This window comes from Poromitra crassiceps (assembly GCF_964638095.1).
Source record: "Poromitra crassiceps genome assembly, chromosome: 13".
Taxonomy (NCBI): domain Eukaryota; kingdom Metazoa; phylum Chordata; class Actinopteri; order Beryciformes; family Melamphaidae; genus Poromitra; species Poromitra crassiceps.
The window spans coordinates 20618512-20901279 of NC_139644.1; the positions used below are offsets into that span (position 1 = coordinate 20618512).

The following is a 282768-nucleotide window of genomic DNA, read 5'->3' on the forward strand; positions in this document are numbered from 1 at the left end:
AGGGAGGCAGGGGGATGGGGGATGGGGGGGGGAGTAAATCCAGGACTCCAGGATATTAGAAATGTGCTTCCTCCCCTGTTGAACACGATAAACATTCAAAACAGAAAGCACACAAGAGACCGCAATATCCAATCTATATAGGCTCAGAGCGTTATCTAGTATGAAACAAGAAAAACACGCTATTAAACAAAAATGGGACGGTGAGCTAGCTTGAATTGGAAATTAGTGTGGAGGTTTGGGAAAGTATTTCTTCAGAAACTCATAAAGTCACCAATGCAAACTTATGAGAGAGTTCCAGTGGGAAATAGTTTGTAGATTCTTTAGAAGGAACGCCTCACATCCTTTCCAGAACAGACCCCAGTCAAACAAGTGCATGTTGGAGGAAATGTGGAGAGGAGTCTGCTAACACCTATATTTTTGGAGAGGCCCACTTTTGGATAATTTTTGGAGGGCGATATTTGATTTACTTAAATATTTGGTTTTGAACTACCCAGGGAACCATTGCTGGTCATCCTTTGAGCCATCCCAGAAGTGATGATGAGCAGGGAAAAGATCAACCTACTGTAGATTATACTTCTTGCAGCAGCCAAGAAAGCAAGAACACTGAGCTGGCATACAAAAACCCTCCAACCTATGACACTATGGGAGTCAGTAGTTAAAGAATTTACACAATGGGAAAAAATAACTTTCAAAATGCACAATTCACAGCCTGATGGTCACCTTAGCTTGAAGTGGCTGGGGTGGCTGTAGCTCTGGAGGTAGAGCGGGTTGTCCACTAATCGCTTTCGATAAAAGAGGTCGGTGGTTTGATTCCCACCTCCTCCAGTCTGCATGTTGAAATGTCCTTTGGCAAGATAGTTTTTTGTTGTTGTGCCTGTTTGTTTTGTTTCTCTTTAAGAAGTTTGTCTGGAGAGGAACCAAAGATTCTGTACTTTATGTAATGATAACTGTTTGGGAGATGAGTTCCATGCCTTCTTTTTTGTAAATCGCCCATCTATGTTTAAACTAATTTTGTTACTGCAGTCAATGAAACCAGGGACTATACGTAATTGGGTGACTTTTTGAGCAATGTCCTACCTCTTTTTAAATTATATGTAAAACAAAGATATATGCTGGTTGTTCACCACTGTATGATGCTCTTTATGTTTTGTTTGTACTCCATACCACAAATGTGGTCTAGAGTCAATAAAAATCTAAAATCTGAAATCTGAAAATCGAATTTATTTATTTATTTATTGGGTAACTAATTATTTTATAAGTACTCTGTTTCTGAATGGTAGTGTCCCATAGATAGAAGTGATGAGTTGATGAGGGGGCCGAGGATAGTGGATGAGGGTAATCCAGATGTGCATGTGTAGTAGGGATGCACTATATTTATGTTTTTTGCTGATATCCGATATGCTGATATTTTATAACTCTTTTGGCCGATTGCCGATACCAATACTGATATATATGCATGGAATCCCCCCCATCATTGGGGTGGCTTTAGCTCAGGAGGTAGAGCGGGTCGGCCAATGACGCAAGGGTTGGTGGCTTGATCCCCACTCTCTCCCAGCCGCTGTCGTTGTGTCCTTGGGCAAGACACTTAACCCTCCTTGCTCCCGATTGTAGGCACCGATGGGTGAATGTAGACTATCTACTGATTGTAAAGCGCTTTTGCTATATAAATGCAGGCCATTTACCATTTACCATTTACCATCTAATTTCAGAGAACATCAAGTCTCTCCTGTAGTGGAATTAACACATCTTATCGTGATGGCCTACTGGTGGATATTGACATAAAATACAATGCTTTTCAAAATGGATGCATTCACCAGGGCGTCCTGGTGGCTCATGTTGTAGAGCCAGTAACACAAAGGCTTAGTCTTTCGCGCAGCCAACCTGGGTTCAAATCCAACCCGTGGTCCTTTGCCATATGTCATCCCCCCTCTCTCTCTCCCCACCTCTCCTGTGTGCCTACTGTCCTATCATATAAAGGCAAAATGCCGCCCCCAAATGTATATACATTTGTCTTTTTTGGATGCATTCACTGGGCAAAATAAGAAAACTGCTTCAACTTTGTTACGTAAAACATGCCATATTCTTTATCAGCTGCAGCCAGCATGGCCAGCAGCTCTATACATGTAAGTCCCTCAGTTGGTTGGTTGGTTGGTCCACAAAACCAATGTCAATGGAGTGGATGACATTACAATGGAGTGACATCACACATTGAGAGATGTAAACCGGAGTCAAATTCCTTGTATGTCTACATACAGACAGTACTTGGCCAATAAAGCGGATACTGATTCTGATTTTTTTTTTTACTTTGCCCAATAAAACATAAAGTTGAAAAAAATAAAGGCGGGTCCCTGGCTGCTTGTCTGCCCACAGCTGAGTTATAAATAAATACAGTATGTCAGCATGACCCACTGCCAGTGTACATGAACTTCATATCTAATTGATCGGAGGTGCCACACACAAACCCCATTCCCTGCTGCCTGGCAGAAGGAGGGGGTCCATCTGTTTCTCACCAGTGCCACGCAAGCGGATAGAGATGTGACTGCTAAAAACAGCCAGGAGGTGAGGTGAGATGGAGAGAGAAAAATAGACGATGAGACATTCAGAGCAAAGTGAATACAAAAGCAGGGGGGATATGGTGGAGTGAGGAGGGGAGGACATTGATGAGAGAGAGCGATGGAGGAGTAGGAGTGAAAAGGAGAGAGAGAGCAGGATGTAGCCTATACTTGGCATGCTTAGGTGTGGTGATTTTTCTCTCCTCTGGAAAAAGACAATGATGGAGCTCAGCGTAGGTGTGTTCGTTCTGGAGATTCTGATCATTTTGTATTCCTCCCATTTAAATTATTATGACTAATCTTGCCCACAAGTCCAGCCACATCATAGCACTTCTGAAAAGCTATTTGCATGTGGAAAAAGTTACACTGTCCAAAGTTTTGGGGTAACATTTTGTGTAGGAAAGGAATAACATAACTATTCAATAGGCTAGGCCCTATAGCCTATTGACTGATATCCCTGAACACACATTTCTATGCCACTTGGCGTATTGAATGAATACCCTATAGTAGCCATAGGCTATTCAATACACCAAGTGGCATAGAAATGTGCGTGGTTTTTGGAAATGTGTCAGTGAATGTTATCTCTGGCTATATTTAATGTTACTGTGACAAGTTTCATGACAATTTTGGTAGATGTAAGACTGGACATAGGCTATAGGCTGTATGGTAGGATATTACTTTACAATTTATGCTTTCAAGTATGACAACTTAGGATCCATCTATTAAGGTAGGACTATTTCACATTAGATTGGTTAGACTACCCTCCATAGCTGCTGGGCAGATCAAATTTTAAAAAGATTAATATTCATCCGATTTGGTAATTACATATTAGTTAATATGCTACACCAAGGCGTGGTTTTCTCCTCGTTAAGCACCAGACATATGCCTTACATCATCACATCTCCACATAATGTGGTTAGTACACGCCGGCGAATTATTAAAAGCAATCCAATTACGGGTTAGACGCAGGCCATGGATGAAATAACGCATCCCAAACCACAGGAGGCACAGACTACAACACTTAAAAAAACGCGCTCTGACGAAATGATTCAATCATTCCTGCTTCTTCCTCGCCGAATTCATTATTACCGTACATGGATGGGAATTCACGCTTAAATCAGTGCCGCGTACACTAAACAGCATTTTAGCCTCCGCACGGTAACGTTAAAACACTTTAATTGAGGAACAACCTGTTAAGCTTACGTCGAATACGAACTCAGACAAACATGCTCGGTTATTGTGAAAATAGCTCGTTCCAGCAATTAGCGTCGGTCTGTTACCGTCTAGCCTACAGAGTGTTTCCGTTCTTCTGTCGATATTGGATTTTAACCCCCCCTCCATCTATTCCACGCTGTCTTACCTGTGTGTGTGGATGATGGTCGAACATGTCCATTTGGATCTCCTGGGTTGAGGTGGAAGGCGTCCTGGACATACTACTTTTCTGTACCATTGATTTTACTTTGTTTTATTATTATTCTATGCTGTGTTTCGTGTGTTTAGGATGGTATCGACATAGTCAATTTCAGCGAGAGTAACGGAGCTGTTTTCCTCGGTTTATCTATCTAGGCTGGTCCTTAGTATAATAACAACAGCTGCCTCCCTCCAGCCTGGCGTTGCGCACTGGCGCACAAGGCATTTTACACTAGCGTCATGCGTACAGAATAACAGCATACTTCCTGTCAGTACCTTCAGAATAAAACATTTTTTTGTAGCCTGTAGCGACTACATTTTTCCTAAATGACATCATCGACTATAGTAGCCTAGTAGGCTACTACAAATATTGGCTGTATTGGATTAGGCTAATAAAAAGGACTGTAAAATGGATACTTCACAACTTCAGTAGGCTATTTTAAGCCTACAGAATAAGCCACCACCTAAATTCCTTGTAATTACAACAGGTGTAGGCTATGTGTTTTTAAAAGACTTTCACATAGCCTATATGTTCAGCATATATGTCCCCCCTGCACACCTCAGGCTCAGTAGGCTACTTTCATTCATTCATTGTCCAATACTAATACCTGCTTATTCAGGGTCAGGGCCCTGCCTATCCATTAGATGTAGCATTGTAGACAGGTAAACACCCAGGAGAGCCAGTGATTCACAGCGCCAACACACACACACACACACACACACACACACACACACACACACACACACACACACACACACACACACACACACACACACACACACACACACACACACACAGCTAAATAGGCCTACCTATAATTTATCAAAAAAGAGTCTCCACTTGACTGAAATGTATTTGGTAGAAAACCGGACCCACAGAAACTACACCCACAAAAGATGTTAGCAATGAGCTAGTCTACTGTTTAGAAGAGCATAGTGAGACACTATAGGCTACATGTGGTTATTAGCAATTGTTTAATTTTACAACTGCCGCTAGAAGGCTAGCTAGCCTACTAGCCTACTTCTACTACTAATACTTGTTTAATGTGACAAAATCATAGATGCTTTAATTTTGAAGGCCATCTTGCAACTACCGGTATCGCACTGTCTTCCCCTGTCTGTCTTGACGCGGTTTCTTCCTTCCTCGAACCATACGCGCTCGAAAGAGACTCTCCAGCTGGGCGCCGAGGTCCACGCCCCGCTCAACAGACCCCACCCTCACTTATCGATTGATGAGAGAGAGCAACAGGGCCGGTGGCTCTTTTTGGCACACAGATGGGCTTATGATGACGGACAGTTTAGGCTGAGCTAGGGGTTCCCAAACTGGGCTCCATGAACCTCCAGGGACCCTTGAGCTATGTTGAACTTGATGATGAGAAGACTTCTGGAGGTCCGCACTGGGAGGAAAATGGCGAGATGAAGAAATGATCAGAGGTTTCAGTCAGCGACAGGTGACAACAAACCATCTCAAAATGTGGGTGCCTCCCTGGGAAACCCATGAGAGCTCTATAATGTCACAGACATATCTCGGGATCATTTTAACACTCACATTATTGTCTATGACATACCTGGCCTTCAATAAAATAACTCTTATTCACAAGTAGAAGTAAGAGAATCAAGCCTATAATTCGTGTTATAATTGAGATATAGCCTAAGGCTACAATCTCAAAACATTCAAAAATTATTTTAATTGTATAGCCGTGACAACTGAGCTGAATCACATGAATCCTAAATTATATACAGTCTTAACCCTATAAATACCTCTACAACTCCAGGATCATGGACGATAGCTCCATCTCCCACCCCATCTCTTCCAAGCTGTGTTCTCCCAACAATCAGAACCAAAACCAGGCACAAAAACTAGCTCCCCCCGATGGTCCAACCTTCATGCAGCGGTGGTCCAAATTGTGTGCATCACATTAGACAACAGCAGCACTCTACTGCACTTACTATACAACCACTATATACTCAGCTGGCTGGATAGATATTGATAACTTACACCATTCCAACTCATGTGTAGCCAATAGTTTTATTATTACTTTTACATCCCTGCAGTGATCAAAACACCCAGCCCCAGTGCAATATTCCCCCAATCTATATTTCTGTTTCTTCTTTTTTATCTTACTTCCACAGCTGCCTATCAGTGCAATCAATAAAGTCCAACAGAGAAGCTATACTGTATAAAAAATAGATATTTATTTGTTTTTATAATAGATATTTACTATTTACTATACTGCTACATTTGACAAATCACTTAAACCTATACTTTTTTCTATACTTTGATTTCCAAAAGTTACATTTACAGTAATGTGACTCACCCAAGTCAAATTCCTTGTATTTGCAAATGTATTTGTCCAATAAAACTAATTCTGATTCTAACATTCAAACAATAAAATGTTTCTGCAATCAAGGTGGAAAATAGCAGAGAATATATCAGGGGTCAAAAAATTCAGGAGTTCTCTCTAGCTTTAAGAGGAGTGGTGCAGGTTTACAAATACTGAACTGTCCTGGGTAGGACATTCCCCTTTATGGCATAAACCCATAGGAGCTAAGAGTGGTTACTGAGGGATGGAAGAGCGTTACTCATTCACTTTCCCCTCCAAATTTTTCCCAGCCGAACTTGTCAGCTAGCCTACTCAGATGTTTGAAAAAAGCTTGGGGCCAAAATACAAGATGGTAGTATGAAAGCTGAATGTGAACATGATGTTGAATGATTGATTCTATTTTCATGGCCTTTATTATATTACAGTGTGGCATTATTGGAGTAAACACTCACCCTCTAAAAGTGTGTTTCTCTTCACTGTGTATCACTTCTGTATTCCTATATTATCCACTGCTTTAATTTCTGTTTATCATGAGGCGTTGTTTTTGGTGCATTCTAATTTAGAACCTGGTAGAAGTGCCTGAGGTTCATGATTTCACATTTAGGGACCATGTTGGAAATAAGTGTTCGCACTTTTACATGTTTATCCCTTGGATTTTGTATGCTATATCCATGAATAAAATCAATGAATCAATCAACACAACTGTTGAAACCTGTTTGGGAAAAAGAAAAACAATATCGTATTGATTGATTTAGCAAAAAAAAGAAAAAATAGGCATCTATGACTTCCAACTCACACATGGAGAGGAGCATGAGCACCACAACATTCAGTTATTAACAACCTCTGTCTGGAGGGAAAACTGTGTGATGTCATGATCAGAGTCGATGACGTTGGATTTAACACCCACAAGATGATCCTCTGTGGCTGCAGCTCATACTTCCGGTGAGTACGTTGGTTAGTAGGGGTCTTTAAAGTTATACTTGTGAGGGAGGGAGACAGGAAAACAGAGGCGTACTTCCAAAATGAGAACAGTGAATCAACTCAATCTGAAAAACAACACTAAATAACCCAAATCTTACCAGATCATTTCTCACTGCATTACTCGTGTCTATGTCTGTAGATGTGAGGGGGCATGTTTATGCGTGTCTGAGTATATGTGTGTGTGCGTACAATGCATACATTACTGTATATTTGTCCATCCAATCATGTATTGCAAGTCAGAATGATTAAACTCAAACTCAACTCAACTCAACATCCCCTGCCCTCATCTCCGTCCTGACCCCACAGAGTTATCTTCACCAATGGCTGGATGACCTCAGAGCAGCGGCTCTACAACATCCCTGGCCAGTCACCCAGTATGATGCAGAGTACGCCTACACCTGCTGATCAATATAAGCAGTTGATCATTTTAACCATGATCATCACTATAAGCGGACTCCACTGTACTAATAATAGAGACAACAGAGAAGCATAACGGACACTGGAACATTGCCAGATGATGACTCCCAAACTGCGAGTTGGGACAGTGACTATGAAACTCTCTCTTCTCCTTTAATAACGATTGCTGAGGTACACTTGAGCAAGGCACTGAGCTCAAATTGTTCCAGTTGAACTCTTCAGTGGTTGCACTGGACAGTTAGCAGGTGCTAAGTGTGAAGCAGGGTGTCACTGACAAAGAGCATGGTGCTCAGTCGACCTTTCCTGGATTAATGAAGGTACAAAAAACAACCTGCTGCCATCTTTTTCGCTGTATTGAAAGTTTACACGACAATTTACACTGTAAGTTAATTTCATGACCTGTGGACCAATGGACTTGGTTAGATTCCCTTTTCTATCATCTATTTTCTTTAATCCGTTTCAAAAACACAAAAAAGCTTCCTACCTAACCGTTTACTATTACAAGCCCACTTATTCATTGTCTTTATCTCGTGTAGCCTATTTTATATATATATATATATATATATATATATATATATATATATATATATATATATATATTTTATAGAACAATATAGAAGAATATATAGGACAGTCTCAGACACAGGAAATGAAACATACATGTGCTACCAGCTGCACAAAGTGTCCATGTGTTTATAAGAGACATGTATAGGATGGGATCCCACGTAAGGGGTCCATGATATACCAGCCGGGCGAGCCATCCGTCGCCCCTAGCCTCAGTCACTTGTCATTCTTGACCTCGTCAAAGTAGGCCAAAAACGGGTCCCAGATAGTACAGAACCTTTTAAGTGAGTTGGTTCATGTAGCCTATTTCTAACCCATGGCAGAGGAAGTTTTTAATTGTATGTATGTCTGTGAAGCCAAAAGTCTGACCCTAAAGACGAATTTCCACGTGGGTGGACAATAAAGATGTCTAATTAACAACATAACGGGCAGACATGGAATGACTCATTTGGAGAGCTTCAGCATGAATGTCACACTATTACAGTGAAGCCTTAATTAATGGACGTTGGTGAGATTCTTTTAATTAGCCTATTTCGCATCCCACCCAAATCAGCCATTGTGTGTCTAAAAGGCAGGAAGAAAAACAAAGAAGATCCAGTTGGCTGTTCCTCCACTGCAGGGAAACATACAATTTATATCAGCAGCAGGCTGTGTAATTTTTATATTGTGTTACTTCCTGCATTTTAGACACACAATGGCTGATTTGGGTGGGATGATCATGTGAAATAGGCGTATTGCAGATTTAAGGACACAGCTGTGGATTCAGCATTAAATAGAGAAGAAGGTAGGGTTGTAGCCAGAACTCTGGACCCCGTTCCACTTTCATCTCATCCCCCACTTTGATGATACTGCTAATTTGCTGCCATAACCATAATTTCACTAGTAGTCGCCCTGGTCAAAATCTGTCTAGACAGTAGAGCTAAACTATTCCAACTATTTTGATAATTACTTAATTTGTTTGAGTATTTTCTTAAAGAAAAAAAGTCAAAATTATCACACAATTATTACATCTTCATAAATGTGAATATGTTCTGGTTTATTTACTCCTCTATGATTATCTGTGGGTTGTGGACAAAACATTGTGGACAAGACATTTGAGGATGTCATCTTGGGCTTTGGGAAACAGTACTCAACATTTTTCACCATTTTCTGTCATAATTTTTATAGACAAAACAACTAATCCATTAATCAAGAACTAATCGACACAGATTAATTGACAATTAAAATAATCACAGCCCTACTGGACAGGACAGTTTGTTTCATCTGCACAGGAAAAACCTATAGGACCTAACTAGATTCTAGATTCCTGCTCGTTCTTGTTTGTCTCAGATATAGCCTAACGCAACACAGCAACTGTAGCATCTTGAGAAAGATTTAGTTTTGTAGATTTGAATCCTGTTATTGAACCAGAGCAGTGTGTAATAAAAGAGTGAAGTATGTTTAGAAATATGCTTGAGGACAACAAAAGGCATTTTAGTGCAGAAACGCGAACCCAAACTAACCTTTAAGTTACGTGGAGTTGAGATGGTGATTCCAGTCTGCATTGTAAGCTGGTATTTTGGGTTACTCGAGGTGAAGAAGTCAAGAGTTTGCCTGAAGATCTACCATCGTGAGCGTGGAACGTTGCCATGGTGACTGCTGCAGAGTCCAGAGACAGAGACAGACAGAGAGACAGAGACAAAGCGACAGAGACAGAGAGACACACACAGTATGAGAGGCTGTTCATAATTTATCCCTTTAAAAGCACTCGCCTGAAAATTTGCTCTGAGCAGGCTGTTTTTTTTTTAGTCACACGTCCGTTCTTAGTCGCTATTTTACTACTTGCCATAGTTCTGATTTAATGGGTAGCTACTGACAAATGTGTTTTTTCCTAGTTACACTAGCAGCAATTTAATAACCTGAATATGAGTATTTATTTTATAGTCACTAGTAACTAATTAAATTGTTTTTGTCACCTTTATTTTGCATGTTAGGAAACACATAATAGACACAACAGTCTCTCTCAAATCTCTGAGGTACAGAGCAGGTTTGTCTTGGAGCTGAATAGAGGACAGGCTTTGGAGGCTTTGGTTTGAAGAGCAGACAAACCAAAGCAGCGCTTGATGGCTTTGAAAAGTGCCTGAACAGAAACAGCAGTGACAGTCGCTCTGAACCATGGATCCTGTCCAACCAGAATTGCAGTTCTGAACAGAAATGTTGCTGACATGATTGGTTTTGTAACATGGATTTGGACCTAAGCTGGTCTCTCTTGCCTCTGGGCATCTGGGATAGCAGTGAATGTTTAATAATGGCAACCAGCAGGAGACTACTTTTTATGTGTTTTAAAGGTCAAAGGTCAGGTCTGTTAAATGATGTAGAGTCCATTTCTGTACCAGCAATACTTCTGGCATGACAGGAGACATTTCTCAGTCTACTCTTACTGCTCTTTGGTTATATAGGGCAGAATAGGTAGGTTATACAAACAATAATGTTGACGCTGGGAAAATAACACCCATATTTGGCCAGGCTGCTGAAACTGACAAATACGTTAAACCTGTTACACTCAAAGAAATATCCATGGCACCTTCCCTTCAAAGACTTCAGCCCAAAAGATGAGAGCTAGCTTACAGCCCTAAACAAAAACCCACTGTGTTCAAAAGTAAGTTTATAGTGAGCATTTTGTACTTTATGCTTCTTTTATTATTATTATTATTATTATTATTATTATTATTATTATTATTATTATTATTATTATTATTATTATTATTATTATTATTATTATTATTATTATTATTATTATTGTTATAATCATCATCATTATTATTATTATTATTTAAGGTATCCCTACAACATTCCTATAATGGGAAAAATTGTGTGAATGTGGTACTCAATGGTGAATTTATTGTACTTTGTGGTATTGTATTTTTAATTTGCTATAACAGTATTCCAATAGGGTATTAGACTTTTAAGAGGTCGAAGTTGGAGAAGCTAATTAAAATGGAAACATTTGTATGATGAGATGAAACTCCATATAATTATGTCCTTCAAAAAGTAATTGTGTTAATTATTATGCTGTGGATGGTTTTGCAGGTTGTGAACCCATACAGTCTGGGTCTGGAGCATCGACTTATAACTCAATGGTCTGGAGGGACTGGAGTAGTCTGGATCCAGTGGTGTTTCTGATCTCAACACTGCCTCCATGTGGCACAGCAGTAGACTGCAGTTATCTCCATTCCACCCATAATGCATTGCAAAACACTGGTCAGTACCATTATATCTTTCGATAGGGGGATTATGATTTAAGGCTTTAAAGTTAATTTCTTGTTAACTTTAATCATCACTTCTTGGCCACTCGTGTAATTAGTTCATCATAAATATTACAATATTAAATACTTCAGTCGCCCATTAAGTCTTTCGAAGTCGGAACTGATATCGCAGTGTTTCATGCTCGGTGATGGACTCTCCTCTATAATGGTAGCTCCCAGTCCGACTCTCAAGCCTTCCTTTTCCTATTGAAGTAGCAGCCATGAGGTAGGACCGCTGTCGACGGCACTTAAAAAGTTACAATTTAACAGATAAAATAAACATTCCCTCACCTCAAATTCCTCTTAATATGATCGTAAAGTCTCTACTATATAGATACACAGAGCCTGTACCTCCACTCAAAAGTAAAATCCCTTATTTTTACTGGGCACTGTGTAACACGATGTAGCAAAAGCAGAGGCCATGTTGTCAACCGGGATACTGTTAGCTAGCTGTGTGGCTAACTACATAGCGTAGCTACTGATACAACGTTAATCTGTGAAAATGGTGACTTGCAGTTAGATAGTGCCTTGGAAGTATTAAGTACTGCCAGACGGCAGGATGGTATGGACTGACATGGCTAACTGATCTGCTCTGTGTCGGCCAGCATGCTCAGGCTCCAGAAGAGGCTTGCCTCCAGCGTTCTGCGCTGTGGCAAGAAGAAGGTCTGGCTGGACCCGAACGAGACCAACGAGATCGCCAACGCAAACTCCCGTAAGTTGAGGAAGAGAGAGTGCCTTGTTTGTTCATTATGGGCACCGGAGTTAATCGTTTTTCCTGTGATGCGGTGAGGTTATTCTGGCTTTGGTACTTCTGCTTCAAACTCAGTACGGTCTCCTGGCGCTGTCAGATTCACAAACCAAAACGTGCACGCACTCATAGGGTAGGTTATGCACTTGCTCAGTTGTACAGTATAAGCTTTGTACCATCTATTAAGATCATGAAAGTGATGCTCATTGTTAGAAATCAGCATCAAACGTTTCCTGACTGAGTTGACATTACACATAATTTAGCAGACGCTTTTGTCCAAAGCAATTTACAATAGTAGATTTTGTCAGTTGAAATTTCACTGCATCTCTTAAAAATCCGTACTATTTATTTGTGTGTCTTATCCTCATTAAAGTTCATCATTAATGTTTCATCCAACTGTCTAATTAGTGTTGGGTGTATGTAGTGTAGTCTACACTTGAAAATGGCTGTTGCTGTGTCTTCATTGGGATGAACATATATTTGTGATTCTTTCAAATACATCATAAGTTAATGACAATACATTTTAATTCAACTTGTTATTAATGTCTTGTGTTGAGAAGTACACAAATGTATGTTCTTCCAAAGAAGACACGTGTTAAATGAAACATCCTTTCTAAGAGTGTACTATAGATCCATATTCCTGTTCTGTCCTAGCTAACAGTCGTCTTGTCTTCAGGCCAGCAGATCCGCAAGCTGGTGAAGGATGGTCTTATCATTCGCAAGCCCGTCACCGTGCACTCCCGCGCCCGCTGCCGCAAGAACACGCTGGCACGCCGCAAGGGAAGGCACATGGGAGTCGGTACGTTGGAGCTGTTCGTGTTTGTCTTCTACGTGGAATACAATTGACTATCAATTTGAGAGATGAAGAAAAACTTGACATGTCCACTCGCTCCCTAGGTAAGAGAAAGGGTACGGCCAACGCCCGTATGCCAGAGAAGTTGTCTTGGATGCGTCGCATGAGGATCCTGCGTCGTCTGCTGCGTCGCTACAGGGAGTCCAAGAAGATCGACAGGCACATGTAGGTGTTGAGCTCCCCACTCACTGTTACTCTTTTATTGTTGTTGTGATTCAGCCTCTTGGCGTACTTGGTTACACACACATACGCATATGAAATGAAACGGGGAAGGACAAACAGTCTTTATTTTTGTCACAAACAACCTAGTCTTGACTCACTGGAAGCAGGCTGCGGGGATAAGCTCTGCCATTGATGGTGTCGACCATTTCAGTCAGAGCGGAAGGGACTATAAACGACCACACCGCATGCACATGTGTTTAGCAGCGTCACATACACACGTGCTGAAGGGCGCTGCAAAATTCAATTTTGGCTTTTTATCCCATCCTGGCTGGTCTTGCTCGGGAAGGCCAGGAGTGGTGGGCTGCCTGCAGCATGGTGCCTGGGGACCAGCTTCTTTAGGCTGTCACTGGTCAGGCGATCTTCTTCTGTGTGTTTTTAGTGCGTGGTTCTCATGTTCTAGGGAGGGAACCCCAGGTGAGCACGGGGAGAACATGCAATATCTACACAGAAATGGCCCTTTTCACAAGATAACCCGCCAGACATACCCCTGTGCCACAGCGACCCAGGCGGGAATCGAACCCAGGACCTTCTTGCTGTGAGGCGACAGTGCCTTTTTGAATGTTTAGTTTTCTGGTGGTAATGAGCCCAGTCACACATTCTGATCGGCCCACAGATTTTCTTTTTGCACATTGATTTTCAAATATGGGACTAGTCTTATATTTTACTCATAACTGGAGTTAAAAAGGCATTTTAAAAAATCTTGAAATTTTGCCTGATGAAGCTTGCAGATCTGTTGATTTCATACATGTGCAGACTTGCATCTGGTGCCTTTGAGTCAGCGGTTTCGGTATTATTTTGGTCATTTCCTAATGCTTTGTTTCTCCCCTGTCGTCCCTTAGGTACCACAGCCTCTACCTGAGGGCCAAGGGTAACGTGTTCAAGAACAAGCGTATCCTCATGGAACACATTCACAAGCTGAAGGCAGACAAGGCTCGCAAGAAGCTCCTGTCGTAAGTCTCAACCTAAACCCCGCCTTTTTATTTCAGGGGTTTCTCAGGACTGTCTCCATGACGACCTCCAGATAAGCAGATGGAGCTGTTTTCACCCTGTCAACAAGTGTTGAAGGTGGACGCCCTCGTCTGGGGCAACAAAGCTTATTATGATGATGCACATTTTGGAGGACTAGGCCTATACAGTACATAAGATTAACAAATTAATTATTTTTGCTCTGCATTAAAGTGAGTAATAGTTTGATTCAAGCTTTAACTCATGTTAGAGCTGCAATGATTAAACGGTTAGTTGTGAGCTATTAAATTAATGGCCAAATATTTTGACAATCAATTTACTTTTTGAAGAAGAAAAAAAGTCAAAATTCTCTGATTCCACATTCTTAAATGTGAATATTTTCTGGTTTCTGTACTCCTTTGACAGTAAAATGAATAGCTTTGGGTTGTGGACAAAACAAGACATTTGAGGATGTTATCTTGGGCTTTGAGATTTTCTTTTACCATTTTCTGACATTTTATAGACCAAACTACTAAACAGAAAAAGTCAGATTAATCAACAATCACACTACTACGATAAGGCGAGGGGTTCCACTCATGGCGCACAATTGACAATTGGCAACAGGCGAGGACACGCACTCATTTCTAGCTAAAATGATCAGTAGTTGCAGCCCTAACTCAAGTCCAGGGTTTTGTACTCTTTGAGAACTAGTTTTAAATTGCTGTTAGTGTTGTGTGGTGCAGTTTTAAAAATGGCTCGCATGGAAAAGTTGCAGTGGCTGAAGTACCTCAGTGGTATGAACAGTGGATATGACTCTCCCTCTCCCCTACAGTGATCAAGCCGAGGCTCGTCGCTCCAAGACGAAGGAGGCCCGCAAGCGCAGAGAGGAGCGTCTCCAGGCCAAGAAGGAGGAGTTCATCAAGACCCTGGCCAAGGAGGAGGAGACCAAAAAGTAACGAGGCTCCACCTAAACTGACCTGTCTGAACCAACCACAAGAATAAAAGTGTACATAAAGACACACACTGGCCTCCCATGCGTCATCTTCCTGCATGATACTTTCAAGCACGGTTTTATGGGGGAAATCAGTAATGCAGTGTTGAATAAGACTGTTTATTAAACTAGTTAGTCATAAGGCAAACAACCACCAATTTGAACAAAAATATTAAAAAAAAAGCATGAACCCGAGCATACCTTTATATATCCTCATAAGTTCGTATACAGGGGGTACTTCAGAGAAGGGACAATTTTAAAATAAATCATTAAAATAAATGAAACGTTAAGATAAATCTGCCCATGAACTCTTTCACTCCATTTCTCATTTTGTAATGTTACAAAAGGTGGGTCATCATTCATTGCATCATATACTTTTCTCTTGCAGTCTTCAAAGCAAAATGTAGTTGGGCAAAGAGTGGGTACTTGCATTCAGAAATCCAATAGGGCAGGCAAGGCCATGTCATAAATCCCACTGATGACATCATCAGTGATGTCATAAATTAATTTGCACACAAAGTCACAGGAGAGGGGGGAGAGGCCGCGCAGTAGGCGAGCTGCAGGACAGGTGAGGCTGCAGGGGCTGAGCTAGCGAGCCCGCGCAGCGGCCGAGCCTAGGAATCGAGTGCGACTGAATGGTCTGAAGGTCTTCTGAGTACACCGGGCCCAAGTGCACCCAATCAGCCTAATGACCCCAACACCAGGCTCCTGCAAGACAGTGCCAGGAGAGTGGGAGGCTTGTCACAAAAGCTAGAATCTAATCCGATGGTGGGCCATGGAACAAAATCTTATCGAATGGGGGTCCTTGACGTGAAAAAGTTTGAGAACCACTGTTCTAAGGAATGATAATCCTATTTACTTTCTGTCTACCCACTTTTGTAACCTTAGTCAAAACCAGAGTCAAGATGTTGATGAAAGATTAACTTAGATCTAATGTTATTTTTCTTTCTTCACTAGTTGAAATGTCAACTATGTAAGCAATTTCACTTCACAAGGGATAATTAATTTTACAGGTTTGTTGCCACCTAGTGGTTTAAGGCAGTTACATCAATCCAAACATTTTATTTGGGTATCAACTTAACCAAAGGACATGTAGTAGTGTCTGTTCTGTGTCTTGAGGTTATTTCATACATTTCACAGCATTGGTGAAACATTGGTTTTATTCAGCTGTCAGTGGGAGCAAAGTTCTGCATGGTGATTGAACATATCAGTAATTATGCACGAGTTATTGATTGATTTCCAGACCACATAGTGGGTTGTCCAATGAAAAGTGTGTGTGGGGGGGGATGTCTTTGTGGGAAGAAAATGTGAGTCTCTTGTAATAATAACAATGAGTAATCTTTATTTGGATATGATGTTTCAAAACCAAGGCGCAGGGCATTTAGGGCCCTGCCTGAGGACCTCTGACGCCGAGGGGGATCAGAGGCTCGAGTTTCACTGTAAGGTCAGTGATATTTTTGCCGTAGATTTCGCCAAGTAATCTTCAACAAGCTTGATGGCCCTGTCTGCCGGAGTTAAGTTAATATGTTCTCTGTTCATCCGACTACTGACAGATCAGTCTGGCCTTCAGTCTCAACCATGCCACAGTTTTTCAGAGGAGAAATTTCATGAGATCAAAACAAGGAAATACATTTTGTCAAATCCTGAAATAATACTTTTGAATTACAAACATTCTGGCAAAATGCAAAGAATTTACAGTGCTGTGATGTACTGATTCACAGCCATAAAAGTAGAGGTATTTTCTGCTGTGCTTTCAGAAAAAATATATACACATGAAAAACTGATCTGTAGCATTCAGCTATTATGAACTGGGATGATTTGTTATCCTTTGGGATGGCGTCTCTTGTGTCCATAGTTGCTATGACAAGATGCCTAAATTAGTGTATGTACATGCCTGACTAAGTGTGTCTGCGGATGATTTTGATCTTGTTTATACAGTATATTCTCCAGTGTGTCTTATGCAACATTGCGAGGAATTTGGCTTATGATTGTTGTCTTTTAATTGGTTTAAGAGCAAAATGTCTTTTCTCAAAGTCTTTTTCCTAAGACAAATTTCCCCTCAGGGACAATAAAGTTGATCTTCCAACATAAAGTGAAGCGCGCTTCAGCCAAGTTTGGAATAAAAATATCCTGGTGCTCAACAGTGAGGTAGTAAAGACACTGAAGGAGCACTCTTTTCCGTCTGCACGTTTATTAGGGGCTGACAGGTATCGACAGGTATGTCTGTCTTCCTCAGAGTCAAACAGAACAATGAAAATGGGGAGGTCTATATACCCTGCTCCACAGTGATGTCATTGGCCATTTTGAATAATAACAAACTATATGCAGTATACATATGAGAAAAATCACGAGGTCCATCAAAGTGAATATACATATGAGGAAAAAAATATCCTCATATTAACTTTCGACATACCTGTCGAAACGTCAGTCAGCCCCTATTAAACGTGCAGACGGAAAAGGGGGCTCTGGTGTCTTTACTTCAGGTAGTCTATGTGAAGTGCCCAGTGTCTTTACTTCAGGTAGTCTATGTGAAGTGCCTAGTGTCTTTACTTCAGGTAGTCTATGTGAAGTGCCCAGTGTGTTTACTTCAGGTAGTCTATGTGAAGTGCCCAGTGTGTTTACTTCAGGTAGTCTATGTGAAGTGCCCAGTGTCTTTACTTCAGGTAGTCTATGTGAAGTGCCCAGTGTCTTTACTTCAGGTAGTCTATGTGAAGTGCCCAGTGTGTTTACTTCAGGTAGTCTATGTGAAGTGCCCAGTGTCTTTACTTCAGGTAGTCTATGTGAAGTGCCCAGTGTCTTTACTTCAGGTAGTCTATGTGAAGTGCCCAGTGTGTTTACTTCAGGTAGTCTATGTGAAGTGCCCAGTGTCTTTACTTCAGGTAGTCTATGTGAAGTGCCCAGTGTCTTTACTTCAGGTAGTCTATGTGAAGTGCCCAGTGTGTTTACTTCAGGTAGTCTATGTGAAGTGCCCAGTGTCTTTACTTCAGGTAGTCTATGTGAAGTGCCCAGTGTGTTTACTTCAGGTAGTCTATGTGAAGTGCCCAGGTCAAACATTTTTCTATAAAGCTGACCTTATCTTATAAGTGTGTTTGTGTGTTGGCCAGTGTGTGTGTGTGTGTGTGGAATGTGCGGCATTCATCGCCATACATGAATAAGATGTTTTGGTTGTGCTCATGTGCTCATGGGACAGACAGACGTTGCAGTAATAGTTCAGTCAGGAGGCACCAGGGCACCAGGCTCCATGCTAAGCGCCACTGGAATGCACCGGGGTCAGCTGCTCCAGAGCCACATGACCCCAGTGCTGCCCCCCTCGGGCCCAAATCTTTCACTACACCTCGCTGTGAAGGGCTGTATTGTCTGGCCCGCTCTCAGATCTGTGGACCACAGGCTTCACAGTCTAGCCAGAGGCTTCACTTCACACATTATCAGATGGGGAAATGCAGAAAAAAATGAACAAAAACACTCAATGGATCTGAATGCAAGCGGTCATCTTATGACCATCTACAGTACTTCCAGATCTTGAGTCGTATCTGTATGAACCTACTTGTTGAGCTCTTTCAGCCTGTGTTTTCACTACTCCTTTACTGACAGACAGGCAGCCACACACACGCTGAGAGAGTGCGGGAGAGCTGCGAGACGAAGCTCAAACAAGCCATGTTTCCTAAACAATGAGCTGCAGCGTGCTAACTTGGCTGTGATTCTTGGCATCTGACAGCGCGATGGGGAAAAGGTCTGTCTCACTTGAGTTCAGTGTGGTCCGCCGGTCAGGCTCGTTCAGCTCCACACTCTTGCCGGTGGGGTGGGTGTCAGGTCACACAACCTGCAGTACACTCTGCGATCCAGTGTTGAAGTCACTAGATCTCGGTCACATAGCATTTGGAAACAATTCTTGGTGTGTGTGTTTTAACCGGTAGTCGATTTGTACACACATTTCAAGGGGGATGGTGGGGTGTTAGAGACAATTAATTTGATAAGTGGCGAGGAGGTCAGGGTTAGGGTTAGGGTCCTCTAGGGCAGGGTTAGGGTTCTGGGGGACAGGGTTAGTGTTAGGGTCCTGGAGGACAGGGTTAGTGTTAGGATCCTGGAGGACAGGGTTAGGGCCCTGGAGGACAGGGTTAGTGTTAGGTGTCCTGGAGGACAGGGTTAGGGTCCTAGCGTGTGACCCCCCCATGTCTTCAGTGCCCACTGCCCAGGTGGGCTATCTCGTGAAAGGCCCCTTCTGTGTGGAGTTTGCATGTTCTCCCCGGGTTCCTCCATAACATCATCCCCCCCCATGGAAATACATGGCACTACAGCCAAATAACTTTTATGGAAAGAAATGGCAGCTCCATATTGCCCCATTGCAACATCAGCGCCCAGCAGCCTCCGCCATTTTTGATTTTTGGAAACGTGAGAGCGCCAAAAGAACCTCGCAGTGGTCAGCTGCGGTAGCGCTGGCCCCTATAATCAGCCTCTCTAAACAGTAACTCAACAGGAGTTGAACCTCGGGTCCTTTTCATTAGCTATTTAGCGCAGTGGTCAGCGCTACCGCAGCTGACCACTGCGAGGCGCATTCTGTTTCTAAAAATGGCCGGAGTGTCGTCTCTTTCCTTCCACGCTCTTTGCTACAGCCTTCTTCTTCTTCTTCTTCTTCTATGGAGTTTTATGGCAGTTGGCATCCTTAAATGGTACATTACCGCCACCTACTGTATTGCTAAAACTAGTGTACAATATCAATAAAAAGTGCCCACCCAAAACGCGCCCATTCACCCCAATAGATCCTTCTCACGGGGGCCATTTTGTGTCGAGAAGCCAGGGTAAACACAGGTGCAAGCAAAACACTAATGAGGGTTTCCAAATTCCAATCATGGAAGTTGGAAACCCTCATTAGTGTTTTGCTTGCACCTGTGTTTACCCTGGCTTCTCGACACAAAATGGCCCCCGTGAGAAGGGTCTATATCCATACTGTGGCCCAGACCAGTCGTCTAGGCCGAAGCGAACGCTTCATTCAGTGTTTTCGTCAAGTCATCTCCCGAAATGTCCTCAATGTCCAAACATTTTCTGGCAGCGTTCACCACCATCTTGATCCTCTCTGACTTGCTTTCTATCTCCAGAGCACAGTTGATCACCATCGCCACGAAAGCCAAAAAGGCTTTCTTGTCCACACAGAAATTGTTTCCAGATTCACCAGCACCACTCTTCTCCTGTTCCTTTCGTACTTCCACTATCTCATGTTTCCTTTCCATACTTTTAACTGCCTCAGCATACGATATTCCTTTCTCTTCTCTTACCTTGTTCACTTTCACCTCTCTAATCCTTTTTGGACACTGTTTTGACCCTGCATGATGCGACCCCCCACAATGCAGGCATTTAACCTGCCCTTTACACTCCTCAACTTCACATTCATCTTTCCCACATCTCCCACATATTTTATCTCTTCTGCACACTGCAGCTACATGACCATATCCTTGACAACAAAAGCCCCTAAGTGGCGCTCTCTCAAACGGCCTCACCCAATAGCTCACACAATCTACAAACACTCTTTCTGGAACTCCTGCTTTAAAAGTCAAACACACTGTTCTCCTTCTTACCTTCTACAAACCTTGTCAATCGTCTTGCCCCAAACACACCGTCTACATCCTCAAACGTGTCCCCGTCAACATCAAGTGGTACACCACTCATCACTCCCTTTTTCATGGGCTCTTTTCCAAGAGCAAAACACTCTAATGTAGCCTACAATATTCATAGTTTTTTATATCAATGACTCTCAAACCCTGAGCCTTCGACACACAATCTATGATTACCATCCCACTTCTAGTCACCCTGACAGATTTAACCATTCCCACTTTCTTTTTAATGAACTTTCCCACGTTGTGTGGATTACTGAAAATGCCGTCGTCCTTCGTTACTGCTTTCATACCAATGTAGCCCGTGGAATTGAGTACCACACAGGACACAATTACTTCTTTTGTGGTTACTTATCCCTTTTTTTATTTTATATTACTCTTGGTTGGTGAGTAACAGCTTTACAGTGAGCTGTGCAACTTGCTCAACAATTGGCTTCGAGTGCAAAATGGAAATTAAAGAAATAAACAAACATGTCTCAAAAACATACAAAAAAATACGGCAGTGAGTCTACAAGACAAAACAGAATGCACAAATGCATTACAATTAGTACATCTGTCTCAAACTCACTATACATACTTCACAATAAACATAAATACAGATGTAAACATGAACTCAAAAGAAAACCTGCCTAATAGGAACTAAATCAATTCTACCACCTGGCTACATTCTCCCCTGCATTAAGTCATCGTCCTCGATGACTCGCTCTCCCCCGTGAGTGGACCCAATTTCCCCTTGCAGCGCTTTTTCAAACAGCGCAGTACCCAAACTTGTCAGCACTTGTGCAACCATTTCTGTGCTCACACTAACTGCATTACATGCTGACCGGGGCAAGTGAAAAGGGTTAGTGTGGGCCCCAGCAGTAACACGCTTGCTTTTCCTCATGGCAGGGACAGGCACACTGCCTGCCTCTGATGTCTGAAAATCACTCACTGCAGCATGCTCATCCTCATCTTCTGACTCTGATTGAAAATCATGACTCTCTGCTGATTCTGAGGCATCAACACCCGCACTTTGACGCTCCAACTCTTGAGATTCATTGAAACCTCTCCCCATTATCACTGGTGCTCTCAACACATCTGTCCTGGCTGGTATGTGTGGTATCCGACTAGAGTGAGGAGACATGACTTCCTCAACCACCACAAAATCCGGCTCACCAGGCTCAGATATCTCATTAGCAGTAGGCTCAGACTGACTACCCGTGAGTAACCCTGCCTTTGTCCTGGGTTTGGGAACGGGGCGTGCACCAGGACGCAACTCTGACCTATGGACTCTTTTGCTGGGACCGCCTTCAAGAGGCTCAACAGTGTGTGTTGTACCCTGAATGTCAATTACCTTATAGACAGTAGGACTCCACGCATCCTGAATCTTATTTCTTCCTAGTGGTCTGTGACGCAAATAGACAAGTTGACCAATATCAACCGGAGGGCAATATACCTTCTCATTCTGCCTAAAGATCCGTTCAGCTGCCTTTTGTTCAGAGTACTCTCTGGCTCGCTCATGGGCTTGTTTGAGTCTCTCCTGGTGTACAGACAACCAGTCTTGTTTCCTGTCTGAAACGTTCTCCTGACCTAACAGTGCATCTACAGGCAAATGTGGCTGCACCCCGAAAAGCAAGTAATGGGGTGAGTATCCAGTGGTGGAATGTGGAGTTACATTATATGCATAAACCAATTCTGGTAGATGCTCTGGCCATCGTTTTTTTTCCTTCTGGGGGAGGCTGCGTAGCAAATCATGGAGTGTCCTGTTATACCTCTCACACTGTGCATTGCCTTGAGGCCGATAGGGAGTTGTACGGGTTTTCCTGACACCATATAACCTGCACAATTCTGCAATAACTTCACTTTCAAAGTTTCTACCTTGATCTGAGTGCAATCTTTCAGGGATCCCAAACTTCATAAACCATTCTTTGAGGAGAAGTTTTGCTACCGTGTCCGCTTTCTGGTCTTTGGTAGGGTAAGCTTGTGTGTATTTCGTGAACACATCCGTGACTACGAGGACATTTTCACGTCCATCGGAAGCTGGTTCCAGAAGAGTAAAATCTACTGCTACTACCTCAAGTGGTCTAGAGGCTAAAAATGCCTTGACCGGTGCATGGATCTTCGGTTGCGGCATTTTGGCGAGCATGCAGCGCTGGCAGTTACCTCTACATCCTCCCACATCCCTACCCAAAAACATTTCTCTCTGAGAAGGTTTACAGTACGCTCAATCCCTTGGTGTCCCATACCATCATGTACACTCCCTAAAACCTGCTCTCTCAAACACACAGGTAAGAGTAGCTGCCAACACTGACCATGATGCGGGTCATTTATGACACGATACAGCAACCTTTCCCTCTCATGTATGTAGCGCCACTGTTTCAGGAGGCGTGTGACAGACCTAGCCAAGGCTATTTTCTCCCTATGACTCGGCTTCTTCTCTCTGTCCCAAAATCTTCTGAACTCTTTCAGAGTTGGATCGTCTTTCTGGAACTCTACCAACTGTTCTTTCGTATATCCAGGAAGTGTGTGCGTGTTTCCTTGTGACCCATTAACTTCCGCAGAGCCTGACTCCAAAACACGTATGTGCCTAACTCTACAGCACTCAACACCAGCTGAGACAAGTTCAGGCTCCAAGTTTGTTCCACGTCTCATGAGGTTGCAAATTGCTATGCAGTCATCAAATTCTGAGTCTGTGTCTGGTCCAGGCTCCCCTGCAAACTCCTGCCTAGATAGGGCATCTGCAGCAGCATTGCTACGTCCAGGGCGGTACTTAACCTCAAAATCAAAAACAGACAACTGTGAAACCCACCGCTGCTCTATGGCGCCTAGCTTCGCTGTTTTCAAATGGCAGAGGGGATTATTGTCGGTTAAGACAACAAACTTCGAGCCAAGTAAGTATCCTCTAAACTTTTCCGCTACTGCCCACCTTAAAGCAAGCAGCTCCAGTTTCATGCTACTGTAGTTGCGGTCATTTTTCTCTGCCCCACGTAGTCTACGGCTGGCATAGGCTATGACTCTTCTGGTGTCACCTTGCTGTTGGTACAAAATAGCGCCTAACCCATTCTGGCTTGCATCGGTCTCAACTATAAATGGGCATGTGAAGTCTGCAAAACCCAATATAGGAGCAGAAGTGAGTTTTCCTCTCAGCCGATCAAAAGTGCTCTGGCACTCTGCAGTCCACAAAGAACTGAACATGCGACTCATCTTAGCAGGTTTCATCTGGTGCAGACACTGATGCTCCAAATCATGCAACGGCCCGGCTATCTGGGAGAAACCCTTAATAAACCGCCTGTAGTAGCTGCAGAACCCTAAAAATGATTTAAGCTCCTTTACACTGGCAGGAACCTTCCACTCACTGACAGCAGCCACTTTACTAGGGTCTGTCCCAACACCCTCTGCTGACACTTGATGACCCAGAAACCCAACTGTGTGCTGTAGAAAATCACACTTCTGTAGTTTGATTTTAAGCCCTGTCTCAGCCAGACGTTGCAAAACTGTCTCCAGCCTAAGTAGATGTTCCTCAAAAGTTGGAGAAAAGACCAAAATGTCATCCAGATAGACCAGCAAAACCTGGAAGACAAGATCATTCATTGAAGCCTGCATGAGTCTTTGGAACGTTGCAGGACCATTGCAAACCCCAAACGGCATCCGTGTGTACTCGTATAAGCCAAACGGTGTGGTAAAGGCTGTCTTTTGGATGTCTCTCTCATGCATAGCCACCTGATGATAACCGCTAGCCAGATCGATTTTTGAAAAGAACTTAGCCCCTCCCAACGCATCAAAGCTCTCATCAATTCTTGGTAAGGGAAACGCATCGCGATTGGTCTTAGCATTGAGTTTCCTGTAGTCAACGCATAATCTTAGACTACCATCACCCTTACGCACGAGCACCACCGGCGAGGCATAGGCACTTGTACTCTCTCGTATGACACCCTTTTTCAGCAGCTTGGCGATGTGCTCTTTCACTTCCCTATACTGAGTAGGTGGGATCCGTCTGTATGGTTGTGTCACAGGTATGTTGTCAGTTAGATGTATCTCATGCTGGACTTTGTTGGCGTAGCCCAAATCCTCATCTTCAGATGCAAACACATTTGAGTACTTCTCGAGCAACACTCTCAACTGGGCCTGCTGCTCCGGGGTGCCACCTACACTGATCTTGTCGAAGATGGACTGTGTATCTAACCGCTGGCCTGTATGGTTGTCAACAGTTATCTGCTCTGTGTCTGCTGATATCCTCTGAAACTTCACTTCACATAGCTCGTCTGTGTCTACACTCTGTATGTGAGACAGCATACCCAACCTTGTCCTAGGCTGTAACCAGACATCTTCTTGGGACAGGTTCATGACTTGGACCGGAAACACATGACTCTCGGAGGTCACTAAGGTAGGCACGACCACTAAACCACCTGGTAAAGGCGTACCCCCAGGCTCTAGCAGTAACAAGGGGCCATCAGCTTTCACAGTCTTAAGTCCTCTGGCCTTAATAGTGGTGACACATGAGGCCGGTATATGAACAACACCTTTCCCTGAGACTCGAGCAAAAGACACCTGCTCTGCAACAGTCACTGACTGCATTTGCTGGAATGCCTCTCTCCAGCCTGAATCGAGTTTTCCCCCCAACGTGGAGTCAAACTCTGCCTGCACTAACGGTCTGCATCTCTGGACAATGTTCATGCCTATAAGTCCAGGAACAGTAGATGAGTTCATGTTATCTCGGACTATCAGGAATCCACATTCAGGTACAGTTAAACCCATGGTCTCCACAGCTAACTCTACATAGCCTACGTAGGGTATGTTTAACCCATTGGCTGCAGTAATCTTCAACCACTCACACGTAGGATGAATGTCCTCATCTCTCCCTGACAAGTGCTCCCTGAAGAAACTCTCTGAAATTGTGCTGACTTGGCTACCGGTGTCTAGTAGGCAGGATGTGGTGACACCCTTGATTTTCACTTCTACGGTCTTACATTCCCCAACTGCATGTTCCAATATCCTGCTTCGGCTAAAGCTGTCTTGGGGTGAGCCAATAGCCTCCCCTCGTATTGCCTGGCTCATAGCAACCGAGGGAGTCAGTTTTCCTGAACACCATGGGACTGAGGTGTCTCCCTATACTGGCCTGAGTAGCCTCTGCGTACTTGGTTGCAGTTCTTGGCTACATGTCCTGCCTCATTACACTTGAAACATATAGGCTGTCCATCAGCTGTGTACCTTGGCTGTGTTCTAGGTCTGCGGTCTGGGTCTTGGATTGTCTGCTGTTTTTGCATGGTCAATTCTTTTACAGCTCTGGTGAGCTCAGAGATACTCTGCTCTTGTTCCGCTAGCCGTTTATTTTGTTGTGCTACTGCTCTTAGGACATCATCAAGAGCGGCGGGTTGGCTATTCTCTGCGGAAACAGATGAACACTGTGGCTCACTCGTCATCTCAGACTGTACTTGTCTGCTCCTTACAACTCTTGGACCATAGGACCGGTTGTCCTCCATTGTCCACAAGATGGCCTCATTACGGACATCAAGAATATTTGACTCGGGCTTGTCTCTGACATATTTGCGGAGTTCTCGCTTGAGGCCTGCATCCCTCAACCCTTCGATGAACTGGTCTCTAAGTATTACCCTCTCATTGGACAGAGTATCTCTAGATTGTTTTGCGACAGAACTCAGTATCTGGGACAATGAGTGGGAGTAATCACGGAGGGCTTCACCTTCTGCCTGCCTACGATTGTAAAAGGCCTGCAAAAGTTGAGTGGTACTGCGTTTTTCCCCAAAAGCATCTTGTAATGAATCAAAAATATCCCTGGGATGCCCTAACTGATCCCCCATACACAACCGTACCTCTTCAAAGGCCGCACCTTTTAAAAGTGAGAGTATGAAATCAACCTGTTCGGCTCGAGACTGTTCCCGAGCCCTGAGGACTCTTGTTACCTCTTCAATAAACTCCTCCACTGACCTGCCATCCTGACTGAACTCCCCAGTGAAAGGGTGAATCTGACGCTCTCTGGGTATGTAAACATAAGAACGTGTAGCTGGAGGGCCACTGCTACCGTTAGCCTTTGTTTCATCTCTCCACCTATTGAGGTCCTCAATCTGGCTCTGCAGTTCCCCCATAGTGTTGTTACTGGCAGCCCCTACTTCCCCCTCACCCTCACTCACTACTTCCCCTTCACCATCATTATTTTCAGGACCAGACATTATGACTTGTATCCTTTAACTCAGTCCAGCAGGGGTGTAAGTGTCCAGTCCAAATGTAGAAAATCAAGGATACTATGAAGGCAGTCTCTAATTTGGTGAAACGCTGAATCTTGCTTCCTGCGGCTGAAGTCGGCACTGGAAACTGCTGGGCTGATGAGTCCTCTCCACACAGAAGCACCGGGACCCTCCGGAACACCACCAGTCGTTTCTCGACGATCACCGCTCCCACACCAGGCTGGCCACTTGGACTCAAACACGACTGGAAGGCTGACACCTGCTGATCTCCACCACTGCCGTATTTTTATATTTAAATTTTGTATGTTTTGTGAAGCCACTCTGTTGCCAATTTTAAAGAAATTATTTATAAAGGGACCCCACTCCTGGTACCAAAATTGTAGCCCGTGGAATTGAGTACCACACAGGACACAATTACTTCTTTTGTGGTTACTTATCCCTTTTTTTATTTTATATTACTCTTGGTTGGTGAGTAACAGCTTTACAGTGAGCTGTGCAACTTGCTCAACAATTGGCTTCGAGTGCAAAATGGAAATTAAAGAAATAAACAAACATGTCTCAAAAACATACAAAAAAATACGGCAGTGAGTCTACAAGACAAAACAGAATGCACAAATGCATTACAATTAGTACATCTGTCTCAAACTCACTATACATACTTCACAATAAACATAAATACAGATGTAAACATGAACTCAAAAGAAAACCTGCCTAATAGGAACTAAATCAATTCTACCACCTGGCTACACCAACAAGAAACGGACCAGACTTCACTTTCTTCACTTGTTGACTATTGTCACTCGACACACTAGAGACACTTTTTCGTTTATTCTCCAGCCCTCTCGAATCTCCATCAATTTCAATTTCGCTCTCACTCTCTGTATCACGGTTCGACGCCTTTTCCTCCGCCAACCTCCCTCCTTCTTCTCTTCGGTGATAATTGATTCGCCGCCGGATGCGTCCTTACAGCGCATCTGGCACTACAGCCAGCAGAGCAGAGTCTTACAAATCCCCGGGGACCATCATCCAACAGTACCTCAAGTGGGATTAACCAAGGAGGCCCAACAGCGCATGTACTCAAGCAAAGCTGGTCCAGGCAAACACATCCCACTAGTCACTGTTCACATCCTCTATTTCTGTCTGCTTCAGCTCGGCATCATTGCACTCTTGGCTCGCAGGTTATAAAAGCCAAAACGTCAATAAAATATCTGGACTGCATATTAGATAGCAGTCTTGGAGGTGAAGAAATGGCTCTCCAGGTAGTGGGGAAAGTTAATGCAAGAACCACCAGATTGTTAGCAAGGAAGGCCAATCTCTGAATGGAAGTCCTCCTCTTCACCCTCTTTCCAATTGTGGTTGGCGGACATGACCTCTGTTATAAAGATGGAGAGACTTAGGTTCCTGAGGACCAATTTGCTTAAAAAGTTTTCCACCATTTGGGACCCGTTCCTAGCCTACCTTGATGAGGTTAGAGGTGACGGATGACTTGCCTGACTGGTCTCTCATGGACCCCTTGCATGGGATCTCAGGCACATTTCTCATGAGCACATTATGTGGCTGGTAGCTATGTACCTTATGTTTTTTGTTTTGTTGGTTTGTTTTTGTCTGTGTATATGTGTGTGTCTGAGCATGTTTCTTTGTCTTGTTATTGTTGTGAAAAATCTAAAATAAAATATGAAAAAAAAAAGAAAAAAAAAAGGAAGGCCAATCTCTTAGACAGAGACAGCATTGGGCTATTTAGCAAACAGACTTGTGCAGCCTCACCTTGATTATGGCTCTTTGGCATGGTACAACGGGCTGACAAAGGGTAGTAAACAAAAACTGCAGGTAACTCAAAACAAGCTGGTCAGGGTGGTTTTGGGTTTCGGTCCAAAGGGTAGTAAACAAAAACTGCAGGTAACTCAAAACAAGCTGGTCAGGGTGGTTTTGGGTTTCGGTCCACGTGACCACGTGTGCAGGAACCAACTACACGAAGTAAACTGGCTCCCTGTGGAGGCCAGGGTGGCACAGATTAGACTTACAATGGTCCATAAGATAGTCATGGATAGGGCCCCAGTATACCTCACAGACTACCTCACCAGAGTAGGAGAAGCACACAGCCACAGCACCAGAGCTAGCCGAGCCAACCTACAGTCAGTTAGGTGCAAACTGAAAATTGGCCAATGTTCCTTTGCTTTCCAGGGGCCCAGTGAATGGAATATGCTCCCACTGGATATTAAGGAGGCCTCAAGTCAAAGCACCTTTAAAGTTAAACTTAAGAGGTGGCTGCTAGATAGGGTTCCTGAGTAAGGGACTAGGCATAGATAGGGTGTTGTATTAATTAGTCTTCTTTTGTTATGCTGTAATAGAGTAATTTTAGTTTTAGTACTAGATAGCCAGATTGTATTATGAAACTACAGTAAGTGTGGTGCTATGTCTGTATTTTGAATGTACTGTATGTCTAAGAGCAAGGACCACAACGGAATTAAGTTTTTTATTTACTTTTTGTGTTATCCTTGATGCCTTTTTTTAGAATTGCATGTACTTATAATGTATGGCTTTTTTTTTAACGGATCATCAAATAAATCTATCTATCTATCTATCTAAGCAAAAACTACAGCACATTCTTTGTGTGTGCAGAGAAAATCACTGGCTACTGTACTCGTCCAGGATGAGGAAGGGGACGGGAGGAATCGTGGCACACGCCGGACACTCTCCCTTCCAGCGCTTCCCCTCTCAGCAGAGACTGAGAGCGAGTCTCACTCGGACTAAGCATCACCTGCACAGCTTCTTCCCCCAGGCCATCATCCTGACAGATGGACCCCTTCACCCCTCCCAACATTGCACATATCGGTACATAGCCCATGACCATTGCATACTGTATATATTTTTAACTTTAGTTCGCAACCCAATGCCCCCATTCAAGAAGAGGTCACGCAAGTTGATCAGGCTGAAGGAGGTGGAAAGGAGCCGAATAGATTTGTTGCAGCGTTTTTTGGGGGTGACAATGAGTCCTTTTGTTTCCATCTGTCTGTCCCCTCTGTGTCCAGAGGCTGCCCAGCTCTGCCTTGTGATGATGTCACATGGGCTCTTAGAGGAAGTGGCCCCCCACCCATCAACCCACATCCTCCTCCTCCTGCTTTACAGCCTCCCGCCCTGAGGCTAAGCTCCGTCGCATGCTGCGTTCAGGCTCCCTGTCACGAGCAGCTGGACTGGGACAGCCTGGAAACACACGCGCCAACACTCGGCAACACCTACGCAAACATGTTTAGCAGCCCTCAGTCACACCTATGTAAATACACCAACCAAAACACACACATCGCCCTGTGACCACTTATTGGGGGGACAAACAGGCCCCTTATTCACAGACTCTGGCGAAATAAACATGCGCATGCGACCACATGCGCGCGCACAAATGGTCAACTTTGCGCTGACTCTTCTTCTGCTACTGAATAATGGATTAATCACACAGAGTTAATTAGATCATCATCAATCATTTACATGACAATTCTGGCATGATCCAGTAAAACACACTAGCTAACGGTTTGCCACACAAGGCGTGCTGCTGCACACAATGCTGAGAAATCTCTCTGTGTAGCAAGATTATGAACGTGCACCACTTGTAAAATGATTTTTGGGGGTCTAATGTGGATACTAGGGCTGGGCTAAAAAAATCCATTCTCAGATTTTTAATCGATTTTTATTTTAATCCTTTGATATCGATTAATATGTCCAGAGATCGATTTTTTTTATTCCCCAAAAAAAATAAAAATAAACATAGGCTATAATATTATAGGCTCTGTGTGGTAGTTGAAACATACCGGTAGTTTCAAGTTGACGTTTATTTATGTTTGTAGTTGAAACAAAAACATAAATACTGTAGGCTACATAATATCTACTTTTAGAAATTATATAGGCTGAAATCAAATCACTGTGCATAATTGTGAAAGTGTCTTTATTGACAGATGAAAAGGCTGTTATTTACCCTTTGTCACCACCTGGTGAGTAAATATACGGTATGTGTAACTAAAACCATTAAAATTGACAACCGGTCCGCAACTTTTTTCCCCATGTATCTACCGTCCTTGGCCCAAAAAATGTTGGGAACCCATTTGTTACATAACTGGACAATCATGTAATTCAGGTTACAGCTCAAAAAACATGTTTTAGTATCACTAACCGAATCGATATTGAAATTAATCGAATCGGAATCGAATCGAATCGAATCTGGATTAATCGATTCGGAACCTTGTGAATCGGAATCGAATCGATTCTTGAAATTTGAACCAATACCCAGCCCTAGTGGATACTGTAAATTATGGCTGCAACTAACGATTATTTTCCCCAAACCCCAAGATGATGTCCTCAAATGTCTTCTTTTGTCCTGACCAACAGTCCACAACCCAAATATAATCAGTTTATGGTCATAGAAGACTAAAGAAACCAGAAAATATTCACATTTAATAAGCTTGAACAAGATAATTTTTGTTCCTCCCCCTTAAAAATTAGACTAAACGATTAATCGATTATAAAAAAAAGTTGGCGATTAATTTTCTGTCGAATGACGAATCATTGCAGCTCTACTGTAAATAGTTTGGGACATGCTATCTTTTGTCTGTAACAAACTAACAACATACTGTGTGTGTGTGTGTGTGTGTGTGTGTGTGTGTGTGTGTGTGTGTGTTTGGGGGGGGGGGGGGGGGGGGTTACAGGGCGGCAATGAGATGAGAGGACTCTGGCTATTTGATTTGGCAGACCATCCGAGAGGCAAGGTGTTTCTGCTCATATCTCTCTGCTGATACACTCCTAATGTTCTGGGTCACTGACGCCCACAGCCTCGCTGGTGTCATTGCTGTGAAGTTTCACTCCTGCATTTCTCTCCACATTCCTGCTCGTATCTCATGATGCGTGCAGGTCATGCCTGTCTCCATTTCCCCCCCGACAGGCCCAGCAGCGCTCAGGGGGATGAGCTCTTTATCTGTCTTGTCTTCTTACCAAGACTCACCCAGAAACGTTCTGCTCTTCTCTGCTCCCACTCCTCCAGCTAGTAAAGATCTTTTACCACATCTAGAGAGAACAGCATGTCCAAGTTTAGAGAGGGGGAAAATGTGAGCAACTCTGACACTGTGCATGGGGAAATGAGAGAGACAGGCAGGCAGGCAGGCAGGCAGGCAGACAGAGAGAAATAGAGACAGCACTTGACTACCCATACACATTCACCGATCACTGGATCAATCATCAGGTATCAGTTGTCAAAAAAGAGAACCAAAAAGCAGATGGTAGAGTCATTTAAAACAGCAGATCCCAAACACATAGCAGGCATTCCCCAGGAGAGGCCCAGCTGCTCACTGAGGTCATTGGATCCGTTGGGAAAGGGACACTGCTCATCAGTCAGAAAGCCATTACCTGACTGTGCAGGCTGCTAACGGGCGGGTTTGAGGTAAAACGCCGTGTCACTGTAGTTCTTCATTATCTTAACGAGCTCTGTCCCCAGCAGTGCTATTAGCCTGATGATATTAGTCGCATCGCCGTCATTATTGTTCATTACCGCCCTCTTTAGTCTGGTCACAGCTAAGCAGCCTCCTACAAACCAACAGGAAATTGCCAAAGTTCATCGCAAACCCTGGAATCTGCTGAAAGAAGAAGGAAAATAACGTTCCGAGGGGTCTATTATTTTGGGGTGGGGGACATCTGTGTGTGTGTGTGTGTGTGTGTGTGTGTGTGTGGGGGGGGGGGGGTTCTGTCAGAGCAACAATTCAGCTTACTCAGCATGCCTCAGACAAGAGTTACTTGATTGCTTTAGTACACAGAGCTGCATTCATGCCAATCTGGAGTTTTCCACTGAAAACTGGACACATCACAACATGGCTCAAGTCCACCGGGGAGACAGCTGGATCGGGTCGGGTGTGGCATTGAGAGAGTTCATTGTCAAAATGCGTGTCACGCCTTCAGCGGATTTCCCCAAGTTCCCCTTGGACTTCGCCATCCTGATGCTATCTGTGAGCTTCACCTGTCACCCCCAAGCCTTTCTTCTCCTTCCATTACACAGCCGGTACTGCAGAGCTACCAAACAAAAGCAGAATGACAGAAAGAGTGTCAACTCCTCTGGGCATCAACTCCTCACCTCTGTCTGCTCTCTCTCTGTCTCTTTGTCTGCCTCTCTCTCTCTCTCTCACTTTCTGTTTCTCTAATTTCTGCCAGCCTTCGGGTTCTGTTCGTTTCCCTGGTGATCGGGCCGGCGGCGCTACCATGTTATAAACAGGTTCCCATCTCAGCTGAGTGGAGACTTCCCCTGCTAAGGCCCAAACCCCCCTCCCCGCTGAGAGAAACCCGCTTTTAGGGTCAGTTGATACGAGCCAATACTGCTGGCAAAGTTTACCTCGAGAGCCTCACTCGAAGGAACCCTGTGAAGCTGTGTGTGTGTGCGTGTGTGTGTGTTAGTCTGTGTGTATGTGTGTGTGCGTGCGTGTATGTGCGAGTAGGCTAGAGGGTTGGGGAGGCATTAAGAGTCAGGGGAGATATCTGATTTGGTGGGTGGCCTCTCCCCCTCACCTACAGTACTCTCATACTCTCACACTCATTGGCTTTGAACAAGTTCCCTGACACATGCACGCGCGGACACACACACACACACACACACACACACACACACACACACACACACACACACACACACACACACACACACACACTAGTCAAGAGACAAACCATGGGCTAATTCAGTACTGGGCACTCATGTTACTACTGCCTCCTTTTTGTGCAGAGGGGAGAGGGGCTTATGGGGTGTGGGCGGAGGATGGCTGGGTGGCTGGGGGGGGGGGGGGGGGGGCGGCGGGCGGCGGAAGGAAGGCTGGGGCTCCCAGGGAAGGGGAGGAGAATAGAAGGAGCAACAGCCTTAGCTTTGGGACTACAGTGGAAAGTAGGACTGACTGTATGAACGAGAGAGAGCAGGGAAGATGGGTGGACTAGAGTCACAAGGATTAAAGAAAGATGTGAAGCTGTAAAAGACCGGGCTCGCACAGAGGACAGCCGGGGACTTGCTTGTGCAAGAGAAAGAAAGATAGGAGAGCCTGGTAACTGAGGAGGTGTGTTCCTGTTCCCTCAAGGGGGGGGGGGGGGGGGGGGGTACACAGATAGGCTACAGCTGGGGAGAAAGCTGAGGAGGAGGGGGGATCTGAAAACGGAGGTAAACGGGGAGAGGGAGAGGGAGGAGGGCAACGGCGAAGATAGCACATACCGGTAACTGCTCCACCTCGTGCGAGGTGTAGAGCCAACACCGGGCGAGGGGAGGTCCAGGCGGGCCGGCAGGCAGGCAGCAGAGGCACGGTGGACCGGGCAGGGCAGGCAGGCAACAGGGGGACGGTGGAGCGGGCAGAGGAGGTCCAGGCGGGCAGGCAGGCTGCAGCGGGACCGGTCGGGCAGGGGAGCATGAGGATCCTGAAGCTACTCTTCTCCCTGATGCTCAGCCTCGTCATCCTGGGCAGCGCGCTGACCGCTCTCTCCTGGTACGTCTTCAACGAAACAAGGTAACCGCTAAGTCAAACTAACTTGGTGACTTAATTGCTAGAGTTAAATGGGCATACAATGGTGCTGCTGACTGTACGGCTGTAGAAAGTACGAGTGTCGGAGTGTGGTACCTACCTGTGCGATAGGGAGCAGCTTGGAGCACACGTGTTTTGTCTGCTGAATGTTTGTAGGCTTTTAACTTTCAACCTCACCGCCTTGAGTTGACTTGGAGTTTATGTGGACGTTATTTATTTTTTACGTAGGCTTGGGGGGGTCTTTGTTGCACTTTAGACTCTTTTTAAGCCGTTTCGCCTGTGGCCTCGATGATGGCGGTGGCAAGACGGTTAACTTGGCGGCACCATAACCTGACATACAGACAGCCGAGAGTTACTGACCTTCGTCCACTGGCAACATTTGAAAGAGCCCGATGACGCGAGGTCAATCTTGCGCACATTCCCCGTTCGCTACAAAGTAACGAATGCTACAATAATGCGCAACATGATCCAAAACAAAACAATGGAGGGACTGGGAGGCTATCCATCTCACTTCGCCCCTTCTTCTACCTGCCGAGGGAGTTTCCCCAGCTTCTCTTAACACTAGTAGGGTGAAGTCAGGTAGGCTACGTTAGGCTCAAGTCAAGGGCCACTTCACACATTGTGAAAGAGAGAACAGGCTAGCACACTAATATTCTATCTATCATTCTATCTGGAAAATATATTACAACAATAAAGGCATAAGTGCTAGAGCTAAGTGTCAGATGTCTCCTTCCAAGACAGCTTTGATCAGGTCAAATGGGCTATTTGACTCACTTGAATCACTACTGTATGTCAAGTCCTGTTTTGGCAACAGTTTGAAATTATTTGCAGCGATTAGCTAAATCTTGGAAGTGCTATGAAGCGCCAAACTTTTCTTGCTTATTTTCCCTGGGCTAAGTGGGCTCTGTCTGTCTGTCCGAGTGGTGTGTGATGGAAGTGATGCCATTAGTGATGTCACTCGAGCAATTGTGATGTTATCAGTGATGTAATAAATCCTTCTTCTTCTGTGGTGTTTTATGGCACTTTGCATCCTTTATGTTGCATTACCGCCTCCTTCTGGATTTATCCATCCAATGTTTCCCTACATTTTTCCTTCTCTCTCACCACTTCCTCCTCTCCTCTTGTCTCAGATCTGTAATAAATCCTTCCTGGCTGAAGCTATATAAATGGTGGGAGTATAAGTAGGGAGAAGAGGACAAGAATGAGTTAAGGGGAAAAGGTACTTTCTCCAGAGTCTCCACCCTAGAAGCGTGCAAGATTTCTAGTAGGATAGAATTGCCCAATTTACCTGACCTCACCCTACATTTACCTGACCTCACCCTACATTTACCTGACCTCAACCTACATTTACCTGACCTCACCCTACATTAATGAATTACAGCAACGTCTCCTCAGGCAACCTGATCTCTCCCAACTGTGTGAATCCAAATACAAAGTAAAGTATACGTACTGCATGGGGATATGCCTTCGAGGGGGCGTGACAAAACGGCAGAATTCAACACTGTGGGAATCAGAATCTGTTGCTTCTGACAGTCAGCTGATCGCGGAGGTGGCCAACAGCCTGGACGCCCTTTCACCCGACTCTCCGAAATTCATTTTAGGATATTTGAATCATTGCCATGTACATAAGACATTGAACACTTATGAACAGTATGTCACCTGTGCAACTACTAAGAACCCCACTATTGACTTGTGCTATATATAACAGTGAAGTCCAGCGCACTTCAGCCAAGTTAGGATCGGAAATAAAAGGGTCCTGGTGCTCAACAGTAAAGGACAGTGTACATAGCAACACTTTTTACTTGGGCACTTCAAACAGACTCCCTGAATGAAGTAAGACACTGGAGCTCAGTGTCTTACTTCGGGTAGTCTGTTTGAAGTGCCCAGGTAAAAAGTTTTGCTATGAGCAGAGATGGGGACTTGAGTTTTGAGACTTGTGGTTGTGAACAATCTTTATTTTTGTGTGCATTAACATTAAAGTGATAATACGGAAGATTTTCATGTAAATAAATGTCTGTAAAGTCACTATATATCCTCAAGTGAGTTAACACAATGGTGATTGAGCCTATGCCCCATTGATGAAAGCCCTTGCATCTCTCTGTATTGCAACATTTATGAGCTTGTCTGTGGCGACACTTTCCCCGCCCCCCAAACAAAAAAACCCAAAGATATCACAAGCGGCGCACAGTTCTTGACGTGTTTCACCTCACCCAGCAGAATTGTCCGGCAGGGAGGGGGTAGGCAGAGTAGGAACAAGTTTGACTACCAGTGTTCCCAGATGCAGTTGATGGTTTCCCGTCCACAGACTGCCAGAACGCACACAAAACAGCGCAAGGGAAACGACCCAATCTGGCAACACTGGCAACGTCCTACCAGAGTAATATAGAAGAGAGAGTGGGCCAACGGGAGTCCAAAATGCGTGACTCACGTAGCCAGGAAGGGCTCTCATTCTACGTTATAATGGAACCAGACACAAGGTCCACAGGTACAAAGTCTCACCTTACAGTTTCACCTGAAAGTTTTTCTGTCCATTTGACCTGTAAACATGCCTCCTAAAAAGGCCCCTCAGGAGGATGATACTGTGTCACTGGCTGTGGTGCATGAATTGCTTGAGCAACAGAAACTTTTTTTCAAAGAGCTGATGGATCAACAGGAGAAAAACTTTAAATCATTTGTCCAGATGTTTGCTGATTCCACCAACAAAAGGGTTGACAACATTCTGAGAGACATCCAGGATATTAAAAATAGCCTTCAGTACTCTCAGAAGGACCTGGATGAGCTAAATAAAAAGCTCTCCGATTACTCTGCCAATCTTAAGACCATCTCTGACATGTCTCTGCCTGTGCAATCCTCTATTGACAAACTCACTGCTAAATCTGACTATTTGGAGGGTCAGTCCAGGAGGAACAACATTCTCATCGATGGAGTACCTGATGAGAGAAATGAAACATGGCAAGTCACAACATCCAAAGCTAAAGAACTGCTGGCTGATAAGCTGGAACTCGACCCAAAACTAATTGAGATTGAATGTGCACATCGCAATGGAAAATTTGACGAGCAATCCAACAGGCCAAGGACAATCGTCATGAAACTACTCAGATTCACAGACAAAGAGGAAATCCTCAAGAGAGGAAAAAAACTAAGGGCACCAAGATCTACGTCAATGAGGACTTCACAGAACGTGTGAGACAGAAACGCTCTGAATTATGGCCAAAGCTCAAAGAGGCGCGAGCAAAGGGAATGGTGGCATATTTACGATATGACCAGCTAGTTGTCCACCCACCTCGCGAATCCCAAGCTCGCCCTGTGTAAACGTATCCCCCTCTTCTTCCACTTGTGGCACCTATTTTGGCTTCTGATTCTATGGCCACTAGTAACCCTGTTTCGGACTTCCCCAGACCAGTGGGTGACTTTGCAGCATCTTCCAACTACTTACACATTTCACCTTTCTCTCATGTTGATCCCGATCATCACTTTAATATTTTCAATCAGAAGTTGGTAGGGGTGTCACGATACACTCAGTTCACGATACGATACGTATCACGATACTGGGTTCACGATAACGATACGATACGATACGATTTTAACAATATTTTTTTAAACTTGAATAATGACAATATATGACTGGAAAAGTAGTATTTTATTTGAAATGCACAAATACAAAACATGCTGTTGTGGGAAATTGTTATTACAATAACAACTAGAAAAAACATGAGATTGGAGATAAGGCTTATCTTGAAATAGAATGAGTTACACCGTCACTTAGATTTACTTTGAACTAAAAGGTTTCTCAGCAGTATAAATTCTCATTATGCATCTTCAGTTTTTCTTCAAACTCAAACAACAAGACTTTTCTTAGTCTATTTTTTATGCATCTTCAGTTTTTCCTGTCAAGTAAACAGTTTTGCCAGAAACTCAATTGAATGGTTTCTCTCCTGTATAACTTCTCATGTGTCTCTTCAGAGACTTGTTCAACTGAACTACTTTCCACACATTGAACTTCAACAAACAAAGACGTTTCTTTGTCTATTTAAAAAAAAAAAAAAAAAAAAAAAATTTTTTTTTTTTTTTTTTTTCACGATATGAGATTTCATCTCAACGATACATATCGTGACGTTTTACTATCGCGAAATTTCGTGGGACGATATATTGTGACACCCCTAGAAGTTGGACAATTGCAAATATTACACTGAAGACACTTTAAAATTAACGTGTCTAGAATCAAATATAAAAGACCTCAATTCCTTTACATTATTTCATCTGAACGTTAGGAGTTTACCAAAACACTTTGAGCTGTTAATTGACTATTTTGCCTCTCTACCCTTACATCTTTCTGTTGTGGGTCTTACTGAAACTTGGCTAAATTACTCTAATGTGTCTCTCTACTCCCTGAATGGCTACAATCATGTTTTTAGTCACAGAAAAGAAAGACCGGGTGGTGGTGTATCCCTCTTTGTCAAAGAGTCTATCAGGTACACTCTGCGAAAAGATTTAATCATTGGAAACCCAATACTGATAGTCATGTTGAATCAATTTTTATTGAGATATTGGGTGCAGCTTGTTTTCCAGGTCACGCTGTCATTGGTTGTGTATATAGACCTCCAAGCAATAATGCAAATTCTTTTGTTGACGATCTTGATAAAGTTATGAACATAATTGACAAGGAGAACAAACCCTGTTTTATTTTAGGTGATTTCAATATTAATTTACTGCATACCAATTCAGATACATTTGTGAATCGATTATTTGCAAATGCCTTCTACCCTCTTATATCACAAGCCACTAGAATCACTTTATCTAGCAAGTCATTGATAGACAACATTATTACCAACTGCACAAACAAACATGGTATATCAGGTATACTCTCTACTGATATATCAGACCACCTTCCCATTTTTGTTACTTATCATTCTAGTGAAACTAAGCATGTTGTTTCTAGTGGTCTCTTTAGAAATTTCAAGATGTCTAATGTGGAAAGCTTTGTCGACAAACTTGCTAGTATTGAATGGGACAGCATCATGATGGCTAGTGATGCATCCAAGGCATATGACCTTTTCAGTGACGAATTCTTTGGCACCTTCAATGAATCCTTTCCACATGAAAATCGAGCAATCAAACCTAAAGCTCGTAAATCATGGTTGACTAAAGAGTTAAAAAAAAGTATCTCCAAGAAACACAAACTATATAAAGATTATTTAACCAATCCCTCTCCATTAAATTACAATAATTATTCCAAATACAGAAATAAACTTAATCATTTGCTGAGAAAATAAAAAAAACAACATTATCAAGAGAAATTTAATTTGTTTAAAAATGACATGAAAAGTACATGGAATGTCATTAATGAAATTATAAATAAGCCCTCTTCTGTAAAATTGCCACAAAACAAGTTTACTATTAATAGTAAAATCATAGAGGACCCCATTGAGATTGCCAATGAATTCAACAACTATTTTGTTAGCATAGGTCCTGCTTTGGCTTCAAAAATTCCCACTATTCCCTTTAGTTGTTTGAAAGCAGAGTCAGTCTCTCCCTCATCATCATTTACTTTTTCTTCTGTTAGCAAACAAGAAATATGTAATGTTGTATCAACTATGAAGTTAACAGGCGCTGGTCATGACGAGCTTAAAATGAAGCTATTGAAACAGTGCCTCCCTACTATTGTACAACCACTGTGTCACATCTTCAATTGTTCTCTTCAATCAGGTGTTGTTCCAGATCAACTGAAATGGGCCAAGGTCATCCCTCTATTTAAAGCTGACGATCCATCATTATTTTCAAATTACAGACCAATTTCTTTATTACCATGTTTCTCGAAAATTCTTGAAAAAATTGTGTACAATAGACTAATCAAATACTTAAATGATAACAAGTTATTATATGACTATCAATTTGGATTTCGTGAAAAGCATTCCACCGCTATGGCTTTGGTTCAATTAGTTGACAGAATAGCTTCAGCTTTGGACAACAAAGAAACTACATTAGGAGTTTTTATTGATTTGTCCAAAGCCTTTGACACCGTGGACCACAACATATTATTAAACAAGTTACAAGTTCATGGTGTTACCGGAACTGAACTCAATTGGTTTAAAAACTACTTGCTTAACAGGAAACAATGTGTCATTTGGAATGGAGCGAATTCATCATACAGTCCCTTACAGTGTGGTTTTCCACAAGGATCAATTTTAGGTCCTCTTTTTTTTCTTTTATATGTTAATGATTTACATTTGATTTCTAAAGAAGCACTCTTTATTTTGTATGCCGATGATACAAACATCTTTCTCACAGACAAAAATGAGCATAGGTTGATTACGGTACTCGTATGAACACTATCTTAGAAAAAATGGATATCTGGTTCAAATGCAATAAGTTATCACTTAATGTTAAAAAGAGTGCTTATATGATCTTCAAACCTAAAAATAGAACTCTATCCAATCAACTTTCCCCCATTCTTATAGCCAACAATACACTTGAATATGTTTCTTCTGTTAAGTTTTTAGGTGTAAACATTGATGATCAACTCAATTGGAAAAAACACATCTCTTATGTGTCCAATAAAGTTGCAAAAAACTGTGGTATTTTACGGAGAGTAAAACATGTTTTGTCAAGAAAAAACTTCATGGACCTATACTATTCTATGATTTATCCCTTCATTTCTTATGGAAATAATATAGTCTGGGCAAGCACGTACAAAACCAGTCTTTCTCCCATTTTTCTATTACAAAAAAAAATTGTTAGATTGATCACAAACTCTCTCTGGAATGCTCACACTGTCCCATTATTTCAAACTCTGGAGCTGTTAAACATATTTGACATTAATATATTTCAGATGTGTCTTTTTGTGTTTCAATTTGTCAATAATTTATTTCCCATTTCTTTCGACAGATTCTTTATTAGTAGGTCTCTTATTCACTGTTATCACACCAGATCTGCTGATCTTCTACACAGTCAGTTTTTCAGAACTAACCTTGGCCAATTCTCAATCAAATACAGAGGTCCAATCATGTGGAACAGTCTTTCTGCTGCACTCCGTAGTCACTCCTCATTTCCACTTTTCAAAAAAAAACTTAAACAACTTCTCTTAAAAGAGCACAGTACCTGATTTCTTTACCCCTGTATATTATTGATTGATTTAATTTGTTTAGCCGCTGGTGCACCTGTTTGCTTTTTCTTTTCTTTTCCTTTTTTTTCTTCTTTTTTTGTATATATATATATTTTTTTTTAAACTTTTTATATTGTTTTAAATATATTGTCTTGATTGTGTTTTTTCTTTTTCTTTCATTATTAGTCTTTAATTTGTTTTTAAATAAGGTGAGACTCTATAAGCCCTTCCGGGTTTCTTTCCCTCACCTGCACAATTTCTTTGTATTAAGATACTTGTACTATGTTATTCTTTTTTTTCTCTCTGTGCAAATAAACAATCAATCAATCAATCAATGCATAAAATAAAGCTGATAATATACGTACAATTTGATTATTTAAACATCTTACCCTTTCAAAACCATTGGAGTGAATGAGATGTCGCAACTCTTCTATAGACCAAATCACCGTGACGTCACCATGTAAACAAATTTACTTCCGGGTACCACTTGGGGAAGGCGGCAGGTTTAAATGTGCGTGTTGTCAAATAAATGCTGTCAAACCCTCTCGTTGTTTTCGGCCGACTACTTTCAATTTAAATGGTTAAACGGTTGGTAAACATGCTTGTCCGACGTATCTAGCCTTTCTTCTGTGTTTGTTTTATGTAGTGTTAGCTAGCTAATAACGTTTGTTTGTCTGTCAAACTCGCTGTTTTTTTGCAGACTCGTTAACGTTACAGACAGAGCTACCGACGCCACGTTAATTTAATTTAGCGTCAAGTCTACTCTGGTCTGGTCCAACAGGTAAATAAGCTAGTCTGGTCTCCACTAACGTTAGTGAAAGTGTTGTTATGAATGATATTAAACAACAACACAACACGGACGAACCATTTTTGTCTTCTTTGTCTGTTTTTGTCTTCAACACGTCTGTTTGTGCCGTTCACCGCCATTATAATGTGTGGACCCAGGGGTACCCGGAAGTAAATGTAAACATCCCGCTGATTTGGTCTATAGCTCTGCTAACTACCGCAGACCAACTTCTTCTTCTTTTGAGATGTGTGCGCGGTTGGCGTCCAAGCGTTGCATTACCGCCCCCACTGGCCTACTTGAATGTATTAAGAAGAAGAAAAAACCCTTCACGTCACATATGCGCCACTGTGTGGATCTCATCTGCAATTGCTGCTCATGGCCATAGGTGTTGTCGGAGACAAGAAAACTGAAATCTTCCGTATTCTCACTTTAAGGACAGGTCTGGTCTACTAATAATAATGTTAACTAGTCAATGTTGATATTGTGTTGATACAGTAGTGAGGATAATACAGTACATGCTTTGAATTCCTTAGTTTTAGCTATGCAGTGTTCTGAGCAGACTGGATGACATCCAGCAGATGATAGAATGCTCATCCGTAAGAGACTTGACTTGACTTGGACTTGCAAAAAATGACGTGAGCATCTCTGGCTATGAGAACTGAAACTTAATGAGAAACCGAAACTTTATGAGAACTGAAACTGAACTTTCATTGCCAGCTTACAAGCTTGTATTGAGTGTACAAATTGGGATGTATGACCTCATGCTCAAACGGTTCTTCTTATATGCTTCAGGACACCAATATCCCCATGTTTGTTTTTTTATCTGACCCTTCATTGTTTATTTCTCAACATTATTATAGATTTTATTCCACATTCTAACTCCTTGGCTATTTGTATGTTGTTGGATGATACAGCTGTAACTGTAGCTCGTAACTAACTGCCCCCAGTGGGATTAATAAACACACACTCTCTCTGCAGTTCTCTTTCGGCACTCTCACTGTCATCGTCTATGCCAAACTGTGGCATTGCAAGGCACTTTGCTGTGGGTTTATATCTGTGAAACCACTGACAACTTTATGGTTCAGAAAGAGGATCTGGTTACGTTCTTTTTATTGGGGGGGGGGGGGGGGGTCAGGTAAATGAATTCATTTCACGCTGAACACTGATCTCTCTGTGCTTTGATATAATGATTCATTTCATGATTCACTCCACTCTTATTAGTGCTTAGTGATGCAAGCAGAGACGTGCGTTACGTCAGTGGAAAAAATACAAATTCAAACCACAAGGAGTTGGAAAATGACACTTCTCTGAGACTAAATAACTTGAATTTAGCATATTATTCTGCTCTTTAATCTGTGTGAAAGGCTCATGGTTTTAACATTGTATGGAATTGGCTTCAGATAGGACAGACAAATGACACCTTCAAAGCTCACCTGAAAGGACAGTTGCTAGCTAATCAATTCTGTTCCCACTTTCAGTAGGGTACCCCTAACATCCTTAATGTCCTTTTACTTGTAAAGTATGCTCGCATGCACGTCGCACCGTCTGTGAGACCTTTTTACCTGTAAAGTGAAAACGTATTAACATAGAGCCGAACTCTCTTGATACAAAGCGGAACTTCCTATTTTATTTTATTTATGTTTTATAGTGTTTAAAAGACATGCACCAAGTATTCGCTGCTGTATCTCATTGGACACTGGACGCTGCCCACTGCTCCCAATAAATGGATCAGTAAATCAGCACACAGTGACGTGACTCGCACACTCGCACGGAGAGAGGACGCTCGCATGCACGTCGCACCGTCTGTGAGACCTTTTTTTACTTGTAATGTGAAAACGTATCAACATAGAGCCGAACTCTCTTGATACAAAGCGGAACTCTCTATTTTATTTTTGTTTTATAGTGTTTAAACCATAGGTTTAAAGTTTAACTATATGTCTATATGTTTGTGTGAGTGTTTATACTATTGTTTTACATTGTTGATTATTATTGTATTGTTTTAAATTGTATGAACAAGGGACTGGAGATGTAAAATAGCAAAAGCTATAATCTAGTGCAATGCATCTTTTCTCTCCTGAGATTAATGTTTTTTGTGCGTTGTCCCTGAAATAAACTTCTAAAAAAAAAAGAAAAAAAAGACAGACGAACGTCACCAAAAACATAGTCTTTAGTGGAGGGAATGTTTGTTTTTGCATGCACAGTTCCTCATGCTGCATGGATGCAGCTTTGTATATTTTGGTATTTTTGTGTGTGTGTGTGTGTGTGTGTGTGTGTGTGTGTGTGTGTGTGTGTGTGTGTGTGTGTGTGTGTGTGTGTACGTGTACGATGAATCACGAGAGGCTGTTTCCAGTCATTGGAACAACCTGACTGAAAGGTCTCTGGTTGGGACTTTAGACTCTGGTTTTTCAATCAAACTGGCACATTTTCCACTATTCGGTCTTCTTCCCAGGAGAGATACCTCTATATATTATGCATGACTCTGTATGTAATCATTGCTCTCATCTATTTTGTGGTTCTCAACGTGGGGTCCACCAGGGCTCCTGTGGGGTGGGGTGTGTGGTCCAGGGGTCCCCACTGCAAATTGATGAATCTTTAAACTTCAACATTATTTTATTTACAAGAAGTTAACACAAGAATGTAGAAGAATCACTGTTCTGATTCTCTGGTATCGCTCTACCTACAGGCATGTCCAAAGTCTGCCCCACGGGCCAAATGCGGCCTGCAGGTCAATTTTAAGCAGCCGAACTTGACAACAATAACAAACGGTCACAACCCACCTGAATATCCGGTTTACTTCCTGTATACAGTACATAACTGAGCAGCTGATATTCAGCTGGCTCAGATATTTATCTCTGTCCGGGACAAAAACCAGAAAATGTGTTTTGTACCGTTTTTTAAGTGAATGGGATTTGTTTCCCCCCTTTAAAGATGTCCTCATGCATTTCTACCAGTTTAATCTTCACATTAAGATAAATCCTTTTTGTATTACACTTTCTCAAATGTTTTTTTAAATATGCAAATTTGGCAATATATCATTAAATATACATACATTCGCATATAAAATTTGGAGCTACAAATTGTTCAGAATGGCAACTTATTACCACACAACTAACTACATACAGAAATTGCTATATATTTATTAACTTAAACCTTCTGCACTTCAAGCAAAGTTAGAACATTTGTGTAATTTAGAGTTGAACTGACAATTCGGAATTTGAACAATACAAGGGATTTTTTGAATGAAAGCAAGCAAGCATTTGATTAATATAAAGATATTTTATTCTCAATCACTATCATAAATAGAATGTTAACTTGAAGTGTGGGGGGGGGGGACTTTCAGCAGGGAACTTGGCCAACAGTCAGTCTACAATACAACTTTTAACACCACATTAGTACTATTTATGTGTCACATACTGTAAGCGGGGTCAGAAACATTACTCCTAGTCTCCACACAACAGAGTCCAGGTATGAGATGGTGATGAGAGTTCATTCAGTGATAGGGTTTTTACAACAGTCCCCTCCCTTGCATTTGCAGTACCGGTACTTAAAACAATGGATCCCAGCTACCCGGCAGGGACACCCATTCTTGCGTGCACATTTGCCACACGAGCAGGGATCTGGCAAACCTTCAGGTTTTGAGATCACAATCTCAGGGACTAATAAATAATAATTAAAAAAACTCTCGTAGCGGAGACTCTCGTCTTCGGAGAAGCCCGTCTTTTATTGTCACACGAACACCACAATACATGCATGCGGCCACAACACACTCATGCTGACGGTGGCCGGTGAAAAGTGTCCTCTGCATTTAACCCATCCAGGCATGTCCTTTCCTCCGAGGGGCAGGCCAGGAGCAGTGGTCGCTTTCTCGTACAGCGCCCGGGGACCAACTTCGGATGTTGTCGTCACTGGTCGGATGACGATCTGATCTTCTGCATGTTTTTAGTGGGGGGGCTATATACGGAGGAACCCCCTGGGGGGTACGGGGAGAACATGCAAACTCCACAGTCCACACAGAGAGAAAGGCCCTTACGACAAGATAACCCACCTGGGGCCGGTTGCACCAACTGGTCTTACACTGGTCTTAAGCTAAGTTGGTCGTAACTTTACGACCTAACAGCTACGCCGGTTGCACCAAGACGACTTAAGCCTTATTTTCACTAAGACCAGGCGTAACTCCTACGCCTGGTCAGGAGGAGGCGTAGAGCCTGCCTGTAACAGAGATCTCCGCGGAGACCTTTTTGACCGTCATCGTCGTAACACCGCCAGTTCGCCGTCTTTGAAAGCACGACGTTAGATTATACCTAACTAGTTAACCTAACCCGCCTTCCAAAATGTTGCCGTTAGTTTTTTAGAAGTTAATACATAGAATTGGGAACGTTACATTCAATTTCATTCAGACTGTCTTTCTGGCTCAATCGCTGCCATTTTTCCCCCGGAGCGAGGGAGGGTGGGAGGAGGGAGGGTGTTTTACAGTAGTGGCTGAGAGAGCGTAGTGGCACAGTGCGCTCCAAGCAGGTCGCAAGGCACATTTTTTGCAACATCATCCAATCAGGGGGCATTCCCTGGCAATTCACATGGACGCGCATTGCTACGACCAGCATAGTTAAGACCAGACATAAGCCGTGTTGGTGCAACAGGCGTAAGTCCATGGTCTTAACTAAGACCGACGTAGGAGTTACGACCAGGCATAGTTAAGACCAGTTGGTGCAACCGGCCCCAGGCAGTAGGCACTGAAGATATGGGGGGGAACACAACCACAGCGCTCACAGTGTCCCAGGCGAGAATCGAACTCAGGACCTTCTAACTGTGAGGCGACAGCGCTACCGACTGCGCCACCGTACCCCTCGACTGCGCCACCGTACCCCTAATAATACACTGTCCCTTCTTACAAAACCATAAGACTGACTGCATTCATAATCAAGGTGGCATCTCTAAATGGGGCTTGGACCCACAGCTGTTGTTGGTAATAGCCTCGAAATATAGGTTTCCTTGCATTAGTTGAGGTGCAATGGTTCTCTCAAAGTCCATGTTAAGGTGCATTGCTATCAAATACAAGCGATACACAGGTCGTCAAATATCTCCAGGTCTGTTGATGGTTTGAGACATTTGACCAAGAATGTTTCCGCCATCTGTATTGCGCTTTCTGTTAGCTGTGGACAGTCGAAATTCAGAATCGGAGAGGAATTTCCTGTATTGCAGACAGCGTTCAGGGCTGCAAGTTTAGTTGATATCTTGCTGGTTGTATCACACCCAGTCAGTGCATGTAGTGATGGAGTGATGGGAGACACTTTGTAAGCTTGTCTCCCAGTGATGCAGATATCGTGGAGTGGTAATATTGATCGTTTCACTCCTGAGTTGCGGACGATCCAGAGCTCTTGGAGGCCAAGCTCTCTCCATTGACTGTGATGTGGTATAACACACAAAGACATAATGTGTCACTCGATGACAGCATCAGGGATGTAGATCCTGTCCGGTGACTTAGACGGTCTTGCACATTGAACATCATCCTGTCATCAGTTCCTCATGTGTGCAGTTGAGCTCAGGGAATGGAGAAGCATGCGCAGCTGACACAATCCATGCCTGTGGTGATATACCAAGCTATAGGGGTTTGTTGCCTTGTGAGCCACGGCTTTCTTCAGCGTGTTGAAGAAAGCCGTTAGGCTGAAACGTCCGTGTGCTGTACCTGGTGTTGCTGGAATAAACTCAACGAAAGGACATTTTTGTGTGCTGGCTCTCTTTCTCCTACTGTGTGGTAATAAGTTGCCATTCTGAACAATTTGTAGCTCCAACCAATATGCGAATGTATGCATATTTAATGATTATATTGCCAAATTTGAAGATTAAAAAAACATTTAAGTGTAATACAAAAAAGATGTATCTTAATGTGAAGATTAAACTGGTAGAAATTCATGAGGATGCCTTTAAGGAGGGGGGGCGGTACAAAACTGTAATTTTCTGGTTTTTCGTCCGGGATAGAGATTTTGGCACACATCCCACGTTGATCGCAGGGGTCATATTAGTCTATAACAGTTGAGATATTCTGTCCTAAATGAAGCACATACATATCCGAGCCAGGTCCTAGACTACAAGCACCAAGTAGGAATAACGCAGGCGGAAGTAATGTTTTCAGATGGTAAACAAAATCCTTGAGCACAATTATTGTTTTGTATGTTTTTGTTTGTTTGTTTTTCAATCACCCATATGATGCGAGAAGTATTTTCACATGATCTAATCTGGCGCCCCCAATTCAAAAAAGTTTGGACACCCCTGACTACAATATAGATGGTTATGGAATTTTGGCCAAAATAATTTCTAACAATACAAATATTCTGAGATTTGGGTCCGAGAGACAAAATTCGACAGACTAAATTAGGGCTCGTTGATATGGAAAAGGTTGAGAATCACTGATAAACGGTATAGTGATATAGTTGATTGTGTCATCATTGCTCAAATGAAAACATGGCCTGGCAGGAGTCATATCCTAACACCTCTGAGGCATCAGTGACCCTCTCTATGAGCTATTGGATTAATTTACAATTTTACACCCTTTTAAGTAATGCTGAGGATGAGCATAGGGTCAAACAATAGATGGACAGCAGGTTTTCTTCTTCTATCGATGTAAACAACAGATTCAGCCATGAAGCCATGACAAATGGGATCCTGGGCTCAGCAGCACATTAGATTAACTTGTTATCTTGCTCTTTGGCTTTTTGCATTTGACATTAATTTGATCAACTGTTTTCTCCCTATTCCTCTAATTTAGAAACGTGCAACCTCGAGCCGCTGTTCACCAAGCCAGAGAGAAGAAATCCGTTAAGCCCTCGGCTAAACCATGCAAAAGCTGCGGGTGAGAGCAAACAAGCATCACTGGTTCTCTGTTAAATTACCTCTTTTGTTGTCCCAGCAGTACATGTTATCAAGTGCTACAGGTTTTGTGCACCTGCTGATTGTGTGTGTGTGTGTGTGTGTGTGTGTGTGTGTGTGTGTGTGTGTGTGTGTGTGTGTGCGTGTGCCACAGGTTCAGCATCATTGATAAATTAGTGAAGCATTACTCTCGCACCTGGAAGAAGCAGGAGGACAATTCCAAAAAGTTCAGGTAAAAAATAAATCATGTGAAATGTTCCTCAAAGGTTTGCTGAAATTCAGTAAATAGAGAGCCAAAGTGAACGTCACTTCCTGCCTTCCTCTCTGTACCAGCATCTGAAAAAATATGAATGGTGGTGAATGGAGATAGACATTACTTTTTTATCCCATTTGAATTGTGCCATGGGGTACACATACCATGTTTATCAACGTAAAAGATAACTCTGCAAATCAACAAAGTCACAGTTTGTGGTAAAACTGTGGCACTATAAGTTATAAGTCAGAAAGACTACGCACAACCAGTCGTGTGAGTGACGTCTCTCCCGCCAGTCCATGTTGTTGATGGTGTGACGTATATTGTGCGACACGAGATGTGGTCGATTGACAAAACTAAACCGTATGTTTCAATTTCAGGACAAACTGCAGCTTTCTTGACATGCATAGTTATCTTTTAAATTGACAAAAATTACATGTGTAGTGTACCCCGTGGCACAATTCAAATGTAATAAAATAAATAACGTCCATCTCCGTTCACCACCATTTATATTTGTTCAGCCCCTGGTACAGAGAAAGGCAGGAAGTGACAACGGGGAAAAATTTGAACCCGCCCCAGAAGCTTCGTAATTTATAACTTGAGAGGAAAAACAGTCAATTCTGTTCATAACACTTGACTATAACCATAATCCATTGTCTTTACACACCTAAACTGACCAATCAGCCTACATCTCCTATCATCTCACACACTTAAACTGACCAATCAACATACAGTACATCTCCTATCATCTCTGGTCTTTCCTCTAAGTTTGTTCTTTAATCTTATGCAGAGATCTGCTGAGCAGCAATTGCCATGGCCTCACCAAGGCCATCGTCACACAGGCCAACACTCCGCTGGGATCCAACATCGTGTACGATGGTGAGGGCATGGGTAAGAGGAAGCCCCTCGAGGTGACGCCCGAGATCTTCAGCACCTTTATAAAGGCAAGTTGTTTTTTACTTGCCAGAAGTTTTTTACTTGCTGCTGTATAATTGCGGTGCTGATCCACTTATTATTCCTCGTGTGAAATTGTATATGATTTGTGATTCTTAACGTGTGCAGTGATGTTTTCCCCTGTGGGATTCTATTTTGTTCTCCATGGGTACTAAATATTGTGGTGTGGTGGTGGGGGGGCCAATGTACTCGCGGTTCTGTTTTGTCCTTCTTGTTCCTTGTTCCTTTGGCTGTCATGGAGCGTAAACACACTTCCCTCACCATGGCTCCTGGTCCATCATCACACACAGGGGTGTCAAACTCATTTTAGTCCACGGGCCACATGCGACCCAATTTGGTCTCAAGTGGGCCAGACACAGAAATTCTATGCATAATAACAATAAATAATAAATAGCAACACCTTAAACTTTTTATTTTTTTACTGTGAAGAATTACAGGTACATTTTAAGAACATGTTTTCATAGCTCTCAGCTACCATAGGCCTAACGGCCGGGACACACATCTTGCGTCTGCTGTGCGTCTGCGTGGCGTCTGCGTGGCGTTACCTTTTGATTTTCATTTCGGTGCCCATGTTAACAGGTTACAGCAGCCACACCACCGGCATCAGACGCGCATCTCAGGCGGCGTGTCTTGCGAGGCGTGAGACGCGCGTCATCTAGAGAATAGAAGCGACGCCTATTTTTTCCTTTTACCGCGCGCGTGTCTCTAGCGTGTCTCTACACAAATAGACACAAAAAGACATTAAAATGATATTTTACAGGGGCAGCCACAGCCAATCAAGGCTCGTTTTGATTTGAGACAGGAGGATGAGCTGAGCTCACAGCTGCAGTTCTCCTGCCCTCTGAAAACCACATGGGCTACAACTGGCTTCGTTCCTCCCCTCCCCACCACACACACACAGACACACACACACACACACACACACACAAATTATACTGCCTCGATTCTGAAGTAAGCCCAACAAGCGATCTTCAGTTAAAATCATCATTGTATTGTTTATAGCAAATTTAATAAAAGGTAAACTCTATAGGAAGGGGGGTTGGCAGACAGACAGACAGCAGCGCAGCAGCTGCACGCAGCAGCCACGCTGCCTGTGTGGATGCCGCGGGCGTGCCAGCCGCAGCCATCACGCCACGCACACGCACTAGGTAGGTACACGCAAGATGTGTGTCCCGGCCGTAACAAGCAAATTATCAAATCGACTGTCTGTAAGTTTGCATTGCAATTGACAGGCAACTGTGCAATTGTCTATATTCAAGGGTACTGAAAATAGTTTACCATTTAGTGATGAATACAGAAAACATGATTATGCTAATTACTCCTGAAGCCTTCACAAGTGCATCAAATTGGATTGAAGGACTTCTCAGTGCAATTTTCACATTTTGCAAAGTCGTCCTGTGAGCGGACTTGGACCCTTTGGCGTGCCGGTTCTGACCCCCTGCCCATATGTTTGACACCGTGTGTGTGTGGGGGCGTAGCCAGGGATTTCGGGCCCCATGAAAGGATATCACATCGGGCCCACGGATGGCGGCGGAAAATTTTGGCCATTTGAAGCCCAATTTAGAGGAATATCTAATTTTAAATTAATATTCAGCTCAGTTTAGAGACGATTGTAATGTAATTATTTGCCTTTTCTCAATCACCTCTATATCACCTATACCAGCTCTCCTTGCCCTGTTGAATCAGCATGCTCTTTCTGCCCTGAATACACCACAGTGAACAAAGAAATGCTATCACTAAACTAATGACTAGAAAGAATATTTGTCCTTATTAATAATATAAAAAAAAAAAATGTCCACAGACCCACTGCAATTATTCCAACTGCCATTTCATTCAACACAATGCTGCTCTCACCTTCATCAGTTAGGACTGGGAATACAGCTGGTTCATTGGAAGGGGCCAGGGGTGGAGGGGCTGCTGCATGATCTGATTCAGCATCTGTTGTTAGGCAAGGGCCAGCCAGGGACAACTGATTTAGTATCAATGGCTTGCAAAAAATGTCCTGCATTGATTAATATTGGCTAGACTAGTCTAGGCTTACTAAGTAAGCCTATTTCCACTAAGGACTAACAGGGTAATTTCCAGTAGTTAACAAAAGTTTAATAATATTCATCACTAAAGATGGCAGGGCAGACTGGACAGTTCTCTGGTTAACACATGGCAGAGCTGTGTGATTCAGTCACGTACAGTATGCCTCAGCCAGCCTGTCAATACCAGCTCGCCCAAATACAGATCCATTCACAGACAATGCTGCACAGCACAGCACACCCACCTTCCTTCTTGTTATAAAATTGAGTGAGGAACTGTTGCCCCATCTTTTCTCTCTACTCTCTTTCTCCTCTCGGTTTCTTTTTCTGCCAGCCTGACTTAGTTTGCTTTGACATTTTGGCAGTAAGGCAGCAGCTCCGACCTTCCCTCAGCTGACTGCAGGAATCTCAACTGATTATTAGCGCTGTTCCGTGGGCCCACTCTTTGCATGGCTTGGGGGCGTGGTAAGACAGCAAGCCAGGCAGGGAGAGACCATTTCTTGAAAATCGAATTGGGGGGGGGGGGGGGGGGTGTTGTGCAAGTTGGATGACTATTTTTTGCAAAAGAAAAACATGAAATTAAAAAGGAACACTCATTTTTATCAGAACATTGTGAATAAAATAAAATATTAATGATGATATAGTTTAATAATTTTGTACTGCAAAAATGTCCCTACTGTTCATTTTTTTAGGGCCCCTGTCAGTCAAAGGTCCTTGGACTCGTCCACACTTTCCTATACAATTTTGTGTGTGTGTGTCCGTGTGTGTCCGTGTTTGTCCGTGTTTATGAATTCGATAATAAAGTGTCTGTTGGTGTTGATTCCAGGATAATCCCTTTGGAAATAAATCATTGGACACGTGTGCTGTTGTGGGGAATGGAGGGATCCTGGTCAACAGCAGCTGTGGAGAGAAGATAGATTCTGCCCAGTTTGTTATCAGGTGGGTACTCGTCCACTACATGCAATCTCATAATGGAGTGTGAAATGCTGATAGGCCATCACCACCCCTGTTCAAACTCCATGTAGTGATTTTCCTTGGCCCCTGTCACCCCCGTTCAGGTGCAACCTACCTCCTTTGCAAGATGACTATAAGAAAGATCTGGGCAGCAAGACTGACCTTGTGACCGCAAACCCAAGCATCTTAAGAGACAAGTGAGTGTGGATGTGGAGACTGGATACATCACGTCGTCAACCTTAACATCAACAGTTAAGCTGCAATGTCTCTTGTGTCTCCCAGCGTCACATACTCTGTTTTCTTACAGGTTCAGGTCTCTGACGGAGCGCCGTCGCCCCTTTGTGGAGAGCCTGCGTCTCTACGGTGACTCGCTGCTGCTGCTGCCTGCCTTCTCCTACCTGCCCAACACGCCCCTTTCCATGCGGGCCCTGTACTCCATCCAGGACTTTGAAAGCCCCACCCGGCCCGTCTTCTTCAACCCAGACTATCTGCGGAGTCTGGCCCACTTCTGGCGCTCCCAGGGCCTCAAGTCAGTGCGGCTCAGCACCGGCTTCATGGTGGCTAGCCTGGCGCTGGAGCTCTGTGCCAACGTGCACGTGTATGGCTTCTGGCCGTTCAGCCAGCACCCGGTCAGAAACCAGTCCCTCACCAACCACTACTATGACGACACAAAGCCCAATAAGAGAGTCCACGCCATGCCTGTGGAGTTTGAGCACTTGTTGAAGCTGCACAGTCAGGGCGTGCTCAAGCTTCACCTGGGAGATTGTGCGCCAGCCAGCAGGTAGGCACTGCACCTAGACAGCACAGTGCCAGCAGGTAGTCTCTGCACTCAGACAGCACAGTGCCAGCAGGTAGGCTCTGCACTCAGACAGCACAGTGCCAGCAGGTAGGCTCTGCACCCAGACAGCACAGTGCCAGCAGGTAGGCACTGCACTCAGACAGCACAGTGCCAGCAGGTAGGCACTGCACCCAGACAGCACAGTGCCAGCAGGTAGGCACTGCACTCAGACAGCACAGTGCCAGCAGGTAGGCACTGCACCCAGACAGCACAGTGCCAGCAGGTAGGCTCTGCACTCAGACAGCACAGTGCCAGCAGGTAGGCGCTGCACCCAGACAGCACAGTGCCAGAAGGTAGGTGCTGCACTCAGACAGAACAGTGCCAGCAGGTAGGCTCTGCACTCAGACAGCACAGTGCCTTCTCCCTAGCCTTAGCCTCAGGGCTTACTCGGTTAGTTAATGCTGAGCAGGCCCATCAGCAGCCAAGACATTTGCACTGAAGTCAAAATGCAAAAATCACAAGAGTGTAAATATTATATTCAATAATCTTATTTTGTATTTACGGCTATTTATTATCAAGGCTTGTTCCAGCTGGATTCTGGTGGTAGTTATTTTGCTCAGACTGGAAAGCCATTCCTTAAGTAAAAGCAGTGAGGTTTTTTTTCTGAGGGTCTGCACTTAAGTGCCTTAATATGCCAATCACAGTGACCAGTGAAGCGAGCTGAAACAAAATGTCTTTTGAAGTGAATCAAATACCTCCTTGACTGAATGACACAAAGCATGGATGATACACATGAACATATTACACTAGAACCGGAATGTTGAATGTATTCCATCTTAACATTTTTTGGCACTATGAATGTATTGACCACAAATCACCACTTCCTCTTTGAAAAAATAGAGGAGGTAATTGTGCGTTTATAAGTCGCCTAAGGTATGTTTAAACACATGAATATTACATAAAACCCATTGCTGGTTGTGAGGGATCATTTCCGCTCTCTGTTTCTCACTCAGTGCTGGATGTAGCACAGAGATGAGCTGGGCCTCAGGTCTCAGTGCGCCTGCTCGGGCCGTGTCCTCCACTCTGCACAACACATCCTCCCAGGGGCCTCTGGCTGTGCCTGGGCTGTGGGCAGCACAGGACCCTGAGAAAGGCTCAGAGCCCAAGGCTAAACAGAGAAGCCACAGAAAGAAACAGAAGTAATGGCACTAGTAAATGGGTCCAGGCAGTCCCTCCTGACAAAGGTTGCCATGGTGAGCAGTTCACAGAGAGTCACAGCACCTGTGTGTAACAACATGGTAGCTCACCGTCTCCATGGTGACCAAGACCGGAGTTGGTGCTCTGACAGAGCTGGCAACATCACCGTGCCGGTAAAACTGGAAGAAGATGCGCTAAAACCAACACATAGGATAAAATGGCTCCATACTGGTGTAATCCATGTCTTCAAAAGCCCTGAGGTGCCAATCCATGTCTTCAAAAGCCCTGAGATACCAAGTTGACATGAAAAGTAGCCTGTAGCCTGCTACAGTGACGATTTCAGCTAACAAGGTGTAAATTATGTCCTCAAGTCAACTTTGCATCTCAGGGCTTGTTGAGACTTGGATTACGCCAGATGAGCAGTATGGACAACATTTTTTCCTCTGTTCTTTTTTTACCTTTGAAAGTTGGTCAGCATCACTTAATTTGTTTCTTAGAATGCTGTAATTCTGTTTCCCTGGAAAACTCCATAACTGTTTTGTGAACTAAACTACTTTTTTTTGGGTGAACTTGTCCTTTAAGTGGCTGTACATGCTAAACTAATGTAGATTTGACTGACTGTAAAGTCAAAGTGATATTGTGAATTGCGCGCTATGGGTGAAAACTTCCTGACAACATTGCTGTTTGGATGAGCTTAGTGTATGTATCATTTCCATGCATTTTCAGGAGGAAGGTGGACGTTGAGTGGCTCTCATGCAACTGGCATTATTTCCTTCACTGTCCTACTTTAATGTCTTACTGTGATTTTGTCATGCAGATAACAATGTAGGTGTAGATGACCAGCGTGAGAACTTTTGGTGAGCCAACTTAGAAATCAAATGTGAATGTTTGTTAATTTGATTTCTGTGAACAAGAAGTGGTGAGTAAGTGTAAGTGAATAAATAATTCACTCCGTGATTGACTGTCTGCATTTTGTTGCTCAACCAAAAGTGGGATTCAGTGTTAACTGGTTGATAGTAGGTGATGTTTTCTCAGCAATTTGCCCAATTTAGTGTCTCTTTGGGGTCAGTGCCCAACATCTGCCACTAGAATGCAGTGTTTCGACTTATAAACAGCTTAATATGGGACAAATTATTTACTGTTACTTTAATGGCTTTGTTTTACATTGGAAAAAGACAATTATGCGCACATCCAAAAAACGTACAGGTGCTGGACAAAAGGTAACTACAGTATAACAAAAAGATAAAGTCAGCACACTGAGGCTCCATCAATGGTTTTTTATTTGCAATGTTTCGAACTTCACAGGATCTTTGTCAAGCAAAGATTTTACATTGGAACACCATATGATCCATTGATTTATGATTTTACATATTGTTTTTACCCACCCCTTTTTATTGACCTTCCTCCACTTCTCTCATCTGTTTGCCACTGAGAAACCTTAGTGACATTTTCTGCTGATATAGGGTACAGTAGATGCCAGAATGCTTAATCTTATCACTTTTGTGAATGTATTCATCTGTTATAATATCCGCAGATGCCATATGGCTTGGTGTTTTTCCATATTCCATACAGCTGTGCTATCAGTGACCTATAGCCTACCTTACTGCTCCTTCCACTTCACTGACTTTCTCCTGCGTGTCCTGCTGCGGGGCGTCCCACAATTACCGGGTGGACCCGAGACAGAAACATCTGGATGCTGCTGTCACAGGATCAGGGCAGAACCTGACCAGGACAGTCTTGGAAAGCAAGTCATAATGGTAGCATGTAGACTCCATCTCTAAAATGACAGCTGTGCAGGGTCGGTGCAGCCAGCCACATAGGCCATTGATGGGATGAAATGTTTGTTTCCGTTTGGAGAAAATAGCCCGCTGCCACAAGTAGCTATCCCAGAGAGCGCTCCTGGGATTCCACTCATATCGGCAGTGACCTCTACATCCAGCTGCAGCACATATTCACTCCCACTGGCCATTCTCTCCAGGGAACTTTTTTATGCTTCCGCCGGCAATAGCCAGGCCGGATGCAGTATGGATTCGGGTTGTCCGTCCGCCCGATGTTCATTAACACGATATCTGAGGAACACCTTGACCGGATTTCATCAAATTTGCCTCAAACATCAACTTGGACTCAGGGATGAACTGTTTAGATTTTGGTGGTCAAAGTTCAAGGTCACTGTGACCTCACAAACCCCATTTCCAAGCTCTTTAATGTGATATCTCAGGAATGCCTTGATGGAATTTCTTCGGGTTTGCCTCAAATGTCCACTTGGACTCAAGGATGAACTGATTAGATTTTGACTCACAGACTCAAATGTTCTCTCATCACAGTCTGAAGTTCAGCTGTCACCAAATGAACTGCCAAAGTAACAAACAAAACAAGCAAAGTGACATGGTTGACGTGAGCCGGAGTGACACATCTCGCTAGTCTGCCGTGTTATTCCTGCTACTGACAAAACATCAGTTTGTGTGACTGTAATTCTCCTGATAGTACTGCAGAGCCCCCTGCTCTCCACCAAAATCAAACAAGTCCCATCACAAGACGAGTACATTAAGTTACCACAACATCTCAACAGAAGTCTAATTTCTCCACTCACTTTTCGTGACCTGGACCCTCACACAAAAAAGACACAAACATGAAGACTTTTTTTTTTTTTTTTTTTTTAGGAAAATAAGTCTTTTAATATGCAGCTCAAAAGTATTCATCAAGAAACTAGTTTCCAAAAATTGAATAAACAGTTGTACTTGGCTGGGGGATACCAGAATGCACTCGAAGAGACATAATATTACATACAAAAGGCATAGAAAAACACATACAGTACATGTATGAGTTTGAGTTGAGTATGAGTTTTGTACTGGTCATACTACTGGTTTTATCACATCCCATATAGGTGGCTGTGAGGAACGTGTAGGGCAAATGACAGAAGCCTCAACATTACCAGAGTCTCATACAGTTGACAGACAATATACATTTGTCCTAAGAAATGCAGGTAAAATCAATCTATTTCCATTAGGTTTCCTGCTGTAATGAAAGCTACCCGGGAAGCTTTATTTTGTATTAAATAACCTATAGGTCTATTGCCCAATCATCCCCTCAGCTGTCAACTCACTCTTTTAATCAAGTTAATTGATCCAATAAGTTACTACCGACCATTTCTGTCGAACAAGCCATGCTCTCTCTCTCTCTGAGAGGGGTGGGAGATAGACAAATATGTTGCTGTGCCATGGGACTATGTTGAAAGCAGTTGATGTAAAGTGCCGCAGTCCATACTGCCAGGCACTCAGATGTTTAACAGATGGGGTCCCCCTCCCCTGCACACCCCCCCACCCCCTCAAAAAGCCCATTCAACCCAGAGGTGACCTACTGCTCTGTAGAAACAGCTGCCCTCTAGTGGCTCTAGCTGGCTGTACCTGCAAGCCCCCATCAGCCATAACTACCTGCTATCTATTTATAGTGTAGTCCTTAGCAGATCTTAAAATGGCAACAGTAAAACACTCAAGATAAGAATGTATCATGGACGAATTGAACAGGGACTATTTGCCTTAGAGGGAACAAGACTGGCTTTAGGATGGTTTCAGTAAATCACCTGTGGCTTTTTGGGATCAGAGCAGCAACAGTGGAGCCAATATCAATCACTGCTTGGGGAGAGGCTGGCCGAGTGCTTTTGGTGATTTATGTCTGTCTGCTGTTGGCTTGGCCTTGTTGCTCTGACACGTGTTGCCGACTGGGTGGAAAAACCCAGAGAAAGAGTCTTTCTGAGCGAGCACAGTGCTGCACTGTACGTCATACATCTGAGGGAAACCACGCCACAATGTATAGCTTTATTACTTCACATGGGGTTTGCTCAATTAGATCAACTATTTGGTGGGATTGATGCTTAGACAGAGGCAGATCTTTCAAATGGGATTTACTGAATTGAGAACAGAATGTACAGGCTTTTCTGATCTGCCCTGATCTGAACCCCCCCCCCCTTCGTCTATCTTCATAAAGTGAGTAATCAATCAGATTTGTCGCTTGGTTGGAAAGCTACTGGGAAGGGGTTGAAGAATGTGGTACTTTTTTTTAATACTTTCTTTTCACTTTCTTTATAGAACAATATACGAAACAAGACAAACAGGCTCAGACACAGGAAAAGAAAGGAAAGAAAAAACATACATACATCATTAACATTCAATAATATGTGCTATCAGCCACATAAGGTGGGTGCTTATGTGTTTATAAAAGATATCGTGTACCTGGGATCCCGCCTAAGGGGTCCATGGGATACCAACCGGGCGAGCCATCCATCATCCCCAACCCCAGTCACTTATCATTCTTAACCTCGTCAAAGTAGGTCAAAAACGAGTCCCAGATATTTGAGAACCTTTCAAGCGCGTTGGTTCTCAGGGACCTGAGTCTCAAGAATGTGGTACTTAAGTCTCCTTTACCCAAGTTATTCCATAAGCCAGTTACTCTCCGCACACAGCTGTTCAGCAGGTCTCATCACAATGTTGAAAAAGGAATCACACTGTTTATTAAAACACAGCCCAGAGTGTCGCCACACACATTAAATACTGATACCGTAACATACAGGCAAAAGACTGGCTATTTATTTTCTTTGTCATTAATTCAATGTAGCCATGTAGCCAATGCATTATAAAAAATATACTAGGTCATATTTCACATATATACAATTAGAAGGCAATTAAAAACGAATGCACTTTTAAAACCATTTGTTTTCATTTTCCTTATTTTACAAGAATTTTCATATAAAACACTGGTTTGAATGTAAAAATGGACCCCATTTCTCAGTCTGCAATTTTAAATGCGATTCCAAAAAGCAAAAACACATACTGTATAATACAAAAAACAAGTGTTTTACAAAAAGGATTGGTCTCACATAGGCATTTCCCCCCCACCGTTAGAGTAGCATGCATGGCCACAGTATTCCAAAAGCTATAAACAACCAGGCTTCATAGTAACTTAGCATAAAGTCTTGGCACTGACACATATCACACAAACTGTTTGGTATACTATAGTAATGGCTTTAAATTAAGACTTTTCCATTACATTTGATATTGCAGCCTGCCTTCTGCAACTAACACTGAACTTATACCAATAGGAAGACTGTTAAAAACACAAGGCTTGTCAATAGAAAAAGAAGACTATAGCTGGTTTGGGTGTTGCTGGATGCAGGTCGCATTGGCAACTGGCAACTACTACCAATAGAGGACACCCCTTAAAGGTACCACTAGGGGGCAGTCAAATACAAGGCAGATGGAGGACCAGTTCAGCACTGGGATGTTTTTGTATAATGGCTATGAAGAGCAAGAAACAAACTAGAAGGACCGCACAGCGGATATATGCCTCCGCCGACGAGAAGTTGACATCCATGTCTGGCCAGACTTTGACGTTTGAGCCAAATGTGAAGAAATTCCGTGAAGGTGTTACTGAGATATGGCTTTATCGAGCTTGAAAATGGCGTTTGTGAGGTCACAGTGACCTTGACCTCTGACCTGTTATGAACCGGCCTAGGGGAACCGGACCGCAACACAAAAGTGCCCCCACTCTTCCCACTCCGAAGGATGATCAGCCAAACCACGATCAAAAGTTCACAAGTAGCAGGTTTACTGTATTTTCAGAGCAGAGCATGGCCTCAACACAACAAACTAATCCCCAACCTTAAACTTACCTAACAAAAGGAAAGAATGGACCATGAGAAAATATGTTACAAAAAACAAAAGGGCTTCTCCCTCCTACTTTCTGCTACTTGGGTAAATGTTATTTACAGTGTACAAAAGTGTAGATCTGGAAGGTAGCTATTTACAGTTTAGACTGTGCACAGGTTGACCAAGATAACTACACATCTTAGTAAAGTTCTCAAGAACTACTAAAGTAGGCCTACACACTGTTACTACCAGACAGACCACCACAAAGAGTCAGCAGAGCAGCCATCATCGTTGGGAATGAGGAGCGCAAGGGGCAGAAGGATGGCATCAGCTGTCTTAAAACATGTCCACCAGCCAATCAGGCAGCAGCAGCCCCATCACCTGACCAGGCCAATCAGGCTTAACACCACCTGCACCTCATCTCTCATTAACACACTGAAGCACACTGAACACACACACCCACACTGAGGAGGAAAGGATTGCTGTTAACACATGACAACAAACATATGACCCCGGGTCATAACAGACCACCAAATGTAATCAGTTCATCCTTGAGTCCAAGTGGACGTTTGAGCCAAATGCGAAGAAATTCCATCAAGGCGTTCCTGAGATATCGCATTAACCAGCTTGAAAATGGCATTCATTGTTATAGAATGGAATTTACCACTCCTCATCCGCTATATGATAATTATAATAGCTTATATAAACCAAAGGAATTGAAACCAAGAGCCAGAAAGTTGTCTTATAAAAGTATATTTAAAACCATAACGTTCTCCTATAACTGCATTATAGACCTTATTCGATTGACATCACTCACGTACGGGCACGCCCACTGCCGCCATGTTGTTGACATAGCGGAGCCGCTTTAAGTGACAGCCTATGTAAGAGCAGAGTTTATAGGAAGCTATCCGCCGTTAGCGTTACCTGTATCGTTCCAATTGTGTTCGGATGGTGACCTGCGTTACACACGGCTGTAGTAATGACAGCAATAAAGTCCCCGTGGTTTGTTTCTATCTCTACCATCCACAGACGTGAAGGGAGCGAGACGGAGGATACGTCAGCAGCACAGGAGATGTGTGGATAGTTAGGAGAGACAGCCAGGTGAAACTTTCTGACAGCTCCTCACAGCAAAGTCTGTTCACCTCGTTTTTTCTTTTGTTTATTTTTTATTTTCTTTATTTTTTTTAACCTTTATTTTGTAATGGAACAGAAACGACAATAAGGCCGTTACTATAGTTGTCAGCTGCAGGACGGTATGTCAATAATATGGCGCTGTCCGGGGTTAGTGAATAAGGTCTATAGGAGTGACTGAATCTCAATGTACCATCTGATCAATGTACAGAGTCCAAATATTCAGCCATGACTGACAGTTGACATGGATTACTTATACTCAGGGAGGCTGAGGAAAAGAGGGGGGAGAGGAATGGGATAAATGTGTGTGCGTCGTGCAGTCTGACCGAGAGACTGTTATCAATTGTTATGGGACACGATGCACTGCCCAAGGTCTCAGCAAAAGAGAGAAGTCCTCTGCCACGGAGAATCTATATGTGTGATATGTCATGTCATGGTAACTCATAGCATTAATTTATGCGTATGCAATTATTAGCTTATTGATTAGGAAATGCCAATGGAACTTATATTTTCTACAACAGTGAGGTCACAGTGACCTTGACCTTTGTCCACTAAAATCTAATGAGTTCATCCTTGAGTCCAAGTCGACGTTTGAGCCAAATTGGAAGGGATTCCGTCAAGGTGTTCCTGAGATATCACATTACAGAGCTTGAAAATGGCATTCATTGTTATAGAATGGAATTTGACCTTTGACCTTTAACCACCAAAATCTAAGCAGTTCATCCTTGAGTCAAAGTGAACGTTTGAGGCAAATTTGATGAAATTCCGTCAAGGCGTTCCTGAGATACCGTGTTAACAAGCAGGAAATGAGTGGTCGTGAGGTCACAGTGACCTTGAACTTTGACCGTTGACCACCAAAATCTAATCAGGCCATCCTTGAGTCCAAGTGGACGTTTGAGGCAAATTTGAAGATATTCCATCAAGGCATTCCTCAGATATCGCGTTAACGAGTTTGAAAATGGCGTTCGAGAGGTCACAGTGACCTTGACCTTTGAGCTTTGATCACCAAAATCTAATCACTTCATCCTTGAGTCCAAGTCGACGTTTCAGGCCAATTTGATGAAATTCTGTGAAGGCGTTCCTCAGATATCACGTTAACAAACATCATACGGACGGACGGACAACCCGAATCCATAATGCCTCTGGCGTGGCTATCGCCGGCAGAAGCATAAAAACTGAGAAGTGGTTCAGGTTTAAAAAGTTTGAAGGTATAAAGACTGGATTGCTTAATATGCATATTATTAATTCAAGGAGAGAATGAATGGTTCCTCCAGGAAATCTCAATAACTGAAAGATGTAGACTGGATAAGAAACTACCGGCTGTACTCACCAGTTACATTACATTACATTAGATTATGCCCTAGACAAAACAAATCGTCAGCTGCAACATCACAAATGTTCTTTACACGCCTTAGTACACAGACACACATCTTCTCCAGCTTGTAGGATTCTTTAAGGCACCATGGTGTTTAAATATCTAAGAGAGATTGCAGCAGCTCTAATATTGACATAATTTTAATATGCATCAGTTTGTAAAGGAGGGTTAAATCCATACAGAGGGCTTGGCCGCTCCTGATTTTCTGCTGTTGCTGTCTCCTCCACTGCTGCCTCCTTTGCCGTGCTTCAATTTCTGTTTGCATTCCTTTTGTGGCTGAGGCGGTGGCTGAGGATGGGTCTGGATGATGTTACTTTGGGGCTTGTCGTCCTGGTTGTCCCCGAGCTGCTCCTCTACCCGGTGCTGCTGACTGTAGGCCTGGATGGCCGCCTCCAGTTGCTCGTGAGCTTGTTGGATCATGTCTTTGTTCAGGGCCACACGGGCCTCCCCTCCAGTGGGGAAATTATCCTCAGTGTTACCAAACTGCTGCTGCTCCTCCTGGGCAATGTTTGCCCGGTTCTGCTTGCATGTCGTCTTGGCGTTGCTAAGGTGATCACAATTTATGACATCACTGATGACATCATCACTTGGACTTTGGGTGTGAGTGAATTTATGACATAATTGATGATGTCATCAGTGGGACAGCCAGACAGAGACACACAGAGCCCCAGCTCCCATTTATATACTGACTAGGAATCTTGCACGCTACGCGCACTCGATTCCTAGGCTCGGCCGCTTCCTGCAGCTCGCCAAGCTGGCCCTGCAGCTCGCATTCGCAGCTCAGCCACCGCGCTGCCTTGCCTGCAACTCAGCTGCTGTGTGGCCAATGAGATCACTGATGATGTCAGATTTATGACATCACTGATGATGTCATCAGTGGGATTTATGACATCACTGATGGTGTCACAGTGGGATTTATGACATCATGGATGATGTCACAGTGGGATTTATGACATCACTGATGGTGTCACAGTGGGATTTATGACATCATGGATGATGTCACAGTGGGATTTATGACATCACTGATGATGTCACAGTGGGACAATCACAGACAGAGCCCGAGCTAAATAATAATAACATGATATTAACTCAAAAAACCCAAGGTCGATTTACAGGAGAGGGGCAAGGGGGGGAGTCGTGGACCAAGGGAAACTGATTAAGAAGAGAGGGGCAAAAACAAACAAAACAAAACAAGGGATGGCTAAACTAACTAAACTAAAACTAACTAGGGAAAGGCCATGGTGAAGACTGAAGAGGTGGTCTCTTGAGGGTTGTTTTGAAAGTGTCCAGGGTCGGGGCATTACGGATTTCAGTAGGGGGAGAGTTCCAGAGAGGGTGGGGGCTGCCACGCCAAAGTTCTCTCTTTCCTCCACTTGCCCGGTGCTCAGAGGGCATACAGTTTGGTTTAAATAATAAATAATAGAATTCAGGCTTATCATAATTATCACGGAGGAGGGCTGGAGAGCGCGGCTTCTCTCGCCAGCTCAGAGAGCAGTCAACAGGTTACAGGTAGCCTCTGTGCCGGAGGCTGCTTCATACAGTGTTTGGAGAAAAGAGGCTGTCCTGATAAATCCTTATGTGCAGCAGCCATGGCCGTAACTAGCTATGAGGACGGGGAGGTCCGGACCTCCCCTAATATTTCAGAGAAAAAAAAAGAAGAAAAAAGAAGAAAAAAAATATATATATATATATATATATATATATATATATATAAAACAATCTGCATGGAAAAGCATGAAAAACACGGGATCGCTTTTATTTTTAAACGAAAGCTAGGTCAGGCAGGAAGTCATCTGACGCCGCGTCCGCGGTAACTTGATTCCGAGAGAGCAGCAGCATGGTGGTGAGTGATGACTGTCTGTCTGCCTGGCGAGATAATTGAAGGTGAGCGAGCTGCGAGACAGTGAGCGAGTGAACGACAGTGACACTGACAGATTTTTTAGCAACAACCAAGAAAGTAAGTGTCTAGTCTGTCTCTTAAGTAATGTTACCTGTGTGACACGTTGGGATGCTACTGGCTAATCATGCATGATGCCAATTGCCAAGCTCCCGAAGTCAGGTATGCAGGTGGCTATATGCATGGTTTCAGTTTCATGACCCAATAAATAACAAAAAGAGGTGGTGTAAAGTTAAAAACAACATAATATATTTTATTTTATTTTTCAATCGTTCCTATCAGGAATAAATAAATGTCCCTCTGTATGTTTTTTTTTATTATCGATGATGACTTTGTGTGTTGTGTACGGCTTGGGTTGTGTAGCTACCTGTGTTTGTAGGTGTCATTTTGATATGAATTTGGCTAAAACAGTTTGTGTTTGTTAGTTACAATTATGTTGACAGGAGAGCTGAGCAGGTGGTGACATGAAAGAGAATATACTGAATAATGACATCCCAACAGTATAATCCTAATGTTGATTTAAAATGATATATTACTCTAAATATGGCTAAAAAAGGGGGGAAAAAACCCTCAAATCTTTTTTGAATCCGCCTCCCCTTGCTGGACCTCCCCTATTTCGGAACCCTGGTTATGGCCCTGGCAGCAGCACAGCAAAACTAAATAGCCCACTGTAGTAGTTATAAACAGGACAGAGGAAATATTTTTTAGACAGATGGATCGATGCATGATTCAGGGAGCTGCAGTGCTACAGATGTCTGTGTCTCTGCCTCCTACCCCGTGTCTTGCGCTTCTCATTGGCTGCAGACAGTTCACACTTATAACAAGCGTGCGCCGATTTGCGAGCCAAGAGCCAACGTGATTTGCCTATCAGGGGGAGTTTGTCGCCGAGCTCCAAACACAGATCGCCAAGGGCTCGGAGCGCCTAGTGTGAACTCAACTCGCTTTAACTGTTCCACTTCGTGCGATGTGTAGAGCCAACACCAGGCGAGGGGAGGTCAAGGCAGGCAGGCAGGCTGCAGCGGGACCGGTCGGTCAGGGGAGCATGAGGAACCTGAAGCTGCTCTTCTCCCTGCTCAGACTTGTCATCCTGGGCAGCGCGCTGACCGCTCTCTCCTGGTACGTCTTCAACGAAACAAGGTAACCGCTAAGTCAAACTAACTTGGTGACTTCATTGAGTTAAATGGGGATATGATGGTGCTGTACGGGCCGGCTGTGTGGTACCTAGCCTACATGTAATAATAATAATAATAATAATAATAATAATAATAATAATAATAATAATAATAATAATAATACTTTTTTTTTTTGTGATCAATTTTTTATTGACATCAGTAGTTCAGCATAGTTACACGACATTATGACAGACATTAGTCAGGATGCATGAGCCCTCATCCCACCTGCTCACTCATATCACCCCCCCAATACCCATCAGAATATATGCAGAGTGACATCAATTTTGTATATATCACAAAACAAAAAGAAATACAAAATGAAATAAAATATAGGAGAGCACCCTCTCCACCCCAAACCCCGGTCTCTTGTTTAAATTAACTGTCTCACACTTTGCTATTGGAGCACTGGTTCCTGAGGCACTGAGGTCATTAAGTCAGAGATCTGAGATGCTACACCTCTCCAAAGTTCAAGAGTTGAGGACTTCGCTCTATTAACCCTCGCAGTGGAGAGTTCAAGCATTACTATATCACGAAAGCGCATTAAAAAGTTGAGGACCACTCACATGGAGTTGTGAGACACAATACAATTCAAAACAATAAAAGATAAAAACATACATGCAAGTACTATTACACAGAAAATACAGTTGGCAATACAATATGTAAAAGGAGGGGGCAGTTTATTGGGCGGTGCTCATGAAGGCTACTCTTCTTTTTAGGATGAGGTGGCAGGCCTTGGCACATTCATTTATACCGTGTTCACCAGCTAAAGTTTTACGCAATTTATTTATGTCATCAAGGTCATTAAAATTCTCATAGTGTTTCGATAGAAAAATAAAAAGATCAGCGTGAATGTCGTTGTACAGTTCACAGTGTAATAGAACGTGGGCTTCAGATTCAATAGAACCACTGTTGCACAGTGTGCAGAAACGACTCTCAACTGGGGTGTTGGTGTATCTGCCGGTTTCTGCTCTGAGACAAGCATGTCTCAGAGGGCTTCACAGAGAATATGTCTAGCTAATTCTAGCTGACACAACAGTAGCAAATTACAGAATAAAGATAACACTTTGAACAATTGATAGAGAAATATAGAAAATATAGAAATATAGGATAGAGCAGAGGAGATAGCAGGAGAAGGGAGGAGAGCAGGGGGAATGTGAGAGAGTGATGGGGTGGGGAGGGAATGGGAAATGTTGGAGAGTATAGGAGTTGGGGAGGGAGCAAGAGGAGATAGCAGGAGAGGGGAAGGGGGGGGGGGGGCGGGGGTGTGTGGGGGAGAAGAGAGCAGGGGGAGGGAGGAGGTGGGGAGAGAATGGGAAATGTGGGAGAGGAGAGAGCTTATGGAAGAGTATGGGAGTATAGATAGAGTATGAGAGACTATATGGAGAGAACAGGGAAAGGAGGGCTAGCTGACACAACAGTAACAAATTACAGTAGTAATAATAACACATCGAACAATTATATGATAGAGAAATATAGACACACATTTTGCAAACGGACATATGTCGATTTCTTAGCAACCAAACTATGCTTAATTTAATTGGCTGCAAGCCTTTAGTAGTGAGTCCCTTTGCCAAATAAACACATGTTCACATATAGAGCTTATGGGTGCCTCGCTTTAGGGTAGAATGGGGCCATGCTTTAAATAGTGGCGGAATAGTGGGAGGGGATAGAATGGGTGCCATGCTTTGGAGTAGAATGGGTACTATGCTTTAGAGTAGTGGGGGAAGGGGGGAAGAGGAGAGAGCAGGAGAGGGGAGGAGGGAGGGAGAGCGGGGGGATGTGGGGGAGGAGAGGGCAGGGAGAGGGAGGAGGTGGGGAGAAAATGGGAATGTGGGGGAGGAGAGAACGGAGAAGGAGAGGTGGGAGGGTGCAGGGGAGGGAGAGCAGGGGGAATGTGAGAGAGGACAGAGGAGGAAGTGGCAGGGAATGGGGAAAATTGGGGAGAAGAGGAGAAGGGGAAGGAGCAGAGGAGGGGAGAAAGAGGAGAGAGGGGAGAGCGGTGGGATGTGGGGGAGGGAATAGCATGGAAAAAGAGGAGGTGGGGGGGGGGGATGTGGGAGAGGAGAGAACAGGAAGGGGGAAGTGGGGAAGGAGCAGGGGAAGGGGGAAAGAGAAAGAGAGGGGGGGGAGAAGATCAGACAAACGGACTACTCTAGACATTAACCAGAGCTAACTGGGACATAGGGGATCTAGCTAATCTACAGCCTAGTCTGGCCTGTCCTATTCTGCTCTAGTCTGATTTTAGCCTGAACACTATAACAGGTAGCTAATCTATCGCCTACCTAAGCTATTCTAACCTAGGGATGTCACGATACCAAAATTATGAGTTCGATACCGATACCTGCCTAAGTATCTCGATACCGATACTGAAACAATACCACGGCAAAAACTTAAAACATCAGGAAAAATTGTGGAATGTAATAATAATCATAACATATTACATTTTTCAGTTTGATATCATTGTCATTTTTAAATCTAATTGACAGAGAGAAGCTGATGCACACCTTCAATCTCTTAAAGGCAGGTGCGTCGGAGATGCAGTACGTATGAGAGATAAAGAGGAGTCCCGCACACTGTCAATTACTTGCAAAAAAAACTTTTAATTAACACAACGTTTCGGTCTATCGACCTTCATCAGGTTCATCTTGATGAAGGTCGTTAGACCGAAACGTTGTGTTAATTAAAAGTTTTTTTTGCAAGTAATTGACAGTGTGCGGGACTCCTCTTTATCTCTCATAAATCTAATTGACTAAATTTTGAATTGGACTAAATAGAAAAGGAGAAATGTGCTCAGTAGAGTGCAGAACTCTGCCAAGGTGTATTGATTCATTTCATTTTGTGTTCGGTCTACTTTAGTGCACATCAACTGTAGTGTGCTCAGTGCTGTATGTGTATGTGTAGTATGTGGGCTAATAATCCTGGGATTGAGCTTCATCAACATTAAGTGCCAGATTTAGAGTTAATGTCATTGATGTTTATTATTTGCATGCACAATAAATAGCTATTGAAATAGCAGTGGTTTATTGTGTGGTGTAACACATGTAGGTGTGTTTTTGACAATGAATTACTGTAACATTAATGGTTGGATTATTGTAAATATTAGTATGGGGGACATCAGATTGCTGCATGCCATGTAAGGGCTTTAATGACACTCTATGGCCTTGATTTAATTATTTAGTACATACATTATTTGAGTCAGGTCCATGGTGGTATTGGGGCTTTTGCATTGAGTTATCTCTTACGTTACGTTATATCCACCGTCGTGACTGTTCATTCTGTCTGTGCTCGTAACCTACTAGGCAGCGCATACCCATTGCCTTAATTGCCTCGTCAAAACTCTGATGGTGAAACAAGTTCGCTTGTCACACAATAAATCACACTCGTTTGACTTAAGAGGGCATGTATGTATCCTTCACATTCGCTAACCAGTCTTTGAACTGAAACAATCAGGATGCCTGTTGGAGAGAAATAGCCTGTTCGATGTTGAATCCGTTCACCTGCGTCGCGTTGAAGCACTTTTTACAGACTGGCTTTGATGTGTGTGTCCACGGGCTTGCCTTCGCTGTGTGCAACGTAAGGAAAATACTTCCATATTTCGCTTCGTGCATCTGCTTTCTCTACAAGACGGCTTGCAAGACTGCTTGTGGATCAGGGCTGCTGAGAGGAGTGAAATTTGAGCTGTGCTGTGACCAGAGAGAGAGGGGAGGGGTGGGGAGGGGCGAACTCGGCAGGCTGAGAGGCTCAAACACAGACAGTCAGAGAGCAGCTGCGGGGCTGCGGTCTCCTCCACTACATACACCACGGTCGCACATTGACGCAACCATGACATTTCTTTAAGTATCGGTACTAAATTAACGTGGTATAGTACCGTTTTTAATAGAAGGGTATCGCGGTTCTCTTCTAGTACCGGTATACCGTGCAACCCTATTCTAACCTACCGGCAGCCCTCGACCAGTGATGGAGAGCACCGATGCCCCCCGCCCCGGCCCCCGCCCCCACACACATAAGGCGTGGGAGAGAAGGCCAGGCTGGGACACAGCGGTACCCCCTCACCCCCAGTGAACGCAAGAAAACCTTTCCACCATATGGTGGCAATCCACCACATGGATTGCCACATGGATTGCCTCAGTGACTTGGCTGAGGAGGAACCTTGTGAGGCCGATGTACTGTAGGGGTCCAGCTATGGACCCCATCCGGGGACCCCCCTCCGAGACAGGCGAGAGATGCCGGGCTAAACCATTTACAGAGTTTCAGATTATGGAAATAAAATTTACAAAAGAACAGACAATTGAAAATGTAAAAAGGAGTCCAACAAAAGGAATACGAAAATGTAGTTCTTAAATGATCCTAAGATCAGGGAAGAGAGTTGAAAATGTAAAAAGTAGAGTCCAAAAAGAAATAGAAAATATAGTCTTTAAGTGTTCATAGGTTCAGAGAATACTAGCTAATTAGCTAGGTGAAAAAAAGGGGTAAAAAGATTGGGAGTTCCACGAGGATGATCTGAGGAATCCATGAGTCCGCATTGGTGACATCGATTAAGAGGAGAGGAGGGGAGGATAGGGGTCGGAGGTGATGATGAGGCCAGGGGGGGAGGACGTCCCCCCCTTCCCCTGGGCAGGCAGGTGAAGGAGTAGTGGGTAGGTGGGCCGGAGTGACGACAGGTGACCAGGATGATGAGGATATGGGTTGATGGTGATGATGAGCCCGGGGTGTCAGGGTGTCAGACAGGCGAAGGAGTAGTGGGTAGATGGCCTAGGCCCTAGAGTGACGACAGGTGGCTGGGACGATGACGACCGGACCTAGGGCTGCAGCGGCGGGGGTGTACTTCAGGCCAATGAAGGACACCTGAGGGGGAGAGAGAGAAGAGGGCGGAGGAATCTGTGCAGAGGTGGAACTAAGTTTGGCAGCTAATAATTTAAGTCTAGGTCCTAGAATTAGCCTAGCCATCACAGGTCGGTTCCATATGACATTCTTAATAACTACACCACCAGTACCATACGGCCATACCCAATGACTAAGGCTGTGACTAGCCCCACTGGCACCGTTAATGTATGCTCAGTGCCATCGGTTCCGTATGGTATTCTTAAAAATACCACCAATACCATATGGACCCTCCTCGATGACTATAGACAACAATAAAATTAGGTCAAGTCTAAATTTATATTGATATAGCTGGCTTGAGGCAACCATCAAGCACAACCATATGATTGGGAAAATAAATGGGTTTTGAGTCTAGTTTTGAAAATTTCAATGGAGCCAGCTTCCCTAACTGACAGAGGAAGCTGGTTCCAGAGATGTGGAGCACGGTAAGCAAATGCTCTGCTACCTGCTGATTTTTTCTTAATTTTAGGGACGGTAAGATAATTACCGTCCTGTGAGTGGAGAGTACGCGTGGGAACATAAGGAATGATTAGCTCAGATAAGTACGGGGGTGCGAGCCCGTGCAAAGATGTATAGGTTAACAGAAGCACCGTAAAGTCTGATCTGGCCTGAATTGGGAGCCAATTGGGAGCCAATCTTTGAGATTAAGACCGGAGTTATATGATCAAACTTCTTAGTTCTAGTTAGAATTCTAGCAGCAGCGTTTTGCACGAGTTGTAATTTATTTGTGCTACAAAGTGGAAGGCCAGAGAATAAGATATTACAGTAGTCGAGTCTAGATGAAACAAAGGCGTGTATTAAGGTTTCGGCATCCGTTGCATTTAGCAAGGGACGGATCTTTGAAATATTGCGAAGATGAAAGAAAGCTATTTTAGTGATATCCTTAATGTGAGCATCGAATGAAAGAGTAGGATCAAAGGTAACACCTAGGTTTTTCACCTTTGAGTTTGGAGTAATTACGCAGTTCTCAATGTTCAGACTAAGATCGGGGTCACCCCTATGTTCCCACAGCCCTCAGTGAGAAATGGAAGTTGAGTTTTTGGGCCAACAACTAGTAATTCAGTTTTGTTGGCGTTTAGTCACAAGAAATTATTAGACATCCAATTTGTAACAGCGATTAAGCAGGATTCAAGATTAGCGAGTTTAGAGCGATTGTCTCTTTGAGCTTTGATTAGCCTTGATTATTAGTTGTGAGCTCTTTTCTTAGTGACCTGCCCACCTCTGCTATAGATGGCAGGTTAGAGGTATGCGGATATGCAGGAGGGAGCGGAAGCCACTCTGATTGACATGGTCGGAGCCAATGACGAGTTTGTAATAAGCCGGGAGCGGACATCCGGCTGCCACCGAAACAGTCGCTCCAATGGGAGAGCAGAGTAGAGCAGGGGAGGGTTTATCCCAGTTATGGAAACCTGCGGCGCCAGACTCCTCGGACGGACACCACTCACAACACCTTCGTCCTGTAGTCTGTATACTACAGACTTGAATAGGGCAGCATTTCGATGCTTTCTCCTATCTAAGCTGCCAAGCATTTAATTCTTTCATCACCAAAAGACAAAACTCGATTTCCTCATCGCTCCAGAAGTGAGACTTGGCTGAAGCCGCGCCTGCGCAGTCTGCTGCGGTCAGAAAGCAGGATAAGGTGTATACTGTACATGCAGCATATCCCGGGTTCTTTCGGAGTACTCCACCTAGCATAACCGGCTTTCTCAAAACCGGGATAAGGACTTATCCAGGTTTCTGAAACCGGGATATGATGTTTACATGCGCAAACACAAAAACGGGATACTCCAAAACCCCGACAGTAACCGGGATACTCAAGTCCATGTAAATGCGGTCACTGACACTTGCTCTGTCACATTCCAGAAGCAGTGCACCTTGTGGTGTAACATAGCTCAGTTCTTTCGTATGGCAGTGTAATCATTAAGCAATACATTTTCACTCACAGCAGTGGGAGTACCACCTGAAGATTGCTGCCAAGTTTCTGTGTTGTCTTTGTTTAATCTGCCAAGGACCTGCCATGGCCAAGGTGCCAACTAAAGATCGCTGCATCTTTGTCACTTTTTATTTGGGCTTCTGTAACAGGCCCCGTCCTTGCGGGGCCTGTATTCAGAAGATAGCCTGTAAGACAGGTTAAAATGTGTAGGAATGATGAGCAGAGGAGAATTGCTGCCATTCGTCTGGTCGGTCTTGCCCCAGAATTTATTCAATACATAGTCAATTGCATTGTTCTTTTTTCTCATTCACTTCTTTTCAAAATGATCTTTGGTTCACATCACCAGAATGAACAGAATCTATAAAGAATAATATATGACACATGTTACGACCCGGCCTAGCGGAACCGGATCACAACACAAAGGTGCCCCCACTCTTCCCACTCCCAAGGATGATCAGCCAAACCACGGTCAAAAGTTCACAAGTAGCAGGTTTATTTTCAGAGCAGATCATGGCCCCAATACAACAAACAAAACAAACTAATGCCCAACCTTAAACTTACCTAACAAAAGAAAAGGGTTGATTAAACAAAAGACACAGCTCTTACCTAAGCTCCTACCAAAGAAACATGAGAAAATATGTTACATTGATTGATTGATTGATTGATTGATTGATTTTTATTAAATGTGTCATGCACTTGACAGTGCCCAGCCCTCATGGGCTTACAAGACACACAAATTATACATTATACAGTACAACATACGCCAACGCCGCTGTTACAAATAAAACAAAGGGCTTCTCCCTCCTACTTTCTGCTACTTGGGTAAAAGTTATTTACACTGTACAAAAGTGTAGATCTGGAACATAGCTATTTACAGTTTAAACTGCACAAGTCTACCAAGATAACTACACATCTTAATAAAGTTCCACAGAACTACTAAAGTAGGCCTATACAGTTACTACCAGACACAACACAGCAAAGAGTCAGCAGAGCAGCTATCATCGTTGGGAATGAGGAGAGCAAGGGGCGGAAGGATGGCATCAGGTGGCTTAAATGATCTCCACCAGCTAATCAGCCATCAACAGCCCCATCACCTGACCAGGCCAATCAGGGTGAACACCCCCTGCACATCATTCCTCAATCACACTGCAACACACACACACACACACAGAGGAGGAAAGGATTGCTGTTAACAGATGACAAAACAATACAGTACATATGACCCAGGGTCATAACACACATTTGCCAATAAATGAAAATAAATCTACATCACTGCTATGATGACATATTAAGGAATATCAACCTTACATATATACATCCTGTTTTAACAGTTTCACTGTATTCACATTCAACACACTGTTGTGTACTGTAAGCAAGGTAACACTATAGCATCAGTGATCCTCACTATTTCTTCGATGAGAGCCACACTGGCAGGACAAAGTCAATAGGAGAGCCACTTTTACCGCAAAACACCAAAAGCCACCCCAACCAAGCACATCTGCCTACCATTTTTTGTGTTTTCCACACACACACACACACACACACACACACACACACACACACACACACACACACACACACATTCAGGGCAGGTAGTTTTATAACTTGTAGATGACCTGCTGCACAGGCTAAATGATGCACATAAATATAGCCTACATTATGTAAAGTCATTGCATGAATGTGTTTTATTGTAAAAGTACATTATGAAGTAAGCCAAGTCTTATTGGAGCGGACATCACAGTAGAACCATGTTACGGCTATCACTCATCTATATCACGTTAACTTTGCGAGGGATTACATATATGTTTCACATAGACACGCCACAGACAGTGGCGTATTCACTGCCCATAGTGCAAATGGCATGAACATACTTCAAACATAATTAAACATAATAACATTCTGTTAGGTGCAAATAGCGTATACCTAATTAAACATACTATTGAACATTAGTCATACATAATGGTAGCATCTACAGTGCGGTACAGTACGGCTACTCACTATTTGTATATGTTAAGGAGTCTCGTGGCCTGTGAGAAGAAACTGTCCCTCAAGCGATTTGTGCGTGCTCTTGGGACCCTGTATCTCCTCCCTGAGGGTAGCAGGGAGAACAGACATTCAACACACACACACACACACACACACACACACACACTAAAAAACACAAACTGCCCGAGTGACATCACTTCCAGGTGACGTCTTAGGACTTGCTAAAAAGTGTTTAAAAAAGTGTTAAAAAGTGCAGTCACCTATAGGTCAGCAGTTGACCTGGGTGAATCGATCTCGTGTAAAAAAGCGTGTGGTGTGAATTGATGTCACTCAACTGGAATTGATGTCAGGCAATTGCTCGACTGTGATGTCATCAGGTAGTTGTGCTGTAGTCACCTAATATGTAGTCACCTTAGGTGTTGTGCTGTAGTCACCTAAGATGTACTCACCTAAGTTGACTACGTCTTAGCTGACTACAGAACTACCTGATGACATTGTACCTGAAAGGTGTTGTGCTGTAGTCACCTAAGATGTACTAACCTTAGGTGATTACATCTTATGTGACTACAGAACTACCTGATGACATCACAGTCGGGTAATTGCATGACATCATTTCCAGTTGAGTGACATCACTTCATACACTTTTTACACAAGATAGATTTGCCTGCTGACCTATAGGTGACCACACTTTTTTAGCACCACATGGATTTGCCCAGGTCAACTACTGACCTCCAGGTGCATACGAGCAAAATCATGCATAGAAGGGGCTGACTGCTTAAAAAGTAAGAATGAAAAAAATATTTGCCACCGAAACAGTCGCTCCAATGGGAGAGCAGAGTAGAGCAGGGAAGGGTTTATCCCAGTTATGGAAACCTGCGGCGCCAGACTCCTTGGACGGAAGGGAGAGGAGGCTGGTCAGCGATATGCAGGTATGCCTACAGATCCTGACGTCATCAAGGTGTTATGTCTTACTTACTGGATTGTGAAGAATGACATTGCTGTCAAGCAGGGGATTTCCATGATGAGACAACCAGACAGGAGCCCTCCATCGCACGACACACCTTGCCATAACACCTTGATAATGCTGTGCAGTGCAATCATACATTCTGATCTAATAGATGCACCCGGCAAGGGGGAGGCCAGGCTTCACTGTGCAATATGCCTTAACCCCGACATATTTACACACTACATCTTCTAAATGCAACTGGGATACATCATCAGTGATGTAACCTGGGGTCGTTGGGTGTTTCAGGTCTCACAACATCATACACCCTCGCCCAGGTGACCCAGCCGAGGCTAATTACGCCTCGACTTGTATCCCAGCAGCAGCCACTCACGGATCTGTCCACTTAATTAATCTTCCTCTGCAATGTTGCTAGCGGACGGGTCCAAGAAACCCCAATCCGCTGCTGTGGAACTACTCCGCAGGGATCAGAACACCTGTGCATGGAGAGTCTAGGCACTGTGGTTCTCCCGGCCGGGCTTCTCCTTCGTCTCACCAGGTCTGCATCCTCCCGGCGGCAGGGGGGATGCCTATGAAAGACACAGGCCTGCGCGTTGCACGTCATAGTTCTGCGACGAGCAATTCACACTTCCGGGGGATGAATGGTTGAGAGGATTTCCCTGATCCACTAGAAAAAACATAACATAGATAACATCTTTTTGCAGACATAATTCTTGCATACCAACAGAGGATCCTCTGACCTGCCACCAGGGCAGAACTGGGCACAATTTATTGTTTGCTGTTTTCAATACTTTAAGACACATAATCAGTGAGTCAGTCAGATGGAGGATGATGGCAGACATGCTTCAGTCAGCTTTACAGAATTTGATTCACCCTCCTGTTGACTCTTTTAATGAATTAATCTCTTGAGATGAATGCAGGTAAAAGCCATTATCCCGTATTCATTTCCCTTATTAAATCTATCCACCGTTTTTTCACTTTGAATACTTTTGCCTTTTGAGCTGCTCTGGTCCACACTCTCTGTGATTTCCTTATTAAATCTATACCACTCATAATGGAGGAGATGTAGCCTAGATAAAGAGAAGCAGGTAAGATTTGAGATGTGTACTGTGTGAAAGGGACTGGAACTCAACATCACAGATGTCTCTTGCCACTGTGTCATTCCACTGAAAGGCACCACACTCTTGCTTGATGTGTGGGTGTTTGTGTGTGAACAAATTCAGCCTATTGACAGTTTTGACTCGACAACATAAACATTCTAAATTGGGTAGCGTACTTCCTGTTGCAGGGTTTGCCAAAACAATAGCTGCCAGGAAATAAACTACATTTCAAACTGTTCCCTGGCAACACAACCCCGTGAAAACCGTCTACAGTATATGCCTAACTAATACCAACCCAGTTGGAGGGCTTTATCAGCATGCACTTATGCTGCATTTATGTGCTCCTCAGATGGTCCGCTTTTCCGAGTTGGCAAGTCATTCTTCCGATGTCGATGTGTTCATGTGATTGTGGTGTCGGAATGGTCGGAATGTGGAAACCAAATCAGCGTTAATGCTACTGGATAACCTTTAAACTAAATGGCAAGTCATGTGCCAACATTTTCACAAAATTTCTGAGTCGCTGTTCCAACTTGAGCGTCCATTCATGTGAATGTTCTCAGTCGGGATCAAACTTTTCTGATTACTCCGACACCACATGAATGCAGCATAATGCCTCCCCAAACCATGTGGGTATTGGTGTGAGTGGGGAGTGGAGGAGGTGCTGTGATAGAAAAATTAATCAATTAATAAGCGATCGATCAATAATTTACTATCACAGTGCCCCTTTTTATTTTTTGCCCCTGCCTAGATAGTCTGTGCACACTACTGAGCACACTCACCCCTCTCTCTCTAACCAACACACACTGGTGTGTACACAAGCTTAGACTTTTGCCTCCGCAATAATCAAAGTACAACTCACAGGGGTGGAGCTACCCTATCAGCCCAGAGGGGGCGAAGCTTTCAGGGGGTCCCCCGCCTTTGGCAAAATTGGCCTTTTTTGCATTTTTGAATCAGTTTTAGCCATATTTAGTGGAATATCTCATTTTAACACGTTCACTGCCATTGACGAGATATCTCGGCTTACAGAATCCAACGGTTGACTGCCAAAGACGAGATATCTCGGCTTAAAAATTATTATTTTTTTGACGGTGGGACGTGGATCCAACCCTTTTACGTCTTTTATACAAATATTGGAGGTATTGAATGTGTATAATCTATTTTACTGACCCACTGAGTGGCGACATGTCTCTCCAGAGTAGGAAGAGGCGAGCCAAAACTGCAGGGAAAAGCGCGAGGAAGCCGTTCTCATACATGGATGGCGAAAACGCCTTCGCTTTCGCACTGACGCACAGCGGTGGCAACGGTGGGGGGTTCCAAGAATAGACTGGGTGCACACTTTGAAACACGCAGCATAAATAAGCGCAGAATCGCAAGAGCTTCATCAGAGCTCTCAACCGAAATGCCAAGAAACGAGCGAGCCCCATCCAGCGAGCCCCATCCAGACTGCCAGGCAGCAGCCAGGCAGCAGCAACTCGTTTGTGACAGACCCGCTGCAGAGCCAAGGAGGGCGGAGGAGAACGCCCACGGAGGGAGGAGTTTGAAGCAGAGAGGGGTTTCCTGCTGTTATGGAGGAAATTACTGTTCAAAACTATTGTTTAGATGTCTGACGTCTTACTGATGCCAAAAATGAATGGTTAAAGTGACTGTTCTATCGAATTTCACAAAAAGCCGTTTATCTCAGAATAAATTTTCTGACCCTGAAACTATGCTGTATTCAACTGCTAATGCTTACATAACTACTAACTCTACAAACTAACTCTTTTAGACAGAGAAAGCACACATTCTATTAGTTCTTTTGAGATATTGTGTGTTCACAAAATCCTAACAGAAACGAATCCTCGGCTCTTGAAAGATGAGCCAGAATCCTCAAAAAAAAACCTTGGCAGAAGCTAACTACAGTATTGAAAAATGGCTGGCAGTGAATGTGTTAAACACACCAATGTTATTGTCTATTGATTGAATTCCTCTCACACTCACACCACTGACTTTATTAAATAAAGTCATTTTAAGTCACAACTGTAAAATAGCTGATAGCCCCTATATCCGAAAACACAATTTGTCACTCATTCAGCCAAGTAATATTATGTACAAGAAAGCCTACAGTGAAGCCACTTTACAGACAAGCTTGTTCTGAAGAAGAAAAAGAAAAACACAGGTTGCCAGCCAGGCCTCTTCAGATGTTTCAACACCGAGGCACAGCCCTCAGTTCAGCACCACCGCAGATGGACAGCGACAGGCTGTCACAGCACCCTGTCTCCCTCTCTCTCTTACACACAGACACACACACACTAACCAACACAGCACCATGGACAGTGCCATGGATTTTCATTACAGTTAGTGACTGTTGTTTATGCCAGTGGTTCTCAAATGGGGGTCCGGGGACCCCCAGGGGTCCTTGAGGGGTTTCCAGGGGGTCCCTAGCCAAAAGGGGGGTATAACCATGCATAACCATGGTCGGCGCCATGGATTTTACCAATAATTTGCTCAAACAAATGAATACAGTTTGACATCCCCATACAGCAGCCATATAGTCAAGCAACACATACATAATAACCCACACAACAAACTGCAGGCTATTGCAAGCCTGCACAATTAACCAAGCACACACGGCGGTGTACAACACAATCAATAACAAACAACAAAAGCCCAGATAGCCAGCATGTATGACAACTTGACAGGATAAATGATTATTAAACAACACTTACCAATGATGTTTTCATCCAGCAGGCAGCAGCTGTTAGTTTAATCCAATCATCCAGGGAAATTGGAATCCATTGAACTGCCCAATGTCCAAAAAAGAAAAATCCAAAAAATCCAACAGTGAACTGAACACATTCGAACAGGCCAAACTGGAACTTGGCTGAACTAAGTATGTGGCCTGATCTTACAGCACCATCCTCCTCTCCTTCATCCTCGCAAACCTCTCAGCCACCTTGTCCTTATCAATGTCTATATCCTTCTCTATGGATAGTAAGGTGAGGTTTGAGAGTCTGCCCTCCTTCATGCATGCCCGGAGATAACTTTTAATTAACTTCAGGCGACTGAAACTGCGTTCCGCAGTTGCACTGGTTACTGGTAGTGTTTTGTAAATACGTTACAATATACTGATGTTTGGAAATGCCCTGTCCATATCGTTGTAGATCATGAATGGCAGAACAGATTCTGTGGTCTTGATTTCTATTTTCAATTCGCTACACATAGCACGGAAAGTAAGAAATTCATCCAACACTCGGTCAGCTGTCACATCTCCAGCATAGAAGTTGGCTAGCTCCTGGATTCTGTTGGTTGCATCATCGGTGGAGAAGCTTTTGGGGTTCAGGATGGAGAAAAGTTTTGCTATTTGGTGGAAATCTGTAAAGCGTGTCTCAAACTGTCGCACAAGGGTGTCCAGGATATGGAAATAAAATTCCACTTTGAAACATATTTTTGGATCCTGGATCAGTTCATCTTCTGCCATCTCATCATGGAAGTGTTTTCGTCTTTGGCCTCTTCCCCCTGTAAACTCAGTGGAAGAGTTGCACCGCCTAGCCATGTCTTGTGTGTTTCAATCATTTCTTCAAATGACAAATCTGTTTGCATTTCCTTGAGCTGTCTCATACAGGTGTCAATCATCTGGACAGCCGTGGTGATGTTTTTTGGAGGTCGTTTTTTGGAGGTAGTTTGATAATATGTATCTGCAGTATAGCATTCCAAAAACACAGCATGAATTTGAATTCAAATGTGCTTATCTTGTGAAGTAGACCGTCTGCTTCCGATGCTGTCTTCGGTGAAGTGAGGTTGTGTACTTTTATTCGCTCCAAGGCTGCAAGTATAGCAGGTAGACTTTGTATCACCGCTTCAGTAGCCTGCTTCCTGGATGCCCACCTGGTATCTGACAGAGCTTTTAATGTTAATATAATTCCCTCCAGCTGCATGTTGGCCTGTTCCTCCTCTAAGATCTTAAATCGTGGAAGGCTGGAAGTGAGGAAACAGTAGAGGGATTCCAGTCAGGGCCGGCCCGCCCTATATGCGAACTAATTTTTTTTTTTTTTTTTTTTTTTTAAATAAACATAGGCTATAATATTATAGGCTGTGTGTGGTAGTTAAAACATAGGTTGACGTTTATTTATGTTTGTAGTTTAAACAAAAACATAAGTACTGTAGGCTACATACAACACAAAAGGCTGTTATTTACCTTTTGTCGCCACCTGGTGAGTAAATATATATGTAACTAAAACCATTAAAATTGACAACCGGTCCTGCATGTATCTACCGGTCCTTGGCACAAAAAAGGTTGGGAACCCCTGGTTTAACTGACCTGGCAACCCCTATGGCTGCTGGGTTCTACACGCTTGCTTGACACTGATAGGGCTACAAACGAGCGTCATCGTCATGTTTGTTTGTTTTAAATATTCTTCTAAATATGGCTAAAAGTCCAAAAACGTCAAATTCTCCTTACAGCACCCCCTACTTAAAAGGACTTCCAGCGCGGATGCCCCCAAACCCCCGCCCCTGGGAGGGGGCCCCTGGTCTATATCCTGCTTAGGGCCCCCAGATGGCTAGGGCCGGCCCTGATTCCAGTGTACCAAAAAAGAGTTTTGTGCTACACAGTGAACATGCTGCATCCAGGAGGACGAGGTTTAGATTGCTCCCACAGCAGTGCACGTAAAATGCCTTCTGGGAGCACTGTTGTTTGACCCTTGCCTGCAGCCCTGATAAATGACCTGACATTGTTCTTGCCCCATCATATGCCTGGCCCTGGATAAGTTTAACATCCAGACCTAATGCATTGAGTGCATTTACAAGTACATTAAAAAATTTATCTGCGTTGCTGCATGGAAGCTCTTCAAACTGAATAAAGTGCTCCATACTCTGGCCCGTTTCAGTGACATACCTGAGGGACAGAGAGAACTGATCTATCTTGGTAATGTCAATGGTGGAGTCGACAATGACAGAGTACAACTTTGTTGCTTTAACTGTTATGATGTATATAATATATATATATATAAGCTAAAGCACTGCATTGATCATTGGTCAACTCATGGCTGGAAATGTTGATCACGTTGGTGTGGACTGGGGAATCCCTTGGGCGTGACCGCCTCTTCCCCCTCCTCATCCTACGCCGCCTCCTCCTCTTGGGGGCTTTCTTGGGGGTAAAAAACGCCGCTGAGTGGATGATTCCACGTCGGTGCTCTGTCCGTCTGATGACGCACTGGTGCTTGGGGTTTGAATCATGTAAACCCAGGTTTTTCCTATTGTCGGATTATTAAAGTGCATGTAAACGCAGAAATCAGATTATTGCCATAAACGGATTATTCTCAGTTATCTCTTTATTGTTAGCATGTAAATGCAATGATGTATTTACAGAAACAAAAGTTTAACCGGATCCGGGACATTCCAGCTTCGTACCCCTGCCTTCGTGAGCTAGCAATGACCCCCTTCTATGGGCGTTGATAGCTTTTATAACCTCTGAACAGAAGGTCATACCAAGACACTGCGCCTGCAGTGCCCCTAACCCCAGGAGGAGTAATAGCAGGCAATTATCTAATTATTCTACACTAGTAACCACCAATATCTGTCAATGGGTCAAAATTTCAGGTCTCTGCGATGTACCAACTCACAGAAATTTGCGTCGTGGCAGAAAAACAGTGAAGGGATGTGATGGTGTCACGATGCCATAAAATGGCCTGCGAAAGGCCTAAAAACGTTTCAATCAGAGAGACACATTTCTAGAATGACAATGATTTATTAAATGATTAGATACATGAGCCTGTAGGCACATTAGATATATATTTGGCAATTAGTCTCCATCATGACGTCAGCTTGATAATGACATCATGATCAGCAGGGGTAGTGCAGCCAGGAGTAGGATTGAATATCCCCCCTGCGGAGTCTAGCTTGAGAAGGCTTCTGAATCTGAAGACCTTGGAGAGGACTGGAGGAGAATGAGGTGGAGGAGGGTCACAGGAAGGCACTGAAAAAGCAGCAGACCAGAGAAAAGGTGGCTTTTAGTTTGACAGCTAGATGATGATGAGCTGAATGGGAAGATGTGTCTTACTCTGATTGGTTTAATCCAAGTCAGGGGTGGCCAACTGTGGCCCGCTGCCCATTTTTAAGTGGTTTTATTTTAAAGTTTGAAACGGAAGAACGGAGACGGAAAAACGGAAAAACTTTTTTCCCCCCATTTCGTTTGTTCCTTTTACATTTTTAATAGTGAATGTTGGTGAAATTATCTCTGTCTTAACCTGTTGGCACAGGAAAAGATTTGAAAACATACAGAAATACCCATTGTTATAGGTGAGGTCGATAAACTATGTCATATATTTATTTAGGGGGAAATTAATTAAAAAAGGGTTTTCTGGTCTATTATTTTTTTTGTCACGTGTGGTCCCGAATTATCATGGTTAGGTAAAATAAATCGGATATATTTAATGTGCTATTGATGCTGGATATGTAGCCTATAACCAGGTCTCCTTCTTGGGTGACTGCTGTCATAGAGAACTGGATGCTGTTGTACTAAGTGGATTAACTTTTCATTGTCCATCTTGATTCTTCGGTCGCTATTCTCTCTCCTGAAGATTTGTTTACCGACGGGGAGAAAGCCCCACGTGATAGCCACCCGTCAATCTCTCTCTCTCTCTGTCTCTCTGCTCAACACTGTTGTAGTAACTCGCCATTTCCCACGGATATTGTCGCATTTTTCCTTCATGGCTTGACAGAAGAAGTCTGCCTTCACGCGCCTAGTCGGCTTGAAAATAGAACTCACGCCTAAACGATAAAATCGGCGCAGGTCAGGCAAGGCGTGGGTACACGCTAGGTTCACGTTGAGGCGCCCTGTGTACCAACCCGTTCTCACTCTGAGCGCGTCGCATATTGACGCTTTGTCCTGTCCCTTGTGCGTCGCTTGTTACTAACATGGTACCCTTGAGCGACACATGAAACGACTTGGGCTTTCCGACTAAACTCAATGCAAACCCATGGAAGTCATCTTTGACGCTTATGGCAACTGCTCCCCTATTAGCCTAACTGCTCCACCATTAGTCAACTGCTCGCCCATTAGGGTCTGGAGGAGCTAACCTCTCCCAGACCCTAACCCTAAACCTAACCTCTCCCACCCCATGCCTAAACCTAACCTCTCCCAGACCCTAACCCTAACCCTAACCTCTCCCACCCCATGCCTAAACCTAACCTCCCCCAGACCCTAAACCTAACCTCTCCCACCTCCCACGCCTAAACCTAACCTCCCCCCAGACGCTAATGGTGAGCAGTTGACTAATGGGCGAGCAGTTAGGCTGATGGGGGAGCAGTTGCCATAAGCGTCAAAGTTGACTTCTATGGGTTTGCATTGAGTTTAGTCGGAAAGCCCAAGTCGTTTCATGGGTCGCTCAAGGGTACCATGTTAGTAACAAGTGGCGCATAAGGGACGGGACAAAGCGTCAATATGCTACGTGGTCAGAGTGAGAACGTGTTGTGTGTACACAGCCTCATTGACTAAAAAGGACGCCTATTTAAAAGCGTGGGTAAAGGCAAGGCGTAGGCAAGGCTTGGGTGCCCTGTGTGAACGTAGCCTTAGGTGTTCAATTTGCGCAAGGCTTGAACCCCTGCCATTGCCGCTTGTGGCTATATTTATTATTATTATTATTATTATATATTTTTGGGGCCGGTGTGCAGCATGCACAGCAGGGCCCCTTACATTCGACTCAGTCGCCGGACACATTATGCACGACTCCACACACGGTAATGCACCTCTAAACTGGTCTTTCCACTTTCCAGTCCGGTAGGTGGCGGTAATGCACCTCTAAACTGGTCTTTCCACACTCCAGTCCGGTAGGTGGCAGTAATGCACCTCTAAGCTGGTCTTTCCACACTCCAGTCCGGTAGGTGGCAGTAATGCACCTCTAAGCTGGTTGCCTGGAAACCATCAGCTGCATCTGGCAACACTAGCTCATTGCAAACTAATACTTTGGCTAGCTCGTTACAAGGAGGACGCTGCAGCTTATTTGTGCCGACGTCCACCACAACTTTTTTGCATGCCACAGTAAGGGTAAGTGCACTTTCATTTCCCCTGTTTGCTGCGTAGCAAGGCATTATCAAGCTACGTTCCTAACTCCACACTTCCCAAATCTATGCACTCGCGGAGTGGAGACATAGTTTGCTCATAATGATCTCTGGGCAAACTCTAAACTTTAGAACTGAGGTGGATTTGATCACGCACTTGGTGCTCTGCTATGTTGGACTGTTTGAGTGATGCTCATGTTTGTAAGCTAACGCTAGCTCGATTAGCATCGTGTGCTAACATGAACATGTGAGCAAGGTGGTGAGCGCCGTTGCTATACTTTAACAGAAATTTTGTGGCGTTAATGTTCTGATTAATATAACACGGTGTCGTTTGTTTCTTCAAGGGATGGCCGCCGGAGTAGCCTACCATGGTGGAGCAGGAACAGCAAAACAAAACAGAGGCACATTGTCCCCTGAGCCCTGTACCACAAAGCTCGATTAGTGGTTTAGCGAGGTAACTTCAGGTTTAACCCTGGTTTGGCCGTGCTACATAGCTACGGTAGTTAACTTCTTACCGACATATATTTCCATAGCAACTTATGCTTCACACTTAACCTGGTCCACAGCAGGTTAAGTTGCAAGGATACGATTAGACCTTAAATACACCGCCCACGAACCAATGGAATCAGCAGTTTGGAAAAATGGCCAACCCCTTTCTGGACGAGTTTCCCATCGAGGAAGGAGCACGAATTGTAAGGGGGGCTCTGAGGAGAGAAAGAGTGTTTCGCGACCGGCAGGATCCATTTGATCATTCAGAGGATTATCTGTACGAGAGATATCGCTTCTCCAGTGACGGATTAAGATATTTGTGTGATTTGTTGCAGCCCTATCTTGCTAACGTGACCCTCCGTAGGCATGCCCTGTCTGTGCCACAGATGATTTGCATCTCCCTACGCTTTTTCGCGTCGGGGGCTTTCATGTATAGTGTCGGGGATAAGATCAAAACCCATGAAAGACCCACCTGCTTACCAATCAGCTCTCTGGAAACAGCGAGTCACCATTCACATGGTCCCCATATGAAAAATACATTGCATTCAAATGAAAAAAAAAAAAAAAAAAGGCTCCTGTTGAATTAATCAAGGACTAAAGCCTTGCACTTGTTGCAGGCTACATTTTAATTAAGCCCTACTTACCACTTTGGAATATGTTTTTATATATTCATTTTGTGCTCTCAAGTAGGTCACTTTAGACAGTCGGGAACAGTAATAATATCCAACGCAGATTTTTATTTGCGGTTTCATTCAATGAGGAAATAGGCGTGTCTGGCGCTGTGTAGGAGTTGGAGCAGTCCATATTGCATTGGGATTGGCAGTTGTTAAAAACCACGCCTCTTTTGCGGGCACAAGCTCCAGTGCACGGGCATTTTCATGTGCACGAGCGCTCGGCTTGATTAGAAAAACCTGGTTCGAGTTAACGAGTGGCAATCGACGTTCGTAGTACAAGTTAACTACAATTGAGCTTATCTGGTTTAGACAAACCAGATCAAGGGACAGATCCTGGATCTTCTTATACAACATTCGTGGTATAGGGCCCTGGTCAAATGATTTGTGAAAATTTATGCTACGTTTTGATTCCCATTTGAGAATATTGCTGATCATCAGTTGTTCAACCTAAGATATTGCAATAACATAAGCCAAATGCTGACAATATAATGCTGACAGATTTGAGACTTTTGACAGATTTACTTTGAACCATTTGATATATGTATATCTGCCAGTGTGCTTTTGTCAATAAACATTGCCAACAAAGAACCGTTGTGTAGGCTATGTAGTAAGGTAAATCATGTACCCGAATGTACCGCAAATATCACAGAACGAGCCCATTATAGTTGTCTGGTCAGAGCAGGCAGGTTGTTAATAAGATGTGATATAAAGATATTTGATGTCGAGTGAACCAGCTTGGACCAAAATGACGAGGAAGAAGAATGTGAAGATGGAGAACCAACCGACTGCTTCAAATCAACGAATGATTCTTATTTATTGAAATATGGTTATCTGTAACAATTCGGCACACACCATGCAACATATATTTTGATATAATTCTAACTTAAAGAATGGTTCATTTTCCACCATGGTGGGCTGGACTGCTGTGAAATGGTTACCTATATTTGTGTCAAGTGTTGCTTGGTAGATTATCTACGGTATATATGCCTAATTTACCAGAAGACATATTCGTGCAAGACCTTAGGCTATGTTCAGTTCTATCGATCTGATAAAGTATGTTTTCAAATAAGGATGACATATTAAATTGCTGAGCTTGTCGGGTGCCTCAAGACAAGTGTGTATCATCTTTAAATGTCCAATACCATCCCGAAGAGCAAATTGAACAAACGACCAGATTCAAGTCTGCAAAAACTTGTGATGTTATGTCACGTTAACATAACCTTATGACGCTTACTGTATAACATGGGCAGACCATTTAACGTTACATGTAGGTCCTACATTAGATAGGCTAACGTTAAATGGTCCGCCATGTTATGAGCATCACTTTACATGTATGGTATCTATACAGTTACGTGTGTCTACTAACATTATTAAAATATCAAAGTCACGCTATTTTCTGATAATTTGCTAAAGTATGACTTGCTATCTGCTAGCATTGTTTGCACGAATTTCTTATTTGTGTACTTTCCGCAGACCACATATGCCTTGCGTCACATTGCTGCCTCTAACGGGCGGAAGTATTAATGTTCTCATTATCCGAAGTATCCGAATCGCCTATTTTCCTCGAAATGGGGCTATAATTAAAAAAACGGAGGACTTGAGAGCATGAAAAATACTTGAAATTGTTTTTTCAGACCATCAACTCATTTGGAAAGTGTTTATTTAAGACATAGACCGAGAGAGAAGTTGGCTCGTTTCCCATAGAGTTGAATGGATGTTCCCGGGGAGTGCTACACAAATGTCTTTTATTATTATATTCCAATAACATGATTGTCTTGATTAAAAAAATAAGATCTGCCCTTCAAAAAGGATTTTTCATTTTATCTTCCCAAAATGTGTCTTGGAAAAGGGGAGTCGTCTTATCATCGGACCACACACTATGTTGTATGTGTTGTGTTGATTGTTAAAATGTGTTTCTATTTTCTTCCCAAATCAAGACAACCATTACACAAATGTTAGTTATACACAAAAGTGGGATTACAAAATATGCCTGCCTGGGAAACAAATGTGTAGGCTGGTACAATTTCAAATCGGGAAAAGTTAATTTCCAACACGGACATACAGTACATGGGTGACGATACCATGCACCAGGCCTATGCCAGGTTTCGACCTGGCCTTGTTTATTATTACGGCAGGTAATAATAATACGGCATGTAGCGTGACAAGTTATACAATCAAAGCTCAATAAGCTCCTCATATCCCTGCCACACCTGCATAATGTTCTTACAGACATTCTGCATTCTCAGTCATTCCAGTGTATCTTTTGCCATGCACCTGAGACATTTTTGTTCCTTTGATTGTGCTCGTTATTGCTTCGGTGGGTTAGTTTTGACATTCTGCATTCCAACAGAGGCTCATCTGCCCAGGCTGGGCACAGTTTATTATTTGCTGGTTTTAATACCCTGGTAGTCACATAGTCAGTCAGTGAGTCAGCCAGATGAAGGATGATGAGATGTCATGGAGACATGCTTCAGTCAGGTTTACAGTATTTGATTCACACTGTTGACTTTTGAAACGTTTTCTTTTGAGGCTGTTTCCAGTCATTGGAACAACCTGACTGAAATGTCTCTGGTTGGGACTTTAGACTGGTTGTTCAATCAAACTGGCACATTTTCCACTATTCGGTCTTCTTCCCAGGAGAGATGCCTCTATATATGCATGACTCTGTATGTAATTATTGCTCTCATCTATTTTGTGGTTCTCAATGTGGGATCCACCAGGGCTCCTGGGGGGTGGGGTGGGGTGGGGTGTGTGGTCCAGGGGTCCACACTGCAAATTGATGAATCGTTAAACGTCAACATTATTTCGTTCACAAGAAGTTAACAGAAGAATGGAGAAGGATGACTGTTCTGACTCGTTATCTTGCTCTTTGGCTTTTTGCATTTGACTAATCTGACCAGCTGTTTTCTCCCTATTCCTCCCATTTAGAAACATGCAACCTCAAGCCTCTGTCCACCAAGCCTGGGAAGAAAAAGCCGTTGAGCCCTCGGCTAAACCATGCAAAAACTGCGGGTGAGAGCAAACAAGCATCACTGGTTCTCTGTTAAATTACCTCTTTTGTTGTCCCTGCAGTACATGTTATCAAGTGCTACAGGTTTTGTGCACCTGCTGATTGCATGTGTGTGTGTGTGTGTGTGTGTGTGTGTGTGTGTGTGTGTGTGTGTGTGTGTGTGTGTGTGTGTGTGTGTGTGTCACAGGTTCAGCATCATTGATAAATTAGTGGAGCATTACTCTCGCACCTGGAGGAAGCAGGAGGACAATTCCAAAAAGTTCAGGTAAAAAAGAAATCACTTGCCAGGAGACTTGTTTTATTTCACTGGAAATTTCACTGCCTCTCCCCCTACTCATACTAGTTGGTTAGCTGATGTCTTTACGTTTATGAAACTAGAGAAAATCAAACATACTTTATGCGGCTCTAGCTACAAATTTGATTGCGTCTGGCAGCCTTTCCTCAGATACATTGAATCCTTTGAGCTCCACCCCCCCCCCCTCCCTCCCGTCCTAACCTAGATCAAGCTGACCCGTCCATTTAATACTAGTACCTACAGAACCAACCACCCCTTTTGTCTTGTCTGTTTTGTCTTGTTTTTTGAGTTTAGTTTTAATCAATCTATTGTTTTACATGTGTTGTCATGGTTTTTATACTTAGTTTGAATCCTGTTTTTGTTTTTCTATGTGCTCTATGACTCTGCAGACTTGCTGTTTCCCGCTGGTCACGACATAATGGTTATGTGCTTGTTGAGCTGTCTCAATCTCAATTGTCTCAACATTATTGCTTATTGTCATGTCTTGTTTAAGAAAAATCTAATAAATCAATCATAAATCAATCAATCAATCAATCATGTGAAATGTTCCTCAAAGATTTGCTGAAATTCAGTAAATCAAGCATCCCTCTGCGACGCATTTCTGGGACTCATTTCCATTTCATTACACGGATCATTTACTTTTTATAAAATGACAGAATTATGTAGTGTTTATAATAAAGTCAAAGATTCTTCATTTCCGACTGTGTGTAACTCCGGGGACTTGACTCGGACTCTTCTTTGGTGACTCGGACTTGGATTCAAACATTGGGGACTTGAGACTCAAGATATAGTGATTTGACTACAACACTGCCAAACTGTATCAAGTATGTGCCCAGTGTTGGACTATGCTTCTGGGGTTTGGGGACATAATAATTATCCTAAATGTGAAGGGGTTGATAATGAGATACTTTTTTTTATTTTTATAATATTTATTTTTGAGCAAGGAGCATTGGCATTACAGTACAGTAACCAGTGTAATTTTCTTTCTTTTTTTCACATTGAAACATCGCAACCAACACATCTACCCTCCTTTGCCTCCCCACAACCCAATCCCATTCCAACAGAAAAAATAAATAAAATTAGATAATAAAATAAAATAAAATAAGAATAATAATATACATACATACACATATTCATATGTATACGCATATACACACGTACATACAGTAGGAGGTAGTATAACAGTGAAAACAGTAATAACTCAAGTTGTCAAAGTTTATACTTGCAAGCATCTGGGTCAAGTTGGCCTATTTCGGTCTCATGAGGCCAGAAGAACACTGCGCGGCTGTGAGTGTGGTGGGCAGGCAGCAAGGTATTCGTCCATCCCTGGGAGGGCCCAGGCCCTTGTTCTATGGAGCCACGTCGTCTGAGATACTTTCTTGAAGTACACAAATTTGCACCAACCCATGCCATTACTGGAGATAAGGATGGGAGACATTTATTACGTTGGAAGGCAGGTGTGATCCGGTAACGGTTATGGAACAGACTGTTAAATAAACATGGAGGAGAGCAGGTTAGCCAGGAGAATATTTGATTTGAGTGGGATTTAGGGACAATAGGCAAGAGGAATTAATAACTTATTCATGAATGTAGGAAGTAGAAGGAAGTGCACTTGTTCAGTAAAGCACATCTCTTCTTGTTAACGCTACGCTGCATCCTAGTTTCGTTCTTCCTCATACAACACAACAACACTGTCATGCAATCTCATGTGGGATGGGCCGTTAATTTAGCATGACACAAAAATAAAATGTCATTCATATTCACTCTGTTGCCTGCTACTTCTCTTTGTCTTTAATCAACTCTATGGAAGTAAATCCAGAAGCTTAATCATTTATTACATTACATTACATTACATTACGTCATTTGGCAGACGCTTTTATCCAAAGCGACTTACAATAACACATTTTTGTCAGCAATAGAGCAATCAACTATGCAGCACAGTCTATGACAACTACAACTTTCTGAAGGAACAGTGGTACAAGTTTAGTTTAGGTTATTTTTTTTTTTTAATAGAAAGAAGTTAGATCAAGAAGGGCCCAGATGGAGCCTGAAAAGGTGTGTCTTTAGTCTTTTCTGAAAGATCGGCAGTGATTCAGCTGTCCTGACCGAAGGTGGAAGCTCGTTCCACCATTGAGGTGCCAGGGACGAGAAGAGTCGAGATCGGGATGAGCGACTTTTGAGCCCCCGTAGCGAAGGAGGGGCGAGGCGTCCTGCACTGGTAGAGGAGCGAAGGGAAGCGAAGGAATCTGACCATAGATTGCAGGTACAGGGGAGCTGACTGGTGTATTGCCCTGTAGGCCAGGACCAGTGTCTTGAATTTGATGCGTGCCAAGATGGGAAGCCAGTGAAGGTCCTGGAAGAGGGGAGTGACATGAGAGAATTTGGGTTGGTTGAATACCAGATGGGCTGCAGCGTTCTGAATGAGCTGAAGAGGTCGGATGTCGGTGGCAGGTAGGCCGGCCAGGAGCACGTTGCATTTATAACTTGAGAGGAAAAACACTGTCAATTCTCATAGCATATCATAACACTGACATAACCCTAACCCATTGTTTTTACACACCTAAACTGACCAATCAACCTACATTTCCTTTCATCTAAACTAAAGTCTTTCCTCTAAGTTTATTCTTTAATCGAGAACTTGCTGTGTTCTACAGAGATCTGCTGAGCACCAATTGCAGTGGCCTCACCAAGGCCATCGTCACACAGGCCAACACTCCACTGGGATCCAACATTGTGTACAATGGTGAGGGTTTGGCTAAGAACCCCCTCCAAGTGACGCCCGAGATCTTCAGCACCTTTATAGAGGCAAGTTGTTTTGTACTTGCCAGAAGAGCTGCTGTATAATTGCAGTGATCCACTTATTAGTGTGGTACCTCATGTGTGAAGATTAACCTGCTGAACACAGGTTCGCGTTTGAATAAGCTTGCGTTCACCTCAGACCTTATTTTAAGCATTGCGCCAAAAATTCCATAGGCAGAAACAGTGAAGAACCCGGAAGTGTTAGCATCCATGTTTTCCGGACTCATTCCTACGCTACTCTATCGCACATACGCAGCACATAGTAAAACATGGACTCTGAAATACTGCGCCGGTTAGGTGATTGGCTCAGCAGGAAAGAAATAGCTTTGGCTGATTGGTTATTGCAACAGAGGGGAAGCATGGGAGACTGTGAATGGATGAGGAGACAGCATGAATGAAAGGGGCCGTGCCTAACAATGAATGGGTTATACAACCTCAAAGAAAGGGGGCGTGCACTGTGATATAACCTGAACTGGGCGATGGCTGCTACATGTAAGTAGTCTTCATTATTGATATTAGTCTAAACATCACGTTATCTCGGTTCGGTTTTGTCCTTCTTGTTCCTTGTTCCTTTGGCTGTCATGGAGCGTAAACTTTGAGTCAAATACACTTCCCTCACCATGGCTCCTGGTCCATCATCACACACAGGGGTGTCAAACTCATTTTAGTCCACGGGCCACATGCGACCCAATTTGGTCTCAAGTGAGCCAGACAAAGAAAATCAATGAATAATAACCTATAAATAACAACACCTGCAAAAGTTGTGTGTGCGCACGCGTGTGTGTGTGTGTGTGTGTGTTTATTGTTCTGTTCTCTCTTCACTCTCTCTGCTCTCCTCTCCCACTTCTCCCTCCCACCGCTCTCCGTGTGCATGGGAGACTGTGAATGGATTATTCACAGCGTGTGTGTGTGTGTGTGTGTGTGTGTGTGTGTGTGTGTGTGTGTGTGTGTGTGTGTGTGTGTGTGTGGAATTACAGGTACATTTTAAGAACATGTTTTCACAACTCTCTGCTACCATAGGCTGATCAAACAAATGATCAAATCGACTGTCTGTAAGTTTGCATTACAATTGACAAGCAACTGCAATTGTCTATATTCAAGGGTACTGAAAATAGTTGACCATTTAGTGATGAATACAGAAAACATGATTATGCTAATTACTCCTGAAGCCTTCACAAGTGCATCAAATTGGATTGAAGGACTTCTCAGTGCAATTTTTACACTTTGTAAAGTCGTCCTGTGGGCCGAATTGGACCCTTTGGCGTGCCGGTTCTCACCCCCTGGCCGTATGTTTGACACCCCTGGTCTATCATGAACAGGTGTGTGTGTGTGTGTGTGTGTGTGTGTGTGTGTGTGTGTGTGTGTGTGTGTGTGTGTGTGTGTGTTTATGAATACGATAATACATGTAAAGTGTTGGTGTTGATTCCAGGAGAATCCCTTTGGAAATAAATCATGGGACACATGTGCTGTTGTGGGGAATGGCGGGATCCTGGTCAACAGCAGCTGTGGAGAGAAGATAGATTCTGCCCAGTTTGTTATCAGGTGGGTACTCGTCCATTACATGCAATCTCATAATGGAGTGTGAAATGCTGATAGGCCATCACCACCCCTGTTCAAACAAATGTAGTGATTTTCCTTGGCCCCTTTCACCCTCGTTCAGGTGCAACCTAGCTCCTTTGCAAGATGACTATAAGAAAGATGTGGGCAGCAAGACTGACCTTGTGACAGCAAACCCGAGCATCTTAAGACAGAGGTGAGTGTGTGGATGTGGAGACTGGATACATCTTGTCGTCAACCTTAACATCAATAGTTAACCTGCAACATCTCTTGTTCCTTGATCCTCTATGTTTTCAGGTTCAGGTCTCTGATGGCGCGCCGCTCCCCCTTTGTGGAGAGCCTGCGTCTCTACGGCGACTCGCTGCTGCTGCTGCCTGCCTTCTCCTACCTGCGCAACACGGACCTGTCCATGCGGGCCCTGTACTCCATCCAGGAGTATAAAAGCCCCACCCGGCCCGTTTTCTTCAACCCGGACTATCTGCGGAGTCTGGACCACTTCTGGCGCTCCCAGGGCCTCACTAACCAAGTGCGGCTCAGCACCGGCTTCATGGTGGTAAGCCTGGCGCTGGAGCTCTGTGCCAACGTGCATGTGTACGGCTTCTGGCCGTTCAGCGAGCACCCGGTCAGAAACCAGTCCCTCACCAACCACTACTATGATGATTCAAAGCCCAACACAAACCTCCACACCATGCCTCTGGAGTTTGAGCACTTGTTGGAGCTGCACAGTCAGGGCGTGCTCAAGCTTCACCTGGGAGATTGTACGCCAGCCAGCAGGTAGCGTGAGCTCAGCTTCAGCTTCAGTTCTGCTTATGTTAAGCACCTGGTGTGAACACAGGCTTATGCCAATCACACTGACAGTTAAGCGAGCAAAATGTCTTGAAGTGAATCAAATACATCCTTGACTGGATGACACAAAGCATGGATGATACACATGAACATATTACACTAGAACCGGAATGTTGAATGTATTCCATCTTAACATTTTTTGGCACAATGAATGTATTCACCACAAATCACCACTTCCTCTTTGAAAAAATAGAGGAGGTAATTGTGCGTTTATAAGTCGCCTAAGGTATGTTTAAACACATGAATATTACATAAAACCCATTGCTGGTTGTGAGGGATCATTTCCGCTCTCTCTTTCTCACTCAGTGCTGGATGTAGCACAGAGATAAGCTGGGCCTCAGGTCTCAGTGCGCCTGCTCGGGCCGTGTCCTCCACTCTGCACAACACATCCTCCCAGGGGCCTCTGGCTGTGCCTGGGCTGTGGGCAGCACAGGACCCTGAGAAAGGCTCAGAGCCCAAGGCTAAACAGAGAACCCACAGAAAGAAACAGAAGTAATGGCACTAGAAAATGGGTCCAGGCAGTCCCTCCTCACAAAGGTTGCCATGGTGAGCAGTTCACAGAGAGTCACAGCCCCTGTGTGTAACAACATGCTACCTCGCCGTCTCCATGGTGACGGTGACCAAGACTGGAGTTGGTGCTCTGACAGAGCTGGCAACATCACCGTGCCGGTAAAACTGGAAGAAGTTGCGCTAAAACCAACACGTAGGATAAAATGGCTCCATACTGGTGTAATCCATGTCTTCAAAAGCCCTGAGGTGCCAATCCATGTCTTCAAAAGCCCTGAGATACCAAGTTGACGTGAAAAGTAGCCTGTAGCCTGCTACAGTGACGATTTCAGCTAACAAGGTGTAAATTATGTCCTCAACTTTGCATCTCAGGGCTTGTTGAGACTTGGATTACGCCAGATGAGCAGTATGGACAAGATTTTTTCCTCTGTTCTTTTTTTACCTTGGAAAGTTGGTCACCATCACTTTATTTGTTTCTTAGAATGCTGTAATTCTGTTTCCCTGGAAAACTCCATAACTGTTTTGTGAACTAAACAACTTTTTTTGGGTGAACTTGTCCTTTAAGTGGCTGTACATGCTAAACTAATGTAGATTTGACTGACTGTAAAGTCAAAGTGATATTGTGAATTGCGCGCTATGGGTGAAAACTTCCTGACAACATTGCTGTTTGGATGAGCTTAGTGTATGTATCATTTCCATGCATTTTCAGGAGGAAGGTGGACGTTGAGTGGATCTCATGCAACTGGCATTATTTCCTTCACTGTCCTACTTTAATGTCTTACTGTGATTTTGTCATGCAGATAACAATGTAGGTGTAGATGGGCAGGGTACGTTTTACCGGTTTGATTTTTTGTTTAAATTGACAAAGGGAAAAACCAGAAAACGGTCGTAGTTTCGTTTTTTCGTTTTTCCTATGAAACGGAAAAACAAAAACTCAGCTCGTTTTCTGGTTTTCTCGTTTTTTCGTTTTTTCGTTTTCAATAGTGGGTGGGTGGTTTTCATTGGACCAAGGTACGTTAATCCGTGTATGTTGTGTTCTTTCGTTTTTCCGTTTCAAAACCAAATCGGAAAAACCAAATAACGGTTTAGTTTTTTTCTTTTTCCGTTTTAAAACAAAAACGGAAAAACGGAAAATCAAAAAACGAAAAAACAGGAGGTTTTTCGTTTTAAAACTAAACGGGAAAAGGGGAAAATCAAGATTTGTTTTGTTGTTTTGTTTCTGTGATATTTGGATATTTTTGGAAACCCCCGTGAATGCTGGGAAAACGAGGAGAGGAGAGGAGGCGCATGCGCGACATTTCCGCGGAAGTTTCAGTCTCAGAAAACAGGAAGAGAGGAGTTGTATGGTCTGAAGTTTGCTTGTTACGTTTTGACAACTTATTGCAGTTATGGCCGCACTTGAACCTTATCATAACTTCATCCACAAACTGTTTGACAGTGGAGAAACATACTCCGAGATCAGTGCCGCTCTGCAGCGTTTTGGTGCTCCGCGCTGCTCAGGTTAGTAACGTTATTTCGTTATTTTTTATGTTGTTTGTCGTTTTTATGTTGTCCTCTCCATGTGGCCATGCTTTCAAACTTATATCAGCTAAAACAGATGTTTAGGTAACGTTACATTAACGTTAGCTTGCAAGCTAACGTTAGCTTTCAGCTGTTATATTTGAGGCAAACCTGCCGCTCATGTTGTGGTGTTGTACAGTATAACGTAGCGACTAGCTAGGTTGTCTGTCTGACCGTCTGCCTGTCTCTTTGTCTGTCAATCTGTCTCACTGTCTGTCTACCTGACTGTCAGTCAGCAGATAGACAGACAGTGAGACAGACAGTCAGTAGCATACATCAGTCAGTGACTAACTTACTTTCTGACCAAGCTATTAAGCAACTGCCCAATAATAAAGCTTGCGGCATGGATAGCATCACTGCTGAACATCTAAAACTGGCTAGCCCCAGGTTAGCAGTGCTGCTATCCATCTGCTTTTCAGGTCTTCTGTTGCATGGTATTCTGCCAGACTCTATGATTGCAGTTACCTTAGTCCCTGTCATTAAGGACAAAGCTGGAAAGGTTGGGAGCCTGGCCAACTACCGTCCCATCGCCTTAGCCAGTATTATATCGAAAGTTTTTGAAAAGATTTTACTCGATAGGATAAGTGTTTTTATCTCAACCACTGACAATCAATTTGGTTTTAAGGCCAAACACAGTACAGATCTTTGTATTTATGCGTTAAAAGAAGCGGTTGAGCTTTACAGACAACATGGCTCCACTATGTTTGTTGGCTTTATTGATGCCTCGTCAGCTTTTGACAAAATCAATCACCATAAGCTTTTTACCAAACTAATGCAGAGAGGTGTGCCAGGTTCTTTCATCCGCATCCTTGTATACTGGTATGCCAACCAGAGTATGCGGGTAAGTTGGGGGAACTCGGTGTCTGCCCCATTTAGTGTTGGCAATGGGGTCCGTCAGGGGGGGATTTTATCCCCAGCCCTTTTTAATCTTTATATGGATGCCTTATCCAAGCAGTTGACTACTTGTAGGACTGGCTGTGTGATAGGTAGCACATTGATTAATCATTTTATGTATGCTGATGATCTTGCCATTATCTCCCCCAGTAGTGCGGGGTTTCAACAGCTACTTAACATCTGTTCTGAATATGGTGTTATGTTTGATGTGAAATATAATGCCAAAAAGAGTGTGGTTCTGATCTGCCGGTCGAAAGGGGATCAGAAACTTAATTTCCCCGTATTTTATTTGTCAGGTCGGATAATCTCTGTGGCCAGCAACTGCAAATATCTGGGACACATCATTGATGACAAGATGCAGGATGACTCTGATATGCTTAGACAGCGTCGTATGCTATATGCGCAAGCTAACATGTTAGTCAGGAAATTTCATTTCTGTTCAATGGAGGTGAAGGTGAACCTGTTCAGAGCCTACTGCACCCCTCTCTACACTGCCCCCTTATGGGTGAACTACAAAAGTAAGAGTTTACGTAAACTTAAGGTAGCTTATAACGACGCCCTCAGGATTCTCCTGAAGGAGCCTAGGGGGGGTAGTGCAAGTCAGCTGTTCTGTACTAATGGCTTGACAACCTTCCAGGCTCTACTGAGAAACCTCATGCACAGTTTTAAATGTAGACTTGATGGGTCACTTAATGAGGTAATTATGGTGTTGGTTAATCCAAGCTACAGCTCTGTTCGTTACCACTCTCATATATGGTCACACTGGTACAAGTGCCTCTTATGACTCTTGGCTGTGTGGGGTTGTATGATGGACCTGTTTTTAGCTTTAAAATGTTGTTATTTATATACATGTCCTGTTTTGTACCTTTTGGCCTTTGGCTGCAATAAAGTTTGATTGATCTGACTGTCTGCACGACTGTCTGTCTCACTGTCTACCTGACTGTCTGTCTGTCTGTCTGCCTGTCTACCTGACTGACTGTCAGTCAGCGTCTCTCTGCTGACTGTGTGTTTCGCCTGTCTACCTCACTGACTGATGTCTGTCTGCCACTGACTGTCTGCTTGACTGTCACACTGGATGTTATGTAATTTAGTGTATAGCTTTCCATTGTTGCTTTGAATTTGACATTAGGCCAGCCATGACAATAGAGGCCTCTTTTAGGTCTGTGACCTCTGACCCCTTTTGTTTTTGCCCATAGTCTTCTGCACGGCCCAGCCACAGTCTTCATCACCAGTGTCAGGCCCAGTCTCCTGAAAGGTTCCACCTGTGTCATTGGTGTCCGGGCCATCGTCCAGGGTTGCTCCACCCTTCAGCCCAACCTCCTGGACACCCTCTACACCTGTTGTGCCTGTTCGTCGCTGCCCAGGCCACATCACCTGCTCACTTCCTGCATGGGGCGACTACTTAATTTGAACTATACCTCAACATCCTGGACTCAATCTCCCAGAATCTTTCACACCATCACCTCTCACTCACCTCATTAGTGCCCACGATCAGGATTTGATTACCCCACCTTTCAACTTATATTTGAGGCAAACCTGCCGCTCATGTTGTGGTGTTCTACAGTATAAAATGTAGCGACAAGCTAGCTTGTCTGTCTGACTGTCAATCTGTCTCACTGTCTGTCTACCTGACTGCAGTCAGCAGGTAGACAGACAGTCAATATCCTACTTTCCGACTTTCTGTCTGTCTGCTCGACTGTCTCACTGTCTGCCTGTCTACCTGACTGACTGTTGTCAGACTGACTGCCTGTCTACCTGTCTGTCTGCCTGACTGTCTCACTGTCTGCCTGTCTACCTGACTGTCAGTGTCTGAACTGACTGTGTGTTTCACTGTCTGTCTACCTGACTGACTGATGTCTGTCTGTCACTGACTGACTGACTCTCTGTCAGACTGACTGTCTACCTGACTGACTGACCGACCGACCGTCTGTCTGTCTGTCTCACTGTCTGCCTGACTGTCTCACTGTCTGTCTTTCAGACTGACTGCCTGTCTACCTGACTGTCTACCTGACCTACCGTCTGTCTGTCTGTCTGTCTCACTGTCTGCCTGACTCTCACTGTCTGCCTGTCTACCTGACTGACTGTCTCACTGTCTGCCTGACTGTCTGTCTGTCCCACTGTCTGTCAGTGTCTGAACTGACTGTGTGTTTCACTGTCTGCCTGTCTACCTGACTGACTGATGTCTGTCTGCCACTGACTGACTGACTGACTGACTGACTGTCACACTGGATGTTATGTAATTTAGTGTATAGCTTTGTTGCTTTGAATTTGACATTAGGCCAGGCATGACAATCAAGGCCTCTTTTAGGGTTGTGACGTCTGACCCCTTTTGTTTTTGCCCCTCCTTAGTCGCCAGCTTTCTGCACCGCCCAGCCACCGTCATGGTCTTCGTCACCAGTGTCCGGGCCGGCCTCCTGAAAGGTTCCGCCTGTGTCGTTGGTGTCCGGGCCATCGTCCAGGGTTGCTCCACCCTTCGGCCCTGCCTCCCGGACGCCCTCTACACCTGTTGTGCCTGTTCATCCCTGCCCAGGCCACATCACCTGCTCACTTCCTCTATGGACTACTTAATTTGAACTGTACATCAACATCCTGGACTCAATCTCCCAGAATCTTTCACAACATCACCTCTCACCTTTGCCAGTTACTCACCTCATTAGTGCCCACGATCAGGATTTGATTACCCCACCTCAATCTATGCCCCACCTTCATAGCCTGGGTAAACCCAGCCTCCACATGACCTCTATGTACTATCAGTCACCGAAGAAACTGACGCTACAGGCATAGCCTGTGACGTCACGTTGAAGGCTGGGTTTACCACTACCACCTTCATCCTGCCTTTTATAAATGGTTATACTTGCAACCAGGGTCTAAGCTGATATATTTCATACATCTTTGTACGAGCTAACATCCATGCCTCTCCATGCAATTGCATCTATTATTAGTCTAAAGTTTAGACTAGTACTACTGTACCAACCAGCAAATATCTAAAAATAAAAGCTGAGAGGACTATCAGCGTATCAACTTCTTGGTTTAATAGTCTACATATAAAATTGTAATTTTGCCTTTTTTTTTTTTTACCAAAAGGTCGTTCTACTCCTACAGGCAGGGCTATGCCGATCACGGACCATAGACAAGTGGTTACTTGTTTTGGTGATTATTAGCCATAATAATTGATGATTCATTGAATAATGATGTGTTATGTTCTTACTGAAAGGTTGCCATACATAATTTAGATTTATTTTCACCTACATTAACAATAAAATGTTTGTTTGTTGTTGTTTTGCTTTTGTGTTCAAATAAACACAGTCATTTACAAATGTTTTGTAGTATATCCTAAGTGTTTTATTGTAGCCTATTGTCTGTTCAGCAATTTTGTCACAACTCCACCTGTGACTCTGCCTATGACGCTACCAGTGGGAGGCTCCACAGGCTCCACACACCTGGCCAGCATCAGTGTGCAAGTACTGCCTCGGCCTGTCAGTCCATGCTGGAACATTGCCATTCACGGTTTGTACCCAGCCAGTGGAGCATGATCTAACCTTTTGCCCGCCTGATTGCCTATTTGCCTGATCCATCTCTCCTCTGTGTTCCAGGATCCTCAGCCTGCTTGCCTGTCTCTCCACCGAGCACACGGAGTGCCCCACCTTGATCTATCAATAAATACTCTGTTCACTTTTGACACGTAACTGGTTGTCTGTCTGCTTTTGGGTTTTTCCGGCGGCAAGCCTGACAGAATGTTCCAGCCAAAATGACAAACCCAGCAGACGTTTCCACCGCCGACCTGGCCTCCATCTGCCAGGCCGTTAACAACCAGGGAGCTGTCCTTGACCAACACAGCCAGGTACTGCAGGGAGTAACCGATGCCCTTCGGGATCTCACCACCAATGTGACCGGGATCCAGTCCCAGGTCGGAACCTCTGCAAGCCCAAATCCAGCCGCTCCAGCCCTGCAGCCATCCATGTCTCCTCCTCCTGCTAAGGAACCATGGGTTCCTTCCCCCGATAAGTATGGAGGGGATTTTGGACTTTGCCGTGCATTTATAATGCAGTGCGAAATTGTTTTTGACCAGCAGCCTCTGTCCTACTTCACAGACTGAGCCAAGATCGCCTACATAATGGCTCTTCTCCGGGGCAGTGCGCTGGCCTGGGCTGCAGCGGTGTGGGAAACACGGTCCGCCACTTCCTCATGCTACCGGGCGTTCATTGCGGCTTTCCGCGAAGTCTTCGACCACCCCGTGCAGCGGAAAGACGCCTCTCGGAGACTGCTGTCTCTCCGCCAAGGTTCCCACAGCGTGGCTGACTACTCTGTCGAGTTTCACACATTGGCAGCGGAGAGTGGATGGAACGGCGAGGCACTTCAGGCAGGATTTTTGAACAGGCTGTCTGAGCCCATAAAGGACGAGCTAATCGCTTATCCAGAGCCGGTCCATTTGGAGGCATTAATAACTTTATCCACCCGAATTGATCATCGTTTGCGGGAACGATGGAGGGAGAAAACACACCGCTTCCCAGGTAACAACACTCCCCGTGTAACCCGGTTGCCAAGCATGCCGAGCCGAGCCCGCCCGAGTGAAGCCGAAGCAGCTCGAGAGCTTCCGAGGCGTGACACCTCCCCTGCTTCGGAGCCGATGCAACTCGGCCGTTTCCGCCTCAACTCGGAGGAGCGCCAACGTCGCCTGTCCAGCAACAGCTGTCTGTATTGTGGCCAGCCCGGCCACTTCCTCGCCTCCTGCCCCCACCGTCCATCAAAACTAGCAGGCTCGTCAGATAAGGAGAGGATCCTGGCGAGTCCCACTGTCTGCCCTCTCACTCCTCGTCCACGCACGCAATTGCATGCCACCCTCACATTCAAAGGTCAGTCCACTGAATTCTTGGCCTTAATAGACTCTGGTGCGGACGAAAGCTTTTTGGATTCCCATGTTGTAAAACAGCTAGGTCTTGCTACGGAGACCCTGGATCAGCCCCTGGAGGCCAATGCCCTGGACGGACGCCTTCTAGCCCGGGTGACCTCCAAGACTGAGCCAGTACGCCTCCTGCTGTCAGGAAACCATCAAGAGGAGTTAAGTTTTTTTATTATGGACTCACCCTATGTTCCCATAATTCTTGGACACCCCTGGCTTGTCAAGCATGGCCCTCACATTGATTGGGCATCGGCCAAGATTTCAAGTTGGAGTGCCTTTTGTCATACTATGTGTCTCCAGTCTGCTCTGCCTCAGTCTGTCCCTTGTCAGGTGTCCCCTCCAGAGATGCTGGATCTGTCCCGGGTGCCACCTGAATACCATGATCTTCAAACAGCATTTAGCAAGGAGCAAGCTCTCTCTCTGCCTCCCCATCGGCCCTACGACTGCCCCATTGAGTTGTTACCTGGGGCACCTCTTCCCAGCAGCCGCCTCTATAACATCTCCCGGCCTGAGAGGGAATCCATGGAGACGTATATTAAACAGTCCCTGGCCGCAGGTCTCATCCGGCCATCGTCTTCGCCACTGGGGGCAGGGTTCTTCTTTGTAGAAAAGAAAGATAAATCTCTCCGGCCATGCATCGACTACAAGGGACTAAATAACATCACGGTAAAAAATAAATATGCTCTGCCACTCATGCACTCTGCTTTTGACTCTCTCCAGGGAACAAACATCTTCACCAAACTGGACCTCCGCAACGCTTACCACCTAGTCCGGATTCGAAAGGGAGATGAGTGGAAGACGGCCTTCAACACCCACCTGGGACATTTTGAATATTTGGTCATGCCGTTCGGCCTGACCAACGCCCCAGCCGTCTTCCAGACCCTGGTAAACGATGACTTACGGGACATGCTATATCGTTTTGTGTTTGTCTATTTGGATGACATCCTGATATTTTCCAGGAACCCCTCAGAGCATGTCCTGCACGTCCGCCAAGTCCTCCAATGCCTTCTGGAGAACCGCCTCTTTGTAAAAGCGGAGAAATGTGAGTTTCATGTCCCGTCTGTTACCTTTCTAGGCTACATTGTGGCCGGCGGTCAAATGGAGATGGACAACGCCAAGGTGAGCGCGGTCCTGGAGTGGCCCAACCCTACCGGCCTGAAGCAACTTCAGAGGTTCCTGGGATTCGCCAACTTCTACAGGAAGTTTATCCGTAATTACAGCCGTGTTGCCGCCCCACTAACTGCTTTAACTTCCACCTCTAGACGGTTCCAGTGGACGCCTGCAGCGGAGGCAGCCTTCAAGGACCTGAAGTTCCGCTTCACCACTGCGCCCATTCTTATTCAGCCGGACCCGACCAAGCAATTTGTGGTCGAAGTGGACGCCTCTGAGATTGGGGTGGGGTCGGTCCTCTCTCAGCGGTCCTCAAAAGATGATAAACTGCATCCATGTGCCTTTTTGTCTCTCCCCAGCCGAGAGGAATTACGATGTGGGAAACCGTGAGCTCTTGGCGGTGAAGTTGGCCCTGGAAGAATGGCGACACTGGCTGGAGGGGTCTGAACTTCCTTTTTTGGTGTGGACGGACCATAAGAACTTGGAGTACATCCAGTCGGCGAAGCGACTCAGCTCACGTCAAGCCAGGTGGGCACTCTTTCTGGGTCGATTCAACTTTACCTTGACCTACAGGCCCGGCTCCAAGAATGTCAAGGCTGACGCGCTGTCTCGTCTGCACACACCTGAGTCCGAGCCCAAGGCCCCGCCCGACACCATCATTCCTGCATCTTGTGTGGTTGCTGCTGCTGTCACCTGGACCATAGAAAGGGAGGTCAAGGACGCCCAACAGATACAACCTGACCCAGGTAATGGTCCAAATAAATGAAAAAGATGGGGACCGCACTCAAGGAATATCGTTTTTAATTTTCTTTTTCTTTAGCAACAAAACGTTTTCAGCCGTCCGGCCTTCATCAGTGTGCAGGTAATGGTCCCCCAGGTCGCCTGTTCGTACCAGACACCATGGTGTCCCGTGTGTTGGAGTGGGCTCACTCCTCACGCCTCACATGTCATCCAGGGGTAACCAGGACCCAAGCATTCCTCCAGAGATGGTTCTGGTGGCCGTCCTGGAAGGAAGATACCAAATCCTTTGTCTCGGCCTGTCCTGTGTGTGCCCAGAACAAATCCTCCACCCAGCCCAGTACCGGTCTGCTGCGTCCCCTGCCGGTTCCTCACCGTCCTTGGTCCCATCTGTCCTTGGACTTCGTCTCTGGCTTGCCTGTCTCTAACGGTAATACAGTAATACTCACTGTTGTTGACCGTTTTAGTAAATTTGTACATTTTATACCCCTGTCCAAGCTGCCCACCGCCCGGGAGACTGCGGATCTGCTGGTCAGGGAGGTCTTCCGGATCCACGGTCTGCCCCGTGATTTGGTGTCCGACCGGGGGCCACAGTTTACCTCGGCTGTCTGGAAAGCCTTCTGCTCCGCCATCGGTGCCACCGTCAGCTTGTCGTCAGGGTTCCATCCTCAATCCAACGGCCAGTCAGAAAGGGCAAACCAAGACTTGGAAACTGCCCTCCGTTGTCTGGTATCCACCAACCCCTCGTCGTGGTCCTCCCAACTTACTTGGGTTGAATATGCCCACAACACCTTACCATCATCGGCTATCGGTATGTCCCCTTTTCAATGTATTTATGGCTACCAGCCACCCCTTTTTCCCTCTCAGGAAGAGGAGATCCTGGTTCCATCTGTGCAGGCTCATATCCGTCGGTGCCGTAGGACCTGGCGCCAAGCGCGCGCGGCGCTGCTCCGGGCTTCGGGGCGTTACCAGCGATCGGCTGATCGCCACCGCACCCCTGCACCAAACTACACGGTGGGTGACAAGGTATGGCTGTCCACAAAGGACCTACCTTTGAAAACGGACTCAAGGAAACTATCACCCAGATTTATTGGCCCGTTTCCTATTATCAAAATCATTAACCCCTCAGTGATCCGTTTAAAGCTGCCCCGTACACTCCGGGTGCATCCTTCTCATGTGTCTCGTGTCAAACCTGTCTCTACCAGCCCCCTCGTTCCTCCAGCTCCCCCACCACCACCACCTCGGATGATTGATGACCATCCTGCCTACACGGTCAATCGTCTTATGGACTCTCGACGCCGTGGTCGGGGTATCCAATACCTCGTGGACTGGGAGGGTTATGGTCCCGAGGAGAGATGTTGGGTCCCTCGCCGCCACATCCTGGACCCGGAGGTTGTCCGGGATTTCCATAGGGCGCACCCTGATAAGCCTGGTGGGTCGCCCGGAGGCGACCCTCAGAGGGGGGGTACTGTCACAACTCCACCTGTGACTCTGCCTATGACGCTACCAGTGGGAGGCTCCACAGGCTCCACACACCTGGCCAGCATCAGTGTGCAATCAACACCAATCAGCACGGCCCTACAAGTACTGCCTCGGCCTGTCAGTCCATGCTGGAACATTGCCATTCACGGTTTGTACCCAGCCAGTGGAGCATGATCTAACCTTTTGCCCGCCTGATTGCCTATTTGCCTGATCCATCTCTCCTCTGTGTTCCAGGATCCTCAGCCTGCTTGCCTGTCTCTCCACCGAGCACACGGAGTGCACCTGATCTATCAATAAATACTCTGTTCACTTTTGACACGTAACTGGTTGTCTGTCTGCTTTTGGGTTTTTCCGGCGTCAAGCCTGACAAATTTAGTAAGAAGCTTACTGTGGACAGTAAAGTCTGTTCTCAATACCTGTACTGTGACTACTGTAGGCTACTGTACTGTACTGTAAATAGCCTACTCAACCAACAAGCACATATGCCAAGTACCGCAGCTTAAAAAAATGACCAGCAGGTCAATTCACACTCTTATATAAAGGTGGCTATGTGATAGACCAGTGGTTCTGACCCTTTTCATTTCAAGGACCCCTTAGGGGACCTTGGCATGAAAAAGTTTGAGAACAGTGTATAAAGGCAGAGACTTTGTTTATTGATTTTTTTTAGCTATGTATTTTTATTTTTTGTAGCCTATTATTTATTTTTAATTATTCATTTATTTTGTATTTATGTATGCATTTATTTATTTATTTTTATATTATTTATTTATCTATTTATTCATTTAGAGACTTTTAGTTTGAAAAGTACAGCTTAAACTGACAGAGCACACTATCCAATCAGAAGCAAGGGTCGCTGAAGGCCTACCCACTAATGAAAACCACCCACCCACTATTGAAAAGGAAAAAACATGAAAACGAGCTGAGTTTTTGTTTTTCCGTTTTATAGGAAAAACGAAAAAAACGAAACAATGACCGTTTTCTGGTTTTTCCCTTTGTCAATTTAAATGAAAAATCAAACCGGCAAAACATACCCTGCCCTTGACTGTCTACATTTTGTTGCTCAACCAAAAGTGGGATTCAGTGTTAACTGATTGATAGGTGATGTTTTCTCAGCAATTTGCCAAATTTAGTGTCTCTTTGGGGTCAGTGCCCAACATCTGCCACTAGAATGCAGTGTTTCGACTTATAAACAGCAGATACTGATAGTTAATATGGGACAAATTATTTACTGTTACTTTAATGGCTTTGTTTTACATTGGAAAAAGACAATTGTGCGCACATCCAAAAAACGTACAGGTGCTGGACAAAAGGTAACTATAACAAAAATATAAAGTCTGCACACTGAGGCTCCATCAATGGTTTTTTATTTGCAACGTTTCGATCTTCAGGATCTTTGTCAAGCAAAGATTTTACATTGGAACACCATATGATCCATTGATTTATGATTTTACATATTGTTTTTACCCACCCCTTTTTATTGACCTTCCTCCACTTCTCTCATTTGTTTGCCATTGAGAAACCTTAGTGACATTTTCTCCTGATATAGGGTACAGTACAGTAGATGCCAGAATGCTTAATCTTATCACTTTTGTAAATGTATTCATCTGTTATAATATCCGCAGATGCCATATGGCTTGGTGTTTTTCCATATTCCATACAGCTGTGCTATCAGTGACCTATAGCCTACCTTACTGCTCCTTCCACTTCACTGACTTTCTTCTGCGTGTCCTGCTGCAGGGCGTCCCAAATTACCGGGTGGACCCGACACAGGAACATCTGGATGATGCTGTCACAGGTTCTGACCAGATTGGCAGAACCTGACCAGGACAGTCGTGCAAAGCAAGTCATAATGAGATGATGAGATGAGATAAACTTTATTGTCCCAGGAGGGAAATTTGTCTTGGGCAAAAAGTGCTTGTACCAACATCGGTGTAACAGACACAGTAACACAAAACAGACATGGTCACAGACGGGGAACATAGGTACGCTCCCAAAAGAGGCTGTCCTGATAAATCCTTATGTCCAGCAGCACAGCAAAACTAAATAGCCCACTGTAGTAGTTATAAACAGGACAGAGGAAACTCCCGTGGAAATAGTTTTTAGACAGATGGATGCATGATTCAGGGAGCTGCTACAGATGTCTGTGTCTGCCTCCTCCTACCCCGTGTCTTGCGCTTCTTATTGGCTGCAGCTGGTTGAATGGCTCCTCCGTTGGAAGCTCCCCGCCCGGTCTGTCGACAGTTGCGAGCCAAGAGCCAACGTGATTTGCCTATCAGGGGGAGTTTGTCGCCGGCTCGGAGCGCCTAGTGTGAACTCGCTTTAACTGTTCCACTTCGTGCGATGTGTAGAGCCAACACCAGGCGAGGGGAGGTCAAGGCGGGCAGGCAGGCTGCAGCGGGACCGGTCGGGCAGGGGAGCATGAGGAACCTGATCCTGCTCTTCTCCCTGATGCTCAGCCTCGTCATCCTGGGCAGCGCGCTGACCGCTCTCTCCTGGTACACCTTCAACGAAACAAGGTAACCGCTAAGTCAAACTAACTTTGGTGACTTCATTGCTAGAGTTAAATGGGGATATGATGGTGCTGTGATGGTGCTGTGTAGTAGGCTACCTAGCCTACATGTAATAATCATAATCATAATCTAATAATAATAATAATAATAATAATAATAATAGCCTAATAATAATACATTTTCATGCACTTTTCATTTAAGATAAATCTCAAAGTAGGCTACAGAGTAAAAAAACAACCATATAAAATGCATCAAAGGCAGAGAACATTATAAAAAGTCACACAGGACGGTCTGGGTAGACAAAGGCCTGATTAAAGACAATGTCCTTTACTTTACTTTACTTTATTTTATTTTACTTTACTTTGTTTCATTTAGGAGACACTTTTATCCAAAGTGACGTATCTGAGTTAGCCTACAGTACAAACAATAAATTAATCAGAGGATAACATGAATAAGAGACAACATAATAAGATATATAAGACAATAATAATAATAAAAAAAAAAAGTTAAGAGAAGGCTCTGTTGAAGAGGAATGTTTTTAACCCCTTTTTAAATGTAACAGGTGGTCGGGATGGTATTCCAAAGTAGAGACCGACCGATAAGGATTTTTGTAACCGATAGTAATTACCGATTTTGGAGAGGGGGGAAATCACCGACACCGATAACCGATATAGGGGGTATAGGGGGATAGGGGGTACGGTGGCACAGTCGGTAGCACTGTCGCCTCACAGCTAGAAGGTCCTGAGTTCGATTCTCACCTGGGACGCTGTGGGCGCTGGGGTTGTGTTCCCTCCCATATCTTCAGTGCCTACTGCCCAGGTGGGTTATCTCGTCGAAAGGGCCTTTCTGTGTGGAGTTTGCATGTTCTCCCCGTGTTCCCCAGGGGGTTCCTCCGTACATAACCCCCCCCCCCCCCCCCCACTAAAAACATGCAGAAGATCGTCATCGTCATCCGACCAGTGACGACAACATCCGAAGTTGGTCCCTGGGCGCTGGAAAGAAAAAGTGACCACTGCTCCTGGCCTGCCCCTCGGAGGAAAGGACAAGCCTGGATGGGTTAAATGCAGAGGACAAACAAATTTCACCGGCCACCGTCAGCATGAGTGTGTGTTCGTGGCCGCATGCATGTGTTGGGTGTGTTCGTGTGACAATAAAAGACGGGCTTGTCCGTCTACTAACATATGGCAGCCGATATAGTGAATTTTTGAGCTGGAATGAAAATATACCTTTTATGTGGATTGTGCACAGATTTTGCACCGATATATGACTATGCAAAGGTACAGTAACAGTACAGAAGGCTGCTTTCTTAAACAAATGACTTTTTTAAAGAATATTTAACATTATTAAAAATTGTCAATGGATTAGGCTATACGAGGGATCAGCCGAGCAGCATTTTGGTAAACAAACCGCGTCACTGGGTGGCAACAGCAATGGAACCCATGGAGCCCAAGTGTCTGACTCTAGCCAGTTAACTCTGTTTACATTTTAAAAACTGCGACAGTTCACACAACTTTAACATGACATGCATGTATTATACATCAAACTCTTGAGCTACTTCTGCTCTCACTCAGAATGTCAAAATACAAGCGATGTCATGTATAGTTTTTTTTTGTTTTTGAGATATTAACGTTTGTTTGGCACAACTCATAGTATTAACTGCCGCGGGGTTCCGCATTTCTGGGTGTCAGGTGACGTCACGCTGATTCGTCCTATAGAAATGAACACTGAGAAAATAAACAAAAATAAAATAAAAATGCTAAATAAACATCAGCCAGACAGGCAGGCAGTCAGACAGACAGACAAGCAGACAGAATATAATATAATAATAATATACAGGGCCGATTTTAGCCTGCTACATTAGGATGGGCTGGTAGGGGGCAACTTTGGCGGTAGGTTGCCAGAGGTTGTCGGTTCGGGGATGGGGATTAATTTGCATTATATTCTAATTTATGAAGAACAATTTGAAGCAGGATGTAGAAGCCAAGTGTGATGGGTACACCAAATTGTTCCAGTAGGAGTCAACCACCTACTTGTGACAGGTTGACAGATATGGGAAGATGTTTATGTTCATTATGTTTATGTTTACTATGGGGGACCTACAACTAATTTGACATGTAATTTTACCTTATTGCACTGACAGATAATTTTATAATTTTTTTACTAGTTTCAACTATTTGGGTTTTCAGGATGATATAACTTTTCGCAGAACATCTATTTTGGACGAGGAACCCGGCCGGGTGGCAACCCACAGAGCCCGGTCCCTCTACATACCAGAGCCCTCCCCCTCCCCCGGTCCCAGCAGAGTAGTTCCTGGAGCAGCGGCTACCGTGGGTAGCTGGTGGGACGTAAGTTGGGGCTTGGCCAGCCCCGGCTGGGTCACCTGGGCGAGGGTGTATGATGTTGCGAGACCCAAAACATCCTATGACCCCAGGGTACATCACTGAGGATACGTCCCAGTTATGCATCCATGCGATGTTTTTTTTCTTTATTAGTTAGCCTGGCCTAGCCAGTGACTCATAGGAATAGAATGTGACAACCAGGAAAGACTAGTGAACAGGGACGGCACCCGGGTAGCAGTATGGGTTAGCTCCCCAGCCTGCGTCTTCCGTGAGGAAGAAGCCCAACAACCCACGAGAGGCCTTTTAGGAGGGCCATTCAAGCTGCAAGTGGAGACTGCAGTGCCACCAAGTACTGGTACTGCATGGTGTCCACTAAGATACCATCACCTCGGAATGAGATGTTTGGAGCGGGGGAGTCTGGTGCAGCGCACAGGTCGTAGACCTGGTGAGACGAGGGAGGAACCCGGCCGGGTGGCAACCCACAGAGCCCGGTCCCTCTATGTACCAGAGCCCTCCCCCTCCCCCGGTCCCAGCAGAGTAGTTCCGGAGCAGCGGATTGAGTGGCCCTGACCACGTGACCACCTTCGACCCTCCCTATAGGGCTGACCGTGGGTAGCTACTGGGACGTAAGTTGGGGCTTGGCCAGCCCCGGCTGGGTCACCTGGGCGAGGGTGTATGATGTTGCGAGACCCGAAACATCCTATGACCCCAGGGTACATCACTGAGGATACGTCCCAGTTATGCATCCATGCGATGTTTTTTTTTTCTTTATTGGTTTCTTTGGTAAAAGTGGAACTTTATTCCTTCTGGTTTTCCTCATTGTTCATGATTTTGTGGAAAGCATTCACTAGAAAGTCAGTTGGAACAGTTGACAGTTGACAGTTGAGAGAAGTATGCTTTGGTGTATAAGAATGCACTACACGATTCTCGCCAACAAGGCAGTACCTGTGAGCAAGTGGCGACTCAGTGACTGTTGTAAATGGGATAGAAGTCTTGTTTTCCTGTAGTAGAAGAAGAACGTAGCAGTCTGTAGCTAACGCAGCAGTTGTCAAGCAGCAGAAAACGTGCAGCCAGACAGAGAAGGGGAATTGATGCTGTTTGTTTTGTTTTAATGAAAGTGCTGCAGTAATAAAAAAAAAAAAAAATTTAACCAAAAGGCCAGGCGCAGCGCAGATTAGTGGGCGTGGACCGGCGCACTTGATATTTTGGTGTCGGCGCTACACACGGGTGACGCGGCCTTAAGCATTATAACCACGCCGAGCAGTGAATGCTGCTGGAGGAAGGAAAAAATGATTGAGGAAATAATGTTTCATTCATTCATTTCTTTTATGTTCTTAGCTCTTCTTATGTTCTTAATATTGTTTTTATACTGTTTTATCGGCCGTATCAGCCGCTGGCTCATCCCGATCTTAAGCATCATGGGTAATCGCCTACTGTGGCTAATATTAGCCGCTAGTTAGTTATGTTACATGGCAGTAAAACGCCACTGAATGACCAAATAACTTTTAACAATTTCGGGCAAAACCGTTGGTTAGTTGTTTATAACGTGGCTGGCTATATTTCGAACGTTCTCTATCCATCTCTGATATACTGAAAATACTCGGAGGCGGGCCATAGCGTCTCTGTCGATGATTTGATTCAACAGTTCTGTGCAATGGCGTTGGCGTTGGCCAATCCTGGCGTGTTCCACCCCCAAATCGATTGTGTTCTGACACAAAGCGAGTGGGTTCCAGGACAAAACAGTCTCGAGCCAACTACGTTATCTGGAGCAGCGCAGTAAATACAATATTCCTGGAATGCAAGTTTAACTTAACAGTTAATGTACATGTCCTCTGCATTCTACATCAAATGAAGACATTCCCGTTTGTTTTATTTTGTATGTTACATACTTATTGGCCAAGTTATGTTAGTTTATGGGAGAGGAATTCTGCCAGCTAAAGAAGGGAGTATAGGCGGCCATCTTGCCTGCAGAGTTTTCAAATCAACCGTTTTAGGAAATGGCAAGCTGCAACAATCAGGTCACTTAAACCGGACCTTGTACCCATAATTATTTTTACAGCGCATTCAAAAATAAGGTGGATAGCCTGTGTTTGGGTTAGGGTTATTTTACAGTATACACATATTGAAACCTGACTTTAGGGGGTCTTTAACAAATAACTGACAGTTTGTATTCTACTATTCTGTATTTAATGTGTCTGTAGCCTATGAACAGTCTATGAACATGTATGAACTGTGAGGCTCTGTGTACCTCCATATGTTAGGATGTTTGGGAATACTTCTTCCACTCTTTATGTTGTGTTGTGCTGAGAATATTGCAGGAGCAATTCCTAGGCTATGGGCTGTATAATGTGATTCTCATGTCTTTTGTTTTATTATCAAGTTACAAGTTAATAGGCGGACCCAAAGACGCTTGGTTATGGTGCACTATGGCTGCCTGTAAATAGTTTCCCAAACCTATATGTGAAGAGCTGCAATTAGTGTCTGCTTCTCTGTCTGTCCCACTGATGACATCATCAGGGATGTCATAAATCCCACTGTGACATCATCAGTGATTTCATAAACCACTGTGACATCAGTGATGTCATAAACCACTGATGACATTGTCAGTGATGTCATAAGTCATGATGTCATCAGTGATGTCATCAGTGATGATGTCATCAGTCTGAGGATCACGGGAGAGACTGATTGATTGATTGATTGAATACTTTATTGAAACAATGGCACGAGAAATACAGCGTAAGACCAGATTCATTGAAACAAAAGGAATAAAACACAACAAAGCCCGAGGGCTTATTTCCATTGTGGTCCTAGACGTGAAGCAAATGGAGTGAGTGTATGTGTGCATGTATGAGCGCGTGTGTGCGCGAGGGACATTTAACAAACTAAACATTACATGCGTTACACATATAAATAAATACAGGAAAAACCATCTATATGTATATAAATACATATAAATACATAATATACAAAAACACGCGTACACACTTCCACCCCTGTACACATACCTAAATACACACATAAATATACATGTAAAAAACAATACAACCTTTACACTTCTGCAATAATCATTTCGAATCAATTCTTGCAGAAAGGGCCAACCTTAGGGGCCGCTCTGTAGCCACTGTTTTAAGGTGGACTTATACGTGAGTTTGGACCCTAGATCTTTTATATTTTCGGGGAGACTGTTCCACAGAATCGCTGCTGAGTATAAAAAAGTAAATTTACCTATTAAGGTTTTAAATTTAAAAGGAACAACGTTGTTTGAGCTTCCCCTGGTGGAGTGACTGTGCACCTCGCTAACCCTCAGGAAATAGCCAGAGAGGTACACAGGGGCTTTCAGGTTAATGATCCTGTGGACCACCATACACAGCTTGACAGGAGGCTCACGAGAGAGACTGAGGGAGAGGGAGATCTGTTTGTTTCTCTGTTTCTCTGTCCCACTGTGATTGTCCCACTGTGATGTCATAAATCCCACTGTCATCAGTGATGTCATGAATCTAGTGCTGTCATAAATCCCACTGTGACATCAATAGTGATGTCATAAATCTGACATCAGTGATGCTGGTCTCATTGGCCACACAGCAGCCGAGCTGCGGGCAAGGCTGCGCAGCTCGGCATTACCACATTATTATGTGGCAGTGATTAAAATATGTCACATGTGCAACTACTAGAAGAAGAAGAAGAAGAACTGGATGGACAAATCTGTCTATTTGTCACACGAACACACGCATGCGGCCACACACACACACACACACACACACACACACACACACACACACACACACACACACACACACACACACACACACACACACACACACAGTGACTTGAGACTTGACTTGACCAGGGACACTACACTGGGGGTGCTCAGATAGTCTATATAATGACATTAATAAATTCTGGAGTTGATACCATTTGTCATAGATTTCGGGAATTGATTATATACTGTATATATATTAAAAAAAAGTAAAAATTCCACCAAAACACCACCTGAAGACCTCATGAGTTTGAAAAACACTTTAGAAAACTTAACCTAACATACAGGTTAGGTTAAGTAGGATAGGAAGAGATTAGCATTCTTCTTTATGCTGATGACATCATTATGATGGCAGAAACAGAAGTCGATCTACAAAAGATGTTGATATGTGCAGATAAATGGTGTAGGAAATGGAGAATGTCCATAAATGAAAATAAAACTGAAATTATGCATTTTAAAAACCCAACCAAGCGTACAAGTGTTTTTCCATTTCAATTTGGGGATAAGGTGTTGAATTATACAAAGAATTATAAATATCTTGGACTTATCCTTGACGAACACATGAATTTCCTAAAAGGCACTACCTTGTTGGCGGAATCAGCAAACTGAGCGCTTGGGGGTGTTATAGGGAAAACAAAAGCTCTGAAGGATATTGGTTTCTCTACCTACTCCAAACTATATCAAGCCTGTGTTTGCCCAGTGTTGGACTATGTAGCAGGGGTGTGGGGATTTAAACAGTACCCCAAAAGTGAGGCTGTTCACAACAGAGCCATACGATACTTTTTGGGCGTACATAAGTTTGTACCAATCCTGGCTGTTGTTACGGCCTCCACAATACATACATCAAACAAGGCTCAAGTGGAGAACATAACATAAAACGACGCCAACACAATGATCAAAAAGGATAGGGTTTTTATTTATTTTCCCAATTCCTGAAAGAAAAAGAAAAGCCCAAAACCATAAAACAAGAAAACCTGGCAGTTCGGCCAAAACAAGCAAAAGGGAGAGGGGTCTGGGCTGGCCCATATAGGGCCGTCGAAGCCAGCCCCTCTCCTTAAGCTAACAATTCAAAAAGTTAAAGAATAATTTAGGAAGACTAAACTAAAACTAAGAACGAAAATATAACTACCGAACTTACCAGGTTTAAACTAAAACAATAAAGCCTGGCACCTATTGTGCCAGGACCTAAGAAAGTAAAGGAATGGGCATGGGGATCGGACAAACTGCAGGTGCTGCTGGGCTGGATTCAGAGGTAGAACTGCCAGCAAGCCAGCTTAAATACCTGCAGGCAGAGCTGCATCAGCAATCAGCCGATTGTCTGCAGGTGTTCAGCCTGAGGTATGGGGAGCAGAGGAGATCAATTAAGCAGCTTTACACACAGTATGTAAACACATGAATGTATAGCATGATACATACCGTGTGTGAAGTTGATCATGCACCGTCCATGGCCACACGCAACAGCTGTCACGGGTGATATGGGGTGGGAGCCTAATGAGGTACGTTGGAGTATGTGTATGATGCGACTTTGGAATAGGATACTGGGTCTGAATACCAACAGAATCTCTAGAAAGGTCTTTGAGTGGGATATGATGGTAAACGGAGCATGGGCTAGGGACATGCATGATGTCCTTCTAAGAGCTGGGTTGGAAGATGTTTTTCACAGAAAGCAACTCATAGTTATTATTAGTGTAGTGAAATACATTATTTTTCAGAAAGTAAAGGATAAATGGGCATCAGATATATGTTACAAACCAAAACTTCGCACCTTCTGTGAAATAAAGCATGTGTACGGCACAGAGAATTATGTTTTGTATAATCTGTCTAAGAAAAAGCGCTCTCTATGTGCTCAACTCAGAGCTGGCATACTTGGCCTTCATATTGAGACAGGCCGATTTGTGGGCACTGCTGAGCAGGATAGACTGTGCAGTCTGTGTGAACTTAAGGAAGTTGAAAACGAAACACACTTTGTATTCTATTGTCCCTTCTATAATACTATCAGGCAGAGTTTTTTTTAATAAGGTAGACAAAGAAAATGAATTTGTGTGGTTGGAAGACTCTGAAAAATTCATACGGCTCTTCCAATATGAAACTTTTGCATTTGCCACTTTCTTAGAAAAGGCTTGGTTGATGAGGAGGAATGAAATGTATAGATAAAATAAGAAAAAGAAAATGTATATATTTTGTGTAACTGTGTCATATAATCCCATGTGGGATGGGCCACAATGTGGCATGACACGCAAATAAAATAATTCATTCATTCATTCATTCATTCATTCATTCATTCATTCATTCATTATTCATACAGGTTAGAGGTATGCAGATTTACCTGTAGTGCCGGAGTACTTGAGACTAGCCGCAATCAACTTTTGGTCTCAACCACATTTTGGCCTGCCCAAGAAAAGCAGCATGAAGTTACAGATGCTACAGGCAAACATCAATCACAAACTGTTTTTTGCTGAATTCCTGTCTCAGCATGTCATCCTCTTGTCACTTCTCCTCATACCGCCGCCTACTTCTTCAGATCTTTTTCCTGAAACTCAGATTGCACAAATGAAGATAATGATTAAACAATTTACTGTAAACCCATTATAGGCCCATGTGGTTTTTTTCTATATCTAATTTCCAAGTTTCACTCCAGTCAGGTGGTTCGTCCTCACACACTGTAAAAAGAAGAAAAATAATCAGCTTAGTTGCTGACAGGACCAAAAGACAGGGGGCCCTATCGTCACAAAAGCGCTAATTTTGCGTTTGCGATTGTTTTGTGCTCGTTTAACAGGCAGTGTGCGAAATACCCGCTGGCAATCGGGGGGTCCCCCCTACCTAGTGCTCCAGTGTTATGCTGAAGTCTTGCACAGACGCAATCTATAGCTACAAGTTTTCATGGATGCAAGCCAAGGCAATCAACTAATACAGATTTGTGTGCGTCCTGGTGGCTCACATGGTAACACGCGTACAACGTTGGCTGGGTCCTTCGTGCGGCCGGCGCGGGTTCAAATCAGACCTGAGGTCCTTTGCCACATGTCATCTCTCTCTCCTCACCTTTCCTGTCTGCACTGTCCTATCTAAATGAAGGCAACCCCCCCCACAAAGATAAATAAATTCAGATTTGCATACACATCAGCAAGGCTAATGTTAACAATAAGGCCACTCACACTCAGCTACACAACAAATACAGTATGCTCTGCAACAACCCCATGCACGTGCACAGATAGACCCCAGGAGGTGCTCAAGCACCTGCCCATTTGGCATCGCCCATCACAAGATGTCTAATACTTCCTTGGCATGGTAGAGCTTCTCTTTACTATTGAGCTTTGAATAGCCTTGATTATTACTTGTGAGCTCTTTTCTTAGTGACCTGCCCACCTCTGCTATAGATGGCAGGTTACAGTTATGCGGATATGCAGGAGGGAGCGGAAGCCGCTTTGATTGACATGGTCGGAGCCAATGACGAGTTTGTAATAAGCCGGGAGCGGACATCCGGCTGCCACCGAAAAACAATCGCTCCAATGGGAGAGCAGAGTAGAGCAGGGGAGGGTTTATCCCAGTTATGGAAACCTGCGGCGCCAGACTCCTCGGATGGAAGGGAGAGGAGGCTGGTCAGCGATATGGTATGCCTACAGATCCTGACGTCATCAAGGTGTTATGTCTTACTTACTGGATTGTGAAGAATGACATTGCTGTCAAGCAGGGGATTTCCATGATGAGACAACCATCATTTCTGCATAGCTCTCAAGATGCCAAGTTAGATGTGCCATTGTTGGTAGCTGCAGAAATTGGCTGTAGATGTACAGTAGAGACAGGTTTTCATGACTACTTCCTCCTCCCTGCACTCATTAATCAATCAATCTTATCTGCTGCAGTGTTGAAAGGAAAGACTGCAGACTCACGGCCCTCCATGGCACGACACACCTTGCCATAACACCTTGATAATGCTGCGCAGTGCCATCATACATTCTGATCTAATAGATGCACCTGGCAAGGGGGAGGCCAGGCTTCACTGTGCAATATGCCTTAACCCCGACATATTTACACACTACGGCCCCTATCGTTGCATCGGCGCAGTTTCTAGGCCGAGCGGCAGGCGCAGATCAAAGCAGTGGGCGTGGAAAGGCGCACTTGATATCGTCGTGCTGGCGCTAGATGCAGCCCAAAGCATTACAACCACGCCTTTTAGGCGTAAAATTATGCACCGTCATGCTCATTGGATAAGTGCAATAAACGAATCGCACGCTTGCCTTTTTAGCTCCAATTCCAGTGATCCCGCAAAACCAGACGAAAGCCAAACGCTCTGCCCCCCCCCCCCCCCTCCCTTCATCCAGCCTGTCTGTCTGCATTATAGGCTATTATTCCATATTATTATGCTTCTCAAACCAATCTAACTGCAGTTTCAATACTGCAAGCATGTAAATATGCTACACTATAGCAAGATCAAAGTGAAAATAATGTACTAAACGCATCAGCTAGAAAAATATAGCCTATTAGATTGGTGAAAGTTTGTCCAGAAAGATATCGTTTTCTCTCCCCTGCTGCAGGTAGAATGATGCACATAAATATACCCTACATTATGTAAAGTCATTGCATAAATGTGTTTTTATTGTAAAACTAAATGTGGAGTAGGGCGAAGTTATTGGAGCGCACATCACAGTATAGCAGATGACAGTAGAAGCTTCCGAAGCGCGTTCCGCTGTCACTTACCTAAATCACGTTAAATCCACACAGGGTATATATAGGCTCAAGAGGACATATATGTTTCACATAGGGTGGTGTTTCATTTCATGTTTTATTTGGTCCAATATTGAAATGTTCGACAATTGCAGGTTGTCTTACCATTACACATTATTTTAGATCTACCTTTTATATCTATTTCGGCTCTATTTAGTAGCGAAATGGAGGACCCAATTGCATGCTGGGAGTGGACATTCACAGGCAGTAAACTTACAACTGCTATTTCCTATGGGAAGCTGGGTGCTGCTATGTGTTGTGTCTGTTTGAGCGAGGGAGTCAGAGAGAGAGAGAGAAGGGTGACTCAGAGGCAGAAGAGCACTGGCGCACTGAATAGGCCTGGTTTCAGAGAGAGACAGAGAAGGGTGACAGGGGAGAGGCACAAGTGCACTGGCGCAGTGAATAGGCCTGGTTTTCAAAGGCGCAAAGCGCTAAATTTAAGGCAGGTGCCAAGATATCAGTACGCCGAGATTTAAGGCCGACACGCCCACTTTGGCCCATTCTGGGACTGCGCCACGCCCATTCGGCCTAAAGCGCATTTGGCAGCGTAAAGCCATATTGATATCGTCCCAAAACAGGCGCAAGGCACGTTTTTTTGCGGTTAAGGCCCGTTTTAGTGCCGAAGGCCTGTGGGAGAATAGGGCCCTACATCTTCTAAATGCAACTGGGATACATCATCAGTGATGTAACCTGGGGTCGTTGGGTGTTTCGGGTCTCACAACATCATACACCCTCGGCAAGGCGACCCAGCCGAGGCTAATTATGCCTCGACTTGTATCCCAGCAGCAGCCACTCACGGATCTGTCCACTTAATCTTTCTCTGCAATGTTGCTAGCGGACGGGTCCAAGAAACCCCAATCCGCTGCTGTGGAACCAGGGGCGGACTGGGATTCTAATTCAGGCCGGGCATTGGATACCAAGCAGGCCAGGCCGATACGGGCCGACACGCGTGCCGGCGTCCGAAGGGCGGCGGCGAAAAATTTGCGCCGTTTGAAGTCCAATTTGGACCGCTTGAAGCCCAATTTGGGCCGTTTGAAGCCAGATTTGGGCCGTTTGAAGCCCAATTTGGGCCGAGTCCAATTTTACAATGAGATGCACCCACTTTAACCCTGAATAAAGTAATAAAACCACTAGTAAACCAGTAGGCGGCGCCTGGCCTGCTGTTCAGTGAGGGGCCTGACTGGGGGCACCAAAAAAAAAAAAAATTTTTTTTTTTTTTTTGCAGGCCAGGCCAGGCCAGGCCACCAGGCATTTGCCCGACGTGCCCGATTATGCAGTCCGCGCCTGTGTGGAACTACTCCACAGGGATAGGAACATCAGTGCATGGAGAGTCTAGGCACTGTGGTTCTCCCAGCCGGGCTTCTCCTTCGTCTCACCAGGTCTGCATCCTCTCGGCGGCAGGGGGGATGCCTATGAAAGACACAGGCCTGCGCGCTGCACGTCATAGTTCTGCGACGAGCAATTCACACTTCTGGGGGATGAATGGTTGAGAGGATTTCCCTGATCCACTAGAAAAAACATAACATAGATAACATCTTTTTGCAGACATAATTCTTGCATACCAACAGAGGATCCTCTGACCTGCCACCAGGGCAGAACTGGGCACAATTTATTGTTTGCTGTTTTCAATACTTTAAGACACATAATCAGTGAGTCAGTCAGATGGAGGATGATGGCAGACATGCTTCAGTCAGCTTTACAGAATTTGATTCACCCTCCTGTTGACTCTTTTAATTAATTAATCTATTGAGATGAATGCAGGTAAAAGCCATTATCCCGTATTCATTTCCCTTATTATTCCCCGACCTGCTGCCTCCCCGTTGCTGCACTGCCATGTTGTAATGTGGATACAGGAGATGACGAATATTTGTCTCGAACTGCGAATAGAACAACGCTTCAATAAAACGCATTGGACTCAGTGTGCAAGCCGTGATCTGTGTGTGATGATTTTTTCAGATGACGGATTAAAAAGATTTATACAAACAAAACGTAGCCTACTCATCTGTTCAAAACACAAGTTATCCGCCACTAAAGACCTTAATTCTCTCCGTTTTCTGACAGCTATTTAAATTCAGTTGGGTCAAGATCTGTATCGTTCATGTTATTTGACGTGCTTCAGTCGCCTGCCTGTCTGTGCTCTATGCTTGGTAAAGTTGGAAATATATGACAGATTCACACTTCCAAAGCGACGCCTCCCGACAACGAGATACAAACTAATTTTCACCTAAACCATCCTCCGAGCCGGACAAAGAAGTAATGAAAATGTGATTTTTGTTGTTTTATTGCCTTCTGGAGAGAAATCCGACTAATTGACTGAATCATGTAAACCCGGGTTTTTCCTATTGTCGGATTATTAAAGTGCACGTAAACGCAGAAATCAGATTATTGCCATAAACTGATTATTCTCAGTTATCCGTTTATTGTTTGCATGTAAACGCACATGATGTATTTACAGAAACAAAAGTTTAACCGGATCCGGGACATTCCAGCTTCGTACCCCTGCCTTCGTGAGCTAGCAATGACCCCCTTCTATGGGCGTTGATAGCTTTTATAACCTCTGAACAGAAGGTCATACCAAGACACTGCGCCTGCAGTGCCCCTAACCCCAGGAGGAGTAATTGCAGGCTATTATCTAATTATTCTACACTAGTAACCACCAATATCTGTCAATGGGTCAAAATTTCAGGTCTCTGCGATGTACCAACTCACAGAAATTTGCGTTGTGGCAGAAAAACAGGGAAGGGATGTGATGGTGTCACGATGCCATAAAATGGCCTGCGAAAGGCCTAAAAACGTTTCAATCAGAGAGACACCTTTCTAGAATGACAATGATTTATTAAATGATTAGATACATGAGCCTGTAGGCACATTAGATATATATTAGGCAATTAGTCTCCATCATGACGTCAGCTTGATAATGACATCATGATCAGCAGGGGTAGTGCAGCCAGGAGTAGGATTGAATATCCCCCCCATGGAGTCTAGCTGGAGAAGGCTTCTGAATCTGAAGACCTTGGAGAGGACTGGAGGAGAATGGGGTGGAGGAGGGTCACAGGAACGCACTGAAAAAGCAGCAGAACAGACAGAGAGAAAAGGTGGCTTTTAGTTTGACAGCTAGATGATGATGAGCTGAATGGGAAGATGTGTCTTACTCTGATTGGTTTAATCCAAGTCAGGGGTGGCCAACTGTGGCCCGCTGCCCATTTTTAAGTGTTTTTATTTTAAAGTTTGAAACGGAAGAACGGAGACGGAAAAACGGAAAAACTTTTTTCCCCCATTTCGTTTTTTCCTTTTACATTTTTAATACTGAATGTTGGTGAAATTATCTCTGTCTTAACCTGTTGGCACAGGAAAAGATTTGAAAACATACAGAAATACCCATTGTTATAGGTGAGGTCGATAAACTATTTAGGAGGAAATAAATTTTTCTATGGCACAAGGGTTTTCTGGTCTATTATTTTTTTTGTCACGTGTGGTCCCGAATTATCATGGTTAGGTCAAATAAATCGGATATATTTAATGTGCTATTGATGCTGGATATGTAGCCTATAACCAGGTCTCCTTCTTGGGTGACTGCTGTCATAGAGAACTGGATGCTGTTGTACTAAGTTGATTAACTTTTCATTGTCCATCTTGGTTCTTCGGTCGCTATTCTCTCTCCTGAAGAGTTGTTTACCAATGGGGAGAAAGCCCCACGTGATAGCCACCCGTCAATCTCTCTCTCTCAGTCTCTCTGCTCAACACTGTTGTAGTAACTCCATTTTATTTTGAAATTAAGTTGCCTTTGCCATTTCCCACGGATATTGTCGCATTTTTCCTTCATGGCTTGACAGAAGAAGTCTGCCTTCACGCGCCTAGTCGGCTTGAAAATAGAACTCACGCCTAAACGATAAAATCGGCGCAGGTCAGGCAAGGCGTGGGTACACGCAAGGTTCACGTTGAGGCGCCCTGTGTACACAGCCTCATTAACTAAAAAGGATGCCTATTTAAAAGCGTGGGTAAAGGCAAGGTGTAGGCAAGGCTTGGGTGCCCTGTGTGAACATAGCCTTAGGTGTTCAATTTGTGCAAGGCTTGAACCCCTGCCATTGCCGCTTGCAGCTATATTCATTATTATTATTATATATTCTTTATTATTATGGCAGGTAATAATAATACGGCATTAGCGTGACAAGTTATACAATCAAAACTCAATAAGCTCCTCATATCCCTGCCACACCTGGATAATGTTCTTACAGACATTCTGCATACCAACAGAGGCTCATCTGCCCGCAGGGCTGGGCACAGTTTATTATTTGCTGGTTTTAATACCCTGGTAACATTCGTTCAGTCACATAGTCAGTGAGTCAGCCAGATGAAGGATGATGAGATGTCATGGAGACATGCTTCAGTCAGGTTTACAGTATTTGATTCACACTCTGTTGACTTTTGAAGCGTTTTCTTTTGAGGGTGTTTCCAGTCATTGGAACAACCTGACTGAAAGGTCTCTGGTTGAGACTTTAGACTCTGGTTGTTCAATCAACTGGCACATTTTCCACTATTCACTCTTCTTCCCAGGAGAGATGCCTCTATATATGCATGACTCTGTATGCAATTATTGCTCTCATCTATTTTGTGGTTCTCAATGTGGGATCCACCAGGGCTCCTGGGGGGTGGGGTGGGGTGGGGTGTGTGGTCCAGGGGTCCCCACTGCAAATTGATGAATCGTTAAACGTCAACATTATTTCATTCACAAGAAGTTAACAGAAGAATGGAGAAGAATGACTATGAATCACCTCATTCAATGGAAAGGAATTGCTTCAAAATGTCCCCATTCTCTGGGGTAGAGTTGTACAATCTCTACAACCCAGTTTCTCTGGGATTGTAGAGATTACTTGCAAAACCACATTTAATGTCCAGCTTGCACAGGTTACCTTAAAAACCCCATTCAATGGACAGCTTGCACAGTTTACCAGAAAAAGCCCATTTAATGGGCCTGGGTGGGCCCCAGGACCCTGTGGAGGTCCTGGGGTCGCTTCGGGGGGTCTGCGGGCCAAAGGGAGGGTTCGAGACCATCAGGGGTCATCTCCAGAGACCCCTCCAAGCCTCTCCCATGCCCCATGCCTAATCCTAACCCAGACCCTAACCTCTCCCACCCCCTAACCCTAACCTCTCCCACCCCTAACCTCTCTCACCCCCCATGCCTAAACCTAACCTCTCCCACCCCCATGACTAAACCTAACCTCTCCCACCCCTAACCCTAAACCTAACCTATCCCACCCCCATGCCTAAACCTAACCTCTCCCACCCCTAACCCTAAACCTAACCTCTCCCACCCCCCATGCCTAAAACTAACCTCTCCCACCCCTAACCCTAAACCTAACCTCTCCCACCCCCCCATGCCTAAACCTAACCTCTCCCACCCCTAACCCTAACCTCTCCCATCCCCCATGCCTAAACCTAAGGACACAGGGGTCCAAGCAGACCCTCCCCATGCCTGCAGAGGTGGGCAGGGTGGTCGAGAGAAGAGCCAATGGAGAATCCTATCCATTAAATGAGGTTTTGCAAGTAATCTGTACAACCCCCGAATCCTATCCATTAAATTGGGTTTTGCAAGTAATCTCTACAACCCCGGGGAAACCCCTGAATCCTACCCATTAAATGGGGTTTTGCAAGTCATCTCTACAACGCCAGGGAAACCCCTGAATCCTACCCATTAAATGGGGTTTTGCAAGTAATCTCTACAACCCCAGGGAAACTGGGTTGTAGAGATTGTACAAGTCCCCATTAAATGGGGTTTTGCAAGTAATCTCGACAACCCCAGGGAAACTGGGTTGTAGAGATTGTACAACTCCACCCCAGAGAATGGGGACATTTTGAAGCAATTCCTTTCCATTGAATGAGGTGATTCATAGTAGAACAGGTGACTGTTCTGACTCGTTATCTTGCTCTTTGGCTTTTTGCATTTGACTAATCTGACCAGCTGTTTTCTCCCTATTCCTTCCATTTAGAAACATGCAACCTCAAGCCTCTGTCCACCAAGCCTGGGAGGAAAAAGCCGTTGAGCCCTCGGCTAAACCATGCAAAAACTGCGGGTGAGAGCAAACAAGCATCACTGGTTCTCTGTTAAATTACCTCTTTTGTCCCTGCAGTACATGTTATCAAGTGCTACAGGTTTTGTGCACCTGCTGATTGTGTGTGTGTGTGTGTGTGTGTGTGTGTGTGTGTGTGTGTGTGTGTGTGTGTGTGTGTGTGTGTGTGTGTGTGTGTGTGTGTGTGTGTGTGTGTGTGTGTCACAGGTTCAGCATCATTGATAAATTAGTGGAGCATTACTCTCGCACCTGGAGGAAGCAGGAGGACAATTCCAAAAAGTTCAGGTAAAAAAAGAAATCACTTGCCAGGAGACTTATTTTATTTCACTGGAAAAATGCCTCTTCCCCTACTCATACGAGTTGGTTAGCTGATGTCTTTACGTTTATGAAACTAGAGAAAATCAAACATACTTTAAGCGGCTCTAGCTACAAATTTGATTGCGTCTGGCAGCCTTTCCTCAGATACATTGAATCCTTGCAGCTCCAGCCCCCCCCCCCCCCTCCCGTCCTAACCTAGATCAAGCCGACCCGTCCATTTAATACTAGTACCTACAGAACCAACCACCCAGCTACCAAATAATATAAAAAATACACAATTGTAACATCCAATTCATTTATTTATAATCATTACTGGTTTCAGAATACATTTATCCTTCCGCCACAGAATATAGTTCCATACACAAGATCAATGATTGCACTAAACATTTAGTTGCCTTTGAGCCAAAAAACAACTAACCTATTCCTTAACGGGATTCACAGTTATTGATACATTGCCTGTAAAAGTACAGTTATTTAAACAGTTATCTAAAGCAGCCCATTTTGGTGGTGGTGTGTTGATATCTGGTGACGGCAGAGGGCGTTTGTTTGTTTGACAGTCCCAGGTTCGGGGTCCGGGCGCTAGTCCGACCTCCCGCTAGTCCGACCTCCCGCTAGTCCGAACTCGTGACAACTCAAGCTCAGCCAGTTCTCTCTCCCCAATTTCACCATGTCGTTCTTTGTTCACTTCACCTTCATCTTCATCTAACCACTGCTCAAAACTCAATCCACCCAGTAAATCAAACGTTACTACGAAATTGGACATTTCCTTGTTAGAGATCGGCCATTTCCTTGTTAGAGATTTGCAGACTGACAGGCTAACAGTGGGCGGAGTCAGCACAGGGAGCGGAGTCAGCATCAGGGAGCGGAGTGATACTGCGGTTGGAGCCGAACTGTAGATTGTTGGCCTATTTACCACTGTTGCTAGCCAATCAGAATCCAGTATTCACTCATGCTGTTGTAGAACATGGTTTTTACACCTGTTTTTGTTTTTCTATGTGCTCTATGACTCTGCAGACTTGCTGTTTCCTGCTGGTCACGACATAATGGTTATGTGCTTGTTGAGCTGTCTCAATCTCAATTGTCTCAACATTATTTCTTATTGTCATGTCTTGTTTAAGAAAAATCTAATAAATCAATCATAAATCAATCAATCAATCAATCATGTGAAATGTTCCTCAAAGATTTGCTGAAATTCAGTAAATATCAAGCATCCCTCTGGGACCCATTTCTGGGACTCATTTCCATTTAATTACATGGATCATTTACTTTTTATTAAATAACAGAATTATGTAGTGTTTATAATAAAGTCAAAGATTCTTCATTTCCGACAGTGTGTAACTCCGGGGACTTGACTCGGACTCTTCTTTGGTGACTCAGACTTGGATTCAAACATTGGGGACTTGAGACTCGAGATATAGTGATTTGACTACAACACTGACAAACTGTATCAAGTATGTGCCCAGTGTTGGACTATGCTTCTGGGGTTTGGGGACATAAGAATTATCCTAAATGTGAAGGGGTTGATAATGAGATACTTTCTTGAAGTACACAAATTTGCACCAACCCATGCCATTACTGGAGATAAGGATGGGAAACATGTATTACATTGGAAGGCAGGTGTGATCCGGTTATGGAACAGACTGTTAATTAAACATGGAGGAGAACAGGTTAGCTAGGAGAATATTTGATTTGGGTGGGATTTAGGGACAATAGGCAAGAGGAATTAATAACTTATTCATGAATGTAGGAAGTAGAAGTAAGTGCACTTGTTCAGTAAAGCACATATCTTCTTGTTAACGCTACGCTGCATCCTAGTCTCGTTCTTCCGCATACAACACAACAACACTGTCATGCAATCTCACGTGGGATGGGCCATTAATTTAGCATGACACAAAAATAAAATGTCATTCATATTCACTCTGTTGCCTGCTACTTCTCTTTGTCTTTAACTCTTTAAATCAACTCTATGGAAGTAAATCCAGAAGCTTAATCATTTATAACTTGAGAGGAAAAACACTGTCAATTCTCATAACACTGACAATAACCCTAACCCATTGTCTTTACACACCTAAACTGACCAATCAACCTACATCTCCTTTCATCTAAAGTCTTTCCTCTAAGTTTGTTCTTTAATCGAGAACTTGCTGTGTTCTACAGAGATCTGCTGAGCACCAATTGCAGTGGCCTCACCAAGGCCATCGTCACACAGGCCAACACTCCACTGGGATCCAACATTGTGTACAATGGTGAGGATTTGGCTAAGAACCCCCTCCAAGTGACGCCCGAGATCTTCAGCACCTTTATAGAGGCAAGTTGTTTTGTACTTGCCAGAAGAGCTGCTGTATAATTGCAGTGATCCACTTATTAGTGTGGTACCTCATGTGTGAAGATTAACCTGCTGAACACAGGTTCGTGTTTGAATAAGCTTGCGTTCACCACAGACCTTATTTTAAGCATCGCGCCAAAAACCCATTCAAAAATCTCATAGGCAGAAACAGTGAAGAACCCGGAAGTGTTAGCATCCGTGTTTTCCGGACTCATTCCTACGGTACTCTATCGCACATAGTAAAACATGGACTCTGATATACTGCGCCGGTTAGGTGATTGGCTCAGCAGGAAAGAAATAGCTTGGGTTGATTGGTTATTGCAACAGAGGAGAAGCATGGGAGACTGTGAATGGATGAGGAGACAAAGAAAGGGGGCGTGCACTGTGATATAACCTGAACTGGGCGATGGCTGCTACATGTAAGTAGTCTTCATTATTGATATTAGTCTAAACATCACGTTATCTCGGTTTGGTTTTGTCCTTCTTGTTCCTTGTTCCTTTGGCTGTCATGGAGCGTAAACTTTGAGTCAAATACACTTCCCTCACCATGGCTCCTGGTCCATCATCACACACAGGGGTGTCAAACTCATTTTAGTCCACGGGCCACATGCGACCCAATTTGGTCTCAAGTGAGCCAGACAAAGAAAATCAATGAATAATAACCTATAAATAACAACACCTGCAAAGGTTGTGTGCGCGCATGTGTGTGTGTGTGTGTGTGTGTGTGTGTGGAATTACAAGTAAATTTACCCCTGAAGCCTTCACAAGTGCATCAAATTGGATTGAAGGACTTCTCAGTGCAATTTTCACACTTTGCAAAGTCGTCGTGTGGGCTGAATTGGACCCTTTGGCGTGCCGGTTCTCACCCCCTGGCCGTATGTTTGACACCCCTGGTCTATCGTGTGTGTGTGTGTGTGTGTGTGTGTGTGTGTGTGTGTGTGTGTGTGTGTGTGTGTGTGTGTGTGTGTGTGTGTGTGTGTGTGCCCCCGTGTTTATCAATTCGATAATACATGTAAAGTGTCTGTTGGTGTTGATTCCAGGAGAATCCCTTTGGAAATAAATCATGGGACACGTGTGCTGTTGTGGGGAATGGCGGGATCCTGGTCAACAGCAGCTGTGGAGAGAAGATAGATTCTGCCCAGTTTGTTATCAGGTGGGTACTCGTCCATTACATGCAATCTCATAATGGAGTGTGAAATGCTGATAGGCCATCACCACCCCTGTTCAAACAAATGTAGTGATTTTCCTTGGCCCCTGTCACCCTCGTTCAGGTGCAACCTAGCTCCTTTGCAAGATGACTATAAGAAAGATGTGGGCAGCAAGACTGACCTTGTGACAGCAAACCCGAGCATCTTAAGAGAGAGGTGAGTGTGTGGATGTGGAGACTGGCTACATCTCGTTGTCAACCTTAACATCAACAGTTAACCTGCAATGTCTCTTGTTCCTTGATCCTCTGTGTTTTCTTTCAGGTTCAGGTCTCTGACGGCGCGGCGCTCCCCCTTTGTGGAGAGCCTGCGTCTCTACGGTGACTCGCTGCTGCTGCTGCCTGCCTTCTCCTACCTGCGCAACACGGACCTGTCCATGCGGGCCCTGTACTCCATCCAGGAATATGAAAGCTCCACCCGGCCCGTTTTCTTCAACCCGGACTATATGCAGAGTCTGGACGACTTCTGGCGCTCCCGGGGCCTCACTAACCAACTGCGGCTCAGCACCGGCTTCATGGTGGCTAGCCTGGCGCTGGAGCTCTGTGCCAATGTGCATGTGTACGGCTTCTGGCCGTTCAGCGAGCACCCGGTCAGAAACCAGTCCCTCACCAACCACTACTATGATGATTCAAAGACCAACACAAAGCTCCACACCATGCCTGTGGAGTTTGAGCACTTGTTGGAGCTGCACAGTCAGGGCGTGCTCAAGCTTCACCTGGGAGATTGTACGCCAGCCAGCAGGTAGGCACTGCACCCAGAAAGCACAGTGCCAGCAGGTAGGCACTGCACCCAGACAGCACAGTGCCTTCTCCGTAGCCTCAGCCTCAGGGCTTTTTTTTTTTTAAACAAACCCGCCCCCTGATTTTTTTTTATCCCATTTGTTTCCCAAATTAGTGCTAATTTAATTTATTTGCTCCACCCTCTGCCAATCTGAGGAAAATTGAAACTGGCTCCATGCTTCTTCCGAGACATGGGCAGTAGCCAGCCGCTTCTTTTCACCTGACAGGGGAAGCTTCACCGGTAGGACATAGCACGTGGGAGGATCACGCTATTCCAACGAGTTCCCCTCCCTCCGAACAGGCGCCACCACTTCAGCGACCAGGATATTGCATGTTTTGGTGAGGGGTTTCTATATGAAGGAAACCCCAGGGGGCACGGGGAGAACATGCAAACTCCACACAGTAAGGCCCTTTTGACGACCCCACCCGGGCGGTGGGCACTCGAGGACATGCGGATGGACACACACTCCTTCAGCGCTCACAGCGTCCCAGGTGGGAATCGAACCCAGGACCTTCTAGCTGTGATGCGACAGCACTACCACTGCGCCAGCGTGCCCCCCTACCAGCCTCAGGGCTTACTCAGTCACTCACTAAGCTAAGCCTTATGTGTTAGACTGAATGGATGAGTCTGTGGCACACGTGTGGATCACGGATGATGGTTGCTTGGAGGTGGAGTTAATGTCAAAATGCAAAAATCACAAGAGTGTAAATATTATATTCAATAATCTTATTTTGTATTTACGACTATTTATTATCAGGCTTGTTCCAGCTGGATTCTGGTGGTACAGTTATTTTGCTCAAACTGGAAAGCCATTCCTTAAAGGAGAATTTCGGTTTTTTTAAACCTGGATCCATCTCCTGGCATTAATTATGATTTGGCCACTCACCAGGCGATCTCCGCGGCGTTTCTGGCCGTCCTAGCGTTGTTTTGACATCAATAGCGTCCAAGTCAGTTGTAAAATGGAGCTGACTTGGGGCCAAGTGTGAGCCTGTCTTTCCTGCATCTAAATAGCTATTTTTATTCCCGTTTTCGCCAAATATCGTCAGAATCTGATCCCTCAAGAAGCACCACAGTGATATTTCGCCAAAGGCTGTTTCCTGGAGTCCCACAGGGATCAAATTACCTCAAACGTGATCTCGGTCACCAAGTCTCGTGAAGTCCCGCGATACTTTCCTGCCGACTGACCAAGTACAGGAGGACGCTTTGCGGTGGTGGTTTTAGCGCAACCTATGTGGGGTTTGGCATAACCTTCGTTATTTCGAATCCCACATAGGTTACGCCAAACCCCACATAGGTTGCGCTAAAACCACCACCGCAAAGCGTCCTCCTGTACTTGGTCAGTCGGCAGGAAAGTATCGCGGGACTTCACGAGACTTGGTGACCGAGATCACGTTTGAGGTAATTTGATCCCTGTGGGACTCCAGGAAACAGCCTTTGGCGAAATATCACTGTGGTGCTTCTTGAGGGATCAGATTCTGACGATATTTGGCGAAAACGGGAATAAAAATAGCTATTTAGATGCAGGAAAGACAGGCTCACACTTGGCCCCAAGTCAGCTCCATTTTACAACTGACTTGGACGCTATTGATGTCAAAACAACGCTAGGACGGCCAGAAACGCTGCGGAGATCGCCTGGTGAGTGGCCAAATCATAATTAATGCCAGGAGATGGATCCAGGTTAAAAAAAAACGAAATTCTCCTTTAAGTAAAAGCAGTTTCTGAGGGTCTGCACTTTAGTGTCTTTTAGTGCCGTACACACCATACGCCGAAGCAACGCTCAACCTACGCTGAACCCACAAGTTTCATTTCGGCGTCCTCGTTAAGCCGTTCACACCAGCCGCGCATGCCTTGCTCAAGTCATGCTCAAGCTGCGCTTAAAGTCCCTGGAAACCAGAAATATTTTATTATTATTTAGCATTTTGAGTTAATCACATCACAGGAACCTATGTTAATAAGCCACCAGCCAAATTTGAACGATGATGAACGTCGCAAAGTATATAAATTTAGGTTTGACAGTCATCACAAAAGTCATGAGAATCAATTAGATTTTAGAGTGTATTTTCTCCCGCGGACTGTGTGGGCATGTCCTGTCTGCAGCAGGTCTCCTCTCTCTCTCTCTCTCTCTCTCTCTCTCTCTCTCTCTCTCGGAGCAGAAGCAAAAGTGTCGATTTTTGGGGTTAGGGTGAAAGTAATGTCAACTTACTTTCTGAGGCACACAATTACTCACATAAGACCCTAAATTTAATAGTTAGAAGGTTTTTGTGGATTTTGGTTTCCAGGGACTTTAAGTGATCGTTCAGGATTCGGTTCTATTTTGCAAGCGTGAAGCGTGAAGCTGCCAGGCATGATGTCAATGGAAGTTGTGGGCGGGGTCAATGCACGCCGGGCGAGGCGCTGAGGAAAAGACAGTGATTCTTGTGTGACCGGTTAAGCGTGAGCTCAGCTTCAGCTTCAGTTCTGCTTATGTTAAGCACCTGGTGTGAACACAGGCTTATGCCAATCACACTGACAGTTAAGCGAGCTGAAACAAAATGTCTTTTGAAGTGAATCAAATACATCCTTGACTGGATGACACAAAGCATGGATGATACGCATGAACATATTACACTAGAACCGGAATGTTGAATGTATTCCATCTTATCATTTTTTGGCACTATGAATGTATTCACCACAAATCACCACTTCCTCTTTGGAAAAATACAGGAGGTAATTGTGCGTTTATAAGTCGCCTAAGGTATGTTTAAACACATGAATATTACATAAAACCCATTGCTGGTTGTGAGGGATCATTTCCGCTCTCTGTTTCTCACTCAGTGCTGGATGTAGCACAGAGATGAGCTGGGCCTCAGGTCTCAGTGCGCCTGCTCGGGCCGTGTCCTCCACTCTGCACAACACATCCTCCCAGGGGCCTCTGGCTGTGCCTGGGTTGTGGGCAGCACAGGACCCTGAGAAAGGCTCAGTAATAAGGCTAAGTAATGGCACTAGTAAATAGGTCCAGGCAGTCCCTCCTCACAAAAGTTGCCATGGTGAGCAGTTCACAGAGAGTCACAGCCCCTGTGTGTAACAACATGCTACCTCGCCGTCTCCATGGTGACCAAGACCGGAGTCGGTCCTCTGACAGAGTGGCAACATCACCGTGCCGGTAAAACTGGAAGAAGTCGCACAAAACCAACACATAGGATAAAATGGCTCCATACTGGTGTAATCCATGTCTTCAAAAGCCCTGAGATGTCAATCCATGTCTTCAAAAGCCCTGAGATACCAAGTTGACTTGAAAAGGCGCTGTAGCCTGCTACAGTGACGATTTCAGCTAACAAGGTGTAAATGATGTCCTCAAGTCAACTTGGCATCTCAGGGCTTGTTGAGACTTCGCCAGACTACGCCAGATGAGCAGTATGGAGGCATTTCCCCCCCTCTGTTCTTTTTTTACCTTTGAAAGTTGGTCACCATCACTTCATTTGTTTCAGAGAATTCTGTAATTAGGTTTCCCTGGAAAACGCCATGAATGTTTTGTGAACTAAACAACTTTGTTGGGCGAACTTATCCTTTAAGTGGCTGTACATGCTAAACTAATGTAGATTTGACTGACTGTAAAGTGAAAGTGATATTGTGAATAGCGCGCTATGGGTGAAAACTTCCTGACAACATTGCTGTTTGGATGAGCTTAGTGTATGTATCAGGATTTCCATGCATTTTCAGGAGGAAGGTGGACGTTGAGTGGATCTCATGCAACTGGCATTCTTTCCTTCACTGTCCCACTTTAATGTCTTACTGTGATTTTGTCATGCAGATAACAATGTAGGTGTAGATGACCAGCGTGAGAACTTTTGGTGAGCCAACTTAGAAATCAAATGTGAATGTTTGTTAATTTGATTTCTGTGAACAAGAAGTGGTGAGTGGAATGAAAGTGTAAGTGAATAAATATTTATCAGAAAAATTCTCTCAGTGATTGACTGTCTGCATTTTGTTGCTCAACCAAAAGTGGGATTCAGTGTTAACTGGTTGATAGTAGGTGATGTTTTCTCAGCAATTTACCCGATTTAGTGTCAGTGCCCAACATCTGCCACTAGAATGCAGTGTTTTGACTTATAAACAGCAGATTCTGAAGGTTAATATGGGACAAATTATTTACTGTTACTTTAATGGCTTTGTTTTACATTGGAACACCATATCCATTGATTTATGATTTTACATATTGTAAAATCTCTCATCTGTTTGCCACTGAGAAACCTTAGTAACATTTCCCCCTGATATGTAGGGTACAGTAAATGCCAGCATGCTTAATCTGATCACACTAATCTGATCCATATTCCATACAGCTGTGCTATCAGTGACCTATACGTTACTGCTCCTTCCACTTCACTGACTTTCTCCTGCGTGTAACCTGACGCTGCCAGATGGACGGTTTAGCTTCACATTACGTTTCAGGTTAGGGGGAAACCCTTTCAGAGTACAACACAAACTGTCTATTTTGCTGCAACTCGACAGTGCTGCTTAATCCAGGACCTTACTTCCTGGAACTCTTGAGAGTAAACAACTGGTTAGTCTCTTAGAACAGACGAGTTGGCTTCCGCAATTTTCAAATGCTTCCGCCATACCGTCTGTACTTCGTGGGGGAGAATCATGCACCAACCGGAATGGGAAGCAGAAAGGCGGGTCTTCCGCTCATTAGTCCAATCAGAATCGCAGAAAGGCGGGTCTTCCGCTCATTAGTCCAATCAGAATCCAATATGCCGCATTTTTCGTGGACACACGTGTCGTGATTGGTCGGATTCCGTCAAACTTCCTTCCAGTCTGAAGGTTTTTTTCCCAACTTCCTTGTGCATGTTCTGGGGGTGTAACGTACAGACTGTATAGCTGCATTCGCCAGATGTAGATGAGACAGTCTGTTTTAAGAGACTAACAACTGGTCCATTGGAGTGAATGGAGAGAGGACTCTTCTATCTACACGGCTCTGCTCTGTACAACCAGAGGAAGTCACCAAATTGGGAACGTCACCAAATTTGACATCTCCCGAAAGCGGGAGATGTCATAACTGTGGAGATAACTGTGGGCAGTTTTCTACATACAAGTGAGGAAGTGATATTCACCATAAAGTGCTAGAAAATAATGATTTCTGAGGAGAATTTGTAAAACGTACAGCATTTCTGTGGGTTTTGTGGGTGAAATTATACAACAGAATTGCAGCAAGCCCCAGAATCTTATTTTGCTACTTCCCCCTATGATCCAGCATACTTTCTGAAAAATGTCAAGCATGCATGACTATTTATGCCATTGCAGTATCTTATTATTTGTATTTACATGACTTTTGTCCCAAAACGTGTTTCTTTTGGGCCCCTGAGACCAAACGGCCCCGATTTGAACGTGACCCCTATGCTTTTGAGATAAAGGTATACAAATGATAACAGGAAATCATAGTGGAAACAAGGCCAGGTCGAAACCTGGCATAGCCCCGGTGCATGGTATCGTCACGCATTTTTTCCAAAGGTGGGTTGTATCATTTTAGATAGTTATTGTCATGCTAATGCCTGTGCAAGTGGTAATTTTTCTGATCAGTTTGTTTTTAAGTACTTATTTGACATATAAAAAGGGATGATTGACAGCTGTGGCAGCCAGTCTCAAGCCGTCATCTACAGGCTACAGGCTCTTCACCTTATAGATCTGTTTTAGATCTGTTTGGGACTAAAGCACCTGGGGGTTTTCATCTTTTAAAGTAAAGATGTTTAAAAAACTATTGCTTGTTACATTTTCAGTGCTGTACCTTTTCTCTGTAAGAATTGTATTGAGCTTGAAATTAACGATATCTACATTATATAATATGAGCTATGAACGTGAACACAACACCATTTATATTATTGCATGTTTTTGTAGATTGTGTACATTGTGTAGATTACAATTATTATGCTTATTATTATTATTACTATGCTAAGGAAGGTAGGTGAAATCGCTGTCCGTTCTCAAGAGCTATTCAGTTGGTTCATGAAATCGCTGGGCTGCGTGCCCTAGTGTTGCTCCTGGCCAATCCCGGCGCCACAGGGCGTGGTTATTGCTTATCCTTGTGGGGTTAGAAATCACGCAACACGCGTAGAGAAGACACTGCTTGGTAAAACAAAAGGAAGACACTGCTTGATCTGTCTACCAGACTGTATATCGATGGACCGCAATAAAAAGGACATTGTTTTGAGAAAGCTGCGCGAAGTTGGTTGGGGACTTAAGTAAGTTCAGAAAATAATGTGTTTTATTAGTTACTCCAGCTACGTTATCGTTTATTTTAATACACAATGGTTTTAATGGAAGCAGACTAGCATTAACCGCTTGTCTGTTTTGCCGGTTTTTGTCGGCTTCATATTACTCTAACCTAACAACCGATAACGATAGCTGGAATAACGCAATAATAGACACATATTTTCAGAACTTACCAGGTTTTCCAACTACCTGCATATGCCAGGAAATGTGTTTTATAATGTCAACTCCCGGGTCTAACCATAACATGGGGCCTACACAAGTGTACACAACAACCAGCCAATAGCTAATCGCTAACGCGTTAGCGTTAGCTTACAGACACTGGAGGTTTTATTTTTGGTATTAAAGCAATAAACGTTTTTATATAGATATCTCAGGGAAGTGCTTTGACTGTGGGGGATGTTCGTTCAATCTTCACAAGCTCCTCTCTTAGCTGTTGTAAGGATATACAGAGAAGAGACCAGGCAGGCTGGCTAACATTGTGTAAAACAGAAGGAACACACTGCTTTATCTGTCTACCAGACTGTATATCGATGGACCGCGTTAGCTAGCTAATTAGCCATGTTAGCTGCCTCAGTAGGTAACGTTAGCCTATAAGTATTTATCTGACGTTTATGTTAGCTACTCCTCAAACCTGCGGGTGGAAATGGTTTATGCGATGCGATGTATGTTGAAGCAAGACAACGTTTTAATGTACCTTGAATTTGACAAATTACGACGGGTCGTGCTCACGCAGATCTAAGCCCTGGCCATCCTAGGCTCAACGCGAGACTCATCAGTCATTCGGATGAGTCTTGCGTTGAGGCTATGGCCATCTGTATTTTTACAAACGCCGAAATATTCCCATACAGCCGACGTTTTTAGATGGGGGAAAGTTCAGGGGGGTCCTTGCGTTCTCCTGCTTTATCACACACGATTGTAAACACACAGGGACAGCTCCTCACAGCTCCTCTCTACTGTGCGTCTGGCATGCAGCAAGGGGGAGGGGCCGCGTAAGCTGCATTCTGCAAAGCGACCTGGGCACGTTGTTTTGGGGAAACAGCTGATACCGTGAGGAAGGTATGACGGCAAATCTTAGTGGGGCAGCGGCGCCCTCTAGTGGCCGGCCGCCATTTAGTCGCCTAAAAAGGTGCATAATTAGTCTTGGCGACATGCGGGAACATAAGGCCCCTGGTGCATTACCAGCACCGGGGCCAAAAAGGTAGCAGAAATAATCCTGAGGGGTAGCCTATGGCTATATCCCGGCCTAGGAGAATAGAAGGAGCAACAGCCTTAGCTTTGGGACTACACTGGAAAGTAGGACTGACTGTCTGACTGTATGTGTATATGAACGAGAGAGAGCAGGGAAGATGGGTGGACTAGAGTCACAACGGTCACAACACACGATTAAAGAAAGATGTGAAGCTGCAAAACTAAGACCGGCTCCACTGACCTGGATGGTCAAAAGACAGAGAAAGAGCGGGAGCGATGTGCACAGAGGACAGCCGGGGACTTGCTTGTGTTGTGCATGAGAAAGAAAGATATGAGAGAGCCTGATAACTGTCTGAGGAGGTGTCTTCCTGTTCCCTCAAGAGTAGTAGGCCTACCTACCTCCGAGACAATGTTGTTATCGAAGCTAGCGGTCTCAAATAGTGCGTAGTTTCCAATACCGAGGCTGAGCACTTTTTCACATGGCGGAGCCGATGCTCAAAATTGTAAGCTGCACTACACCCTCCCAACCACTGAGCACCGAACCGATACATCCGGCGCTGTGGAGCACCTAAAAACTTCGGCACTGGCATGTGAAGAAGTGCTCGGTATTGGAAACTACTCGTGCATTCCTTTATAACTGGGAACTGGTAATCTTACCGGTTCAAAGTTCATGAGCTGGGACGTGACATCACTAGAATAAAATAGACTGGATGCGTGAGGCTGTGTGTTAGTGTGGGGAGGAGTTTGCAGCTGAGGGGGGGAGAGGGGGTGTGGCACGCAGGGCACCACACAACTACACCACGTCACTACATCAGAAAATATTAGCTTCAGACTCAGTGAATGTGCTTGAAATGCTTCATTTCACAAAAGGCGGAATAACTCAGCTTCTAATTTGAAAAGCCTGTTTTTGCTCAAAACAACCTATCTTCTCCGGCTCATAACTAAAGAACGGAAAATGATATCAATAAACTTTTTTTTGCTGATGATACAATAGAGTCTCCTTGTTCTTTGTGCGTGTTCGGTGTTTACATAGTAATATCACACAATATTCTGTGGGCCTCGAGAAATCACTGAAAACGCTCTGAAACTCTGGCACTGGGAGCGTCCGTTCTCCAAAAGTGGCTGGCACTCAATGAGTTAATTGTAAAAAAAAAAAAAAAAAAAAATGGGGGACTGAAATGTACCCGGCCCGGGCCCGTGTGGCGGTTCCGCCACCTATGTTCGGAGGTACCTACAGTTTTATTGTGATTGATAGCATGTATGCCGTAATATCGCGTGCGGCCACTAGGCGTTGCAGTGTCTGGGACCACGACGACGCATCCGAGACTCTGAATGACTGAACCCAGCGAGGATTTTTCGGTTGAAAAGACGTTTAAAAAACGTTTAGGGTCAACGTTGAAAAAACGTGCAAGGAAGGTTTGAAAGTGAACGTTTTTTCACCCACTATTTGCAGACGTTTATTGAACGTTCAGATTTAGACCATATTTCACCAGGATCTTAAATTAAAGATTTAGCAGCGCACACGCTTTCCCACATTCAAGCCAGTCCGCTGTACGCGCTGAGCTATACATTTTCTTATACTCTGTAGAGAGCTGGGCACATATATACTCTATCTCGCACACAACTTGTAGACTACATGATTGTCGACGATTGGAGGACAAGTTATTTTATGTGATGTGTACGAGACTATTATATTAATGTAACAGACTAAAATTATGTTGTGTGTGTGTGTTGTCTATAGGCTGTAGCCTATGGCTTCAGAGGTTAACTTCATTTAACACCAGAGACTGAGGAGGTACACAGAGCCTCGTATACAATAACATAGCGTGCCCAGAGCACCTCGTTCCGCACTTGGTGCAGACCGGTGCAGACTTGCTTTGGTCTAGTCTAGTCAGTCACGGTTAGTATAGCTAGCAAGTACTTGCGCATGCGCGTTGCTGCAGGAACTGAATTCATTATTTTATAGTATTGCGCTAAACTATTAACCATAGTTGTGTCCTGGAAGCTTTTTGCTGGCACCACATAGCCTATATAGTCCCATATTTATGATATTTCATGTGACCTAAAATGCGTTGAAATGTAGTTTTCGTATAGACCAGATTTCAACTCTCAGTTACACAATAAAATGGACAAATGCCAATTCACACACTATCAATATTGCCTCTATTCCAAGCTACAACAAATGTTTTAACAATATGATGCACCAAATTGTGTTTTTTTACACGTTGACGTTGTAACCGCATTTTAGCCGGTTGAAAAGAGGGTGAAATTAGGTCTTAGACGTTCAAACCCAATATCACCCAGATTTCAACTAAAAATCAACGTTGAAAAAACGTTTTGTGCTCGCTGGGAAGCGTCTCGCTTAAATTTTTTGGCTCAGGTAAGGGTTGGTTTTTATACCTAGACCAGAGTTGTATAGATAGAAGAGTCCTGACATCTCCATTCACTCCAATGGACCATTTGTTTTACTCTCAAGAGTTCCAGGAAGTAAGGTCCTGGATTAAGCAGCACTGTCGAGTTGCAGCAAAATATACAGTTTGTGTTGTACTCTGAAAGGGTTTCCCCCCCTTTAATCAAATTGTACATTATCAGCTTTATTTTAGCATGCAGCACAAGTAGCACGATACCCATTCCTGGCTGTTCATTGGCGAGTCTCGCATTTTGGTCCTCCGCTGACGCCACTCTCTCTCTACACACCTAGACGTGAGAGCGGCACGATTGCTTGATATTGTTTGATGGGAAATGCCTTGACGTAGCCTACACAGGTAGGCAGGCTACAGCTGGGGAGAAAGCTGAGGAGGAATCTGAAAACGGAGGTAAACGGGGAGAGGGAGGAGGGCAACGGCGAAGATAGCACAGACAGACCGCTCCACTTCGTGCGAGGTGTAGAGCCAACACCGGGCGGGAGGTCCAGGCGGGCAGGCAGGCTGCAGCGGGACCGGTCGGGCAGGGGAGCATGAGGATCATGAAGCCGTTCTTCTCCCTGATGCTCAGCCTCGTCATCCTGGGCAGCGCGCTGACCGCTCTCTCCTGGTACACCTTCAACGAAACAAGGTAACCGCTAAGTCAAACTACTTGGTGACTTCATTGCTAGAGTTAAATGGGGATATAATGGTGCTGTACGGCTGTAGAAAGTGCGAGTGTGGTATAGCCTACCAGTAATAATAATAATACATTTTATTTGTCATGCACTTTTCATTTAAGATAAATCTCAAAGTACAGAGTAAAAAAATAACCAAAAATATAAAATGCATCAAAGGCAGAGAACGTAAGAAAAAGTCACACGGCCTCAAAGGCCTGATTAAAAGAGTGTAGACAATGTACTTTACTTTATTTCATTTAGCAGACGCTTTTATCCGACCAAAGCGAGTAGGCCTACATCTGAGTTTTATAGGCTACAGTAGCCTACAAGCAATAAATTAATCAGAGGAAAACATGAATAAGAGACAAATAAGATATATAATAAGACAATAAAAAACAACAAAGAGTTAAGAGAAGGCAGGTTTTTTAGCACCGTTTTAAATGTAAATAGTCTCAGGTCGGGAAGGGTATTACAAAGTAGAGACCAACCAATAAGGATTTTTATAACTGATACCGATTACCGATTTTAGAGAGGGGGAAATCACCGATATGGCAGCCGATATCGTGAATTTTTTAGCTGGAATAGACCTTTTTCTATTGTGCACAGATTGTGCACTGATACGACTATGCAAAGACAGTAGGCTACAGAAGGCTGCTTTCTTAAACAAATTACTTTATTAAAGAATAGAATATTTAACATTATTAAACATTGTCAATGGATTATAGAAATGAACACTGAGAAAATAAACAATAAATACATAAAATGCTAAATAAACATCAGTCAGTCAGACAGGCAGGCAGACAGACAGACAAGGAGAGAGACAGACAGAATATAATAATATATAATATAATCATGTCTGCTTCTCTGTCAAAATATGACTCCTTGCTGGACATCATCAGCATTTATTGTGACATTCTACAGTAGTTATTAAAAGCCATTTGTCCTGTCATGTTAAAGACCCCCTAAAGTAAAAAATCTTTTTTTCTTCATGTTCCTACAGTTGGATGTCTGAGCTCCATGTGCAGAATGTCTGTGCAGAGTAATCATCTTCTGAAAGTGGAAAGTTACTCAGAGCTCACTGAAAAGCAAGATTCGTGACATCACGAATCTTGGAGCCAATCCCTGTCCAGTATTCAGCAGTTAAAGCACCAACACATTCTCACTCCCAACTAGGGATGTTAATGATTAAGTCGGTTAACTACCGTTAAGAATGTAGCCGATTAAAATTAATTAACTGTTGACAACATTGTTACTTTGTATCATCAATTCAGTCTTCATAGTTCACAGTGTGTTAATTCCAGTCCAGCAGAGGGCGTACCTCACCCAGCTAGCGCAACAGAAGGAGTGGTCACGTGAGAAGGTCGTCACGCATGTCATGCATGCATGAGGAATTAGGAAGTGAATTGATCAAACCCCATGAAACAAAACAGATGCTAAAATTAGCCGCAAACTCGCACTACCAACAGCATGGAAGGATTACACTCTAAAAGTACACAAAGCCGTTCTCAAAATTCAACTCCAGGGGCAATTTATGATTGTTACGTTCCATTATCGCTGGACGCTGATTTTGGACGCTGTCACTCATAAAAGTTATAGCTAAATATAAAATATTAAATACTAGGCGATTGGAGCAGGCATCGTGCATGCAAAGACAATAACACAGAAGCCTTGCGTTATGGTGGAAAAGGAGATGCTGCCATTAAGCGTGGTGGATGGAGAGCGAGGGATTTCATGAAGTTCATTTAACCAGGCTATCACGTCCCCCTTTGTTGAAATGACTGTATTAAGGACAGGCGGCTGTTCAAAAGGAGGTGAGCCTTATTGTTTTTAGGCTAATTATTGTTTTATTATTATTTTCGTTTGAGATTCATGCCATGAATGTCACATAAATAATATGCAGCTATTATGTGACTGTGAGGTTAAATAGAACTGGAACTGAGAGAAAGACGAGACGTGATTGATTTTTTTTCCGTCGTCACTTTATCATGAGTGAGAAAGTGTTGAAAGCCTGTGTTGTATGCTGTGATTCGCTAGTTATGTTTTGGATAACTGATTGGTTGCTTTGGATTTTTAAATGAGGGAGAAGGAGGGGAAGTCATTTTAAGGATTTTAACAAGATAATTTAACATTGTTTGTGCGGGAAAACCATCAGACACAACTTATTATTCATAGTAGAGTATTTTACATTATAAAATGGGTACCTCAAATCAAGCAATCTGATTGGTTCACAGCCATTGTATAATTCCAGTAACCGAGTTCAATAACCCATGGCCATGGGTTATTGGTTACCATGGCAACTCTCTTACTAAATGGCAGCACTGCGCTCGAGCCAAACAGCTTTCTCCTGATCTGCTGTACGGAGGGTCACTAGTCCTTCAAGTCTTTGTACAATGAGTCATTATGGACGCATGATGGCGCAACTCTCTTACTAAAAGTACGTTACTTGCTGTCGGCATACGGCTCTGGGGCCGGTTGCACCAACTGGTCACTGCAGAGTGCAGAGATCTCCGCGGAGACCTTTTTGACCGTCATCGTCGTAACTGCGGTCAACTGAGCCGTGTTCGTCGTAACACCGCCAGTTCGCTGTCTTTGAAAGCACGACGTTAGATTATAACTAACTAGTTGTGTGGCTTAGCCTTCCAAAATGTTGCCGATAGTTTTTTAGAAGTTAATACATAGAATTGGGAACGTTACATTCAATTTCATTCAGACTGTCTTTCTGGCTCAATCGCCGCCATTGGTGCAACCGGCCCCTGGTCGGGCTTTGCTCTCAGCCAAGCGCCAGGATTGGCCAATGTTAACTTCAGTCTCGAGAACGATCCAATCAAATCACCCGCAGGTCTATCTTCTTGCTAGAGGTCCCGCCTTCAGTAGTGTTTCAACTGAGTCTATCAGAATAAAATGCCAGTCGGATTTATAGTGTTATTATTATTATATTATTATACTTGGAACCCTTTTATAAAAGCAATATAGCACTCGAGCAGCGTGTGTTGTGAAATATATCACACTGATAAGCTGTTATCCCACTCGGCCTGCGGCCTCGTGGGATAACAGCTTATCAGTGTGATATATTCATCACAACACACTTGCTCTCGTGATATATTGCTTAAGTATACACATATTGAAACCTGACTTTAGGGGGTCTTTAACAAATAACTGACAGTTTGTATTCTAACAGACTATTCTGTATTTAATGTGTCTGTAGCCTATGAACAGTCTATGAACATGTAGTCTGTGAGGCTCTGTGTACCTCCGCTGTTGCCCTATGTGAGGCTCTGTGTGTCCCTCCAGTGTTGCTGTATGTTAGGATATTAGGACATTTTGCAGTTTGGAATCAGAGCACCGTAGACGTATGCAGTTGGACAAATTTTGCAGTTCAGAGGACCGTGGACGTATTGCTTGTTAAGGACTAGATGCATCTGTAAACAGACTTACCGTAAATCCTCTAATATTGACCCGGGCCTTTATTTACTGAGCCTCAGAGAGCCCCAGGCCTTTGTTGGAGGCAGGCTTACATTAGAGGCTTTATTTCTTAAAATTAAACTCTCATGGACATAATCCTTTAATTTCCTGTCTTTTAGAATCAGAATCAGAATCACTTGTATTGCCACAGTATGCAAGTTACATACATACTTGTCTTAGTGTCTGTATGCAGCATAGCGGTCAGATCAATATACAGAGATAAGAAGTAGGAAAGCTAGATAAAGACAATCACAACATTACAAGTGCAATCAAATCGAGTAAATCTATATACAATATGTACATGAGTGGAGAAGTGTTCCGCGGATAAATTGCACAATATTACAGAAAACCAAACACAAAGCAAATACATTTACTTCACAGTTACGGTAAGTTATTGTAATAACGATCAGATCAGTAAACTGGAATACCACCAATAATACCAGGTATTAACAAAATATAACATACCCGGTAAATGTGCCCAATGTCACATCAAAACAAAACAAAACAAAACAAATGGCATGGCCAGTTTACAGCACAGTCAATAAGAATAAGATTCAGCTTCACAGTGACCTCACAGTGAAAATACGCCCTCTGGCAACAAAACAAAACAAATCAGAGAGGCCTGTATTGGAGGCAGGCCTTTATTTGTCCGTGCAGACCGTATCCCCCGGCCATTATTAGAGTAGAGGCCTTTAATGGAATAGAGGCCACTATTAGAGGATACGGTATTTACATCTGAGGACGCATCGTTGCATGTAAAGATGTCTGCTTTCCTCCTACCTCGTTCGGTGCCATCGTACTTCGGTACCTGGGCGTGCGCCTCGGAAGCAGCTTGGAGCACACATGTTTTTGTCTGCTGAATGTTTATAGGCTTATGTTTGTAGGCTTTTAACTTTCAATCTCACCGCCTTGAGTTGACTTGGAGTTTATGTGGAAGTTTTTTTTTACGTACTTGGGGGGTCTTTGCTGCACTTTGGACTCTTTTTAAGCCGTTTCGCCTGTAGCCTCGATGATGGCGGTGGCAAGACTTAACTTGGTGGCACCTATAAGCTCAATTGAGCTTATAAACTCAATTGAGCTTATAAATAAAATGAATTTAAAGGCTATTTCCTTAACCTTTAAATGAAAGAAAGTGTCGCACACTCTGGCTCCATATGCATACTTTAATGATGACGTTTCGGCCGTCCGGCCTTCTTCAAAATCAACAGCAGTTTGTGCGACACTTTCTTTCATTTAAAGTTTATCTTCAGCTGTCAGCACCTCACCACAACCTTTGGTGTGCATTATTTTGCCTTTTATTATTTTCTTAACCTGCCCGCTCTACAGTGCGATATGCCTCCTGAACCAGCCTGCCAACAAACGTCAGACCCGCATCTGACCTGCACTGACACTGGCACATTAGTTTATTAGTTTATTGTATGCTGCTACATCTGTTTATTGTTTACACATCGCACTTTAATGTCATTTAGTAAGACGCACATGATACGTATGCTGCACTTTAATGTCCTATGTTATGACGCACATGATACGAATGCTGCCCCTTCTTAATACTTATTTTATTCTATTATCTTGTCTTTTTATCCATTGCATGTGGTAGTATGTAGGATAAATTTCTTTTAGACTTAGTTACTCTTTTTTTATTCCTCCTACGTAGCTTGGTACTGCACACAATGAATTTCGTTGTACAAGTTGCAATGACAATAAAGGTATTCTCTATTCTATTCTATTCTATACAGGGTAGGTTAGAGGTATGCAGATATGCAGCTATGCCTGTAGTGTTATAAGCTCAATTGAGCTTATAAGCTCAATTGAGCTTATAAGATCAATTGAGCTTATAAATAAAATGAATTTAAAGGCTATTTTCTTAACCTGCCCGCTCTACACTATACAGGGTAGGTTAGAGGTATGCAGATATGCAGCTATGCCTGTAGTGTTATAAGCTCAATTGAGCTTATAAGCTCAATTGAGCTTATAAGATCAATTGAGCTTATAAATAAAATTAATTCAAAGGCTATTTTCTTAACCTGCCCGCTCTACACTATACAGGGTAGGTTAGAGGTATGCAGATATGCAGCTATGCCTGTAGCGTTGGAGTTGAAACCGGTCTCAACACCACATTTTGAGAGCACATCTACCTCCCCTCCTTCCTGGTTGAATGTTTGTTCATCACATAAATTACCTGCTTGACAGCATTGTCCTTCTAACTGAAATAATAATTGGTGGCGGGACCTGGCCAAGAAAAGCATTAAGCATGAAGTTATAGATGCTACAGCCAAACATAACATCAATCGCAAACTGTTCTTTGTTTGCTGAATTGCTGTCTCAGCATGTCATCCTCTTGTCACTTCTCATACCGCCGCCTACTTCTTCAGCTGTTTTTCCTGAAACTCAGATTGCACAAATTAAGCTATGATGAGACAATTTACTGTAAACCCATTATACGAGGGATCAGCCGAGCAGCATTTTGGTAAACAAACCGCGTCACTGGGTGGCAATGGAACCCTATGGAGCCCAAGTGGCGCGAGGCGTGAGTGTCTGCTCTAGCCGCTTGACTCGGTTTACATTTTTAAAACTGCGACAGTTCACACAACTTTAACACGACATGCATATATTATACACCAAACTCTTGAGCTAATTCTGTTCTCACTCAGAATGTCAAAATATAAGCAATGATGTATAGTGATTAGGGATGTTCATTTTGAAAAATTTCCATAATCGATAATCGGTGAAAATTAACGATCAATTATCGATTATCGATCATATTAATACTTAATTTTTTTTTTTTACAAAATGAATGCCTATGGCAGAAAATACGAAAGACAACGTGTTCTCCTCAATGAACTCTTTATTTCAATGTGTCTCCTCTCCAACACTGCTGTCCCCGGCGCATGCCGGTGTGAATTCCCCATGTTTAAAACAGTTTTGTTGGCACAAAGGCCCGTGCCCAGCCAGAAAACTAGAGACTATATGAAGCTCCACCTCACGTTAGTCGGCTGTGCAATGGAGTGGGGCGAGGAGGAACGAATTCCACCCAAACCTAGTCAAAAAAAAAAAAAAAAAATTTAAATAACAAAATCGATCCAAATTCCACAGGATCGATTCCAATCCTTAACGATCAATTATCGATTTTCGACAATTGATGAACATCCCTAATAGTGATGTATAGTTTGAGTTATTTACATTTGTTTGGCACAACTCATACTATTAACTGCAGCGGGGTTCTGCATTTCTGGGTGGCAACTGACGTCACGCTGATTCGCCCTATAGGACGAATGTTTATTTGTTTATTTAAAAGGATCCCCATTAGCTGCCGCCAAAACAACCGCTAGTCTTCCTGGGGTCCGAACACAATACACAATAGATTACAGCAATAGTAACTGTAGACAGTAAAGTTCAGTAGTAAAATAACATAGTAAAAAAATAAGAAATAGTAAAATAATAATAGTAAAATGCAGTGCAATACAGGTTAATCACAGAGTAAAGAGCAGCATATAAAAACAAAAACAGTTTGGTCAGCTGGTTATGTAGCTGGCCAGCTACATTAGATCAGCCGATCTAAAAGACACTATTCTAAAACATACTATTACAAGACAGACATAATGGGAACTGAGTAAAGTTGTATGTTCGAAGTGTGTTTGCTGGTGTTAGTGAGTGCAGATGGGATCTAAGTTTCCGTTTGAAACCTGCCCTCCCATGGATGGAGGAAATGTTTACTGGCAGACAATTCCAGGACATTATCGATCTGTATGTGACCGTTTGTCATAAAGTTGGTTTTGGGTCTAGGCAAAGTCAAACGACCCCTGCTCGCCCCTCTGGTAGAGTGTGTGTGAGTACATGAGCTATAAATTATGCTGTCGAAGAGAAAGCCAGGAGTTTGGGTATGGATAACCTTGTGAAAATGTATGTAATTGTGGCCTGGTTTAGTGGCGTTTGCCTGACAACGCCACCTAGGTTTTTTGGATAGAGCCTAGGACCTCTAAAAAGACCCAAATACACAATGGAGGTTCGGCACAAGGGAGAGCAGTCTAAAATACCCAAGGACAGAGACAGAAGCAGCTTTTCCCCAACACAAATACCATTTATTGGTTAAAAGATAAAAAGGTATCAAAACCGGGGGAATTTCCAACAGGGATAAAACGTAGATAAGGGCTTTAAAAGCCAGTTTAAACACGGGGCATAAAAATGGATAGAAATGTACAAATAACATCAATTGGATTAAAATAATTCCTAAAACAGGCTAAAAAGTCCCGATCGAATCCCGTGTCGACCAGCAGCCGCTCGGTTTGGTCCAGCCAGGCCGATGTGTCCTCCACATCCGGGCGGGGTCCGACCAGCCGCCCACAGTACCGCACCAGCGTTCAGGCGATCCGCTGACCCACAGCGCTCTGGCTCCATCACAGCTCCTCCGCCATCCGCTCCCTCAGAGGTGGCACTGACTGGGACCAGGCTCCAGCCTTTTCCCAGTAACGGCAATCAGGCCCGTAGATAGTGTGTGTCAGCCACTGTCCTCCGGAGGGGAACGGCCCATCGGCGAGCCCGGGGAGCCTCACCCCGCCTGTGGGTCTCAGCAACCTTGGTGGGGCAATGTTTGGCCATCCCCCCCTCTCTCCCATCTCCCGTCAGTCCTCTATGGTGCGCCCATAGGTACACTGGGAGAGAGAGGGGCCCAAGCCGCAATGGCTCAGTTGCCCACACCTTACCTTGCCCACAGGCAGGGCCGTCAGCTGCTCCCCTCTCCGCCGCTTCCCCTCAGTGTGTGCTCTGCTGTCTTTCTCCAGCTTGCTCTGCGTCTCTGCACCTAATAAGAGAGAAGTGTTCCCCTGTCCTGCTCGCCCATTGGCTCCCCACAGTCAATTCCCCCTGCCCCAGGTGTCTGTAATCTCAATTGATTAGTCCAGGCAAAAGTCAAGGGCGAAAACTCCCAAAAACACACCACTCCAAATACAAATCAAAATACTGCAAAAAGTAATGAAAGCTCACTTAAACCAAAACACATCTAATAATTAAATAAAAAGCACTTATATTAAATAAAAAGCACATCTAATAATAAGAAATAAATCCAAAATAAGTAGATCAAAACAATAAGGAGTTTTCTGCCCTGTGACATAATCATTGCTCTCATCTATTTTGTGGTTCTCAACGTGGGGTCCACCAGGGCTCCTGGGGGGTGGGGTGGGGTGTGTGGTCCAGGGGTCCCCACTGCAAATTGATGAATCTTTAAACTTCAACATTATTTTATTTACAAGAAGTTAACACAAGAATGTAGAAGAATCACTGTTCTGATAGTTTCTCTGTTATCGCTCGACCTACAATACAGATGGTTATGGAATTCGGGACAAAATCATTTCTAACAATACAAATATTCTGAGATTTGGGTCCGAGAGACAAAATTCGACAGACTAAATTAGGGATCCTTGAAATGGAAAAGGTTGAGAATCACTGATAAACGGTATAGTGATATAGTTGATTGTTGTCATCATTGCTCAAATGAAAACATGGCCTGGCAGGAGTCATATCATTGCTCAACACCTCTGAGGCATCAGTGACTCTCTCTGTGAGCTATTGGATTAATTTACAATTTTACACCCTTTTAAGTAATGCTGAGGATGAGCATAGGGTCAAACAATAGATGGACAGCAGGTTTTCTTCTTCTATCGATGTAAACAACAGATTCAGCCATGAAGCCATGACAAATGGGATCCTGTGCTCAGCAGTACATTAGATTAACTCGTTATCTTGCTCTTTGGCTTTTTGCATTTGACTAATCTGATCAGCTGTTTTCTCCCTATTCCTCTCATTTAGAAACGTGCAACCTCGAGCCGCTGTTCACCAAGCCTGGGAGGAAAATGCCGTTAAGCCCTCGGCTAAACCATGCAAAAGCTGCGGGTGAGACCAAACAAGCAGTACATGTTATCCAGTGCTACAGGTTTTGTGCACCTGCTGATTGCATGTGTGTGTGTGTGTGTGTGTGTGTGTGTGTGTGTGTGTGTGTGTGTGTGTGCGTGCGTGCGTGCGTGCGTGCGTGCGTGCGTGCGTGCGTGCGTGCGTGCGTGCGTGCGTGCGTGCGTGTGTGTGTCAGGTTCAACATCATTGATAAATTAGTGGAGCATTACTCTCACACCTGGAGGAAGCAGGAGGACAATTCCAAAAAGTTCAGGTAAGAAAAAAAGAATCATGTGAAATGTTCCTCAAAGATTTGCTGAAATCCAGTAAATATCAAGCATCCCTCTGGGACTCATTTCCCCTCATATATATATATATATAGAAGGAGAAGAACTGTACACATGGAAGTAGTAAGTATGCATTGCAAAGTACTATGCAAAGTAGAGGAACCCATGACACAGTGTTCAGTGTTAATGTTAACCTCATGCTCTTCATGGCAGATACCTTAAAGTTGTGTCATGTGACTCTATAGGGCTTTACCCCCTGCCCCAACACAGGACTAATTCACTTTTTATTAAATAACAGAATTATGTAGTGTTTATAATAAAGTCAAAGATTCTTCATTTCCGACAGTGTGTAACTCCGGGGACTCTTCTTTGGTGACTCGGACTTGGATTCAAACATTGGGGACTTGAGACTCGAGATATAGTGATTTGACTACAACACTGCCAAACTGTATCAAGTATGTGCCCAGTGTTGGACTATGCTTCTGGGGTTTGGGGACATACGAATTATCCTAAATGTGAAGGGGTTGATAATGAGATACTTTCTTGAAGTACACAAATTTGCACCAACCCATGCCATTACTGGAGATAAGGATGGGAGACATGTATGGACTTGGAAGGCAGGTGTGATCCGGTTATGGAACAGACTGTTATTTATAACAATTAAACATGGAGGAGAGCAGGTTAGCCAGGAGAATATTTGATTTGAGTGGGATTCAGGGACAATAGGCAAGAGGAATTCATAACTTATTCATTAATGTAGGAAGTAGAAGGAAGTTTGGGTTTCAAAAGTAAAAGTCGATTCATTCATTTAATTAAAGAACAGTCACCTGAGAAATGGGTTGTAGAGATATGGAATAAACCCAAACTTAAAACACATCAGGTAATTAAAAGTAATTACCGGTATGTCACTGAACATGAACATTATAAAGTATAATTGAACAAGAAAAGATCATTGTGTGTTCAAACACTTTAATTGAGAACTTGCTGTGTTCTACAGAGATCTGCTGAGCAGCAAATGCAGTGGCCTCACCAAGGCCATCATCACACAGGCCAACACTCCGCTGGGATCCAACATTGTGTACGATGGTGAGGGTAAGAGGAAGCCCCTCGAGGTGACGCCCGAGATCTTCAGCACCTTTATAAAGGCAAGTTGTTTTTTACTTGCCAGAAGTTTTTTACTTGCTGCTGTATAATTGCAGTGCTGATCCACTTATTATTCCTCGTATGAAATTGTATACAATTTGTGATTCTTAACATGTGCAGTGATGTTTTCCCCTGTGGGATTCTATTTTGTTCTCCATGGGTACTAAATATTAGTAGTAATTACTAGAGATGCACCGATTGCCATTTTCTTGGCCGGTTCCGATTTCCGATTTTTGAATAGTCTGACTTGCCGATACCGATTTTGGCCGATTCCGATTTTCTTTCTAAGAACAATAATTGACGGGTTATTTCTTTTTTCTTTCTTTCTTTTTTTCTTTTTACTTTGCTTTAATAGAAAATTAAGATTCATGTCACATTTCTTATCATTTGCATGAGGTAGGACGATCTCACTCAAAAACATCTCAAAATAAAAGTGTTCCAGGTTACTGGACAGAGCTTTTCTTTTTTGTGTAAACACAATGAATATAAAACAACCAGTATATCCCACAGCTATCATGCATTTACTTTTCCAAAAGAAAAAAGGTGCAACAGAACAGGGGCTCCAGATGGAAAGTAGCCTATGGCTAAATTTGTTACAAAGCATATCTTCCCCTATGGTGTTTAATGTTTTTTTTGTATATGTCCCTGCCAAATAAACTAATAAAATAAAATAAATAAACGTCAAAATGTTATCCATGGACAAGGAGTTTATAGCCTATATACTGTAGGTCTGGAGCCCAGAGACCTTCGAAGCCATGCCCACTCTACAGTTGTGGATTTGGCTGTTATTGAGTAGATGAGGAAATGAGTTTGAGTTGACTCAGTTTGAATATCGTAGTTTACACACAGAGTCCGTTTTTTTTAATCCGCCATTCGAAAAAAAAAATCATCTCGCACATAAAACCTTGCACACTGGTCCGATGCGTTTTATTATTATGTTCGTCGTTCTATTCGCAATACGAAAACAAATAGTCCTCTCCTGTATCCACGTTACAACGTGACTGACAGATAGCAGCAGCAGCAGGCAGCGGTGATGTGGACTGCAGCTGGTCAGGGAAGAGCGGCCGGTGAGGTGAAGCGAGCCGCTCAGACTGGAGTGGACTCCAACCTACCCTGTCCCTCCGGCTCCGCGGCTTATTTTCGACTTGCATGTGTGACAAACTGCAAGCTTTGTATCGTCTTCACTGACGGTGAAAAATTTCCACACCGACGAAGACATGCTGTGGCATGTGTGTAGTGGCTGCTTTTGTTTTGGCTGGAACTCATCCGTCTCGGTCTCTCTGCTTTCGGGTGCGCGCACGTCACGTGAAAATCGGCTCACAGAATCGGCTATTTAGAGTGACCGGCGCAGATCACCGGTCGAGGCCGATCACGTGGAAATCGGCCATTTCTAGTCACGTGCCGATCGATCGGTGCATCCCTAGTAATTACATGAGTCCTGTAAGGAAGCTGATATTTTCAATGAGACATCAAAGATCACCATGATCACCCCAATTCATTCTGAATCGCTGGAGGAGTCTAGCATAGTCAAATATAGAGGCATAAATTAAAATCACATTTTTGATCATTTTCTCCCGTTTAATGGAACAATGTCCAATTAGTCTTTTAATCATCAATGAATCATAATTAGTAAAACTCTCTAAACGGAGAGAGTCTGGTCAAGCGAGACTAGTAGAACTGAAGAGGAGGGGGGCGTACCTTGAAGCTACCAGGCACGCCCATTACCAGGTATGCCTCTGTCAGGGCGTCAGTGATGAATAGGATAGAAAATCCCTCATAGGGAATTCTTCAGGAGACATGATGTTGGTGGTGGTCAGGGGAGGAGCTGGAGCAAAAACAACTGCTTCAGCGATGATATGATCAGCAACTGAGGATGACACATAGCACATACGCAGCACATAGCAAACATAGTAAAACATGGACTCTGATATACGACGCCCAAGGGCGCGGGAAGCTGGGTGCGGTGGGTGCTGCAGCACCCCCTGGTGGCAAGAGATGTAAATTTTTTTTTTTTTTTTACAGTGCACCTGAACGCAACATGCAAAATACCCGCTGAATAAGTGTCCAAATGCTCATGTAATTCTGGCCAATACTCCACTTCTGTTATAACATTTCAGTCTGGAAGATATAATCTTTTCTAAAAGGCTAAATGAATAGCTTAGAAAATGAATAGCCCCGGGGGCCCATGGTACTATTAATCCAGCCCTGGATATATGGGAGGAATAGCAGGTAGGCTATCACTGTCCCTGATTCCTGAGGGTAAATTGAGTAATGCTGCAGAGAAGAGGAGAAGACACTGAATAATGACATCACAACAGTATAATCCTAATGTTAATTTAAAATGAAATATTCCTCTAAATATGGCTAAAAGTCCAAAAAGGGTGGGAGAGAGAATGAGATTCCAACACAGCAGTGGGAGCAAGTGGTGTCATGGAGGTGAGTGAGAAAAGGTGACTGAATAATGACACAACAGCCTAATCTTAATGTTAATATTCCTCTAATCTGGCCACAAAGTGGCCAAAAAATTTGGCCAAATTTTCGTAAACTTTGAGTCTAATACACTTCCCTCACCATGGCTCCTGGTCCATCATCACACACAGGGGTGTCAAACTCATTTTAGTCCACGGGCCACATGCGACCCAATTTGGTCTCAAGTGAGCCAGACAAAGAAAATCAATGAATAATAACCTATAAATAACAACAGCTGCAAATGTGAGACCAAACAAGCATCACTGGTTCTCTGCTAAATGACCCCTTTTGTTGTCCCTGCAGTACATGTTATCAAGTGCTACATGTTTTGTGCACCTGCTGATTGCGTGTGTGTGTGTGTGTGTGTGTGTGTGTGTGTGTGTGTGTGTGTGTGTGTGTGTGTGTGCGTGTGCGTGTGCGTGTGCGTGTGCGTGTGCGTGTGCGTGTGCGTGTGTGTGTGTCCGTGTTTATGAATATGATAATACATGTAAAGTGTTGGTGTTGATTCTAGGAGAATCCCTTTGGAGAAAAATCATGGGACACGTGTGCTGTTGTGGGGAATGGAGGGATCCTGGTCAACAGCAGCTGTGGAGAGAAGATAGATTCTGCCCAGTTTGTTATAAGGTAGGTACTCATCCATTACATGCAATCTCATAATGGAGTGTGATATGCTGATAGGCCATCACCACCCCTGTTCAAACTCCATGTAGTGATTTTCCGTGGCCCCTTTCACCCTCGTTCAGGTGCAACCTAGCTCCTTTGCAAGATGACTATAAGAAAGATGTGGGCAGCAAGACTGACCTTGTGACCACAAACCCGAGCATCTTAAGACAGAGGTGAGTGTGTGGATGTGGAGACTGGATACATCTCGTCATCAACTTTAACATCAACAGTTAACCTGCAACATCTCTTGTTCCTTGATCCTCTGTGTTTTCGTTCAGGTTCATGTCTTTGACGGAGCGCCGCTCCCCCTTTGTGGAGAGCCTGCGTCTCTACGGCAACTCGCTGCTGCTGCTGCCTGCCTTCTCCTACCTGCGCAACACGGACCTGTCCATGCGGGCCCTGTACTCCATCCAGGAGTATGAAAGCCCCACCCGGCCCGTCTTCTTCAACCCGGACTATCTGCGGAGTCTGGACCACTTCTGGCGCTCCCAGCGTCTCAAGGTCCCAGTGCCGCTCAGCACCGGCTTCATGGTGGTAAGCCTGGCGCTAGAGCTCTGCGCCAACGTGCACGTGTACGGCTTCTGGCCGTTCAGCGAGCACCCGGTCAGAAGCCAGTCCCTCACCAACTACTACTATGATGACACAAAGCCCAACACAAACCTCCACACCATGCCTGGGGAGTTGGAGCACTTGTTGAAGCTGCACAGTCAGGGCGTGCTCAAGCTTCACCTGGGAGATTGTGTGCCGTCCAGCCTGCAGGACTACATGCGAGAGATAGAGGACAGTGGGGGGTTGGGGGTTTCAAATCACTGACCAAACACTCTATTTCAGTGATTGCTGTCAGAATATAGAGCCATTTAACACTTATTTGAACACAGAAACATCGCTGAATGCAGCTTTACGCGTGGGCTCAGCTTCAGCTTCAGTTCTGCTTATGTTAAGCACCTGGTGTGAACACAGGCTTATGCCAATCACACTGACAGTTAAGCGAGCTGAAACAAAATGTATTTTGAAGTGAATCAAATACCTCCTTGACTGGATGACACACATGGATGATACGCATAAACAGATTACACTAACCGGAATGTTTAATGTATTCCATCTTGAAATGTTTTGGCACTATGAATGTATTCACCACAAATCACCACTTCCTCTTTGGAAAAATACAGAACGTAATTTATAAGTCCCCTAAGGTATGTTTACATAAACCCATTGCTGTGAGGGATCATTTCCGCTCTCTCTTTCTCACTCAGTGCTGGATGTAGCACAGAGATGAGCTGGGCCTCAGCCTCAGGTCTCAGTGATTTGGATGAGCTTAGCAATGTTTGCATCTGGATTTCCATGCATTTTCAGGAGGAAGGTGGACGTTGAGTGGATCTCATGCAACTGGCATTATTTCCTTCACTGTCCCACTTTAATGTCTTGCTGTGATTTTGTCATGCAGATAACAATGTAGGTGTAGATGACCAGCGTGCAAACTTTTGGTGAGCCAACTTTGAAATCAAATGTGAATGTTTGTTAATTTGATTTCTGTCAACAAGAAGTGGTGAGGGGAATGAAAGTGTAAGTGAATAAATATTTATCAGAAAAATTCTCTCTGTGATTGACTGTCTGCATTTTGTTGCTCAACCAAAAGTGGGATTCAATGTTAACTGGTTGATAGTAGGTGATGTTTTCTCAGCAATTTACCTGATTTAGTGTCTTTGAGGTCAATGCCCAACATCTGCCACTAGAATGCAGTGTTTCGACTTATAAACAGCAGATTCTGATGGTTAACATGGGACAAATTATTTACTGTTACTTTAATGGCTTTGCTTTACATTGGAACACCTGATCCATTGATTTATGATTTTACATATTGTAAAATCTCTCATCTGTTTGCCACTGAGAAATCTTAGTGACATTTTGATATGTAGGGTACAGTAAATGCCAGCATGCTTAATCTGATCACACTAATCTGATCCATATTCCATACAGCTGTACTATCAGTGACCTATACATTACTCCTCCTTCCACTTCACTGACTTTCTCCTGCGTGTCCTGCTGCGGGGCATCCCACAATTACCGGGTGGACCCGACACGCAAACATCTGGATGCTGCCGTCACAGGATCAGGGCAGAATCTGACCAGGACAGTCTTGGAAAGCAGTGGGTCACTTTGTCCTTTTCCTGTCACCAAAGTCACAATGGTAGCATGTAGACGCCATCTCTAAAATGACATCTGTGCAGGTTTGGTGCAGCCAGCCAATTATGCCATTGATGGGATATGGGCAGGGTACGTTTTGGGGCAGGGTACGTTTTGCCGGTTTGATTTTTCGTTTAAATTGACAAAGGGAAAAACCAGAAAATGGTTGTTGTTTTGTTTTTTCGTTTTTCCTATAAAACGGAAAAACAAAAACTCAGCTCGTTTTCTGTTTTTTTCCTTTTTTCGTTTTTTCGTTTTCAATAGTGGGTGGGTGGTTTTCATTAGTGGGTAGGCCTTCAGCGACCCTTGCTTCTGATTGGCTAGTGTGCTCTGTCAGTTTAAGCTGTACTTTTCAAACTAAAAGTTTCTAAATGAATAGATAACTAAATAAATAAATAATATAAAAATAAATGCATACATAAATACAAAATAAATGAATAAATAAAAATAAATAAATTATAGGCTACAAAAAATAAAAATACATAGCTAAAAAAAATCAATAAACAAAGTATCTGCCTTTATACACTGTTCTCAAACTTGTTCATGCCAAGGTCCCCTAAACTAAAACAAATTAGACCACATGGACCCTCATTCGATAATATTTGATCAGGGTCCCCCATCTGATATTAGATGTTTTATTAGGAGAAAGTGTGTGGCACCCATGGCCAACATTCTGTCATTGTGTTACTTATCGATGGAATTATGAAAATAAATTATTCACACTTGTGCTGGGAACCCCTGAAACTCCCTCGATGGGTGTCACCATACTTGTCAACACAAAAACAGCCCTATATTGCAGCAGACAGACAGACAAGGGATCACAGACAAAGCTGTCTGTAGCAGGGCTGAGCGAGCGGACTTGGCTGAAATATCAGTTCTGGAATGAAGGTGAGTAGCAAACTTATATCAGCTATAACAGATGTTTACGTTACATTAACGCTTTCAACTTATATTTAAGGCAAACCTGCCGCTCATGTTGTGGTGTTCTACAGTATAAAATGTAGCGACTAGCTAGCTTGTCTGGCTGACTGTCAATCTGTCTCACTGTCTGTCTACCGGACTGCAGTCAGCAGGTAGACAGACAGGCAGTATCACACAGACTTTCTGTCTGTCTGCTCGACTGTCTCACTGTCTGCCTGTCTACCTGACTGACTGTTGTCAGACTGACTGCCTGTCTACCTGACTGTCTGTCTGTCTCACTGTCTGCCTGACTGTCTCACTGTCTGCCTGTCTACCTGACTGACTGTCTGTCCCACTGTCTGTCAGTGTCTGAACTGACTGTGTGTTTCACTGTCTGTCTACCTGACTGACTAATGTCTGTCTGTCACTGACTGACTGACTGTCTGTCTGTCAGACTGACTGTCTACCTGACTGCCTGTCTACCTGACTGACTGACTATCAGACTGACTGCTGTCGTATCTTATTATCAAAAACTTCAATGTGCAGAGGAGAAAGTAGAATGAAAAAAACAGGAGTCAAAGCCAGCAGTAAGGTCTCACAATAGGCATTATTGTTTGAACCAGCACGCTGAAAAGTAGGACCGGATTTGGGCCTGCTGGTCCACAAATCGAGAATAGCATCTGGCGTTCACTTCCTGTACTGTTCCTTTTAACCCCTCTTGGTCACACTAAGCCCTGCCTTCCTTCTGACCTCACGTCCTATTCTCCTCCACCAATCAGATGACTCCATTCAGCTGTCAGTGTTCCCAAGCAAATGCAGAATAACCAGATAAGCAGTTAGTCTTCTCTTCTCTCCCAGATGCCCAAATCCTTTGTTAACCTTTCTCTGGAGAAACTAACCCCCACCGTATTATTGACTTAATTTGACCACCAGTTCAAATTAAGTAGTCGCCCCATGGAGGAAGTGAGCAGGTGATGTAGCCTGCTTGGGCAGGGGAGAACAGGCACAACAGGTGTAGAGGGCATCCAGGAGGCAGGGCTGAAGGGTGGAGCAACCCTGGATGATGGCCCGGACACCAACGACACAGGCGGAACCTTTCAGGAGGCCGGCCGGACACTGGTGACGAAGACCATGACGTGGCTGGGCCGTGCAGAAGGCAGACAACTAATGATGGCCAAAAACAAAAGGGGTCAGACGTCACAGCCCTAAAAGAGGCCTCAATTGTCATGCCTGGCCTAATGTCAAATTCAAAACAACAAAGCTATACACTAAATTACATAACATCCAGTGTGACAGTCAGGCAGACAGTCAGTCAGTGGCAGACAGACATCAGTCAGTCAGGTAGACAGGCAGACAGTGAAACACACAGTCAGTTCAGACACTGACAGACAGTGGGACAGACAGTCAGTCAGGTAGACAGTGAGACAGTCAGGCAGACAGTGAGACAGTCAGTCAGGTAGACAGACAGACAGTGAGACAGTCAGGCAGACAGTGAGACAGACAGTCAGTCAGGTAGACAGGCAGTCAGTCTGATAGACAGTCAGTCAGGTAGACAGGCAGACAGTGAGACAGTCAGGCAGACAGTGAGACAGACAGACGGTCAGTCAGTCAGTCAGTCAGTCAGGTAGACAGGCAGTCAGTCAGTCTGACAGACAGTCAGTCAGTCAGTGACAGACAGACATCAGTCAGTCAGGTAGACAGACAGTGAAACACACAGTCAGTTCAGACACCGACAGACAGTGGGACAGACAGACAGACAGACAGACAGACAGACAGACAGACAGACAGACAGACAGACAGTCAGTCAGGTAGACAGGCAGACAGTGAGACAGTCAGGCAGACAGTGAGACAGACAGACAGACAGTCAGGTAGACAGACAGTCAGGAGGTCGGGGTGGCTCATGGGTTGGCTGTAGTGGCTACCAGACATATCTAGCTTAATCAACACAGCAGTGCATCGGATCATTTCCCCAGTGAGGCCGAGAGGAGCATGCCTGCCTCCACTTCCGGTCCGGGCTGAGTGCGCTGAGAGCACAGCAGCCCGGAGGTCTAAAATCTCCGACAACCAAAATCAGATTTTCGTACAGGCGTCATTTTGATAAACTGATCTCATAGTGGGAATCTTCCTGGTTACTTTTGGCGAGACAAAAAATATTACAACTTAAAGTGCCATATTTACAGAGCTAGACTGTATATGAATACACAACACACTGTGCGCATTCAAACAGCAGCTCTACATAAGAAAGTTCAGAGGGGCGGGGAGCCCACAGAGGTTCTAAATCATACATGGGCAACATACAGCCCCCTGTGTGGCCCGCGATGGAATTGCAAAAAAAAAAAAAAAAATACAGTGCATTTGAACGCAACATGCAATATACCCGCTGAATAAGTGTCCAAATGTTCATGTCATTCTGGGCAATACTCTTCTGTTATAGCATTTCAGTCTGGAATAATGGAATATCTTTCAATAATATTTATGACTAAAAGGCTAAAAGTAATCTCATGTGTAAGAAATTACTGTTCTACATTGAAGTAGAAATTTAAATAATTAACTTGTTGGTTTTGGATTTATTTAGCTTCAAGAGTGCATTTTTGTTCTTGTGTGACCCTCAACACAGGCTTTGAGAATCCCGGGCCACTTACTGATACTTATGCTTAAATTAACCCACTCTGGTTTATTTCAAGAAAAACATTTCGGCTAGTGGAAATTCTAATTGGCTGGTAACTTTAAAATCTAGCAGCCATATTGGCAGGTGGTAAAAAAAAGTTAATTTCAAGCCCTGCAGGGAGAGCAGGTGGTGACATAGGAGTGAGTGAGGAAAAGGATCAAATATTGGTGGACTGAATAATGACATCACAATTATTAATTTAAAATTAGTTATTCCTCTAAACCTGGCTTCAAATGCCCAAAAATTTTTGCGCTGGCGTCATTCAGCCCTCAGCAAAATCTGGTAGCGAGGACATTTTTTTGTGGCCCTCTCTATCATCAAAGTTGTCCATCCATGGGTTACGGCATGACAATATTTGTTCGGCCCCCGGCAACAGTCTGGGTTTCTCATGTGGCCCCCCATGAAAAATAGTTGCCCACCCCTGTTCTAAATCAACAGAGCTACTGTGCAGAATCTGGTTCACTGATCTGGCAGGATTTTGGCTTCAATAGACCATACAGGGAGGAGATAGGGACACTCTCTCCATTCATATATCTCAGTGCTCCCAACAACAAGTGGTCTCTGTCTCTGACTCCTTATTCCAACACCTTAACAATATATAAAGAACCCAAAACGCTCGGTTACACTTCCTTACAGCACCCCCTACCTATAGAAGTACTTCCAGCGTGACAGGCTGTGCTGATCACTTGGCTGATCACTTCTGAGTAAAAGCATCTGCCCCAGGCAGCGCGAGGTCCGCACGGTGACTCGCGGAGACTCGCGGAGCTCCACCCCACGGAGCTTGCTCGAGTATAATGAGCCCTGGAGGTATGGAATTATAATAGAATCTATATTCAAGAGGGTGTTCAAGAAATTTGAGAGCATTATTTATCAATTTCACGTTCATATTTTCGACCCTTGGACTCAAAAAGCCCCTGCGTGTGCTCAGATTTACTCTGCTTGTCCTCAAACTATACGCTCGCGCTCAAAACTTTACACTCGCGCTCAAAACTTTACGCTCGCGCTCAAAACTTTTCTTTATGGACAGATTTCATGCACTCACATTCAAATATCATGTCCTCGGACTTCGATTTTGTCTGCTTGTGCTCTCAGTCTATGCTCCCATTCAAATTGAGTGTGCTCTCTCTTGGAATTTCTCCTCTTGGATTTTCTCTTTGCTCTTGGATTTAGAGCGAAACATCAGTATCAAAAAGATAAACCAATAGAAAGCCAGTATAATGTTGACCAATCAAATATCCCTGGGTGGTTTCTGGGTGCATTTGTTTTAGTTTTAGGCTGTCCCGTGTGGGCGGTTTTCTAAACTCCAGTAGGTGGCGGTAATGCACATACATATGTTTGCCAACCGCCATCAAACTCCAAAAAAGAAGAAGAAGAAGGTTTTTTCTACCAACACGCAAACAGTTCATGTTAGCAGGTATCGTTACATTTGTTTATAGTCACGTTATTAGTGTTTAGACATTTGGTAGATGTGGTTTTTAATCGCTATAGTATGACTAGCTCTATAGCCTGGTTGAAACAGGACACCCGGTTTAACGCTATCAGGTTATCAATGTGTTTTACTGTCAATGGTATTTACTGTCGATACTGGCTAACGCAAGACCAGCGATTAATGTTAGTTAGTCGGTATTTTGAGTGTTTATTTTATGTTTCATCGTGGCATTCCTGTTCACTAACGTTACAATTGCTAGCTTTAACGTTAGCTATTGTTAGCTAACTAGTCGTAAACATTAGCTTGCTACCTCCGATTGGAACTGTCTTTCGGCTAGCTATGCTAACCTAGAAAGAGATCTTTCTCTTTCTAGGTTAGCATAGCTATTAGTTGGCATGCTTTATCAAGCTGAATGCGCTGGGCAATGTTACCATCCATGGCATAATGTGTTGATAAATTATACTGTCGATCGATGGTTCAACCAGCAAATGCATGAGGCCAGACATTAATGTTCGTTTATTACAGTCGGGCCGCCGGTGGCATTTTGTTAGCTAGCGGTATACTCTCATGAGGCATTCCTGTTGTTAGCTACAAGCTCACGTTCTTTTCATTAGTTTTGTTAAACTAACAAGAGCAATGCCGATTGCCGAATCACTTATGTGGCAAACACATGCATTTAAATCCCTTATGTAACTTTCCTAACGACGTTAAATGAGCCACTAGCCAGCTCGGTTCAGGGCTTTATGTATCACGTTAACGTTAAGCCTAGCTTAGCCTGATCGTTACGCGATACACTTATCGTAATGCTATGACATATTATCAGAGCCATTCATAAATCCATCTGGTTATTTGGCATCACTACTGTAACGGACTGTTCAGTGTTGTGATCTATTTGCGTTTGTATGTGAGGCTCTGTTTAGTGTTCACTCAAGGGTTGTTGTGGTCCTGCTGTGGTATTCGGATAATAAAGTCAAGCCTTTTATAACGTTACAGCCTGACTACCGTTTATTTTCTTAACAAAGTGTGAATAGGCGGACCCGAATACACGGCTACATTGGTATCAGCGGTGGGATTATTCACAGTTTTGTTTATTTGTGACGTTAAAGTGCGGAGGAGCCGTGTTAGTGCATTTAGCTTAGCTGCAACAGTATAGCCAGACTGTTCAACACTGAACAGTCTGTTACAATACTAATTTGATTGTTGATTGTGTGTGTGTGTGTGTGTGTGTGTGTGTGTGTGTGTGTGTGAGAGAGAGAGAGAGAGAGAGCAGATCTAGGTTTTTCTGTCATCTGTCTGTCTGACTGAGGAGCCCAGATCAGAAACGCCATCGAGCAACGACCTCTGAATAATGTAAGTTATGCTATCCTTCAAATGTAAATATAGGGGACTGGTAACTGTAGTAGTTTTTATTAAGTTTACACAAATACACATTCCATCCTAAAAGTATAAATTCCATCGCTACATGTAGGTGTGTTTGCATAGCACATTTTTTAAATCAGATTTCCACAGAGAGGAACATATTAATCTACTAGGAATCTCGCGATTCCAAGGCTCGCCCGCTGCGCAGCTTCGCCCACGCTGCTGGCTGCCGAGCTGGCCTGCAGCTCGCATGCGCAGCTCAGCCACTGCGTGGCCTCGCCCACCCTGCAGCTCGACCACTGTATGGGCTCACCTGCTCTTATGACATCACTGATGATGTCACAACTTCATCGCTGATGGCATCACAATTGCTCTTATGGCATCACTGATGATGTCACAACTTCACATCTGATGACATCAACAGTCTTATGACATCATCGGTGATGGGGGAATTGAAACAGGGAAACAACAAACATTGCCCACATGTTCCCTTTTATAGATAATAAGATAGATAGATAGATAGATAGATAGATAGATAGATAGATAGATAGATAGACTGATGGATCATCACTGACAGTCCTGGAAAATGATCTAGAAAAGAACCCTGAAGTAGAGAGTCACTAACTCCACCCTCCTCTCTCCTCCCAGTTCGAGTACGGCCGGACTCCCAGCCTGAGGACGTCAACATGAACAGCTGATCTTCCTCATGTCCACTGAAGCGTCCCAAAACGTCACTGCAAGAACAGCGTCATTCACCAACGCCACTTCACCAGGACGCATTGACACCGCCTCCTCCTCCACTCCGGACCCCTCTGGAGCCCGACCCTCCTGGCGAGACCGGGACAGCGCGCGCGCATGCATGCATGCATGCATGCAGTCAGCTGAACGCAGCCAGGACGCTGTGGGCTCCCAGCCTTCTCCTCGAGGCCTGATGGCCGTCTGCACAAGCCACACAACAGCTCTGGGGCTGGTAAGCAGTGCTGGAAGCATTGTAATAGACTAACTGTCCATTAATCTCCTTATCAGGCACCCAGAAGTAACAGGACTAATTTTAGTGTTTTCTTCCAATTTGGGCCAGTAGGCTAGTGTCGGCCAAATTGGAATTTTTTGTATTTTCATTCCTTTCATTCCTTTCATGTTTTTTGTCCTGTCTAGTGTGTCTCCTGTTTCCTGCAATCAGCATAATTATATTTTATATATATATATTTATATTTTATTACCCATAGGTTCCCCAAGGTATTAACTTGCCCAAACTAATCTTTTACGGCCTAGTGGTGTGCTGTGCTTCGACCCCTGAACAGATGGGTGAAATGATTTGGCTTGACGTGCTTTAGCCTATCTCTTAGACCAGTGGTTCTCAACTGGTGTAGCCTCAGGACCCACTATTTTCCTTGTCATGAAGTCGCGACCCAAGTTTCAGATTTTTTTTTAAACCACTCAAATTTATTGCACAAAAAATAGCGCATTAATTTAATACACAATGCCTTCATGCACTGTTATAAACCTCAAATGAACAAAAAAGTGCAACAGAAGTGCAACTAGGGCTAAAAACCAATTGAAATAAGGCAGACTTGAATTACAGGCCTATATGTTTTTAAATTTAAACAAGTCAAACTGGTCATGCTCAGAAAGTCTTATTTGAACTGTATGAAATATGAAATAAAAGGCAGACTTATCTTGAATTACATGCCTATATGTTTTTAAACAAGTTAATAATAATAATAATAATAATAATAAAACAAGTTAACCTGGTCATGCTAATCCAGTTTCAATAGTCTGAATTTAACTAATATGAAATAAAAAGGAATCACAGGCAGGCTATATGCTTTTTAGTTAAACTGGTCATAACTTTTAATTAAACTGGGGCCATGCTAATCCAGTTTCAATCATCTGAATTGAACTAAAATTAAATATGAAATGAAAAGGCAGACTTAAAAAAAAAAAAAAAAATTGGCCAATGTCCACGACCCAATCAAAACGGCGTCGTGACCCACCAGTTGAGAAACGCTGTCTTAGACGGTCTTGAATTGTGTGGTTTGGTTTTACCCATGTTAAATTATGAGCTTGATCTTATGCATGTGTGCCCAAATGTTTGCTGAATTGCAGTGTCCTCTGGAATGGAGTGTAATATGAAACTGGCCTAACAAGTATTGGTTGTGGCAGTTTGATCTAGTGGGACAAGCTACTGGGAAGAGGGGAGCTGATTTAATCTGCAGAAAACAAAGTATTTTGTATGTTAATGATTTATTCCTAAACTAAATGTTAATAAATGGAAATGTATAAAGTTTACTCCGTCTCTGTGTGTGTGTCTTGGGGATTGAAATAGGTGGTGTCAATTCAAGTGGGCCAGTTGCCCCAGAAATTGTTCAAGTGTGACAAATACATTTCAAATGTGCAATACTTATTGCACTTTTATTTTATTTCATTCTGTTCAGTTGCGCTTAAATTTTGTTTTAGTCTTCAGTGATACAGTTGCACTTTGAATCCTTTTGGGCAAATACGGTTATAATAATACATTTGAATGAAATTTGTGAATGACAGTTTTGAGTCAATTTGTCCACTGTTATTTTCTTCTTCTGGCGTTTGTTCTTAGACTTTCAGCTCCGTTGAGGCGAGCCAGACCACTGTGTCATCGTCCAGGGCAATTAAGCCATGATCACCGTTTGGTGGCCGGTGTTTTGGGCAGCTATTCATTATGTGCTCCACAGTCAGTGATGGGTCCCCACATTCACACTGGGCGCTGTCCGCGAGGCCCCACCTCAGCATGTCTGCCCCGAAACGCCCCACGCCTGTCCTCAGGCGGTTGAGAGTCGACCATTGGTTTCGGGGCAGGTGCTGGCCAGGAACGTCCGTGGGGTCCTTGATGTAGCGGTGGAGCCTAGATGGTTCGGCTGACGTCCACTGGTCCCTCCATCTTGCCTTGACCCATGAGGGCTTAGGGATGTCGGCTGGTGTTATCAATATAATGTGATGTACATATTATTACACTACAAGGGTGGCACACAGCAAGTTGTACTTTCAGCTCTGTTAAAATGTTTAGTACATTATGTATACTAGAGTATTGCAATATATCGCATTCTGCATTTTTTTATTGAGTGCTTCAGAATGTTATTGCTGTTTGATGTCAGAATATTTTTTGTAAAGCCTGTGTGTATCTGAGCAGTTCCCAAATGATGGGAGAGTACATGAGTTGCCTACACAGTATATGGCAAGAGGAAAGATTCAGAGGGACAAATGCTGTTGTGCTAGCAAGTGCTATTGAACACTAACCAGTAGTTTTATGCTTTTATGCACCTGGATTTTAACTGTCAAATATAAGTGTTGGGTAGGTTATAGAACTTTTCACTGTAATTCTGTTGCTTAACAGTTTCTTTGGATACAGTGGTTCTCAAACCTTTTCACGTCAAGGACGCCTAAACGGACACAAATTAGACCATGGATCCCCCATTTGATAAGATTTTGGCCCAGGGTCCCCCATCTGATAGGATTTTTGCTTTTAAATGGTTTAGTACAGAAACGGAAGCCCTTGACCAAAAGTCATTCAAGTCATCAAATTATGTCACTGTTACTTATGGAAATTGTTATAGTGAAAATAAATTATCCCCCGTTTTGCTGGGGACCCCCTGCAAACCCCTCAAGGATCCCTGGGGATCCCCAGAGCCCACTGAGAACTACTTGGATAGAGGAAGACTACAGGATTGGTGACTGGTCTGCATGTCTTTTGAATGTACAATTTACCTTTGTGCTATTCAATATAAACACCACTATACCAGTCTAGCAGAAAGGGCCCTCAGATTTTGAGATACACCCCTACCCGAGGTAGAACAAAACCCAACAATGATTTTCTTATATTTAGGGTCTCCCATTAATTAAATTGATTGTCACGGGGGGACTTTTTGTTGGTGTTGTTCTTTAGAACTACCCCAATCCTACTTCACCAAATAGTCAAATGATTTACCTAAAACAAAAATTGAATTATAGTCCTGTAAACATAGCTTTAGTTTAGGCGGAAATTGTACTTTGTGGTGATAGGAACATAGGACTCCATCACTTTTCTCTCATTTATCAGAAAAACAGAAATCCCTAAAAAATAGACCATTACTTCATTGTCTAGGGTGCTATTGAACACTAACCAGGATGGACCCATCACAGACTGTGGAGCACATAATGAATAGCTGCCCAAAACACTGGCCACCAAACGGTGATCATGGCTTAATTGCCCTGGACGATGACACAGTGGTCTGGCTCGCCTCAACGGAGCTGAAAGTCTATCCTGGTCCATCTAACCAGGATGGAGATATCTGGTAGTTTTATTGCACATTAGATTTCTTTAGACATAGGCCTACTACCTCTTCTCTGAAACAGTGAAATTATGTAATTCCAAATGGGGGATAAGTGGCATAATAGCCTATAAGTTAAGAATGCTCACTCTGATGGTCATCATATTTGGAAAGGGAAATACCAGGTGGCTGAACTACATCACCAAATAGTCAGAATGTGGGTAACCCAATAAAATAAAGTTAATGTACATTTTGCAAGTTTTATTGAAACTGGAACATTAATCCAAACTATATAAATCAGTAGTATCTCCTGTCTTGACATGACAAAATAATACAATTATAATAGTAATAATAATACATTTGTTTTATGGTAGCCCCAAATCTCAGTGCTTCATTTCATTTCATAAACAGAAACGGACTAGAAAACAAATTAACCAAGCAAAAACAAAACAGACGAATAAAAAGTGGCTGCTCATTTGATCTGGTATATGGACACTTGTTTCCCATCCCTTGCCGATAGGAATGTCTCTGTCAATGTACCTACTGATTGTAAAGCGCTTTGGATAAAAGCACTATATAAATGCAGGCCATTTACCACTTACCATAACAAGGGTTTGGGCATGTGACTGTGACACACCATATCGCTGTCTGATACATTGCTCTTTGGACATGTTGTTCAAATGCATCCTCTGTTGGTGGCAGATTTGCAGAGACTGTTTTTTTTTTTTTGGGGGGGGGGGGGGGGGGGAGGAGGGACAGTGCATATTAATGAACAGTACAAACAGTACATGTAAATATGCCAGATTATAGCCTGAAGGCTAGTTTCCGTCTGCAGTCCCTTGGCCGGTTGATGCAACCCAGAAAACAAGCACAGTGACAGAGAAAACTCATAAAATACATGGGAAATATACAATCCTAGCAATACAGTACAATTAGTAAAGAGAGAGAAGAGGAAAATTCAATTATTAATGGTGAAAGGTAATACAAGTGTGAGCATCCTGCAAGGTCACACATGGTCGCAGGACTGGTTCAGTCTCAGCCACGCTTTTAGATGGCCCTTGAAGGTGACCAGACTGGAGCTTTCCCTTATGGAAGGGGGTAGGCTGTTCCATACCGTGCATCCTCTAAAGGACAGCACATTCTGACCAAACAAGGTTCTTCTTAGTGGAACCTCACAGTCTCCGTTCGTGACGGCTCTGGTGGATCGAGTCGAGTTGGACATTGCTCTGTATTTAATGAAGGTGTTAAGAGGAGGTGGCGCAAGGCCATGAAGGATTTTGTAAATTAGACAAGCGGAGGTGAATTTTTCTGAAATCGTCAAAACTTAGCATGTTGTACTTGGTTAGAATATTGCAGTGGTGGTAAGTGAAAGGTTTTTTTATCCAGAATTTTCAATGCTTTTTTATAGAGTATCTCAATTGGCTTAAGGATTGTTGGGCCTGTCATAGACCAGCTGGTCAAACAGTAGCTCAAATGTGACAGTATCATAGAATGCAGGAACATCATGGCAGCACTATCCGATAAGGAACACCGTATTTGCCTAAAGTTATGTAGATGGGATTTTATTGTTTTCGACACCATTTTAACATGGCTCCTGAAGGAGAGTGGAATCTAGCATAACACCTAAATATTTGAACTCCTTAACAACATTGATTTCCTCAGTTCCTAAGAATACGTTGGAATGTGTAAGAGTTGTAGCTTGCTTCAAGAAAAACATACAAACAGTTTTTTTTGCGTTCAGTAGGAGACAGGACCTGGTGAGCCAGGCCTACACATGGGTCAATGTCAACATGGTTGACAGTGTCGAACGCCCTTTTTAAATCTAAAAATACAGTGCCTACACAGCCCTTTCTATCTAATAGGCTTTTACATTTTTCAATGAGTGTGACCAAGGCAGACTCTGTAGAGTGGTCTGGTCGGAAACTGAACTGCATGGGCTGCAGGGGGGTTTGACTATTACCAAGAAATTCCATTATTTGTTTGGCAATCCATTTTTCATCATTTTAGAGATGATGGGCAAGATGTTGATCGGTCTATAATTATTCAGGTTGGAGCGTCTCCTGCTTTAAAAGTGGGGGTGATTGAGGCCAGTTTCCACGCCCCAGGAACCACCGAGTGCCTAATGGACAGGTTAACAAGGTGCATGATTGGGGACGCCAGCGCCTCCTTGTGTGTTTTCAGAAAGCTGGTGTCGAGACCGTAGACATCCTTGGCTTTTGAATTGTTTAGAGAGCACTGATGATATTGATGACTTCTGTCTCAGAAATGTCTTGGATGCAGAATTGTAGTGGTGGGTTGTCTGCTGTTCTATTTACTGGTCTGTCAGGATGCAGGGATGAGGTGAACTGTTTAGAAATGTCTTCGATGGATTTTATAAAAAAAAAATGTAATTCCTGTGCCAGGATAACAGGGTCTCGGCACAAGCTGGTTGTAAATTTTTAATTCCAGGCCTTTGATATCCTTCTTGTATTGTCTCCCTGTTAATTTGTTTATGTTCTGCCATATTTTCTTACTATTCCCCGTTCACAATAATTTGAATCCAAAAGTTTGCTTTGGCCTTTCGCAGCTCCAGTGTCACTTTATTTCTGGCTGTTGTAAAGTTGTACCTGTCGATGCTTAATCCAGATTTAATGGATTTTTTTAAGTTGATTTTGTTGATGCATTTATGAAACTCAGTCCATCCAAGTTTGTGCACATCAGTCCATTTTCCTTTTTTCCGTAAAGCACTACTTAACTTATAGGCTATTATGCCACTTAACCCCCATTAGGAATGACCTAATTTGACTGTTCAGAGAATAGGTAGGCCTATGTCTAAAGGAATCTCATTTGCAATAGAACTGTGCCAGATATCTCCATAAAACTACTGGTTAGTGTTCAATAGCACTTGCTAGCACAACAGCATTTGTCCCTCTGAATCTTTCCTCTTGCCATATACTGTAGGCAACTCATGTACTCTCCCATCATTTGGGAACTGCTCAGATACACACAGGCTTTACAAAAAATATTCTGACATCAAACAGCAATAACATTCTGAAGCACTCAATAAAAAAATGCAGAATGCGATATATTGCAATACTCTAGTATACATAATGTACTAAACATTTTAACAGAGCTGAAAGTACAACTTGCTGTGTGCCACCCTTGTAGTGTAATAATATGTACATCACATTATATTGATAACACCAGCCGACATCCCTAAGCCCTCATGGGTCAAGGCAAGATGGAGGGACCAGTGGACGTCAGCCGAACCATCTAGGGTCCACCGCTACATCAAGGACCCCACGGACGTTCCTGGCCAGCACCTGCCCCGAAACCAATATGTCGACTCTCAACCGCCTGAGGACAGGCGTGGGGCGTTTCGGGGCAGACATGCTGAGGTGGGGCCTCGCGGACAGCGCCCAGTGTGAATGTGGGGACCCATCACAGACTGTGGAGCACATAATGAATAGCTGCCCAAAACACCGGCCACCAAACGGTGATCATGGCTTAATTGCCCTGGACGATGACACAGTGGTCTGGCTCGCCTCAACGGAGCTGAAAGTCTAAGAACAAACGCCAGAAGAAGAAAATAACAGTGGACAAATTGACTCAAAACTGTCATTCACAAATTTCATTCAAATGTATTATTATAACCGTATTTGCCCAAAAGGATTCAAAGTGCAACTGTATCACTGAAGACTAAAACAAAATTTAAGCGCAACTGAACAGAATGAAATAAAATAAAAGTGCAATAAGTATTGCACATTTGAAATGTATTTGTCACACTTGAACAATTTCTGGGGCAACTGGCCCACTTGAATTGACACCACCTATTTCAATCCCCAAGACACACACACAGAGACGGAGTAAACTTTATACATTTCCATTTATTAACATTTAGTTTAGGAATAAATCATTAACATACAAAATACTGTTTTCTGCAGATTAAATCAGCTCCCCTCTTCCCAGTAGCTTGTCCCACTAGATCAAACTGCCACAACCAATACCGTACTTGTTAGGCCAGTTTCATATTACACTCCATTCCAGAGGACACTGCAATTCAGCAAACATTTGGGCACACATGCATAAGATCAAGCTCATAATTTAACAACATGGGTAAAACCAAACCACACCACACAATTCAAGACCGTCTAAGAGATAGGCTAAAGCACGTCAAGCCAAATCATTTCACCCATCTGTTCAGGGGTCGAAGCACAGCACACCACTAGGCCGTAAAAGATTAGTTTAGTTAGTTAATACCTTGGGGAACCTATGGGTAATAAAATATAAATATATATATATAAAATATAATTATGCTGATTGCAGGAAACAGGAGACACCCTAGACAGGACAAAAAACATGAAAGGAATGAAAATACAAAAAATTCCAATATGGCCGACACTAGCCTACTGGCCCAAATTGGAAGAAAACACTAAAATTAGTCCCGTTACTTCTGGGTGCCTGATAAGGAGATTAATGGACAGTTAGTCTATTACAATGCTTCCAGCACTGCTTACCAGCCCCAGAGCTGTTGTGTGGCTTGTGCAGACGGCCATCAGGCCTCGAGGAGAAGGCTGGGAGCCCACAGCGTCCTGGCTGCGTTCAGCTGACTGCATGCATGCATGCATGCGCGCGCGCTGTCCCGGTCTCGCCAGGAGGGTCGGGCTCCAGAGGGGTCCGGAGTGGAGGAGGAGGCGGCGTCAATGCGTCCTGTGGAAGTGGCGTTGGTGAATGACGCTGTTCTTGCAGTGACGTTTTGGGACGCTTCAGTGGACATGAGGAAGATCAGCTGTTCATGTAGACGTCCTCAGGCTGGGAGTCCGGCCGTACTCGAACTGGGAGGAGAGAGGAGGGTGGAGTTAGTGACTCTCTACTTCAGGGTTCTTTTCTAGAGATCATTTTCCAGGACTGTCAGTGATGATCCATCAGTCTATCTATCTATCTATCTATCTATCTATCTATCTATCTATCTTATTATCTATAAAAGGGAACATGTGGGCAATGTTTGTTGTTTCCTAGACTCAGCCCTCAGTCTTAATCCGTTTCACTCCTGTAAGACTGAGAATATTACTATTTAAATCTTTGCATAACGTTAGGTGGCGCTGTTGGAAACCTTGCATCGGAGAACCAATCATGAGTGTTGTGGGCGGGCCTGCTTTCTGGGCGCAGTGACGCTCATGCAGAACCAGTGTCTCGCAAAACATCGCAGCGTTTGCGGAGAAACATATTAATCACTTAGAAACAAACATAACCTGTTAATAGGACGTGTTTCATCCGGCCCCGGCGGCTAGAGGTCTTTTCCCCAGCGATAAGACAGACTCCCGAGGCTAACGTTACAGAGCCTGCTGATGACTCACAGTAGCAAGCGGACCACTTCCGGGTAGGAAACATTATTGTAAAATAAACAACAGCTATAAATTTTGTTTGGAGCATATCAGCTTCATGCTCTGTGTTAGGACTATGATAAATGGCATTGCCGCTACCAAATAAAATTATAATAATAAATGTAGGCGTGTCTGCTGCCGGCCGTTCTCGCCGGGCTCGGACAGACAGTTTCTGGCAGTGAAATTCCCAGACGTTTGGTGGCGCAGCTCACCAAACCTCTGGGAGCCGAGACTAGTTGTTTCCCTGTTTCAATTACCCCCATCACCGATGATGTCATAAGACTGTTGATGTCATCAGTGATGTCATCAGATGTGAAGTTGTGACATCATCAGTGATGCCATAAGAGCAATTGTGATGCCATCAGCGATGAAGTTGTGACATCATCAGTGATGTCATAAGAGCAGGTGAGCCCATACGGTGGGCGAGGCCGCGCAGTGGCTGAGCTGCGCATGCGAGCTGCAGGCGAGCTCGGCAGCCAGCAGCGTGGGCGAGGCCGCGCAGCGGGCGAGCCTTGGAATCGCGAGATTCCTAGTAGATTAATATGTTCCTCTCTGTGGAAATCTGATTTAAAAAATGTGCTATGCAAACACACCTACATGTAGCGATGGAATTTATACTTTTAGGATGGAATGTGTATTTGTGTAAACTTAATAAAAACTACTACAGTTACCAGTCCCCTATATTTACATTTGAAGGATAGCATAACTTACATTATTCAGAGGTCGTTGCTCGATGGCGTTTCTGATCTGGGCTCCTCAGTCAGACAGACAGATGACAGAAAAACCTAGATCTGCTCTCTCTCTCACACACACACACACACACACACACACACACACACAATCAACAATCAAATTAGTATTGTAACAGACTGTTCAGTGTTGAACAGTCTGGCTATACTGTTGCAGCTAAGCTAAATGCACTAACACGGCTCCTCCGCACTTTAACGTCACAAATAAACAAAACTGTGAATAATCCCACCGCTGATACCAATGTAGCCGTGTATTCGGGTCCGCCTATTCACACTTTGTTAAGAAAATAAACGGTAGTCAGGCTGTAACGTTATAAAAGGCTTGACTTTATTATCCGAATACCACAGCAGGACCACAACAACCCTTGAGTGAACACTAAACAGAGCCTCACATACAAACGCAAATAGATCACAACACTGAACAGTCCGTTACAGTAGTGATGCCAAATAACCAGATGGATTTATGAATGGCTCTGATAATATGTCATAGCATTACGATAAGTGTATCGCGTAACGATCAGGCTAAGCTAGGCTTAACGTTAACGTGATACATAAAGCCCTGAACCGAGCTGGCTAGTGGCTCATTTAACGTCGTTAGGAAAGTTACATAAGGGATTTAAATGCATGTGTTTGCCACATAAGTGATTCGGCAATCGGCATTGCTCTTGTTAGTTTAACAAAACTAATGAAAAGAACGTGAGCTTGTAGCTAACAACAGGAATGCCTCATGAGAGTATACCGCTAGCTAACAAAATGCCACCGGCGGCCCGACTGTAATAAACGAACATTAATGTCTGGCCTCATGCATTTGCTGGTTGAACCATCGATCGACAGTATAATTTATCAACACATTATGCCATGGATGGTAACATTGCCCAGCGCATTCAGCTTGATAAAGCATGCCAACTAATAGCTATGCTAACCTAGAAAGAGAAAGATCTCTTTCTAGGTTAGCATAGCTAGCCGAAAGACAGTTCCAATCGGAGGTAGCAAGCTAATGTTTACGACTAGTTAGCTAACAATAGCTAACGTTAAAGCTAGCAATTGTAACGTTAGTGAACAGGAATGCCACGATGAAACATAAAATAAACACTCAAAATACCGACTAACTAACATTAATCGCTGGTCTTGCGTTAGCCAGTATCGACAGTAAATACCATTGACAGTAAAACACATTGATAACCTGATAGCGTTAAACCGGGTGTCCTGTTTCAACCAGGCTATAGAGCTAGTCATACTATAGCGATTAAAAACCACATCTACCAAATGTCTAAACACTAATAACGTGACTATAAACAAATGTAACGATACCTGCTAACATGAACTGTTTGCGTGTTGGTAGAAAAAACCTTCTTCTTCTTCTTTTTTGGAGTTTGATGGCGGTTGGCAAACATATGTATGTGCATTACCGCCACCTACTGGAGTTTAGAAAACCGCCCACACGGGACAGCCTAAAACTAAAACAAATGCACCCAGAAACCACCCAGGGATATTTGATTGGTCAACATTATACTGGCTTTCTATTGGTTTATCTTTTTGATACTGATGTTTCGCTCTAAATCCAAGAGCAAAGAGAAAATCCAAGAGGAGAAATTCCAAGAGAGAGCACACTCAATTTGAATGGGAGCATAGACTGAGAGCACAAGCAGACAAAATCGAAGTCCGAGGACATGATATTTGAATGTGAGTGCATGAAATCTGTCCATAAAGAAAAGTTTTGAGCGCGAGCGTAAAGTTTTGAGCGCGAGTGTAAAGTTTTGAGCGCGAGCGTATAGTTTGAGGACAAGCAGAGTAAATCTGAGCACACGCAGGGGCTTTTTGAGTCCAAGGGTCGAAAATATGAACGTGAAATTGATAAATAATGCTCTCAAATTTCTTGAACACCCTCTTGAATATAGATTCTATTATAATTCCATATGGAGGAGGACAACGGTGAAGATAGCACAGACAGACCGCTCCACTTCGTGCGAAGTGTAGAGCCAACACCGGGCGAGGGGAGGTCCAGGCGGGCAGGCAGGCTGCAGCGGGACCGGTCGGGCAGTGGAGCATGAGGATCATGAAGCCGTTCTTCTCCCTGATGCTCAGCCTCGTCATCCTGGGCAGCGCGCTGACCGCTCTCTCCTGGTACACCTTCAACGAAACAAGGTAACCGCTAAGTCAAACTACTTGGTGACTTCATTGTTAAATGGGGATATAATGGTGCTGTACGGCTGTAGAAAGTGCGAGTGTGGTATAGCCTACCTGTAATACCGTAATGATAATACATTTTATTTGTCATGCACTTTTCATTTAAGATAAATCTCAAAGTACAGAGTAAAAAAAACAAAAAACATAGGCTATACAATGCATCAAAGGCAGAGAACATTATAAAAAGTCACACGGCCTCAAAGGCCCGATTAAAAGAGTGTAGACAATGTAGCCTACTTTAGCCTACTTCATTTCATTTAGCAGACGCTTTTATCCGACCAAAGCGACGTAGGCTACATAATGAGTTATATAGGCTACAAGCAATAGCCTAAATTAATCAGAGGAAAACATGAATAAGAGACAACCTAATAAGATAACCTATAATAAGACAATACAAAACAACGAGGAAGGGTTTTAGCACCGTTTTAACTGTGTAAATGTAACAGTCTCGGGTCGGGAAGGGTAGGCTATATTCCAAAGTAGAGACCAACCAATAAGGATTTTTATAACTGATACCGATTACCGATTTTAGAGAGGGGGAAATCACCGATATGCAGCCGATATCGTGAATTTTTGAGCTGGAATGAAATGGTTTAAGCACGGCTAAAGTATGCACAGGACATGTGCACCTATGTGCAGTGAATATGCCACTGTGTCTGACTTGTCTTATCACTATACTGCCTTATTGCTTGTTGTGTCTCTTGTTGTTGTTTTTGCACTCATATGCCCTACATTTGTAGCCTACTATGTTGTAAACGGAGTCCACAGCGCAAGAATTTCACACGTGATACTTGTACCATGGAGTGACAATAAAAATCTTGAATCTTGAATCTTGAATCTTGAATCTTGAGTCTTGAATCTTGAGCGTTGTGTGGAAACAAGGAAGTAATTTGATGCAGATTTGCTACGAAAATGACGTTTCACGTAACTATGGATTATTATTTCATCACGTGGTGAGTACCCGATGTCACAACATGTACATAGAGCTTTCTGGCGCTGTGTTTTGTTGACTTTGAACTGCGATATCGATATCGATACTATTGCACCCAGAGGGCGCAGTTTCGCCAATAGCAAAACTTGGAAAAGTTGCTGAATGGTTAAGCTATGATGAGACAATTTACTGTAAACCCATTATACAAGGGATCAGCCGAGCAGCATTTTGGTAAACAAACCGCGTCACTGGGTGGCAACGGCAATGGAACCCTATGGAGCCCAAGTGGCGCGAGGCGTGAGTGTCCGCTCTAGCCATGCATATATTATACACCAAACTCTTGAGTTAATTCTGCTCTCACAAATATAAGCAATGTGATGTATAGTTTTTGAGATATTTACGTTTGTTTGGCACAACTCATACTATTAACTGCCGGGGGTTCTGTATTTCTGGGTGGCAAGTGACGTCAATGTATGAGAACAATGATTACATAATGTAATCATTGTTCTCATCTATTTTGTGGTTCTCAACGTGGGGTCCACCAGGGCTTCTGGGGGGTTGGGTGGGGTGTGTGGTCCAGGGGTCCCCACTGCAAATTGATGAATCTTTAAACTTCAACATTATTTTATTTACAAGAAGTTAACACAAGAATGTAGAAGAATCACTGTTCTGATAGTTTCACTGTTATCGCTCAACCTACAATACAGATGGTTATGGAATTCGGGACAAAATAATTTCTAACAATACAAATATTCTGAGATTTGGGTCCGAGAGACAAAATTCGACAGACTAAATTAGGGATCCTTGATATGGAAAAGGTTGAGAATCACTGATAAATGGTATAGTGATATAGTTGATTGTTGTCATCATTGCTACAATGAAAACATGGCCTGGCAGGAGTCATATCCTAACACCTCTGAGGCATCAGTGACTCTCTCTTCTTACCGCTTTCAGACAGACACGGTTCTGGTTCTGGCTTTGGCTCCGTTCTGGAGTCTCAGAACCTTGGTGCTTTCTGGCGAACCAGCCCGTGTTCACACCAGTTTAAGCGGAACCAAAGTGGGAGGACATTATTCGGTAGTCCTTCATTTTTTTTTTATTTTTTTTTTAAAGTTTATTAATTATTTGGTCTGGCGTTCGAGTGAACCCAGCCTTGGCCCTCTCTTCTGCAAGTTTGGCATACGACTTGTTCTTTCTTGTACTGCTTTCTAGCTTTTCTTGAAATTCGGTAGATGCCCAAATCACCACTAAACATTTGGTTTCCTCAGGAGACCACTCCAAATTATTTTTCTCCATGTTGTCACTGCCTTCTTCTCCTTCCTGCTCGTTTTCACAGCCTAGAATGAGACACGCCCACTGATGATGTCACGGTTCCCAAGGAAAACCAACTATTTTTTGGTTCCGCTGAGAACCAACTTTTCAGGTTCCGAACCAATTATTTTTTCGGTCTGAACGCGCCGGCCAGTTCAGATTAGGGTTCTGGAACCAGAACTGGCACGGAGCCCTGCCGGTGTGAAAGCCCTGTGAGCTATTGGATTAATTTACAATGTTACACCCTTTTAAGTAATGCTGAGGATGAGCATAGGGTCAAACAATAGATGGAGAGCAGGTTTTCTTCTTCTATCGATGTAAACAACAGATTCAGCCATGAAGCCATGACAAATGGCATCCTGGGCTCAGCAGCACATTAGATTAACTCGTTATCTTGCTCTTTGGCTTTTTGCATTTGACTAATCTGATCAGCTGTTTTCTCTCTATTCCTCTCATTTAGAAACGTGCAACCTCGAGCCGCTGTCGCTGTCCACCAAGCCTGGGAGAAAAATGCCGTTAAGCCCTCGGCTAAACCATGCAAAAGCTGCGGGTGAGAGCAAAAAAGCATCACTGGTTCTTTGTTACCTCTCATCAAGTGCTACAGGTTTTAAAATGTGTGTGTGTGTGTGTGTGTGTGTGTGTGTGTGTGTGTGTGTGTGTGTGTGTGTGTGTGTGTGTGTGTGTGTGTGTGTGTGTGTCAGGTTCAACATCATTGATAAATTAGTGGAGCATTACTCTCGCACCTGGAGGAAGCAGGAGGACAATTCCAAAAAGTTCAGGTAAGAAAAAAATAATCATGTGAAATGTTCCTCAAAGATTTGCTGAAATCCAGTAAATATCAAGCATCCCTCTGGGACTCATTTCCCCTCATATATATAGAAGGAGAAGAACTGTACACATGGAAGTAGTAAGTATGCATGGCAAAGTAATATGCACAGTAGTATGATATAATATGGGCAGTAGCATGTATCGATAACAAGAAATGTGATAGGAAACAGCTTTAGCGAATTTGTAGCAAAACTCCATTCAAAAACATGCCGTTTTAACAGAGGGTCCATTCCTGGCATTGTGCCAAAAATGAGGCAGTCAAAATAGTGGTCGCACCGTTTTCAATCATTGTGGGTGATTTATTTTACAAGTGGCATTCAAGTCATATCTGACTAGTTTTAAATTTATGTTGTAACGTGGATACAGGAGAGACTATTTGTTTCGTATTGCAAATAGAACGACGGACATAATAATAAAAACGCATCGGACTCACAAGTGTGCAAGGTTTTCTGTGCGTGACAATCTTTTTTCAGATGGCAGATAAAAAAAACGCATACGAAATTTCGGACTGTGTTTGAGTGAGATGGTCCTACTTCATGCAAATGATAAGAATTGTTATATGAATCTTAATTTTCAAACAAAGTTACAAAAACGTTTGTGTAAGCTGTCAATTGTTGTTCTTAGAAAGAAAATCGGAATCGGCAAAAATCGGTATCGGCAAGTCAGACTATTCAAAAATCGGAAATCGGAACCAGCCAACAAAATTGCAATCGGTGCACCCCTACTCGAAGGTCCTGGGTTCGATTCCCATCTGGGACGCTGTAAACGCTGAAGGAATGCGTGCCCGTCCGCATGTCCTCAAGTGCCCACCGCCCGGGTGGGGTCGTCAAAAGGGCCTTTCTGTGTGGAGTTTGCATGTTCTCCCCGTGCCTCCCGGGGGTTTCCTTCATATAGGAACCCCTTCACCAAAACATGCAATATCCTGGTTGCTGATGTGGTGCCTCCTCTGGTCGTTAAGGGCGCCTGTTCGGAGGGAGGGGAACTCGTTGGAATAGCGTGATCCTCCCACGTGCTATGTCCTACCGGTGAAGCTTCCCCTGTCAGGTGAAAAGAAGCGGCTGGCTAACTGCCCATGTCTCGGCGGAAGCATGGAGCCAGTTTTCGGCTCTCCCCAGATCGGCAGAGGGTGGAGCAGCAACCAGGATAAATAAATTAAAAATTAGCACTAATGGGGGATAAAAATTTGATAAAAAATCAGGGGAAAAAATATATATATATATCGACCGATATATCGATATCGGAATTTTTTTACTCCCTAATATCGGTATCGGCATCGGCCTCAAAAATCCAGTATCGGTCGGGCTCTAGTTCCTAGTTATCGAGACTTCAGTTACCAAGTGTGTCTTGGACATTAAGTATCCGCACGTAAATCCACTAGTCTCACAGCAACCTTAACAGTATGAACAACTCAGAAATGGATTTAGCGGATAGATTTCCACCAATCAAGGAAGACCCTGAGAATCCAGCTTCCGAGCCCTCGTTCCAAACCCTGTGGCCCGGGTCGCCGGCCACTTCACATTTTGTCACGGTGGGGACCTCGCAAACAGCGTTGCAGACCTTGCAAAGGGACAACATTCTTCAGGGTCTGCTTGACAGCCACAGGGAAACACACTGGGTGCAAGTGTTCTTCACAGACATTCTTCAGGACCTGCTTGACAGCCAGAATGAAGCAGCCCGGGCAGCCCGGGCTCTGGCTTCCAAGGCCGATGATCGGCACGCCCTCCTGGTTAACCGGCTAGATCGGCTCGACGAATGGACCGCCCGGGCAGAGGGGGGTGTCTTTCCGCAGTCTTCCGCTCCCCCTCCTCCTGAGCAGATCGTTGCCCCAACCCAAACACTGGAGGTTTCCAGTGCAGCCATGCCTCTTGCTCCCACTATGCCTGATTCGCAGCAGCTGGTTGAGCCACAGGACGTACCCCTGCTAGGTGCTGCTGAGTGTGGAGACGATTTCAAGGAGAGGCTCACAGGTTTACTGCGGGCCGAAGGCATGACGGTGGATGACCTCCGAAGGTTATTCCCTACTGCTCCAGTACCTCCTATTCCTTCTGCCACTGCATCTGCTTCCGAGCGGACCGTCGCCCCGGAGGTTTCCAATGCTGCCCTGCCCCCTGCTTCTTTTCCTCCGGGTTTTCTGCAGCAGGCGGGACCACAGGGCGCCGGAGCGGGCCTCATTGGGCATAGTCGCGTCTCGGCCCCCCGCCCGGTTTTTATGCCTGAAACGTTCACTGGTACCGGCCGTGATTGGTCGGATTGGTCTGAACATTTCGAGCTTGCTGCCGATGTGAATGGGTGGGATGACCAATTGAGATTAAAATGTATGTCATTGCTGCTGTCGGGCCGCGCTCGGGACCTTTTTAGTGGCCTTTTAGCAGAGACTAAGAACGATTTCACCTTGTTGAAGGCCGCTATGGCTAGATGTTTAGAGCCGTATGATAGTGAGGGCTGGTCTCGGGCGAGCTTTGCTTCAAGACGCCGGCTACGTGGTGAATCAGCTCAGGAGTTTGGCAGCCACCTGCGGAGGCTTGTTAGTAGAGCCTACCCCTCGGCTGACGCTCACACCCAGGATCTGTTGGCGAGGGAGCAGTTCATTACCCATTTTGCGACTGGTGAGTTCCGCATTAACCTCCGTAGTTCCGAACCCCCCACACTGGACGCTGCTATAAATCTTGCGTCTTGAGGCTCGGCCTTTAGATTCTGCGGAGCCTTCTGGCGCTCCGCTCTCTGAGCCTGCGACACCCCCTTTGGCTCCGTCTTCCGAGTTTGGAGCATCCGCTGAGACCCCACCTTCGGAGTCTGCAGCATTCCCGCTGACTCCACCTTCTGGGTCTGCAGGATCCCCTTTGGCTACGCCTTCTGAGCCCTCAGCATCCCCGGCGCTTTTGCCTTCAGAGTCTGCAGCGCCCTCTGTGGTTGTATATCGGTTGCGTCGGTCGGGCCGTTCGCGTGGCAAGTCTCGTTGGACGCCAGGTGGCGCCCGTAGAGGGGGGGTACTGTTAGATGATGTCATACCTACATCTCCCCATGAGTACGAACTGTTGGATGATGTCATGACTACATCACTATCTGATTACGTTAGTGGACGCTGTTAGGTTTTCATCATTGGGTGGTCGACAGTGATGATGTCATAATTCATGATCATGTCGTCTCTGATGGCCTTACTGATGATGTCACAACGCAGTGTGATGTCATAGTCGGGACCTATAAGGGGGTGCTCTGCAAGTCCTCTGTAGTTGTTGATAGACTAACCTCATGGCAACCTTCTGCAACAGTTCCCATCTTCGAACCTTGCAGACTCAGCTATCAAGTGCTACAGCGTTCCTAGTTATCGAGACTTCAGTTAACTAGTGTCTTGGACATTAAGTATCCGCACGTAAATCCACCAGTCTCACAGCAACCTTAACAACTACAACACTGCCAAACTGTATCAAGTATGTGCCCAGTGTTGGGGCTCTATCTTCCGACAGGCAGTATCCCTTAAATCAGTGGTTCTCAACTGGTGTAGCCTCAGGACCCACTATTTTCCTTGTCATGAAGTCGCGACCCAAATTTCAGATTTTTTTTTAAACCACTCAAATTTATTGCACAAAAAATAGCGCATTAATTTAATACACAATGCCTTCATGCACTGTTATAAACCTCAAATGAACAAAAAAGTGCAACAGAAGTGCAACTAGGGCTAAAAACCAATTGAAATAAGGCAGACTTGAATTACAGGCCTATATGTTTCAAACTGGTCATGCTCAGAAAGTCTTATTTGAACTGTATGAAATATGAAATAAAAGGCAGACTTATCTTGAATTACATGCCTATATGTTTTTAAACAAGTTAATAATAATAATAATAATAATAATAATAATAATAATAATAATAATAATAATAATAATAATAATAATAATAATAATAAAACAAGTTAACCTGGTCATGCTAATCCAGTTTCAATAGTCTGAATTTAACTAATATGAAATAAAAAGGCAGACTTTTCTTGAATCACAGGCAGGCTATATATGCTTTTTAGTTAAACTGGTCATAACTTTTAATTAAACTGGGGCCATGCTAATCCAGTTTCAATAATCTGAATTGAACTAAAATTAAATATGAAATGAAAAGGCAGACTTCTCTTGAATTACAGGCAGAGCATATGCTTCCACTTGTTAAACAAGTAAAACTGGTCAGGCTAATCCAGTTTCAATAATCTGAATTTAACTCAAATGAAATATGAAATATGAAAAAAAAAAAAAAAAAAATGGCCAATGTCCGCGACCCAATCAAAACGGCCTCGCGACCCACCTTTGGGTCGCGACCCACCAGTTGAGAAAATAGCATTTGCGCACCTGTTTGCGTGTGCCTTAAGGCAGGGAAGATAGCATCCCGCCTTGCGCCGTCCGCCAGGTGTTCTGCCGAGTTTTGCTCCCCCGCCAATCAGCAAAAAAAAGCATCCCCACCTCACGGGAGCATACTTGTAATAATTTATACAGAAATGTAACTGTTTAAAAGTGATACCATTGTCTGGTAGACGTGACCTCCCTGATTTCTAAGTTAAAACAGTCCTGAAATATGTTGGGGATGCAATTTTCGGCCGGGATGCGGAAAGGTTCACGGCAGGTGTCGCAAGCGCAAATTAGAGCCGTGCCGAAATCATCTGCGCCCCAAAATGCCTGCGCAAACGGGATTTGGGCGGTCTTAACTACCAGAATTATTCACAGGCGTGGCCAGGCAAGGCTGAGCATTACGTCAATCAAAACCAATCAGATTCCCATCTCGCAATGGTTTGTTTGCGTGAGGCATGCAATATGCTGTAATTATCTCCATGCGTAATAGAGTGTACTCACTCGTGCGAGGACAGAGAGAGCTTATTGACAGATCGTCTGTGGTGCCAACGAACCTCCGGCTTATGAAGTTTTCTCAATTCATTTCCCTCTTTGCGATGTGATAAAAGTTTCTCAGTGAGTTATAGTTGATTGCCTCACTGAATTATCTGCTAATACCCAATTTTAGCAGCATAATTTGATGTCTTGACGTGGCAAGGCTGCGCGTAATGACATATCCAAAACAACGCCTGCTTTGGCTTGTGGCAGCCAATGCCCAGTACAGTTATCACAGGCATGTGCTTGTGTCTGGAATAAACCCAAACTTAAAACACATCAGGTAATTAAAAGTAATTATGTCACTGAACATGAACATTATAAAGTATAATTGAACAAGAAAAGATCATTGTGTGTTCAAACACTTTAATCGAGAACTTGCTGTGTTCTACAGAGATCTGCTGAGCAGCAAATGCAGTGGCCTCACCAAGGCCATCATCACACAGGCCAACACTCTGCTGGGATCCAACATTGTGTACGATGGTGAGGGTAAGAGGAAGCCCCTCGAGGTGACGCCCGAGATCTTCAGCACCTTTATAAAGGCAAGTTGTTTTTTACTTGCCAGAAGTTTTTTACTTGCTGCTGTATAATTGCAGTGCTGATCCACTTATTATTCCTCGTGTGAAAATGATTTGTGATTCTTAACATGTGCAGTGATGTTTTCCCCTGTGGGATTCTATTTTGTTATCCATGGGTACTAAATATTAGTAGTAATTACATGAGTCCTGTAAGGAAGCTGATATTTTCAATGACACATCAAAGATCACCATGATCACCCCAATTCATTCTGAATCGCTGGAGGAGTCTAGCATAGTCAAATATAGAGGCACAAATTAAAATCACATTTTTGATCATTTTCTCCCGTTTAATGGAAACAATGTCCAATTAGTCGTTTAATCATCAATTAATCATAATTAGTAAAACTCTAAACGGAGAGAGTCTGGTCAAGCGAGACTAGTAGAACTGAAGAGGAGGGGGGGCGTACCTTGAAGCTACCAGGCACGCCCATTACCAGGTATGCCTCTGTCTTGCCGTCTGCAATCAGACCCTTCTCCAATGAATGGTTGCGACCACGGTTAGTGCCACAATTCCCAGACCAAAATAGAGTGGCGATAAGACTTATGCACTCACACGTTATACAAACATAACTTTACCAACTATACATCAATTCACAACAAAACTTAGAACATAACAGAGTTGAACTGGGGACCTCTTGATCTGCAGTGAAATGCTATGCCACTGAGCTACTGTATATACCCCCTAACAGTAATAGCCCAATGTACTGTAGTTCAATAATGAGAGACTGGTAGAAAGGTTTAATAAGCTTTAATGATACATTAAACAAAATAAATTTTTGTGTATGACATAATGACGCTCCTACTGAGATGATGAGAGGAGGGCGTCAGTGATGAATAGGATAGAAAATCCCTCATAGGGAATTCTTCAGGAGACATGATGTTGGTGGTGGTCAGGGGAGGAGGTGGAGCAAAAACAACTGCTTCAACGATGATATGATCAGCAACTGAGATGACACACAGCAGCACATAGCAAACATAGTAAAACATGGACTCTGATATACGACGCCGGTTAGGTGATTGGCTCAGCAGGAAAGAAATAGCTTGGGCTGATTGGTTATTGCCACAGAGGGGAAGCATGGGAGACTGTGAATGGATGAGGAGACAGCATGAATGAAAGGGGGCGTGCATAACAATGAATGGGTTATACAACCTCAAAGAAAGGGGGCATGTACTGTGATATAACCTGAACTGGGCGATGGCTGCTAAGTAGTCTTCATTATTGAAATTAGTCTAAACTATTGCAGTGCCCGTCCCCCCATTCTTCTATCTTGTTCTCAAGATAAACAACTTTTTGTGTTGCCAGTAGGTGGCGATGTGCCGAATTGCACGAAAATAGGGCACTGCACTCCATCAGGCCCCCCTTAGCGGCGTTAGCGCACTCTCAAACTTTGAAGTCGATACGAGATAGGCGAAGGACAGAGAGAGAAACAGAGAGACAGACACTCATGTCATTATAGTGTAGACATCACGTTATCTCGGCTCTGTTTTGTCCTTCTTGTTCCTTGTTCCTTTGGCTGTCATGGAGCGTAAACTTTGAGTCAAATACACTTCCCTCACCATGGCTCCTGGTCCATCATCACACACAGGGGTGTCAAACTCATTTTAGTCCACGGGCCACATGCGACCCAATTTGGTCTCAAGTGAGCCAGACAAAGAAAATCAATGAATAATAACCTATAAATAACAACACCTGCAAAGGTTGTGTGCGCGCGCGCGCGTGTGTGTGTGTGTGTGTGTGTGTGTGTGTGTGTGTGTGTGTGTGTGATTGTGTGTGTGTGTGGAATTACAAGTAAATTTTAAGAACACGTTTTCACAGCTCTCTGCTACCATAGGCTGATCAAACAAATGATCAAATCTACTGTCTGTAAGTTTGCATTACAATTGACAAGCAACTGCAATTGTCTATATTCAAGGGTACTGAAAATAGTTTACCATTTAGTGATGAATACAGAAAACATGATTATGCTAATTACTCCTGAAGCCTTCACAAGTGCATCAAATTGGATTGAAGGACTTCTCAGTGCAATTTTTACACTTTGTAAAGTCGTCCTGTGGGCCGAATTGGACCCTTTGGCGTGCCGGTTCTCACCCCCTGGCCGTATGTTTGACACCCCTGGTCTATCATGAACAGGTGTGTGTGTGTGTGTGTGTGTGTGTGTGTGTGTGTGTGTGTGTGTGTGTGTGTGTGTGTGTGTGTGTGTGTGTGTGTGTGTGTGTGTGTGTGTGTGTGTGTGTGTGTGTGTGTGTGTGTGTGTGTGTGTGTGTGTGTGTGTGTGTGTGTGTGTGTGTGTGTGTGTGTGTCCGTGTTTATGAATACGATAATACATGTAAAGTGTTGGTGTTGATTCCAGGAGAATCCCTTTGGAAATAAATCATGGGACACGTGTGCTGTTGTGGGGAATGGAGGGATCCTGGTCAACAGCAGCTGTGGAGAGAAGATAGATTCTGCCCAGTTTGTTATCAGGTGTGTACTCGTCCATTACATGCAATCTCATAATGGAGTGTGAAATGCTGATAGGTCATCACCACCCCTGTTCAAACTCCATGTAGTGATTTTCCCCGTCACCCTCGTTCAGGTGCAACCTACCTCCTTTGCAAGATAACTATAAGAAAGATGTGGGCAGCAAGACTGACCTTGTGACAGCAAACCCGAGCATCTTAACAGCGAGGTGAGTGTGTGGATGTGGATACATCTCGTCATCAACTTTAACATCAACAGTTAACCTGCAACATCTCCTCTGTGTTTTCTTTCAGGTTCAGGTCTCTGACGCAGCGCCGCTCCCCCTTTGTGGAGAGCCTGCGTCTCTACGGCGACTCGCTGCTGCTGCTGCCTGCCTTCTCCTACCTGCGCAACACGGACCTGTCCATGCGGGCCCTGTACTCCATCCAGGAGTATGAAAGCCCCACCCGGCCCGTTTTCTTCAACCCGGACTATCTGCGGAGTCTGGCCCACTTCTGGCGCTCCCAGGGCCTCAAGGCAGTGCGGCTCAGCACCGGCTTCATGGTGGTAAGCCTGGCGCTGGAGCTCTGCACCAACGTGCACGTGTACGGCTTCTGGCCGTTCAGCGAGCACCCGGTCAGAAGCCAGTCCCTCACCAACTACTACTATGACGACACAAAGCCCAACGCAAACCTCCACACCATGCCTGGGGAGTTGGAGCACTTGTTGAAGCTGCACAGTCAGGGTGTGCTCGAGCTTCACCTGGGAGATTGTGTGCCACCCAGTAGGTAGGCACTGCACCCAGAAAGCACAGTGCCAGCAGGTATGTGCTGCACCCAGACAGCACAGTGCCTTCTCCCTAGCCTCAGCCTTGGGGCTTTCTCAGTCACTCAAGATTCAAGATTCGAGATAGCTTTATTCTCTGTCACACAGTGAATTCTCCTTTTGACAGGCTCCATAAAGTGCAGCTCAAGAATACATTTTCACATTAAAAACACACATACATTAATACATACAATAAAAACAGACATCAGACAAAGCAGTGTTTATAAAATGTAGTGCCTATTTAAAAAGTCCAGTCATTTAAAAATAATAATAATAAAACAAGTGTTATGGTTTAAGAAGCTAAAATGTTGTTGTTTAAAAAAACAAAAACAATGTGCCTATTTTAAAATGTTCAGGGCGGTGGGTGCAGATGGGATGAATGATTTTTTGTATGTGTTTTTCCGCGCCAGTGAAATTCTGTAACGGCGGCCTGATGGAAGTAGCTGAAATGATTGGGGGAGGGGGTGAGAGGGGTCCTGTGTGATTTGTGTGGCTTTCCTGATTAATGACCGGTTGTATATTTCAGACAGGGGAGTTTGGGGTGAACCGATGATTTTGCTTGCCTGATTGGCTATACGGGAGAGTTTGGTTTTGTATTTACTTTACTTTATGTCATTTAGCAGACGCTTTTGTCCAAAGCGACTTACAATACAATACAATACAGTGCAGTACAATATAAAATCAAAGAATACACATTATCAGCAACAATACAGAAAAATATATCAAGCAATGAACAAGGTAAAAATATATATATATATATAAAAAGGAGCACTTATAAAGACAGCAAACAATAGGCAAGATAAACAATCGACAATTGAATATTGAATATATATTTGACGGTGAGGGAGTTGTACCAGGATGTGTTATTGAAGGTGAGAATGGATTCGATGAGTGATCCGTAAACCAGGGTTTAAAATGCCCTGGTTTAAAATGCCCCTTTTTGTACACTGAGTCAATGTGCTGGGAGAAGGACAGGGAGGTGTCAATTTCTGTCCCCAGGTACTTAAAGGATTGTACCTGCTCAACCAGCTGGCCGTTGATGCTAAGGGGTTGGAAGAGAGAAGGCTGGTGACAGTCTGCCTTCTCCCTGCTCCCAAAGCACAGCTCTTTAGTCTTGCTGGTGTTGAGCTCGAGGGAGCTTTCTTGAAACACCAGGGCTAGGTTGTCTGCCGCCTGGTGGTACTCGGCCAGGGCATCGGCCCCAGTCAGGTGGGCCACCAAGGCCATGTTGTCTGCATATTTTAACAGCACCATCCCTTCTCTGCTGCAGGTGATGTGGTTGGTGTAGGCAGCGAAGAGTGGGGGGGATGAGACGCAGCCTTATCCACTCACTTATTACTCACTAAGCATTATGTGTTAGACTGAACGGATGAGTCCCTGGCACACGTGTGGATCATGGATGATGGTTGCTTGGAGGTGGAGTTAATGCTGAGCAGGTCCATCAGCAGCCAAGACATTTGCACTGAAGTCAAAATGCAAAAACCACAAGACTGTAAATATTATATTCAATAATCTTATTTTGTATTTACGACTATTTATTATCAGGCTTGTTCCAGCTGGATTCTGGTGGTACAGTTACTTTGCTCAAACTGGAAAGCCATTCCTTCCACACAGACATGTTCTTAAAGGACCGCAATGGAAACAAGCTTTTAGCTTTATTGCGTTTCACACCATACGGCCCCGAAGCAACGCTCAACCTACGCTGAACCCACAAGTTTAATTTCTGCATCCTTGTTAACAGGCGAATCCATTCACACCAGCCGCACATGTGCCTTTCTCAAACCATGCTAAAGCTGCGCTTAAGCGATCGTTCAGGATTCAGTTCTATTTTCCAAGCGTGAAGTGTGAAGCTGCCAGGCATGAAGTCAATGGAAGTTGTGGGCGGGGTCAATGCACGCTGAGCGAGGCACTGAGGAAAAGAGTGATTCTTGTGTGACCGGTTAAGCGTGAGCTCAGCTTCAGCTTCAGTTCTGCTTACGCTTAGTTCACACAGACAACCTACGCCTTGCCTTGCCTCAACCCACGCCTGCGCCGAGCTGGGCGTGAACCTGTTACACGCTTTTGCGATCACACCGCACGCCTTTTGCACGCCGAACCTGGAGCCGAGTCACAAGCGCCTCTCCTCTCTCCCGACTATTTTTTCACGTGTTGTCCAGAATTGTCATGGGTAGCCTCTAGGTAAAATAAATCTGATATATTTAATGTTCTATTGATGCTGGATATGTATAACCAGGTCTGACTATAGTCGGACATTTTAGAGAGGTGATCTTGCAAGAATATGTGCTGGCACAACAACATTGTCCATCTTGCTTCTTCGGTCGCTATTCTCTCTCATGAAGATTTGTTTGCAGACAGGGAGAAAGCCACACGTGATAGCTACCCGTCAATCTCTCTCTCTCTCTCTCTGCTCAACACTGTTGTAGTAACTCCATTTTATTTTGAAATTCAGTTGACTTTGCCATTTCCCACGGATATTGTCGCGTTTTTCTTTCATGGCTTGACAGAAAAGCCTGCCTGCACGCGCCTTGTCGGCTTGAAAATAGAACTCACACCTAAACGATCAAATCGGCATGGCACAGGCAAGGCGTGGGTACACGCAGGGTTCACGCTGAGGCGCCCTGGGTACACAGCCTCGTTGACTAAAACGGACGCCTATTTAAAAGCGTGGGTAAAGGCAAGGCGTAGGCAAGGCTTGGGTCGCCGGTGTGAACCCAGCCTATTATGTTAAGCACCGCCGGTTGCACCAACTGGTCTTACACTGGTCTTAAGCTAAGTTGGTCGTAACTTTACGACCTAACAGCTACGCCGGTTGCACCAAGATGCTTCTTTTCACTACGCCCAGGCGTAAGAGTTACGCCTGGTCAGGAGGAGGCGTAGCGCCTGCCTGTAACAGAGATCTCCGTGTCTTATCAGCGGAGACCGTTTTGAGTCCTTACCCTCATCGTCGTAACACAGCCAGTTCTCCATCTTTTGAAGCATGATGTTAGATTACAACGAGCTAGTTGTGTGGCTTAGCCTTCCAAAATGTTGCCGTTAATTTTTTAGAATGTAATACATAGAATTGGGAACGTTACATTCAATTTCATTCAGACTGTCTTTCTGGCTCAATCGCCGCGAGGGAGGGTGAGAGGAGGGAGGGTGTGGCTGAGAGAGCGTAGTGGCACAGTGCTCCAAGCAGGTCGCGAGGCACATCTTTTGCAACATCATCCAATCAGGGTGCATTCCCTGGCAATTCACATGGACGCGCATTGCTACGACCAGCATAGTTAAGACCAGACGTAAGCCGTGTTGGTGCAACAGGCGTAAGTCCATGGTCTTAACTAAGACCGACGTAGGAGTTACGACCAGGCATAGTTAAGACCAGTTGGTGCAACCGGCCTGGTGAACAAAGGCTTATGCCAATCACACTGACAGTTAAGCCTTGCCTTGCCTTGCCTTGCCTTGCTTTGCCTTGCCTTGCCTTGCCTTAGCACCTGGTGAACAAGGCTTATGCCAATCACACTGACAGTTAAGCGAGCTCAAACAAAATGTATTTTGTTGTAGGTGCAGATGACCAGCGTGAGCCAACTTAGAAATCAAATGTGAATGTTTGTTAATTTGATTTCTGTGAACAAGAAGTGGTGAGGGGAATGAAAGTGTAAGTGAATAAATATTTATCAGAAAAATTCTCTCAGTGATTGACTGTCTGCATTTTGTTGCTCAACCAAAAGTGGGATTCAATGTTAACTGGATGATAGTAGGTGATGTTTTCTCAGCAATTTACCTGATTTAGTGTCTTTGAGGTCAATGCCCAACATCTGCCACTAGAATGCAGTGTTTCGACTTATAAACAGCAGATTCTGATGGTTGATATGGGACAAATTATTTACTGTTACTTTAATGGCTTTGCTTTACATTGGAACATGGCATTGATTTATGATTTTACAGATTGTAAAATCTCTCATCTGTTTGCCACTGAGAAACCTTAGTAAAATTTTCCCCTGATATGTAGGGTACAGTAAATGCCAGCATGCTTAATCTGATCACACTAATCTGATCCATATTCCATACAGCTGTGCTATCAGTGACCTATACATTACTGCTCCTTCCACTTCACTGACTTTCTCCTGCGTGTGCTACTGCAGGGCATCCCACAATTACCGGGTGGACCCGACACAGAAACATCTGGATGCTGCTGTCACAGGATCAGGGCAGAACCTGACTAGGACAGTCTTGGAAAGCAGTGGGTCACTTTGTCCTTTTCTGTCACCAAAGTCACAATGGTAGCATGTAGACGCCATCTCTAAAATGACATCTGTGCAGGGTTGGTGCAGCCAGCCAATTAGGCCATTGATGGGATATATTATGTTTGTTTCCGTTTGGAGAAATTTTATTTGAGAGAAAATAGCCCGCTGCCACAAGTAGCTATCCCAGAGAGCACTCATGGGATTCCATTAATATCGGCAGTACATCCAGCTGCAGCACATAGTCACTCCCAGTGGCCATTCTCTCCAGGGAACTTTTTTATTTGAGAAATCACAAAAACATACTGAAATCTTTCCATTTCCCCTTTTACTCTTTATTCTCCAGGCACTTTGGCTGTTAACTCACTATTGAAGACAGACACTAAGTGGAAAGCTCAATGTCCTTTATACTTTCAATTTCATATAGCCTAATCTTTGGATGATTTTTGAAAAATCCTGACTTCAGTTGAGACTGAAGCAGTATTCATTTTGTTGCACCAAAGACAATGCAATTTCTCACCATTGTGAGAGGGTAATTGGCAGCGAGATAGCCTACGAGCCCTAGCTGGGCCGTTAATGTATTGACATAAGTTCAAGCCTCACAGACTCAAATGTTCTTTCATCACAGTCTGAAGTTCAGCTGTCACCAAATTAACTGCCAAAGGGACAAACAAAGTGACATGGTTGACGTGACACATCTTGCCAGTCTGCTAGTTGTTCCTGCTACTGACAAAACATCAGTTTGTGTGACTGTAATTCTCCTGATAGGACTGCAGAGCCCCCTGCTCTCCACCAAAATCAAACAAGTCTCATTACAAGACGAGTACATTAAGTTACCACAACATCTCAACAGAAGTCTTATTTTTCCACTCACTTTTCTTGACCTGGACCCTAACAGAAGAAGACAAACATGATTGCATTTGATTTATTTTGGTAGGAAAATAAGTCTTTACATGCAACTCAAATGTATTCATCAAGAAACTAATTTCCAAAAATTGAATAAACATTGGTAATTGACTGTGGGGGATACCAGAATGCACTCGAAGAGACATAATATTACATACAAAAGGCATAGAAAAACACAAATACAGTACATGTATGAGTTTTTGAGTGAGTTTGTACTGGTCATGCTTTTATTAGCACATCCCATATACTGTAGCTAGGTGGCTGTGAGAAACATGTAGGGCAAATGACAGAAGCCTCAATATTACCAGAGTCTCTCATACAGTTGACAGACAGATGCTGAGGGCAGACAGTGTGGGATCTCTGATGCCCAACCAACACAGTATCACAGAAAATTGTAAAATAGCAACGTTTTGGACCAACGTTGCTACGGGTTACACTCACCTGACACTGTCCGTTTTCACTCTGGCTGATGTCAACACATAGTATGCTTCATTAAAGAAAATACACTTTTGTCCTAAGAAATGCACATAAGACCAATCTACTTCCATTAGGTTTCCTGCTGTAATGAAAGCTACCTGGGAAGATTTTTTTAAATTAAATAACCTAGGCTATATGTCTATCACCCAATCATCCCCTCAGCTGCCAACTCATATATAGCCTACAGTAAATGACTCCTCCAAATATGCATAATGCACTTACATTTGCAGAGAAGAAAGAACTTCTAATCAAGTTAATTGATCCAAAAAGTTAGTTCCGACCATTTCTGTCCAACAAGCATGCTCTCTCTCTCTCTCTCTCTCTCTCTCTCTCTCTCTCTCTATCAATTCAATTCAAAGGGGCTTTATTGGCATGAGAAACATAGTATACATTGCCAAAGCAAGTGTAAAATGTAAACAAAAGCAAAATGTGCGTACAGTTAAAGATATAGGAGAATAAAGAAGTGTAACATTGCACTCAAATATAATATACGGTACATAAGTTAGCTTAAGAGTATGCTTACAATTAAATATATTGTAGCGTTCCAGGTAATCCAGGTATTACCTGTAATGTGATGTACAATAGAAGTGTCTAGAGTGCAGCTAGGAACTAATGTGTGCGGGTGTGTTCCTAGGGGAAACGGGGTATATAGGACCAGCGGCCGCTAGGCCGGATGTCAGTCAAGCTATGGAGTGAGCGAGACCGGTTGCTGTGTGTAGAGCTAGCGGTGTGAAGCTAGCTGCTAGGAGCTAAAGGAGCCTGTGAATAAAGAACCTGTACCAACTACAACTCTCCGGTTCCTTGGCGTATCACCGATACGTTACATTGGTGTCAGACAGTAAAGCGGTAGCGCCTCTGATTCGGTCGAGAGGGGAGAGAGTGAGGAGGAACAGCGGAGGAAAAGTTGGAGATCAAAGGCTCGAGTGACCTAGCGGTAGCAAGCTAGCTGTGTGAGCTAGCTGCTACGAGCGCCACGTGTGATGGTGCGCTTAGAAGAATGCCTGTCGGCGAACGGGAGAAAAGAGGAGCTGACGACGGAGATCAGCTCGATGCTGGCGGGCATGGAAGCCCGTGTGTTGAAAGAAGTCAGACGGCTGGTGGAAGAGACTCCTGCCTGGGCAGTAGAGGTGATGCAGACGCTGCGGGAAGTTATGCAGCGGGTGGATTTGATGAGCGCGGAGGTAATGCAGTGTGGAGAACGGCCGGAGGAACCACAAAATAGACTGTGTTGGAGCTGTGGAGAACCGGACCACGTGGCGAGGTGGTGCCGAGGCGGTCCCGGGAGACGGACCGGGTATGCGGGACAACGACATGGACAGCAGGGAGCCTGCTGGGCATGCGGAGCGATCGGACATCTAGCTAGAGAGTGTCGAGAAGCTGTCGGGGACTGGAAGACAGCGAGAGAGGAGAGACGTGCAGGCGGCGGACAGGTGAGACTCTGCTGGACTTGCCAGTCGCCTGAACATTTAGCCAGAGACTGCACTAAGGGTGTGGGCGCTGGAAGAGACACACAGCCGGGGGAGCAGCCGGAGCAACAGGCAGAGGAGCAGCGGAGTAGCGGAGCAGTGAACAGCCCGAGGGAAGCGGGAGACATCACCTGCAATGCTGTGGCAGTCGGGGAAGCGACACTCGAGCCTGCGGGTGAGCCTGGGGGGTTACCGCCGGGGGAACCGGCCCAGCCTAACCGCTACACACCCCCCACGGTTGCACTGCAAAGAGCCGAGGTGGAGATCGACGCCGGTGGTGTTTGCCCTGCTGCCCTCAACACGCCGCCCCCCTGGGGGAGCGGGACGGGAGGACAAGCGAGTGCAAGAGCTGGACGACGACATGGCCATCTGGAGGGTCGACTTGCGCGAGTGGAGACGCAGGCAGGCGGAGGACGCGGATATCGGTCCGGTGCTCGAGGGGGTAACGGCCGGACGCCGGCCCCCTGTGGAGGAGATTCGCTTGTGTTCCGGTGCCACGAGGGGACTGTGGAGCATGTTTCCGGACCTGTATCTGGATCAGGGGATTGTGAAGAGAAAGGGGCACGGACGCACGGGGTTCCAGTGGCTTGTGCCTAGTTGCCTGCGAGGATTGGCGCTACGGTGGGCACATAAGGGCCTTGGATCCAGTCATTATGGGCCCGAAGAGACACTCAGCAACATCGGTGGCATGTACTACTGGGGCAAACAGAAGGAGGATGTGCGGGACTACTGCCTTCGCTGTGTTGACTGTAATGTGCTTCGGGTGGGACAGAAGCTTTGAAAGGGGGGATGGAAATGATGGTGGTTTAAATGAATGGGAAGAAAAAAAGAAAATAAGGTAAATGATGGGGTTGAGTTCAATTGAAGATGAGTGTAAAGAAAAGAGGGAAAACGAAATAAGGTAAATGTGGGAGTTATTGGTGAATTGAAATGTGTGTAAAGAGAAAAGAGGGAATGTAAATGTTGGGGCTTGTGTTAAGTGAAAATGTTGGGGAAAAGGGTGCTAATGGGAAGTAACTAAATGATGGTGGGAGTGAATGCAAAATTAAGTGGTGTTAAAGAGAAGGGCTATTGGAATGGGAATGTGAACAGAAATGTGGGTTGAATTTAAAGGAATGGGAAAAGAGGGAAGAAATGAAAAGAAATGCAAATGGTGGTGGTGGAACGGAAATTAAGAAGTGTGCTGAAATAATAAGAGACAAATTGGGGGAATACAAAATGTTGTGGGGTGGTGTGTTTTGGTACAGGGGGATATGTGTGGGTTGTGGGTGTCAATGTGGGCATTGACTAATGTTGGGTGAGGAGTATGTAGCGTTCCAGGTAATCCAGGTATTACCTGTAATGTGATGTACAATAGAAGTGTCTAGAGTGCAGCTAGGAACTAATGTGTGCGGGTGTGTTCCTAGGGGAAACGGGGTATATAGGACCAGCGGCCGCTAGGCCGGATGTCAGTCAAGCTATGGAGTGAGCGAGACCGGTTGCTGTGTGTAGAGCTAGCGGTGTGAAGCTAGCTGCTAGGAGCTAAAGGAGCCTGTGAATAAAGAACCTGTACCAACTACAACTCTCCGGTTCCTTGGCGTATCACCGATACGTTACAATATACTAAGGAGGTGTGTAAACAGAAACAGCTGTACATCCTGATCCTGATCCTGATCCTGATCCTGATCCTGATCCTGATCCTGATCCTGATCCTGATCCTGATCCTGATCCTGATCCTGGTCCTGATCCTGATCCTGATCCTGAAATCGTGCTGCTGTGTTTACACAACAGATATGGAAGTTTTTTGTTGTCCATCATCATGGTTTCAAAGTCATGGTTCCTCCCTCCCTCTCCCTCCCTCTCTCTCTCTCTCTCTCTCTCTCTCTTTGAGAGGCGTAGACAAATATGTTGCTGTGGCTGGGACATGGGACTGGTAGACTAGAGTCACAACACAAGGATTAAAGAAAGATGTGAAGCTGCAAGAGAAAGAAAGATAGGAGAGCCTGATAACTGAGGAAGTGTGTTCCTGTTCCCTCAAGAGGGGGGGGGGGGGTGGTACACAGATAGGCTACAGCTGGGGAGAAAGCTGAGGAGGAGGGGGGATCTGAAAACGGAGGTAAACGGTGAGAAGGAGGAGGGCAACGGCGGAGATAGCACAGATAACACGCTAACTGCTCCACTTCGTGCGAGGTGTAGAGCCAACACCGGGAGGTCCAGGCGGGCAGGCAGGCAACCAGCAGCGGGACCGGTCGGGCAGGGGAGCATGAGGAGCATGAAGGCGTTCTTCTCCCTGATGCTCAGGCTCGTCATCTTGGGCAGCGCGCTAAGTCTGACCGCTCTCTCCTGGTACGTCTTCAACGAAACAAGGTAACCGCTAAGTCAAAGCTTGGTGACTTCATTGCTAGAGTTAAATGGGGATAACCGATATGAGCCGATGTAGTGAATTTCTGAGCTGTAATGAAAATAGACCCTTTTCTATGTGGATTGTGTAGCCTACAGATTTTGCACCGATACAACTATGCAAAAACAGTAACAATAGAAGGCTGATTTCTTAAACACATTACTTTAAAGAATATTTAACATTATTAAACATTGTCAATGGATTAGGCTATAGAAATGAACACTGATAAAATAAACAATAAATAAAAAATGCGGTAACGCTTTAGAATACAGCCCGCACTTGTAGGCTACTTATAGTGTAACTACAGGGTAAGCAGACTGTATATTGCAATAACACAAGCCAAATGCTGACCATAGACTGTATATAATGCTGACAGATTTGAGACTTTGAGAGATTTGGTGTATCTATTTTGCTGTATCTGCCAGTGTGTTTTTGTCAATCAACATTGCCAACAAAGATATTGTTGTGTAGGCTATGTAGGCCTACCTGTTATAGAATGGAATTCCACAGCCAAAAGGTAAACAGTGAACCACTTGAAGAAAACCAGTTGTAATTAAATGATGGAGCCAGGAGTCAGAAGAAGTCGTCTGATATGATGTATTTCACATAGATCTTGGCCAAGAGATACAGGGCTATATCTCCCCAAAAGCGCTAATTTAGCGTTTGCGCTCGTTTAACTCCATGCGCAATGCAAATTGGGGGCGGACACAAGCCATGCCTGTGATAATTGTACTGGGCATTGGCTGCCACAAGCCAAAGCAGGCGTTTCAGCGCCAAAATGTGGTGATAGATGGCATTATGCTATCGTCAGCAGCACGCAATTACTTTGCGCTAAGAGCTTTGAAAAGGACCTCTTATGTACAATACCTCTCTGCGCTGGGTTGCGCACCATAATCTCCGTGCAGCACCAGCGCAGTGCAAGTAAAATCTCTTTTGGATATGTCATTACGATTACGCACAGCCTTGTCATGCCAGGACATCAAATTATGCTGCTAAAATTGGGTATTATTAGCAGATAATGAACTATAACTCACTGAGAAACTTTAATCACATTGCAAAGAGGGAAATGAATTGAGAAAACTTGTTGGACAATGGACATAGGCTATTTACCTTCATAACCACCCGGAGGGTCATTGGCACCACAGACGATCTGTCAATAAGCTCTCTCTGTCCTCGCATGAGTGAGTACACTATTACGAATGGAGAGAATTACAGCGTATTGCCTCGGGCAAACAGCCATTGCAAGACGGGAATCTGATTGGTTTCGATTGACGTAATGCCCAGCCTTGCCTGGCCACGCCTGTGAATAATTCTGGTAGTTAAGACTGCCCAGGGGCACAGATGATCACAGATGACACATCTCTAATTTGCGCTTGCGACACGTGCTGTGAACCTTTCCGCATCCCGGGCGAGAATTGCATCCCCAACATATTTCGGGGGTGTTTTAACTTAGAAATCATGGAGGTCACGTCTACCAGACAAATATATCACTTACATTTCTGTATAAATCATTACAAGTATGCTCCCGTGAGGTGGGGATGCTTTTTTTTAATGCTGGGCGGGGGAGCAAAACTTGGCAGAACACCTGGCGGACGGCGCAAGGCAGAGTGCTATCTTCCGTGCCTTAAGGCACACGCAAACAGGTGCGCAATCGCTATTAGGGGATACCACACTCTTGTATATTCACGGATGGATACACAGGCTTACCTACAATGAACAGAAAGTCACAGACTTATAGGACCCACATCAGATTACATCAGCCCTGCCACATATTTTGAAGGCATTCTGCAGACATGACGTTGACATAATGACAGGGATTCTGTAGACAACCTAGCTTTCTGCAGATCAGCATTCTTCTGGCCCTGCAAAGAGCACCATGACAGGGCTCCCTGTGAGATAGGAATATGGTGTCTGTCTGTCTGTGTATACACAATAACTCTGTGTATTAGCCTAACTATGTGTCACTTAAATGAAAGTGTATGTTATATGAATATATTATTAATAACTAGTGATTGTCCAAATAAAGGCTAATGTGATTTAAATTTTCCCTGTCAGTACCCGAATGTACTGCAAATATAGAACGAGCCCATTAATTCTCTGGTCAGAGCAGGCAGGTTGGATAATAAGATGTGATAAAGATCGTTGATGTGAAGTGAACCAGCTTGGACCAGATGATGAGACGATATGATGGTGAAGATGGAGAACCAACCGACTGCTTCAACTCAACGAATGCTTTTTATATTGATTGAAATATGGTCATCCATTCGGCATAGGCTACACAATAGTGCCTTTAAAACATGTTATCTGGATCATGTCAGGCTAGACAGAGCAGGATATTTTCAGGTTTTGCCTTTCTAAACATGAGGGGTCTTTGTTAAGAAACAACTGGATATGGGCGGGGGGGGGGGGGGGTAGCATGTAGGCCTATCGAAAAAAAGAAATGTGATAGGAAACAGCTTTAGCGAATTTGTAACCAAACCAGGGATTCCACTAGCATTTTTTCTGGCCGGCCAATTGAGCCGCAACATTCCAGAATTCCGGCCTTATAGAATAATTACCGGCCCAGTCAAAATGTAGCCTATTGAAAAAAGATAGATGTAGCCTGATCATTTCATAAATACATAACACATTATTGTATAATTCTTAGCAAACGAAATCTAAATTTTAAATAATTTTTTGATTTCCAAATAATTTTCTAACTATTCACTGCGGTGCGGTCTGCGCAAAGGGAGGAGCTGCACGCACACCGCTCCTTATTTAATTAATTAATTCGGTTCGGGTTTGCAGACCCATTAAACAATAAAACACAAAAAACAAAAGCTATTATCCAACAAATGTATTTTATTATAGTGAATGAACTCGTCACACACTTTGTGAACTGAGTTTGTCATATATTCCCGTTTGATTAAGCCTAAAGAACACTGGCGGGCCTACATTAAATGTCTCTTTGCATCGAAGAACATGAAATTAAATAACTTGAAAGATAATCTAAATTAAGAAGTTGCCTACCTGCAACAAGCCAGAGATGAGACGTGCAGTCAGTCAAACTTTATAGCCTATATATTTTCTGAAGCGGTCTATATTGACACGATGACGAGGGACTGCATCTGGTTGACACGCGGGCATCCAACTCGCTTTCAGAACGGACTTATAGCCTACTTCACAACATGAGAATATTTGCTTTACTTTCAACTGAAGGGCAAAAGGTAAGAATATTGTGTTACCTGTAGCCTACATCTTAGAACGAAATCCCTTGTTGCGTGTTGTGAGCTTTGAGACGATGCGCTCCATAAAGTGTTCAGACAAATAAATGAAAGCTGCCCATTAAATACTCCATGGCAAATCAATTGAGGTTCCAGTAGGTTATTTATGCTGAAATGATGTTGATATTAGTGGCTAAATTAACGGACATAATAATAAGCTTTACAACCTGCAGAGGACTTCTCTGTCGCTGCGAGAATTCTCGCAATACGCTTGCGGCAGTTTCTTCATGATCAGCGCTCCGCATGTGCAAAGCAAACTTGCGATTTTTATCAGCAGCACTTGAGGAAACCGTGAGTTTGCTCGTTGGTATAAGCGATTGCCCGAACGATTCATTAATTAATAAACTAGTGAACAAGTGAGTCACGAAGAGCCACACCTGCCCACTATATGCGGATAATGACCTGCCACTGTTAAACATGAGCCACGATTGCGTGGAAGCGGATCTTATACCGGTGGTCGAGGTAGATAAGATATGGAGTCGCGGGAGTGCGCATAGGCCGGCTAATTGTTGTTTAACATGCAGGCCAACCGGCTAGGTGCAGGTTATAATACGGATTCCACTGCATGTTAAGAAGTGGCTCATGCAACATATATTTAGATATAATTCAAACTTTGAATGGTTCCTTTCCCACCATGGTGGGATGGACTGCTGTGAAATGGTTATATTTGTGTCAATTGTTGCTTGGTGGATTATCTATATATATGCTTAATTTACCAGAAGACATATTCGTGCAAGATTTTAGGCTATGTTGAGTTCTATCGATCCGATAAAGTATGTTTTCCAATAATCGACACATTCTTGCTGAGCTTGGCGGATGCCTCAAGACAAGTGTGTATCAGCCATTGACTGTATATGTATCAGCTTTAAATGTCCAATACCATACAGAAGAGCAAATTGAACAAACACACTTACTGTATAACATGGGCAGTAACGTTATACAGTAGATAACATTAGATAACGTTAAATGGTCCACCATGTTATGAGCGTCACTTTACATGTATGATACCTATACAGTTACGTGTGTCTACTAACATTAATAAAATATCATAAAGTAATGCTATTTTCTGATAGTTTGCTAAACTACTACTTGCTATCTGCTAGCATTGGTTGCTAGGTTGCTTAACGAATTTCTTATTCGTGTTACTTCCCGCAGAAGATGCCTTGTGGTACATTGCTGCCTCAACCGGTCGGCAGTATTACTGTTCTTATTATCCGATGTATTATCGTCTATTTTCCTCGAAATGGGGCTATAATTTAGAAAACTGAGGGCGTGAGAGCATGGAAAAGACTTGACATTGTTTTTTCAGACCATAAACTCATTTGGAAAGTGTTTATTTAAAACAGACCGAGAGAGAAGTTGGCTCGTTTCCCATAGAGTTGAATGCATGTTCCTGGGGAGTGCTATACAAACGGCGCCCCCCACTGGCCATCTGAAAGAATGCAATTTCCGCATAGGCTTCAAATAGAGGGAGGCTGAATTGGGCACTGATCCCGCTGGCCTGGAGTGTGAAGCCGTGTTGCCAGATACTGCTGAAGGTTTCCAGCACAAAGTGTTCAAAAACCGCCAAAATGCACACAAAACCGCCCAAGGAACTGCACATCTATGGAAATTTATCTAGCAACCCTGGTGTGAAGTGCGGCTGTCTGCATGAAGGCAGTGCCTCGGGAGCGCGCTCTGTGTTTTACAACGAGCGGAGGTGTGGCCCTGATTTCACTCTAACTTGATATCTTAAAATTAAACTCTCATCGACATAATCCTTTAATTTTACTGACTTTTATTGCAAAATAGTGCAGAAAACACAAAGCAAATAAATTAACTTCACCATTACGATAAGTTATCGTAATAACGATCAGATCAGTAAACTGGAATACCACAGGTATTAACAAAATATAAATAAAAAAATGTAAAGCCCCAATAAGCTTTTTTTTCACCTTAATATAACAGCTTTTTAGTCATTGGAAATGGTACAGTGACGTATAACAGAGAATGTCGCCTCTATTTGTCACACACTGACCTCCAAAGGCCTCTCCTGGGACTAAGCAATTTCTGGAGGCACATACTGCGCATGCGCTGTACAGCTGAAGCGCTGTGTTCAGTAAAACAAGGAAGTAACTCGTGCGGATTTGCTATGAAAATGATGTTTCACGTAACTATGGATTATTATTTCATCACGTGGTGAGTACCCGATGTTACAACATGTACATAGAGCTTTCTCGCGCTGTGTTTTGTTGACTTTGAACGGCGATATCGATACCAATGCTATTGCACCCAGAGGGCACAGTTTCTCCAATAGCAAAACTTGGAAAAGTTGCTGACGGGGCACGGTGGCTCAGTGGTAGAGCTGTCGCCTCACAGTCAGAGGGTCCTGAGTTCGATTCTCGCCTGGGACACTGTGGGCGCTGTGGTTGTGATCCCCCCCATATCTTCAGTGCCTACTGCCCAGGTGGGGTATCTCGTCGTAAGGGCCTTTCTGGTTGTGTGGAGTTTGCATGTTCTCCCCGTGCTCCCCCAGGGGGTTCCTCCGTATATAACCCCCCCACTAAAAACATGCAGAAGATCAGATCGTCATCGTCATCCGACCAGTGACGACAACATCCGAAGTTGGTCCCCGGGCGCTGTACGAGAAAGCGACCACTGCTCCTGGCCTGCCCCCCGGAGGAAAGGACATGCCTGGATGGGTTAAATGCAGAGGACACTTTTCACCGGCCACCGTCAGCATGAGTGTGTTGTGGCCGCATGCATGTGTTGTGGTGTTCGTGTGACAATAAAAGACGGGGCTTGTCCCGTTACGAGAGAGAGAGTTTCAACGAGAGAGTTGAATGGGGCTTTAATTCTAGATATTCATTGGTATCTTCAAACAGATACCCGAAGTAAGACACTGGAGCTCAGTGTCTTACTCGGGTAGTCTGTTTGAAGTGCCCAGGTAAAAAGTTTTGCTATGAGCAGAGATGGGGACTTGGACTTGAGACTTGAGTCACACTTAAAGTCGAACAGAACCCGTTCGTCACGTGCATACAGTATGAGTCCGTTTCAGACTGAAAACATAGTTTGTCTAAGATGACAGTTTGAGAGGCGGGTCATAATATCATGTCGATGATTATATTTGACAATTCTGGGGACTGGATTGGGCTTTGACCAATCCTGCCGTGTTCCGCCTCCAAATCGAGTGGGATTTTGTGTGTTGTGTGGCGCTCCCCTCGGGAAGAGCCTGGTGATGCGAGGTTAGTGGCTGAGTGGAGCTCAGCGAGCCGCAGGCAGCCAGCTGCCTTCGTGTTGCCGAGCGGAGAGTGCAGCCCGTCGGCCTGGAATCTCCGAAGTGCGACCCCTGACAACCCAGCTCTCGGATGCGTGCGCCATTATCGCTGCTGTAAATACGATATCCCTGGAATGCGCGTTTTAACGAGCCAGTTACATTTCTTTGCATTCTTAGAGATTATGTTTTTTGTTTTTTGTTCATGTTTGTAACAATTGGCCAAGTTAGTAGTTAGTTTATGGGATAGGAATTCTGCCAGATGACAGGCACTAGGCGCCATTTTCTACTTCATTTGGAAGAGAAAATTATCCTGAAATGAAGATTTGATTGACAGCTGCATGTCATGATATGATTGGTTGAAATGGGGTAGAAATTTGATAGTACTAGGTGACGTCAGCAAACTGTACATTACTGTTATCAATGAAATCTTGAAAAATGCAATTTTGATGTGAAAAAGTGTGAAAAACTAAAGAAATTAGATTGTTGTGATTTTCTTTGCATACATTATTAAATAGGTGCACTGCATACCCAGGTATTTGAACTAAAAGAAAATAAAAGTCATTTTTGGGTTCAGCTCGACTTTAAGTCACACACACACACAGACACACACAAACACACACACACACACACACACACACACACACACACACACACACGCACATAGAGTGACTTGAGGCTTGACCAGGGACACTGGAAGTCAGTCAGATTTGGGGGTGCTCAGAGAAAGTCTATATAATGGCATCATATACTGTATAGCTGGAGTTGATGCCATTTGTCACACAGATTTCGGGAATTGAGATATATATAATAACATATAAAAATATAAAAACAGTAAAAAATAAACTGTGCCCAGCCCTGCCCTGGGCAGATGAGCCTCTGTTGGTATGCATGGCAGGGATAGGAGGAGATAATTGAGCTTTGAACAGCTCAATTATAAGTCAGATGAACCTGCAGGCTATTTTCTTAACCTGCGCTATACAGGTTAGAGATATGCAGCTATGCCTGTAGTGTCGGAGTACCGGTCTCAAACCGGTCTCAAAAGCACATTTTGAGAGCACATCTACCTCCCCGCTTCCCTGGTTGAATGTTTGCTTGTCATCACATACATTACCTGCTTGACAGCAATTGTTCTTCTAACTGAAATAATAATGGGGGGGGGGGGGTGACCTCGCCAAGAAAAGCAGCATGAATTTACAGATGCTACAACATAACATCAATCACAAACTGTTCTTTTTTATTTTTTTATTTAACCTTTATTTAGACAGGCGAGTCATTAAGAACAAATTCTTATTTACACTGACGGCCTGTGGGGTAAGGGAGAGGGGCTGCAAAAAGAGTCATGTTAACACGTTGAGTGCCAAGGACGAGATATCTCGTCTTACATAATCCAACCGTTGAGTGCCAAAGACGAGATATCTCATCTTACATAAACATTTTTTTTTTTTGACGGTGGGACATCAATCAACCCCTTTTACGTCTTCTATGCCACTATTGGAGGAAGAGAATGTGTATAATCTATTTTACCGACCACTAAGTGGCGACAGTTCTCTCCAGACAGAGAGAAAGCCACAGCCACGGGTCCGCTGGAGAAAGCCAGCGGACCCGTTTCAAGGAAATAGCTGGGCGAAAACTCTTTCGATTTCACACACACACACACACACACACACACACACACACGCGCGCGCGCGCGCACACACACACACACTCGAGTACCTTTGCGCATAAATAAGACCAGAATCGCAAAAGCTTCTTCAAAGCTCTCAGCCGACACCTCAAGAAACGAACGAGCCAGTTTTACAGTCCAGACTGCCCGAGAGCGGCCGCGGAGCCTCCTCCCTCCGCAGCACAGACGGAGGGAGGAGTTTGGAGACACACACACACACACACACACACACACACACACACACACACACACAATACAGTATACAGACTTGCCCAAGGGCACCCATAATCACAGGCACGTGAGGTGGTTCTAAAAATCCATTTATCTCTAAACTCTCTGAAAATCTCTGAAACCATGCTGTACTCAACGGCTAATATCTACATAACTACTAACTCTGCAAACTAACTCTTTTAGACAGAGAAAGCACACATTCTATTAGTTCTTTTTAGATGATTGGTGTTCACGAAGTCTTAACAGAAAAGAATCCTCGGCTCTTGTAAAATGAGCCAGAATCCTCAAAAAAAAACCTGGCACAACTTACCACAGCATTGAAAAAACGGCTGGCACTCAATGTGTTAAGGATAAAAAAGGATAAAAACAGTGCATTATAAAACAGGGTATAAAACATATCAACATTCACATAGGATAGAGCCAAAACACAGCATAACACAACACGGCACAGCATAGCACCAACACAACACAGCACAACGCAGCACAACACAACAAGACAAAACAATACAGGATAAACCAAACAAAACACAGCATGATGGGGGAAGGGGGTAGAGGGAGGGAAGGGGTAGAGAGGGAGGGAGGGGGGATGGGAAGAAGGGAGGGGGGAGGGAGGAAAAGGAGAAGGGGAAAGGGGGTAGAGGGAGGGAGGGATGGGAAGAAGGGAGGGGGAGGGGAGGAAAAGGGGAAGGGGTAGAGGGAGGGGGGGTGGGAAGAAGGGAGGGGGGAGGGAGGAAAAGGAGAAGGGGGTAGAGGGAGGGAAGGGGTAAAGAGGGAGGGGGGGATGGGAAGAAGGGGGGGGTAGGAGAAGGGGGGGGGTAGGAAAATGAGAACTAATTAGGGTACTATGAGGGGGGGAAGCAGGCACAGCGGTCAACAAAGAGCTCTTTGTTTGCTGAATTCCTGTCTCAGCATGTCATCCTCTTGTCACTTCTCCTCATACCACCGCCTACTTCTTCAGATCTTTTTTCTGAAACACAGATTGCACAAATGAAGCTATGATGAGACAATTTACTGTAAATGAAGAAAGAAGTAGGGTGTGCACATCCGCTTGAAGGAGGTCAGGTGCAGGCCAAAAGGCAAATGAACTTAGAAATTAAATAGAGTCCGCACACCGATATTTGTCAGCTCCCAGGTCAGTCTATTTAACGTTTCGACCAGACGGTCTTCATCAGAAGACTGATGAAGACCGCCCTCCCCCCCCACCTAATCAGCATAGTATATCAGGGTCCATGTTTTACTCTGTTTGGTATCTGTGTATGTGCCATGTGTTATTCTCAGTTGCTGATCATCATCGCTGAAGCAGTTGTTTTCGCCCCACCTCCTCCCCTGACCACCACCATCGTCATGACTCCTGAAGAATTCCCTATGGGGGATTTCCTATCCTATTCTTCACTGACGACGACCTCTCATCATCTCAGGAGAGCGTCATCATATCATGGAGTCATACGCCAAAATGTATTTGTTGTATCATTAAGTAAGGGTTAATGCCCGACGAGGTGTACATTATCACTTTTTAAGGGATGACGCGAGAGGCGTGAACCGTCCGAGGCGAAGCCGAGGATGGTTGCCTCCTCACTACCACTAGGTGGTAGGTATCACCTACCACCTATCACTTTTGCCTCCGCGAAAAGTGATAATGTACACCTCGAAGGGCATTAACCCGCTTATACCATGGTCACTTGCCAACAAAACAATAAGACCAGTCATTTATATTTCCATGTGTAATAAATAAAGCAATCTAAATGGCTAAATGTCTGTTATTCATACTGTAAATCAGTCTTCCACGAAATAAAATAGTTTTTTTCTCAATGTCCAAAATTGTCATATTAACCCTTAACGGGGGTATAGAGCTCAAACTGCTCTCCTGATAACACTGATGAAACTATGGCGCATTGATATGAACGGTGAACAGACCATTTAGCTAGGTGTCCATTATCACTGTACAATATCACTTTTTAATGGACACCTTGCAGCCAATCAGAATCGAGTATTCACCCAGACCATGGTATAAAGCTTGTTAAACTTTCTACTAGTCTCTCATTATTGAAACACCTTGATAACATCTTGTTGCAGACAAATTCTGCATACCAACAGAGGATCCTCTGACCTGCCATCAGGGCAGAACTGGGCACAATTTATTGTTTGCTGTTTTCAATACTTTAAGACACATAATCAGTGAGTCAGTCAGATGGAGGATGATGGCAGACATGCTTCAGTCAGCTTTACAGAATTTGATTCACCCTCCTGTTGACTCTTTTAATGAACTAATCTATTGAGATGAATGCAGGTAAAAGCCATTATCCCTTATTCATTTCCCTTATTCCCTCCCCACCCCCTCCCTTTCCCCGCGCTCTCGGTTTTCACGGAATTGTGTTGCCAGGGAACAGTTTGAAACCTAGTTTATTTCCTGGCAGCTATTGTTTTGGTACAGATCAAGATGTTATCAAAGTGATAATTCTGGTTGTGGTGAAGAAGAACAATGCTGTCAAGCAGGTGATTTATGTGATGAGCAAACATTCTACCAGGGAGGAGGAAGGTAGTTGTGCTCTGAAAAGTGCTCTCAAGTAGAGGTAGATTACTCTGGCGCCGATTATTGGCATTTTTAATTAATCGACATTGGCCGCTGCCTGCGCTCACAAGGCCGATTATTACAGCAGGGTAAAAACATGTAGCATGACAATTTATACTCAATGTTCACGATTACTACATGCATAGACATCGGCCCCCGCAAACAGATGCAGGATTAGTCCCGCATTATAATTTTAAAAAAGCAGAGAATTCCCGAAAATATGCGCAATTCCCCCAATCCTGCGCCGAATTTCAGGCCCACACCCTTTTGTAATAATATTGAGAGAGTTTGGGAGACGAATCGTCTCCTAAACACCATCTCCCAAACTCTCTCAGTTAATAGAATAATGCAGTTGAATGAGATCTCTGACATATGTGCTCTCCCTTAAATAGCCTACTAGTCACTTCAAATCAAATCATGGGAAGGCCGCATTTACCCACTATGCTTCTGCTAGCTGGAACAAATTGCCTGAAGACCTCAGATCTGCTCCAACCTTACTTACTTTTAAAAATAGACTAAAGACTTTTATGTTTACCGTCGCTTTTAACTGCTGACAGCTGTTTCTCAATCACTATTATATGTGTGTGTATTCATGTTTCTTATATAGTCTATTATGCAAACCCAATGAGTCCTCTACAAGTTTTTAGCTCTTTTTGCAACTGCTGCGCCTGTTGCTTAATGCACTTTTTATACCCTTTTTTTGTTGTTGTTGTTGTGATGCTTTTAAATGTCCATTTTATTCTCTTCTTTTATTCTTTTATTTTCCTGTCAACCATTTTATGTGAAGCACTTTGAATTGCCTCTGTGTATGAAATGTGCTATACAAATAAACTTGACTTGACTTGACTTGACTTCTGAAATCTACTGCATAACCTAATGTCTATTTCATTAACAAAATCTAAAGCATAATACTGGCTTAGATAACCATCTTATATTAGATGTATTTGTTAATAAGATAAGTGGTCGGCAGCCTTGGACAGAGGCCAGCCAGTAGACTGTATATATATGGACTTCCAAAAAGCCTTTGATAAGGTCCCTCATAAAAGATTACGGTAATATCTAAACTCAAGTCTTACTGCATAGATGATAGAGTCATTGACTGGATACAGGACTTTTTACGTAACAGGAAACAGCAGGTGATGGTCAATGGGGCCACTTCAGAGTGGAAACCAGTGACGTCAGGAGTCCCTCAGGGATCAGTGCTGGGCCCTGTGCTTTTTGTTGTTTATATAAATGATTTACCATGTGTGATAAAATCTGATGTACCATATCTCTTTGCTGACGACACGAAAATATTCCGAATCATAGCTGGGGACTCAGATATAGACCATCTTCAAGCAGATCTACACATCATGAGTAAATGGTGTGACACCTGGTTACTAAAATTGAATCCAGACAAATGCAAACAGTTACATATTGGGAAATCAAGTGCAGAGATTTCAAACTACACTGTTGGGGATCTGGGGATCCAACAAGTGGAGGAGGAGAGGGATATAGGAGTTGTAGTTGACAGCTCACTTGAATTTCAAACACATATATTGGAGAAAATAAAAAAGCTAACTCTATGTTGGCGATCATTAAAAGAACCTTTTTGCATTTAAGTAAGGATTTATTTTTACCCATGTATAAATCTTTGGTGAGATCTCAGTTTGAATATGCAAGTTCTGTGTGGTCTCCTTATAAAGTGAAATACATAGAAAAAATCGAGAAGGTACAGCGAAGAGCAACCAAACTGATTCCAGGGCTGGATGAGAAATCATAGGAAGAGAGGTTAAGATATTTACAATTACCAACTCTAGTATACAGGAGACATAGAGGTGATATGATCGAGGTCTACAAACTTGTTCATAAAATATATGATTTCACAGCCGAGCCTATTATCCATTTTTGGAACAATAAATATGTGTTAAGAGGGAATTCCCTGAAGCTATTTCCAACAAACTGTCGCTCTGAAAGGAGGAAAAACTTTTTTACAGTTCGTGCTGTAAGAGAATGGAATGAACTTCCAGACGAGGTGGTGCAGGCCCCTTCAGTCAACACATTCAGAAACAGATTAGATAAACACTGGTTAACAAAGGATTTCTTGTATAACTATAGGGCAGGCTGTTGACCACGTATTTGGCTCTGGTACTTTGTTAATGTATGTTATATGTTGTTGTGTTGTTTTGTTTTTAACTGTATATTATAACGTGACTTCTTTTTATTATTGTACTGAGTGTGAGTCTGGTGTAGAGGACTATAGTCCTGTACCAGAAACTTTCAATAAACTTCAATAAACTATATTAGATTCTCACTGTGCATGAATGGATAATGGAATTATAGGGTACTTGTTTTTTTTTACCCAAATACTCTTATTCATTATTATATTTAAATTATTGTATTTTATCGAATGCACAACAATAAAATAAAAAAATAAAATGATCAGCATTATATATCGGCCATTGGCCACCCTGCTCTCTAAATATCGGCATCAGCATCGGCCATTGAAAAACCCATATCGGTCGACCCCAGTCTCAAGTACTCCAACACTACAGGCATAGCTGCATATTTGCATACCTCTATTAGTCATATTAGTGCAGGTTAAGAAAATAGCCTGAAAGTTCATCCGACTTATAAGCTCAATTATCTCCTCCTATCCCTGCCACACCTGGATAACATCTTGTTACAGACAAACAGAGGCTCATCTGCCCAGAGCAGGGCACAGTTTATTATTTGCTGTTTTTAATATGTTGGTAACATTCAGTCACATAGTCAGTGAGTCAGCCAGATGAAGGATGATGAGATGTCATGGAGACATGCTTCAGTCAGGTTTACAGTATTTGATTCACACTGTTGACTTTTGAAGCGTTTTCTTTTGAGGCTGTTTCCAGTCATTGGAACAACCTGACTGAAATGTCTCTGGTTGAGACTTTAGACTCTGGTTGTTCAATCAAACTGGCACATTTTCCACTATTCGCTCTTCTTCCCAGGAGAGATGCCTCTTGCTCATCTATTTAGTGGTTCTGGGCTTTAACACCGGCAGGCCTCCGTGCTGGTTCGGTTCCCGAACCCAAATTTGAACCGGTCGGCGCGTTCAGACCGAAGAAATTATTGGTTCGGAACCTGAAAAGTTGGTTCTCAGTGGAACCAAAAAAAAGTTGTTTTTTCCTTGGGAACCGTGACATCATCAGTGGGCGTGTCTCATTCTAGGCTGTGAAAACAAGCAGGTAGGAGAAGAAGGCAGTGACAACATGGAGAAAAATAATTTGCAGTGGTCTCCTGAGGAAACCAAATGTTTAGTGGCGATTTGGGCATCTACCGAATCTCAAGAAAAGCTAGAAAGCAGTACAAGAAAGAGCAAGTCGTATGCCGAACTTGCGGAAGAGACCAACCCAAGGCTGGGTTCACTTGAATGCCAGACCAAATAATTAATAAACTTAAAAAACTGAAGAAGGACTACCGAATAATGTCCTCCCACTTTGGTTCCGCTTAAACTGGTGTGAACACAGGCTGGTTCACCAGAAAGCACCAAGGTTCTGAGACTCCAGAACGGAGCCAGAACCAGAACCGTGTCTGTCTGAAAGCACTGAATGTGGGGTCCACCAGGGCTCCTGGGGGGTGGGGTGGGGTGGGGTGGGGTGTGTGGTCCAAGGGTCCCCACTGCAAATTGATGGAACTTTAAACTTTAACATTATTTTATTTACAAGAAGTTAACACAAGAATGTAGAAGAATGACTGTTCTGATAGTTTCTCTGTTATCGCTCTACCTACAATACAGATGGTTATGGAATTGTGGCCAAAATAATTTCTAACAATACAAATATTCTGAGATTTGGGTCCGAGAGACAAAATTTGACAGACTAAATTAGGGATCCTTGAAATGGAAAAGGTTGAGAATCACTGATAAACGGTATAGTGATATAGTTGATCGTTGTCATCATTGCTACAATGAAAACATGGCCTGGCAGGAGTCATATCATTGCTCAACACCTCTGAGGCATCAGTGACTCTCTCTGTGAGCTATTGGATTAATTTACAATTTTACACCCTTTTAAGTAATGCTGAGGATGAGCATAGGGTCAAACAATAGATGGACAGCAGGTTTTCTTCTTCTATCGATGTAAACAACAGATTCAGCCATGAAGCCATGACAAATGGGATCCTGGGCTCAGTAGCACATTAGATTAACTCATTATCTTGCTCTTTGGCTTTTTGCATTTGACTAATCTGATCAGCTGTTTTCTCCCTATTCCTCCCATTTAGAAACATCCAACCTCGAGCCGCTGTTCACCAAGCCTGGGAGAAGAAATCCATTAACTCCTCGGCTAAACCATGTGAAAGCTGCGGGTGAGAGCAAACAAGCATCACTGGTTCTCTGTTAAATTATCTCTTTTGTTGTTCCTGCAGTACATGATGTCACCAAATGCTACAGGTTTTAAATTACCCCTTTCATTGTCCCTGCAGTACATGATGTCATCAAGTGCTACAGGTTTTAAATTACCCCTTTTGTTGTGTGTGTGTGTGTGTGTGTGTGTGTGTGTGTGTGTGTGTGTGTGTGTGTGTGTGTGTGTGTGCGTGTGCGTGTGTGTGTGTGTGTGCGTGTGTGTCTGTCAGGTTCACCATCATTGATAAATTAGTGGAGCATTACTCTCGCACCTGGAGGAAGCAGGAGGACAATTCCAAAAAGTTCAGGTAAGAAAAAAATAATCATGTGAAATGTTCCTCAAAGATTTGCTGAAATTCAGTAAATATCAAGCATCCCTCTGGGACCCATTTCCCCTCATATATATAGAAGTCAAGTCAAGTCAAATGTATTTGTATAGCACATTTCGTACACAGATGCAGTTCAAAGTGCTTCACATAAAATGGATGACATAAGAAAGAAAAAAAAAAAGAGGATAAAATAGGCATTTCATAACAGCTTTGTCTTTATACTGTAGTTTGGACGCCAAGCATACCCTCTACTGGTACAGTACCATGCATCTTCTGTTGTGTGCTTCACATAAGATGGTCCACACAAGAAAATAAGAGAATAAAAGAAGAGGATAAAAATAGTAAAAAACTTACAGAGGAATAAAAAACATTTTCAATCTGTCAGCAGTTAAAAGCGACGGTAAACATAAAAGTCTTTAGTCTATTTTTAAAAGTAAGTAAAGTTGGGGCAAATCTGATGTCTTCAGGCAGATTGTTCCAGCTAGCAGAAGCATAGTGGGTGAATGCGGCTTCCCCATGATTTGATTTAATCCTAGGGACAGTTAGTAAGCCGGACCCTGCTGACCTGAGACGTCTAGACGGTTCATAGCGTGGGAGCAATTCAGCTATGTATTTTGGGCCTAGGCCGTTAAGTGATTTGTAGACTAGTAACAGTATTTTAAAATCTATTCTATGACACAATGGCAACCATTGTAAAGACTTAAGAACTGGAGTAATATGATCAGCTTTCTTAGTCTTTGTTAGAACTCTAGCGGCAGCATTCTGAATGAGCTGGAGTTGTCTAAGTTCTTTTTTGGAGAGACCAGAGAAAAAGCTATTACAGTAGTCTAATCTACTGTAGATGAAGGCATGAATTAGTTTTTCTAGATCCTGTCTGGACATGTAGCCCCTAATTCTTGCTATATTTTTAAGATGATAGAAAGCTGATTTTCTGATTGACTTAAATGTGGGAGTTGAAATTGAGATTGGAATCAATAATAACGCCAAGATTTTTAACTTGATCCTTTGGCTTCAGGGATAGAGACTCCAGTCATTTATTTGGTCAATGCACTGGCAGAGCATATTCAAGGGAGCATATTCACCTGAGGAAAGACTTATATAGAGTTGGGTGTCGTCTGCGCTGAACTATTTTGTTTTTGTGCATAATTAGGCCTAGAGGGAGCATATAAAGGTTGAATAGAACGGGCCCCATAATGGATCCTTGAGGCACCCCACATGTCATACTAGTTAGGTCAGACGTGTAATTGCCAATGGAAACAAAGTACTTCATGTCTTTGAGATAGGATCTGAACCACTGGAGGACCGTACCCGATAGCCCAACCCAGTTTTTCTAGCCTGTCTAATAGTATTGAGTGGTCAACAGTGTCAAACGCAGCGCTAAGATCCAATAGCACTAGGATCTAATTTTTGCCTGAGTCTGAGTTAATTCTAATGTCATTTATGACTTTAGTAAGCGTGGTTTCTGTGCTATGGTGGGGGCGAAAGCCTGATTGGAGTTTATCTAGGAGATCGTTGGAGGTTAGGAATCTATTGAGTTGTAGGTAAACAACCTTTTCAATTATTTTGCCTATAAAGGGGAGATTAGATATTGGTCTGTAGTTAGTAATTACTGATGCGTCAAGACTACGTTTTTTTAGTAAGGGTTTAATAACTGCAGTTTTCAGGGACTCAGGAAAGGTGCCAGTCAGAAGGGAGCAATTAACTATGTGCAATAAGTCTGACGACAAGCAGTTATAAAAGCTTTCAAAAAAACTTGTTGGAAGGGTGTCGAGACAGCACGAGGATGGTTTAAGGCCTTGCACAATTTCATCTAAAATTTTGTGGTCAACAGCGCTGAACTGGGACAAATTTATCGAGCAAGGGTTAAGTGGGTAGGGTGATCTCGCATCATTACTTAGTGTGGAGCCACTAATAGCTGCCTGATATTAATAATTTTGTCTGTAAAAAAGGCAGCAAACTCATTACATTTGACATTGGAGAGAAACTCAGGTGCTACACGGAGAGGCGGGTTAGTCAGTCTCTCAACTGTGGCAAATAGGGTGCGTGCATTGTTCACATATTTGTTAATGATATCAGAGAAAAACGATTGTGTCAATCTTTTCAGTTCGAGGTTGTAGGAGTGAAGGCTATCTTTGTATATATCATAGTGAATATGAAGATTAGTTTTCCGCCATCTACGCTCAGCTTTCCTGCAATCTCCCTTTTTTCGCTTAAAGGAGAATTTCGTTTTTTTTTAACCTGGACCCCTCTCCTCACATTAATTATGATCTGATGACTCACCCAGCGATCTCCGCAGCATTTCGGGCCGTCCTAGCGTTGTTTTGAGATCAATAGCGTCCAAGCCAGTCCTAAAATGGAGCTCCGAGGGGGCCAAGTGGCAGCCTGTCTTTCCTGCATCTAAATAGCCAGTTTTATTCCCGTTTTCGCCACATATCGTCATAATCTCATCCCGCAACAACCACCAGACTGATATTTCCTCCCGGGCTGTTCCCTGGAGTCTCCCAGGGATCAAATTACCTCATTCGTGATCTCGGTCACCAAGTCTCGTCAAGTCCCGCTATACTTTCCTGCCGGCTGGCCAGTGTATCGTTCCAATTTTAGTATAGCCTACTAAATTGGAACGATACATGACTGCACGCCAGTCTTCTCTGCAGGGCTGGACTGCAATGTAATTCTACCGGTGCAATGGCCGGTGGGCCGCTGGCTAGTGGGCCGGTCAGGTTGGTGAAAAAGTATGTATTATGTATTTGATTGGGCCGGTAGCGGCCAATTCAGGCGTCAATAATGAATGATTCTGGTCTCTGGAGTGAGACAGGGCCCTCTAACCAATCAACGTTGCTCCACGTACAATTGGGCCAGCCCATTGCAACTGTCTGTCACTTCAATCACAGTGTTTGAAAAGTAGCGCTGCATCATGGCACCACCGTCCACCTAAACGGATTAAAATCACTGACTTCACATCGACGTCGTCGTCTGCGTCTCACTCGTTTGAGGTAAGTGTGGCAGCTATTTGAATTTGTCCAAGCGATAGGATTCTGGCTTGTAGCTTTGATGCGCGCCGCGGTACACGCCAAACTCTATTAGAAAATGTGGCAATTTAACACACTGCCTTCCTTGATATCGGCAATCGCACCTACCTGGTAGAAAACTACCTAAAGGCCTTCACAAATTCGTAGAGCCTGCTGGTAAATTCGGCGTACATATGATCGACGAAGCACTACTTAATTTCAACAAAATGACAACTTTTAAGATTGGTGCACACTGCTAGGTAATCGATGAGTGAGCTAGCTAACGTAACGTTATTCATGGTGGTAGCCAGGTGGGTTAATCAGCAACAACGACGTTACGATTTTCACGTTTTTATAACGTTTAGATTAATATCTAAACTGTGCTTATTAGAGTAACTTATAAACAATATTTCATTTCCAATGACTTGCTTGCTTGCTCCATCAAACACAGGCATAGAATGAGTTGAGTTGTAACAGACTATGGGGAAAGATACATCAGACATATGGGAAATGTTTGTGTGGCTATATTATGTCCAAAGTAATCTACTCTATATTTTTTGGTTTTGAGTATCTAAGTTTTAGTTAAGTTTAGTTTCATAGTCTCACCTATAACAATACTGATTCCTAGTGGTAGGGACGCCAACATGACAACAATCAATACACTTGTATTTGCGTAAAAAAAAAATCAGTGTTGTTATGTTTAGTATTGTACTTATGTCTATTTAATAAGTAAACGTTGAGTTCTCACTGGGCACGTTTATTCAATGCTGCAACATCATTACACCTAAAACCCCTAGACTGGGTCATAACATGTGGCTTTATAAGTAAATCCCCAACCCATGCGAGTGCGAGCGCGAGCTCGAAAAATTGGGCCGATTCGAAATTGTGGGCCTGTCTGAGCCACATGGCAGGTAGCTTTTTTGGTCCGAGTCCAGCCCTGCTTCTCTGTATTGTTCCAATTTAGTAGGCTATACTAAAATTGGAATGATACACGACCGCACGCCAGTCTTCTCTGTATCGTTCCAATTTTAGTATAGCCTACTAAATTGGAACGATTGACGGATTGTTGAGTTGAAGTTATCGAGAATGTCATTGACAGAGGCTGATGGGGGAGAAGATGTTAAGGAAAATATCTCCATAAACAGTGCACTGGTGCTAGCATTAATGTGATGTCTTTTAACGGTTTGTGACCTAGTAATGATCTCAGGGGAGATCTCCATTTCAAAAAAGATGCAGAGATGGGCCGACAGCGCAACATCAATCGTGGACACAAATGAGCACTTTGTGTCCACAGAAGGGGAAGAACTGTAGACATGGAACTGATGGAAGTAGAAAGTAGTAAATATGCATTGCAAAGTACTATGCAAAGTAGAGGAACCCATGACACAGTGTTCAGTGTTAACCTGAAGAGCATCTTCATGGCAGATACCTTAAAGTTGTGTCATGTGACTCTATAGGGCTTTACCCCCTGCCCCAACACAGGGCTAATTCACTTTTTATTAAATAACAGAATTAGACATTACTTGCGGTGTACCACAAGGGTCGATTTTAGGACCAAAATTGTTTATACTGTACATTAATGATATCTGCAATGTTTCAAAAATATTTTTTTTTTTTTTTTTTTAAGAGGTCTGTTCCCTCCCCCGCCTCCTCCTCCCGCGTTCCCCCTGCTCTCCCTCCCCTGCACCCTCCCACCTCTCCTTCTCTGTTCTCTCCTCCTCTCTGTCCTCTCCCCTCTCTCACATTCCCCCTGCACTCCTTCCCCTGCACCCTCCCACCTCTCCTTCTCTGTTCTCTCCTCCTCTCTGTCCTCTCTGGGGGGGGGGGGGGTGGATGTGGGGGAGGAGGGAGCAGAGAGGTCTGTTCCCTCCCCCGCCTCCTCCTCTCGCGTTCCCCCTGCTCTCCCTCCCCTGCACCCTCCCACCTCTCCTTCTCTGTTCTCTCCTCCTCTCTGTCCTCTCCCCTCTCTCACATTCCCCCTGCACTCCCTCCCCTGCACCCTCCCACCTCTCCTTCTCTGTTCTCTCCTCCTCCGCATTTCCCCCTGCGTCTCTCCTTCTCTGTTCCCTCCTCCTCCGCGTTTCCCGTTTTCTCCCCGCCTCCTCCCTCCCTCACACTCCCCCTGCTTCTCTACCCTGGCTCTCCCTCCCCTGCACCCTCATCTCTCCTTCTCTGTTCTCTCCTCCACATTTCCTATTTTCTCCCCACCTCCCCCCTCTCCTCCGTCTATATTGCTCATTCTCTCCCCACCTCCTCCCTCCCCCTGCTCTCTTCTCCCCCACACCTCCCCTCCCTTCCCCTCTCCTGCTCTCTCCTCTTGCTCCTCCTATACCCTCCAGCATCTCCCATTCCCTCCCCACCCCATCACTCTCTCACATTCCCCCTGCTCTCTTCTCCCTTCTCCTGCTCTCTCCTCTGCTCTCCCCTCATTCCTATATTTTCTATATTATCAATTGTTCAAATGTTATCTTTATTCTGTATATTCTTGTTACTGTTGTGTCAGCTAGAATTAGCTAGACATACTTTCTGTGAAGCCCTCTGAGACATGCTTGTGAATTAGGGCTATATAAATAAACTTGACTTGAATCAAAGAAAGTAAAAATCTTGCGCAATTCAAAAAAAAGTATAGAAACATTATTCTGGAGAAGTATAGACGTGATGATTCATAATTAGGACTTATGGGACACTTGTATTTCGTGTAGTATGTTTGGTATTAGCTATGTATGTGTAATTATATGTATAGGTGGTAGGTAGCCTATGTGTGTATGGGCATGTATGTATAATTAGGAGCATGTGCTATATGCGTGTGTAAATTAATGCATGTATGTATCCATGTGTATGCATATGTACTGCATATGTTTACATATAACGTAAAGGTATAAGGGTAAGGGCATTTAACAAGCTAGTTAGCTTCAGCCCTAAACCCTTTCGGTCAGCCTTATGTATCCTCTTTTGTTTTTTGTTTTTTTTTATTCTCTGAATATTCTTTTCTTTCTGACCGAAATAAACTAAACTAAACTAAACTAGAACTAAAATGTAGTGTTTATGATAAAGTCAAAGATTCTTCATTTCCGACTGTGTGTAACTCCGGGGACTCTTCTTTGGTGACTCGGACTTGGATTCAAACATTGGGAGTACACAAATTTGCACCAACCCATGCCATTACTGGAGATAAGGATGGGAGACATGTATTACTGTACGTTGGAAGGCAGGTGTGATCCGGTTATGGAACAGACTGTTAATTAAACATGGAGGAGAGCAGGTTAGCCAGGAGAATATTTGATTTGAGTGGGATTCAGGGACAATAGGCAAGAGGAATTCATAACTTATTCATGAATGTAGGAAGTAGAAGGAAGTCTATGTTTCAAAAGTAAAAGTAGATATTCATTTATTTAAAGGACAGCCTTTCATTCAAGAACACTCTCGTCATAGATTTAACCATTTATTGCATAAATGGAAATACAGTTATGTTTGGCGTTGAAGGCTCCGCTCTTTACAGATCATGGCTGTAAAGAGAAGCATCTTTACAGAAGATGCTCCTCCCTGAACCGGCCCAGCAGCATGCTACGCCGAGCAGGGAGGGTCGCAAAAATCCCCCATGGGGATACAAGATGCCAGATAAATTTAAAGCCATAGTGAGTAAGAGAGGGAGCCTAAGCAAGACATGGAAACATGTTCACTTTTTGAGCCATGCAAACTCTAGCGCTAGAATACATGATTAGCCTTTGAGCAAAGCATTGCCAGCAGCAGCAGTGTGATGCAGCATTTGTGGAGCAGATCAGAGTGAGAGAGGAGGCCGTGTTTATATGGACCGCCTTATTGTGAGAAGGGCTGTGGTTGGTGAATGAATGATCCAATCAGCGGCTGACAGCTGGATACAGCTCGGGCATATAGCCTATGACTTCCGTGTCTCGAATGAACTAACGCGAAGCTTAATTTTTTTGTCACCTGAAAGAGAAATGGGTTGTAGTGATATGGAATAAACCCAAACTTAAAACACATCTGGTAATTAAAAGTAATTATGTCACTGAACATTATAAAGTATAATTTAACAAGAAAAGATCATTGTGTGTTCAAATTAGATCCGGTAGTCTTCATGTTGAAACTGGGTGCTTTGTTGGTACGGTCGAAGAAATCATATCGAGCAAATCAAGGAAATTAGTAATTTATTTTGTATTGCCGCCTTTTGTGTATAATCATACTTTATCCACATAGAACAGCATTATGGAACCCAGGGATCCCTCTCCATCTGAGCCTTGCCGTAAATGACAATTTATTTTGTTTGTTTGCAAGACACTGTCATGCAATCTCATGTGGGATGGGCCATTAATTTAGCATGACACAAAAATAAAATGTCATTCATATTCACTCTGTTGCCTGCTACTTCTCTCTGTCTTTAATCAACTCTATGGAATTAAATCCAGGAGCTTCATAATTTATAACTTATAATTTCATAACACTGACAATAGCCTAACCCTAACCCATTGTCTTTACACACCTAAACTGACCAGTCAACTTACATCTCCTTTCATCTAAAGTCTTTCCTCTAAGTTTGTTCTTTAATCGAGAACTTGCTGTGTTCTACAGAGATCTGCTGAGCACCAATTGCAGTGGCCTCACCAAGGCCATCATCACACAGGCCAACACTCCGGTGCAATCCAACATCGTGTACGATGGTGAGGGTAAGAGGAAGCCCTTCAAGGTGACGCCCGAGATCTTCAGCACCTTTATAGAGGCAAGTTGTTTTTTACTTGCACGAGAGACATCCTCTGAAACTTATTATTATATCCGTTAATTTTGCCTACTAATGTCAACATCGTTTGAGCATAAATAGCCTAACCTACTTACTCAGTGTAGGCATGGAGCATTCCTCCTGGCGCCCCTGTTGCAGTCATGATTGTATAGGCTACTTTTTTTTTACGTTCACTTATGCCTTTCTTGTTGTGTGAGGTGGTTTCCCTGTAATCTTTTTTATGAATGAGCTGACCATTCGCACCGTTCCGTGTCGCCGCTCCTAGTCCTACGCTTTCAGGTGGAGGCGGGATGGAGGCTGATCCGGCGCTATGACTACCTCCACTGGCAAAGGCGTAACACAATTATCCACGACTCTGCTTTCATCACTTTCACATCGGAGACATATTCCGTAACATATTCTATTACATATTCCGTAACATTTTCCGCTTTCAAGGCCGGTGTGAATGAGGCTAATGACACATCAAAGATCACCATGAAAAGGCCAATTCATTCTGAATCGCTGGAGGAGTCTAGCATAGAAAAATATACAGAGGCCCAAATTAAAATCACATTTTTGATCATTTTTTCTCGTTTAATGGTTTAATGTCCAATTAGTCTTTCCGCTTAATCATCAATTAATCATAATTAGTAAAACTCTCTAAACGGAGAGAGTCTGGTCAAGCGAGACTAGTAGAACTGAAGAGGAGGGGGGCGTACCTTGAAGCTACCCCATATGCCCATTACCAGGTATGCCTCTGTCTTGCGGTCTGCAATCAGACCCTTCTCCAATTAATGGTTGCCACCACACTTAGTGCCACAATTCCCAGGCCACAATGGAGTGGTGATAAGACTTATGCACTCTATATGCACCAACTATACCTATTCACAACAAAAGTTAGCATTTGTATTGGTGTGGTGTGGGAGTTGAACTGGGGACCTCTTGATCTGCAGTGAAATGCTATGCCACTGAGCTACTGTATATACCCCTAACATTAATAGCCCAGTGTACTGTAGTTCAATAATGAGAGACTGGTAGAAAGGTTTAATAAGCAACATAATAATAATACAACAAACAAATAAATTTTTGACATATGACTCCATGATATAATGACGCTCCTGAGATGATGAGAGGAGGGCGTCAGTGATGAGGTGGGGCAAAAACAACTGATTCAGCGATGATCATCAGCAACTGAGGATGACACATAGCACATACGCAGCACATAGCAAACATAGTAAAAACATGGACTCTGATATACTACGCCGGTTAGGTGATTGGCTCAGCGGCAAAGGAATAGCTTGGGCTGATTGGTTATTGCCACAGAGGGGAAGCGTGGGAGACTGTGAATGGATGAGGAGACAGCATGAATGAAAGGGGCCGTGCCTAACAATGAATGGGTTATACAACCTCAAAGAAAGGGGGCGTGCACTGTGATATAACCTGAACTGGGCGATGGCTGCTACATGTAAGTAGTCTTCATTATTGAAATTAGTCTAAACATCACGTTATCTTGGTTCGGTTTTGTCCTTCTTGTTCCTTGTTCCTTTGGCTGTCATGGGGCGTAAACTTTGAGTCAAATACACTTCCCTCACCATGGCTCCTGGTCCATCATCACACACAGGGGTGTCAAACTCATTTTAGTCCACGGGCCACATGCGACCCAATTTGGTCTCAAGTGAGCCAGACAAAGAAAATCAATGAATAATAACCTATAAATAACAACACCTGCAAATGTTACTGGTACTGGTACTGAAAATAGTTTATAATTTAGTGATGAATACAGAAAACATGATTATGCAAATTACTCCCGAGTGTGTGTGTGTGTGTGTGTGTGGGGGGGGGGGTGTGTGTGTGTGTGTGTGTGTGTGTGTGTGTGTGTGTGTGTGTGTGTGTGTGTGTGTGTGTGTGTGTGCGCGCGTGCATGCGTGTGTGTGTGTGTTTGTGTGTGTGTGTGTGCGCGCGTTCATGCATGCGTGCACATGTTTATGAATACAATAATACATGTTAAAGTGTCTGTTGGTGTTGATTCCAGGAGAATCCCTTTGGAAATAAATCATGGGACATGTGTGCTGTTGTGGGGAATGGAGGGATCCTGGTCAACAGCAGCTGTGGAGGGAAGATAGATTCTGCCCAGTTTGTTATCAGGTAGGTACTCATCCATTACATGCAATCTCATAATGGAGTGTGAAATGCTGATAGACCATCACCACCCCTGTTCAAACAAATGTAGTGATTTTCCTTGGCCCCTGTCACCCTCGTTCAGGTGCAACCTACCTCCTTTGCAAGATGACTATAAGAAAGATGTGGGCAACAAGACTGACCTTGTGACAGCAAACCCGAGCATCTTAAGATACAAGTGAGTGTGTGGATGTGGAGACTGGATACATCTCGTCGTCAACCTTACCAAACCTGCAACGTCTCTTGTTCCTTGATCCTCTGTGTTTTCTTTCAGGTTCACGTCTCTGTCGGAGCGCCGCTCCCCCTTTGTGGAGAGCCTGCGTCTCTACGGTGACTCGCTGCTGCTGCTGCCTGCCTTCTCCTTCTTTCCCAACACGGCCCTGTCCATGCGGGCCCTGTACTCCATCCAGGAGTTTGAAAGCCCCACCCGGCCTGTCTTCTTCAACCCGGACTATCTGCGGAGTCTGGACCACTTCTGGCGCTCCCAGGGCCTCAAGGTCCCAGTGCGGCTCAGCACCGGCTTCATGGTGGTAAGCCTGGCGCTGGAGCTCTGCGCCAACGTGCACGTGTACGGCTTCTGGCCGTTCAGCGAGCACCCGGTCAGAAGCCAGTCCCTCACCAACCACTACTATGACGACACAAAGCCCGAGAAGGGAGTCCACACCATGCCTGGGGAGTTTGAGCACTTGTTAAAGCTGCACAGTCAGGGCGTGCTCAAGCTTCACCTGGGAGATTGTGTGTCACCCAGTAGGTAGGCACTGCACCCAGACAGCACAGTGCCTTCTCTCTAGCTTCAGCCTCAGTCACTCACTAAGCCTTATGTGTTAGACCAGGGGTCCCCAAACTTTTCTGTCCAAGTACCACTACGTACCAAACCAAATTTCCCAGGGACCACTTCCACTGCGTAGAGCACCCCCCCCCCCACACACACACACACACACACACACATCAAATAAAATTTGCTGATTTAACCATGCATTAGCAGCAAAGGCTAAATGACAATACAAGCCTACTAGCTGACACACACACACACACACACACACACACACACACGCACCTGTCAAGTTGACAGGCTGTGAAACAGTTGACATGGTTGGTACAAATCGATTCCTTAGGGCTTCCAGTTTCATATGATACCAGGAACTTCACTCTGGTGGCTTTAAAACTGAGCCTGCTGCAGCCTCTGAAAGTAAATGTTCAACATTTTCAAATTTCCGAAAATCAGCCCAATCTGGCTACTCCTCAGGGTTAATGTGTATACAAACTGTTGTCTGTTATTTAAAAAACGATATATATATATATATTTTAATTTTTATCTTTTGTAATTCTCTGGTGGACCACCAGGCGGAGCCCCCGCGGACCACAGTTTGGGAACCAATGTTAGATTGAATGGATGAGTCTGTGTGGCACAGTGTGGATCATGGATGATGGTTGCGTGGAGGTGGAGTTAATGCTGAGCAGGCCCATCAGCAGCCAAGACTTTTGCACTGAAGTCAAAATGCAAAAATCACAAGACTGTAAATATTATATTCAATAATCTTATTTTGTATTTACGACTATTTATTATCAGGCTTGTTCCAGCTGGATTCTGGTGGTACAGTTATTTTGCTCAAACTGGAAAGCCATTCCTTAAGTAAAAGCAGTGAGGTTTTTTTTCTGAGGGTCTGCACTTTAGTGTCTTTTAGTGCCGTTCACACCATACGTCAACGCTCAACCTACGCTGAACCCACAAGTTTCATTTCGGCGTCCTCGTTAACAGGCAAAGCCGTTAACACCAGCCGCGCGCGTGCCTTGCTCAAGCCATGCTCAAGCTGCACTTAAGCGTTCAGGATTCAGTTCTATTTTCCAAGCGTGAAGCTGCCATGCCTGAAGTCAATGAAAGTTGTGGGCAGGGTCAATGCGCGCCGAGTGAGGCGCTGAGGAAAAGACAGCGATTCTTGTGGGACTGGTCAGTTCTGCTTATGTTAAGCACTTGGTGTGAACAAAGGCTTATGCCAATCACACTGACAGTTAAGCGAGCTGAAACAAAATGTCTTTTGAACTTAATCAAATACCTCCTTGACTGGATGACACAAAGCATGGATGATACACATGAACACATTACACTAGAACCAGAAGGTTGAATGTATTCCATCTACACAGTGCAGTGTCTGGTGTTTGCTGGGTGGTTGGCTTTTTTGCAGAGAGGGATTATATAATTTATATGTGCTGGATAATATGCTCAGCTGATGGCATGATGCATTATTGTTTATTTAATTATTTATTCATGTTCGAGTAATGTATATTTTGGTGTACTGTATACAGTACATGTAAGGCATTTCCTGTAACAACCTATGCAGATTGTAACAGCTGCTTTCCTTTGGTTTTCCAGAACCACACACATACCAAGTAAACCCTGGCCTGAACATTGAACATCTTGAGTTTGTGCATTTTTACTGATGCCCCCTGGTGGTCACAATCTCTAAGAACTTTGTATCCAACTTTGTATCCAGTCCTATCATTCACCAAAACAACTAGGAACCAATCCGAGGAGTCTAGGAACCAATCAATTTCTGGTCCATATCGCCCAAATCAAGACAACCGTTACACAAATGTCAGTTAAACACAACGGTGGGATTACAAAATATGCCTGCCTGGTAAACAAATGTGCATGGCTGGTACAATTTCAATTCAACAATACAAGCCAGCCACTTTGGCTAACAACAGGCTCATCAATGCTTTATCGCGCTGGCCATATGCTAGGTTCCGACCTAGCCTTGTTTACCGAGAGTTGGTCACTATCACTTCATTTGTGTAAGTTCATTTCTCAGACATCCAGGTAATTGAAGTGTTCGGTGTTCATCCAAACACCATCATCAGTTGTAAATGCAGCAGGAAGTAACTCTGGCAAACAAATCAAAAGGAAAAGTGCTTGTCCCATGTGCTTGTCATGGGACTTCATGCCATGTGTTTGTCACATATTTTTTTTATACAGAATGTAAATTTTGTATGTGATATCTTGAAACTATGCAAGTTGTTTGACCCCAGGAAGAATAGCTGCAGCTCTGCTGTAGCTAATGGGGATCTTAAATAAAGACAAATGTGTTTGTCATGTGACTTTTGTGAATAAATATTTATCAGAAAAATTCACTCAGTGTCTGTATTTTGTTACTCAACCAAAAGTGGGAGTCAGTGTTAACTGGTTGATGATAGTAGGTAATTTTGAGGTCAGTGCCCAACATCTGCCACTAGTATTCAGTGTTTCGACTTATAAACAGCAGATTCTGATGGTTAATATGGGACAAACTATTTACTGTTACTTTAATGGCTTTGTTTTACATTGGAACACCATATGATCCATTGATTTATGATTTTACATATTGTAAAATCTGTCATCTGTTTGCCATTGAGAAACCTTAGTGACATTTTCTCCTGATATAGGGTACAGTAAATGCCAGCATGCTTAATCTTATCACTTTTGTGAATGTATTCATCTGTTGTAATATGGCTTGGTGTTTTTTCATATTCCATACAGCTGTGCTATCAGTGACCTATACGTTACTGCTCCTTCCACTTCACTAATTCTCCTGCGTGTCCTGCTGCGGGGCGTCCCACAATTACCGGGTGGACCCGACACGGAAACATCTGGATGCTGCTGTCACAGGATCAGGGCAGAACCTGACCAGGACAGCCTTGGAAAACAGTGGGTCACTTTGTCCTTTTCCTGTCACCAAAGTCATAATGGTAGCATGTAGACTCCATCTGTAAAATGACATCTGTGCAGGGTCGGTGCAGCCAGCCAATTAGACCATTGATGGGATGAAATGTTTGTTTCCGTTTGGAGAAAATAGCCCACTGCCACAAGTAGCTATCCCAGAGAGCGCTCCTGGGATTCCACTTATATCGGCAGTGACCTTTACATCCAGCTGCAGCACATACTGACTCCCAGTGGCCATTCTCTCCAGGGAACTTTTTTATTTGAGAAATCAGAAAAACATACTGAAATCTTTCCATTTCCACTTCTACTCTCTATTCTCCAGGCACTTTGGCTGTTAATTCACTATTGAAGACAGACACTAAGTGGAAAACTCAAGCCTTTATACTTTCAATTTCTTATAGCTTAATCTTTGGATGATTTCTGAAAAATCCTGACTTCAGTTGAGACTGAAGCAGTATTAATTTTGTTACACCAAAGATGCAATTTGCAATTTCTCACCATTGTGAGAGGGTAACTGGCAGCGAGACAGAGCCTATACGAGCCCTAGCTGGGCCGTTAATGTATTGATACAAGTTGAAGCCTCACAGACTCAAATGTTCTTTCATCACAGTCACCATCAGCGGTCACCAAATGAACTGACAAAGTGACAAACAAAACAAAGTGACATGGTTGACGTGAGCCGGAGTGACACATCTCGCCAGTCTGCCGTGTTGTTCCTGCTACTGACAAAACATCAGTTTGTGTGACTGTAATTCTCCTGATAGGACTGCAGAGCCCCCTGCTCTCCACCAAAATCAAACAAGTCTCATTACAAGACGAGTACATTAATTTAACACAACATCTCAACAGAAGTCTAATTTTCCCAGTCATTTTTCTTGACCTGGACCCTCACACAAAAAAGACAAACATGAGGAAGACTTTTTTTTATGTGCATTTGATTTATTTTTGTAGGAAAATAAGTCTTTACATGCATTCAAATGTATTCATCAAGAAACGAGTTTCCAAAAATGGAATAAACAGTTGTACTTGGCTGGGGTATACCAGAATGGCACTCAAAGAGACATATAGTATATTACATACAAAAGGCATAGAAAAACACACAAATACAGTACATGTATGAGTTTGAGTTGAGTATGAGTTTGTACTGGTTTTATTATCACATCCCATATAGGTGGCTGTGAGAAACATGTAGGGCAAATGACAGAAGCCTCAACATTACCAGAGTCTCTCATACAGTTGACAGACAGATGCTGAGGGCAGACAGTGTGGGATCTCTGATGCCCAACAGACCCACATTACAAGACTTCACCTGACACTGTCTTTTTTCACTCTCTGGCTGATGTCAACAAGAAAATACACTTTTGTCCTAAGAAATGCAGATAAGACCAATCTATTTCCATTAGGTTTCCTGCTGTAATGAAAGCTACCCGGGAAGATAATTATTTCTTAATTAAATAACCTATACATCGATTGCCCAATCATCCCCTCAGCTGCCAACTCATATGTAAATAGATGACTCCTCCAAATATGCATAATGAACTTATGCAGAGAAGAAAGAACTACTAATCAAGTTAATTGATCCAATAAGTTAGTTCTGACCATTTCTGTCCAACAAGCCATGCTCGCTCTCTCTCTCTCTCTGAGAGGGGTGGGAGATAGACAAATATGTTGCTGTGCCATGGGACTATGTTGAAAGCAGTTGATGTAAAGTGCCACAGTCCATACTGCCAGGCATGTTTAACAGATGGGGTCCCCCTCCCCTGCACCCCCCCCCCCCCCCCCCCCCCACACACACACACACACACCTCCTCAAAATGCCCCTCCTGGAGGTGGTCCCTCTGACCCACTGCTCTGTAGAAACAGCTGCCCTCTAGTGGCCTCAGCTGGCTGTACCTGCAAGCCCCCATCAGCCATAACTACCTGCTATCTATTTATAGTGTAGTCCTTAGCAGATCTTAAAATGGCAACAGTAAAACACTCAAGATAAGAATTTATCATGGACGAATTGAACAGGGACTATTTGCCTTAGAGGGAACAAGACTGGCTTTAGGATGGTTTCAGTAAATCACCTGTGGCTTTTTGGGATCAGAGCAGCAACAGTGGAGCCAATGTCAATCACTGCTTGGGGAGAGGCTGGCCGAGTGCTTTTGGTGATTTATGTCTGTCTGCTGTTGGCTTGGCCTTGTTGCTCTGACACGTGTTGCCGACTGGGTGGAAAAACCCAGAGTCTTTCTGAGCGAGCACAGTGCTGCACTGTACGCCATACATCTGAGGGAAACCACGCCACAATGTATAGCTTTATTACTTCACATGGGGTTTGCTCAATTAGATCAACTATTTGGTGGGATTGATGCTTAGACAGAGGCAGATCTTTCAAATGGGATTTACTGAATTGAGAACAGAATGTACAGGCTTTTCTGATCTGCCCCCCGTCTATCCTCATAAAGTGAGTAATCAATCAGATTTGTCGCTTGTTTGGAAAGCTTCTGGGAAGGGTTTGAAGAATGTGGTACTTAGTCTCCTTTGCCCAAGTTATTCCATACGCCAGTTACTCTCCGCACACAGCTGTTCAGCAGGTCTCATCACAATGTTGGAAAAGGAATCACACTGTTTATTAAAACACAGCCCAGAGTGTCGCCACATACATTAAATACTGATACCGTAACATACAGGCAAAAGACTGGCTATTTATTTTCTTTGTCATTAATTCAATGTAGCCATGTAGCCAATACATTATTATAAAAATATACTATGTCATATTTCACATATATATATATATATATATTTTACAATTAGAAGGCAATTAAAAACACAATATCCATATAACTAATGCACTTTTAAAACCATCTGTTTTCATTTTCTTTATTTTACAAAAAGGTTATTGGAAAAAAAAAGAATTTTCATATAAAACACTGGTTTGAATGTAAAAATGGACCCCATTTCTGAGTCTGCTATTTTAAATCCCATTCCAAAAAGCAAAAACACATACTGTATAATACAAAAAAACAAGTGACTTTTACAAAAAGGATTGGTCTCACATAGGCATTTTCCCCCCACAGTTGGAGTAGCATGGCCACAGTATTCCAAAAGCTATAAACAACCAGGCTTCATAGTAACCTAGCACAAAATCTTGGCACTGACACTTGTATCACACAAACAGTGTTTGGTCTCACTATACTGTAATGGCTTTAAATTAAGACTATTCCATTACAACATATTGATATTGCAGCCTTGTGCAACTAACACTGAACGTGTACCAATAGGAAGACTGTTAAAAACACAAGGCTTGTCAATAGAAAAGGAATACTATAGCTGGTTTGGGTGTTGCTGGATGCAGGTAGCATTGGCAACTGGTAACTACTACTACCAATAGAGGACACCCCTTACAGATACCACTAGGGGGCAGTCAAATACAAGGCAGATGGAGGACCAGTTCAGCACTGGGATGTCTTGTATAATAGCTATGAAGAGCCAGAAACAAAAAACGGAGAAGTGGTTCAGGTTTAAAAAGTGTGAAGGTATAAAGACTGGATTGCTTAATATGCACATTGTTAATTCACGGAGAGAATGAATGGTTCCTCCAGGAAATCTCAAGAACTGAAAGATGTAGACTGGATAAGAAACTACCGGCTGTACTCCCCAGTTCCTGAGTGGCAGCTGGTATAGCACTATATTATCAGAACACACACTAAACCATTCACAAACGCACAATCAAACGCAATGTCACAGCAACATGAACACGTCATCGACCTTGGAGAGACAGCAGAGACAGAACATGGTGACTGACAGGACACAGCTGATGGGAGCCGTCGGGAAGGTGACAGAAGTTGTCATTGCATTAGAAAGTCACTGCTTTAGGCGCTGCCAGTGCATTGTGTTGTTGCATATTGCCTTTGCATTAATATGATGTTCCATTATCAAGACATTGTATTTTGATGTCCAAGAATTATGATGCCAATGTATTATGAAGTAAGTGTCTTTGCAGAGGATCAGCCAGAAATGAGCTAAGCCCAATCTCAACAGAACATATTATCATTCCGTAATTTTCCGCAAACAGGAAGACAACAGAGGTCAAGAGTCTGCTTCAGGACTTGAGGAAGACAAGACATGTAAACGACAGACTGTTGCCTAATATAGATTGCGTTGGTATGATGTTTGAAGTTAGACAGTGATAGCCCAGACAAAACAAATTGTCAGCTGCAACATCACAAATGTTCTTTACACACCTTAGTTAGTACATAGACACACATCTTCTCCAGCTTGCAGGATTCTTTAAGGCACCATGGTGTTTAAATATCCAAGAGAGATTGCAGCAGCTCTAATATTGACATAATTTTAATATGCATCAGTTTGTAAAGGAGGGTTAAATCCATACAGAGGGCTTGGCCTCTCCTGATTTGCTGCTGCTGCTGTTGTTGCTGCTGTCTCCTCCACTGCTGCCTCCTTTGCCGTGCTTCAATTTCTGTTTGCGCTCCTTTTGTGGCTGAGGCGGTGGCTGAGGATGGGTCTGGATGATGTTACTTTGGGGCTTGTCGTCCTGGTTGTCCCCGAGCTGCTCCTCCACCCGGTGCTGCTGACTGTAGGCCTGGATGGCCGCCTCCAGTTGCTCGTGAGCTTGTTGGATCATGTCTTTGTTCAGGGCCACACGGGCCTCCCCTCCAGTGGGGAAATTATCCTCATTGCTACCAAACTGCTGCTGCTCCTCCTGGGCAATGTTTGCCCGGTTCTGCTTGCATGCCATCTTGGCGTTGCTAAGGTCCGTGTAGGGGATCTGCTCTGGCTTCACCACAATGTTGTAGCCCGGTGGAGCCGACGGGGTGTTCCAGGAGAATGGGTAACCGACGTAATCAGCACCCCCATCCGCAACCACCCCTCCCCCAGAACCCGTGTCGGGCCCCGGCACCCCTACAGATCCCTCCACACCCCCATTGGTGCCCAGTAAGCTCAACTGATACTCGTCCTCCTGAGGCGGGCAGCGCCTACGGCGCAGGATGTCACAGATGGTACCGATGCCCAAGTGGAGCATCTCCCAAACGTTGAGTGTGAGGCAGAGGACAGTGACACCATACATGATGCGCAGGAAGATGGTCTTCTCTGTAGGCCGCGACACAAAGCAGTCGACGCTGTGGGGGCAAGGCTTCCCCGAACACACAAACACAGGCGCCACACGGAACCCATACAGCAAGTACTGGCCTGCAAGGAAGCCTGCCTCTAGTACTGTACGAGTCACTAGCTGCAAAACGTAGATCCGCATTAGCCCTTCGTCTTGGATACGCTTGCGTCCATCATGGCGGACCTTGGGTCTCGGTGTGGGTTGCAGTGGATCCCGTGGCCTTTTTGGAGGCTCAATCTCTGGCACCTCATAGATCATGGGGTCATCCTCCTGGTCCTCCTCTGTCTCCTCGATCCCCCGGTGCTGCCGCGCTCCAAAGCACATCTTCCTGGGCTTCCGGTGTGTGTAGCCCCCTCCTCCTATTCTGACTGGCGGGGCACTGCCTCCTCCTTTGGCTTCCTCCAATCGAGCAATCTTGTTGACAGCATAGCCCATGTACATGAGAGAAGGCATGGCCACCAAGATGATCTGGAAGACCCAGAAGCGGACATGAGATAGAGGGGCGAAGGCATCGTAGCAGACGTTCTCGCAGCCCGGCTGTCCGGAGTTGCAGACGAACTTGCTCTGCTCATCGTAGTAGATGGACTCTCCCCCGACGGCGGTGAGGACGATGCGGAAGACGATGAGCACAGTGAGCCACAGCTTCCCCACGAAGGTGGAGTGGTTGTGGATCTCCTCCAGCAGCCGCGTGAGGAAGCTCCAGCTCATGGTGTCGCTGGACAGTAGGGCAGACAGGGTCCCTCTCTCGCCGGCTCACAGACTCTGCAGGCACAAAGCAAGGGGCAGGAGGATGGACAGGGAAGAAGAAAGAGAGAGAAAGTACAAAGAGAGAGAAGGGGGAAGATGAGAGGGAAGACAAGCTATGAGTTCACAATACTTCCTACTAAAATCTTGCAGAAAATTTGAAGCGTGATCAAAGCAACTAGCCTGCAGCAGAGAGAGAAAATACCGATCAGGAAGAGACTGACCAGAAGGTGGAAACTGTATATTTATTTATAAGACCAAATAGTATTTCTTCTGAAAGTTCAGTGGCAAATCAATCATTGAAAATCAATTGAAAGTGGAAATATATCAATCGGCTAAATTCAACTAAGTGGTCTCCCTGAACTGAGGGAAGCAATATTCCTCAATTGACCTTCTGGCTTTTACTCTACCTGACAGTGTTTGGCACAACAATACACACACACACACACACACACACACACACACACACACACACACACACACACACACACACACACACACACACACACACACACACACACACACACACACACAAACACTCAAAACGCAGCGCCACAGCTGCTTTCAAGTTTGAGCTTTTTATTATGAGGATATTAGAGTTGAGAAGGGGGCCAAATAATCCAAGTAGGGAATTTTCTATCACCAAATACACATATTTTAATTTAACATCCCATCTACTTTTTCAAGAAATAAATCATGAGCCTTCTGAATTTGAGAAATCTTTAGGAGAGGGACACATTGCCTATGTAGGTTAGCTCTGGGCTCCAGGCGGTCCAACTAAACCAGCAGAATCAGCAGGTGGCCGGGCACAAACCAATGGAGCAGGGCGTCAGACAGCAGACCCACATTAACCCAGGCAGTGGCGCAGAACCCAAACACTGCTGTCCCTCAGGGCCGCTTTATGGGGATGGATATGACACCTTCACAGAACTTTTCCCCCCTTCAATGGTGCATGGCTTATTGTCAGCTGGACTGAGAGGAAAATCCAACCGTGAATACTGGCTTAGACTGAGCTTTTGTGGGCTTTTATAGGGCTTCCAGGGACGGCGTCCTTACCAAGAAGGTTGAGAGCTTAGTCAGAGCGGAAGGAGGGAAACTTTGTAGCAGGGGACGGCTCCCAGCCCCCTGCACAGTGTCTCCAGTAGAGGGAGAGCAGGAAGAGAATGTTTGGAACTGGACTCGTTATAAAACATGTGGACTATTGATGACTCTGACCATATAAGGACACGCCTGGGATGGAGGAGGTAGATGGGAGGAATCCTGTGTGTTTATGTGTGTGTGTGTGTGTGTGTGTGTGTGTGTGTGTGTGTGTGTGTGTGTGTGTGTGTGTGTGTGTGTGTGTCTGTGTGCGCGTGCGTGCGTGCGTGCGTGTGTCTGTGTGTGTGTGTGTGTGTGTCTGTCTCCACGTACACACACTACTAGACAGTATTCGGCAAGTTCCTTTCAAAATGTAATATACTACATATGACTAGTTAGTTTCATTTGAAAGTAATAAGTTACTTTACTTTACTTTACTTTACTGTCTGTGTAGAGTAACCTATTACACTACTTTTGAGTTACTTTCAAAATTCCACTATCCAAAATAGCAGCAGTAGTAGAATGACATCGCCATGCTGGAACCATCCCGAAAAATTATTTCAACCGTCTTGAAGTCAGTGTAAACTGCCCAAAATTCTAAGTGTTAACCTTTTCCTTTGTTATTGTCATCTATAGTGGTTATTTGCATAAAAACACACAATTTGATTAGGAAATGATTGTATCTTGTATGTGCTTTGATAAAAAAAAAAAAAAAATTGTAACTTGTGTTACTTGACAAAGTAACTGGTATAATATTACTGAAATCCTATTGTAATAAGTTATATTACTGAGTTACTGCTCAAAGTAATATATTACATGAAATATGTTACTTTTGCAATGCCCAATACTGCTACTAGATACAACAGTATGTGTCTTGCTGCCATATGAGAGCCAAACGGCTGAGCTGTGTACAGTGCTGGAATCAGACGAAGCGCTGAAGTCCTTGTGAGAACTGTGTGTGTGTGTGTGTGTGTGTGTGTGTGTGTGTGTGTGTGTGTGTGTGTGTGTGTGTGCCCGACATGTGTGAGTAAACAGCACATGGCGAGAGGACGAAGCGAGGGGCTGCCACGAGCACATGGAGTCATACGAGTGTCCTTCCTTCCATGCTCGTCTGACTTTTCGCCACATGACATCACCACACACTGTCTTTACGTAACCCTTACTGTGCTCCACAATTGTCCTTTAGCTATTAATACCCAGCTTCACTCACACACGTGCATGCATGGACAGTCAATTGCCACGGGTAAATTGCATTGATTTAATGTAAAGGTAAGACTATTCGCATTAAAGGCAAAATTCATTTTTTTCATCTAAATGTTAGTGTGACGTTGAGTCAAACCTGCCAGTGAGTTGAGTCCATATATTTAGGTGTTCGTGATCGTGACATAGGCATGACCTTTGATAGCTCAGCTGGTGACGACTGTACTTTGACAATTATCCTTAAGGTGCTGCCTCAAAGGAGTTGCTTGTTTGTGAGTGACAGGGTGTCCTGTGAGCAGAGATGGGAAAAGTACACACTTTCTTTACTTAAGTACAAGTACAGTTAATTGTGTAAAAAAAGACTCTGGTAAAAGTAGAAGTACTGATTCAACTTAATTACTCAAGTAAAAGTAAAAAGTACAGGCTCTGAAATGTACTCAAGTATAAAAGTAAAACTGTGCCAGGCGAATAGAAACTCACGTCATATTAATATAATTCAAATACTATTGAACTTAAAAGATCCCTTCAAAACATCTTTTAAGATGCATAAAGACTATACTTTGATTAATAAGGCACATAGGGCCCTATTCTCCCACAGGCCATCGGCGCTATTACGGGCCTTAACCGCAAAAAAACGTGCCTTGCGCCTGTTTCGGGAAAATAGCAATAGGCTTTAGGCTGCCAAATGCGCTTTAGGCCGAATGGGCGTGGCGGAGTCCCTGAATGCGCCGAAGTGGGCGTGTCGGCGCTAAATACCGGCGTACTGGTATCTTCCAGCCATCTTCCGACCTGGCCTACTTTTAGCGCTTTGCGCTTTTGAAAAGCAGGCCTAAAGCAGGATTCTGTGCACCGGGGACAGGAAAGTGAATGGAGAATACAATATATAGAAAAAAATACTTTAGAATACAATAGAATATAAGATTGCAACCCTTCTCAGGCTTTGGGTGAAGCTGTAATGCAGTTTCATAAATTTAGTTTAGGCTATCATAATAATCCCCATTTATGTGTAATATAGCTCTACGTTTTATTACCCCCCCCCCCCCCCCCGAAATTAGCTAGGCTACTAATATTACTAATATTCCTAATTAATATGTATTATTATTTCATTCAGATAATTGACATTATAGGCATGTACCGTAAAATACCAATTAGAAGCCGACTTCCAAATTGCCGCGGGTCCCATATATAAGCGGGGTCTGGATACATATTTTGTACATAAAAGCAGGTCCCAATTTGACGCCCGGTTAGTTTTTTCAATGTTTTCTTTTTACCTTTGCGACATCCTGTTGAATGCATCTCCCAAACACAACGAAGAAGAAAAATCGGATGAAGAATACGAACAACGAGGAAACGGGAACAACGAGGAAAAAAAACACATGCACGAAACTTGCTGATCAAAATTCGTTTTCCCTCAACATCTGATGATTCTGAAAATTGTGTAGGCATTTCCTGAAGATTTTTATACACTAAAACCGACATCTCTGGTGTAATAATTATTTTGAGAAATGTGCCTATGGTATATTTCCCTGCCAGCGGGCATAGAAGTCCGCTTCTAATTGGTATTTCACCGCTCTTTCACATGTGCGCTACTGAAGAGGGTGCTCCGTGAGTGATGAACAGCGGAGGAGGCAGCGCATGCAACAAATAATCTGCTCACATGATGATCATGTTCTCTCACCTTCAGCGGAGAAAGTTTAGTGGTAAATACCGGTAGGTCACAGTTCAGCTCAAATTTTATTTGATTTCATGTACAGGCCCGAACTGGCATGCAATGTGCTCTGCTGCGCTGAGAGGGAGGCGCGGCTCTCCCCATAGACAAGCAATCGTGTGGGGTGCTGACTGTAGCCAACTCATTAAAATAAATGGTTTAAATAAACAATTTCATACTATTTACAATCTTTGCTGAGCAATATTTTTGTACAAAAATAATTAAAGCAGGTCCCAAACTGCCGCAGGTCCCATATTGACGCGGGGTCTGGCTACATATTTTGTCAATTAACGCCGGGCTAATAATTGGTATTTTACGGTATTTACATGCTTGCAGTATTTTAACTGCAGTTAGATTGCTTTGAGAAGCATAATAATATGGAATAATAGCCTATATATGGAGATAGACAGACCGGATGAAGGGAGGGGGGGGCGGCGGAGCCCTTGGCTTTGTCTGGTTTTACCGGATTTGTCCAGGAATTGGAGCTTAAAAGGCAAGCGTGTGTCTCTTCCCTGCAATTCTCCAATGAGCGGACAATGCATAATTTTACGCTTAAAAGGCGTGGTTATAATGGTTGAGGCTGAGTTTAGCGCCGATACCAAGATATCAAGTGCGCCTTTCCACGCCCACTGCTTTGCGCTGCGGCTGGCGCTCGGCCTAGAAACTGCGCCGCTGCAACGATAGAGCCCTATATAATGCGTGAAATGCGTTTTGAATGGTGACAGTCAGAGGAAAGAGTGATTTAAAGCCTTGAGAAAACCTTCCTTAAGAACACTGGCCTGGTGCTACAGAGAGTTGGTTCATGCACTGCATTATTGAGGCCATAGTCTCTTTTGAGGTTGTGGGTTCGAGCCTTGGTCAGTTTTGAATGGTGACAGTCAGAGGAAAGAGTTTTAAAGCCCTGAGAAAACCTTCCTTTAGAAGTCTGGCCTCATGGTACAGAGAGTTCATTTTCAACCGATCAGTATTGAGGCTTTGGTGACTTTTGAGGTCGTGGGTTCGAGTCTCAGTCAGTTTTGAACAGCAACAGCCAGAGGAAAGAATGAAATGCTCTGAGAAAGCCCCTCTTAAGAAGTGTGACCCAGTGGCTCAGACAGTTTGATTGCTGCCCAGCAGTATTTAGCTTGTGGTTTCAAGCCTCAGTAACTTTTGAGGTCGTGGGTTCAAGGCTCAGTCAGCTTTGAACAGTCACAGACGAAAAAGATAAAAGCTCTCAGCGAAGAGCTTTGAGTACGAAGGGGAGCTGGTGGTGCGATGGATATGTCGACCATATAGATACATGGAAGCAATGCAGATGGCTAGTTCAATTCCTGCTCCACCACCACTACGTGGAGCTTGTCATAATGTCATTCAACTTATTACATTTAAAAGATCCACAGCTTTTTTGGAAAGATGACATGAGTATGAAAGACAATGAGTTTTGGCCTGTCAGATGTGACTGGGGAGGGCATTCCAGGGGGAGGGGGCGGCTGCAGCAAGGCCCTGTCAGAGGACCCCCTGTCATAGCTTTAGCAAAGAGATACCTGTGATGCTTGTCAAAGTGGATATAAATTGTATGATCATATTCAGTCAGACAGTCAGATGGAGATTTAAAATGGTGAGCATTTCTTATTATTTTTATTTTTATTTATTTATTTTTTACTACTGGGGAAGCCTGGCCCCCCTGGCCCCCCCCATTAACTCCGGCAATGCCAACACTTTTTTCCCTCTCTCTCACAGAGACACTCTCTCACCCAGAGGACACCCACGTTGCATTCAGGTACAGTCAGTTAAATTCAGCTTGAGGGATGGTGGTGGTGGTTGCTTAAACCTGCGCTAAACCTCTGGTGTCACTCCACATTTACTCTTTAGGCTTTAGGCAAGGTGCCACAATAGTCTACTGGAAATTTCTTGGACCCAGTAATGTTGTTTCTTATGAACCTTTATGATTGAAATGTCATATTTATGCCTAGTGGATGAAATTCAACTTCAACCAGCCTCTCTGCCTGGTCAATATGCCGCAGTGCTGTGTCCTTCATTGTTGGAATAAATCCGAGACGAAAAAAAAAACGATTAAACTGTCATTCTACCACTTTCCTTGCAATGAGAAAGAGAAGAGGAAATGGCTGCAGTTAATAAGGTACGTTACAATTCTGGGAAAGTACGTAGAAAAACAAAGTTTGGCGCTAAGTCTAAACAGATTATTTATAAAAATAATAATAAAAGTTAAAAAAATATTTATAAAAAGATATCTAAAAAGATTCACGGGATCCGCCCTAGTTGTTTTGAATGAGGCGAATGAGGAGCGGTGCCGCTTGGCCCCGGAGGTGACGCGGGGTGAACGTCTGTCGTCAGTCTTAACAACCGAATAGTCCACTTCCACTTATGTTTTCATATTGTAGCTTTAAACCTTGATCTGTGACTGTTGAAGTAGGTCTGACATGAAGGAGATAAGAGAGGAATATGAGTGTGTGATTTGAAAAAGAAAGTTGCGCTTCACAATTAGGAAGTTCTTTACCAGACTTAAGAGCCTGAAAATCCTCAGTAAATATCCTGCAGTCTTTTTTTTAAGATGATTTTTTGGGGGGCATTTCTGCCTTTATTTAGAAAGGACAGTAGGCAGACAGGAAAGGTGAGAAGTCAAATCACCAGCAGTCAAATCACCTGGCCTAATGGACAAGGTGTATGATTTTGGATCAGATTGTAAACTTTTTAGTTCAGCAATTCCAGACTTTTCTTTTAGAGCTTCAGGCATTATAACTGATTGGTAGTAGTTGTCAGTTTGTGACATGGTTTTTCCACGAAAGAATTGAACATAATGCATAAAAGCTGGGAGAGCGCGAGACGAGAGAGACAAACAAACAACGTTACATCATATTTGTCTGTCATGCATTAAAATTAAAGTAACTAGCCTGTTTTGAAAATGTAAGGAGTAGAAAATACAGATATTTGTCTTAAATTGAAGGGAGTAAAAGTAAAAAGTTGTCAGAAAAATAAATAGTAAAGTACAGATACCTGAAAATCCTACTCAAGTACAGTAACAAAGTATTTGTACTTCATTACTTCCCATCTCTGCCTGTGAGTGACAGGGTGTCCTAGGCCCCAGGTCCATTCGCCACAACAGCCAGTGGCCTGTCAAAGTGTCATTTAAAAAAACACTTAACCCCTACCTGTTCCTCTTTATACAATGCTCTGTCTGGACGAGACCATCAGCTAAATGCTTAAATTGTAATTGTACAGTAACTAATAACGCACGTTAGCATGCTGTCCCGCCATAGTTGGAAAATAGTGTGGAACTAAATGTGTGAGTGTGAGTAAAGATTGGTGAGTAATTGTGTTCATGAGGGCAGCACTATGCAAACTGAGGTGTTTGAGGAGAGACATGTAACAGTGATTATTGGGATACTTCCAGCCTCTCTAGTGCTTTGCAAATGAAGCTAGCCTCACTCTGTACTGTCATAGCCTTCCTAGGGAACGCACGTCACACTACCCTCTGACCAGATGAGGCACATATGGCTGCTACCTTAGCCACATTGATATAACCTGGCATTTTGTTTTCTCATTCAATTGATTTCTGTGGGATCTAGTGGGGCGGTTTAGGGTGAGAAGCTGACTCAGTGCATTGAGGTACCGCGGTGAACCAGTGTCACACCAACACCACACAGACACAGAGTTACTCTGAACCAGTGTCGCACCAACACCACACAGACACAGAGTTACTCTGAACCAGTGTCACACCAACACCACACAGACACAGAGTTACTCTGAATCAGTGTCACACCAACACCACACAGACACAGAGTTACTCTGAATCAGTGTCACACCAACACCACACAGACACAGAGTTACTCTGAATCAGTGTCACACCAACACCACACAGACACAGAGTTACTCTGAACCAGTGTCACACCAACACCACACAGACACAGAGTTACTCTGAACCAGTGTCACACCAACACCACACAGACACAGAGTTACTCTGAATCAGTGTCACACCAACACCACACAGACACAGAGTTACTCTGAATCAGTGTCACACCAACACCACACAGACACAGAGTTACTCTGAACCAGTGTCACACCAGCACCACACAGACACAGAGTTACTCTGAACCAGTGTCACACCAACACCACACAGACACAGAGGTACTGTGATATAAACAAATAGCATCAAATTGGTGGAAATCAGCCATCTGAGTCACACTTTTGGCCCAAGGTTAGACCCAGAAAAGGAAACAAAATGCTAAGCAACACCCCTCTAGATCTCCTCTGACTTTTTATATAATATGACACAGTAGCTTTGAATTGGAGTCACTTTCAGGATCAATGCTTCTATAGCCATAAGTCCAAAAGGTCACGACTGTGTAATCGTGTGTAGTCACACTACCAGCCCCTCTGGCACATCTTGGCCCACAAGGCAGCTCATGGTACGACCAGAGCAGGGGAAGGCCCGTGGACAAGGTCAAAGTTCAGCAGGGCCAGGTCCCAGGGGGCTAATTCCCCACATCACGACCACACGCCTCCACGCAAACAGACAGTTCCAGTTAGAATTACATTCAGCATCACTGGAGGGATCCCCTCAGTCCCTGCCTTTCATCCCTGTGGCTCTCACACAGACGGATACACACACACACACACACACACGCACGCATGCACGCACACACACACGCATGCACATGCACACCCACACACACGCACACACACACACACACACACACACACACACACACACACACACACACACACACACACACACACACCAAAAACGTACAGTGCAAAGCCAGATGAAAACAGTAACACCATGCATTGGGGTCAGCTGAGGTGTTCTCATTCACAGTATGAGTCATAGTGTGGACACAGTGCAGCAGCTGGGGGCCGAGCGCTGGGGAGGGACACTGGGGAGATGAGGCCACCGTGGGACAGCCCCGGACCCCAGGAGAGGACAGCCCCGGACCCCAGGAGAGGACAACGCCGGGTGGGCCAAGTGTTAGAACTGTGTCATAATGAAATGTGTTGCATGCATCATCTATTCTGGCAGTGGTTCTCACAACCTGGGGGGTCGGGACACCCAGGGAGTCGCAAGATACATTTTAACATTCGTGCAATTTTTTCGGATTTTTACATTTTTGCTATTGCATTTTGCTAAATACAGACTAGATTTCAGACTGGATTCCCTATATGGTAGTCAAATAAAATCTAATCAAATGACACAAATTGATTAAAGTTGTTGAACTGTTCACCAGCAGTATGTTTGTCCTCAAAGGGCCGGTTGTAAATGTAACACGATATAAATGTATCTAGCGTACGTGTTATCATATTTTAGAATAGCCTCTAATTCGATTATTATTGTTTTTCTTTTTAGTAATAACTTAATACTTAATAACTAGCTCTGAGAGCAGAATTATATATAGGGAAAACAATGGAAAACAGATAACTAGTAGCCTCCAACTATTATTCAATTGACAAGAGCTATTTTTAGCTGTATTGTGAAGAATTGTATTCCGCAAATTGTATTGTTTGCTAGCTCTTGCGGGCCACATAAAATGTGGTGCCGGGCCGGATTTGGCCCACGGGCCTTGAGTTTGACACATGTATTCTAAGGGGTTACAAGCCCAAAAGGGTGAGAGCCATCATGGGGAGCTCCGCAGAGCAACAGGTGCATCCCAGTGCATCCCAGCTAGTCATGATTGTGTCTCTGTATGTCAAACGTCAACACCGCTCTCTCTGATCCTTTGTGCAGCATAAATGATAAAACTATGCATCATCTCTTTCATTCCCTCTTTTCCCATGGCAGCCTGCTTTGTTATCTGTCCCTCAAGCAATGTAGTGCAGCTATATAAATGGTAAATGGTAAATGGCCCGCATTTATATAGTGCTTTTATCCAAAGCGCTTTACAATCAGTAGATAGTCTACATTCACCCATTCATACACCGATGGCGGCAGGCTGCCACGCAGGGTGCCTACACACCATCGGGAGCAAGAAGGGTTAAGTGTCTTGCCCAAGGACACAACGACAGCAGCTGGGAGGGAGCGGGGATTGAACCGCCAACCCTTGCGTCGTTGGCCGACCCACTCTACCTCCTGAGCTAAAGCCGCCCCTAGCTACAGTGTCTCTCTATCTCTCTTTCTCTCTGTCTCTGTCTCTGTCTCTGTCTCTGTCTCTGTCTCTGTCTCTGTCTCTGTGTATGTGTGTGTGTGTGTGTGTGTGTCTCTCTCTCTCTCTCTCTCTCTCTCTCTCTCTCTCGCTCTCTCTCTCTCTCTCTCTCTATCTCTCTCTCTCTCAAGGTTGAAATGACACTCATCCCCAAAGGGATCAAAATACTTTAAAAGTGTTTTGTCTACATATTCCTGCTAGGCACAAATATACACATTAACATGCTCGCACGCATGCACGCACACACACACACACACACGCACGCACGCACGCGTGCACACACACACACACGCACACGCACACACACACACACACGCGCACACACACACACACAGACACACGCACGCACGCACACACGCACACACACATACACACACACACACACACACACACACACACATACACAGGCCAACGGCAGTTTAGATAATGAATGCACTGTAAATGGTAGAATAAAGCCCTAATGAGTGTGCGTGAGGGTAACAGATTTATCACACTCTGGTTGAACTTTAACCAAGTGAAGCATATTAAACGAGTATATTTATAGACAAACAGATCACGTTTTAGTGCTCTAACTATTACTGTGCATAATTACTGAATTAATGGATTTTTAATGAATAAATCTGAAGGTATCCGATTGTCACAATTCAGTAAGTATCAACAGGGGAATCAGATAGCGTTCACTGACTGTGATCATCATGTTATTTTCTTGTATTTGTCTCTGCTTCTTTCTCTCTCACATCACACTCATTCAAATATGCACACACGCACACGCACACACACACATACACACACACACATTTCTCCCCTGCAGTGTAGAAATGTCAATACATGCGTGGGGTTAACATTTCCTCAGTCTGCAGCATCAGCCTCATTGTCATTTACATATCTCTCTAAAGCGATCAGAAAGAGGATCCCGAGACAGATCCAAAAAAAGAAGCTGTCTATGTTTTGTGCAAGATCGATTGGCCTCTAGTTGATCCGTCTGCACTGCTGTCTCATGAGAACTCCTCATTTTGACATTCCACTTAACCTATGTGTGATTATGATTACATCTTTGCTTATGTACATTGCTGTATGTTGACTACATCATCATCATCATCATCATCATCATCATCATCATCACCCAAACCAGCCCCTTACCCAACTGTAATTAGAGCCCATTGCTCCACTCAACAAACAACTTCTTTAGGGACTTTTGGTTGATTACACACTACAGTCAGAAGCTAGTAAGCATGTGTCCCCATGCATGCTAACACTTTAGTATATTCTATATGCAGTGATATTTGGTGACTAGAATTATCCAAATGAAGACTAATGTTTTAGTAATAAACATGTCAGTATTCTTTATTTTATTGTTATTATTATATGGTCTTTACATTCACAAGTTATAAAAAATGAACTATCATTGACTCAAGCTGCTGTACCTATCAAAACATTACTATGTTTTGTATCATATTTGGTGTACATTTGACCAAATCTCCTACACAAAACGAGCAGACTTAGCCGCATATAATTTAGGATTACTTTAAGCTTTAAAACTGCTACAAGTTCTCATGTCTCCCTTTTGAGAGAAAGCTAAGCTGCCTACCATCACTCAACATATCATCGTCACTGTGGAGAACCTCTTACAGTATCTCGAAAAGCGGCAGCTTTTCCGCTAGCTAAGAAAATCAGCCTTGTTTTAGTTTGATGGCATGAATTTTTGAGTTTATCCAATGGGGTTGGAAAGTTTTTTTTTATTAAGGCCAACACTGGTAAACGTTTCCTCAATCCATAGGAAACCATGTAGCCTAATCCTACAACTGAAGTGAATACATGAATGCAGAATTACAGTTAACCAAAAGGTTTTCACATGACAGCAGTGTTATGATAAAGAGTTAGTGTGGAGCAGTGGAGGAAACTATCCACCGGAAATCCGGCATGGGGATAAAAAGATCATGTTCAGCATGATGTTGAGAGGCCACCAAAACAACTCTGTCAAGATAAACATGTAGGTAATGTACGCCAAATGTATAAAAATGTACAGATGCCAATCACATAATCATGCACACATTTCGTTCGGTTGCAAAATGGCAAAACTTACTTGAATAATTTGTGTGTGCTACAGGACAGTTTTCACTGGACTTGAGTGCATTTTGGGATATTGACATTTTATAGCCTAATTAATTTATTGAAGGAGAAACAGCAGGGCAAAATATGAGTGTGTGAGAGAGGGAGAGGGAGAGAGGGAGAGAGAGAGAGGTGTATGAGGCTGCTTGCTTCAGAAAGTTTAACATGGAATTGTCTGTTCGAGGAAGCTCTGTTCTTACCTTCTACACTAACAACAATCAAGAAGCAAGAACTCTAAATGGTGAAGTTTGTTTCCTCTGGTGATGGATCCAGTCCCAATCCAGCAGAGTTTGTGAAGCTGCCAACAGGCGGAGCGCAGTAATGTGAGCTGAGGCATGTCTCATAAACTGTAACAGCTTCTCAATAAAAACAACACCTTTATTTCCCAACATGCAGACTGTAGCTACTGATTTACTGAGTTCAGATGAAAAATCAGGCATGAAGGACAGGACTCGAATTTTAGTTTAACTTAAAATTAACTTTCAATGTTTGTAACTTAATTAGTGTAACCTCTGTGAGGTTTTGGGCTTTTACCTCACCTCGCATGTGTACATTTCTTTCCCGTTCTTTCTTTGGTAAATCCCTTAATGTATTTTCTTTCTTTCTTTTTGGCTTGTTTGTTCTTTAATATGTGCAACTAAACTAAACTAAACTAAACTAAACTAAACTGAATCATGAGCTTCTTTTCAACTAATATAGCAAAAATAATATTTCACCATCATTATTGCTATTAAAGGAATATCATTACAGTATGTCATTTTCATATCGCCCACGTCAACCGGAGATGGATGATTCTGTTGTATATGTTCTCAATTCTTTTCTTTTTTTTAACTTTTTTTATTTTATCGTATTGATCATATTGATTGATGTTCTCAATTCTTAACGGCTGCTAAGTTGAATATCGAGTCAATCTCCCAAAAACTTGGAGTACTCTTTAACCACAGAAAACCGATAACACAAAACATCAGAGAGCTGAGAGAGAAATGGCTACGAGCTCTCAGTGGAGCGTGGTCCATTACAGGCAATGTCCAGAAGAATGTCCTTGTTTTGGGGTCAATGCTAACCTGCCCTCTCCCACTGTTACACCACCGGCACCCCCTGGCTTGATAGATGCCTGTCTAAGCTGAGCCACTATATATCTTGCATGCAAAACCACAGCAGGCTGCACATATCAGACTAATCTGCTAGCTTCATGCAGGCCAAACATCTGTCCATGTTGCCCCCCTGAATCGTCATATTTGGGTTAAATCGCCGCAGAGTTCGAGGACGAGAGTTGGACGAGAGTTCCTCCATTCATTTTCTCCATAGACATTTCAAAAAATCCTTATACAGTATAATGAGTTTTAAGGCTGGAACCAAGCCAACCAGTGACCTACTGAATAGTGAGTGACCATAAAACATTTCACTTGGAGCAAAAACAAAAAAAGTATTGTTTGTTTTTGCTCCAAGTGAAATGTTTTATGGTCACTCACGATTCAGTAGGTCACTGGTTGGCTTGGTTCCAGCCTTAAAAATGAAGCCTTGCGTTAGTTCATTCGAGACACGGAAGTCATACGCTATGCCCCAGCTGTATCCAGCTGTCAGCCGCTGATTGGATCATTCATTCACCAACCACAGCCATTCTCACAATAAGGCGGTCCGTTTAAATACGGCCTCCTCTCTCTCTCTCACTCTGATCTGCTCCACAAATGTTGCTTCACACTGCTGCTGCTGGCAATGCTTTGCCTCCACCACCCCAGCCTCCACCTTCTAGCTCAGTCTGCTTAGCTCAAAGGCCAATCATGTATTCTAGCGCTAGAGTCTGCATGGCTCAAAATGTGAACATGTTTCCATGTCTTGCTTAGGCTCCCTCTCTTACTTACTATGGCTTTAAATTGATCTGGAATCTTGTATCCGCATGGGGGTATTTTACGGCCCTCCCCGCTCGGCGTACCTTGCTGCTGGGCTGATTCAGGCAGGAGCATCTTCTGTAAAGAGCTGAGCCTTCAACGCCAAACATAACTGTATTTCCATTCATGCAATAAATGGTTAAATCTATGACGAGAGTGTTCTTGAATGAACTTGTTATATAAGGATGTTTCGAAATGTCTATGGAGAAAATGAATGGGGAACTCTCTTCCAGGGCTGCATGGGGGGCATGAAAAAAATCACCCACATCTCTATGTGATTTCATGATGTAGTAGAGATACCCACTATAACAGCACTTTGGGGGAAGAAACGCAGAAAGAGCGGGAGGGAAAAAATGGCTTGAAAAGCACAGAGGGTTTTCCCATAGTGTGGTTCCGCTATCCTGGTTCCGAGGGGGTTGCCGGATAAGCTCCTCGAGATATTCAAAACAGCATACTGAGCTAAAAATGGAATTGTTATTGAGGCTTTTTGGTTACCTGTTCTATTTTCTGAGAAGCAACATTGTTAAAATGTTAAAAAACCAATCTTCAAGTGTGTATGCCAAGAGTGACTTTGCGTTAAGTTGAAGGTTATCAGAGCATCTATTTCATACACAAATCTCTGCCAGATTGTATGCTGACGGTGTGTCGAGATATACACACCCCTCACTCACTCACTCACTCACTCACTCACTCACTCACTCACTCACTCACTCACTCACTCACTCACTCACTCACTCACTCACTCACTCACCCACTCACTCTCACTCACACACACACACACACACACACACACACACACACACACACACACACACACACACACACACACACAGTACACAAACACAGAGAGTAATCAATGCCCACAGGCCCTCAAACACAAATAAACTGTAAATTCCACAGAGTTGAGGAGACAGTGAACCCCGATTTGGGCCTCTGCCTCATAAACAAGTCTAGCAGAAGACATAAAGCAATTTTTAAGACACCAAAAATAATACAATCTGACTATTTGTGGTGAGGGCTAAAAATAGACGCAGAGTGCTGGACAGTAGATAGACATTTCATTGGGCGGGCCAAGTCTTGGACCGATGAGAGAATCTCAAAGATAAGGAAGTCCTTGGTGAGATGGATGACATGACTGTGAGCGGGAGGGAGGAGAGCTCATCAGGACCATATTCGGCCTTGTATTCGTGGGAAACTAAGAAAGTAAGAATTCTCTCATTAACAGTGTCCGAAGGGAAGAAACGCAACCGTAAAACACTTCCATATGTTACAGGCAGGATCTCAGAAGCACCCTCTCCGTGTAACAAAACAAGACATCTGGACTTTTACCTTCAACTTCACACAGGGAAAAATGCATGCATGTAAATTTACTTTTTTATCTTCACAAGTTCTTCAGATGTCGATGGGATAGTGTGTGTGAAGAAATTGCACCCATCTAGCAGCACTATCCCCAGACCTTGCAAGTCTAAATATCTGACGACGCAGTTCTAATTTGGCTTACGGCAGACCTGAGCAGTTGCAGATAAAGGGTTATTGTCTTTGTCATACCTGTAAGTCAGGTCCAAATTAATTAAATACAAGAACTAAGCAGTGAATAGACAGACATGCACAGTCAAGTGTTAAGATAAAGCAACATACTCACACTACTCCTTCTCTGCCAGCCAGGTACTGAGTCCTTTGTCTCTGAACCTGCCCCCTCATCTCTGTACTCTCTCATACTCCTTAACCTCATCTGACATCAAATAGCCCTGACCACAAATCTAAAAAAAAACAAAAACACAAAACACATGGCATCCGTTCTCCTATGAAGAGCCTCAATGGGTATGCTTACCCAAGCGTGAGCTCTTCCTGAAAGGGAGAGGCGATGAGGGAGAGGGAGAGCATCTTGCCTCTCTCCCTGTGGTACTTACAATGGTCCTCACTTTACCCCTCATCCCCTCAAAACTGGGTCACGGTTGGGGGTTGGGATGGGTGTGTGTATTTTTGTCAGTAGGAAGAGGAGGAGGGGGGGCTTAATACCCCATGGTGGGGCAGAGGGAGGGGAGGGAGTCTGGGTGGACAGACAGTGAAAGGTGGAGGGGAAGGGTCCATAGCACTTGAGGTAAATGAGATGACCTTCTGAGACCTCTGGCCACTGGAGAGGAGCCAGACAGCTCAGGGTCTTCAGGAAGCTTGAAGGTTAGCGCTGGGCTGCGGGAGCCAGACTGTTAATGAGGTGGTTATATGTGTGTGTGTGTGTGTGTGTGTGTGTGTGTGCGTGTGTGTGTGTGTGTGTGTGTGTGTGTGTGTGTGTGTGTGTGTGTGTGTGTGTGTGTGTGTGTGTGTGTGTGTGTGTGTGTGTGTGTGTGTGTGTGTGTGTGTGTGTGTGTGTGTGTGTGTGTGTGTGTGCATACATTCTCCAATGCCTCTATTTTGTTGTGAAGTGTGCAGATGGAGACCCCCTGGGGTGATGTTACACTATAAATAAATAAAAACTGAACTGAACTAATTACCAATCTGGCATTTGAGTTTCCTTTAAGCTGCCATAGTGCATCTCAGATGGAGAATTTAAAGGTGCTAGGCATTTTTACATCAATAAATTATTACATACATGTCTAGACATTAGTATTATGTACCGTAAATAGGCAAGGCAAGTTTATTCATAGCACATTTCATAAACAGAGGCAATTCACATAGAAGTGGCTGCACCGCTTATAAAAAAAACTGCAGCCAGTTGATGTTTGCCTGGCCTTTCTAGTGTTAAAGGCTTTATGTCAACTCTCACTAAAATATGGACATAAGTAATAATCCTCCCCATCACTTCCACCCTCTTCATCCTCTCCTCTCTCAATCACTCTCTTCCCTCCTCACATGCTCTAATAGAGTTATAACCATGCAAAGCCATGAAGGATAAAATACATCTGTTTGTCCAAAGCCACTCACCAGCGGTTGTGGATGAAATTAAACGCTATCTCAGCCTCTTTTCTTATCTCTTTTATGAGCGGACTGATTGCTGTCAACACATTTCACAGGATCCGGCACTGAGAAATCAGCAGATATAAATCCTCTTTAAATTCATATCACGTCACTCATAAGTCCACAGCCTCTATTAAATATGTACAAATGTGCCACTATTGCACTTTTGACACTTTTACATAAATGTGAAGTGGAATTCTTGTCTGTGAAGCCAACGGCAACTTTCCACATGTGGAGAACAACTGTTTATTCTATTCTATTCTATTCTATTCTATTCTATTCTATTCTATTCTATTCTATTCTATTCAGTTGTCTTGTTGAGTGTGCCCCCTTGGTAGTAACCTTGCTTGCTAGCATGGACTATATTTTTTCCTTTTGATATGACTTAGCTACTGCATCGTTCTGAAATCTGTGTGCATCAGTTTGATTGCCTGTACAATGCCAGTATAGACAGTGATGGATAACACACTGCCTCATTCACACACACACACACACGCACGCACGCACGCACGCACGCACGCACACGCACACACACACACACAAACACACACACACACACACACACACACACACACACACACACACACACACACACACACACACACACACACACACACACACACAGGTTAATGGACATTGAAGAGAGGGCCATTAAAGGTGCACCCTATCTTGAATATGACCTTAAACAGGATATGGGAAATACTAAATATCTGGAATACTATTATATAAACATGCAATGTCGCTTTGCATGGAGGCAACATTGAAGCCATTCATAACAATATAGACCCAACACTTTGCGTCAGGGGGTATAGCTCAGCGGTAGAGCATTTGACTGCAGATCAAGAGGTCCCCAGTTCAACTCTGGGTGCCCCCTGTGTTTACACAGTGATAATGTGTTTTGTTCCTGTCAGTACAAAACCAGAAGAGTGGTCACAGCCTATTCTGTCAGAAAAAGAATATAGTTCATGTTATAGTACATGCTTTTACTACATATTATATTATTATAGAGTAATATTAAGTGGGATGAGCCACTATAACTGTCACTGTACCTCATGAGTCATAAGGGGGTATAGCTCAGTGGCAGAGCATTTGACTGCAGATCAAGAGGTCCCCAGGCCCCCTGTGATTATGTATCTATAAAATTATATTGTTATTATGATAAGTGTACTGAGGCCAAAATGAGAGTAGAAATAAACATGTAACACATCAGCATGTTAGGTTGCACCCACATTGGATTTAGAACAGTGTGAATTCCTTGAGCTATGGACTGAAAAAGGTGCAAGAAAAATACTACAGGGAAGATGTTTTATGCTGACTCTACAGTCTACTCTACTGTATAGCATCATACAACCAGTAGGGTAGACTGTGACCCTGCCGGGATTTACCTAGTAAGTCATAATGTTATGCTAATATAAGCTGTGGCATTCAAACGATGCTCAATGTTGGCACCAAGGGAACTCATGTGCCAAGAAGATATTATCCACACCATTACACCACCACCACCACCACCACCAGCTGCAGCAGCAGCAGCCTGAAACTGGGATCCGTGCTGTCGTCCAATCCTGACCAGTGTTGGGGGTAACTCATTACAAAAGTAACATATTACATGTAATATATTACTTTTAGCAGTAACTCAGTAATATAACTTATTACTTATAGGATTTCAGTAATATTATACCAGTTACTTTGTCAAGTAACTCAAGTTACAAATTGAGTTTTTGAGTCAAATTTTATTAAATCAAAGCACATATTTAAAAAAGATACAATCATTTCCTAATCAAACTGTGTGTTTTTATGCAAATAACCACTATAGATGACAATAACAAAAGAAAAGGATAACATTTAGAATTTTGGATTGTTTACACTGACTTCAAGGCCCTTGAAATAATTTTTCGGGATGGTTCCGGGGCGGCGATGTCATTCTGCTGCTGCTGTTGTTTTGGTGAAAGTAATGCACAAGTAGTGTAATAAGTAACGAGTTACTCTACACAGAAAGTAATATTGTAAAGTAACTTATTACTTTCATGTTCTGCGTCTGCAGCTGCTTCAAGGTTTTATGAACTGTGCGTTCTGAGATGCCCGTCTGCACCTCTGCACTTGTTACTGAGCTGCACACTTGTGACATGACTCTTGACTCTTGGTTTTCTCCACTGACTTCTCTCATCAACAAGATGTTTCTGCCCACAGGAGGGGGCTTTCGGGATGGAGCCACATTCATTGTCCCGTAAATCCTAACATGTACATGTTTCCCGTGCTAATGTTTAGTCAAACACTACCTGAACCTCTCGAGCGTCTGCATGCTTTCTACACTGAGTCACAGTCTGGACCAGTGAGCTGTTTGTGTAAACGGTGAGGTGTACATAAAATAGGCTACAGTGACGTAAAAATGCAATGTTAAACAGACAGCAAAGTGGGCGGAGCCTTGTGATATCTACAGTATTTAGCTCTGGGTGACAATTCAGGACAAAACAAAACAAATCAGAGATAACACCTCCACTACTTGCTACTGGCTACTTGCGTGTAAGCTCAGTGGCAAAGCATATGACAGCAGGGCAGATGGTTCCCACTTGGTCTCTGGCTGGCCCCTCTGTTTACATAGTGATGATAATGATGTGATGTTTTGCTCTAATGTGCACAAAAGCCAAACTGCGAGCACGAGACTTGGTGAGAAATGGACATGTCAGTTGCCATGTGTTCTTGTGCCAAAAAGGCTGAACTCACTGTACACTCTACTGCCAATAGTCACTATAGTGTTAGTGTTAGAGGTAGAGCTTTTGACTGCAGTTCAACAGGTCCCCAGTTTAACTGTGGGTGCCCCTGAGAATTGTGGCACTGTATAACTGGTATTGCAGTTATCATGGCAGCCATTCAGAACAAAACACGACAAAGATAACACAGTTAATGTAGGGGGTATAGCTCAGTGGCAGAGCATTTGACTGCAGATCAAGAGGTCCCCAGTTCAACTCTGGGTGCCCCCTTCCTTTATACGTTTTCCAAGTGAAGTACAAATTTAGAGTGTAAAGCAGGGTTTCCGTTATCGTTGTCCTGTAAAATTCATCAAAGTCCGGTAAATTAAAATCTGCAGGACACCGTGTCCTGTAAATTATCTCCCGACGCAATTCATTCATTGTATTAAAATGGGCTGCACACACATTCACAGTCACACACACATCCTTCTATTAAATAAATGAATATTATTCATGTTTTAATGACTGTGTGGTAGGCTAGGATGGTGAATGAAACATTTAAAATTAGGCTACAGTACATTTATTTATCGCACGCACACTGACTGAATGCAGGATGCCACCGTAGGCTACTGCCAACGTGCTACAACAAGCGAACAAGAGAGACATCATGGCGAAACAATCAAGCCTTAAACAGTTTTTCATGAAAGCAAGCAGCCTATATCAATTGTTTTTAAGATAAATAAACACAGATTTAATATGTGTCCGGAATGTATCCCTCTTGTCCTGTAATTTTAAATCTTGCAAACTCTAAATTTTACCTCAAAACAAAATTTGATACAGAAAAAGAATCACAGGGGGCACCCAGAAATGAACTAGGGACCTCTTGATCTGCAGTCAAATGCTCTACCACTGAGCTACACCCCCTACACACTCACACGTATGGAGGCAGTATCTTTGTTGTGTTTTGATGCTATGATCCTTTAGTCCTGAGTTGACAATAACAATGCCCGGCTGTCCCTAAAATACAATGAGCATTTGGAGGCAGGACAATACATTTATTATTCTGGCAATGCATTGTGGTGATGTTCAGTGCAGCATCTATCCACAATGGGAGAGGGTCAAAATAGATCTTGCTCAAAAAGGTTTTCTGCTCCAGCTGTGAGCCCTATAACGATCCTCTTTTTACATGTGTACAGTAGGACCTTCGGTTTTAGTTTAGGCATGTCTCCCAGGGTTTGGAGCAGTTCACTTTAAATTCAATGAATTCAACGAGTGAATTTTCCTTCCAAGTTCCATTATTTAGAAACTGTCACACACCTTTTCTTAGATCCATTCTTAAAAGAAAATAGACACTGATCATATCATTAGTAGTTGCCAATCTCTAGGGCTAAGCTGACACTACTGAGTCAGGACTGAGGTATGATAATGATAGCCAATAAGCAGAACTAAAGTTAGGCTACATCTCACCTAGGAGCTTGTATAGCTCAATGGCAAAGCATTTAAATGCAGCTCAATATCTAACCACTCTATCTCATATGGGTAAGCCAATATAGGAGTGGACACAGGTTCCTCTATCAGCAAGTGTATTTCTGCGGCGGAGCTTCTGACAAATAATGAATAAATGTTGTTGCTCTGGATAATTTGTATATTTTCAAATCACTGACCAAAGTCACAAATATTGTACTTTCACATAGACCTAATATCTATAGATATAATTTTCTAATTATATTGTAATTTCCCATCTTAATTTTTCCCCTTTGTATTCCTAGATTGATTAACCTCTTTTGACCTAGATTTGATGAATGGACAATGGACAAAACAAAAACATTTGGAAACAGTTTTCCAAATTTGTAATGTGTGAGATCGTAAGGTAAAACATGTCTTTAGACAAACATTCATGCTTGGCTGTTTAAAAGCCCTCAATAACATTCAGCAATGGTAGATGTCAGTATAATTACTGTATGTAAGAAATGTGTTAATCTGAGGTGATGGGAAGCTGTGGAATTATCATGCAGAAATATACAATGGTAAGATATATGCAGGCATGCGAGTACAAACTCATAAAGGGTGCGACAGAGGAATGTGTATGTCCTGTAGCTCTGGGCTGAGGCCCTGCATGCTATAATGATGTGTATGTCCTGCAGCTCTGGGCTGAGGCCCTGAATGTTATAATGATGTGTATGTCCTGCAGCTCTGGGCTGAGGCCCTGCATGCTATAATGATGTGTATGTCCTGTAGCTCTGGGCTGAGGCCCTGCATGCTATAATGATGTGTATGTCCTGCAGCTCTGGGCTGAGGCCCTGCATGCTATAATGATGTGTATGTCCTGCAGCTCTGGGCTGAGGCCCTGCATGCTATAATGATGTGTATGTCCTGCAGCTCTGCGCTGAGGCCCTGCATGCTATAATGATGTGTATGTCCTGCAGCTCTGGGCTGAGGCCCTGCATGCTATAATGATGTGTATGTCCTGCAGCTCTGGGCTGAGGCCCTGCATGCTATAATGATGTGTATGTCCTGTAGCTCTGGGCTGAGGCCCTGCATGCTATAATGATGTGTATGTCCTGTAGCTCTGGGCTGAGGCCCTGCATGCTATAATGATGTGTATGTCCTGTAGCTCTGGGCTGAGGCCCTGCATGCTATAATGATGTGTATGTCCTGTAGCTCTGGGCTGAGGCCCTGCATGGTATAATGATGTGTATGTCCTGCAGCTCTGGGCTGAGGCCCAGCATGCTATAATGATGTGTATGTCCTGTAGCTCTGGGCTGAGGCCCTGCATGCTATAATGATTAATGCAGGACAGAACTAAGATGACAGCTTCACAGCAGGCTCACAGCAGGGGGTTATAGCTCAGTGGCAGAGCGTTTGACAGTGTTTACATAGCTAAAGTAATGACTTTTTGTATTGTAGCACAGCTGATATCTGTTGCCATGACAACTGTTATCTGTTGCCATGACAACTGTTAACAACTGCTGCTGGGGAAAAGCATTGCCAATAGGATATTGTTTGTAATAATCAGTTTATAAGATATAATTATTTTATTTATATCCATTCAAGCTGTAAAAGAAAGAGGGTGAAATTAGTTTAATGCCTTATACCTTTTTGTTCTATATAAATTAGTCTAATCATTCTACTTATTGTTCTTTGAGTTCAATTCCTGTGTTATACTGTTAATCCTTTGTAATTAGTTGGCAGTTGATAACATCTTGTGAGCCCCTAAGGTCTAACTTATAGTAACTGATAGTAATTTTGTGAATAAACTTTGCAGAATAAACCCCTTTTCAGCCCCATAACAGCAGGGCTATGGTTCACAATGCCGGTGGCTCTGTTCACCACTTTTGGTCTTGTTTTTAATATGGCACTATGGCTAATTCATAAGTCCATCATTATTCTCTGTTGTAAAGTGCAGTGTATACTGAAGCCAAAATTAGAGTTTCTCCTGTGTGCTCTGTTGTCTGGGGACCATGACGACCAGTGACGAAGCATTTACTGTAACGGCAGCGCAACAGGTCCAGGCCCAAATCTGGGCACCTGCTCTGCTTACAAAGACCTAGTGGTATCAGTCAGGGGGTATAGCTCAGTGGTAGAGCATTTGACTGCAGATCAAGAGGTCCCCAGTTCAACTCTGGGTGCCCCCTCTGTTTACACAGTGAAAGCTTTTGTGCTGATCCACACAAAACCCAAAGTGACCAAACTCGATCGGCAAAGGAGTAGAGTTCATTCACAATGCTAAATGTTATTTTACCATATACCATACGTTATTTTACCATATATATATTAGGTACGACAAGTCACTATCACTGTCTCTGCTAATCATGTCCATAGGGGGTATAGCTCAGTGGCAGAGCATTTGACTGCAGATCAAGAGGTCCCCAGTTCAACTCTGGGTGCCCCCTCAATACCAATAAGAGACAATGCATTTTTCTTTCTTTCCCCTCTATTGTCTACATTCCATTGCATCCTCGCCGTCTTTAGCCAATATTCATTTCACGCTTTGCTGTAAAGCCTTTCCAAAATTATTCAGCCTTTTTAGATAGATAGATAGATAGATAGATAGATCTGAAATTAGCATGGAGGAAATAAGTTAACCTGAGGTGAACGGCAGCTACAGCCCTGCTGAGAGCATGTGTGCATTATCATACATCAGCATACAAGGCACACACACACACACGCACGCGCACACACACACACACACACACACACACACACACACACACACACACACACACACACAGAAGTACACGTCTATACCATCTCCTCAGACTGTGGCACACCTGCTCAAAGATTCATTATAACGAGGAGAGAAGAGGGAAGAAGGAACGGTGCTGGGAGGGGAGGGGTGCTGGTCTGAAGGTGTGTGTGTGTGTGTGTGTGTGTGTGTGTGTGTGTGTGTGTGTGTGTGTGTGTGTGTGTGTGTGTGTGTGTGTGTGTGTGTGTGTGTGTGTGTGTGTGTGTGTGTGTGTGTGTGTGTGTGTGTGTGTGTGAATGAGGCAGTGTGTTATCCATCACTGTCTACACTGGCATTGTACAGGCACTCACACTGATGCACACAGATTTCAGGGCGATGCAGTAGCTAGTGCTGACATCATTTTATCAATAATTTGTATGGCAGACAGGCTCATGGAGGGAGCATGGGTCATAGATACCCTTGGGAAATGTTTTAGAAAATGTGTCTGTGTGTGTGTGTGTGTGTGTGTGTGTGTGTGTGTGTGTGTGTGTGTGTGTGTGTGTGTGCGTGCGTGCGCGTGCGTGCGTGCGTGCGTGCGTGCGTGCGTGCGTGCGTGCGTGCGTGCGTGTGCATGTGCGTGCGTGCATCCATGCATGCATGTGTGTTTTCGTAGGTGTAGGTGCAGGTATGTGTTTTCTTGTACAGCTATCTTAGTGATAACCAATGTTAGACCTGAGAAGTGAGGACATTTAGGAAAGTGAGGACATTTAGGAAAGTGAGCACACAGCGTGTGTCACTGCTGCTGCTAAATATCACTCACCTGGATACACAGCGTGTGTCACTGCTGCTGCTAAATATCACTCACCTGGATACACAGCGTGTGCCGCTTGCTCTCATTCCGTGTCTTCTAAGACCCTCTTATTATAATAATGTCAAATCAGACAGCGGTTTCACGTTGACGAGCTGACATCAGAGGGGCGTACCAGCACATACAGCATTAGGGATGACTTCATACAGCCCTCAGTGATACTCAACTTGCGGCCCACAATAGGGTGCAGGGTGGCCCCCCGGCTATTTTCTAATTCACAATGTAAACTAACGTTTTCATTCATTCATTCAGTGACTAATTAGTGTATTATATTATATTACTAATCCACACATATGATCCAGATATAAAAACATTTGCTTCCTGATAGCAATATCATTATTATATTACAATGCAACTTTAATTAAAAAGAAGTTGTATGAGGTATGAAATGTTCTGAAAAATGTACTAAAATTGAAATTCTGCAAATTAAAATGTATGCATGCACACTTGGAAATATTCTCTAAAGTAGCCTATAATTTGCAGTTTAACTGATTTTTGTAGCACAATATCAATTATCTTCTTTTTCAATCTCATCATTGGCATCATATCGTGATTATCGCGACGTCCCCAGTTTGAACATGTGACATCTTGATAAATGAGGATAGCTAGCTGTATACAGGGCCTTCTGTATTCAATGTTTCAGTAATACGGACTTTGTTAACCCACTTATGCAGCTGGATTTGGCTTGGGTGAATTGAAGCGAAAGATTTAAATGGCATCAGTCTCGCTGTTAAGGCAAAGCAAAACATCAGACAAGCAGGGAGGAGCTGTGTGTGTGTGTGTGTGTGTGTGTGTGTGTGTGTGTGTGTGTGTGTGTGTGTGTGTGTGTGTGTGTGTGTGTGTGTGTGTGTGTGTGCGTGGAGGACCAGGGGGAGTGATGTCCCTTGCCTCTGCTCAGCGTGTGCAGCAGCAGCAGCTGCAGCTTTCAGCCCCAGTCTATACTGTAGGAGGCATTATGTTGTATAGAGACAAAGAGCAGACTGGAGAGAGTAGAGACAGAGATTACTGGAGACAGAGATGATGAGAGAGAGAGATGACTGTAGAGTGGAGACAGAGATGATGAGAGAGAGAGAGAGATGACTGTAGAGTGGAGACAGAGATGATGAGAGAGATGACTGTAGAATGGAGACAGAGATGATGAGAGAGAGAGAGAGATGACTGTAGAGTGGAGACAGAGATGATGAGAGAGATGACTGTAGAGTGGAGACAGAGATGATGAGAGAGAGATGACTGTAGAGTGGAGACAGAGATGATGAGAGAGAGAGAGAGAGAGATGACTGTAGAGTGGAGACAGAGATGATGAGAGAGATGACTGTAGAGTGGAGACAGAGATGATGAGAGAGATGACTGTAGAGTGGAGACAGAGATGATGAGAGAGATGACTGTAGAGTGGAGACAGAGATGATGAGAGAGAGAGAGATGACTGTAGAGTGGAGACAGAGATGATGAGAGAGAGAGATGACTGTAGAGTGGAGACAGAGATGATGAGAGAGAGAGATGACTGTAGAGTGGAGACAGAGATGATGAGAGAGAGAGAGAGGACTGTAGAGTGGAGACAGAGATGATGAGAGAGAGAGAGAGGACTGTAGAGTGGAGACAGAGATGATGAGAGAGAGAGAGAGGACTGTAGAGTGGAGACAGAGATGATGAGAGAGAGAGAGAGGACTGTAGAGTGGAGACAGGGATGATGAGAGAGAGAGAGATGACTGTAGAGTGGAGACAGAGATGATGAGAGAGAGAGAGACTGTAGAGTGGAGACAGAGATGATGAGAGATGATGGGGAGTGGGCTGAATCTTGACAGAATTTGGGGAGAACAGTCTACCACCTCCCTCCTTCCCAATCAGTGGTCTTCGTGCTGCACTTCTCCGCCCTTTTACAATGCTGCTCTCTGCCTCACACAGAAACACCACAGATACAGACACTTGGTGCACTTATTGATGCACACGTACGTTACTGTAAGAATGAAAAACCCTGCAAGCGAAGCAATCAATTCTGATGCATGCAACCTCTGGACAGCCAGAAGCATGTAATGTACACAAGCACAAGCACAAGCACACACACACACACACACACACACACACACACACACACACACACACACACACACACACAAAAGTAACCCTCATATGACAGAATCAGAGAGAGAGGGAGAGAGAGAGAGAGAGAGAGAGAGAGAGAGAGAGAGAGAGAGAGAGAGAGCATGAATGGTGCGCCCTGTTTCAGCCCATGGCACCATGCCCTCCTATACAGAGACAATGCCCTCATGCAACATCCCATTCATACTGTGGCAGTGAGGGGAGAAGCAGGGCACAGAGGCATTATAATATATCTGCTCGTATGCCCCTCCCCCTCAACATCCCCATCCCCCACCTTCCTCTCCGGGCCCCTGCGCCCCGCCCCCACGACTCCCCTCAGCCCTGCTCTAACCTCCCTCCTGCCTTTCCAGACCCATCCCCCTCTCCAAAACCTCCTCCTCATCATCATCATCATCATCATCCACCACCAAGGACCCTAAGGACATACCATACATTACACATCACATACAGCAGCACGCTGGATGTGAATAAAGGCTCATTCATTCCACGTGAAGTTGTGGGCCTTATAATGTATATAGGCTATAGCTATATATAGTCTTAGTCTGGGCCTATATATAGTCTTTGTGCCAATCACTGTCAGATACAAATACAAACCAACCATCACTATGTACGCAGGCTGAGGTTGCATTCACTCAGGGAAAGAAGAAAAAGCTTTTGCGGCACTTGTGGAAAACCCGTCTCTTCCTATTTAGACAGCCTGCAAAAGATACACACTAATGTAATACAAATGTCACATTCTACCATGAAATATTAAGTCAAATGAGAAGTTGATGCAAACTGAAAGGGGGTAAAGCTCAGTGTCAGAGCATTTGACTACAGCTCAAGAGGTCCCCACCCCAGCTCAAGGGGTCCAGGTATACGCATGGTTCACAGTACACCACAAGCATCTCAGAAGCAGCCAGGGTCGGACTGGGACTAAAAAACGGCCAGACCAGCCCAGACCCAGACCAGCCCATCTCAACCAGCCCGCGGCGCGGATACTAATTGTGAAGCGCAACTTTATTTTTCAAATCACACACACTCATATTCCTCTCTTGTCAGACTTCAACAGTCACATATCAAGGTTTAAAGCCACGCAGCAGCCGAACTGCGGGTGAGGCCGCGCTCAGGGCTGGAACCCTAGTCTAAAACAATCTCAATAAGACTGCATGATTCTCAGTTTCTAAATTCAAAGCTACTGCAATCATTTGGACCTTGATTTATCTTACATTGTTTCATGTAGGCGAATGGTAAGAGAATACATGGCCATTTTTCCACGTGTTTGCATACCATCAAGGTCCAATGTGTAAGATTCCTCTCCACAACAACAACAACACAAAGCCACACATTTTTGGTACAACTGTTGCTCAAAGATTGTTTAAATAATCAGACTGCATCCATCTTTAAGTCAGCGGGCCACACCTTATAGAATAACACTGTGTTTAACTCTATGACATATAGATGGTATAGAGATAAGCACTGTGCCTATCTCTATGGGATTTAGATTGCATAGAGATGAACGGATGGTTATGATGTAACCTAGGTTTCCCGAGGGGAGACTTTTCTCCCTCATGAATTCCATTACCTGATCCAGCGCAGCTGTTGTGGATTACCACTTTAAGACACTTAATTAGCACCACCTGGGTGTGATTGTTCAGGTGTGGCTGGTTTGACTGAGGCTAAGGGCTCTTAGACACTTAACAAAAACCTTTTTCTAGTGGCAAATAAAAAAGAAGTTGCCCTAGTTCGGTAGTCAAACCACCTGGCCTAATGGGTGTCTGATTTTTGATCAGAAGACTGAGGCTTTGAGTCCCTTTGTGGTAAACTTTCTAGTTTAGCAATTCCAGAAGTTTCTTTTAGAGCAGCAGGCATGATAACTGTGATTGATTGCTAGTGGTTGTAAGTTTCTAACCACATGTAATCTGTCAACATGCATTTGAACAAATGTTTACACGGTATCGATAAACAGATGGGAAAAGTACACACATTCTTTTTACTTAAGTAGAAGTACAGTTAGTTACTAGGCTCGAACCCACGGCCTCAAAAGTGACCTATAGGCCTCAATACTGCCGGGCAGGATGCCACCTGTCTGCCCCACCAGGTCAGACTTCTTAAGACAGGTTTTCTCAGGGCTTTTCACTTTTTCCTCTGGCTGTCGCCATTCAAAACTGACTGAGGCTCAAAGGACGTCCTGATATCACCGTTGTGGTATAGTTCCAGGACCATAATTTTTTACTAGTATAACCCAAACCAAATTGTTGTACTTGCCTAAACCTAATGTCTAACCCTAATGTTTTATAAAAATGTGTTTGGTTCAGGGGCGTTTCTACGGGTGAGCCTGGGTAGGCACAGGCCCACCCCATTTTTTTTTTTTTTTTTTTAATTGGTTGTTTTCTAGAGGCAAACTTGCTGCTGCCTTGCTAGCTAATGGTTTTGTAGCTTAAAAACGCAGGGCACATCATCTCCAGAGTCTAATGCATTCCCGCACAAATTCTCATCATGCAATTGCCCCACCAATTTTATCCAGGCCCACCCATAATTGAATTTCTGTCTACGCCCCTGGTTTGGTTTGACCGAAATCAAACCCCAGTCCACAGACTGGTAGGCAAGTACCTTACCCATTAAGCCACAAGACCATTGACACCCTGAAATACACTATTTTCACACCCTAACCCTAATCTTAACCACATTTTGTTTTACTTGCTGCACGTTTTCAGGAAGAAGCAGTTGCAGTGACCAATCAAATGAGTTCAGGCTGTGGCTTTCTTACAGAAAGGCCTTCTTACAGAAAGGCTTCAGGACTAACTTGTGTCATGTGCCACGTTTTCAGGAAGAAGCATTTGCGGCGACCAATCAAGTGAGGTCAGGGCATGGTCATCCCGGCCCATATTAGGAAAAAGTTATGGTCCAGGAACAATATTAGGAAGTGCGAGGCTCGAACCCATAACCTCAAACATGACTGAGGCCTCAATATTAGCAGGCAGCAACCCAACTCTCTGTGCCACCAGGCTAGACTTCTTCAGACAGGTTTTCTCAGGGCTTTTTCCACCGCTGGCTGTCATACAAGTCCTGAAATTTCGAGCCTCAGTCTTTTTTGAATGGCTCCAGCCAGAGGATACTCCGCAACTCCCACCCCATCGATGCACAAACACAAGAGCAAGCCAAAAAAAAAAGCAAAAAAAATAAATAAGCCAGATTTAGAGGAATATCTAATGAAATAAAATAAAAAGCATTCCCAAAGTGGGCCGGTGGGGTTCACTGTCTAAACCCCCCCCCCCCCACCCGGGATTTGTCCCGGTGCTCCCGATGGCCAGGCCAACTATGGAAGCATAGCTTCACGGAAGCTTCCAGCAGGAGCCTTGCCATTCACACCAGAATCACTCTGTTTTGCTCCACGCCTCACTCTGTTTTGCCCGGCGCTGCCCTGCCCCCGCTCACAACTTGCATTGACTTCATGACGGAAACTATCGCAGCATTGCTTCAGCGTGGCGTGGCGAGACAAAGCGCTGGTGCGATCGGTCTCACCTATTAACAAGGACGCTGAAATGAAACTGCCTCTGCACTGTGTTGCTTCAGCGTTGCTTCAGCGTAGGATTGGTGTATGGTGTGTTCAGCCCCTTAGTCGCCACCAGAAGATGCGCAGCGATTCCTCCCCCCCAATCCTCTTCAGTAGTGGCGCTTATCCTCTTCGGTAGTTTTAAATTGTGTGTGGTGTTAAAAAATTAAATAAAATAAAAAATTCAGATGACCCCATTTGAATTCCAGGCGACCCCACTTGAGGTCACGAGGCATGACCCCAAGGTTGGGAAACACTGCACTAGGCTTTAGCAACATTATGCACTAATTACTTTTTTTAAGTGGCCCTACAATTTTGTAAATGCCCCCACTTTTTAGACAGTTGCAAAAGTTGCCCCCAAAATATATATTGTTTTATTTCCTACACTGGCCTATAGGCGAGTACTAGTGTCTTGAATTTGATGCGTGCCAAGGGAAGGCAGTGAAGGGACCGGAAGTGAGTGACATGAGAGAATTTACGGGCTGCAGCATTCTGAATGAGCTGTAATGGTCGGATGGCAGAGGCAGGTAGACCTGCCAGAAGAACATTGCAGTAGTCCAGGCAGGAAATGGCAAGTGCCTGGACCAGGAGTTGTGTCGCTTCCCTCTTAAGAAATGGACAGATTTTGCAGCTGTTGTACAGGGAGAAACTACCGGAGTGGGTTGTTGCTGCAATGTATGCAGGAGGCCTGGAAAGGATGTCTACTGTATGTACGTAGCTGTGTTCGGAGTGGCCATTGTAGACCTCCAGAAAGAAACAGAACACAGGTTGATGCGGGTATAGATCAGTAGCAGAACATCTGACTGCAGATCTACTGCAAAGGTCCCCCCAGCTTACATTTCACTGCAGATCAACAGGTCCTCAGGGTGTCCCCCTGTATGTAGACAATTATGAAGTAAATCTTATGGTTGATTTTGGTGTTTGCTGCATAAAATCTAGCCTGTAGGCCTTTATGGCACAGAGCAGATTATAGCTGTCTAAAGAGGGGGAAACTGATTCTGTGTTATTTCTCTCAGCTTAGACAGTTTATATCTGTGGGGCAAAGAGTTAAAAAAAAAAATCTGATATTTTGTGCTTGTGTAGATGCAGCCCAGCACACACTGTACCATCTTCCTCGAGCTGAATCCAATATTCGATTCCATGTGCTTTCCATGAGACGGAGCAGTGGTGTGAAACCAACTGCTAACGAGCAGTGGATGGGAGAAATAACCCCCACAGAGGGGAAACAGACAAGATTTACAGACTCTGAGTCAGGGTCGATTACAAACACACCTTCCCATTCCCATTCACAAACCCACACACATACTCATACACCACACACAACTTCTTCACATATTGATGAGATTGATTTCTTGCACCCCAGAGTACTTTACTGCCAAGCCAAGTGTATAGCAGCTGATTAGAACGGTGATTTATGATGACTGACTCGAACAATAGCTGTCTGAGCTAGAGAGCAGAGAAATTGGGGACGCATTGGAAAAGGCAAATGGGTTGAGTGAGGTAGAGAGAGACAGAGGGAGTGAGAGAAAGAGAGAGAGAGGTGGAGGGGACATACAAGAGTATTATAGGATGTGACTGTACAGAATTGTGTCGGGTCAAAGCAGACCCGAGACCAGCCAGCAGCGTTCACCCCCTCTGCTTTGTCAGAGCTCAGACTTTGTCTGCCATCACACACGACATGACCCGACAACTTAGTCCAAGACAGTATTAATAGATCCCAAATCACATTCAAGTCCTGAGGATAGAATGTAACACTAATGAGTGACTGATTAACAGCTGCCTCATTAAGGCCATCCCTTTCTTAGCACCTGACGTTTCACTTCAAACAAGCTAACAGCTCCACTTCTAACCTGTTAGCAAGCGTGAAATTAGCACTTAGAGCATCAGGAGTCGAGTCAGACATCGATTGAGGGTGTGACAATGAGTCCATCAGTTAGCAACATGCATGACTTCCCTCAGAAATTCATTAGCATTGTATAATGAAATTGTGTCTCTCCCCTCCGGCAGTGCGCTGCTTAAACCAGACATGTTCGAGGAGGAGCGACCGTTGACTTCAGGATCCGAGGTTCCGTGGTGCTGTTGCGTCTGTACACACACATGCTGCCAGGGAGGAGAGCACGCAGAGGCCAAATGCCACTGCCAGCCACAGTTATAGTTGTTTACTGCAGATAAGTAGAGACACGTAGCGACATCCTTGCCATCACAGTGACTGAACGCTGAGAAGATGATTTTGGCTGAGCGCGTGCAGAGGGGTGGGTGCAGACCGCCTGTACACTCACATGCGCAGGGTCCATGTTGGCGTGAAGGTGTGCGTGTGCATGAACACACACGCACACACAGGTATAACAATTGTTCACGCACGCATAGAGTCACCTGACCCAATTATTGACCATGTGTCACGGCTGGTGCTAGCAGGCTAACAGGAACACAGGGGATAGCAACCTAATGCAGACGCCTGAGGCCGAGCTGATACCGTCCACCTGCATTCACCTGCCTACAGTAGATAGAGCAGTCTGCTGCCAGCTTCTCCATCCCTTTCGGACTGGGCAGTGGTAGGTTTCTTCTAACACACGGGAAATAAATGATCCTATTAGCAATCCCAATGTTTTTTGTTGAAATGTACCTATTAATACGCCTGTGGGACTCTGAGAAATAAGATGTTTTCATGACACAGTAACCCATTTAATATCAGAGTAAGCCAGGCAGTTTAACTATGTTTCTAAATATCAGTGAGCTTACCTTAGGGGGCGGTCCTTAACTACTTTTCAAGAGTGCACCAACTCTGTGGGCCTGTATAAACATCACATCTTTGATCTCTCCCCTCTCAAAATCTCCATGTGCCCCCCCCCTGGTGAACTTCTCTTTTGAAGGGTTCAGCATCTCAAGATATCCTGAATCCCTCCATCTGAATCCCTCCATTTTCCATTTTGTGACTCGCTATGAGTGATTCAAACGTCCTGGTGTTCTGCCAGGCGCTGACCCCGACCCTACTGACAAATCCACTGGACATTAGTCATATTTATATCTGGCCATGACTGGACCATGAATGGCAGGAGGACAAGGATCAGCCAGGCTATTATACTTTAATACTCAGGCAGTAAGTCTTTCTCAGTAGCATTCATCAGTCATCATCCACTCCCATCTGCACTGCCACTGCTCGCCTTAAGGAGACTGGGGGGCTGATCAAAGACGTCAGAGACCCCGGCTGCAGGAAGGGCCAAGGTCTATGAGACGATACGACTCCGTCACAGAGTTGACACAGAGTTCAGGCTAAATCCATTACAACGCAACACAGAAAGGGCCACCAGACCACGGCAACCAGGTCACTATTAACAGATAAATAGCGCAGAGCGAAGAGGCAACTGATAACAAGGAGAGATATATAGCTACCGGCACCCTGAGTGGGCGGCAACAGTAACACTATAACCTTTACCCTCAATTTAGAAAAACAATATTTCTCACTTCTGAGTGGCTAGTCATGTTGGAAGCCGATGTACAATGGCAGAGGCTGCAAAGCGTTTAGCACTTTTACGGTTATTTATGGGTTGCTTAGAAAGCACATTGTTTAGCTATTATTCAAGAACCATATGATTTATTATCTCTGCGGTTTCCCATTTCTCAGTTTTGGACTGATTAGGGATTTAAGTTAATCCATTTAGACAAATCTAGTGGGCATCTGGGCTCTATTCAAGCAAGCCATTAACATTCAGTGTGCAACCAAATCTGGTTTAGGACCTTACACACAGGAAAATGCCATCACACAACCCATATGGACAAACTAATTAAACTGAAGATGGTATTGTCAGTGGTTGCTACAGATCCCACGTCCACATCTATTCTTTTAGGAAGAGAGTTTTAGTTTCAACGAATAACTCTATGGGCATCCCATGTTTTTATAATGTTTTTATTGTTTCTCTTTATCTTGTCTGTCTGTAATTTTGTAACTTGTTATAAATGTTTTACTGTAACAGAGAGCTTGCTGTCAAGGGCCACCCCTGTTTCAATCACGAGAGACTCATAGGAAGGATTAATAAACTTTATTGAACAAATAACTAGTTTAAGTGTGGCGTATGACTCCATGATATGATGATGCTCCTCTTGAGATGAGAGAGGGGGGGCATCAGTGACATAGGATAGATAATCCCCCCATAGGGATTTCTACAGGTGATCAGGGGAGGGGATGGGGCGAGACAACTGCTCCAGTGATGATGAACAGCAGCTGAGGATGATGGCACAAATGTGAGTAATGATGTAGTAGCAAGGGCTCTATATACCACCAACACCGCTTGGGTGATTGGCTCAGCAGATCAGGAGAGATAGATGTCCTTAGCTGATTGGATATTGGGAAATGGAGAAGGGCAGTTGCGATGTCACTAGTGATGTCACTCGAGCAATTGTGATGTCACCAGTGATGTCATTCGAGCAATTGTGATGTCATCAGTGATGTCACTCGAGCAATTGTGATGTCATCAGTGATGTCACTAAGGAGTTACACACCCTGAATGACAAGGGGTGTGTACAGCATGGGGTACACTAAATGATGCTGTAGAAGTCAGTCTTCGTGATTGAAATATAGTCAAGACCACACATAAATAAAGATAAAATAACAAAGTAAAATAAAAAATCCCATGGAAAAACTGACATTAAATGTGTAAATGTCCTTTATGAATATCAATTAGCTGAACCACCGAGTGAAAATGGCTTGGAGTGGGAAGTGAGAATGTGTTGGCTATACCATTGATCGCACTGTTTCTAGAGCTGACAATTTCACTGCTACCTCAAATTTGTTGTATCAATCCTTCGTTAACCCTTTCCCAGAATTTGTCTTCTAATTGCTCTCCTTGTTGACTGCTCTTTGCTGGTTTCTTTCAGCAACATGTCTGGCCTCCTTCTGTTTCATTGTTTGTTTAGTTGTCTCCCCTGTGAGCGTCACGGAGTTGACTTGTGTTTTGTTCAGGGTTTATGGATCATAACACGTCGGAGAAAAGGAAAAGATGAAATGGAGATATGGGCAACGCAAGGCAATGCAAAGCTGCTAAAGTTCAGATTGAATTCACAATAGGAGCCAAATTCAGAAGATGGTAAATAAATGTGAAAGGCAGATTTCCCACAACACACCAGAAGGATGCAGAGGAGAGAGGAAGAACGCCGTAGGAGGGAGAGAAGAGAAGATAAAGATCTATACTGAATGGCTGCAGAATAAAAGGAGCTCTTTCAGAATCTCAAGCAATTTGTTCTTAGCTATGGCAACACTTGTTTCAATTCAATTTTAATTATCCAATCACTGATTAACTGACAGGTCTGGACTGACAAGTCTGGATGCCCAAACTTCAATTACATTGATATTGGATCTAACAGAACAGATATGGAAGTGGTTTGACTTGCAATCTGATCTGGAGGCAATCCAGATAGGATAAAGCGAAGGAGAGGGACAGAGAAGGCCACTGCCAGAGCCATTTTGAGGCAAGTGTGGATGTACAGCGAAGTGATCACATAAAATCTGATCTTGGGAAAATTACATTAAAATCTAACCACAGCCCCCTGTCACATACTAAACAATGTAATGAATAAAACTGCGTGTGTTGGAGTATTGCCTCGAGATAATGAACCAGTGTTTCTCTAAGCTGGGAGTATGAACTCGATAAATCCATTGTTGCCAGAACAACACGCCTCGGGCCGCCACGCTGTTGAGACGCATAACGTATACACCAACCTAATGATCTTTGTGTTTACTCTGGCATCTGCATCACGTTCAAGACCACACAGTGCTGCGCTTACATGTGCCAACAACAAGGGACAGAGACGGCAAAGTCTCTCATTTTCTCTTTGACGATGTACGGCTACTTTTAGAATCAAAAGGAAGTGCTGAGCTGAAGCCAGGATAAAAAGTCTTCTCTAAGGTGCAGACCTACAGATGTGTCTGAAGCATTGGTCTGAAGTGTTGACCTGAAGCTGTCTTGGACATAATAGTGAGGTGTACACAATTATGTGCTGAAATGAATATGCACCAATCATCACGCTTACTGCATGGGACAGGTCTGCTGACCTCGGAGGGTGGGGGGGGGGCTGCCTTGAGGGACGGACGGAGAGGTGAGCGGAGGCAGCACATGAGGCTGAGGGGTCACGACTGGTGCTGCTGCGCTCCCATGCCAGGCTGGAGGCAGGAGCCCTGATGAGATCCAGACCCCATCATCACACTGTGCCAGCCGAGGAGCGCCACTCTCCCCTACGGCCCGCGCATACAGTACAATCACTAAGTCATTATCATTCTCGGAACAAACCCGTTCCTCATCAAAGTTAATCTTTATGTAAACGATCTGTCTTTCTGACAAAGGCTCGGTTTCCCCCTCCCGACTCCTCACTGCATGCTAGACCAAATCATTAATAAACACTGTAAGAAAAAACCCAGAGCTATTTAAAGTTAGGCCTTAAGCACTTCTGTCAAGTACATCCTTTTTTTTGCTTCTTTTTTCCTTTGTTGTTGTAGACATGGAGTCTCAAAGTGTTAGCTGCCAGGCTATCATCGAGGCTAGACTAGTAGCACGAGAGCATCTGTGTGGGCCTTTGGGCTTTTTCCTACCCATCACACCAGTGGGCTGTGGCTCAGATCATCCTGAGGCCTTGTGGCCATGGAAGCCCACTCGTGTATGAATGTTACTCTGTTTAAATATGACTCCAGGAGAGGAGACAAAGAGGAAAGGACAGGACTCACACATCACGTGCTGCTGATGATGTAACAGAGATGGTATAAATAAAGTTGTATGTGCTGGTGTGATGTCATCTGATTTGGTCCTAAGCTGTAACCAAGGACACGGATTGAAACCCACTGGAGATGAAGACATGCAGAAATGGTCTATAATGAAATTAATTGTAATGCTGGTAAGGCCATGGACTAGTCAACATTATTTTTACATTTGATGTTTTAATGAAATGATTCGGAACCTCCCTCAATCCACTGCTAATAAACGTGTATTAAACTTCTATGTTTAACAATTTAACTAACTGAATTAGGAGAAAATTAAATAAGACAACAGTAAACATGTCATCCCTCACAAATCGTGAATTCCATGTCTAGATCAATCAATAACAAATACATCATCTTGTTTTGAACTGTAGCTGTAGTTCTCTTTTGTGTGTGTATTTTAAGTGCTGGAATGCATCAGTGAGATGCAAGATTGGTCAAAACCTGATCAGTGATGTCGGATATTGTGCGTGACCCATCATGAGCGAAGTTTTTTTTTTTTTTTTTTTTTTTTTTTTAAGTAAGTGAACATTGTAGCACATCTCTTAGGCCAATTAATTAAAACGCCAGAATACAGCAATGAGATGCGTCACTTAATTTCCTTAATTTTCATGAAAATCCAATCACCAGCATCCAATATATTGTATGTGAAAGATGGACAGACAACAGGTGAGCTACAAAATATATTCATATACCGTATTCAATATATGAATATACCGATTACCGACCCCATGCCGAAGTGACCGAACCTGAAATATGTAAGCTCAAGGTAGGCGTAATATCAGTTATGGCATTTCTATAGGAGACTGTATAAACACTGAGCATGACCCCAACACATCTTAGTGTGTGGAGGAACATTTTGTATACAATAGAGGCTAAAAATAACTCTGTGCCAGCTTGTCTGTGAAACCCCTTATAATTCAGATGCTCAATTGACCAAAATGATGTTCTTTGACACTGAATGGGCCACCATTCCTCTGGTTTAGACGAGAACAGACATAAACAGTCTCTGTTCATAATATTTGCTTCAAAACACAGATAGCCTACAATATTATATGCAATTCAAGAAACAGACTAAGCTGCCGGGCTTTTAACAGGGTTAAAATTAGCAAAGGTGCCAGTAACAATGAATGAACACGGCCTTCTGATGATAGCTTGACCAAATAAAAACACCATGCCCTCCAGAGTGATGCCATAGAAGAGCTATTTTGGTTCCACAAAGAACCTTTCAAAAATGTTTTATATTATAATGATATGGATGGTGGGTGCGCACGCGCGCACCTGTGTGTGTGTGTGTGTGTGTGTGTGTGTGTGTGTGTGTGTCGGGGCGGTGGTTTCATACTGGCTTGTAACAGCTGACACAGCACTGATGAAATGGGACTAATATGTGCATTTGGTTATTGTTATAATGAAAATCACTACATGGGCTACAGGAATGCTACACCCCATCTCCTTTCCAGACTTTCGTGTCCCCAAACTCCTCTCTCCACACACTGCGGTCCAGCTTCCCTGTGTGTGTGTGTGTGTGTGTGTGTGTGTGTGTGTGTGTGTGTGTGTGTGTGTGTGTGTGTGTGTGTGTGTGTGTCAGGGTGTGTGTGTGTGGCCTGGTTGTTCTGCTCAGTTCTCCCAGTGACGGAGAGCGAGGGGTACATCACCCGGCCGCGGCTGCCCTGGCTCGGCCAATCGGGCGTGAGCGCTCTGGGACGGATGTCTTCCGCCATGTGCAGCGCCGTGGCACAGATCCCCTTATGGAGTCTGATACACTCTCTACATCAGCGGCGCTCTGGTGATCGCTCTGTGTGTGTTCTAATAATGTGTGTTGTTATCGAGATCTCTGCATCCTCTTTGACTACACCAATGTTGATAATGGTTCACAGGACTTCAACACTGTGTGTCTGTCTGAAAACCTTTTACCGGTTAGGAATACGGTTAGACTGATATGCATGTTTGAAACCATGTTTCAATTTGACCATTTTCATGTCAAAAACATAAAAATAATAATGATAAAAAAATATATAAAATAATAATAATAATATAAGACAGGTATTCAGTGTTTCCCCCAGAACTTGACTTTTGTCAAGATGGAAAACCCTCTAAAACATCCTTTAGACCAGTGGTTCCCAAAGTGGGGGTCGGGAGATGATTTCCAGAATGTGTGAAATCGGCCTAAAGAGTGCGTTAACTATAAAATGTGTGAAATCCAATTTAAAAATGTTTAAAAAGAGCATGTTTTAACCATAATTGCTACGTTTTGTTTGTTTGTATGCTTCAACCACCTCCAGGGATAGTGGGGGTTGTGACCCTCTGGCACCGTTATTTTGGGGGTCGCAGGCTGAAAAGTTTGGGAACCCTTGCTTTAGACCATTGTGTGACACTGAAACTCGTGAAATGTGTGACACTACCACCCCCCCCCCCCCCCCCCCCCCCGTCCCCCCCGATTCAAACTATGCTGTACATTAGGCCTTTAAATGAAAAACGAACAAGCGTTTTATTGCGGGTTGTAAAGACATGTGTTTTATGTAGCTGTGGTCAGGAACCTCCATCCATACTGGATGTTTACGACATGATGACTCTCAATAAAAGCTCAATTTAGACCCACTACATTGGCAAACTGACATATCAGTCTGGCTGGGGTATGCTTTAACTCCCTTTGACAGCCTGAGACACACCACAGCGACCAGAAACAAATATGAGTACAGCTGGGTGTACAGTCAGCCCAAATGTTATCTCGCCAATGCCAGACAAACCCTTTGTGTGTGTGTGTGTGTGTGTGTGTGTGTGTGTGTGTGTGTGTGTGTGTGTGAGAGAGAGGTGCATGTCAGTCTCTGTCATCTCTTCCTCCCTGCCGCCTGTCGTTCTGAGGCTCCCCCCCCCCCCCCCCCGGTGACCTGAAGGTAGCGGCATCAGAGCCGTCACTCTGAATCACAGCCTGTGCCATATCATCCGCGCTCATATGTAAATGTGTCAGCACCGATCCGCGAGGACAAGATATCACTTTGAATATGTATGTTGAGCTGAGCAGTGAATGGAGTGTAAACATGTACATGGGGCGTGTGAATCTGTGCGTGTGTGTCTGTAGTGTAGTCTGTACAGTACATATATCTGAGCTGATCCTATGACATTCCCAGTGGGAAGGAGTCTCACCACTGTTTTCATTTGGCTAGACTGCCCTTATCTCTTCACAGACTATAGGTGGATTTGACATCTGAATTCATACACACTCAGTGCTCTCTGTCTGTTCCCCTCTTTCTATTATACTAGCCTAGTGGAATGCCTGTGCAGTGTATATCGGGCTGTGCAGCCTTATTGTTAGCTCACTCACTCACTCACTCACCCACTCACTCACCCACCCACTGATTCACTCACTCACTCACTCACTCAGCCACCCACCCACTCACTCACTCACTCACTCACTCATTCACTCACACACACACACACACACACACACACACACACACACACACACACAGCACACACACACACACACACACACACACACACACACACACGCTCACTCACTCACTCACTCACTCACTCAGCCCCTCACTCACTCACTCACTCACACACACACACACACACACACACACACACACACACACACACACACACACACACAGCACACACACACACACACACACACACACACACACACACATGCTCACTCACTCACTCACTCACTCACTCACTCAGCCCCTCACTCACTCACTCACTCACTCACTCACTCACTCACACACACACAGAGACTTTGCATTCTTATTATAGTTGTGATTCTGATGCCCGTTGGAGCGCACAATAACTAGCCATTTAGTCAGGCCTCGCTCACAGAGTTGACATGCAGGCTCTCCTCTCTCTCCTGGCTGATTCCAACACTCCACTCAGGTGGTCTCCATCAGTAGCTAACGAATTGAGCTCTCCGTGGTGCTGAACCGGTGTTCACTCATTTTGGCCACTAATTGGCCATTTTGCCCATTACCTAATCCAAAGATCCGGCTCTGTTAAGTCACCCGCATGGGTCACCACATGGCGATAGTGCTGAAAGATTCAGCGCTATCGCACATAAAATGGCATAGCTGTGGCTGACAACAAAATGTGCTCACTCACTCACACACAGACACTTTGCATTCTTATTAAAGGATTATTATAGGATACTCTCTGTGTCTCTCACATGGAACGTAGCCACACACACACACACACATGGCAGGGATGTTCTTTTTCACAGTATCAGATTCATCCAGGTAAACTTATTTCATGGTAAATCTAAGGAAAAAAGTATTGCTGTGTGAACGAATACTGTATTGCACAGATAAAATAATACTATTTTGTGTCAGACATGGTTTGAGTTCAACTAAGTGAGCATGGCGTGTTTCCAATCTATGTTTTATTGCAGATAAAATATTGCAAAACTCAACTATAGCACTACAGCCCTTACAATGTGCGTGCATGTGCTGCACCACTATTCACTGGCTGCAACAGTGTTTTTTAATGACATGAATCCCGGTGGTAAGGATTCCCTTTGTTAGCGGACATCAGCCAGTTGTCTGTTCTGAAGTGAGAGACTCTGCGTTACAGCCTGACGTGGACCGCCAACTGGAAACGTCCCAGTGTTGCGAGAGGTCAGGACTGACTGCAGCACTCGTTTTCCTCAGCAGTCATCCTGAGTGCTCCTCTGCTCATCTCTACGCTGTCGTTCAGTCCCGTCCCCAACACCACCAACACCACCACCACCACCAACACCACCACCGCACAAAGATCAGGCATTTTGGACACAAGCGTGCTCAGATGAACTCTACATGTTCAGTCTTACATCTGAATAACGGATTCATCAGTAGCATATAAGGGACAACCTCCGGAGCTGAAAAATGAAGCCAATGCGGAAGTGCCTTAAAGGATAAGTTCACCCAAAAATTCAGTCAATATCTACTCACCCCCATGCCAGTGGAAGGTCAAGTGAGGTTTTTTAGTCCACAAAACCTTTGTGGAGTTTCCCAGGGAAACAAAGTTACAGCATTCTCCTAAACAATTGAAGTGAATGTTGCCAACTTTCAAACGTAAAAAATAAATAAAATAAAATAAAATTCCTCCATATGTAATCTGTCTCCAGGGGCCAGTTGCACCAAGTGGTCTTAACTATACCTGGTCATAACTCCTACGTCGGTCTTAGTTAAGACCAGTCTTTAGAGTGGATTTACACCTGTTGCACCAACAGGGCTTACGTCTGGTCTTAACTACGCTGGTCGTAGCAATGCGCGTCCATGTGAATTGCCGGGGAATGCCCCCTGATTGGCCCATTAATTAATAAAGTATGTGCGTCACTACACCCTCCCTCCTCCCACCCCCCTCCTCCTGTGGAAGCTCCGGGGAAAAATGGCGGCGAATAGTGCCAGGCAGTCTGAATGAAATTGAATGTAACATTCCCAATTCTATGTATTAAATTCTAAAAAATGACCCTCAACATTTGGGACGGCTAAGCCACACAACTAGTCCATTATAATCGAACATCATGCTTCGAAGGCGACTTTACGACGATGAGGACGGTGAGGACTCAATCACAGCAGGTCTCCGCTTTCCTAATGAGTCTCAGTCGCTAGTTTCAAGTCTCCTTCAATACAGCATGATGTTAATTTGGTAAATTATGGTCCCATTTCAAGTAAAATAGAGAATAAAGCAGACTAGATTTTGGGGCATGATTGACTAGTTGCTTGTCCAATGATTGTTCAGCTCGCCAATCACGGACCAATAGCAGGCAGCTCTGCGGCTCTGTGGGAAACCCCTGGTATCACGCTAGCTGGTTTGGCCTCCAAGTAACCAAGATAGCGAGTCCACACACCAATGGGTGACATCAGTGGCTAGGCTACCTCCATATTTTTATACAGTCTATATGGTAGCATATGAACTGATTACATTATAGGGAAATATGTGAAGGTCAAAATCTCTGTCATTAGTAGCGCCGCACTAAACGGAGGAGGAGGTAACTTCAAGATTAAATCCAAAATCTAATTATAATCCAGCTGTTATCTTAATTATACTCCAAAACACCGCCGACACATCTCAGTATCCTCATCCAATTACTTTCATACTTTCAACATTACCGGGGACAAATTTCACTATATCATCCAATCTACAACTTGCAGATAATCTGAGAAAATGGACATGTGCTCATTCCAGAAACAGTTCAACCAGATCCGCCAAATCAATAATTTACATCTAAATTTACTACCGAAATTTACACTTTAGTTAAGGCAGGAGAAGACATACACTCTGGAAAAAAGAGTGTATCCCAACAAAGAAAACACATGAACCACGCCCTCTATCTACCATATACCTCTAACAATTATAATGCACCCAGTATTTACATAGAGAGCAGAAGCACCTTCCCTCTACTGTCACTTAATGTGGTCTACAGTATGAATTGGCAACCAGGAAAACACAGAGCAGAGAACAGCGTCAGGCTGAGGGAATCCAGACTGTAGTTGACAGGCAGAAAGTGACGGTTTTCACTCTGTGTGCTGCACTGTGTTTGTGTGTGTGTGTGTGTGTGTGTGTGTGTGTGTGTGTGTGTGTGTGTGTGTGTGTGTGTGCGTGTGCGTGTGCGTGTGCGTGTGCGTGTGCGTGCGTGCGTGCGTGTGTGTGTGTGTGTGTATTTAGTTGCTTACTGGCTGAACATCAGACATTCTAAGAGGGAAAATTGGGGGAAACAGCAAGTGAATTATGCTCATTATTCAAAATAGTTGCCTATAAAGCATGTAATTGACTTAAACACATTCCCCAAGACATCCGGCAACAATTATTATGATCATTGTAAATGCGTGATTGCATAGTAAGTAATTTAACATAAACATTCACATTCACATAAGAGCATAAAGCTATTTGATACGCATAATGTGGTGTTTAGACATTGTATCAGGGCAGTCTTGGGTTATATCTGATTCAGAGTGGCTGAGTCTGTTGTTGTTGATGTTGTTGTTGTTGATCTTGATGTATTTCAAACATATACAGTAAGATTTCATTTGACTCATGGGTATTATTTTAGAGTTTTACTGTAGTAAAGAGAAACTGAATAATACATTTGAATGGCAGTATTGATTTGCTGTGTTGCATCATGAATCAAAATAAATTGAATTGAAATGAATTTCCTATGTAACAGGCCTAGACTGATGGAAATGTGTTAACAAAGGAAGTGTCTTTATGGCAGAATTTGAATCTGTGCTATATGCCAGTGCCATTTCGTGGGCACTTCTTTATCACCTAGAATTTCAGAGGGCGAGGGTCCTCAGTGTCAGTGTTCTATAATTCATGCTTTTATTAATGCAACTCAGATATATTAAACCCTTGATTGCTACATGTGTCAGTGTTGACACTTTTCTTATTAATATGTGGGCTTCTATTCTTGAATGCGCCCCCCCCCCCTTCCCATTTTTTCTTCTTCTTGGGATTACCAAAGCATCACAGCACATTAATATAATTTGATTGCAAAATGTAAAAAACAAACAAACAAACAAACAAAACTACTATGCAAGAGGCTATTTGATTTCATGTAACATTGCTCAGACTTTTCTGGGTTGTCTTGATCATTTGATAAGCGTCCATACACAATCCATCACTTTTACCTGCCGTGACATGTTTTTTTCCTCACCAGCAGTGTAACAGCACGGAGAATGCTGCGTGTTTTAAAATTAAAATAAAAAAAGTATTGGAGCACATTGGTCATGATCATACTGTAACTAAAGTGATGAGGTATTTCCCTGCTGCCACGCAGAATCTGCTCCTCATCCCTCTCTCAGTGCTGGAGCACACAGGTTGACGTCCCCTCCTCCTCCCATAGTGGTCTATCTATAATCCACATGGGAGTGAAACAATGGTCTGGGAAAGAGGGTGGACGAGAGGGGGTGGGGGGCATAGGGGTAACAAGGTGGGAGGTGGGTGACAGAGATGGACTGCCTCCCAGAAAATACCTTCACGAAGATGTTGTATGGGGGGAAAATGGAGGTCTCCATTGGCAGCGTACCAAATAATAAATTCAGAATAAATGCATAGGACGCCCATATGTTCTGTAAAAAGCACCATTCAGTGGCGCTAAGCTCTTTCAGTTGGCAATTTCTCAAATCTATCACAGACTTTGCAGCGAGGCTGAAGCCCGGGGTGAGACTCATTACTGTAGCGCATATTTGAGTCAAAGCCGGTGTGGCACTGACAAATGTCCCAGCACACAGAAAGCCACACATTTCCAAGGCAGGCAGCAGCACAATGGAACGGTTTCTCATTATCATGTATAATGCCGGGGCCATGCAAGCTGTTCCCCAGGTTAAGCAGGCAGAGCGCTGGGAGTGTGTGCACTGACTTCACCTGCCACAGTGTGATAATCATCACTGAATTAGGGAATATGTGTGTATGATGGGGGTTAAAGAAAGATACAGTTAGGCTGTTTAACCTCTCTAATGATTACGGCACCAGCAATATGAGGACGAGGATCCTGTGGCTGGTTTTTGCATCAGAAAAAAACAATTGCAATTAATATACACACAAGTTAGTGTAAGGTATGTGATTGAAATTACTCTGAATCTGTTCTTACTTGTGTCATTATTTACACCTGGAATGTATGGAAAAACATGTCTGACTGTCTTATTTTTGTAATTTCATTTTATTATTATTTTATTCGGCGATAAAATATTATTATGATCAGCCTGCTGCAAACAGTTAAGCCTAACCCTATTGTCATAAAAATGAACATAATTCAGTTTTAGGTTATTGTTTGTGAGCCAAGTTAGCCTGTCTAAATTATTCAATAAAAAAACAATATAAACTACTGGTTATCAAAACTAAAAACTGCATAGCCAATATTTTGACAGAAGCACTGTGAAAAATAGCCTATAAGCTCACACGAGTTTTTTTCAATTAAATACACAGTAACAGAAAGTGTGCACTGTGGTTTAGCAAAGCCCAATGCAGAATCTATCTCTGCACTGCCCATAAACCACGCTGCTGAAATAATTTGAAAAGAAAAGATTATGAGCCACTGTGTTTCAGTGTGAAAACACAGTTAAAATACAATAAGCCTACCTTAAAAAACGCATAGGCCTACATAATAATATTCACAGCTTCTTCTCTTTATAAAGGGACAATCTCATTGGCCAAGGGCCAGCGTGCACTCCTCATACCTACTTAACCCGGGTTGAAAGTAGTTAGACCACCTCCCTGTTGTAGTGCGCCTGAGTTTATTGTCAGGGGAATCGAACCCGGGTCTCCCACGCTAAAGTCGGACACGTTAACCAGTCGGCCAAGGAGACAATCCCAACTGGTGGATAGACACATGGACTACAAATTAGCAGTTTATGCCAATCCAGCTACATATTAGACTTGGATTCCCAAAATCACGTTTGTATGGAGAAGTTGCTATTGTTGCTCACAGCTCGTCTTCTACCAACAAACGAATAAAATGGGAATTGATGGGGAATTGATTGGGAGAATGTAGCCTACATTTAAGAAAAAAAAATGGATAGCCGTCTGTGCGTTATGGTGTTGTGCCAAATGGTGCGTATGACTCCCAGGGCGTCCATATCAGGCGTAGAAATAAGCCACATGATAGAGCAGATATATATGATAACAGTAATATAAATAATAGACAAATCCTTACCGCTATGCGAGTCTGTGAAGCTGCTTTAAGATAATGTGTTCCTTGTCAGAGAGGTCCAAACTTGACTCTCGCCGTTGATGATCCGCTCCACTTCCCAGAGGAACCTGGGCAGAGTATCACCGATGTGTGCTGGTGTTGTTTTTATCTCATAGCATCACTACGATGGTTATTAAACAATGCATTCTTTGTCCATGTCAGCTATAGGCTATTGTTTCCAGTCGAGGACGTCGATTACACTATGTTGTCTGCTGCGTAAAACCGGTGCCAAAATCCCTACAGGCCCATTCCATTACAGCGATGCGAGACAATGGTCCGCTCATTTTGGCACAGGATGTCATGAGGCTACTTCGCTGCCAGGAACACTTTGCATCGTCTAATCACAACCAAATCTGGAGAGCTATTTCGCCCACATGTCGTGAGTCGCTCCGGGGCGTACGGGCTAGCTAAGGATAAAATGTCAGTCGCTCACATGTGCCCGATATCTCCGGTATTGTCCTTTGGCTGGCTCATCTTCGGGGTAGTGGATAGTTGAGTTGCCGATCTGTTGATCACCGGCACACTCCAACATCCAGCGACGTCTCCTATTTATCACAAGTCTTTCCACCATGTGCCACAAAGAGTGACACCGGGTGAGTGAGGATCCAGTGCGAGTGACAGACAGCGGGGTGTTCTGACTGGAAGCTTGGCGACGCGTCTGTGCAGGGGGAAGCTGTGGAATAGGATGTTGCGCGTACGCGTCTTTGACAGTGCGCGCACCCGGCAGAATAGGTTACACATCTTGGATGCTTTTCACAATTCGGACCTAAAAGCTAGATTGGCTGGATAGGATAGATAGGCTGATTAGAAAGGGGGAAATAATGCAGAATAATGAAGAAGGAAAAAACAAATCTCATATTACTATATATAATTTATAGTGACCTTATCATGCTTGTGATTTATATCTCTTATGATATCACTATATTATTATGATATTTATTATCAGGGTCCCCACACATTTTCATGGATATAATTTCAAAACCTTTCCATGACTTTTCAAGGATCTATAACAGAATTTCCATGACTGAATCAATACCAGATTATTACTACACTGGACAAATAGGGCACACCTCTTTATATTGGATTTTAGTGCTTTTGGAATCACTGCCTCGCATTACATAGAATATAACGTGAATTTTCTATAAAAAAAATATTACTATAAATATGAATACTGTATAGAATACAATAAGCACTAAAATCTACACATATTAGAGCTACATTATGTCAACAGCTACAGAATATGAATTTGCTGTTATGTTACATTACGTGGAAGGTTATCCATAGATTACATTTACAATAAATTTCATTAGACACAACAAAATTCTATTACTTTTCAAAACCTTTCCAAAACTTTCAAGGATTTTACTAATTCCATTACTTTTCCAGGCCTGGAAAATTATATTTTGTTAAATTCCATGACTTTTCCAGGTTTTCCATGACGGTGGGAAGTGAGAACCCTGTATTGTATTATTTTATTTTATTTAACCAGGCAACTAAGGCCATGTTCAGTCTAGGAGGCCAAATCTGATTGTGAACTTTGACCTATTAATGACTATATCCAGATTGGTTTTATGAGTCTGGACGCTCCAAGTCTGATTTGTGCCACTTGTCCCAAACCACATAGTTAGTTTAGTTTCCAATCTGCTTTCGACTGATGTGACTTCAGTCACACCCAAATCAGATTTGAGTGTGTCTTTTGCAGGGGGTGGGGACTTGAAGAGCAGAGAGCAGACATGCAACAACTGCCAGAAACATTGCATGTTGTCTCATTGGCTCATTGTATCTGGACACACAGATCCGACTTGAACACTTGCCCAAATCAGATTAGGGAAACCAATCAAGATAATGATAATTAATGACTTTAGCAGCAAATCGGATTAAGAACAAATTCATATGAGTCTTATAGCTTTGCTGTGTTATTTGTAGCCTATAATATCCTTTTAAAATATAACTGATTTTGTAAGGGGTAACGCTGAGTCTCTAGAGGTGGCTGCTTCGCTTGGTCAGAGGGCATCCTCTTCTCTGTCTCGCTTTATAAGTCGGGGGGGGGGGGGGGGGGGGGGGGCGGGGGGCATGCAACATTTAAAGAAATCCTGGTCGTTTTTTTAGGGCATTAAATGTGAGTGACTCTTCCCTGATCACTCTCCGTTTCTGATTGACAGGATTGGTCTGGTCCAATTTGGTCCAGTCTGGGATGGTCTGACCTGTGAGGGCCCCCAGAGATGAAGCAAGCTAAAAGTACTTTGTGATTTCAGTCATTATTACGGAGCACACATGGCAAAGTTGGATCCTATGCAACTTTGATGAGTTCAATCTGTTGGATGGGAAGTGAACTGACACAGTTTGATGGCCCGTAACACAGAACGACAGATTTCACCAACAGGCCGCAAACCATATTCCAAGGAGATGATCAGGTTCCTCAGGATGCTGTCGACAGATGAGGTCTGCTATTCCATACTGTCAAACATGCCTCCCATCCGGAAACCGGCGGAAAAGATTAGATTAATTCCAAGGTGCTTTACCGTTTGCTCAGCTGGCCCAGTGTGCGAGAGGGCCTGGGTCTGGTCTCAATATGCTTTTGTCCAAGGCCTCGAGCAAAGGAACACATATGGCTCATTTGGCAAATTAAAATAGCTAGTTGCTTTGAGTTTGAAGCTTGATTGTTCTGAAGGGGTTTGCTCACATATTCCTCCACGCGCCACCCCAATTCTGCAGCCTTCTCAGGCTGGTGTGTGTGTGTGTGTGTGTGTGTGTGTGTGTGTGTGTGTGTGTCGCGTGCACTGCCTCAATCAGTCTGTGGGCTATGATTGAGCTCTGGATTATCTGATCTCTGTGATTAGACAATGATTCAGTATTGTTGGTCCTTCAGGTGCCCTAGGTTGTAGGTGTCACACAGTCAGGTGGTGGTGGTTCTTTTTCTCATTTGCTCACTGCACCGACCTTGCCGGCCCACTGACCTGCCGGGCAGCGATGGCGCCCTCCTGTGTTCCTGTGGGATAGACTCCATCTGACCATTCAAGAGAGACGTCACAATAGACAAGGCTTCTTCGTAAATGGATAAAGCGAGGACACATTCTCATCTAACCTCAAGTCATGTACAACAACAGAAACTTCTTTTTGGAGACATGACATTGTTTGTAGGCTGATTCAACCTTCGTAATCTTCCTTGAGCCCGCAGATCTAGTAATGACTTGTGTAATTGGCTGCTTCTTAGCTGTGAGCAGTCATTGGTGATATTAATCAATATGCTGAAGCTGCCTCATCACCGTCCCTCACCGTGCCTATGGCTACTCAATTTGGGGTGGATGTTGGAGAGGAAGGGTCTGCTTGGTGATGTTAGCAGAAAGGGACAAGTGTGGTTGACATGACAGAGCCAGAGAAGTGAGTAGGTGGAAAGAGAGAGAGAGGAAGATGAAGATGAAGGAAGGAGACAGCACAGGAGAGAACTACATCACACGAAAAGGAGGATGAGAGCAGATGGAGCTGGGAAGGACGAGGGGAGGA

The 282768-nt window shown here is 43.9% G+C and overlaps 9 protein-coding genes across 10 annotated transcripts in view; 7 read left to right on the forward strand and 2 right to left on the reverse strand.

Moving 5' to 3' along the window:
• cacnb1 (calcium channel, voltage-dependent, beta 1 subunit) overlaps positions 1 to 4002 on the reverse strand; it is a gene marked incomplete at both ends in the record, with an annotated part of 37311 nt that extends 33309 nt beyond the window's left edge. The window contains one exon of the mRNA XM_083649181.1: positions 3913 to 4002. Within this exon, the coding sequence (XP_083505307.1) occupies positions 3913 to 4002 (90 nt within the window). The remainder of the gene's footprint in view (positions 1 to 3912) is intronic.
• Positions 4003 to 11737: 7735 nt separating this feature from the next.
• rpl19 (ribosomal protein L19) lies at positions 11738 to 15323 on the forward strand. The gene is made up of 6 exons (XM_083649753.1): positions 11738 to 11758; positions 12138 to 12244; positions 12957 to 13079; positions 13178 to 13298; positions 14195 to 14305; positions 15133 to 15323. Exons 1-6 carry the CDS (start codon positions 11754 to 11756, stop codon positions 15254 to 15256), a joined length of 591 nt encoding a protein of 196 aa, XP_083505879.1. The 5' UTR covers positions 11738 to 11753; the 3' UTR covers positions 15257 to 15323.
• Positions 15324 to 34393: 19070 nt separating this feature from the next.
• LOC310787527 (alpha-2,8-sialyltransferase 8F-like) lies at positions 34394 to 56412 on the forward strand. The gene is made up of 7 exons (XM_083648975.1): positions 34394 to 34581; positions 49249 to 49332; positions 49504 to 49581; positions 50393 to 50546; positions 53410 to 53522; positions 53642 to 53734; positions 53845 to 56412. The coding sequence occupies exons 1-7, from the start codon at positions 34484 to 34486 to the stop codon at positions 54320 to 54322; spliced, it is 1098 nt and encodes a 365-aa protein (XP_083505101.1). The 5' UTR covers positions 34394 to 34483; the 3' UTR covers positions 54323 to 56412.
• A 10109-nt stretch (positions 56413 to 66521) lies between these two features.
• LOC310788412 (alpha-2,8-sialyltransferase 8F-like) lies at positions 66522 to 95232 on the forward strand (the record flags this gene model as incomplete). Its single annotated transcript, XM_083649970.1, has 6 exons — positions 66522 to 66694; positions 90039 to 90068; positions 92753 to 92903; positions 94327 to 94439; positions 94558 to 94650; positions 94752 to 95232. 6 exons carry the CDS (start codon positions 66522 to 66524, stop codon positions 95230 to 95232), a joined length of 1041 nt encoding a protein of 346 aa, XP_083506096.1.
• Positions 95233 to 108872: 13640 nt separating this feature from the next.
• Positions 108873 to 130481, forward strand: LOC310787224 (alpha-2,8-sialyltransferase 8F-like; the record flags this gene model as incomplete). The annotated part of the gene is made up of 7 exons (XM_083648591.1): positions 108873 to 109007; positions 125807 to 125890; positions 126095 to 126172; positions 128363 to 128513; positions 129572 to 129684; positions 129803 to 129895; positions 130001 to 130481. The coding sequence occupies exons 1-7, from the start codon at positions 108910 to 108912 to the stop codon at positions 130479 to 130481; spliced, it is 1098 nt and encodes a 365-aa protein (XP_083504717.1). The 5' UTR covers positions 108873 to 108909.
• Positions 130482 to 140718: 10237 nt separating this feature from the next.
• LOC310787507 (alpha-2,8-sialyltransferase 8F-like) lies at positions 140719 to 156533 on the forward strand. 2 transcript variants are annotated; one of them, XM_083648942.1, is made up of 7 exons: positions 140719 to 141004; positions 150297 to 150380; positions 150574 to 150651; positions 151662 to 151809; positions 154788 to 154900; positions 155020 to 155112; positions 155218 to 156533. In XM_083648942.1, exons 1-7 carry the CDS (start codon positions 140907 to 140909, stop codon positions 155750 to 155752), a joined length of 1149 nt encoding a protein of 382 aa, XP_083505068.1. In that variant the 5' UTR covers positions 140719 to 140906; the 3' UTR covers positions 155753 to 156533. The 2 variants fall into 2 exon arrangements, with proteins under 2 accessions (XP_083505068.1, XP_083505069.1); XM_083648943.1 differs by lacking the exon at positions 150574 to 150651.
• Positions 156534 to 175916: 19383 nt separating this feature from the next.
• On the forward strand, positions 175917 to 187800 carry LOC310788413 (alpha-2,8-sialyltransferase 8F-like; the record flags this gene model as incomplete). Its single annotated transcript, XM_083649971.1, has 7 exons — positions 175917 to 176016; positions 178761 to 178850; positions 179002 to 179079; positions 184385 to 184532; positions 186920 to 187032; positions 187145 to 187237; positions 187323 to 187800. The coding sequence occupies exons 1-7, from the start codon at positions 175919 to 175921 to the stop codon at positions 187798 to 187800; spliced, it is 1098 nt and encodes a 365-aa protein (XP_083506097.1). The 5' UTR covers positions 175917 to 175918.
• A 9315-nt stretch (positions 187801 to 197115) lies between these two features.
• Positions 197116 to 225893, forward strand: LOC310787508 (alpha-2,8-sialyltransferase 8F-like). The gene is made up of 7 exons (XM_083648944.1): positions 197116 to 197251; positions 212510 to 212593; positions 212861 to 212938; positions 220555 to 220702; positions 222732 to 222844; positions 222963 to 223055; positions 223152 to 225893. The coding sequence occupies exons 1-7, from the start codon at positions 197148 to 197150 to the stop codon at positions 223630 to 223632; spliced, it is 1101 nt and encodes a 366-aa protein (XP_083505070.1). The 5' UTR covers positions 197116 to 197147; the 3' UTR covers positions 223633 to 225893.
• Positions 225894 to 230937: 5044 nt separating this feature from the next.
• Positions 230938 to 232395, reverse strand: gjc1 (gap junction protein gamma 1; the record flags this gene model as incomplete). Its single annotated transcript, XM_083649099.1, has 1 exon — positions 230938 to 232395. One exon carries the CDS (start codon positions 232393 to 232395, stop codon positions 230938 to 230940), a length of 1458 nt encoding a protein of 485 aa, XP_083505225.1.
• Positions 232396 to 282768: the final 50373 nt, after the last annotated feature.

What these genes read in the sequence shown, in the direction of transcription:
- rpl19 (XM_083649753.1), top strand. An exon ending in AAGAAGATCGACAGGCACAT is followed by an intron (nt 13,299 to 14,194) that starts GTAGGTGTTGAG and finishes GTCGTCCCTTAG; the next exon opens with GTACCACAGCCTCTACCTGA. An exon ending in GCTCGCAAGAAGCTCCTGTC is followed by an intron (nt 14,306 to 15,132) that starts GTAAGTCTCAAC and finishes TCTCCCCTACAG; the next exon opens with TGATCAAGCCGAGGCTCGTC.
- LOC310787527 (XM_083648975.1), top strand. Translation starts at nt 34,484, where the DNA reads ATGAGGATCCTGAAGCTACTCTTCTCCCTGATGCTCAGCCTCGTCATC. An exon ending in AAACCATGCAAAAGCTGCGG is followed by an intron (nt 49,333 to 49,503) that starts GTGAGAGCAAAC and finishes CGTGTGCCACAG; the next exon opens with GTTCAGCATCATTGATAAAT. An exon ending in GACAATTCCAAAAAGTTCAG is followed by an intron (nt 49,582 to 50,392) that starts GTAAAAAATAAA and finishes AATCTTATGCAG; the next exon opens with AGATCTGCTGAGCAGCAATT.
- LOC310787507 (XM_083648942.1), top strand. Translation starts at nt 140,907, where the DNA reads ATGAGGATCATGAAGCCGTTCTTCTCCCTGATGCTCAGCCTCGTCATC. An exon ending in TACACCTTCAACGAAACAAG is followed by an intron (nt 141,005 to 150,296) that starts GTAACCGCTAAG and finishes CCTCTCATTTAG; the next exon opens with AAACGTGCAACCTCGAGCCG. An exon ending in AAACCATGCAAAAGCTGCGG is followed by an intron (nt 150,381 to 150,573) that starts GTGAGACCAAAC and finishes TGTGTGTGTCAG; the next exon opens with GTTCAACATCATTGATAAAT.
- LOC310787508 (XM_083648944.1), top strand. Translation starts at nt 197,148, where the DNA reads ATGAGGAGCATGAAGGCGTTCTTCTCCCTGATGCTCAGGCTCGTCATC. An exon ending in GACAATTCCAAAAAGTTCAG is followed by an intron (nt 212,939 to 220,554) that starts GTAAGAAAAAAA and finishes TGTGTTCTACAG; the next exon opens with AGATCTGCTGAGCACCAATT. An exon ending in CCGAGCATCTTAAGATACAA is followed by an intron (nt 223,056 to 223,151) that starts GTGAGTGTGTGG and finishes GTTTTCTTTCAG; the next exon opens with GTTCACGTCTCTGTCGGAGC.